The 251429-nt window shown below is 48.7% G+C and overlaps 2 protein-coding genes across 5 annotated transcripts; both read left to right on the plus strand.

Annotated features, from left to right (window-relative positions):
- The first annotated feature begins 14500 nt into the window (after positions 1 to 14500).
- Positions 14501 to 142867, plus strand: LOC115127126 (band 4.1-like protein 3). The gene is made up of 19 exons (XM_065013798.1): positions 14501 to 14617; positions 29508 to 29645; positions 36768 to 36872; positions 40780 to 40822; positions 42421 to 42496; positions 44127 to 44339; positions 46441 to 46528; positions 69490 to 69642; positions 72838 to 72926; positions 73060 to 73235; positions 73581 to 73786; positions 79364 to 79417; positions 80393 to 80431; positions 82762 to 82944; positions 84189 to 84254; positions 84833 to 85636; positions 91454 to 91516; positions 116581 to 116718; positions 142277 to 142867. The coding sequence occupies exons 1-18, from the start codon at positions 14501 to 14503 to the stop codon at positions 116644 to 116646; spliced, it is 2679 nt and encodes an 892-aa protein (XP_064869870.1). The 3' UTR covers positions 116647 to 116718; positions 142277 to 142867.
- A 17647-nt stretch (positions 142868 to 160514) lies between these two features.
- LOC135565754 (zinc finger and BTB domain-containing protein 14-like) lies at positions 160515 to 166789 on the plus strand. 4 transcript variants are annotated; one of them, XM_065013802.1, is made up of 2 exons: positions 160515 to 160604; positions 161393 to 166789. In XM_065013802.1, exon 2 carries the CDS (start codon positions 161422 to 161424, stop codon positions 162580 to 162582), a length of 1161 nt encoding a protein of 386 aa, XP_064869874.1. In that variant the 5' UTR covers positions 160515 to 160604; positions 161393 to 161421; the 3' UTR covers positions 162583 to 166789. The 4 variants fall into 4 exon arrangements, with proteins under 4 accessions (XP_064869874.1, XP_064869872.1, XP_064869871.1 ...); XM_065013800.1 differs by having other exon boundaries at positions 160530 to 160604; positions 161359 to 166789; XM_065013799.1 differs by lacking the exon at positions 160515 to 160604 and adding an exon at positions 160618 to 161146.
- Positions 166790 to 251429: the final 84640 nt, after the last annotated feature.

Here is a 251429-nt window from a genome sequence, read left to right on the forward strand (position 1 = left end):
CTTCTCATGCTTTGTTGATTTACATTTTTTTGCATGAGGGTCTGCTATACAAATTGATGTAATGTTGTGTTGGGGGAAGAGCATACAACATTCTAAAAAAACATATAGACAAACCACAAAGTTGGCAAAAAACACACCCATCTCTTTCCACAGGGCCGTGGGGTGAGACAGGGATCCAGCTTAAGCCCCACCCTATTCAACATGTATATCAATGAATTGGCAAGGGCATTAGAGCAGTCTGCAGTACCCGACCTCACCCTACTAGAATCTGAAGTCAAATGTCTACTGTTTTCTGATGATCTGGCCCTGTCCGGGGGTGTCCTCGGATGGGGCCACAGTGTCTCCTGACCCCTCCTGTCTCAGCCTCCAGTATTTATGCTGCAGTAGTTTATGTGTCGGGAGGCTGGGGTCAGTTTGTTATATCTGGAGTACTTCTCCTGTCCTATTCGGTGTCCTGTGTGAATCTAAGTGTGCGTTCTCTAATTCTCTCCTTCTCTCTTTCTTTCTCTCTCTCGGAGGACCTGAGCCCTAGGACCATGCCCCAGGACCACCTGACATGATGACTCCTTGCTGTCCCCAGTCCACCAGGCCATGCTGCTGTTCCAGTTTCAACTGACCTGAGCCCTAGGACCATGCCCCAGGACTACCTGACATGATGACTCCTTGCTGTCCCCAGTCCACCTGGCCATGCTGCTGCTCCAGTTTCAACTTCCACCTGACTGTGCTGCTGCTCCAGTTTCAACTGTTCTGCCTTATTATTATTCGACCATGCTGGTAATTTATGAACATTTGAACATCTTGGCCATGTTCTGTTATAATCTCCACCCGGCACAGCCAGAAGAGGACTGGCCACCCCACATAGCCTGGTTCCTCTCTAGGTTTCTTCCTAGGTTTTGGCCTTTCTAGGGAGTTTTTCCTAGCCACCGTGCTTCTACACCTGCATTGCTTGCTGTTTGGGGTTTTAGGCTGGGTTTCTGTACAGCACTTTGAGATATCAGCTGATGTATGAAGGGCTATATAAATACATTTGATTTGATTTGATTTGATTCTGTCCCCAACAAAGGAGGGCCTAAAGCAGCACCTAGATATTCTGCACAGATTCTGCCAGACCTGGGCTATGACAGACCTGGGCCATGACAGACCTGGGCCCTGACAGACCTGGGCCCTGATAGACCTGGGGTATGACAGACCTGGGCCATGACAGACCTGGGCCCTGACAGAACTGGGCCCTGACAGACCTGGGCTATGACACACCTGGGCCATGACAGACCTGGGCCCTGACAGACCTGGGCCCTGACAGACCTGGGCTATGACAGACCTGGGCCATGACAGACCTGGGCCCTGACAGACCTGGGCTATGACAGACCTGGGCCATGACAGACCTGGGCCCTGACAGACCTGGGCCTGACAGATCTGAACCCTGACAGTAAATCTCAGTAAGACCAAATAATGGTGCTCCAAAACAGGTCCAGTTGGTCCATGACCATAAATACAAATTCTGTCTCGACACCGTTGCCCTAGAGCACACAACAAAACTATGCATACCTCGGCCTAAAAAGGTAACTTCCACAAAGCTGTGAACGAGCTGAGTGACAAGGCAAGAAGGGCATTCTATGCCATCAAAAGGAACATAAAACTCAACATACCAATTAGGATCTGGCAAAAAATACTTGAATCAGTTACAGAACCATTGCCCTTCAAGAAAATACAGGCTATGTGCTCACTGCCACAAAATGAGGTGGAAACTGAGCCGCACTAATATGTATGAGCATATTAGAGACACATATTTCCCTCAGATTACACAGATCCACAAAGAATTTGAAAACTCCCATATCTACTGGGTGAAATTCCACAGTGTGCCACCACAGCAGCAAGATTTGTGACCTGTTGCCACAGGAAAAGGGCAACCAGTGCCCACAAAATGAGGTGGAAACTGAGCTGCACTTCCTAACCTCCTGCCAAATGTATGACCATATTAGAGATCTCTCAAAGAATTCGAAAACAAACCCAATTTTGATAAACTCCCATATCTACTGGGTGAAATACCACAGTGACATCACAGCAGCAAGATATGTGACCTGTTGCCACAAGAAAAGGGCAGGGAAGACAAACTCCATTGTAAATACAACCCAAATGTATGTTTATTTATTTTCCCTTTTGTACTTTATGTGGAAAGACCACCAGAGGGCAGGCTGGGCTCATGGATAGTAGCCCAACAAGGCATGGGAGACAAGGTAACCAGAAGGCAGGCTGGGCTCATGGATAGTAGCCCAACAAGGCATGGGAGACAAGGTAACCAGAGGGCAGGCTGGGCTCATGGATAGTAGCCCAACAAGGCATGGGAGACGAGGTAACCAGAGGGCAGGCTGGGCTCAGGGATAGCAGCCCAACAAGGCATGGGAGACAAGGTAACCAGAGGGCAGGCTGGGCTCATGGATAGTAGCCCAACAAGGCATGGGAGACGAGGTAACCAGAGGGCAGGCTGGGCTCATGGATAGTAGCCCAACAAGGCATGGGAGACGAGGTAACCAGAGGGCAGGCTGGGCTCATGGATAGTAGCCCAACAAGGCATGGGAGACAAGGTAACCAGAGGGCAGGCTGGGCTCATGGATAGTAGCCCAACAAGGCATGGGAGACAAGGTAACCAGAGGGCAGGCTGGGCTCATGGATAGTAGCCCAACAAGGCATGGGAGACGAGGTAACCAGAGGGCAGGCTGGGCTCAGGGATAGCAGCCCAACAAGGCATGGGAGACGAGGTAACCAGAGGGCAGGCTGGGCTCATGGATAGTAGCCCAACAAGGCATGGAAGACAAGGTAACCAGAGGGCAGGCTGGGCTCATGGATAGTAGCCCAACAAGGCATGGGAGACGAGGTAACCAGAGGGCAGGCTGGGCTCATGGATAGTAGCCCAACAAGGCATGGGAGACGAGGTAACCAGAGGGCAGGCTGGGCTCATGGATAGTAGCCCAACAAGGCATGGGAGACGAGGTAACCAGAGGGCAGGCTGGGCTCATGGATAGTAGCCCAACAAGGCATGGGAGACAAGGTAACCAGAGGGCAGGCTGGGCTCATGGATAGTAGCCCAACAAGGCATGGGAGACAAGGTAACCAGAGGGCAGGCTGGGCTCATGGATAGTAGCCCAACAAGGCATGGGAGACAAGGTAACCAGAGGGCAGGCTGGGCTCAGGGATAGTAGCCCAACAAGGCATGGGAGACGAGGTAACCAGAGGGCAGGCTGGGCTCATGGATAGCAGCCCAACAAGGCATGGGAGACGAGGTAACCAGAGGGCAGGCTTGGCTCATGGATAGTAGCCCAACAAGGCATGGGAGACAAGGTAACCAGAGGGCAGGCTGGGCTCAGGGATAGTAGCCCAACAAGGCATGGGAGACAAGGTAACCAGAGGGCAGGCTGGGCTCACGGATAGTAGCCCAACAAGGCATGGGAGACAAGGTAACCAGAGGGCAGGCTGGGCTCATGGATAGCAGCCCAACAAGGCATGGGAGACAAGGTAACCAGAGGGCAGGCTGGGCTCACGGATAGTAGCCCAACAAGGCATGGGAGACGAGGTAACCAGAGGGCAGGCTGGGCTCACGGATAGTAGCCCAACAAGGCATGGGAGACAAGGTAACCAGAGGGCAGGCTGGGCTCAGGGATAGTAGCCCAACAAGGCATGGGAGACAAGGTAACCAGAGGGCAGGCTGGGCTCACGGATAGTAGCCCAACAAGGCATGGGAGACAAGGTAACCAGAGGGCAGGCTGGGCTCATGGATAGCAGCCCAACAAGGCATGGGAGACAAGGTAACCAGAGGGCAGGCTGGGCTCATGGATAGTAGCCCAACAAGGCATGGGAGACGAGGTAACCAGAGGGCAGGCTGGGCTCACGGATAGTAGCCCAACAAGGCATGGGAGACAAGGTAACCAGAGGGCAGGCTGGGCTCATGGATAGTTGCCCAACAGAGCCTGGGAGACAAGGTAACCAGAGGGCAGGCTGGGCTCATGGATAGTTGCCCAACAGAGCCTGGGAGACAAGGTAACCAGAGGGTAGGCTGGGCTCATGGATAGTAGCCCAACAAGGCATGGGAGACAAGGTAACCAGAGGGCAGGCTGGGCTCATGGATAGTAGCCCAACAAGGCATGGGAGACAAGGTAACCAGAGGGCAGGCTGGGCTCATGGATAGTAGCCCAACAAGGCATGGGAGACAAGGTAACCAGAGGGCAGGCTGGGCTCATGGATAGCAGCCCAACAAGGCATGGGAGACAAGGTAACCAGAGGGCAGGCTGAGCTCATGGATAGTAGCCCAACAAGGCATGGGAGACGAGGTAACCAGAGGGCAGGCTGGGCTCATGGATAGTAGCCCAACAAGGCATGGGAGACAAGGTAACCAGAGGGCAGGCTGGGCTCATGGATAGTAGCCCAACAAGGCATGGGAGACAAGGTAACCAGAGGGCAGGCTGGGCTCAGGGATAGTAGCCCAACAAGGCATGGGAGACGAGGTAACCAGAGGGCAGGCTGGGCTCACGGATAGCAGCCCAACAAGGCATGGGAGACAAGGTAACCAGAGGGCAGGCTGGGCTCACGGATAGTAGCCCAACAAGGCATGGGAGACAAGGTAACCAGAGGGCAGGCTGGGCTCATGGATAGTAGCCCAACAAGGCATGGGAAACAAGGTAACCAGAGGGCAGGCTGGGCTCATGGATAGTAGCCCAACAAGGCATGGGAGACAAGGTAACCAGAGGGCAGGCTGGGCTCATGGATATTAGCCCAACAAGGCATGGGAGACAAGGTAACCAGAGGGCAGGCTGGGCTCATGGATAGTAGCCCAACAAGGCATGGGAGACAAGGTAACCAGAGGGCAGGCTGGGCTCATGGATAGTAGCACAACAAGGCATGGGAGACAAGGTAACCAGAGGGCAGGCTGGGCTCATGGATAGTAGCCCAACAAGGCATGGGAGACAAGGTAACCAGAGGGCAGGCTGGGCTCATGGATAGTAGCCCAACAAGGCATGGGAGACAAGGTAACCAGAGGGCAGGCTGGGCTCATGGATAGTAGCACAACAAGGCATGGGAGACAAGGTAACCAGAGGGCAGGCTGGGCTCATGGATAGTAGCACAACAAGGCATGGGAGACAAGGTAACCAGAGGGCAGGCTGGGCTCATGGATAGCAGCCCAACAAGGCATGGGAGACAAGGTAACCAGAGGGCAGGCTGGGCTCATGGATAGTAGCCCAACAAGGCATGGGAGACAAGGTAACCAGAGGACAGGCTGGGCTCATGGATAGTAGCCCAACAAGGCATGGGAGACAAGGTAACCAGAGGGCAGGCTGGGCTCATGGATAGTAGCCCAACAAGGCATGGGAGACGAGGTAACCAGAGGCAATTAAGCACAGCTGACGGTACTAATGACATACTCTCCTTCCCCTATAAGAGAGAGAATGGAACCAGCAGAGAGGGGAGGGGAAACTATCTCTGGAAGATGGCCACCGAGAGAGAGGAGCTATCCAGGAAGAACCACTAAGACGGTGACAATCCCGTGACTTTTTGTTGTAGTTTAAAGATAAGCCTATTGTGTTCCGGTTTCACGGGGAGAAGAAGATAGTGACGCCCATTTACTTGGTCCGCTCACATTTAACTATTTGCACATCATTACAACACCGTATATGCAGTAGACATAAGACATTTGTAACGTCTTTATTCTTTTGGAACTTCTGTGAGTGAGTTAATTTTTATTGTTTATTTCACTTTTGTTTATTAACTACTTCACTTGCTTTGGCAAAGTTAACATGTGTTTCCCATGCCAATAAAGACATTTAATTCAATTGAAATTTAATTGAGAGAGAGATGGGAGAGTTAGAGGGAGCATACTTAAATTCTCACAGGACACCAGATAGTATATATACTTTTTTTAATCCCTTTTTCTCCCCAATTTCGTGATATTCAATTGTTAGTAGCTACTATCTTGTCTCATCGCTACAACTCCCGTATGCATCCAACCCGGAAGCCAGCCGCACCAATGTGCCTTGGTTAGCGCGCACTGTGCCCGACCTGCCACAGGACTCGCTGGTGCACGATGAGACAAGGATATCCCTACCGACCAAGCCCTCCCTAACCCGGACGACGCTAGGCCAATTGTGCATCGCCCCAAGGGAGCATACTTAAGTTCTCACAGGACACCAGATAGGACAGACTGAGCCTAGTCCCCCGGCACATAGACTATATATACTGTAGATACTGGAGGCTGAGACAGGGGGACACTGTGGCCTCATCCGACAATAGATAGCAGACCATTCCATAAACATAGTTCTATAGGAGAAAGCCCTGCCTTCAGTCTGTTTGCTTAGAAATTCTAAGGACAACAAGGAGGCCTGCGTCTTGCGACTGTAGCTTACTAGAATTATCATCTCTATTTTGCCCGAGTTTAAAAGTAAAACATTTACCACCATCTACTTCCTTATGTCTGAAACACAGGCTTCCAGGGAGGGCAATTTTGGGGCTTCACCATGTTTCATCGAAATATACAGCTGTGTGTCATCCGCATAGCAGTAAAAGTTGACATTGTGTTTCTGAATGACATCACCAAGAGGTAGAACATAAGAAAACAATAGTGGTCCTAAAACGGATCCTTGAGGAACACGGAAACTTACAACTCCTGTTTGGTAGAGTGCCATTTCCGTTCCAATTTTCTGGAAGCTTGCTTCAGGACTTTGGTCTTTTTTGTGTACCAGGGAACTAATTTCTTGTGACAAATGTTGTTTTGTTTTTAGAGGTGAAACAGCATCTAGGGTATTACGCAAGTTTAAATTTAGATCTTCGGTTAGGTGGTTAACTGATCTTGTACTCCGACTTCCTTGGGTAGGTGGAGGGAGTCTGAAAGGGCATCTAGGTTGCCCAAGAATTTATAGCACAGCTTTTGATAATCCTTTGTTGAGGTCTGAGAATAATATTTAATAATATTTATTTATAAAAAAAAATGGTGGTGTTCCTCAAGGATCCGTTTTAGGACCACTATTGTTTTCTTATGTTCTACCTCTTGGTGATGTCATTCAGAAACACAATGTCAACTGGATGGTCCAGGATTATGAGGAAAAAAATTTAGATCCACAATGTTTATTCCACCGGACAGAACTGGCTTGTAACGGCTTTCTTCCGTCGAAGGAGAGTCGGACCAAAATGCAGCGTGGTTAGTTCGATACATATTTAATATAGAAAAAACACGAACAATACAAAAACAAGAAAACGGAACGTGAAAACCTAGACAGCCTATCTGGTGAAATACAAACACACTGAGACAGGAACAATCACCCACAAACACACAGTGAAACCCAGGCTGCCTAAATATGGTTCCCAATCAGAGACAACGAGAATCACCTGACTCTGATTGAGAACCGCCTCAGGCAGCCATAGCCTATGCTAGACACCCCTACTCAGCCACAATCCCAATGCCTACTAAAACCCCAATACGACAACTCTACCTCAGGCGAGCAATACCTCGAGACTTCTTTAATTGTAGACATCGCGCACCAGCTGTTATTGACAACTCCTCCCCTTCGCCTTACCAGACGTAGCTGCTCTGTCCTGCCGAAGAAATGAAATGAAATCCCACCAGCTCTTTAGTATATGTGTCGTCGTTCAGCCACGTCTCAGTGAAACATAATATATTATAGTTTTTAATGTCCCGTTGGTAGGAAAGTCCAGTTTTTTTCCCCAGCGATATCACGTTGGCAATTTGAACGGATGGTAAAGGCGGATTACTCACTCACCGACAAATTCTAACACCCAGACCTCCGCCCCCCTTGTAATTTCGTATTTTCTTCACGCTGATGACGGGGATAGTGCTCACTCTTACCCCCCCCCATCTACCATAGAGATATTCAAACTGATCTTAGATCAGTTATAGTGCCCACTCTTACCCCCCCCATCTACCGTAGAGATATTCAAACTGATCTTAGATCAGTTATAGTGCCCACTACTCCCAAATTATTACCCTGCTGACCAACTGAACTACCATTGCTTTTCAAACTGATCTTAGATCAGTTATAGTGCCCACTACTCCCAAATTATTACCCTGCTGACCAACTGAACTACCATTGCTTTTCAAACTGATCTTAGATCAGTTATAGTGCCCACTACTCCCAAATTATTACCCTGCTGACCAACTGAACTACCATTGCTTTTCAAACTGATCTTAGATCAGTTATAGTGCCCACTACTCCCAAATTATTACCCTGCTGACCAACTGAACTACCATTGCTTTTCAAACTGATCTTAGATCAGTTATAGTGCCCACTACTCCCAAATTATTACCCTGCTGACCAACTGAACTACCATTGCTTTTCAAACTGATCTTAGATCAGTTATAGTGCTCACTCTTACCCCCCCCCTCCCATCTACCATAGAGATATTCAAACTGATCTTAGATCAGTTATAGTGCCCACTCTTACCCCCCCCCCCCTCCCATCTACCATAGAGATATTCAAACTGATCTTAGATCAGTTATAGTGCCCACTACTCCCAAATTATTACCCTGGCTGTCCATCTATCCCAGAATCCCTAGCTGAGCTGCGTCTCTGACAGTCTAAGTCTGCTGCTGAAGAGAGACACTGAAGCTGTAGTAGGATCACAATCAAGAAGAAGCAACCGCAACTAAACTACAACCACGGATATTTTGCTCACGCAGTACCGGACGGACAGAGAAGGCACTACACCGGTAAATGACATTACTATACATTTGACCGGATACTTTTTTCTACTCTGTTGATGTCAAACCGATTGGAAGGAATATTGTCTGGTATGTTGTGAATATTTGTGTTGGTCCTTTTTTTTTGCATGTCAAGAATACGAAGGTTTCCTGACCACATCACCCGAAGTCAGAATGACAGCAAACTGGCGTGAAAATGGTTTTCTGTTTTTGTAAAACTAGTCATGCGGCATAGCCAAAACGACATGGTAGATGTTTATTACGTGTTTGGTATAACCTTTCTGGCGCACTATATTGTAACTTAGCAGTGTGCGCAACATTGTAAGGGTTGCTTCGCTAATTGATCTCGTATCTCTGTAGAATTTCATTTCCGACATTGTTATGCTTCTTCGGTGTATTTTGACTTTGCGAAAAGCACTTGTCAAACCGTTAAGCCTGATACTTCATCAAATCATCTTCCCGAAAAAGAGAGGGGTAGTATATTGTTTTGGGGCAAGGTTATTCGTCATTGATGTCAACTACATATTATGTCGAATAAACTACTGCCATAGAGATCCTATTAAATTACTAGAGCGGTTATGTCGGTAACCAGTTTATAATAGCAATACGGCACCTCAGGGGTTTGTGGTATATGGCCAATATATAAGTCCTATATCCAGGCACTCCGCATTGCGTCGTGCGTAAGAACAGCCCATAGCTGTGCTATATTGACCATATACCCCCCCTCGGACCTTATTGCTTAATTATTCCATGTGGTTGGAAAGACAACAGATACATATGTATCAGATGACTGAAGTGAACAACAAACCCTACTCTGATGTAGCATCTACACAGGACTATCTCTCTGGTACAGCAAGGTAGTCAGAGACATTACATATACAATACCGTTCAAAAGTTTGGGGTCACTTAGTTTGCGGTTCTTGTTTTTGAAAGAAAAGCAAATTTCTTGTCCATTAAAATAACATCAAATTGATCAGAAATACAGTGGAGACATTATTAATGTTGTAAAATACTATTGTAGCTGGAAACGGCTGATTTTTTTGATTGAATATCAACATTAGCATACAGAGGCCCCATTATCAGCAATCATCACTCCTGTGTTCCAATGGCACTTTGTGTTAGCTAATCCAGTTTTAAAAGGCTAATTGATCATTAGAAGACCCTTTTGCAATTATGTTAGCACAACTGAAAACTGTTGCCCTGATTACAGAAGTAATAAAACTGTCCTTCTTTAGACTAGTTGAGTATCTGGAGCATCAACATTTGTGGGTTCGATTACAGGCTCAAAATGGCCAGTAAACAAATACTTTCTTCTGAAACTCGTCAGTCTATTCTTGTTCTGAGAAATGAAGGCTATTCCATGCGGATTTCTAGGCAGAGTTGCAAAGAAAAAGCCATTTCTCAGACTGGCCAATAAAAAGAAAAGATTAAGAGGGGCAAATGAACACAGACACTGGACAGAGGAACTCTGCCTCGAAGGCCAGCATCCCGGAGTCGCCTCTTCACTGTTGACGTTGAGACTGGACAGAGGAACTCTGCCTCGAAGGCCAGCATCCCAGAGTCGCCTCTTCACTGTTGACGTTGAGACTGGACAGAGGAACTCTGCCTAGAAGGCCAGCATCCCAGAGTCGCCTCTTCACTGTTGACGTTGAGACTGGACAGAGGAACTCTGCCTAGAAGGCCAGCATCCCAGAGTCTCCTCTTCACTGTTGACGTTGAGACTGGACAGAGGAACTCTGCCTAGAAGGTCAGCATCCCGGAGTCGCCTCTTCACTGTTGACGTTGAGACTGGACAGAGGAACTCTGCCTAGAAGGCCAGCATCCCGGAGTCGCCTCTTCACTGTTGACATTGAGACTGGACAGAGGAACTCTGCATAGAAGGCCAGCATCCCGGAGTCGCCTCTTCACTGTTGACGTTGAGACTGGACAGAGGAACTCTGCATAGAAGGCCAGCATCCCGGAGTCTCCTCTTCGCTGTTGACGTTGAGACTGGACAGAGGAACTCCAGCATCCCGGAGTCGCCTCTTCACTGTTGACGTTGAGACTGGACAGAGGAACTCTGCGTAGAAGGCCAGCATCCCGGAGTCGCCTCTTCACTGTTGACGTTGAGACTGGACAGAGGAACTCTGCGTAGAAGGCCAGCATCCCGGAGTCGCCTCTTCACTGTTGACGTTGAGACTGGACAGAGGAACTCTGCCTAGAAGGCCAGCATCCCGGAGTCTCCTCTTCACTGTTGACGTTGAGACTGGACAGAGGAACTCTGCCTAGAAGGCCAGCATCCCGGAGTCTCCTCTTCACTGTTGACATTGAGACTGGACAGAGGAACTCTGCGTAGAAGGCCAGCATCCCGGAGTCTCCTCTTCACTGTTGACGTTGAGACAGGTGGAGCGCTGCTGCTGTATGTGCATTTTATTCGTTGCTTATGACCTTATACAGTTGGTTGAGTGCGGTCTTAGCGCCCAGCATCTGTCTGTGGTGGTAAATAGATGGCTACGAAGAATATAGATGAAAACTCTCTTGGTAGATAGTGTGTTCTACAGCTTATCATGAGGTACTCTACCTCAGGCGAGCAATACCTCGAGACTTCTTTAATTGTAGACATCGCGCACCAGCTGTTATTGACAACTCCTCCCCTTCGCCTTACCAGACGTAGCTGCTCTGTCCTGCCGAAGAAATGAAATGAAATCCCACCAGCTCTTTAGTATATGTGTCGTCGTTCAGCCACGTCTCAGTGAAACATAATATATTATAGTTTTTAATGTCCCGTTGGTAGGAAAGTCCAGTTTTTTTCCCCAGCGATATCACGTTGGCAATTTGAACGGATGGTAAAGGCGGATTACTCACTCACCGACAAATTCTAACACCCAGACCTCCGCCCCCCTTGTAATTTCGTATTTTCTTCACGCTGATGACGGGGATTTGGGCCTTGTATATCCTTTGCTTCGGACTCATTAAAGAAAATATCTTTGTTCAGTTTGAGGTGAGTAATCGCTGTTCTGATGTCCAGAAGCTATTTTCGGTCATAAACGACAGGTAGCAACAACATTATATACAAAGTTATAAACAATGTGGAGAAAAAAAACGAACAAAATAGTAGAGTTGTAAAACGGCACCATTATTTGGTTTAAACCGTTTAACTTAAAAATGTAAATATGCTATTTATTTATTTATGCAATTCATCCTTTACAATTGTTCATGCACAGGTGCTTTTGTTTCGGAATACAGCCAATCATTTCACCTGTGACCTGATTGGTTATATTATTATCTTTTTGGATTCTACTTTGTCAAAGGAAGCTTTAATTGGACTTTATTAATTACTAATAACTTAATTACTCTATTACTAACCGAATCTACAAATAAAGTTGATCAAATGGATTCAACTGTAATGTTTGTATTGTAAGGGAAACTAAATAAGGCTCTAGGTCTATATTACTTCTAAGACTGTGTAGGATTATACAAAAACATATCCGTGACTCTATCTAAACACATTTGTCACGCCTTGGTCATAGTGTTTTGTGTTTTCGTTATATATTTGGTCAGGCCAGGGTGTGACATGGGTTTATGTGTAGTGTTTCGTATTGGGGTTTTATAGGATTTGGGATTGCGTATGATTAGGGGTGTGTCTAGTTAGGCTTGGCTGCCTGAGGCGGTTCTCAATCAGAGTCAGGTGATTCTCGTTTTCTCTGATGGGGAACCGTATTTAGGTAGCCTGGGTTTCACTGTGTATTTCGTGGGTGATTGTTCCTGTCTCTGTGTAGTGTTCACCAGATAGGCTGTAATAGGTTTCACGTTCCGTTTGTTGTTTTTTGTATTTATGAGTTATTTCATGTATCGTTCCGTTTTCCTTCATTAAAGATCATGAGTAACAACCACGCTGCATTTCGGTCCGACTCTCTTTCCACAAACGAAGAACGACGTTACAACATTGTTATTATTTATTTATTTATTTATATATTTTCACAAATATTTATTTTAAATCTAGTAATCCATCTGTACTCTATTAAATCTAGTATTCCATCTGTACTCTATTAAATGTCAAAATTGGGATTCTTGAGGTCAATTTGCAGTGTACTATTATATATTATTTATAACTACAGTGCATTTGGAAAGTATTCAAACCCCTTGACTTTTGTTACGTTACGGCCTTTAAAAATGTTGTTCATTTTCTTGTCGTCTATATACACACAATACCCCACAATGACAAAGCAAAAACTGGTTTTTAGAAATGGTTGCATATTTACTAGAAATAAAAAACTATATATATATATATAACATTTACATAAGTATTCAGACCCTTTACTCAGTACTTTGTTTAAGCACCTTTGTCAGCGATTTGTCAGCGATTACAGCCTCGAGTCTTCTTGGATATGACGCTACAAGCTTGGCACACCTGTATTTGGGGAGTTTCTCTCATTCTTCTCTGTAGATCCTCTCAAGCTCTGTCAGGTTGGATGGGGAGCATCGCTGCACAGCTATTTTCAGGTCTCTCCAGAGATGTTCAATTGGGTTCAAGTCCGGGCACGGGCTAGGTCACTCAAGGACATTCAGAGATTTGTCTCAAAGCCACTCCTGTGTTGTCTTTGCTGTGTGCTTAGGGTCGTTGTCCTGTTGGAAGGTGAACCTTCGCCCTCAGTCTGAGGTCCTGAGTGCTCTGGAGCAGGTTTTCAGCAAGGATCTCTCTGTATTTTGCTCCATTCATCTTTACATCGATCCTGACTAGTCTCCCAGTCCCTGCCGCTGAAACGCATCCCCACAGCATGATGCTGCCACCACCATGCTTCACCGTAGGGATGGTGCCAGGTTTCCTCCAAAGAGTTCAATTTTGGTTTCATCAGACCAGAGAATCTTGTTTCTCGTGGTCTGAGAGTCCTTTAAGTGCCTTTTGGCTAACTCCAAGCAGGCGGTCATGTGCCTTTTACTGAGGAGTGGCTTCCATCTTGCCACTCTACCATAAAGGCCTGATTGGTGGAGTGCTGCAGAGATGGTTGTCCTTCTGGAAGGTTCTCTCATCTCCGCAGAGGAACTCTTGAGCTCTGTCAGAGTGACCATCGGGTTCTTGGTCACCTCCCTGACCAAAGCCCTTCTCCCCCAATTGCTCAGTTTGTCCGGACGGCCAGCTCTAGGAAGAGTCTTGGTGGTTCCAAACTTCTTCCATTTAAGAATGATGGAGGCCACTGTGTTCTTGGGGACCTTCAATGCTGCAGACATTTTTTGATACCCTTCCTCAGATCTGTGCCTCGACACAATCCTGTCTCGGAGCTCTAAGGACAATTCCTTCGACCTCATGGCTTGTTTTTGCTCTGACATGTACTGTCAACTGTGGGATCTTACATAGCCAGGTGTGTGTCTTTCCAAATCAGGTCAATTGAATTTACCACAGGTGGACTCCAATCAAGTAGAAAAAACATCAAGGAAACTTAATTTTAATTTTATAGTATTACTGTCTTATTATCTATTTGTCAGCTTTGTTACTTTATTTGTTGTGAAAGGGTTCGTAACTAAGCATTTCACGGTTAAGTCTATACTTGTTGTATTCAGGTGCATGCGACAAATAACATTTGGTTTGATTTAGTAGTCAGTGATAATGGCTCTGAGCTGCCACTGGTTTAGGAATGGTGGGTGGCTCTGTAAATCCCCTCCTCACACACAAACAATCTCTCTCTCTCTATATCGCTCTCTCTCTCTCTCTCCCTTCTCTCTCTCTCTCTCTCTCTCTCTCTCTCTATCGCTCTCTCTCTCTCTTTCGCTCTCTCTCTATCGCTCTCTCGCTATCACTCTCTCTCTTTTCCAGTGTGATTGGCCATGATGACTGAATCAGGAGCGGACTCTGAGCCCAAGCAGCAGAAGGAGAAAGGAGGGAAGGCAGTTGAACACTTCCCAGCTGCCACTGCACACAGTACACCAGCCAGAAATAACCAGGTGAGCCTTCCACGTGCTGTATTCAGCTACAGTACAGTTTGACTTGTGCCCAATGGGGGAGCTCGGAATTTCTGGGTTGACAACTTTTCAGCCATAATATGGTTCCTACTTTAAAACTTGCATGCTTACACCGCGGGACTTAGAGGTACCCTGCACCACTGCTTCATTGCTTCAGACCGCCACAAGGGGGAGTTAGAGCATTATGCATTTGGGCCCCAAGGTTTTTATATGACCAATCATATCGAGTGATTCCAATGACAAATTTGAAACTGTCCCTGGTGACTTTAGCAAATATGGCTGACAAAACATTACGAGGAAGCAAATGTAGTTATAACGTCATAATGAGTCAAGCAAAAGAAATGTACAATTGAGAGGAATATTTTAGTTAATGTGGAGACAAATGATTGTGCATATTTGTTTGTAATGTAGTTCATTTACAAAAATCACGATTTAGCAGGTTTTTCCCTTTTTTGCCATATCCAATAACCCTAATTCATTATAGCAAGCAGGGAGCAGAACCCTCAACCCCGAAGTCCAGCACGCTAACGGCCATATCCAATACCAGGTGTATCAAACTAATTAATTATAGCAAGCAGGGAGCAGGTTTAGAACCCTCAACATTGCCCTGAAGTCCAGCACGCTATCGACTGTGCCCAAATGTATTTATTGGGGTTGAATTAATTGTGGCTAAAAACACTTTATCAATTGGAATCTTTAACGTGAAAGGGGGAAAGGTATTATTAGTTTTTCACAGGAGTAGCAGGATGTGAATTCTGCAAACAATGTTTGATGAGAATGGGCTATTAGCTGAACAATAGACTATTCAACCTTTACTAAAGAATTGTCTAATAGCTGAACTACGGTTGAAGTAGGAAGTTTACATACATCTTAGCCAAATATATAACTCAGTTTTTCACAACTCCTGACATTTACTCCTAATAAAATGTCCCTGTTTTAGGTCAGTTAGGATCACCACTTTATTTTAAGAATGTGAAATGTCAGAATGATAGTAGAGAGGATGATTTATTTCAGCTTTTATTTCTTTCATCACATTCCCAGTGGGTCAGAAGTTTTCCATACACTCAATTAGTATTTGGTAGCATTGCCTTTAAATTGTTTAAATTGTTTAACTTGGGTCAAACGTTTTTGGTAGACTTCCACAAGCTTCCCACAATAAGTTGGGTGAATTTTGGCCCATTCCTCCTGACAGAGTTGATGTAACTGAGTCAGGTTTATAGGCCTCCTTGCTCCCACACAATTTTTCAGTTCTGCTGACAAATTTTCTATAGGATTGAGGTCAGGGCTTTGTGATGGCCACTCCAATACCTTGACTTTGTTGTTCTTAAGCCATTTTGGAAGTAATGCTTGGGGTCATTGTCCATTTGGAAGACCCATTTGCGACCAAGCTTTAACTTCCTGACTGATGTCCTCAGATGTTGCTTCAATTTTCCTGCCTCATTATGCCATCTATTGTTTGAAGTGCACCAGTCCCTCCTGCAGCAAAGCACCCCCACAACATGATGCTGCCACCCCCATGCTTCACGGTTGGGATGGTGTGCTTCGGCTTGCAAGCCTCCCCCTTTTCCTCCAAACATTACAATGGTCATTATGGCCAACAGTTCTATATTTGTTTCATAAGGCCAGAGGACATTTCTCCAAAAAGTACGATCTTTGTCCCCATGTGCAGTTACAAACCGTAGTCTGGCTTTTTTTATGGCGGTTTTCCTTGCTGAGCGGCCTTTCAGGTTATGTCGATATAGGACTCGTTTTACTGTGGATATAGATACTTTTGTACCTGTTTCCTCCAGCATCTTCACATGGTCCTTTGCTGTTGTTCTGGAATTGATTTGCACTTTTCGCACCAAAGTACATTCATCTCTAGGAGACAGAACGCGTCTCCTTCCTGAGCGGTATGATGGCTGCGTGGTGTTTATACTTGCATACTATTGTTTGTACAGATGACCATGGTACCTTCAGGCGTTTGGAAATTGCTCCCACAGGATGAGCCAGACTTGTGGAGGTCTACAATTTTTTTGTTGTGTTCTTGGCAGATTTCTTTTTCCCATGATGTCAAGCAAAGAGGCACTGAGTTTGAAGGCCGGCCTTGAAATACATCCACAGCTACACCTCCAATTGACTCAACTGATGTCAATTAGCCTATCAGAAGCTTCTAAAGCTTCTAAAGCTATGACATCATTTTCTGTAATTTTCCAAGCTGTTTAAAGGCACAGTCAACTTAGTGTATGTAAACTTCTGACCCACTGGAATTGTGATACAGTGAATTATAAGTGAAATAATCTGTCTGTGAACAATTGTTGGAAAAATTAGATGTCCTAACCAACTTGCCAAAACTATAGTTTGTTAACAAGAAATTTGTGGAGTGGTTGAAAAAATGAGTTTTAATGACTCCAATCTAAGTGTATGTAATCGTTTTGAGAACGACACAAATATAAGCAGCTTGTATGATGGCAATTCAGCTTGTATGATGGCAATTTGCATATACTCCAGAATGTTATGAAGAGTGATCAGATGAATTGCAATTAATTGCAAAGTCCCTCTTTGCCATGCAAATGAACTGAATCCCCTAAAAAAATATTTCCACTGCATTTCAGCCCTGCCACTAAAGGACCAAAGGACCAGCTGACATCATGTCAGTGCTTCTCTCGTTAACACAGGTGTGAGTGTTGACGAGGAGAAGGCTGGAGATCACTCTGTCATGCTGATTGAGTTCGAATAACAGACTAACAGACTGGAAGCTTCAAAAGGAGGGTGGTTCCTGGAATCATTGTTCTTCCTCTGTCAACCATGGTTACCTGCAAGGAAACACGTACCGTCATCATTGCTTTGCACAAAAAGGGCTTCACAGGCAAGGATATTGCTGCCAGTAAGAATGCACTGAAATCAACCATTTATCGGAGCATCAAGAACTTCAAGGAGAGCGGTTCAATTGTTGTGAAGAAGGCTTCAGGGCGCCCAAGAAAGTCCAGCAAGTGCCAGGACCGTCTCCTAAAGTTGATTCAGCTGCAGGATCCGGGCATCACTAGTACAGAGCTTGCTCAGGAATGGCAGCAGGCAGGTGTGAGTGCATCTGCACACACAGGGAGGCAAAGACTTTTGGAGGATGGCCTGATGTCAAGAAGGGCAGCAAATAAGCCACTTCTCTCCAGGAAAAACATCAGGGACACACTGATATTCTGCAAAAGGTACAGGGATTGGACTGCTGAGGACTGGGATGAAGTCATTTTCTCTGATGAATCCACTTTCCGATTGTTTGGGGCATCCGGAAAAAAGCTTGTCTGGAGAAGACATGGTGAGCGCTACCATCAGTCCTGTGTCATGCCTACAGTAAAGCATCCTGAGACCATTCATGTGTGGGGTTGCTTCTCAACCAAGGGAGTTGACTCACAATTCTTCCTAAGAACACAGCGATTAATAAAAAATGGTACCAACAAACATTCTCTGAGATCAACTTCTCCCAACCATCCAGGAACTCCAAGCATTGATTATGCAAGAACGGGCTGCCATCAGTCAGGATGTGGCCCAGAAGTTAATTGACAGGATGCCAGGGCGGATTGCAGAGGACTTGAAAATGAAGGGTCAACACTGCAAATATTGACTCTTTGCATCAACTTCATGTAATTGTCAATAAAAGCCTTTGACACTTATGAGATGCTTGTAATTATACTTCAGTATCCATAGTAACATTGACAAAAAATATCTAAAGACACTGAAGCAGCAAACTTTGTGGATATTAATATTTGTCATTCTCAAAACTTTTGGCCACGACTGTACACACTTTATTGAATATTTATGAAATGCATATTGTTATATTTGGTAATGCCAATACAGGACACTATCAAATGCTCCTCAAGGATGCCCTCTGGTGGTCAAACTAGCAATAACTTGCAGTAACAGAAGAAATGGCAGAGAATTAAATGACGAGACACAGAATGCTGCAGTAGCACTCAGGGTGTGCTGCAGCATGACTCAACTTTTAAAGGAGGAACCACTGTACATTATAATGGTTTGAGAACGGAGTCACTTTGGGCTGGCAGACTACAGATGGTCTGTTTCTCTGTGGTGTGTGAGTTTGGGCTGGCAGACTGCAGATGGTCTGTTTCTCTGTGGTGTGTGAGTTTGGTCTGTTTCTCTGTGGTGTGTGAGTTTGGTCTGTTTCTCTGTGGTGTGTGAGTTTGGGCTGGCAGACTGCAGATGGTCTGTTTCTCTGTGGTGTGTGAGTTTGGGCTGGCAGACTACAGATGGTCTGTTTCTCTGTGGTGTGTGAGTTTGGGCTGGCAGTCTGCAGATTGTCTGTTTCTCTGTGGTGTGTGAGTTTGGTCTGTTTCTCTGTGGTGTGTGAGTTTGGTCTGTTTCTCTGTGGTGTGTGAGTTTGGGCTGGCAGACTGCAGATGGTCTGTTTCTCTGTGGTGTGTGAGTTTGGGCTGTTTCTCTGTGGTGTGTGAGTTTGGGCTGTTTCTCTGTGGTGTGTGTGTTTGGGCTGTTTCTCTGTGGTGTGTGAGTTTGGGCTGGCAGACTACACATGGTCTGTTTCTCTGTGGTGTGTGAGTTTGGGCTGGCAGACTGCAGATGGCCTGTTTCTCTGTGGTGTGTGAGTTTGGTCTGTTTCTCTGTGGTGTGTGAGTTTGGGCTGTTTCTCTGTGGTGTGTGTGTTTGGGCTGTTTCTCTGTGGTGTGTGAGTTTGGGCTGGCAGACTACAGATAACATTTTTCTCTGTGGTGTGTGAGTTTGGGCTGGCAGACTACAGATACCATTTTTCTCTGTGGTGTGTGAGTTTGGGCTGGCAGACTACAAATGGTCTGTTTCTCTGTGGTGTGTGAGTTTGGGCTGGCAGACTACAGATACCATTTTTCTCTGTGGTGTGTGAGTTTGGGCTGGCAGACTACAAATGGTCTGTTTCTCTGTGGTGTGTGAGTTTGGGCTGGCAGACTACAGATACCATTTTTCTCTGTGGTGTGTGAGTTTGGGCTGGCAGACTACAAATGGTCTGTTTCTCTGTCGTGTGTGAGTTTGGGCTGGCAGACTGCAGATGGTCTGTTTCTCTGTGGTGTGTGAGTTTGGTCTGTTTCTCTGTGGTGTGTGAGTTTGGGCTGGCAGACTGCAGATGGTCTGTTTCTCTGTGGTGTGTGAGTTTGGGCTGGCAGACTGCAGATGGTCTGTTTCTCTGTGGTGTGTGAGTTTGGTCTGTTTCTCTGTGGTGTGTGAGTTTGGGCTGGCAGACTGCAGATGGTCTGTTTCTCTGTGGTGTGTGAGTTTGGGCTGGCAGACTGCAGATGGTCTGTTTCTCTGTGGTGTGTGAGTTAGGTCTGTTTCTCTGTGGTGTGTGAGTTTGGGCTGGCAGATTGCAGATGGTCTGTTTCTCTGTGGTGTGTGAGTTTGGGCTGGCAGACTACAGATGGTCTGTTTCTCTGTGGTGTGTGAGTTTGGGCTGGCAGACTGCAGATGGTCTGTTTCTCTGTGGTGTGTGAGTTTGGGCTGGCAGATTGCAGATGGTCTGTTTCTCTGTGGTGTGTGAGTTTGGGCTGGCAGACTACAGATGGTCTGTTTCTCTGTGGTGTGTGAGTTTGGGCTGGCAGACTGCAGATGGTCTGTTTCTCTGTGGTGTGTGAGTTTGGGCTGGCAGATTGCAGATTGCCTGTTTCTCTAGAAGCTAAAGCTAAAATGTTATCTTCAGTACGTGCTTGTCAACAGAGGTCGCCTTGAGCCAGATGCACTCATCTGTAGGCTAAATCCTCCTCAGCTTCCAAGACAGGCAACAGTAGTGTAGACCGGTGGTTCTCAAACCTCTTGTCGGGGACCAACAGCCGTTCCACCCCCAACATGGGTAACATGGGGTTTTGGTAACATGGTGTTTCGGTTCATTTAAGAAACTAGCTCAATTAGGTCTGTTTTGCATTCTATTCCGGAGCCTCCACACCTGATTCAACTAATCATCAAGCCCTTGAGGTGTGATAGTTCAGCGCTGGCACACAATTGTGAAATGTCTGGGGTTTGAAAAACAAATGCTATAGAAAGAGGAGAGACTCAGGTCCAGCACTAAGGGTATGTCTTTAAGGGCACCCTATTCCCTACATAGTGCACTACTTTAGACCAGAGTCCTATGGAAACCTATTCCCTACATAGTGCACTACTTTAGACCAGAGTCCTATGGAACCCTATTCCCTATATAGTGCACTACTTTAGACCAGAGCCCTATGGAACCCTATTCCCTATATAGTGCACTACTTTAGACTAGAGTCCTATGGAACCCTATTCCCTACATAGTGCACTACTTTAGACCAGAGTCCTATGGAACCCTATTCCCTATATAGTGCACTACTTTAGACCAGAGCCCTATAGAACCCTCTTCCCTATATAGTGCACTACTTTTTGACCAGAGTCCTATGGGGCCCTATTCCCTATATAGTGCACTACTTTTTGACCAGAGTCCTATGGGGCCCTATTCCCTATATAGTGCACTACTTTTTGACCAGAGTCCTATGGGGCCCTATTCCCTATATAGTGCACTACTTTTTGAGCAGAGTCCTATGGGGCCCTATTCCCTATATAGTGCACTACTTTTTGAGCAGAGTCCTATGGGGCCCTATTCCCTATATAGTGCACTACTTTTTGAGCAGAGTCCTATGGGGCTCTGTAGTGCAGGGAATATGGTTCCTTTTGGGACATGACCTAAGTCATAGGAGGGGAATTTTCTCCAGGACTCTCAGGTCAGGAGAATAAAGAGGTCAGGGCTGATCTAAGCTCAGTTTTGTGTTTCTGAGCCTAATTGTTAAGGTTGTGATTTTGAGAGAGGAAACTGATCCTAGGTCTGTGCTCTAAAGGGGCATCTTCTCACATGAGGTAGTTTAGTTTAACTATCCCTGCATGTAGCCACTCTGACTGATTCTCACATACAGACGTGCGAGTAAACTGATCCTAGGTCTGTGCTCTCTACTCTTGTGTAGAAGTCTGAATCCTTTCAGCTTAACTAAAAAAAACATGGCAATTCTGAATTAATTCCAGAGTTGTTGGGTAGCAAGCTGCTCACTGTGGAATCTGTCTCTGTAGAGTCCTAAACCTTTTCGGGTTTAGAGAGGAGAAGAGAGGAGAGGAGAGAGGAGGAGAGGAGGAGAAGAGACAGAGAGGAGGAGAGACAGAGAGAGGAGAGACAGAGAGGAGGAGAAGAGACAGAGAGGAGAGACAGAGAGGAGGAGAGACAGAGAGGAGGAGAGACAGAGAGGAGGAGAAGAGACAGAGAGGAGGAGAAGAGACAGAGAGGAGGAGAGACAGAGAGGAGGAGAGACAGAGAGGAGGAGAGGAGAGACAGAGAGGAGGAGAGACAGAGAGGAGGAGAGAGACAGAGAGGAGGAGAGGAGAGACAGAGAGGAGGAGAGACAGAGAGGAGAGACAGAGAGGAGGAGAGACAGAGAGGAGGAGAGACAGAGAGGAGGAGAGAGACAGAGAGGAGGAGAGACAGAGAGGAGAGACAGAGAGGAGAGACAGAGACAGAGAGGAGGAGAAGAGACAGAGAGGAGGAGAGAGAGGAGAGAGAGACAGAGAGGAGGAGGGAGAGACAGAGAGGAGGAGAGACAGAGAGGAGGAGAGACAGAGAGGAGGAGGAGAGACAGAGAGGAGGAGAGACAGAGACAGAGAGAGAGGAGGAGAGGAGAGACAGAGAGGAGGAGAGACAGAGAGGAGGAGAAGAGAGCGAGAGAGGGAGAGACAGAGAGGAGAAGAGACAGAGAGGAGAAGAGACAGAGAGGAGGAGAAGAGACAGAGAGGAGGAGAGGAGAGACAGAGAGGAGAAGAGACAGAGAGGAGGAGAAGAGACAGAGAGGGGAAGAGACAGAGAGGAGAAGAGAGAGAGGGAGAAGAGACAGAGGGAGGAGAAGAGACAGAGAGGAGGAGAGGAGAGACAGAGAGGAGAAGAGACAGAGAGGAGGAGAAGAGACAGAGAGGAGAGAAGAGACAGAAGAGACAGGGAGGAGACAGAGGAGGAGAAGAGAGGAGAGACAGAGAGGAGGAGAGAGAGAGGAGAGAGGAGAAGAGACAGAGAGGAGGAGAAGAGACAGAGAGGAGAGAGACAGAGAGGAGGGAGAGACAGAGAGGAGAGAGAGACAGAGACAGGAGGAGAAGAGACAGAGAGGAGGAGAGACAGAGAGGAGAAGAGACAGAGAGGAGGAGAGACAGAGAGGAGGAGAAGAGACAGAGAGGAGGAGAAGAGACAGAGAGGAGGAGAGACAGAGAGGAGAAGAGACAGAGAGGAGAAGAGACAGAGAGGAGGAGAAGAGACAGAGAGGGAAAAGGTGTTATGCTGTGGTCATCGTTATGAGTGAATTTGTGTGGGTGGAGGTACAGCTTTCTCTATGCTCTTCCATCCATGACTAGTATACAGGGAGTAGTCTCTTCTGCAGGGCTTGTACCTTAACCGCAGTGCTGCTCACACACACACACACGCACGCACGCACGCACGCACACACACACACACACACACAGAGACACACACACACACACACACACACACACAGAGACAGACACACAGAGACAGACACACATATAGACAGACACACAGACAGACAGACAGACAGACAGACAGACAGACAGACAGACAGACAGACAGACAGACAGACAGACAGACAGACAGACAGACAGACAGACAGACAGACAGACAGACAGACAGACAGACAGACAGACAGACAGACAGACAGACAGACACACACACACACAGAGAGACACACACAGAGAGACACACACAGAGAGACACACACAGAGAGACACACACAGAGAGACACACACAGAGATACACACACAGAGACAGGGTTGGTAGCTGCAGTACCTCTCTGTTCTCAACATTAGCGTAGCTCCCTTGTCATCTTCTGCCGACATGAATAAGATTAAACCATAACAGGGAAATTGTATGAATATTGAAATATGTTGATTGATTTAAGAGTGGAAATAGAGCATGAAATTGTGATGATTTATGAATCATGTTTAGGTTTTAGGAAGAAGAGTGAGAGGAGGAAAGAGGGAGAGGAGACAAAGAGGGGGAGAATAGACAGAGAGGAGGAGAGACAGGGGGAGAGACAGAGAGGAAGAGAGACAGAGAGGAGGAGAGACAGAGAGGAAGAGAGACAGAGAGGAGGAGAGAGAGAGGAGGAGAGACAGAGAGAGGGAGAGACAGAGAGGAGAAGAGACAGAGAGGAGAAGAGACAGAGAGGAGAGAGACAGAGAGGAGAGAGACAGAGAGGAGAGAGACAGAGAGGAGGAGAGACAGAGAGGGGGAGAGACACAGAGGAGAAGAGACAGAGAGGAGAAGAGACAGAGAGGAGAAGAGACAGAGAGGAGGAGAGACAGAGAGGAGAAGAGACAGAGAGTGGGAGAGACAGAGAGGAGAAGAGACAGAGAGGGAGAGAGACAGAGAGGGAGAGAGACAGAGAGAGGGAGAGACAGCGAGGAGGAGAGACAGAGAGGAGGAGAGACAGAGAGGAGGAGAGACAGAGAGGGGGAGAGGCGGAGAGACAGAGAGAGGGAGAGACAGAGAAGAGAAGAGAAAGAGAGGATGAGAGACAGGGAGGAGGAGAGACATAGAGGAGGAGAGACAGAGAGAGGGAGAGGGAGAGACAGAGAGGAGAGAGACAGAGAGGGGGAGAGACAGAGAGGCGGAGAGAGAGAGGGGGAGAGACCAAGAGGAGGAGAGACAGAGAGGAGGAGAGACAGAGAGGAGGAGTACACAGAGTTGTACGAGACCTTCAGTTTCTTGACAACTTCTCTCATGGAATAGCCTTCATTTCTCAGAACAAGACGAGTTTCAGAAGGTTTCTGGCCATTTTGAGTCTGTAATCAAACCCACAAATGCTGATGCTCCAGATACTCAATTAGTCTAAAGAAGGACAGTTTTATTGCTTCTTTAATCAGAACAACAGTTTTCAGCTGTACAATTTGATTTGATTTGACACACATACACACACACACACTCACAGACGTACCGACACACACACACACACTTTAGTTCTGGCACAGTCATGTCTGTAAGTCACTCAAATGACCTGTGTCATCTGTAGGTCACATTTCTATTGAGCTGAGGAAGGATGGAAGAAGGATGGAGGAAGGATGGAGGAAGGATAGAGGAAGGATGGAAGAAGGATGGAGGAAGGATGGAAGAAGGATGGAAGAAGGATGGAGGAAGGATGGAGGAAGCATGGAAGAAGGAAGGATGGAGGAAGGATGGAAGAAGGAAGGATGGAGGAAGGATGGAAGATGGATGGAGGAAGGATGGAGGAAGGATGGAGGAAGGATGGAAGAAGGATGGAGGAAGGATGGAGGAAGGATGGAAGAAGGAAGGATGGAGGAAGGATGGAAGAAGGATGGAGGAAGGATGGAGGAAGGATGGAAGAAGGATGGAGGAAGGATGGAAGAAGGATGGAGGAAGGATGGAAGAAGGATGGAGGAAGGATGGAAGGAGGAAGGATGGAAGAAGGATGGAGGAAGGATGGAGGAAGGATGGAAAAAGGATGGAGGAAGGATGTAGGAAGGATGGAGGAAGGATGGAGGAAGGATGGAAGAAGGATGGAGGAAGGATGGAAGAAGGATGGAGGATGGATGGAGGAAGGATGGAAGAAGGATGGAGGAAGGATGGAGGAAGGATGGAGGAAGGATGGAAGAAGGATGGAAGAAGGATGGAGGAAGGATGGAGGAAGGATGGAAGAAGGATGGAGGAAGGATGGAAGAAGGATGGAGGAAGGATGGAGGAAGGATGGAAGAAGGATGGAGGAAGGATGGAGGAAGGATGGAAGAAGGAAGGATGGAGGAAGGATGGAAGAAGGATGGAGGAAGGATGGAAGAAGGATGGAGGAAGGATGGAAGAAGGAAGGATGGAAGAAGGATGGAGGAAGGATGGAGGAAGGATGGAGGAAGGATGGAAGAAGGATGGAGGAAGGATGGAGGAAGGATGGAAGAAGGATGGAGGAAGGATGGAAGAAGGATGGAGGAAGGATGGAAGAAGGATGGAGGAAGGATGGAAGAAGGATGGAGGAAGGATGGAGGAAGGATGGAAGAAGGATGGAAGAAGGATGGAGGAAGGAAGGAGGAAGGATGGAAGAAGGATGGAAGAAGGATGGAGGAAGGATGGAAGAAGGATGGAGGAAGGATGGAAGAAGGATGGAAGAAGGATGGAGGAAGGAGTTAAATGTTTTTTTTTAACATTGAGATTCCCTCACAGCATTTCAAAAGTGAGGAAAGCCAAAAATGTCTTGCAGGCCAAAGTACCTTCTTTTTTTAGTCTCACAAAGCCACCCAGAAGTCAAAGTACTTTGTTGTCAGTGAGGTGGAACATTGGATTTTCTTCTGGGGACAAAATGGCGGAACAGCTTTAACAGTACAACATGCCTGGCCTTTGAGTCTATAAGTCCCCGCTAGAAAACGTTGTCTCCTTTAACATCAGATGAATATCAACCTGCAAGGTGCGTAAACATAAGCACCAAAGCTTGATAAATAGTTCGTAGTCCTGTAACAGCTTTGTTATAAAGTCAAACGTCAAATTATTAACAATGATGCTAAATAAGCATAACACAAACTCATACATTTTCTAAATCAACCTCTTCACCCTCCTTATCATTCAGTTAGGCCTCTTCACCCTCCTTATCATTCAGTTAGGCCTCTTCACCCTCCTTATCATTCAGTTAGGCCTCTTCACCCTCCTTATCATTCAGTTAGGCCTCTTCACCCTCCATTCAGTTATCATTTATCATTCAGTTAGTTAGGCCTCTTCACCCTCCTTATCATTCAGTTAGGCCTCTTCACCCTCCTTATCATTCAGTTAGGCCTCTTCACCCTCCTTATCATTCAGTTAGGCCTCTTCACCCTCCTTATCATTCAGTTAGGCCTCTTCACCCTCCTTATCATTCAGTTAGGCCTCTTCACAACTCCTTATCATTCAGTTAGGCCTCTTCACCTTCCTTATCATTCAGTTAGGCCTCTTCACCCTCCTTATCATTCAGTTAGGCCTCTTCACCCTCCTTTATCAAAAATTCAGTTAGGTCCTCTTCACCCTCCTTATCATTCAGTTGGGCAAAACTCTTCACCTTCCTTATCATTCAGTTAGGCCTCTTCACCCTCCTTATCATTCAGTTAGGCCTCTTCACCCTCCTTATCATTCAGTTAGGCCTCTTCACCCTCCTTATCATTCAGTTAGGCCTCTTCACCTTCCTTATCATTCAGTTAGGCCTCTTCACCCTCCTATTCATTCAGTTAGGCCTCTTCACCTTCCTTATCATTCAAGTTAGGATAGACATAGTGCCTCTTCACCTTCATTATCATTCAGTTAGGCCTCTTCACCCTCCTTATCATTCAGTTAGCTTGGCCTCTTCACCTTCCTTATCATTCAGTTAGGCCTCTTCACCCTCCTTATCAGGCTGCCTGCAAGAGTTCAACTTTAGAACCGTCCCCGCTGACCTGTTCAGGTTCAGTTAGGCCTCTTCACCTTCCTTATCATTCAGTTAGGCCTCTTCACCCTCCTTATCATTCAGTTAGTGTCCTCTTCACCTTCCTTATCATTCAGTTAGTGACCTCTTCACCCTCCTTATCATTCAGTTTTCACATTCCTGGGATTTTTATAGCTGACTTCACCCTCCTTATCATTCAGTTACATGATGCCTCTATCACCTGTGTCTCCTTATCATTCAGTTAGGCCTCTTTGCACCCAATATGATTGTATAGTGAAAAAACATCCTTATCATTCAGTTGGAAAGGCCTCTTCACCCTCTTTATCATTCAGTTAGGCCTCTTCACCTTCCTTATCATTCAGTTAGGCCTCTTCACCTTCCTTATCATTCAGTTAGGCCTCTTCACCTTCCTTATCATTCAGTTAGGCCTCTTCACCCTCCTTATCATTCAGTTAGGCCTCTTCACCTTCCTTATCATTCAGTTAGGCCTCTTCACCCTCCTTATCATTCAGTTAGGCCTCTTCACCCTCCTTATCATTCAGTTAGGCCTCTTCACCCTCCTTATCATTCAGTTAGGCCTCTTCACCTTCCTTATCATTCAGTTAGTTTAAATTACATTGTGAAGTAAGGTGCAACAATTATCATTCATTCATTCAGTGAGGAGAGAGAGACGCATTAGAGCCTGTCTGGGTACCAACGTCCTACAGGACATTGTCTTGGGGCCTGGCTGGGTACCAGGGTCCTACAGCACATTGTCTTAGAGCCTGGCTGGGTACCAATGTCCTAAAACACATTGTCTTAGAGCCTGTCTGGGTACCAACGTCCTAAAACACATTGTCTTAGAGCCTGGCTGGGTACCAACATCCTACAGAACATTGTCTTGGGGCCTGGCTGGGTCCCAACGTCCTACAGAACATTGTCTTGGGGCCTGGCTGGGTCCCAACGTCCTACAGAACATTGTCTTGGGGCCTGGCTGGGTACCAACATCCTACAGCACATTGTCTTGGAGCCTGGCTGAGTACCAACGTCCTACAGCACATTGTCTTGGAGCCTGGCTGAGTACCAACGTCCTACAGAACATTGTCTTGGAGCCTGGCTGGGTACCAACATCCTACAGCACATTGTCTTGGAGCCTGGCTGGGTACCAACATCCTACAGCACATTGTCTTGGAGCCTGGCTGGGTACCAACGTCCTACAGCACATTGTCTTGGAGCCTGGCTGAGTACCAACGTCCTACAGAACATTGTCTTGGGGCCTGGCTGGGTACCAACATCCTACAGCACATTGTCTTGGGGCCTGGCTGGGTACCAACATCCTACAGCACATTGTCTTGGAGCCTGGCTGAGTACCAACGTCCTACAGCACATTGTCTTGGGGCCTGGCTGGGTAACAACATCCTACAGCACATTGTCTTGGAGCCTGGCTGGGTACCAACATCCTACAGAACATTGTCTTGGAGCCTGGCTGAGTACCAACGTCCTACAGAACATTGTCTTGGGGCCTGGCTGAGTACCAACGTCCTACAGAACATTGTCTTGGGGCCTGGCTGAGTACCAACGTCCTACAGAACATTGTCTTGGAGCCTGGCTGGATACCAACATCCTACAGAACATTGTCTTGGGGCCTGGCTGAGTACCAACGTCCTACAGAACATTGTCTTGGGGCCTGGCTGGGTACCAACGTCCTACAGAACATTGTCTTGGAGCCTGGCTGGGTACCAACGTCCTACAGAACATTGTCTTGGGGCCTGGCTGAGTACCAACGTCCTACAGAACATTGTCTTGGGGCCTGGCTGGGTACCAACGTCCTACAGAACATTGTCTTGGGGCCTGGCTGAGTACCAACGTCCTACAGAACATTGTCTTGGGGCCTGGCTGAGTACCAACGTCCTACAACACATTGTCTTGGGGCCTGGCTGGGTACCAACATCCTACAGCACATTGTCTTGGAGCCTGGCTGGGTACCAACATCCTACAGCACATTGTCTTGGAGCCTGGCTGGGTACCAACGTCCTACAGCACATTGTCTTGGGGCCTGGCTGAGTACCAACGTCCTACAGAACATTGTCTTGGAGCCTGGCTGAGTACCAACGTCCTACAGAACATTGTCTTGGGGCCTTTTTTAATTTACAGAAATCAAACGTCAGTGACCGTTGGCCTATGTCGGTTCTAGTGTTAAACCTCTCTCTGTGACTCTAGACTCACTGGGATGTAATGGCTTCTCTGTGTAGTCATGACGACGGGACCAATCTTAACTGTATGACCAGTAGCGATGTGATAACCATTGTAGAGAAATCTGTTTGACACCCCTGGTGCATATTTTATAATCGTCTTCTATCATTGAAACACCGTTATTCTGTTTCCCTTCCGTCATGTGACATCCCAACAGCACAACACATACTAAACAAACTCTTACAGAGATAAATGTCTCCCTTCTCTTTTCCCTGCTGTAGTTTGAGGACTTTTCATCTACCAGATCATCGACCAGTCGCCTGTCAATCAAGTCTCCACTGAGGGGGGTCAAGAAGCTGAAGAACATGCAGTGTAAAATCACCCTGCTAGATGGCTCCCACTACACCACGACGGTGGACGTGAGTACAGGGGGAGAGGGAGGGGGAGAGGGGGAGGGAGAGAGGGGAAGGGGGAGGGAGAGAGAGAAATCACCCTGCTAGATGGCTCCCACTACACCACGACGGTGGACGTGAGTACAGGGGGAGAGGGAAAGAGGGAGAGGGGAGGGATAGGGAGAGGGGGAGGGGGAGGGAGAGGGGGAGGGAGGGAGAGGGGGGGAGGGAGGGAGAGGGAGAGAGAGAAATCACCCTGCTAGATGGCTCCAACTACACCACGACGGTGGACGTGAGTACAGGGGGAGAGAGGGAGAGGGGGAGGGGGAGGAGGAGGGGGAGGGAGAGAGGATAGGGAGAGGGGGAGGGGGAGAGAGAGAGGGATAGGGAGAGGGGGGGAGAGAGAAATCACCCTGCTAGATGGCTCCAACTACACCACGACGGTGGACGTGAGTACAGGGGGAGAGGGAGAGAGGGAGAGGGGGAGGGATAGGGAGAGGGGGAGAGAGAAATCACCCTGCTAGATGGCTCCAACTACACCACGACGGTGGACGTGAGTACAGGGGGAGAGAGGGAGAGGGGGAGGGGGAGGAGGAGGGGGAGGGAGGGAGAGGGGGAGGGAGAGAGAGAGGGGGGAGGGAGAGGGAGGGAGAGGGGGAGGGAGAGGGGGAGGGAGGGAGAGAGAGAAATCACCCTGCTAGATGGCTCCCACTACACCACGACGGTGGACGTGAGTACAGGGGAGAGGGGAGGGATAGGGAGAGGGGGAGGGGGAGGGAGAGGGAGGGAGAGGGGGGGAGGGAGAGGGGAGGGAGGGAGAGAGAGAAATCACCCTGCTAGATGGCTCCCACTACACCACGACGGTGGACGTGAGTACAGGGGGAGAGGGAGAGAGAGGGAGGGAGAGGGGGAGGGGGGGGAGGGAGAGGGAGAGGGGGAGGGAGGGAAATCACCCTGCTAGATGGCTCCAACTACACCACGACGGTGGACGTGAGTACAGGGAGGGAGGGAGAGGGGGAGGGAGAGAGAAATCACCCTGCTAGATGGCTCCAACTACACCACGACGGTGGACGTGAGTACAGGGGGAGAGGGAGAGAGGGAGGGATAGGGAGAGGGGGGGGAGGGAGAGGGGAGAGGGGAGGGAGGGAAATCACCCTGCTAGATGGCTCCAACTACACCACGACGGTGGACGTGAGTACAGGGGGAGAGGGGAGGGGAGGAGGAGGGGAGGGAGAGAGGGATAGGGAGAGGGGGAGAGGGATAGGGAGAGGGGGGGAGAGAGAGAAATCACCCTGCTAGATGGCTCCAACTACACCACGACGGTGGACGTGAGTACAGGGGGAGAGGGAGAGAGGGAGGGATAGGGAGAGGGGGAGGGGGAGGGAGGGGGGGAGGGAGAGGGGAGGGAGGGAGGGAGAGAGAGAAATCACCCTGCTAGATGGCTCCAACTACACCACGACGGTGGACGTACAGGGGGAGAGGGAGAGAGAGGGGAGGGGGAGAGAGAGGGGGGGAGGGAGAGAGAAATCACGCTGCTAGATGGCTCCAACTACACCACGACGGTGGACGTGAGTACAGGGGAGGGAGGGAGAGGGGGAGAGGGAGAGAGGGAGGGAGAGAGAGAGAGAGAGAGAGAGAGAAATCACCCTGCTAGATGGCTCCGACTACACCACGACGGTGGACGTGAGTACAGGGGGAGAGAGGGAGAGGGGGAGGGGAGAGAGGGAGGGAGAGAGAAATCACCCTGCTAGATGGCTCCAACTACACCACGTGGGTACAGGGGGGAGGGAGGGAGGGGGAAGAGAGGGGGAGAGCGCATGTTTCCCATGCCAATAAAGCCCATTGAATTGAGAGAGAGAGAGAGAGAGAGAGAGAGGGGGATTTTTTTTATTTTACTAGGCAAGTCAGTTAAGAACAAATTCTTATTTTCGATGACGGCCTAGGAACAGTGAGTTAACAGAACGACAGATTTGTACCTTGTCAGCTCGGGGATTTGAACTTGTAACCTTCCGATTACTAGTCCAATGCTCTAACCACTAGGCTACCCTGCCCCGGAGAGAGAGAGAGAAGAGGGAGAGGAAGAGGGAGGAGAGGAAGGAGGGAGAGAGAGAGAGAGAGCATTGCTTTGGCAATGTTAACACATGTTTCTATTAGAGGAATTTTATTATCAACCAATTCAATTAAAACAGAGGCCAGTCTCAAAATCAAGAGTACTGATCACAATACAATGTGCATTGGTTTATATCACATTTTGTCTTAGCGTTTTGCATGCTGCTCCACCTTCTCTCTGATACAATGGCAATATAGTTCACAAGCCTTCTCACATTGTCTACCACCTGTTAAACAATCTACTACTAGCCCAAGGTCTCTCCCCTCCCTGGGTAGAGACAGGATGTCCTGTAAGGAACACAGTATTCCATCTACTACTAGCCCAAGGTCTCTCCTCTCCCTGGGTAGAGACAGGATGTCCTGTAAGGAACACAGTATTCCATCTACTACTAGCCCAAGGTCTCTCCTCTCCCTGGGTAGAGACAGGATGTCCTGTAAGGAACACAGTATTCCATCTACTACTAGCCCAAGGTCTCTCCCCTCCCCGGGTAGAGACAGGATGTCCTGTAAGGAACACAGTATTCCATCTACTACCAGCCCAAGGTCTCTCCTCTCCCTGTGTAGAGACAGGATGTCCTGTAAGGAACACAGTATTCCATCTACTACAAGCCCTAGGTCTCTCCCCTCCCCGGGTAGAGACAGGATGTCCTGTAAGGAACACAGTATTCCATCTACTACTAGCCCAAGGTCTCTCCCCTCCCCGGGTAGAGACAGGATGTCCTGTAAGGAACACAGTATTCCATCTACTACAAGCCCAAGGTCTCTCCCCTCCCTGTGTAGAGACAGGATGTCCTGTAAGGAACACAGTATTCCATCTACTACAAGCCCAAGGTCTCTCCCCTCCCTGGGTAGAGACAGGATGTCCTGTAAGGAACACAGTATTCCATCTACTACTAGCCCAAGGTCTCTCCTCTCCCTGGGTAGAGACAGGATGTCCTGTAAGGAACACAGTATTCCATCTACTACTAGCCCAAGGTCTCTCCTCTCCCTGGGTAGAGACAGGATGTCCTGTAAGGAACACAGTATTCCATCTACTACCAGCCCTAGGTCTCTCCCCTCCCCGGGTAGAGACAGGATGTCCTGTAAGGAACACAGTATTCCATCTACTACTAGCCCCAGGTCTCTCCCCTCCCCGGGTAGAGACAGAATGTCCTGTAAGGAACACAGTATTCCATCTACTACTAGCCCAAGGTCTCTCCCCTCCCTGGGTAGAGACAGGATGTCCTGTAAGGAACACAGTATTCCATCTACTACTAGCCCAAGGTCTCTCCCCTCCCCGGGTAGAGACAGGATGTCCTGTAAGGAACACAGTATTCCATCTACTACCAGCCCAAGGTCTCTCCTCTCCCTGTGTAGAGACAGGATGTCCTGTAAGGAACACAGTATTCCATCTACTACAAGCCCTAGGTCTCTCCCCTCCCCGGGTAGAGACAGGATGTCCTGTAAGGAACACAGTATTCCATCTACTACTAGCCCAAGGTCTCTCCCCTCCCCGGGTAGAGACAGGATGTCCTGTAAGGAACACAGTATTCCATCTACTACAAGCCCAAGGTCTCTCCCCTCCCTGGGTAGAGACAGGATGTCCTGTAAGGAACACAGTATTCCATCTACTACAAGCCCAAGGTCTCTCCCCTCCCCGGATAGAGACAGGATGTCCTGTAAGGAACACAGTATTCCATCTACTACAAGCCCAAGGTCTCTCCCCTCCCTGTGTAGAGACAGGATGTCCTGTAAGGAACACAGTATTCCATCTACTACTAGCCCAAGGTCTCTCCTCTCCCTGGGTAGAGACAGGATGTCCTGTAAGGAACACAGTATTCCATCTACTACTAGCCCAAGGTCTCTCCTCTCCCTGGGTAGAGACAGGATGTCCTGTAAGGAACACAGTATTCCATCTACTACCAGCCCTAGGTCTCTCCCCTCCCCGGGTAGAGACAGGATGTCCTGTAAGGAACACAGTATTCCATCTACTACTAGCCCCAGGTCTCTCCCCTCCCCGGGTAGAGACAGGATGTCCTGTAAGGAACACAGTATTCCATCTACTACAAGCCCAAGGTCTCTCCCCTCCCTGGGTGGGGACAGAATGTCCTGTAAGGAACACAGTATTCCATCTACTACTAGCCCAAGGTCTCTCCCCTCCCTGGGTAGAGACAGAATGTCCTGTAAGGAACACAGTATTCCATCTACTACTAGCCCAAGGTCTCTCCCCTCCCTGGGTAGAGGAACACAGTATTCCATCTACTACTAGCCCAAGGTCTCTCCCCTCCCTGGGTAGAGACAGAATGTCCAGTAAGGAACACAGTATTCCATCTACTACTAGCCCAAGGTCTCTCCCCTCCCTGTGTATAGACAGGATGTCCTGTAAGGAACACAGTATTCCATCTACTACTAGCCCCAGGTCTCTCCCCTCCCTGGGTAGAGACAGGATGTCCTGTAAGGAACACAGTATTCCATCTACTACTAGCCCAAGGTCTCTCCCCTCCCCGGGTAGAGACAGGATGTCCTGTAAGGAACACAGTATTCCATCTACTACCAGCCCAAGGTCTCTCCCCTCCCTGTGTAGAGACAGGATGTCCTGTAAGGAACACAGTATTCCATCTACTACAAGCCCAAGGTCTCTCCCCTCCCCGGATAGAGACAGGATGTCCTGTAAGGAACACAGTATTCCATCTACTACAAGCCCTAGGTCTCTCCCCTCCCCGGGTAGAGACAGGATGTCCTGTAAGGAACACAGTATTCCATCTACTACCAGCCCAAGGTCTCTCCCCTCCCTGTGTAGAGACAGGATGTCCTGTAAGGAACACAGTATTCCATCTACTACAAGCCCAAGGTCTCTCCCCTCCCTGGGTAGAGACAGAATGTCCTGTAAGGAACACAGTATTCCATCTACTACTAGCCCCAGGTCTCTCCTCTCCCTGTGTAGAGACAGGATGTCCTGTAAGGAACACAGTATTCCATCTACTACTAGCCCCAGGTCTCTCCCCTCCCTGGGTAGAGGAACACAGTATTCCATCTACTACCAGCCCAAGGTCTCTCCCCTCCCCGGATAGAGACAGGATGTCCTGTAAGGAACACAGTATTCCATCTACTACTAGCCCAAGGTCTCTCCTCTCCCTGTGTAGAGACAGGATGTCCTGTAAGGAACACAGTATTCCATCTACTACTAGCCCAAGGTCTCTCCCCTCCCTGTGTAGAGACAGGATGTCCTGTAAGGAACACAGTATTCCATCTACTACAAGCCCAAGGTCTCTCCCCTCCCTGGGTAGAGACAGGATGTCCTGTAAGGAACACAGTATTCCATCTACTACTAGCCCCAGGTCTCTCCCCTCCCTGGGTAGAGGAACACAGTATTCCATCTACTACAAGCCCAAGGTCTCTCCCCTCCCTGGGTAGAGACAGAATGTCCTGTAAGGAACACAGTATTCCATCTACTACTAGCCCCAGGTCTCTCCTCTCCCTGTGTAGAGACAGGATGTCCTGTAAGGAACACAGTATTCCATCTACTACTAGCCCTAGGTCTCTCCCCTCCCTGTGTAGAGACAGGATGTCCTGTAAGGAACACAGTATTCCATCTACTACAAGCCCAAGGTCTCTCCTCTCCCTGGGTAGAGGAACACAGTATTCCATCTACTACAAGCCCTAGGTCTCTCCCCTCCCCGGGTAGAGACAGGATGTCCTGTAAGGAACACAGTATTCCATCTACTACAAGCCCCAGGTCTCTCCCCTCCCTGGGTAGAGACAGGATGTCCTGTAAGGAACACAGTATTCCATCTACTACAAGCCCAAGGTCTCTCCCCTCCCCGGGTAGAGACAGAATGTCCTGTAAGGAACACAGTATTCCATCTACTACCAGCCCAAGGTCTCTCCCCTCCCTGGGTAGAGACAGGATGTCCTGTAAGGAACACAGTATTCCATCTACTACTAGCCCAAGGTCTCTCCCCTCCCTGGGTAGAGACAGAATGTCCTGTAAGGAACACAGTATTCCATCTACTACTAGCCCAAGGTCTCTCCCCTCCCTGGGTAGGGACAGGATGTCCTGTAAGGAACACAGTATTCCAGCCAGTCTGACAATAGCTTCATTCGTTTCTAACAAGGAACAGACAGTCCTTCTAATTCTGGACGAAAACTACACACATTGCATTCAGTATTATGATTATAGTAAGATTCATACATCCATACAGTAACATAGTAGTATTCTGTTGAGTCATAGTTCTGATTGAAATGTTTAGTCATTATTCATAAAAATCCCTTAACAGTTTCCCATGCCAATAAAGCTACCTTGAATTTAATTGAGAGAGAGAGAGAGTTCAATTCTATAACCACCTAAAGGAAGTGATTCCCTAATCTTACATAACAAAGACATCACCTACAGAGAGATGAACCTGGAGAAGAGTCCCCTAAGCAAGCTGGTCCTGGGGCATAACAGACAGACAGAAAGACAGACAGACAGACTAGCTGGTTAGAGACTGGGTAAAGCTAGTAGACAGACATGCAGACAGACTAGCTGGTTAGAGGCTGGGTAAAGCTAGTAGACAGACAGACAGACAGACAGACAGACAGACAGACAGACAGACAGACAGACAGACAGACAGACAGACAGACAGACAGACAGACAGACAGACGTTGTGTTAAGGCTGAACTCACTCCCTCCCTGTAGGGAACAAATATGTGTTCACTTTGATCTTCCTTCAAGTCTGATAGAAGAATCATCACTTTGAAGCTCAACCTTTTAAAAGGAACACGCCGTTGTTTTGACGGTACACTTATTGATTTATTTAGGAGAGTTTGTGCAGGTCTTGGTGAAGTTTAATGGGCTTTGTTGTTATTTACAGGGCCACCACACAGCTTAGTGGACGTTGTCTTTTTAACATGGGTTTTGCTGTTGTTTTCCTAGCCACCGTGCTTCTACACCTGCATTGCTTTGCTGTTGGGGGGTTTTAGGCTGGGTTTCTGTACAGCACTTTGTGACATCGGCTGATGTAAGAAGGGCTTTATAAATAAATAGATCTGATTGATTGATTGATCTGTGTATGTCACCAGAAACAAGCCAGAGGCCAGCTGCTGTTTGCCAAGGTGTGTGACCATCTGAACCTGCTGGAGACGGACTACTTTGGCATGACGTACCGTGACGTGGAGAACCAGAAGGTGGAGTACAGAAGGTTCTAGATCAGGGGTGTCAAACTCATTTTCCCCCACGGGCCACATTGGGTCTTCACCGAGGTCTGGAGGGCTGCTGCACTTCTTGAGTATATTTCCTCGCTGTACAAATTTCTAGAGACTATAAATGACTGTTATCTAGAGACTATAAATTACTGTTATCTAGATGGACAGAGTGTAGAGACTATAGATGACTGTTATCTAGAGACTATAAATGACTGTTATCTAGAGACTATAAATGACTGTTATCTAGAGACTATAAATGACTGTTATCTAGAGACTATAAATGACTGTTAGGACAGAGTGAAGAGACTATAAATGACTGTTATCTAGAGACTATAAATGACTGTTATCTAGAGACTATAAATGACTGTTATCTAGATGGACAGAGTGAAGAGACTATAGATGACTGTTATCTAGAGACTATAGATGACTGTTATCTAGAGACTATAAATGACTGTTATCTAGATGGACAGAGTGAAGAGACTATAGATGACTGTTATCTAGAGACTATAGATGACTGTTATCTAGAGACTATAAATGACTGTTATCTAGAGACTATAGATGACTGTTATCTAGAGACTATAAATGACTGTTATCTAGAGACTATAAATGACTGTTATCTAGATGGACAGAGTGAAGAGACTATAAATGTCTGTTATCTAGATGGACAGAGTGAAGAGACTATAAATGACTGTTATCTAGATGGACAGAGTGTAGAGACTATAGATGACTGTTATCTAGAGACTATAAAGGACTGTTATCTAGAGACTATAAATGACTGTTATCTAGAGACTATAAATGACTGTTATCTAGAGACTATAAATGACTGTTATCTAGATGGACAGAGTGAAGAGACTATAGATGACTGTTATCTAGATGGACAGAGTGTAGAGACTATAGATGACTGTTATCTAGATGGACAGAGTGAAGACACTATAGATGACTGTTATCTAGAGACTATAAATGACTGTTATCTAGATGGACAGAGTGAAGAGACTATAGATGACTGTTATCTAGATGGACAGAGTGTAGAGACTATAGATGACTGTTATCTAGATGGACAGAGTGAAGACACTATAGATGACTGTTATCTAGAGACTATAAATGACTGTTATCTAGATGGACAGAGTGTAGAGACTATAGATGACTGTTATCTAGATGGACAGAGTGTAGAGACTATAGATGACTGTTATCTAGATGGACAGAGTGTAGAGACTATAGATGACTGTTATCTAGATGGACAGAGTGTAGAGACTATAGATGACTGTTATCTAGAGACTATAAATGACTGTTATCTAGAGACTATAAATGACTGTTATCTAGATGGACAGAGTGAAGAGACTATAGATGACTGTTATCTAGAGACTATAAATTACTGTTATCTAGAGACTATAAATGACTGTTATCTAGAGACTATAAAGGACTGTTATCTAGAGACTATAATGACTGTTATCTAGAGAATATAAATGACTGTTATCTAGATGGACAGAGTGTAGAGACTATAGATGACTGTTATCTAGATGGACAGAGTGAAGAGACTATAGATGACTGTTATCTAGATGGACAGAGTGAAGACACTATAGATGACTGTTATCTAGAGACTATAAATGACTATTATCTAGAGACTATAAATGACTGTTATCTAGATGGACAGAGTGAAGAGACTATAGATGACTGTTATCTAGAGACTATAAATTACTGTTATCTAGAGACTATAAATGACTGTTATCTAGAGACTATAAAGGACTGTTATCTAGAGACTATAATGACTGTTATCTAGAGAATATAAATGACTGTTATCTAGATGGACAGAGTGTAGAGACTATAGATGACTGTTATCTAGATGGACAGAGTGAAGACACTATAGATGACTGTTATCTAGAGACTATAAATGACTGTTATCTAGAGACTATAAATGACTGTTATCTAGATGGACAGAGTGAAGAGACTATAGATGACTGTTATCTAGAGACTATAAATGACTGTTATCTAGAGACTATAAATGACTGTTATCTAGAGACTATAAAGGACTGTTATCTAGAGACTATAATGACTGTTATCTAGATGGACAGAGTGAAGAGACTATAGATGACTGTTATCTAGATGGACAGAGTGTAGAGACTATAGATGACTGTTATCTAGATGGACAGAGTGAAGACACTATAGATGACTGTTATCTAGAGACTATAAATGACTGTTATCTAGATGGACAGAGTGTAGAGACTATAGATGACTGTTATCTAGATGGACAGAGTGAAGAGACTATAGATGACTGTTATCTAGAGACTATAAATGACTGTTATCTAGAGACTATAGATGACTGTTATCTAGATGGACAGAGTGTAGATACTATAGATGACTGTTATCTAGAGACTATAAATGACTGTTATCTAGAGACTATAAATGACTGTTATCTAGATGGACAGAGTGAAGAGACTATAGATGACTGTTATCTAGAGACTATAAATGACTGTTATCTAGAGACTATAAATGACTGTTATCTAGAGACTATAGATGACTGTTATCTAGAGACTATAAATGACTGTTAGGACAGAGTGAAGAGACTATAAATGACTGTTATCTAGATGGACAGAGTGAAGAGACTATAGATGACTGTTATCTAGAGACTATAAATGACTGTTATCTAGATGGACAGAGTGTAGAGACTATAGATGACTGTTATCTAGAGACTATAAATGACTGTTATCTAGATGGACAGAGTGTAGAGACTATAGATGACTGTTATCTAGAGAATATAAATGACTGTTATCTAGAGACTATAAATGACTGTTATCTAGAGACTATAAATGACTGTTATCTAGAGACTATAAATGACTGTTATCTAGAGACTTTAAATTACTTTTCACCGTTTCCGTTTGGTTTTAGTCATTTCAATGTCGATTGAGATAGTTTTTTTTCCCGGAGAGAAATAGTTAATATTTTTTGTTTTTTACTCAAATCCCCCACCTGCTGGGTTGAATGTGAGCCTTGAGTTTGACACATATTCCAGATCAAGTGTCTCTAATTACAGTCCTGGGGGATTCGAATGAATGCTGCATTCATGTGCCAGTCGGAACTAGGAAATGGACATTTCCGACTTTACGGCTAACTCGTCTGAGAAATATGATCCCGCGTTTCTCATTCGGACAGTATTTAAATCAACCAAATAGGAAACTTAGGTTCATTTCAACTCGGGAGGTTCCATGTCTACGATAGCACCTGAACGTGGCATAACACAACTGATTCAATTATTCATTGGTGTTTAGACTGGGCCGTGATTAGCTGTGTTAGCTGTGTTAGCGGTGTTAGCGGTGTTAGCTATGTTAGCTGTGTTAGTGATAGGCCAGAGAGACAGCCTCTCCAGGAACCCCTGATGTGTTTAGACTGGGCCGTGATTAGCTGTGTTAGCTGTGTTAGTGATGGGCCAGAGAGACAGCCTCTCCAGGAACCCCTGGTGTGTTTAGACTGGGCCATGATTAGCTGTGTTAGCTGTGTTAGTAATGGGCCAGAGAGACAGCCTCTCCAGGAACCCCTGGTGTGTTTAGACTGGGCCGTGATTAGCTGTGTTAGCTGTGTTAGTAATGGGCCAGAGAGACAGCCTCTCCAGGAACGTAGTTAGAGACCCCTTGATGTGTTTAAACTGGGCCGTGATTAGCTGTGTTAGCTGTGTTAGTGATGGGCCAGAGAGACAGCCTCTCCAGGAACCCCTGGTGTGTTTAAACTGGGCCGTGATTAGCTGTGTTAGCTGTGTTAGTGATGGGCCAGAGAGACAGCCTCTTGTTAGTGATGGTTCATTGACTTGTATCCAGTGTTAGATAGCACTCTGCAGTCAGAGGTTAATGGTCTAATATTAGTAATGAATTGATTACCGGCTAATTGCCTCTTTCTCCAGAACTGGCTGGACCCTAACAAGGAACTGAAGAAGCAGATAAGGAGTGAGTTAAAAACACACTAATCTAATGCTCTCTTCTTGATCAACTGCTAATGTGCCTGTTGATTCATCAACTAGATGTCAATATACTGTTGATTCATCAACTAGATGTCTATATACTGTTGATTCATCAACTAGATGTCTATATACTGTTGATTCATTACTGTTGATTCATCAACTAGATGTCTATATACTGTTGATTCATCAACTAGATGTCTATATACTGTTGATTCATTAACTAGATGTCAATATACTGTTGATTCATTACTGTTGATTCATCAACTAGATGTCTATATACTGTTGATTCATCAACTAGATGTCTATATACTGTTGATTCATTAACTAGATGTCAATATACTGTTGATTCATTACTGTTGATTCATCAACTAGATGTCTATATACTGTTGATTCATTACTGTGGATTCGTCAACTAGATGTCTATATACTGTTGATTCATTACTGTTGATGCATAAACTAGATGTCTATATACTGTTGATTCATCAACTAGATGTCTATATACTGTTGATTCATCAACTAGATGTCTATATACTGTTGATTCATCACCTCAACCAACACCTTGTAGGAGATTCATCAACTAGGGTCTTTACCATTAACTAATGTCAATATACAACACCTTGTAGGAGATACAACTAGGGTCTTTACTGTTGATTCAACAAACACCTTTGATTCATTACTGGAGATAAACACATGGCTTTTAGATGTCTTCAACCAGCAGTTTGTAGACACAACACCTGGCTTTTACCTCAACCAACACCTTGTAGGAGAAACACAGGGTCTTTACCTCAACCAACACCTTGTAGGAGATACACATGGCTTTTACTTCAACCAGCAGTTTGTAGACACACATGGCTTTTACCTCAACCAACACCTTGTAGGAGAAACACAGGGTCTTTACCTCAACCAACACCTTGTAGGAGATACACATGGCTTTTACTTCAACCAGCAGTTTGTAGACACACATGGCTTTTACTTCAACCAACACCTTGTAGGAGAAACACAGGGTTTTTACCTCAACCAACACCTTGTAGGAGATACACAGGGTCTTTACCTCAACCAACACCTTGTAGGAGATACACAGGGTCTTTACCTCAACCAACACCTTGTAGAAGAAACACAGGATCTTTACCTCAACCAACACCTTGTAGGAGATACACATGGCTTTTACTTCAACCAGCAGTTTGTAGACACACATGGCTTTTACCTCAACCAACACCTTGTAGGAGAAACACAGGGTCTTTACCTCAACCAACACCTTGTAGGAGATACACAGGGTCTTTACCTCAACCAACACCTTGTAGGAGATACACATGGCTTTTACTTCAACCAGCAGTTTGTAGACACACATGGCTTTTACCTCAACCAACACCTTGTAGGAGATACACAGGGTCTTTACCTCAACCAACACCTTGTAGGAGATACACATGGCTTTTACTTCAACCAGCAGTTTGTAGACACACACGGCTTTTACCTCAACCAGCAGCTTGTAAACACACATGGCTTTTACCTCTACCTCAGACAAATTAATTTGCTGGATGTTTCTATCATATTCTGATTCTGTTGTAAGACCTTGTTGTTTTGCAGCTGGCCCTTGGAACTTTGCCTTCAACGTCAAGTTCTACCCCCGAGACCCTGCCCAGCTCTCTGAGGACATCAGCAGGTCAGCTGGATGGACTGACTCTATGGTCAATACCCCTGGCCACTTTGTGTTTCTTTTACTCTGACAAAACACATCTCTCTCTCAATACAATTCAATTGACTGTTTTGACATGTCTGTAACAGGATTCTTCCTGGGAAGGAGAGGCGGACCAAAATGCAGCGTGGTTATAATTCATGGTTCTTTAATTATGAAACTATACATGAATAAACTACAAAACAAGAAATGTGAAAACCCAAAACAGTCCCGTGTGGTACAAACACTGACACAGGAGACAATCACCCACAAAACCCAACACCAAACAGGCTACCTAAATATGGCTCCCAATCAGAGACAATCACCCACAAAACCCAACACAAACCAGGCTACCTGAATATGGCTCCCAATCAGAGACAATCACCCACAAAACCCAACAGGCTACCTAAATATGGGTCCCAATCAGAGACAATCACCCACAAAACCCAACACAAACCAGGCTACCTGAATATGGCTCCCAATCAGAGACAACCACCCACAAAACCCAACACCAAACAGGCTCCCTAAATATGGTTCCCAATCAGAGACAACCACCCACAAAACCCAACACCAAACAGGCTACCTAAATATGGTTCCCAATCAGAGACAATCACCCACAAAACCCAATACCAAACAGGCTACCTAAATATGGTTCCCAATCAGAGACAATGACTAACACCTGCCTCTGATTGAGAACCATATCAGGCCAAACATAGAAATAGACAAACTAGACATGTAACATAGAATGCCCACTCAGATCACACCCTGACCAAACAAAACATAGAAACATACAAAGCAAACTATGGTCAGGGCGTGACAATGGCCAGTTCCTTATTACTTACATTGTCAAAGTATACATACGGTGGGGAGAACAAGTCTTTGATACACTGCCGATTTAGCAGGTTTTCCTACTTACAAAGCATGTAGAGATCTGTCATTTTTATCATAGATACACTTCAACTGTGAGAGACGGAATCTAAAACAAAAATCCAGAAAATCACATTGTATGATATTTAAGTAATCAATTTGCTCTCTCTCTCTCTCCTCCTCCTCTCTCTCTCTCTCTCTCTCTCTCTCTCTCTCTCTCTCTCTCTCTCTCTCCCCCCTCTCTCTCCCTCTCCTCTCTCTCTCTCTCTCTCTCTCTCCATCTCCCCTCCTCTCTCTCCTCTCCTCTCTCTCTCCCCCTCCCCTCTCTCTCCCCCTCCTCTCTCTCTTTCTCTCTCTCTCCTCTCTCCCCTCCTCTCTCTCTCTCTACCCCCTCCTCTCTCTCTCCCCCTCCTCTCTCTCTCCCCCCTCTCTCTCTCTCCCCCCCCACCTCTCTCTCCCCCCACCTCTCTACCCCTCCCGCCTGCTCTCTCTCTCTCTCTCTCTCTCTCTCTCTCCCCCTCCTCTCTCCCCCTCCTCTCTCTCTCTCCCCCCCCACCTCTCTCTCTCTCCCCCACCTCTCTCTCTCTCTCCCCCACCTCTCTCTCTCCCCCTCCTCTCTCTCTCTCTGCCCCTCCTCTCTCTCCCCCTCCTCTCTCTCCCCCTCTCTCTCTCTCTCCCCCACCTCTCTCTCTCTCCCCCCACCTCTCTCTCTCTCTCTCCCACTCCTCTCTCTCCCCCCCCCTCTCTCTAGGTACTACCTGTGTCTCCAGCTGCGTGATGACATGGTGTCTGGTCGTCTCCCCTGTTCCTTCACCACCCACACCATACTGGGCTCCTACACGGTCCAGTCAGAGCTGGGGGACTACGACCCCGAGGAGACGGAGTACAACAGTGAGCTCCGCTTCGCTCCGAACCACACCAAGGAACTAGAAGATAAGGTCATGGACCTACACAAGAACCACAAGTATGTGTCTGTCTGACTGTCTGTCTGTCTGTCTGTCTGTCTGTCTGTCTGTCTGTCTACAGGGAGGGAGTGAGTTCAGTCTTTGTCTGTATTTTTTATCTATACTGGTTGTTCAGATGTTGAAATGCTGGATTCAAAGGATAAAGCAAACCACAGCTGTATGTTAACCCTTTACACTCGTGGACATTGGCCTTTATGGATCATGTTTCTAACAGAAGAACTATGAAAAGTGTAACTGGTGTCTCCAAGTGGCCCCACACCTCTCCAGACTGTGGGTTTCAGTGAGAGGACTAACTGGTGTCTCCAAGTGGCCCCACACCTCTCCAGACTGTGGGTTTCAGTGAGTGGACTAACTGGTGTCTCCAAGTGGCCCCACACCTCTCCAGACTGTGGGTTTCAGTGAGAGGACTAACTGGTGTCTCCAAGTGGCCCCACACCTCTCCAGACTGTGGGTTTCAGTGAGAGGACTAACTGGTGTCTCCAAGTGGCCCCACACCTCTCCAGACTGTGGGTTTCAGTGAGAGGACTAACTGGTGTCTCCAAGTGGCCCCACACCTCTCCAGACTGTGGGTTTCAGTGAGAGGACTAACTGGTGTCTCCAAGTGGCCCCACACCTCTCCAGACTGTGGGTTTCAATGAGAGGACTAACTGGTGTCTCCAAGTGGCCCCACACCTCTCCAGACTGTGGGTTTCAGTGAGAGGACTAACTGGTGTCTCCAAGTGGCCCCACACCTCTCCAGACTGTGGGTTTCAGTGAGAGGACTAACTGGTGTCTCCAAGTGGCCCCCACACCTCTCCAGACTGTGGGTTTCGGTGAGTTTACTAACTGGTGTCTCCAAGTGGCCCCCACACCTCTCCAGACTGTGGGTTTCGGTGAGTGGACTAACTGGTGTCTCCAAGTGGCCCCACACCTCTCCAGACTGTGGGTTTCAGTGAGAGGACTAACTGGTGTCTCCAAGTGGCCCCACACCTCTCCAGACTGTGGGTTTCAGTGAGAGGACTAACTGGTGTCTCCAAGTGGCCCCACACCTCTCCAGACTGTGGGTTTCAGTGAGAGGACTAACTGGTGTCTCCAAGTGGCCTCACACACCTCTCCAGACTGTGGGTTTCCGTGAGAGGACTAACTGGTGTCTCCAAGTGGCCTCACACCTCTCCAGACTGTGGGTTTCAGTGAGAGGACTAACTGGTGTCTCCAAGTGGCCTCACACACCTCTCCAGACTGTGGGTTTCAGTGAGAGGACTAACTGGTGTCTCCAAGTGGCCCCACACCTCTCCAGACTGTGGGTTTCAGTGAGAGGACTAACTGGTGTCTCCAAGTGGCCTCACACCTCACAGACTGTACAGTTCCTAATTAATTTCAATGCACTCTGACTCCAGGAAACAGCCATCAACTATAAGGTTTTTTTTCTGAGTTCTCCCAGCTTTAGCCATTTAAGGACAGAAGAAAGCACAGTCACCTACAGTCACACAATTACTGTTGTTGTTTACACAATTACTGTTGTTGTTTACACACTTACTGTTGTTGTTTACGCACTTACTGTTGTTGTTTACACAATTAATGTTGTTGTTTACACAATTACTGTTGTTGTTTACGCAATTACTGTTGTTGTTTACGCAATTACTGTTGTTGTTTACACAATTACTGTTGTTGTTTACACAATTACTGTTGTTGTTTACGCAATTACTGTTGTTGTTTACGCAATTCCTGTTGTTGTTTACGCAATTACTGTTGTTGTTTACGCAATTAATGTTGTTGTTTACACAATTACTGTTGTTGTTTACGCAATTCCTGTTGCTGTTTACGCAATCCAATAAATATTCCATTATAATTCTCAATCTGGGTCAGGTGGGCATCATTTTAAAGCTTATTTCTATGTCCAATATGACTAGCTAAGTTGTAAAATACGATCTTCTTGTTAGCCTTTCAAATGGCCCTTTTTGTCTCCAGTTCTTTCCCCGGTCATGTGATCATATGGATGATGTGTGTGTGTGTGTGTGTGTGTGTGTGTGTGTGTGTGTGTGTGTGTGTGTGTGTGTGTGTGTGTGTGTGTGTGTGTGTGTGTGTGTGTGTGTGTGTGTGTGTGTCTGTCTGTGTTGTCAGAGGGATGACCCCAGCTGAAGCAGAGATGCACTTCCTGGAGAATGTTAAGAAACTGTCCATGTATGGGGTAGATCTCCATCACGCTAAGGTAAGCACACTCACACCTACACACACACACACACCTAAACACACACACATACACACACCTAAACACACACACATACACACACACACCTAAACATACACACCTACACACACCTACACACACCTAAACACCCCCACACACCTACACACACACACGCACGCACACACACTCACTCCACACTGCTACAGTCAGACACATACAGTCAGACAAACACACACAAACACCCCACACACACACACACACACACACACACACACACACACACACACACACACACACACACACACACACACACGTATACAAGATTGCATTAAAACCTCTGTCCTATAATATATCACTCGATATTACAGTGTGTGTGAGGATGCACCACTGCAGACTCAGTAATGATGTCATCACCTTGCTGACTCAGTAATGATGTCATCTCCTTGCTGACTCAGTAATGATGTCATCACCTTGCTGACTCAGTAATGATGTCATCACCTTGCTGACTCAGTAATGATGTCATCTCCTTGCTGACTCAGTAATGATGTCATCTCCTTGCTGACTCAGTAATGATGTCATCACCTTGCTGACTCAGTAATTTACATTTACATTTAAGTCATTTAGCAGACGCTCTTATCCAGAGCGACTTGATGTCATCACCTTGCTGACTCAGTAATGATGTCATCACCTTGCTGACTCAGTAATGATGTCATCACCTTGCTGACTCAGTAATGATGTCATCACCTTGCTGACTCAGTAATGATGTCATCACCTTGCCGACTCAGTAATGATGTCATCACCTTGCTGACTCAGTAATGATGTCATCTCCTTGCTGACTCAGTAATGATGTCATCACCTTGCTGACTCAGTAATGATGTCATCACCTTGTTGACTCAGTAATGATGTCATCACCTTGCTGACTCAGTAATGATGTCCTCACCTTGCTGACTCAGTAATGATGTCATCTCCTTGCTGACTCAGGAATGATGTCATCACCTTGCTGACTCAGTAATGATGTCATCACCTTGCTGACTCAGTAATGATGTCATCACCTTGCTGACTCAGTAATGATGTCATCACCTTGCTGACTCAGTAATGATGTCATCACCTTGCTGACTCAGTAATGATGTCATCACCTTGCTGACTCAGTAATGATGTCATCACCTTGCTGACTCAGTAATGATGCCATCACCTTGCTGACTAAGTAATGATGTCATCACCTTGCTGACTCAGTAATGATGCCATCACCTTGCTGACTCAGTAATGATGTCATCACCTTGCTGACTCAGTAATGATGTCATCACCTTGTTGACTCAGTAATGATGTCATCACCTTGTTGACTCAGTAATGATGTCATCACCTTGATGTCATCTCCTTGCTGACTCAGTAATGATGTCATCACCTTGCTGACTCAGTAATGATGTCATCTCCTTGCTGACTCAGTAATGATGTCATCACCTTGCTGACTCAGTAATGATGTCATCACCTTGCTGACTCAGTAATGATGTCATCACCTTGCTGACTCAGTAATGATGTCATCACCTTGCTGACTCAGTAATGATGCCATCACCTTGCTGACTAAGTAATGATGTCATCACCTTGCTGACTCAGTAATGATGCCATCACCTTGCTGACTAAGTAATGATGTCATCACCTTGCTGACTCAGTAATGATGTCATCACCTTGCTGACTCAGTAATGATGCCATGTGCTTACTTAACACCAGCAGTGGGCTCGTGACTCGGGTTGTCCCCGAGAGTTGAGAGTTGTTTGTTCTTTTGATCAATCAATTGTTCTATATTTTTAAACATTTATTTTCATATATGGACACATCCTATGTGTTTTAATCAAAGCAACTACAGGAAAGTATTCAGACCCCTTTAACTTTTTCCACATTATGTTACATTATTCAAAAATGGATTTAATTTTTTTAAATCCTTAGCAATCTACACGCAGGTTTTTAGAAATTGTTGCAAATGTATTACAAAATACATGACAAATTAACAAATAAAAAACTGAAATACCTTATTTACATAAGTATTCAGACCCTTTGCTATGAGACTCAAAAACCAAGCCATGAGGTCGAAGGAATGACCTATAGCATATCCTAATCACATCAATAGGACCTGACCTATAGCATATCACATCAATAGGACCTGACCTATAGCATATCACATCAATAGGACCTGACCTATATCATATCCTGATCACATCAATAGGACCTGACCTATAGCATATCCTAATCACATCAATAGGACCTGACCTATATCATAATCACATCAATAGGACCTGACCTATAGCATATCCTAATCACATCAATAGGACCTGACCTATATCATAATCACATCAATAGGACCTGACCTATAGCACATCACATCAATAGGACCTGACCTATAGCATATCCTAATCACATCAATAGGACCTGACCTATAGCATATCACATCAATAGGACCTGACCTATAGCACATCACATCAATAGGACCTGACCTATAGCACATCACATCAATAGGACCTGACCTATAGCACATCACATCAATAGGACCTGACCTATATCATATCACATCAATAGGACCTGACCTATAGCATATCACATCAATAGGACCTGACCTATAGCATATCACATCAATAGGACCTGACCTGTATCATATCACATCAATAGGACCTGACCTATAGCATATCACATCAATAGGACCTGACCTATAGCATATCCTAATCACATCAATAGGACCTGACCTATATCATAATCACATCAATAGGACCTGACCTATAGCATATCCTAATCACATCAATAGAATGGTTATAACAACACAGAGTGGAGGGACGGCAGGTAGCCTAGTGGTTAGAGGGGAGGGGCGGCAGGGTAGCCTAGTGGTTAGAGTGGAGGGACGGCAGGTAGCCTAGTGGTTAGAGTGGAGGGGCGGCAGGGTAGCCTAGTGGTTAAGGGGAGGGGCGGCAGGTTAGCCTAGTGGTTAGAGTAGAGGGGCGGCAGGGTAGCCTAGTGGTTAGAGGGGAGGGGCGGCAGGGTAGCCTAGTGGTTAGAGTAGAGGGGGGCAGGGTAGCCTAGTGGTTAGAGTAGAGGGACGGCAGGGTAGCCTAGTGGTTAGAGGGGAGGGGCGGCAGGTAGCCTAGTGGTTAGAGTAGAGGGACGGCAGGGTAGCCTAGTGGTTAGAGGGGAGGGGCGGCAGGTAGCCTAGTGGTTAGAGTGGAGGGACGGCAGGTAGCCTAGTGGTTAAAGGGGAGGGGCGGCAGGTAGCCTAGTGGTTAGAGTGGAGGGACGGCAGGTAGCCTAGTGGTTAGAGTGGAGGGACGGCAGGTAGCCTAGTGGTTAGAGTGGAGGGACGGCAGGTAGCCTAGTGGTTAGAGTGGAGGGGCGGCAGGGTAGCCTAGTGGTTAGAGTGGAGGGACGGCAGGTAGCCTAGTGGTTAGAGTGTAGAGGTGGCAGGGTAGCCTAGTGGTTAGAGTGGAGGGACGGCAGGTAGCCTAGTGGTTAGAGTGTAGGGGGCAGGTAGCCTAGTGGTTAGAGTGGAGGGACGGCAGGTAGCCTAGTGGTTAGAGTGTAGGGGGCAGGAAGCCTAGTGGTTAGAGTGGAGGGCGGCAGGGTAGCCTAGTGGTTAGAGTGGAGGGACGGCAGGTAGCCTAGTGGTTAGAGTGTAGGGGGGGCAGGTAGCCTAGTGGTTAGAGTGGAGGGACGGCAGGTAGCCTAGTGGTTAGAGTGTAGGGGGGGCAGGTAGCCTAGTGGTTAGAGTGGAGGGACGGCAGGTAGCCTGGTGGTTAGAGTGTAGGGGGGCAGGTAGCCTAGTGGTTAGAGTGGAGGGACGGCAGGTAGCCTAGTGGTTAGAGTGTAGGGGGGGCAGGTAGCCTAGTGGTTAGAGTGGAGGGACGGCAGGTAGCCTAGTGGTTAGAGTGGAGGGGCGGCAGGGTAGCCTAGTGGTTAGAGTGGAGGGACGGCAGGTAGCCTAGTGGTTAGAGTGTAGAGGTGGCAGGGTAGCCTAGTGGTTAGAGTGGAGGGACGGCAGGTAGCCTAGTGGTTAGAGTGTAGGGGGGGCAGGTAGCCTAGTGGTTAGAGTGGAGGGACGGCAGGTAGCCTAGTGGTTAGAGTGTAGGGGGGGCAGGAAGCCTAGTGGTTAGAGTGGAGGGGCGGCAGGGTAGCCTAGTGGTTAGAGTGGAGGGACGGCAGGTAGCCTAGTGGTTAGAGTGTAGGGGGGGCAGGTAGCCTAGTGGTTAGAGTGGAGGGACGGCAGGTAGCCTAGTGGTTAGAGTGTAGGGGGGGCAGGTAGCCTAGTGGTTAGAGTGGAGGGACGGCAGGTAGCCTGGTGGTTAGAGTGGAGGGGCGGCAGGTAGCCTGGTGGTTAGAGTGTGGGGGCGGCAGGTAGCCTGGTGGTTAGAGTGTAGGGACGGCAGGTAGCCTGGTGGTTAGAGTGTAGGGACGGCAGGTAGCCTAGTGGTTAGAGTGGAGGGGCGGCAGGTAGCCTAGTGGTTAAAGGGGAGGGGCGGCAGGTAGCCTAGTGGTTAGAGTGGAGGGACGGCAGGTAGCCTAGTGGTTAGAGTGGAGGGACGGCAGGTAGCCTAGTGGTTAGAGTGGAGGGACGGCAGGTAGCCTAGTGGTTAGAGTGTAGAGGTGGCAGGGTAGCCTAGTGGTTAGAGTGGAGGGACGGCAGGTAGCCTAGTGGTTAGAGTGTAGGGGGGGCAGGTAGCCTAGTGGTTAGAGTGGAGGGGAATTTCGGCAGGTAGCCTAGTGGTTAGAGTGTAGAGGTGGCAGGGTAGCCTAGTGGTTAGAGTGGAGGGACGGCAGGTAGCCTAGTGGTTAGAGTGTAGGGGGGGCAGGTAGCCTAGTGGTTAGAGTGGAGGGACGGCAGGTAGCCTAGTGGTTAGAGTGTAGGGGGGGCAGGTAGCCTAGTGGTTAGAGTGGAGGGACGGCAGGTAGCCTAGTGGTTAGAGTGGAGGGGCGGCAGGGTAGCCTAGTGGTTAGAGTGGAGGGACGGCAGGTAGCCTAGTGGTTAGAGTGTAGAGGTGGCAGGGTAGCCTAGTGGTTAGAGTGGAGGGACGGCAGGTAGCCTAGTGGTTAGAGTGTAGGGGGGGCAGGTAGCCTAGTGGTTAGAGTGGAGGGACGGCAGGTAGCCTAGTGGTTAGAGTGTAGGGGGCAGGAAGCCTAGTGGTTAGAGTGGAGGGCGGCAGGGTAGCCTAGTGGTTAGAGTGGAGGGACGGCAGGTAGCCTAGTGGTTAGAGTGTAGGGGGCAGGTAGCCTAGTGGTTAGAGTGGAGGGACGGCAGGTAGCCTAGTGGTTAGAGTGTAGGGGGCAGGTAATGATATGCCTCTAGGTAGCCTATGGTTAGAGTGGAGGGACGGCAGGTAGCCTGGTGGTTAGAGTGTAGGGGGGCAGGTAGCCTAGTGGTTAGAGTGGAGGGACTGCAGGTAGCCTAGTGGTTAGAGTGTCCAGGGGGCAGGTAGCCTAGTGGTTAGAGTGGAGGGACGGCAGGTAGCCTAGTGGTTAGAGTGGAGGGGACGGCAGGGTAGCCTAGTGGTTAGAGTGGAGGGGCGGCAGGTAGCCTAGTGGTTAGAGTGTAGAGGGGCTGGCAGGGTAGCCTAGTGGTTAGAGTGGAGGGACGGCAGGTAGCCTAGTGGTTAGAGTGTAGGGGGCAGGTAGCCTAGTGGTTAGAGTGGAGGGACGGCAGGTAGCCTAGTGGTTAGAGTGGAGGGACTGCAGGTAGCCTGGTGGTTAGAGTGGAGGGGCGGCAGGTAGCCTGGTGGTTAGAGTGTGGGGGCGGCAGGTAGCCTGGTGGTTAGAGTGTAGGGACGGCAGGTAGCCTGGTGGTTAGAGTGTAGGGACGGCAGGTAGCCTAGTGGTTAGAGTGGAGGGGCGGCAGGTAGCCTGGTGGTTAGAGTGGAGGGGCGGCAGGTAGCCTGGTGGTTAGAGTGTGGGGGCGGCAGGTAGCCTGGTGGTTAGAGTGTAGGGACGGCAGGTAGCCTGGTGGTTAGAGTGTAGGGACGGCAGGTAGCCTAGTGGTTAGAGTGGAGGGGCGGCAGGTAGCCTGGTGGTTAGAGTGTGGGGGCGGCAGGTAGCCTAGTGGTTAGAGTGTAGGGTCGGAAGGTAGCCTAGTGGTTAGAGTGTAGAGGCGGCAGGTAGCCTAGTGGTTAAGGTGTAGGGGCGGCAGGTAGCCTAGTGGTTAGAGTGTGGGGGCGGCAGGTAGCCTAGTGGTTAGAGTGTAGGGTCGGAAGGTAGCCTAGTGGTTAGAGTGTAGTGGCAGAAGGTAGCCTAGTGGTTAGAGTGTAGTGGCAGAAGGTAGCCTAGTGGTTAGAGTGTAGTGGCAGAAGGTAGCCTAGTGGTTAGAGTGTAGTGGCAGCAGGTAACCCCACTGTTCCTAGGCCGTTATTGAAAATAAGAATTTGTTCTTAACTGACTTTCCTAGTTAAATAAAGGTTAGATAAAATAAATAATTATACAAGACTACTTACTATACTAAGCATTCGAATGATAAATTATTATAATGATTAACAGAATAATAATAGGAATAATAAGCAGGAGATTTAGAAATAATGCTATTATTATTATAAATATTTTTGTTTGGACAATTTGGAACAAAGTAAACAACACTAAATAAATGATAAGTAATAACAGAGAGGATAACAACAACAAAGTGACTTTATTACAGAAAAGCAAAGATTTAAAACAGACGTCTGTTTCTCAAACTAGACACTCTAAATGTACTTGTCCTCTTGCTCAGTTGTGCACCGGAGCCTCCCACTCTTCTTTCTATTCTGGTTAGAGCCAGTTTGTGCTGTTCTGTGAAGGGAGTAGTAAACAGCGTTGTACCAGATCTTCAATTTCTTGGCAATTTCTCTCATGGAATAGCCTTCATTTCTCAGAACAGGAATAGACTGTTGAATTTCAGAAAAAAAAGTACTTTGTTTCTGGCCGTTTTGAGCCTGAAATCGAACCCACAATGGCTGATGCTCCAGACACTCAACTGGTCTTATTAAGGCCAGTTTTATTGCTTCTTTAATCAGAACAACAGTTTTCAGCTGTGCTAACATAATTGCAAAAGGTTTGCTAATGATCCAATGACATGACCTTTAGCTGGGCTGACAACGGACTGTCCAATGATATGACCTCTAGCTGGGCTGACAACTGACTGTCCAATGATATGACCTCTAGCTGGGCTGACAACTGACTGTCCAATGACATGACCTCTAGCTGGGCTGCCAACTGACTGTCCAATGATATGACCTCTAGCTGGGCTGACAACTGACTGTCCACTCTAATGACCTCTAGCTGGGCTGACAACTGACTGTCCACTCTAATGACCTCTAGCTGGGCTGACAACTGACTGTCCAATGATATGACCTCTAGCTGGGCTGACAATGGACTGTCCACTCTAATGACCTCTAGCTGGGCTGACAACTGACTGTCCACTCTAATGACCTCTAGCTGGGCTGACAACTGACTGTCCAATGATATGACCTCTAGCTGGGCTGCCAACTGACTGTCCAATGATATGACCTCTAGCTGGGCTGACAACTGACTGTCCAATGATATGACCTATAGCTGGGCTGCCAACTGACTGTCCAATGATATGACCTCTAGCTGGGCTGCCAACTGACTGTCCAATGATATGACCTCTAGCTGGGCTGCCAACTGACTGTCCAATGATATGACCTCTAGCTGGGCTGACAACTGACTGTCCAATGATATGACCTCTAGCTGGGCTGCCAACTGACTGTCCAATGATATGACCTCTAGCTGGGCTGACAACTGACTGTCCAATGATATGACCTCTAGCTGGGCTGCCAACTGACTGTCCAATGATATGACCTCTAGCTGGGCTGCCAACTGACTGTCCAATGATATGACCTCTAGCTGGGCTGACAACTGACTGTCCAATGATATGACCTCTAGCTGGGCTGCCAACTGACTGTCCAATGATATGACCTCTAGCTGGGCTGACAACTGACTGTCCAATGATATGACCTCTAGCTGGGCTGCCAACTGACTGTCCAATGATATGACCTCTAGCTGGGCTGCCAACTGACTGTCCAATGATATGACCTCTAGCTGGGCTGCCAACTGACTGTCCAATGATATGACCTCTAGCTGGGCTGACAACTGACTGTCCAATGATATGACCTCTAGCTGGGCTGACAACTGACTGTCCACTCTAATGACCTCTAGCTGGGCTGCCAACTGACTGTCCACTCTAATGACCTCTAGCTGGGCTGACAGCTGACTGTCCAATGACATGACCTCTAGCTGGGCTGCCAACTGACTGTCCAATGATATGACCTCTAGCTGGGCTGACAACGGACTGTCCAATGATATGACCTCTAGCTGGGCTGCCAACTGACTGTCCAATGATATGACCTCTAGCTGGGCTGACAACTGACTGTCCAATGATATGACCTCTAGCTGGGCTGACAACTGACTGTCCAATGATATGACCTCTAGCTGGGCTGACAACTGACTGTCCAATGACATGACCTCTAGCTGGGCTGACAACTGACTGTCCAATGATGTGACCTCTAGCTGGGCTGACAACTGACCGTCTACTGTCTCTCTGCTTCTCACCATGAGCTTTAGCCCTGTTAGTTAGCTCCACTGACTCCCGTGTGGCTCTGCATTGGATTGGCTCAGAATGCCCTGAGGAGATTCTGTGGTATAATCCCCTCTGTTTTAATTATGTGTTTGGTTTTATTAATCTCATTGGGCAGACATACAGATGGAGAGAGAGACAGACAGAGAGACAGAGACAGACAGATGAAGCGAGAGACAGATGAAGACAGACAGACAGACAGACAGACAGACAGACAGACAGACAGATGAAGAGACAGACAGACAGACAGACAGACAGACAGACAGACAGACAGACAGACAGACAGACAGACAGACAGACAGACAGACAGACAGACAGACAGACAGACAGACAGACAGACAGACAGATGAAGAGAGACAGACAGACAACACTACAAACTTGGAACCGTCAATCCCGATGGCAGATACTGTCTGTTATCACGAGCACTCGGACCAGTGGAATGATCCCGTCTAGTTGAGACGAATAAAGGTGACAGACCATCGGCCCTTCTGAGAGCCAACTAATGAGGAATGAGGTGGCCTACAGTGATTCTGTAACCTCTCCTTGGGGACCCCCACCGGCCGTTCCATGTATTTTATCTGTTCCACAGCTAGCTCACCTGATTCAACTGGTCAGCTAATCATCACGTCCTTCACTAGGTCAATCAGGTGAGGCTACGACAACATTGCGAGACGTCTGTGGGTCCCAGAGGAGAGGTTTGAGAACCACCGGCCTAGCACAGTTTGAATACAGATTTAAAGTAAGAAATCGAGACGAGTGGTATCCTTGCACTAGTACTGTAGTCAATAATATTTCATTTGACTTGTTGTGTTCCCTCTCCTCTCATTAAACCACCTGTCTAGTTGGTAGGAAGCCTGTCTCTCTCCTCTCATTAAACCACCTGTCTAGTTGGTAGGAAGCCTGTCTCTCCTCTCATTAAACCACCTGTCTAGTTGGTAGGAAGCCTGTCTCTCTCCTCATTAAACCACCTGTCTAGTTGGTAGGAAGCCTGTCTCTCTCATTAAACCACCTGTCTAGTTGGTAGGAAGCCTGTCTCTCTCCTCATTAAACCACCTGTCTAGTTGGTAGGAAGCCTGTCTCTCCTCATTAAACCACCTGTCTAGTTGGTAGTAGAAGCCTGTCTCTCTCCTCATTAGCCTGTCTCTGGTAGGAAGCCTGTCCTCATTAAACCACCTGTCTAGTTGGTAGGAAGCCTGTCTCTCTCCTCATTAAACCACCTGTCTAGTTGGTAGGAAGCCTGTCTCTCCTCATTAAACCACCTGTCTAGTTGGTAGGAAGCCTGTCTCTCTCCTCTCATTAAACCACCTGTCTAGTTGGTAGGAAGCCTGTCTCTCTCATTAAACCACCTGTCTAGTTGGTAGGAAGCCTGTCTCTCTCCTCATTAAACCACCTGTCTAGTTGGTAGGAAGCCTGTCTCTCTCATTAAACCACCTGTCTAGTTGGTAGGAAGCCTGTCTCTCTCCTCTCATTAAACCACCTGTCTAGTTGGTAGGAAGCCTGTCTCTCTCTCATTAAACCACCTGTCTAGTTGGTAGGAAGCCTGTCTCTCTCCTCATTAAACCACCTGTCTAGTTGGTACAGTAGGAAGCCTGTCTCTCCTCATTAAACCACCTGTCTAGTTGGTAGGAAGCCTGTCTCTCTCTCATTAAACCACCTGTCTAGTTGGTAGGAAGCCTGTCTCTCTCCTCATTAAACCACCTGTCTAGTTGGTAGGAAGCCTGTCTCTCCTCATTAAACCACCTGTCTAGTTGGTAGGAAGCCTGTCTCTCTCCTCATTAAACCACCTGTCTAGTTGGTAGGAAGCCTGTCTCTCTCTCATTAAACCACCTGTCTAGTTGGTAGGAAGCCTGTCTCCTCATTAAACCACCTGTCTAGTTGGTAGGAAGCCTGTCTCTCCTCATTAAACCACCTGTCTAGTTGGTAGGAAGCCTGTCTCTCCTCATTAAACCACCTGTCTAGTTGGTAGGAAGCCTGTCTCTCCTCATTAAACCACCTGTCTAGTTGGTAGGAAGCCTGTCTCTCCTCATTAAACCACCTGTCTAGTTGGTAGGAAGCCTGTCTCTCTCTCATTAAACCACCTGTCTAGTTGGTAGGAAGCCTGTCTCTCCTCATTAAACCACCTGTCTAGTTGGTAGGAAGCCTGTCTCTCTCATTAAACCACCTGTCTAGTTGGTAGGAAGCCTGTCTCTCTCTCATTAAACCACCTGTCTAGTTGGTAGGAAGCCTGTCTCTCTCCTCATTAAACCACCTGTCTAGTTGGTAGGAAGCCTGTCTCTCTCCTCATTAAACCACCTGTCTAGTTGGTAGGAAGCCTGTCTCTCTCATTAAACCACCTGTCTAGTTGGTAGGAAGCCTGTCTCTCTCCTCATTAAACCACCTGTCTAGTTGGTAGGAAGCCTGTCTCTCTCCTCATTAAACCACCTGTCTAGTTGGTAGGAAGCCTGTCTCTCTCCTCATTAAACCACCTGTCTAGTTGGTAGGAAGCTTCTACCTGAGAAACCACCTGTCTTGGTCCCATTAAACCACCTGTCTAGTTGGTAGGAAGCCTGTCTGGAAACCACCTGCTAGTTGGTAGGAAATGTCTCTCCTCATTAAACCACCTGTCTAAATGCTAATAGTGTCTAGTTGGTAGGAAGCCTTATTAAACCACCTGTCAAAAGCCTGTTCATTAAAACCTGTCAGTTGGTAGGATGCAGGAAGTGTCTCTCCTCATTAAACCACCTGTCTAGTTGGTAAAGGAAGCCTGTCTCTCTCCTCATTAAAACACCTGTCTAGTTGGTGAATCCAGGCATTAAAACCTGTCTAGTTGGTAGGAAGCCTTTTCCTCAAAACCACCTGTCTAGTTTCAGTAGGAAGCCTGTCTCTCCTCATTAAACCACCTGTCTAGTGGTAGGAAGCCTGTCTCTCCTCATTATCTGTAGCATGCTCCATTAAACCACCTGTCTAGTTGGTACACAAAAGCCACCTGTCTAGTTGGTAGGGAAGCCTGTCTCTCTCAAAACAAAAAGCCTAATTAAACCACCTGTCTAGTTGGTAGGAAGCCTGTCTCTCTCCTCATTAAACCACAAGGAAGCCTGTCTCTCCAATAAAATAGAAAACCACCTGTCTAGTTGGTAGGAAGCCTTTTCACCATCTTCTTTGGTGGCACTCCTAGATGTCCTGTCATAAACCACCTGTCTATTGGGTCTTTATTTCCACCTGGTTAGGAAGCCTGTCCATCCTCATTAAACCACCTAGATATTAAACCACCTGTCTAGTTGGTATGTCTCTCCCTCATTACCACCTGTGTGGATAGCCTGTCTCTCTCCTCATTAAACCACCTGTCTAGTCATTTTTTTAGGAAGCCTGTCAAAACCACCTGTCGACGATAAACCACTCTCAAAACACTTCTAGTTGGTAAATACTTTTTGGTAGGATGCAACTTTAGGTATTATTAAACCACCTGTCTAGTTGGTATAAAGCCTGTCTAAAATTCATCAGGTAGGAAGCCTGTCTCTCATCATTAAACCACCTGTCTAGTTGGTAGCCTGTCCTCCTCATTAAACCACCTGTCTAGTTGGTAAAAAGCCTGTCCGGCTAGAAACTCATTAAAAATATCCACCTGTCTAGTTGGTAGAAGCCTGTCTCTCCTCATTAAACCACCTGTCTAGTTGCCCTGCATGTGTTTGACCAAGAAAAAAAACCACCTGTCTAGTTGGTAAGGGTCTCTCCTCATTAAACCACCTGACAGTTGGTAGAAGCCTGTCTAGAAACACCTGTCTAGTTGGTAGGAAGCCTGTCTCTCTCCTCATTAAACCACCTGTCTAGTTGGTAGGAAGCCTGCAAAACCTCAGTCAATTAATTGTGGTTCACCTTTTAAACCACCTCAATGGGTTCATTAAACCACCTGTCTAGTTGGTATATTTGTCTCTCCTCATTAAACCACCTGTCTTTCACCTGTCTCTCTCATTAAACCACCTGTCTAGTTGGTCAGTTTTTCCTGTCTAGCTTTCGATTAAACCACCTGTCTAGTTGGTAGGAAGCCTGTCTCTCCTCATTAAACCACCTGTCTTTGGTAAAGCCTGTCTTTTCTCATTAAACCACCTGTCTAGTTGGTAGGAAGCCTATCTTCCTCATTAAACCACCTGTCTAGTCTAGTTGCCTGCTTAAACCACCTGTCTAGTTGGTAATGTCTCTCTCCACCTCATTTTTAACAGTTGGTAATGTTCAATTAAACCACCTGTCTAGTTGGTAGAAGCCTGCAACATTAAACCACCTGTCTAGTTGGTAGGAAGCCTGTCTCTCCTCATTAAACCACCTGTCTAGTTGGTAGGAAGCCTGTCTCTCCTCATTAAACCACCTGTCTAGTTGGTACAGTAGGAAGCCTGTCTCTCCTCATTAAACCACCTGTCTAGTTGGTAGGAAGCCTGTCTCTCCTCATTAAACCACCTGTCTAGTTGGTAGGAAGCCTGTCTCTCTCCTCATTAAACCACCTGTCTAGTTGGTAGGAAGCCTGTCTCTCTCATTAAACCACCTCATTAAACCACCTGTCATTAAACCACCTGTCTAGTTGGTAGGAAGCGTCTCTCTCCTCATTAAACACCTGTCTAACCACCTGTCTAGTTGGTAGGAAGCCTGTCTCTCTCCTCATTAAACCACCTGTCTAGTTGGTAGGAAGCCTGTCTCTCTCCTCATTAAACCACCTGTCTAGTTGGTAGGAAGCCTGTCTCTCCTCATTAAACCACCTGTCTAGTTGGTAGGAAGCCTGTCTCTCTCCTCATTAAACCACCTGTCTAGTTGGTAGGAAGCCTGTCTCTCTCATTAAACCACCTGTCTCAGTTAAAACCACCTGTCTGTCTGTCTCTCTCCTCATTAAACCACCTGTCTAGTTGGTAACCACCTGTCTAGTTGGTAGGAAGCCTGTCTCTCTCTCATTAAACCACCTGTCTAGTTGGTAGGAAGCCTGTCTCTCCTCATTAAACCACCTGTCTAGTTGGTAGGGAAGCCTGTCTCTCTCCTCATTAAACCACCTGTCTAGTTGGTTGGTAGAAGCCTGTCTCTCCTCATTAAACCACCTGTCTAGTTGGTAGGAAGCCTGTCTCTCCTCATTAAACCACCTGTCTAGTTGGTAGGAAGCCTGTCTCTCCTCATTAAACCACCTGTCTAGTTGGTACTCTCCTCATTAAACCACCTGTCTAGTTGGTAAGCCTGTCTCTCTCTCATTAAACCACCTGTCTAGTTGGTAGGAAGCCTGTCTCTCTCATTAAACCACCTGTCTAGTTGGTAGGAAGCCTGTCTCTCTCCTCATTAAACCACCTGTCTAGTTGGTAGGAAGCCTGTCTCTCCTCATTAAACCACCTGTCTAGTTGGTAGGAAGCCTGTCTCTCTCATTAAACCACCTGTCTAGTTGGTAGGAAGCCTGTCTCTCTCATTAAACCACCTCATTAAACCACCTGTCTAGTTGGTAGGAAGCCTGTCTCTCCCTCATTCTAAACCACATTAAACCACCTGTCTAGTTGGTAGGAAGCCTGTCTCTCCTCATTAAACCACCTGTCTAGTTGGTAGGAAGCCTGTCTCTCCTCATTAAACCACCTGTCTAGTTGGTAGGAAGCCTGTCTCTTAAACCACCTGTCTAGTTGGTAAAGCCTGTCTCTCTCTCATTAAACCACCTGTCTAGTTGGTAGGAAGCCTGTCTCTCCTCATTAAACCACCTGTCTAGTTGGTAGGAAGCCTGTCTCTCTCCTCATTAAACCACCTGTCTAGTTGGTAGGATTAGAGCCTGTCTAGTTGTTGGCAAAGCTCTCCTCATTAAACCACCTGTCTAGTTGGTAGGAAGCTCTCCTCATTAAACCACCTGTCTAGTTGGTAGGAAGCCTGTCTCTCCTCATTAAACCACCTGTCTAGTTGGTAGGAAGCCTGTCTCTCTCATTAAACCACCTGTCTAGTTGGTAGGAAGCCTGTCTCTCCTCATTAAACCACCTGTCTAGTTGGTAGGAAGCCTGTCTCTCCTCATTAAACCACCTGTCTAGTTGGTGGGAAGCCTGTCTCTCTCCTCATTAAACCACCTGTCTAGTTGGTAGGAAGCCTGTCTCTCCTCATTAAACCACCTGTCTAGTTGGTATTAAACCACCTGGTTGGTAGGAAGCCTGTCTCTCCTCATTAAACCACCTGTCTAGTTGGTAGGAAGCCTGTCTCTCCTCATTAAACCACCTGTCTAGTTGGTAGGAAGCCTGTCTCTCTCCTCATTAAACCACCTGTCTAGTTGGTAGGAAGCCTGTCTCTCTCTCATTAAACCACCTGTCTAGTTGGTAGGAAGCCTGTCTCTCCTCATTAAACCACCTGTCTAGTTGGTAGGAAGCCTGTCTCTCCTCATTAAACCACCTGTCTAGTTGGTAGGAAGCCTGTCTCTCTCTCATTAAACCACCTGTCTAGTTGGTAGGAAGCCTGTCTCTCCTCATTAAACCACCTGTCTAGTTGGTAGGAAGCCTGTCTCTCTCCTCATTAAACCACCTGTCTAGTTGGTAGGAAGCCTGTCTCTCTCTCATTAAACCACCTGTCTAGTTGGTAGGAAGCCTGTCTCTCCTCATTAAACCACCTGTCTAGTTGGTAGGAAGCCTGTCTCTCTCTCATTAAACCACCTGTCTAGTTGGTAGGAAGCCTGTCTCTCCTCATTAAACCACCTGTCTAGTTGGTAGGAAGCCTGTCTCTCCTCATTAAACCACCTGTCTAGTTGGTAGGAAGCCTGTCTCTCTCCTCATTAAACCACCTGTCTAGTTGGTAGGAAGCCTGTCTCTCTCCATTAAACCACCTGTCTAGTTGGTAGTTGGTAGGAAGCCTGTCTCTCTCCTCATTAAACCACCTGTCTAGTTGGTAGGAAGCCTGTCTCTCCTCATTAAACCACCTGTCTAGTTGGTAGGAAGCCTGTCTCTCTCCTCATTAAACCACCTGTCTAGTTGGTAGGAAGCCTGTCTCTCCTCATTAAACCACCTGTCTGTCTCTCTCCTCATTAAACCACCTGTCTAGTTGGTAGGAAGCCTGTCTCTCCTCATTAAACCACCTGTCTAGTTGGTAGGAAGCCTGTCTCTCCTCATTAAACCACCTGTCTAGTTGGTAGGAAGCCTGTCTCTCTCCTCATTAAACCACCTGTCTAGTTGGTAAACCACCTGGTTGGTAGCCTGTCTCTCCTCATTAAACCACCTGTCTAGTTGGTAGGAAGCCTGTCTCTCCTCATTAAACCACCTGTCTAGTTGGTAGGAAGCCTGTCTCTCCTCATTAAACCACCTGTCTAGTTGGTAGGAAGCCTGTCTCTCCTCATTAAACCACCTGTCTAGTTGGTAGGAAGCCTGTCTCTCCTCATTAAACCACCTGTCTAGTTGGTAGGATTAAACCACCTGTCTAGTTGGTAGGAAGCTCTCTCATTAAACCACCTGTCTAGTTGGTAGGAAGCCTGTCTCTCCTCATTAAACCACCTGTCTAAACCACCTGTCTAGTTGGTAGGAAGCCTGTCTCTCTCTCATTAAACCACCTGTCTAGTTGGTAGGAAGCCTGTCTCTCCTCATTAAACCACCTGTCTAGTTGGTAGGAAGCCTGTCTCTCTCCTCATTAAACCACCTGTCTAGTTGGTAGGAAGCCTGTCTCTCTCCTCATTAAACCACCTGTCTAGTTGGTAGGAAGCCTGTCTCTCCTCATTAAACCACCTGTCTAGTTGGTAGGAAGCCTGTCTCTCCTCATTAAACCACCTGTCTAGTTGGTAGGAAGCCTGTCTCTCCTCATTAAACCACCTGTCTAGTTGGTAGGAAGCCTGTCTCTCCTCATTAAACCACCTGTCTAGTTGGTAGGAAGCCTGTCTCTCTCTCATTAAACCACCTGTCTAAACCACCTGTCTAGTTGGTAGGAAGCCTGTCTCTCCTCATTAAACCACCTGTCTAGTTGGTAGGAAGCCTGTCTCTCCTCATTAAACCACCTGTCTAGTTGGTAGGAAGCCTGTCTCTCTCTCATTAAACCACCTGTCTAGTTGGTAGGAAGCCTGTCTCTCCTCATTAAACCACCTGTCTAGTTGGTAGGAAGCCTGTCTCTCTCCTCATTAAACCACCTGTCTAGTTGGTACAGTAGGAAGCCTGTCTCTCCTCATTAAACCACCTGTCTAGTTGGTAGGAAGCCTGTCTCTCTCATTAAACCACCTGTCTAGTTGGTAGGAAGCCTGTCTCTCCCACCTCTATTAAAACCCTGTCTAGTTGGTAGGAAGCCTGTCTCTCCTCATTAAACCACCTGTTAGTTGGTAGGAAGCCTGTCTCTCCTCATTAAACCACCTGTCTAGTTGGTAGGAAGCCTGTCTCTCTCATTAAACCACCTCATTAAAGCCTGTCTCTCTCCTCATTAAACCACCTGTCTAGTTGGTAGGAAGCCTGTCTCTCTCATTAAACCACCTGTCTATTAAACCACCTGTCTAGTTGGTAGGAAGCCTGTCTCTCCTCATTAAACCACCTGTCTAGTTGGTAGGAAGCCTGTCTCTCTCTCATTAAACCACCTGTCTAGTTGGTAGGAAGCCTGTCTCTCTCATTAAACCACCTGTCTAGTTGGTAAACCTGTCTCTCCTCATTAAACCACCTGTCTAGTTGGTAGGAAGCCTGTCTCTCTCCTCATTAAACCACCTGTCTAGTTGGTAGGAAGCCTGTCTCTCTCATTAAACCACCTGTCTAGTTGGTAGGAAGCCTGTCTCTCTCTCATTAAACCACCTGTCTAGTTGGTAGGAAGCCTGTCTCTCCTCATTAAACCACCTGTCTAGTTGGTAGGAAGCCTGTCTCTCCTCATTAAACCACCTGTCTAGTTGGTAGGAAGCCTGTCTCTCCTCATTAAACCACCTGTCTAGTTGGTAGGAAGCCTGTCTCTCTCTCATTAAACCACCTGTCTAGTTGGTAGGAAGCCTGTCTCTCCTCATTAAACCACCTGTCTAGTTGGTAGGAAGCCTGTCTCTCTCTCATTAAACCACCTGTCTAGTTGGTAGGAAGCCTGTCTCTCCTCATTAAACCACCTGTCTAGTTGGTAGGAAGCCTGTCTCTCCTCATTAAACCACCTGTCTAGTTGGTAGGAAGCCTGTCTCTCCTCATTAAACCACCTGTCTAGTTGTTGGTAGGAAGCCTGTCTCTCTCATTAAACCACCTGTCTAGTTAAACCTGTCTCTCCTCACCTGTCTAGTTGGTAGGAAGCCTGTCTCTCTCTCATTAAACCACCTGTCTAGTTGGTAGGAAGCCTGTCTAGTTGGTAGGAAGCCTCTCCTCATTAAACCACCTGTCTAGTTGGTAGGAAGCCTGTCTCTCCTCATTAAACCACCTGTCTAGTTGGTAGGTAGGAAGCCTGTCTCTCCTCATTAAACCACCTGTCTAGTTGGTAGGAAGCCTGTCTCTCTCATTAAACCACCTGTCTAGTTGGTAGGAAGCCTGTCTCTCCTCATTAAACCACCTGTCTAGTTGGTAGGAAGCCTGTCTCTCCTCATTAAACCACCTGTCTAGTTGGTAGGAAGCCTGTCTCTCCTCATTAAACCACCTGTCTAGTTGGTAGGAAGCCTGTCTCTCCTCATTAAACCACCTGTCTAGTTGGTAGGAAGCCTGTCTCTCATTAAACCACCTGTCTATTAAACCACCTGTCTAGTTGGTAGGAAGCCTGTCTCTCTCCTCATTAAACCACCTGTCTAGTTGGTAGGAAGCCTGTCTCTCCTCATTAAACCACCTGTCTAGTTGGTACAGTAGGAAGCCTGTCTCTCTCCTCATTAAACCAGTTGGTAGGAAGCCTGTCTCTCTCCTCATTAAACCACCTGTTGTTGGTAGGAAGCCTGTCTCTCTCTCATTAAACCACCTGTCTAGTTGGTAGGAAGCCTGTCTCTCCCTCATTAAACCACCTGTCTAGTTGGTAGGAAGCCTGTCTCTCCTCATTAAACCACCTGTCTAGTTGGTAGGAAGCCTGTCTCTCCTCATTAAACCACCTGTCTAGTTGGTAGGAAGCCTGTCTCTCTCATTAAACCACCTGTCTAGTTGGTAGGAAGCCTGTCTCTCTCCTCATTAAACCACCTGTCTAGTTGGTAGGAAGCCTGTCTCTCCTCATTAAACCACCTGTCTAGTTGGTAGGAAGCCTGTCTCTCTCCTCATTAAACCACCTGTCTAGTTGGTAGGAAGCCTGTCTCTCTCCTCATTAAACCACCTGTCTAGTTGGTAGGAAGCCTGTCTCTCCTCATTAAACCACCTGTCTAGTTGGTAGGAAGCCTGTCTCTCTCCTCATTAAACCACCTGTCTAGTTGGTAGGAAGCCTGTCTCTCTCCTCATTAAACCACCTGTCTAGTTGGTAGGAAGCCTGCCTGTCTCTCTCTCATTAAACCACCTGTCTAGTTGGTAGGAAGCCTGTCTCTCCTCATTAAACCACCTGTCTAGTTGGTAGGAAGCCTGTCTCTCTCATTAAACCACCTGTCTAGTTGGTAGGAAGCCTGTCTCTCCTCATTAAACCACCTGTCTAGTTGGTAGGAAGCCTGTCTCTCCTCATTAAACCACCTGTCTATTAAAGCCTGTCTCTCCTCATTAAACCACCTGTCTAGTTGGTAGGAAGCCTGTCTCTCCTCATTAAACCACCTGTCTAGTTGGTAGGAAGCCTGTCTCTCCTCATTAAACCACCTGTCTAGTTGGTAGGAAGCCTGTCTCTCCTCATTAAACCACCTGTCTAGTTGGTAGGAAGCCTGTCTCTCCTCATTAAACCACCTGTCTAGTTGGTAGGAAGCCTGTCTCTCTCATTAAACCATTAAACCTGTCTCTCCTCATTAAACCACCTGTCTAGTTGGTAGTAGAAGCCTGTCTCTCTCTCATTAAACCACCTGTCTAGTTGGTAGGAAGCCTGTCTCTCCTCATTAAACCACCTGTCTAGTTGGTAGGTAGGAAAACCACCTGCCTGTCCACCTGTCTAGTTGGTAGGAAGCCTGTCTCTCTCATTAAACCACCTGTCTAGTTGGTAGGAAGCCTGTCTCTCTCTCATTAAACCACCTGTCTAGTTGGTAGGAAGCCTGTCTCTCTCATTAAACCACCTGTCTAGTTGGTAGGAAGCCTGTCTCTCTCTCATTAAACCACCTGTCTAGTTGGTAGGAAGCCTGTCTCTCCTCATTAAACCACCTGTCTAGTTGGTAGGAAGCCTGTCTCTCCTCATTAAACCACCTGTCTAGTTGGTAGGAAGCCTGTCTCTCCTCATTAAACCACCTGTCTAGTTGGTAGGAAGCCTGTCTCTCCTCATTAAACCACCTGTCTAGTTGGTAGGAAGCCTGTCTCTCCCACCTCATTAAAAGCCATTAAACCACCTGTCTAGTTGGTAGGAAGCCTGTCTCTCTCATTAAACCACCTGTCTAGTTGGTAGGAAGCCTGTCTCTCCTCATTAAACCACCTGTCTAGTTGGTAGGAAGCCTGTCTCTCTCATTAAACCACCTGTCTAGTTGGTAAACCACCTGTCTAGTTGGTAGGAAGCCTGTCTCTCCCTCATTAAACCACCTGTCTAGTTGGTAGGAAGCCTGTCTCTCCTCATTAAACCACCTGTCTAGTTGGTAGGAAGCCTGTCTCTCTCATTAAACCACCTGTCTAGTTGGTAGGAAGCCTGTCTCTCCTCATTAAACCACCTGTCTAGTTGGTAGGAAGCCTGTCTCTCTCATTAAACCACCTGTCATTAAAACCACCTGTCTAGTTAAACCATTAAACCACCTGTCTAGTTGGTAGGAAGCCTGTCTCTCCTCATTAAACCACCTGTCTAGTTGGTAGGAAGCCTGTCTCTCCTCATTAAACCACCTGTCTAGTTGGTAGGAAGCCTGTCTCTCTCCTCATTAAACCACCTGTCTAGTTGGTAGGAAGCCTGTCTCTCCTCATTAAACCACCTGTCTAGTTGGTAGGAAGCCTGTCTCTCCTCATTAAACCACCTGTCTAGTTGGTAGGAAGCCTGTCTCTCTCATTAAACCACCTCATTAAACCACCTGTCTAGTTGGTAGGAAGCCTGTCTCTCCTCATTAAACCACCTGTCTAGTTGGTAGGAAGCCTGTCTCTCCTCCTCATTAAACCACCTGTCTAGTTGGTAGGAAGCCTGTCTCTCTCATTAAACCACCTGTCTAGTTGGTAGGAAGCCTGTCTCTCTCTCATTAAACCACCTGTCTAGTTGGTAGGAAGCCTGTCTCTCTCCTCATTAAACCACCTGTCTAGTTGGTAGGAAGCCTGTCTCTCCTCATTAAACCACCTGTCTAGTTGGTAGGAAGCCTGTCTCTCTCCTCATTAAACCACCTGTCTAGTTGGTAGGAAGCCTGTCTCTCTCCTCATTAAACCACCTGTCTAGTTGGTAGGAAGCCTGTCTCTCTCCTCATTAAACCACCTGTCTAGTTGGTAGGAAGCCTGTCTCTCTCCTCATTAAACCACCTGTCTAGTTGGTACAGTAGGAAGCCTGTCTCTCTCCTCATTAAACCACCTGTAGAGTCTAAGAGAAGAATCACTGCCTTCTTTATAATTAATAACTTCACCATTATCAAACGGATCTTCAATGTCTGTTTATTTTTTACCCATCTACCAATAGGAGCCCTTCTTTGCGAGGCATTGGATACAGGGTACAGAGATGAGGTAGTCTACCAATAGGAGCCCTTCTTTGCGAGGCATTGGATACAGGGTACAGAGATGATTGGATACAGGGTACAGAGATGATTGGATACAGGGTACAGAGATGAGGTAGTCTACCAATAGGAGCCCTTCTTTGCAAGGCATTGGATACAGGGTACAGAGATGAGGTAGTCTACCAATAGGAGCCCTTCTTTGCGAGGCATTGGATACAGGGTACAGAGATGATTGGATACAGGGTACAGAGATGATTGGATACAGGGTACAGAGATGATTGGATACAGGGTACAGAGATGATTGGATACAGGGTACAGAGATGATTGGATACAGGGTACAGAGATGAGGTAGTCTACCAATAGGAGCCCTTCTTTGCGAGGCATTGGATTAAACAGGGTACAGAGATGAGGTAGTCTACCAATTAAACCACCTGTAGGAGCCCTTCTTTGCGAGGCATTGGATACAGGGTACAGAGATGATTGGATACAGGGTACAGAGATGATTGGATACAGGGTACAGAGATGATTGGATACAGGGTACAGAGATGAGGTAGTCTACCAATAGGAGCCCTTCTTTGCGAGGCATTGGATACAGGGTACAGAGATGAGGTAGTCTACCAATAGGAGCCCTTCTTTGCGAGGCATTGGATACAGGGTACAGAGATGATTGGATACAGGGTAAAGAGATGATTGGATACAGGGTACAGAGATGATTGGATACAGGGTACAGAGATGAGGTAGTCTACCAATAGGAGCCCTTCTTTGCGAGGCATTGGATACAGGGTACAGAGATGAGGTAGTCTACCAATAGGAGCCCTTCTTTGCGAGGCAATGGATACAGGGTACAGAGATGATTGGATACAGGGTACAGAGATGATTGGATACAGGGTACAGAGATGAGGTAGTCTACCAATAGGAGCCCTTCTTTGCGAGTCTCTCCTCATTAAACCACCTGCATTGGATACAGGGTACAGAGATGAGGTAGTCTACCAATAGGAGCCCTTTTAGTTGGGGCATTGGATACAGGGTACAGAGATGAGGTAGTCTACCAATAGGAGCCCTTCCTCTTTGCCAGGCATTGGATACAGGGTACAGAGATGAGGTAGTCTACCAGTAGGAGCCCTTCTCATTAAACCACCTGTCTAGAGGCAATGGATACAGGGTACAGAGATGATTGGATACAGGGTACAGAGATGATTGGATACAGGGTACAGAGATGATTGGATACAGGGTACAGAGATGATTGGATACAGGGTACAGAGATGATTGGATACAGGGTACAGAGATGATTGGATACAGGGTATAGATATGATTGGATACAGGGTACAGAGATGATTGGATACAGGGTACAGAGATGATTGGATACAGGGTACAGAGATGATTGGATACAGGGTACAGAGATGATTGGATACAGGGTACAGAGATGATTGGATACAGGGTACAGAGATGATTGGATACAGGGTACAGAGATGAGGTAATCGTTCAAAAATCACGTTCAACACTATTATTGCACACACAGTGAGTCCATGCAATTTATTATGTGACTTGTTAAGCACATTTTTTTACTCATTAACATATCTAATTTCGTCAAGACATTTTCAGCTTTTCATTTGTAATTCATTTGTAAACATTTCTAAAAGCATAATTCCACTTTGACATTATGGGGTATTGTGACAAAAACCAAAATCTAAGTTTAATCCATTTGAAGTTCAGGCTGTGACAACAAGAACATGTAGGATCAGTCAAAGGAGTGTGAATCCTTTCTGAATGCACTGTAATGTGTTGTATAATATCCCTCTAATCTATTAGGACTCTGAAGGCTTAGAGATCATGCTAGGAGTGTTCTCCAGTGGTCTCCTCATCTACAGAGACAGACTGAGAATCAACCGCTTCGCCTGGCCCACGGTCCTAAAGATCTCCTACAAGAGAGACAACTTCTACATCAAGATACGCCCTGGAGAGGTAAACACACAAACAACAACAACAACAGAACTATCAGGGCTAGGTAGAACTCTGGGACCAGTTTTACCACGGCCCAGTGGATTTACTGGTTATGTTAGGTGGTCAGGTAGAACTCTGGGACCAGTTTTACCACGGCCCAGTGGTTTTACTGGTTATGTTAGGTGGTCAGGTAGAACTCTGGGACCAGTTTTACCACGGCCCAGTGGTTTTACTGGTTATGTTAGGTGGTCAGGTAGAACTCTGGGACCAGTTTTACCACGGCCCAGTGGTTTTACTGGTTATGATAGGTGGTCAGGTAGAACTCTGGGACCAGTTTTACCACGGCCCAGTGGTTTTACTGGTTATGTTAGGTGGTCAGGTAGAACTCTGGGACCAGTTTTACCACAGCCCAGTGGTTTTACTGGTTATGTTACATTACATTTACATTTAAGTCATTTAGCAGACGTTCTTATCCAGAGCGACTTACAAATTGGGTACATCCAGTGGAACAGTAGTGCATCTACATCTTTTAAGGGGGGAAGCCTGAGAGGATTACTTTATCCTATCCTAGGTATGTTAGGTGGTCAGGTAAAACTCTGGGACCAGTTTTACCACCTGTCTAGTTGGTAGGAAGCAGCCCAGTGGTTTTACTGGTTATGTTAGGTGGTCAGGTAGAACCTCTGGGACCAGTTTTACAGACAGCCCAGTGGTTTTACTGGTTATGTTAGGTGGTCAGGTAGAACTCTGGGACCAGTTTTACCACGGCCCAGTGGTTTTACTGGTTATGTTAGGTGGTCAGGTAGAACTCTGGGACCAACCACCAGCCCCTCATTAAACCACCTGTGGTGGTTTCTGGGACCAGTTTTACCACAGGTGGTTTTATGTTATTGGTTAGTGGTCAGGTAGAACTCTGGGACCAGTTTTACCACGGCCCAGTGGTTTTACTGGTTATGTTAGGTGGTCAGGTAGAACTCTGGGACCAGTTTTTTTAAACCACGGCCCAGTGGATTTACTGGTTATGTTGGGTGGTCAGGTAGAACTCTGGGACCAGTTTTACCACGGCCCAGTGGTTTTACTGGTTATGTTAGGTGGTCAGGTAGAACTCTGGGACCAGTTTTACCACGGCCCAGTGGTTTTACTGGTTATGTTAGCGGGTCAGGTAGAACTCTGGGACCAGTTCCACCTGGCTAGGGTACCCTCTCTGCGGCCCAGTGGTTTTACTGGTTATGTTAGGTGGTCAGGTAAAACTCTGGGACCAGTTTTACCACGGCCCAGTGGTTTTACTGGTTATGTTAGGTGGTCAGGTAGAACTCTGGGACCAGTTTTACCACGGCCCAGTGGTTTTACTGGTTATGTTAGGTGGTCAGGTAAAACTCTGGGACCAGTTTTACCACGGCCCAGTGGTTTTACTGGTTATGTTAGGTGGTCAGGTAGAACTCTGGGACCAGTTTTACCACGGCCCAGTGGTTTTACACTTATGTTAGGTGGTCAGGTAGAACTCTGGGACCAGTTTTACCACAGCCCAGTGGTTTTACTGGTTATGTTAGGTGGTCAGGTAGAACTCTGGGACCAGTTTTACCACAGCCCAGTGGATTTACTGGTTATGTTAGGTGGTCAGGTAGAACTCTGGGACCAGTTTTACCACAGCCCAGTGGTTTTACTGGTTATGTTAGGTGGTCAGGTAGAACTCTGGGACCACGGCCCAGTGGTTTTACTGGTTATGTTAGGTGGTCAGGTAGAACTCTGGGACCAGTTTTACCGCGGCCCAGTGGTTTTACTGGTTATGTTAGCGGGTCAGGTAGAACTCTGGGACCAGTTTTACCACAGCCCAGTGGTTTTACTGGTTATGTTAGGTGGTCAGGTAGAACTCTGGGACCAGTTTTACCACGGCCCAGTGGTTTTACTGGTTATGTTAGGTGGTCAGGTAGAACTCTGGGACCAGTTTTACCACAGCCCAGTGGTTTTACTGGTTATGTTAGGTGGTCAGGTAAAACTCTGGGACCAGTTTTACCACAGCCCAGTGGTTTTACTGTTTATGTTAGGTGGTCAGGTAGAACTCTGGGACCAGTTTTACCACGGCCCAGTGGTTTTACTGGTTATGTTAGGTGGTCAGGTAGAACTCTGGGACCAGTTTTACCACAGCCCAGTGGTTTTACTGGTTATGTTAGGTGGTCAGGTAGAACTCTGGGACCAGTTTTACCACGGCCCAGTGGTTTTACTGGTTATGTTAGGTGATCAGGTAGAACTCTGGGACCAGTTTTACCACGGCCCAGTGGTTTTACTGGTTATGTTAGTGTCAAGGTTTGCCAGAATTGGACCCAGAAGCAGACCAGGACAAGGTGAGTATAAAGATGGTGAGTATTTATTAATCAATGAGAACGTGGAGGTAGATAGTTCCGGGTGGAGGAGCGGGCAGCGGAGGTGGGTTGATGGGAGTGGATAGGCAGATCCAATGGATAACAACACACTGGCGACGAGCAGACAGGGATGGGGTATGGGTTCCGGGTGAATGGCTGTAGACAAAACAAACGGCGGTAAGTTAAAGGCAAGCAAGACGTACAAAACAATAAAACAAAACAAACTCTATAAACTGGAGGCTGGTTTGTGGGCACAACATACTGTTCATGGCTAACGATCCGGCAGGGAATGGATATCAGGTCAGAGCTTTTGAAGGGGAGAGGTGATGATCAGGACAGGTGTGCAGATTACTGATGGGATACAGGTGCGGGTGAACATCGATCTCCCAACAAGCAGGGTGCGTTCCAGGACACCGGAAACACACTCCAGGACAGAAACACAGGCAACCAGACAGGGTGCAGTTAGTGGTCAGGTAGAACCTGGGACACCACGGAAACACACTCCAGTTTTACCACGGACAGAAACACAGGCAAACACAGACTCCCAGTGGTTTTACTGGTTATGTTAGGTGGTCAGGTAAAACTTCCAGTTTTACCACGAATGGTTTTAGTTAGGTGGTCAGGTAGAACTCTGGGACAAGTTTTACCACGGCCCAGTGGTTTTACTGGTTATGTTAGGTGGTCAGGTAGAACTCTGGGACCTATTCATGAGGCTGCTTTCTGTTTGTCTTAAGACTGGAATCACATCTGATATGGTTTCTCTCTCTCTCTCTCTCTCTCTCTCTCTCTCTCTCTCTCTCTCTCTCTCTCTCTCTCTCTCTCTCTCTCTCTCTCTCTCTCTCTCTCTCCCCTCTTGCAGTTTGAGAGCATGATTGGCTTCAAGCTGCCTAACCACCGTGCAGCCAAGAGACTGTGGAAGACTTGTGTTGAGCAACATACATTCTTCAGGTAAGAGGTACGCTCAAGTGTTGTAGCCTGTCCATTAGATAGAAAACACAGCAGAAGCATTACACGCACAAATCGTTAAGCGTCATTAGTCACCGGAAACGTTCTCATTACTGTACTCTCCTCTGTCCTCCAGACTGGTGTCTCCAGAGGCCCCCCCGAAGAAGTTCCTAGGTCTTGGTTCTATGTTCCGCTATAGCGGAAGAACCCAGGCTCAGACCCGGAGAGTCTCCTCTCAGATCATCAGGGCCGCGCCCTTCTTCGAACGCTCCTCCTCCAAACGCTACCCCATGTCACGGAGTCTCGACGGAGGTAAGGACTCATCCATTGTGTTACCCTCCTAAATCACTCGCTACCCCTTCCCAACGGAGATAGGGACTATAAGAGTCTATACGCGGTGTCTCGACGGAGGTAAGGACTCATCCATTGTGTTTACCCTCCTAAATCACTCGCTACCCCTTCCCAACGGAGATAGGGACTATAAGAGTCTATACGCGGTGTAGAGACGGATCTTCCCTTTTAAAGACCTGTAAACATCAGTCCTAGGTCCTAGGGGAAGGGCTACTCAGGACCGGGCTTTTTAAACACACAAAACACCACATCTCAATCTTCAAATCACACATCTTGGATGTAAAATGTCACCGTCCCTCCTCCCAGTACCCATAACAGAGAACCACCACACCCTGATGATGAGGGAAGCTACACCAGCCAAAGCTGTCGCCACCGGAGACCTGATCCCCACGGTAACCCCAGTGAAGAAGACAGAGGAGGAGGGGAAGGCTGGGGAAGAGGCGGAGCAGACCTTCGCCGACGAGATGTCGGATTGCAACGTCATTTCAACCACGCTCAGACATGACAACAAGGTAGATTATTTTCCTCTTACTCATATTAGCCAATGAGGTTAGCCGTAATGAGGTTAGTTTGGTGTGTATTAAAGAGTGCCCGTATCAATGTCCAGGGTTCAGCAGTTTGGTCTCAACTCATCATGGGGCGGCAGGGTAGCCTAGTGGTTAGTGTTGGACTAGTAACCGGAAGGTTGCAAGTTCAAACCCCCGAGCTGACAAGGTACAAATCTGTCGTTCTGCCCCTGAACAGGCGGTTAACCCACTGTTCCTAGGCCGTCATTGAAGATAAGAATTTGTTCTTAACTGACTTGCCTAGTTAAATAAAGGTAAAATAAATCAAAAATCTCTGAGTTGGATGAATCTTAATCTCAAAAGGCTGGTAGAAAAAATATGTCCTCTGAATTGTATTGGTGCCTTGCTCTAAGGAGGATTCACCTTCCCCCCGACGTCACGGAGCTCACCTTCCCCCCGACGTCACGGAGCTCACCTTCCCCCGACATCACGGAGCTCACCTTCCCCCGGACGTCACGGAGCTCACCTACCCCCGGACGTCACGGAGCTCACCTTCCCCCGGACGTCACGGAGCTCACCTTCCCCCGACATCACGGAGCTCACCTTCCCCCGGACGTCACGGAGCTCACCTTCCCCCGGAGCTCACCTTCCCCCGGAGCTCACCTTCCTCCCGACGTCACGGAGCTCACCTTCCCCCGACGTCACGGAGCTCACCTTCCTCCCGACGTCACGGAGCTCACCTTCCCCCGACATCACGGAGCTCACCTTCCCCCGGACGTCACGGAGCTCACCTTCCTCCGACATCACGGAGCTCACCTTCCCCCGACGTCACGGAGCTCACCTTCCCCCGACGTCACGGAGCTCACCTTCCCCCAGAGCTCACCTTCCTCCCGACGTCACGGAGCTCACCTTCCCCCGGAGCTCACCTTCCTCCCGACGTCACGGAGCTCACCTTCCCCCGGACGTCACGGAGCTCACCTTCCTCCCGACGTCACGGAGCTCACCTTCCCCCGGACGTCACGGAGCTCACCTTCCTCCCTGAGAGCGTGCAGCATATCCGGCCCTCGTCCGTCACCTTCTCTCATCCCCTGCTTCTTCTTCGCCATCTTCCTCTTTCTCCTGTCCACGTCGTACTCGGTGCCGCTACGCCCTCGCGCTGTCCTTCCCGCTGGCGCTGTCTGGCTACCTGGAGCCCAAGGCCGGCTTCTCGCACCGCCTCCGTCGCTCAGGGCATCACCATGACAGTTGTTCAGACGAAGCGGTGTGTCCTAATTATAGTAGGCCTTAAACCACTACTACATCATTAACTCTACTATAGTAGGCCTTAAACCACTACTACATCAGTAACTCTACTATAGTAGTCCTTAAACCACTACTACATCAGTAACTCTACTATAGTAGGCCTTAAACCACTACTACATCAGTAACTCTACTATAGTAGTCCTTAAACCACTACTACATCAGTAACTCTACTATAGTAGTCCTTAAACCACTACTACATCAGTAACTCTACTATAGTAGTCCTTAAACCACTACTACATCAGTAACTCTACTATAGGAGTCCTTAAACCACTACTACATCAGTAACTCTACTATAGTAGTCCTTAAACCACTACTACATCAGTAACTCTACTATAGTAGTCCTTAAACCACTACTACATCAGTAACTCTACTATAGTAGTCCTTAAACCACTACTACATCAGTAACTCTACTATAGTAGGCCTTAAACCACTACTACATCAGTAACTCTACTATAGTAGTCCTTAAACCACTACTACATCAGTAACTATACTATAGTAGTCCTTAAACCACTACTACATCAGTAACTCTACTATAGTAGTCCTTAACCCACTACTACATCAGTAACTCTACTATAGTAGTCCTTAAACCACTACTACATCAGTAACTACTATAGTAGTCCTTAAACCACTACTACATCAGTAACTCTACTATAGTAGTCCTTAAACCACTACTACATCAGTAACTCTACTATAGTAGTCCTTAAACCACTACTACATCAGTAACTCTACTATAGTAGTCCTTAAACCACTACTACATCAGTAACTCTACTATAGTAGGCCTTAAACCACTACTACATCAGTAACTCTACTATAGTAGTCCTTAAACCACTACTACATCATTAACTCTACTATAGTAGGCCTTAAACCACTACTACATCAGTAACTCTACTATAGTAGTCCTTAAACCACTACTACATCAGTAACTCTACTATAGTAGTCCTTAAACCACTACTACATCAGTAACTCTACTATAGTAGTCCTTAAACCACTACTACATCATTAACTCTACTATAGTAGGCCTTAAACCACTACTACATCAGTAACTCTACTATAGTAGGCCTTAAACCACTACTACATCATTAACTCTACTATAGTAGGCCTTAAACCACTACTACATCATTAACTCTACTATAGTAGGCCTTAAACCACTACTACATCAGTAACTCTACTATAGTAGGCCTTAAACCACTACTACATCAGTAACTCTACTATAGTAGTCCTTAAACCACTACTACATCAGTAACTCTACTATAGTAGGCCTTAAACCACTACTACATCAGTAACTCTACTATAGTAGGCCTTAAACCACTACTACATCAGTAACTCTACTATAGTAGTCCTTAAACCACTACTACATCATTAACTCTACTATAGTAGGCCTTAAACCACTACTACATCAGTAACTCTACTATAGTAGTCCTTAAACCACTACTACATCAGTAACTCTACTATAGTAGTCCTTAAACCACTACTACATCAGTAACTCTACTATAGTAGGCCTTAAACCACTACTACATCAGTAACTACTATAGTAGTCCTTAAACCACTACTACATCAGTAACTCTACTATAGTAGTCCTTAAACCACTACTACATCAGTAACTCTACTATAGTAGGCCTTAAACCACTACTACATCAGTAACTCTACTATAGTAGTCCTTAAACCACTACTACATCAGTAACTCTACTATAGTAGGCCTTAAACCACTACTACATCAGTAACTCTACTATAGTAGTCCTTAAACCACTACTACATCAGTAACTCTACTATAGTAGTCCTTAAACCACTACTACATCAGTAACTCTACTATAGTAGTCCTTAAACCACTACTACATCAGTAACTCTACTATAGTAGTCCTTAAACCACTACTACATCAGTAACTCTACTATAGTAGTCCTTAAACCACTACTACATCAGTAACTCTACTATAGTAGTCCTTAAACCACTACTACATCAGTAACTCTACTATAGTAGTCCTTAACCCACTACTCAGTAACTCATCAGTAACTACTACTCAGTAGTAGTCCTTAAACCACTACTACATCAGTAACTCTACTATAGTAGTCCTTAAACCACTACTACATCAGTAACTCTACTATAGTAGTCCTTAACCCACTACTACATCAGTAACTCTACTATAGTAGTCCTTAAACCACTACTACATCAGTAACTCTACTATAGTAGTCCTTAAACCACTACTACATCAGTAACTCTACTATAGTAGTCCTTAACCCACTACTACATCAGTAACTCTACTATAGTAGTCCTTAAACCACTACTACATCAGTAACTCTACTATAGTAGTAAACCACTACTACATCAGTAGTCCTTAAACCACTACTACATCAGTAACTCTACTATAGTAGTCCTTAAACCACTACTACATCAGTAACTCTACTATAGTAGTCCTTAAACCACTACTACATCAGTAACTCTACTATAGTAGTCCTTAAACCACTACTACATCAGTAACTCTACTATAGTAGTCCTTAAACCACTACTACATCAGTAACTCTACTATAGTAGTCCTTAAACCACTACTACATCAGTAACTCTACTATAGTAGTCCTTAAACCACTACTACATCAGTAACTCTACTATAGTAGTCCTTAACCCACTACTACATCAGTAACTCTACTATAGTAGTCCTTAAACCACTACTACATCAGTAACCTACATCAGTAAAAACCACTACTACATCAGTAACTCTACTATAGTAGTCCTTAAACCACTACTACATCAGTAACTCTACTATAGTAGTCCTTAAACCACTACTACATCAGTAACTCTACTATAGTAGTCCTTAAACCACTACTACATCAGTAACTCTACTATAGTAGTCCTTAAACCACTACTACATCAGTAACTCTACTATAGTAGTCCTTAAACCACTACTACATCAGTAACTCTACTATAGTAGTCCTTAAACCACTACTACATCAGTAACTCTACTATAGTAGTCCTTAAACCACTACTACATCAGTAACTCTAAACCACTACTAGTAACTCTACTAGTCCTTAAACCACTACTACATCAGTAACTCTACTATAGTAGTCCTTAACCCACTACTACATCAGTAACTCTACTATAGTAGTCCTTAACCCACTACTACATCAGTAACTCTACTATAGTAGTCCTTAAACCACTACTACATCATTAACTCTACTATAGTAGTCCTTAAACCACTACTACATCAGTAACTCTACTATAGTAGTCCTTAAACCACTACTACATCAGTAACTCTACTATAGTAGTCCTTAAACCACTACTACATCAGTAACTCTACTATAGTAGTCCTTAAACCACTACTACATCAGTAACTCTACTATAGTAGGCCTTAAACCACTACTACATCAGTTACTCTACTATAGTAGGCCTTAAACCACTACTACATCAGTTACTCTACTATAGTAGGCCTTAAACCACTACTACATCTGTCTACTTCCTCTGTCTGTTCAATGCTAACGGTTTCTACTTCATCTGTCTGTTCAATGCTAACAGTTTCTACTTCCTCTGTTCAATGCTAACAGTTTCTACTTCCTCTGTCTGTTCAACGCTAACAGTTTCTACTTCCTCTGTCTGTTCAATGCTAACGGTTTGTACTTCCTCTGTCTGTTCAATGCTAACGGTTTGTACTTCCTCTGTCTGTTCAATGCTAACGGTTTCTACTTCCTCTGTCTGTTCAATGCTAACAGTTTGTACTTCCTCTGTCTGTTCAATGCTAACGGTTTCTACTTCCTCTGTCTGTTCAATGCTAACAGTTTCTACTTCCTCTGTCTGTTCAATGCTAACAGTTTCTACTTCCTCTGTCTGTTCAACGCTAACAGTTTCTACTTCCTCTGTCTGTTCAATGCTAACGGTTTCTACTTCCTCTGTCTGTTCAATGCTAACGGTTTCTACTTCCTCTGTCTGTTCAATGCTAACGGTTTCTACTTCCTCTGTCTGTTCAATGCTAACGGTTTCTACTTCCTATGTCTGTTCAATGCTAACGGTTTCTACTTCCTCTGTCTGTTCAATGCTAACGGTTTCTACTTCCTCTGTCTGTTTACAAATTATTCTTGCTTATCTCTTCTTTCTTTTTTTGCCTAGCTTTATCTTTGTAGCTTTTTTTGTAAAGCATATATATAGCAACCTTTATTTATTTCCCAATGCATCCAACCCTTCTCTCCATTCATGATTGTGACTGTCACTGTTAAGGAGGAATATTCAACGTTTGTACTTCTTCTCTCTCTCATTCCCTGCTTTCTGATTGGTTCCGCTGTCTGTTTTCAATCACAAGACGGACAGCGAGCAAACTGACTTTGACTTGGACGGGGAAACCACGGCCTCCGAGGTTAGTAGGTTTATCCAGGAGAAGATCCTAGTCTGGAGTCTAAAGCATGAAAGTTTTCAGACAAACGGGGGTCGTTGAGGGTGTGAAGAGCCGATACTGAAGCCGCTTATTTCTTGTATTTACAATGAACATTTATTTTAGATGCTCTAGGGGCGCATGCTTTTCAGTATAGTGGATTTCAGTATACTTTCTGCAAAGCAGCAGATATATATTGGTTTAAGTCTGCATGTTGTTAATATATTTATGTGAAGGATTTCTCAGGTTTCCTGATTCTGTACTTGGCCCTGTCTCCTTCCCTCTGTTGTGTCCTCCTTCCCTCCCTTTACTGTGTCCTTACCTCCCTCCTTCCCTTCACCTCCCTACCCTCACCTCCCTCCCTACCTCTCTACTGTGTCCTCACCTCCCTCCTTGCCCTACCTCTATACTGTCCTCAACTCCTTACCTCTCTCTACTCTGTCCTCACCTCCCTCCCTCATGCAACCCCCTCCCCCATCCCCCATCCCCTGCCCCCTCCCTCCCTCCCTCCCTCTACTGTGTCCTCCCTCCCTCCCTCACGGCCCTCCTCACCTCCCTCCTCCCCCTCCCTCCCCTACTGTGCCCTCCCTCCCTCCCCAACTGCCCTCCCTCCCTCCCCCACTGCCCTCCCTCCCTCCCCCACGCCCCTCCCTCCCCCACGGTCCTCCCTCCCCACGGCCCTCCCTCCCCCTCTACTGTGCCCTCCCTCCCCACGGCCCTCCCTCCCTCCCCCACGGTCCTCCCTCCCTCCCCCACGGCCCTCCCTCCCTGTACTGTGCCCTCCTCCCCAACGGCCCTCCCTCTCTCCCCACGGCCCTCCCTCCCTCCCCCATGGTCCTCCCTCCCTCACGGCCCTCCCTCCCTCCCCCACGCCCCTTCCTCCCTCCCCCACGCCCCTCCCTCCCTCCCCCCATGGTCCTCCCTCCCTCCCTCTGTGTCAACCTTTCTTTTTGCTGTCAGTCGGAGCCAGAGGATGATTACTCTGAAAAGAAGACACAGGTACTCTGCGTTTCATCGTCATGACCGCCAGCTCGATACTGCTGGTCAGAGCCAATAGATGGAGCCGCGACATCTCTCTATATACGTGGTCCAGCTCTCTGCTTCATATAATGGACCATAAGCTCCTACGTCTTGTCCTGTCTAATCTAACATGGCCTGCTGCTGCCTCCACATACATCACAACTGCTTAGAGTTTCAGTTAAACGACCGTTCAGTTTGATATGTATACATCTAGATGTTTGTGCTTGGCCACATCAAATCAACATGGTATTAGTCACATTCGCACCGAATACAACAGTGAGCGAGCCTTTAAGGGGGAGTGAGCGAGCCAACAATGCAGTTTAATATTTTTTATTATAAGAATAAGAAATAAAAAGTAACAAGTAATTAAAGAGCATCAGTAAAATAACAATAGCGAGACTATATATAGTCTGGTTAGTCGAGGTAATGGAGGTAATATGAACATGTAGGTAGAGATATTAAAGTCACTATGTATAGATGACAACAACAGAGAGACTATATAGTCTGGTTAGTCGAGGTAATGGAGGTAATATGAACATGTATAGATGATAATAACAGAGAGACTATATAGTCTGGTTAGTCGAGGTAATGGAGGTAATATGAACATGTATAGATGACAACAACAGAGAGACTATATATAGTCTGGTTAGTCGAGGTAATGGAGGTAATATGAACATGTATAGATGACAACAACAGAGAGACTATATATAGTCTGGTTAGTCGAGGTAATGGAGGTAATATGAACATGTATAGATGACAACAACAGAGAGACTATATATAGTCTGGTTAGTCGAGGTAATGGAGGTAATATGAACATGTAGGTAGAGATATTAAAGTCACTATGTATAGATGATAACAACAGAGAGACTATATATAGTCTGGTTAGTCGAGGTAATGGAGGTAATATGAACATGTAGGTAGAGATATTAAAGTCACTATGTATAGATGATAACAACAGAGAGTAGCAGTGGTGTTAAATGGGGCAATGCAAATAGTCTGGGTAGCCATTTGACTAGATGTTCAGGAGTCTTATGTCTTGGGGGTAGAAGCTGTTTAGAAGCCTCTTGGACCTAGACTTGGAGCTCCGCTTACCGCTTGCCGTGCGGTAGCAGAGAGAACAGTCAATGACTAGGGTGTCTGGAGTCTTTGACATACCAGGCGGTGATGCAACCAATCAGGATGCTTGGCCACATCGCGCATCATTCAATAACATTTAATCACTTTCTGTTGGTGCAGTTTTGTTGAGGAATCAGGTTGCGTGTTTTATGTTGCCTTGTTGGCTGACATGTTGGTAGCAACTAGGACGAGTTGATTCTGACCATTATTTGATCCACAGCCTTAAAGGACAAAACTCACCTACCCTCTATCTACTATGTACTGTATAGGCCTGGTACAAAGCACTAGACACAAAATAATGTTGCTTATGGATCCCCTGTTGTTTTCCCAGTATAGTTTCATTAGGCGAATTAAAGGAGAGAACGTTTAAAAATAAAAAATCCAGCACAGTAAACACATGATGCATTTAGCATGACGTTCTGCTGCTAAACACCACTCAAAGCTTCAATAGAAAACACATGATGCATTTAGCATGACGTTCTGCTGCTAAACACCACTCAAAGCTTCAATAGAAAACACATGATGCATTTAGCATGGCGTTCTGCTGCTAAACACCACTCAAAGCTTCAATAGAAAACAAAACATGATGCATTTAGAAAACATGAAACGTTCTGAAAACTGCTGTGAAGAACAAAAGCTTCAAACACATGATGCATTTAGAAAACACAAAACACCACTGCTGCAATGAAGAACAAAACACAAAAGCACATGATGCATTTAGCTTCATGACGCTTCAATAGAAAACACAAAACACCACTCAAAGCTTCAATAGAAAACACAAAACACCACTCAAAGCTTCAATAGAAAACACAAAACACCACTCAAAGCTTCAATAGAAAACAAAAACACCACTCAAAGCTTCAATAGAAAACAAAAACACCACTCAAAGCTTCAATACAAAACACAAAACACCACTCAAAGCTTCAATAGAAAACACAAAACACCACTCAAAGCTTCAATACAAAACACCACTCAAAGCTTCAATACAAAACACCACTCAAAGCTTCAATAGAAAACACAAAACACCACTCAAAGCTTCAATAGAAAACACAAAACACCACTCAAAGTCTCCTGACCCTTGTCCGCCTAGTCAGTAACCACCTACCCTACTCCCTGCCTGCTTGCATTCTGCTTGGTTATTGGTCGACCAGCACCTCACGTCCTTCTATCCTGCTCTCTGGTTGGTGGTTCAGGACACAGAAGAGTTGGAGGAGAAGGCGAAGCACCAGAGAGACATCAGCTCCTTCCTAGAGATACCAGGCGGTGCTGACGCCCCGGGACTGAAGAGACTGTCCCCGTCGTCTCCAGCACGCTCCCACAACGGGGGAGTGGAGGAGGCACCTATGATCGAACCACTAGACACCCGACAGGACCCAGTAAGATCCAGGTTCTAGAGAGGAGGGAGTATTAGAATACATTCTAGCTAACCGCATGGCTGGTTGGGACCGAGTCAGACTGAAGTCTGGTCTTAGGTAGGAGAAGAGACTTTTCTTATCCCATGGCAGCACTTCAGAAGACTGGTGTGTGTGTGTGTGTGTGTGTGTGTGTGTGTGTGTGTGTGTGTGTGTGTGTGTGTGTGTGTGTGTGTGTGTGTGTGACAGTACACAGTACACACCCCAGCAGATGTAAAAGACGAGCGAGGGTGGCTTAGATAACTGCATGGATATACAGCCCTCTCTCTCTCTCTCTCAGAGAATCAGAGGAAATCCGTCAAATGAACACAAGCTGTAGGGTGAGACTAGATAACTGCATGGGTACCCTGGCTGTGACAGGAGTTTAGGGTCTCAGGTAGGAGGACTGTTATCGCTCCCTCCAAGGAGTGAACCACTGCACACCGAGGACATAAAAAGCCAGGCTGGACTAATAGCTAACTGCATGGAGGGTCCTGGGTTCCTGAGTTTCCCCCGCATGAGCAGGAATGGACCGAGTGGCACAGCGGTCCAAAGCACTACATCGCAGTGCTAGAGGCATTACTACAGACCCGGGTTCATTCCCGGGCTGTGCCACAACTGGCCGTGGTCAGGAGTCCCATAGAACGGCGCACATTTGGCCCAGCGTCGTCCGGGTTACGGGAGGGTTTGGCCCAGCGTCGTCCGGGTTACGGGAGGGTTTGGCCCAGCGTCGTCCCGGTTACGGGAGGGTTTGGCCCAGCGTCGTCCGGGTTACGGGAGGGTTTGGCCCAGCGTCGTCCGGGTTACGGGAGGGTTTGGCCCGGGGGCTCATCGCGCTCTAGCGACTCCTTGTGGCGGCCCGGGTGCCTGCAGGCTGACCCCGGTCGCCAGTTGAACGGTGTTTCCTCTGACACATTGGTGCGGCTAGCATCCGGGTTAAGCGGGCGGGTGTTAAGGAGCGCAGTTAGACGGGTCATGTTTTCAGAGGACCCACAACTCTACCTTCACCTCTCCCAAGCCCGTTGGGAGAGTTGCAGCGATGAGACCAGATCAAAAGTGGGGGGGGGTAAAATACACACAAAAAAATAAATGAATGGACACATGGTCAGGGGGGTACTATGCTGCAGAAGAACAGAACCGGACACTACTTACAACACGAACCCATGGAGACTAAATGCCTGTTGTATTGTCTGTATTCTATATCATATATAACTGTGTTTTCTCTGTAGGAGCCAGAGGAGGTTCCTGCTGCTGAGGAAGAGATGCAGCAGGAGGTACAAGCTAATGCCATTGAGGTAAGACAGTCCGTGTTTGTGTCTGTGTGTGTACGTGTCACTCTGTGTGTCTGTGTGTGTACGTGTCACTCTGTGTGTCTGTGTGTGTACGTGTCACTCTGTGTGTCTGTGTGTGTACGTGTCACTCCGTGTGTCTGTGTGTGTACGTGTCACTCCGTGTGTCTGTGTGTGTACGTGTCACTCTGTGTGTGTGTACGTGTCACTCTGTGTGTGTGTACGTGTCACTCAGTGTGTGTGTGTGTGTAGGTGTCACTCCGTGTGTCTGTGTGTGTACGTGTCACTCCGTGTGTCTGTGTGTGTCACTGTAGCTAAGTCTCAACCTAGTATGTGTATGTGTAGGTCTGTCTGTCTGTGTCTCCATCTGTCCTTGTGTCTCTCTGTGTGTGTCTCTGTGTGTGTCTCTGTGTGTGTCTCTCTGTGTGTCTCTCTGTGTGTGTCTCTGTGTGTGTCTCTCTGTGTGTGTCTCTGTGTGTCTCTGTGTGTGTCTCTGTGTGTCTCTGTGTGTGTGTCCCTGTGTGTGTCTCTGTGTGTCTCATTTTGTCTGTGTGGTCACTGTAAGCCAAGTCTCTCCCTGATAGGCTACAGACAAGTCAGGCATGGTGGACCCTAGTGATTTTATGGTGGGGGCGGAGACTGCTGGAGCACAGGGGAGTTGCCTGATGACTCTGGAGGACACCTTGGAGGACATCACCAGTGACTGGATGGACAGAGAGACGGACGAAGAAAAAGAGGACGGAGAAGGAAAGAAATCGCCGGAGTCTCCAGAGCTAAATATCAGTCCAGGGACAGTCAGACAGGAAGTCTCTACGGCCATCATGGACAAGAGAGGAACACTCATCATCCTGAGGGAAATGGAGTCTGAAGACAAGACGGACGCCAGTGACCAGATGGATAACGGCGCAACCTTCACCGACCAGGATGAAGGAGGGGGGAGTCTTTCCATCAAGGAGGAGGACGTTGGAGATGGTCTGACCCGATCGAAGGAGAACGATACCCAATTCACCTTGAATGAAGAAGAGACTGGCGGTGAGGTAGATGCCGAGACCACGTCTATGGAGACCAGCAACGAGAGACTTAACTTAAACCAGACTGAGACTGAAGACGAACTGGGTGGTATTAACTCACTGAAGATGAGTGACGTTAACTCACTTCATAAGACTGAAGCTCCGTATTCCTCTGTGGTCATCACAAAGACAGATGAAAGGTCAGAGGTCGCCAGGAGGTCATGTGAGGAGGCGACAGACTTGGACCGGATTACCCAGGACGCACCACTACAGAGAGAGGAGTCGCGCGGCCTGGACGAAGCCTGGAGCGACCTGTCACAGTCGAGCTTCGCCAACGGTCAATTTGACACCAAACCATCGACTGGATCTCGAGCCATGGTACTGTATGTAAAACAATACAAGCTGCCTCCTCTTTCACTTCCTACCTGCTGCACCCCCCTCCACCCCCACCACCACCACTGCCCCCCCTCCACCAGCGGTGCTCCAGCCAGTGTACAGTAAGCCCTGCATGGCTAGACCGTCAAACATGCTGTACGTGCTCGCTTATCTGCCGAGTGCTCGTTTATCTGCCGAGTGCTCGTTTATCTGCCGAGTGCTCGTTTATCTGCCGAGTGCTCGTTTATCTGCCGAGTGCTGGTTTATCTGCCGAGTGCTGGTTTATCTGCCGAGTGCTCGTTTATCTGCCGAGTGCTCGTTTATCTGCCGAGTGCTCGTTTATCTGCCGAGTGCTCGTTTATCTGCCGACTGCAGCCACAGCTTTCTGTTACTGTCAAAGCTTTGCTTCATTTTTGACACGTGCTTTGGGTTGTTTGGTTTTGTTGATGGCTCTAAAGCTTACTGCACTGTATCTAAAGCTTACTGCACTGTATCTAAAGCTTACTGCACTGTATCTAAAGCTTACTGCACTGTATCTGATTCTTACTGCACTGTATCTGATGCTTACTGCACTCTATCTAAAGCTTAATGTATCTAAACCTTACTGCACTGTATCTAAAGCTTACTGCACTGTATCTGCTTACTGCACTGTATCTGATGCTTACTGCACTCTATCTGATGCTTACTGCCCTGTATCTAAAGCTTACTGTATCTAAAGCTTACTGCACTGTATCTAAAGCTTACTGCACTGTATCTAAACCTTACTGCACTGTATCTAAAGCTTACTGCACTGTATCTGATGCTTACTGCACTCTATCTGATGCTTACTGCCCTGTATCTAAAGCTTACTGTATCTAAAGCTTACTGCACTGTATCTAAAGCTTACTGCACTCTATCTGATGCTTACTGCCCTGTATCTAAAGCTTAATGTATCTAAACCTTACTGCACTCTATCTGAAGTTTACTGTATCTAAAGCTTACTGCACTGTATCTGATGCTTAATGCACTGTATCTGATGCGTAATGCACTGTATCTGATGCGTACTGCACTGTATCTGATGCTTAATGCACTGTATCTGATGCGTACTGCACTGTATCTGATGCTTGGTGCACTGTATCTGAAGCGTACTGCACTGTATCTGATGCTTGGTGCACTGTATCTGAAGCGTACTGCACTGTATCTGATGCTTACTGCCCTGTATCTGATGCTTACTGCACTGTATCTAAAGCTTACTGTATCTCTAATGGTTACTGTATCTAATGGTTACTGTATCTAATGCTTACTGTATCTAATGGTTACTGTATCTAATGGTTACTGTATCTAATGGTTACTGTACTGTATCTAATGGTTACTGTATCTAATGCTTACTGCACTGTATCTAATGGTTACTGTATCTAATGGTTACTGTATCTAATGGTTACTGTATCTAATGGTTACTGCACTGTATCTAATGGTTACTGTATCTAATGGTTACTGCACTGTATCTAATGGTTACTGTATCTAATGGTTACTGTATCTAATGGTTACTGTATCTAATGGTTACTGTATCTAATGGTTACTGTACTGTATCTAATGGTTACTGTACTGTATCTAATGGTTACTGTATCTAATGCTTACTGCACTGTATCTAATGGTTACTGTACTGTATCTAATGGTTACTGTATCTAATGGTTACTGTATCTAATGCTTACTGTACTGTATCTAATGGTTACTGTATCTAATGGTTACTGTATCTAATGATTACTGTATCTAATGGTTACTGTATCTAATGGTTACTGCACTGTATCTAATGGTTACTGTATCTAATGGTTACTGTATCTAATGGTTACTGTATCTAATGCTTACTGTATCTAATGCTTACTGCACTGTATCTAATGGTTACTGTATCTAATGGTTACTGTATCTAATGGTTACTGCACTGTATCTAATGGTTACTGTATCTAATGTTTACTGTATCTAATGGTTACTGTACTGTATCTAATGGTTACTGTACTGTATCTAATGGTTACTGTATCTAATGCTTACTGCACTGTATCTAATGGTTACTGTACTGTATCTAATGGTTACTGTATATAATGCTTACTGTACTGTATCTAATGGTTACTGTATCTAATGGTTACTGTATCTAATGGTTACTGCACTGTATCTTATGGTTACTGTATCTAATGGTTACTGTATCTAATGGTTACTGTATCTAATGCTTACTGCACTGTATCTAATGGTTACTGTACTGTATCTAATGGTTACTGTATCTAATGGTTACTGCACTGTATCTAATGGTCACTGTATCTAATGTTTACTGTACTGTATCTAATGGTTACTGTATCTAATGGTTACTGCACTGTATCTAATGGTTACTGTATCTAATGGTTACTGTATCTAATGGTTACTGTAACTAATGGTTACTGCACTGTATCTAATGCTTACTGCACTGTATCTAATGGTTACTGTATCTAATGGTTACTGTATCTAATGGTTACTGTACTGTATCTAATGGTTACTGTATCTAATGGTTACTGTACTGTATCTAATGGTTACTGTATCTAATGTTTACTGTACTGTATCTAATGGTTACTGTATCTAATGGTTACTGCACTGTATCTAATGGTTACTGTATCTAATGGTTACTGCACTGTATCTAATGGTTACTGCACTGTATCTAATGGTTACTGTATCTAATGGTTACTGTATCTAATGTTTACTGTACTGTATCTAATGGTTACTGTATCTAATGGTTACTGTATCTAATGGTTACTGTATCTAATGGTTACTGTACTGTATCTAATGGTTACTGTATCTAATGCTTACTGCACTGTATCTAATGGTTACTGTATCTAATGGTTACTGTATCTAATGGTTACTGTATCTAATGGTCACTGTATCTAATGTTTACTGCACTGTATCTAATGGTTACTGTATCTAATGGTCGCTGTACTGTATCTAATGGTCACTGTATCTAATGTTTACTGTACTGTATCTAATGGTTACTGTATCTAATGGTTACTGTATCTAATGGTTACTGTATCTAATGCTTACTGTACTGTATCTAATGGTTACTGTATCTAATGGTTACTGCACTGTATCTAATGGTTACTGTATCTAATGGTTACTGTATCTAATGGTCACTGTATCTAATGTTTTCTGCACTGTATCTAATGGTTACTGTATCTAATGGTTACTGCACTGTATCTAATGGTCACTGTATCTAATGTTTACTGTACTGTATCTAATGGTTACTGTATCTAATGGTTACTGTATCTAATGGTTACTGTATCTAATGCTTACTGTACTGTATCTAATGGTTACTGTATCTAATGGTTACTGCACTGTATCTAATGGTTACTGTATCTAATGGTTACTGTATCTAATGGTTACTGTATCTAATGCGTAATGTACTGTATCTTGTAGATCCCTAGTCAGGTGGGTAATGTACTGTATCTTGTAGATCCCTAGTCAGGTGGGTAATGTACTGTATCCTGTAGATTCCTAGTCAGGTGGGTAATGTACTGTATCTTGTAGATCCCTAGTCAGGTGGGTAATGTACTGTATCTTGTAGATTCCTAGTCAGGTGGGTAATGTACTGTATCTTGTAGATCCCTAGTCAGGTGGGTAATGTACTGTATCTTGTAGATTCCTAGTCAGGTGGGTAATGTACTGTATCTTGTAGATCCCTAGTCAGGTGGGTAATGTACTGTATCTTGTAGATCCCTAGTCAGGTGGGTAATGTACTGTATCTTGTAGATCCCTAGTCAGGTGGGTAATGTACTGTATCTTGTAGATCCCTAGTCAGGTGGGTAATGTACTGTATCCTGTAGATTCCTAGTCAGGTGGGTAATGTACTGTATCTTGTAGATCCCTAGTCAGGTGGGTAATGTACTGTATCTTGTAGATTCCTAGTCAGGTGGGTAATGTACTGTATCTTGTAGATCCCTAGTCAGGTGGGTAATGTACTGTATCTTGTAGATCCCTAGTCAGGTGGGTAATGTACTGTATCTTGTAGATCCCTAGTCAGGTGGGTAGCTAGAGTACCTTTTCTTTTTGTCTGGACTGTTCTGCTGCTCAGCACCATTTTGTTTCCCTCAGGTGTTACCTGTCTTGAAGCAATGACATCATACACCAGAAGTGTTATCTCTCACTGGCCTGTTGCCATTACTGCGGCTTTTCCCACAGTGCACCTCGTCAAACCTCTAAACGCTATTGAATGCCCCCAGAAACATTGTATGGGTCTATATTTTATTATACCATGAGAAAAATCTCTTTCCTCTCCTCTTTCTCATTCCTATCTGTAACGTTCAGTATATATTATCTTCCTGATTTCCTCTCGGTGTTAGTTCTGACTCTCCTTCTCTCTCTCCTTCTCTTCTCTTCTCTCTCTCCTCTCCCCTTTCTCCCCTTTGCTCTCCCCTTCTATCTCTCATCTTTCTCCTTCTCTCTCTCCTTCTATCTCTCCTTCGCTCTCTCCTCTCACCCCTTTGCTCTCCCCTTCTATCTCTCCTCTTTCTCAATCTCTCTCCCCTTATGTCTCTTCTATCTCTCCTTCTCTCTCCTTCTATCTTTCCTCTCTCCCCTTCTCTCCTCATCTATCTCTCCTTCTCTCTCTCCTCTCCCCTTTCTCTCTCTTCTCTCTCCTTCTCTCTCTCCTTCTCTCCTCTCTCCCCTTCTATCTCTCCTTCGCTCTCTCCTCAGTCTCCTTTTCTCTGTCCTTCTCTTTCTCCTTCTCTCTCCTTCTCTCCCCTCCTATCTCTCCTCCCTCTCCTTCTCTCTCCCTTTATGTCTCTTCTTCTATCTCTCCTTCTCTCCCCTTCTATCTCTCCTCTCTCCTTCTCTCTCTCCTCTCCCCTTTCTATCTCTCCTCTCGCTCCTTCTCGCTCCCCTTCTCTTTCTCCTTCTCTCTCCTCTCACCCCTTCTCTCTCTTCTATCTCTCCTTCTCTCCTCCCTCTCCTTTTCTCTCCCCTTCCATCTCTCCTCTCCCCCTACTATCTCCCCTTCTATCTCTCCTTCTATATCCCCTTCTATCTCTCCTCTCTCCCCTTCTATCTCTCCTTCTCTCTCTCCTTCTCTCCCCTTCTTTTTCTCCTTTTTCTCCTCTCTGTTCTTCTCTTTCTCTCTCCTTCTCTCCCCTTCTCTCTCCTTCTCTCTCTCTTTCTCTCTCCTTCTCTCTCCCCTTCTCTTTCTTTCTCTCTCTCTCTCCTTCTCTCTACTTCTCTCCCCTTCTCTCCCCTTCTCTCCCCTTCTCTCTCCTTCTCTCTCTCCCCCTTCTTCTCTCTCCTTCTCTCTCTCCCCTTCTTTCCCCTTCTCTCCCCTCTCTCTCCTTCTCTCTCCCCTTCTCTCTCCTTCTCTCTCTCCTTCTCTCCCCTTCTCTCCCCTTCTCTCTCCTTCTCTCTCTCCTTCTCTCCCCTTCTCTCTCCTTCTCTCTCCCCTTCTCTCTCCTTTTCTCGCCATCTCTCCTCGCTCTCCTTCTCTCTCACCTCTCTCCCTCTTTCTCTCTCTCCTCTTCTCACTCCCTTTCTCCCTGTCTGTCCATCAGTCTTCGCTGGGATGGGTCCCCTCCTCTGTTACCACGGTGACCACTGCTCTCTGGTCGTCATAGAAACATCAGCCGCATCAGTCATGTTGTTTCCCAGGAAAAACAAGATATATATTTTTAGAAGCTCTTCTAATATCCATTGTGCTATATCAGTTTTAATGAGCCTGCTTTCTCAACAGGTGTGTTAAAGATCACCTTTTGTTAAATGTGTCTATGTGTCTTTACTGTAAGGTCAGCTACTGTGATTCTACCAAGAGGTCCAGTAACATGACAGCACTCTTGTCCCTCACAGAGCTCAGCTGGAGAGGAGGAGGAGACAGGAGGAAGCCAAGAAGCACCTGAGACAGCACCTACGGTGAATATCTCTCTTTTTTGTTTTTAAATTGAGTTTGATGGTCTGGGGGCCTGAATAGAATGACAAATAATTAGTAGATTTGTAGCAAATTGACCAGAAGAAGCCCAAACAGATTTTTTATTTAACCTTTATTTAACCAGGCAAGTCAGTTAAGAACAAATTATTATTTTCAATGACAGCCTAGGAACTGTTCAGGGGCAGAACGACAGATTTGTACATTGTCAGCTCAGAGATTTGAACTTGCAACCTTCCGGTTACTAGTCCAACGCTCTAACCACTAGGCTACCTGCCGTCCACACACTCTAACCACTAGGGTACCTGCCACCTCTACACTCTAACCACTAGGCTACCCTGCCACCTCTACACTCTAACCACTAGGCTACCTGCCACCTCTACACTCTAACCACTAGGCTACCTGCCTCCTCTACACTCTAACCACTAGGCTACCTGCCACCTCTACACTCTAACCACTAGGCTACCGGCCACCTCTACACTCTAACCACTAGGCTACCCTGCCACCTCTACACTCTAACCACTAGGCTACCCTGCCACCTCTACACTCTAACCACTAGGCTACCCTGCCACCTCTACACTCTAACCACTAGGCTACCCTGCCGCCTCTACACTCTAACCACTAGGCTACCCTGCCGCCTCTACACTCTAACCACTAGGCTACCTGCCACCTCTACACTCTAACCACTAGGCTACCCTGCCACCTCTACACTCTAACCACTAGGCTACCTGCCATCTCTACACTCTAACCACTAGGCTACCCTGCCGCCTCTACACTCTAACCACTAGGCTACCCTGCCGCCTCTACACTCTAACCACTAGGCTACCCTGCCGCCTCTACACTCTAACCACTAGGCTACCTGCCACCTCTACACTCTAACCACTAGGCTACCTGCCACCTCTACACTCTAACCACTAGGCTACCTGCCACCTCTACACTCTAACCACTAGACTACCTGCCACCTCTACACTCTAACCACTAGGCTACCCTGCCACCTCTACACTCTAACCACTAGGCTACCTGCCACCTCTACACTCTAACCACTAGGCTACCTGCCACCTCTACACTCTAACCACTAGGCTACCTGCCACCTCTACACTCTAACCACTAGTCTACCTGCCTCCTCTACACTCTAACCACTAGGCTACCCTGGTTTGACTAAACCATAAACCTTTCAAACCGTTCCTCCATTTGTATACGATCAGACGTCTCTCTATTATACGTGGGAATACCTGGGGAACATATTTCCTAAATTAAAACCACTTGGAGCTGATTTCTTGGTGTTTTTATAGTCCTTTATGTTCCACCAAAACGTTTTGAATAAAGCCACCCGCGGACCACCGGTTGGGAACCCTAGTCTGTAGTTACCGCTGAGCCACAGACAGAGATGTACGTCACATGTACAGCCGAAATCGTTGACTGTAAAAGGCAGAACCTGCACTGATTGGAAAGGCACAGCCAGAGTCGATCGTCGATACGGAATCACAGATGACAGAAGCACAGTTAGAGTCAGTACTCACAGCAGACACAGGGTCAGAAGCACAGTTAGAGTCAGTACTCACAGCAGACACAGGGTCAGAAGCACAGTTAGAGCCAGTACTCACAGCAGACACAGACGGCAGAAGCACAGTTAGAGCCAGTACTCACAGCAGACACAGTGGCAGAAGCACAGTCAGAGCCAGTACTCACAGCAGACACAGTGGCAGAAGCACAGTTAGAGCCAGTACTCACAGCAGACACAGTGGCAGAAGCACAGTCAGAGCCAGTACTCACAGCAGACACAGGGTCAGAAGCACAGTTAGAGCCAGTACTCACAGCAGACACAGGGTCAGTAATGAATGTAGAGTTAGAGTCAGTACTCACGGCAGACACAGTGGCAGAATCACAGTTAGAGCCAGTACTCACAGCAGACACAGGGTCAGAAGCACAGTTAGAGCCAGTACTCACAGCAGACACAAGGTCAGAAGCACAGTTAGAGCCAGTACTCACAGCAGACACAGTGACAGAAGCACAGTTAGAGCCAGTACTCACAGCAGACACAGTGGCAGAAGCACAGTTAGAGCCAGTACTCACAGCAGACACAGGGTCAGAAGCACAGTTAGAGCCAGTACTCACGGCAGACACAGGGTCAGTAATGAATGTAGAGTCAGAGCCAGTACTCACAGCAGACACAGTGGCAGAAGCACAGTTAGAGCCAGTACTCACAGCAGACACAGGGTCAGTAATGAATGTAGAGTCAGAGCCAGTACTCACAGCAGACACAGGGTCAGAAGCACAGTTAGAGCCAGTACTCACAGCAGACACAGGGTCAGAAGCACAGTTAGAGCCAGTACTCACAGCAGACACAGGGTCAGAAGCACAGTTAGAGCCAGTACTCACAGACACAGTGGCAGAAGCACAGTTAGAGTCAGTACTCACAGCAGACACAGTGACAGAAGCACAGTTAGAGCCAGTACTCACGGCAGACACAGTGGCAGAAGCACAGTTAGAGCCAGTACTCACAGCAGACACAGTGGCAGAATCACAGTTAGAGCCAGTACTCACAGCAGACACAGACGGCAGAAGCACAGTTAGAGCCAGTACTCACAGCAGACACAGTGGCAGAAGCACAGTTAGAGCCAGTACTCACAGCAGACACAGTGGCAGAAGCACAGTTAGAGCCAGTACTCACAGCAGACACAGGGACAGAAGCACAGTTAGAGCCAGTACTCATAGCAGACACAGTGGCAGAAGCACAGTTAGAGCCAGTACTCATAGCAGACACAGTGGCAGAAGCACAGTTAGAGCCAGTACTCATAGCAGACACAGTGGCAGAAGCACAGTTAGAGCCAGTACTCACAGCAGACACAGACGGCAGAAGCACAGTTAGAGCCAGTACTCACAGCAGACACAGTGGCAGAAGCACAGTTAGAGCCAGTACTCATAGCAGACACAGTGGCAGAAGCACAGTTAGAGCCAGTACTCATAGCAGACACAGGGTCAGAAGCACAGTTAGAGCCAGTACTCACGGCAGACACAGGGTCAGTAATGAATGTAGAGTCAGAGCCAGTACTCACAGCAGACACAGTGGCAGAAGCACAGTTAGAGTCAGTACTCACAGCAGACACAGGGTCAGAAGCACAGTTAGAGCCAGTACTCACAGCAGACACAGACGGCAGAAGCACAGTTAGAGCCAGTACTCACAGCAGACACAGTGGCAGAAGCACAGTCAGAGCCAGTACTCACAGCAGACACAGTGGCAGAAGCACAGTTAGAGCCAGTACTCACAGCAGACACAGTGGCAGAAGCACAGTCAGAGCCAGTACTCACAGCAGACACAGGGTCAGAAGCACAGTTAGAGCCAGTACTCACAGCAGACACAGGGTCAGTAATGAATGTAGAGTTAGAGTCAGTACTCACGGCAGACACAGTGGCAGAATCACAGTTAGAGCCAGTACTCACAGCAGACACAGGGTCAGAAGCACAGTTAGAGCCAGTACTCACAGCAGACACAAGGTCAGAAGCACAGTTAGAGCCAGTACTCACAGCAGACACAGTGACAGAAGCACAGTTAGAGCCAGTACTCACAGCAGACACAGTGGCAGAAGCACAGTTAGAGCCAGTACTCACAGCAGACACAGGGTCAGAAGCACAGTTAGAGCCAGTACTCACGGCAGACACAGGGTCAGTAATGAATGTAGAGTCAGAGCCAGTACTCACAGCAGACACAGTGGCAGAAGCACAGTTAGAGCCAGTACTCACAGCAGACACAGGGTCAGTAATGAATGTAGAGTCAGAGCCAGTACTCACAGCAGACACAGGGTCAGAAGCACAGTTAGAGCCAGTACTCACAGCAGACACAGGGTCAGAAGCACAGTTAGAGCCAGTACTCACAGCAGACACAGGGTCAGAAGCACAGTTAGAGCCAGTACTCACGGCAGACACAGTGGCAGAAGCACAGTTAGAGTCAGTACTCACAGCAGACACAGTGACAGAAGCACAGTTAGAGCCAGTACTCACGGCAGACACAGTGGCAGAAGCACAGTTAGAGCCAGTACTCACAGCAGACACAGTGGCAGAATCACAGTTAGAGCCAGTACTCACAGCAGACACAGACGGCAGAAGCACAGTTAGAGCCAGTACTCACAGCAGACACAGTGGCAGAAGCACAGTTAGAGCCAGTACTCACAGCAGACACAGTGGCAGAAGCACAGTTAGAGCCAGTACTCACAGCAGACACAGGGACAGAAGCACAGTTAGAGCCAGTACTCATAGCAGACACAGTGGCAGAAGCACAGTTAGAGCCAGTACTCATAGCAGACACAGTGGCAGAAGCACAGTTAGAGCCAGTACTCATAGCAGACACAGTGGCAGAAGCACAGTTAGAGCCAGTACTCACAGCAGACACAGACGGCAGAAGCACAGTTAGAGCCAGTACTCACAGCAGACACAGTGGCAGAAGCACAGTTAGAGCCAGTACTCATAGCAGACACAGTGGCAGAAGCACAGTTAGAGCCAGTACTCATAGCAGACACAGTGGCAGAAGCACAGTTAGAGCCAGTACTCATAGCAGACACAGTGGCAGAAGCACAGTTAGAGCCAGTACTCACAGCAGACACAGGGTCAGTAATGAATGTAGAGTCAGAGCCAGTACTCACAGCAGACACAGGGTCAGAAGCACAGTTAGAGCCAGTACTCACAGCAGACACAGGGTCAGAAGCACAGTTAGAGCCAGTACTCACAGCAGACACAGGGTCAGAAGCACAGTTAGAGCCAGTACTCACGGCAGACACAGTGGCAGAAGCACAGTTAGAGTCAGTACTCACAGCAGACACAGTGACAGAAGCACAGTTAGAGCCAGTACTCACGGCAGACACAGTGGCAGAAGCACAGTTAGAGCCAGTACTCACAGCAGACACAGTGGCAGAATCACAGTTAGAGCCAGTACTCACAGCAGACACAGACGGCAGAAGCACAGTTAGAGCCAGTACTCACAGCAGACACAGTGGCAGAAGCACAGTTAGAGCCAGTACTCACAGCAGACACAGTGGCAGAAGCACAGTTAGAGCCAGTACTCACAGCAGACACAGGGACAGAAGCACAGTTAGAGCCAGTACTCATAGCAGACACAGTGGCAGAAGCACAGTTAGAGCCAGTACTCACAGCAGACACAGTGGCAGAAGCACAGTTAGAGCCAGTACTCATAGCAGACACAGTGGCAGAAGCACAGTTAGAGCCAGTACTCATAGCAGACACAGTGGCAGAAGCACAGTTAGAGCCAGTACTCACAGCAGACACAGACGGCAGAAGCACAGTTAGAGCCAGTACTCACAGCAGACACAGTGGCAGAAGCACAGTTAGAGCCAGTACTCACAGCAGACACAGGGTCAGTAAGGAATGTAGAGTCAGAGCCAGTACTCACAGCAGACACAGGGTCAGAAGCACAGTTAGAGCCAGTACTCACAGCAGACACAGGGTCAGAAGCACAGTTAGAGCCAGTACTCACAGCAGACACAGGGTCAGAAGCACAGTTAGAGCCAGTACTCATGGCAGACACAGTGGCAGAAGCACAGTTAGAGTCAGTACTCACAGCAGACACAGTGACAGAAGCACAGTTAGAGCCAGTACTCACGGCAGACACAGTGGCAGAAGCACAGTTAGAGCCAGTACTCACAGCAGACACAGTGGCAGAATCACAGTTAGAGCCAGTACTCACAGCAGACACAGTGGCAGAAGCACAGTTAGAGCCAGTACTCACAGCAGACACAGTGGCAGAAGCACAGTTAGAGCCAGTACTCACAGCAGACACAGGGACAGAAGCACAGTTAGAGCCAGTACTCATAGCAGACACAGTGGCAGAAGCACAGTTAGAGCCAGTACTCACAGCAGACACAGACGGCAGAAGCACAGTTAGAGCCTGTACTCACAGCAGACACAGTGGCAGAAGCACAGTTAGAGCCAGTACTCACAGCAGACACAGTGGCAGAAGCACAGTTAGAGCCAGTACTCACAGCAGACACAGGGTCAGAAGCACAGTTAGAGCCAGTACTCACGGCAGACACAGTGGCAGAAGCACAGTTAGAGTCAGTACTCACAGCAGACACAGTGGCAGAATCACAGTTAGAGCCAGTACTCACAGCAGACACAGACGGCAGAAGCACAGTTAGAGCCAGTACTCACAGCAGACACAGTGGCAGAAGCACAGTTAGAGCCAGTACTCACAGCAGACACAGTGGCAGAAGCACAGTTAGAGCCAGTACTCACAGCAGACACAGGGACAGAAGCACAGTTAGAGCCAGTACTCATAGCAGACACAGTGGCAGAAGCACAGTTAGAGCCAGTACTCACAGCAGACACAGACGGCAGAAGCACAGTTAGAGCCTGTACTCACAGCAGACACAGTGGCAGAAGCACAGTTAGAGCCAGTACTCACAGCAGACACAGTGGCAGAAGCACAGTTAGAGCCAGTACTCACAGCAGACACAGGGTCAGAAGCACAGTTAGAGCCAGTACTCACGGCAGACACAGTGGCAGAAGCACAGTTAGAGTCAGTACTCACAGCAGACACAGTGACAGAAGCACAGTTAGAGCCAGTACTCACGGCAGACACAGTGGCAGAAGCACAGTTAGAGCCAGTACTCACAGCAGACACAGTGGCAGAAGCACAGTTAGAGCCAGTACTCACAGCAGACACAGTGGCAGAATCACAGTTAGAGCCAGTACTCACAGCAGACACAGACGGCAGAAGCACAGTTAGAGCCAGTACTCACAGCAGACACAGTGGCAGAAGCACAGTTAGAGCCAGTACTCACAGCAGACACAGTGGCAGAAGCACAGTTAGAGCCAGTACTCACAGCAGACACAGGGACAGAAGCACAGTTAGAGCCAGTACTCATAGCAGACACAGTGGCAGAAGCACAGTTAGAGCCAGTACTCATAGCAGACACAGTGGCAGAAGCACAGTTAGAGCCAGTACTCATAGCAGACACAGTGGCAGAAGCACAGTTAGAGCCAGTACTCACAGCAGACACAGACGGCAGAAGCACAGTTAGAGCCAGTACTCACAGCAGACACAGTGGCAGAAGCACAGTTAGAGCCAGTACTCATAGCAGACACAGTGGCAGAAGCACAGTTAGAGCCAGTACTCACAGCAGACACAGGGTCAGTAATGAATGTAGAGTCAGAGCCAGTACTCACAGCAGACACAGGGTCAGAAGCACAGTTAGAGCCAGTACTCACAGCAGACACAGGGTCAGAAGCACAGTTAGAGCCAGTACTCACAGCAGACACAGGGTCAGAAGCACAGTTAGAGCCAGTACTCACGGCAGACACAGTGGCAGAAGCACAGTTAGAGTCAGTACTCACAGCAGACACAGTGACAGAAGCACAGTTAGAGCCAGTACTCACGGCAGACACAGTGGCAGAAGCACAGTTAGAGCCAGTACTCACAGCAGACACAGTGGCAGAATCACAGTTAGAGCCAGTACTCACAGCAGACACAGACGGCAGAAGCACAGTTAGAGCCAGTACTCACAGCAGACACAGTGGCAGAAGCACAGTTAGAGCCAGTACTCACAGCAGACACAGTGGCAGAAGCACAGTTAGAGCCAGTACTCACAGCAGACACAGGGACAGAAGCACAGTTAGAGCCAGTACTCATAGCAGACACAGTGGCAGAAGCACAGTTAGAGCCAGTACTCACAGCAGACACAGTGGCAGAAGCACAGTTAGAGCCAGTACTCATAGCAGACACAGTGGCAGAAGCACAGTTAGAGCCAGTACTCATAGCAGACACAGTGGCAGAAGCACAGTTAGAGCCAGTACTCACAGCAGACACAGACGGCAGAAGCACAGTTAGAGCCAGTACTCACAGCAGACACAGTGGCAGAAGCACAGTTAGAGCCAGTACTCACAGCAGACACAGGGTCAGTAAGGAATGTAGAGTCAGAGCCAGTACTCACAGCAGACACAGGGTCAGAAGCACAGTTAGAGCCAGTACTCACAGCAGACACAGGGTCAGAAGCACAGTTAGAGCCAGTACTCACAGCAGACACAGGGTCAGAAGCACAGTTAGAGCCAGTACTCATGGCAGACACAGTGGCAGAAGCACAGTTAGAGTCAGTACTCACAGCAGACACAGTGACAGAAGCACAGTTAGAGCCAGTACTCACGCAGACACAGTGGCAGAAGCACAGTTAGAGCCAGTACTCACAGCAGACACAGTGGCAGAATCACAGTTAGAGCCAGTACTCACAGCAGACACAGACGGCAGAAGCACAGTTAGAGCCAGTACTCACAGCAGACACAGTGGCAGAAGCACAGTTAGAGCCAGTACTCACAGCAGACACAGTGGCAGAAGCACAGTTAGAGCCAGTACTCACAGCAGACACAGGGACAGAAGCACAGTTAGAGCCAGTACTCATAGCAGACACAGTGGCAGAAGCACAGTTAGAGCCAGTACTCACAGCAGACACAGACGGCAGAAGCACAGTTAGAGCCTGTACTCACAGCAGACACAGTGGCAGAAGCACAGTTAGAGCCAGTACTCACAGCAGACACAGTGGCAGAAGCACAGTTAGAGCCAGTACTCACAGCAGACACAGGGTCAGAAGCACAGTTAGAGCCAGTACTCACGGCAGACACAGTGGCAGAAGCACAGTTAGAGTCAGTACTCACAGCAGACACAGTGACAGAAGCACAGTTAGAGCCAGTACTCACGGCAGACACAGTGGCAGAAGCACAGTTAGAGCCAGTACTCACAGCAGACACAGTGGCAGAATCACAGTTAGAGCCAGTACTCACAGCAGACACAGACGGCAGAAGCACAGTTAGAGCCAGTACTCACAGCAGACACAGTGGCAGAAGCACAGTTAGAGCCAGTACTCACAGCAGACACAGTGGCAGAAGCACAGTTAGAGCCAGTACTCACAGCAGACACAGGGACAGAAGCACAGTTAGAGCCAGTACTCATAGCAGACACAGTGGCAGAAGCACAGTTAGAGCCAGTACTCATAGCAGACACAGTGGCAGAAGCACAGTTAGAGCCAGTACTCATAGCAGACACAGTGGCAGAAGCACACCAGTACTCACAGCAGACACAGAAGCAGAAGCACAGTTAGAGCCAGTACTCACAGCAGACACAGTGGCAGAAGCACAGTTAGAGCCAGTACTCATAGCAGACACAGTGGCAGAAGCACAGTTAGAGCCAGTACTCACAGCAGACACAGACGGCAGAAGCACAGTTAGAGCCAGTACTCACAGCAGACACAGTGGCAGAAGCACAGTTAGAGCCAGTACTCATAGCAGACACAGTGGCAGAAGCACAGTTAGAGCCAGTACTCATAGCAGACACAGTGGCAGAAGCACAGTTAGAGCCAGTACTCATAGCAGACACAGTGGCAGAAGCACAGTTAGAGCCAGTACTCACAGCAGACACAGACGGCAGAAGCACAGTTAGAGCCTGTACTCACAGCAGACACAGTGGCAGAAGCACAGTTAGAGCCAGTACTCACAGCAGACACAGTGGCAGAAGCACAGTTAGAGCCAGTACTCACAGCAGACACAGGGTCAGAAGCACAGTTAGAGCCAGTACTCACAGCAGACACAGGGTCAGAAGCACAGTTAGAGCCAGTACTCACAGCAGACACAGTGACAGAAGCACAGTTAGAGCCAGTACTCACGGCAGACACAGTGGCAGAAGCACAGTTAGAGCCAGTACTCACAGCAGACACAGTGACAGAAGCACAGTTAGAGCCAGTACTCACAGCAGACACAGGGTCAGAAGCACAGTTAGAGTCAGTACTCACGGCAGACACAGTGGCAGAATCACAGTTAGAGCCAGTACTCACAGCAGACACAGGGTCAGAAGCACAGTTAGAGCCAGTACTCACAGCAGACACAGTGACAGAAGCACAGTTAGAGCCAGTACTCACAGCAGACACAGTGGCAGAAGCACAGTTAGAGCCAGTACTCACAGCAGACACAGGGTCAGAAGCACAGTTAGAGCCAGTACTCACGGCAGACACAGGGTCAGTAATGAATGTAGAGTCAGAGCCAGTACTCACAGCAGACACAATGGTAGAAGCACAGTTAGAGCCAGTACTCACAGCAGACACAGGGTCAGTAATGAATGTAGAGTCAGAGCCAGTACTCACAGCAGACACAGGGTCAGAAGCACAGTTAGAGCCAGTACTCATAGCAGACACAGTGGCAGAAGCACAGTTAGAGCCAGTACTCATAGCAGACACAGTGGCAGAAGCACAGTTAGAGCCAGTACTCATAGCAGACACAGTGGCAGAAGCACAGTTAGAGCCAGTACTCACAGCAGACACAGACGGCAGAAGCACAGTTAGAGCCTGTACTCACAGCAGACACAGTGGCAGAAGCACAGTTAGAGCCAGTACTCACAGCAGACACAGTGGCAGAAGCACAGTTAGAGCCAGTACTCACAGCAGACACAGGGTCAGAAGCACAGTTAGAGCCAGTACTCACAGCAGACACAGGGTCAGAAGCACAGTTAGAGCCAGTACTCACAGCAGACACAGTGACAGAAGCACAGTTAGAGCCAGTACTCACGGCAGACACAGTGGCAGAAGCACAGTTAGAGCCAGTACTCACAGCAGACACAGTGACAGAAGCACAGTTAGAGCCAGTACTCACAGCAGACACAGGGTCAGAAGCACAGTTAGAGTCAGTACTCACGGCAGACACAGTGGCAGAATCACAGTTAGAGCCAGTACTCACAGCAGACACAGGGTCAGAAGCACAGTTAGAGCCAGTACTCACAGCAGACACAGTGACAGAAGCACAGTTAGAGCCAGTACTCACAGCAGACACAGTGGCAGAAGCACAGTTAGAGCCAGTACTCACAGCAGACACAGGGTCAGAAGCACAGTTAGAGCCAGTACTCACGGCAGACACAGGGTCAGTAATGAATGTAGAGTCAGAGCCAGTACTCACAGCAGACACAATGGTAGAAGCACAGTTAGAGCCAGTACTCACAGCAGACACAGGGTCAGTAATGAATGTAGAGTCAGAGCCAGTACTCACAGCAGACACAGGGTCAGAAGCACAGTTAGAGCCAGTACTCACAGCAGACACAGTGGCAGAATCACAGTTAGAGCCAGTACTCACAGCAGACACAGTGGCAGAAGCACAGTTAGAGCCAGTACTCACAGCAGACACAGTGGCAGAAGCACAGTTAGAGCCAGTACTCACAGCAGACACAGGGACAGAAGCACAGTTAGAGCCAGTACTCATAGCAGACACAGTGGCAGAAGCACAGTTAGAGCCAGTACTCACAGCAGACACAGTGGCAGAAGCACAGTTAGAGCCAGTACTCATAGCAGACACAGTGGCAGAAGCACAGTTAGAGCCAGTACTCATAGCAGACACAGTGGCAGAAGCACAGTTAGAGCCAGTACTCACAGCAGACACAGACGGCAGAAGCACAGTTAGAGCCAGTACTCACAGCAGACACAGTGGCAGAAGCGCAGTTAGAGCCAGTACTCATAACAGACACAGTGGCAGAAGCACAGTTAGAGCCAGTACTCATAGCAGACACAGTGGCAGAAGCACAGTTAGAGCCAGTACTCATAGCAGACACAGTGGCAGAAGCACAGTTAGAGCCAGTACTCACAGCAGACACAGACGGCAGAAGCACAGTTAGAGCCAGTACTCACAGCAGACACAGTGGCAGAAGCACAGTTAGAGCCAGTACTCATAGCAGACACAGTGGCAGAAGCACAGTTAGAGCCAGTACTCATAGCAGACACAGTGGCAGAAGTACAGTTAGAGCCAGTACTCACAGCAGACACAGACGGCAGAAGCACAGTTAGAGCCAGTACTCACAGCAGACACAGTGGCAGAAGCACAGTTAGAGCCAGTACTCATAGCAGACACAGTGGCAGAAGCACAGTTAGAGCCAGTACTCATAGCAGACACAGTGGCAGAAGCACAGTTAGAGCCAGTACTCATAGCAGACACAGTGGCAGAAGCACAGTTAGAGCCAGTACTCACAGCAGACACAGACGGCAGAAGCACAGTTAGAGCCTGTACTCACAGCAGACACAGTGGCAGAAGCACAGTTAGAGCCAGTACTCACAGCAGACACAGTGGCAGAAGCACAGTTAGAGCCAGTACTCACAGCAGACACAGGGTCAGAAGCACAGTTAGAGCCAGTACTCACAGCAGACACAGGGTCAGAAGCACAGTTAGAGCCAGTACTCACAGCAGACACAGTGACAGAAGCACAGTTAGAGCCAGTACTCACGGCAGACACAGTGGCAGAAGCACAGTTAGAGCCAGTACTCACAGCAGACACAGTGACAGAAGCACAGTTAGAGCCAGTACTCACAGCAGACACAGTGACAGAAGCACAGTTAGAGCCAGTACTCACAGCAGACACAGTGGCAGAAGCACAGTTAGAGCCAGTACTCACAGCAGACACAGGGTCAGAAGCACAGTTAGAGCCAGTACTCACGGCAGACACAGGGTCAGTAATGAATGTAGAGTCAGAGCCAGTACTCACAGCAGACACAGTGGCAGAAGCACAGTTAGAGCCAGTACTCACAGCAGACACAGGGTCAGTAATGAATGTAGAGTCAGAGCCAGTACTCACAGCAGACACAGGGTCAGAAGCACAGTTAGAGCCAGTACTCACGGCAGACACAGTGGCAGAAGCACAGTTAGAGTCAGTACTCACAGCAGACACAGTGACAGAAGCACAGTTAGAGCCAGTACTCACGGCAGACACAGTGGCAGAAGCACAGTTAGAGCCAGTACTCACAGCAGACACAGTGGCAGAATCACAGTTAGAGCCAGTACTCACAGCAGACACAGTGGCAGAAGCACAGTTAGAGCCAGTACTCACAGCAGACACAGTGGCAGAAGCACAGTTAGAGCCAGTACTCACAGCAGACACAGACGCAGAAGCACAGTTAGAGCCAGTACTCACAGCAGACACAGTGGCAGAAGCACAGTTAGAGCCAGTACTCATAGCAGACACAGTGGCAGAAGCACAGTTAGAGCCAGTACTCATAGCAGACACAGTGGCAGAAGCACAGTTAGAGCCAGTACTCATAGCAGACACAGTGGCAGAAGCACAGTTAGAGCCAGTACTCACAGCAGACACAGACGGCAGAAGCACAGTTAGAGCCTGTACTCACAGCAGACACAGTGGCAGAAGCACAGTTAGAGCCAGTACTCACAGCAGACACAGGGTCAGAAGCACAGTTAGAGCCAGTACTCACAGCAGACACAGGGTCAGAAGCACAGTTAGAGCCAGTACTCACGTGGCAGAAGCACAGTTAGAGCCAGTACTCATAGCAGACACAGTGGCAGAAGCACAGTTAGAGCCAGTACTCATAGCAGACACAGTGGCAGAAGCACAGTTAGAGCCAGTACTCACAGCAGACACAGACGGCAGAAGCACAGTTAGAGCCTGTACTCACAGCAGACACAGTGGCAGAAGCACAGTTAGAGCCAGTACTCACAGCAGACACAGTGGCAGAAGCACAGTTAGAGCCAGTACTCACAGCAGACACAGGGTCAGAAGCACAGTTAGAGCCAGTACTCACAGCAGACACAGTGACAGAAGCACAGTTAGAGCCAGTACTCACGGCAGACACAGTGGCAGAAGCACAGTTAGAGCCAGTACTCACAGCAGACACAGTGACAGAAGCACAGTTAGAGCCAGTACTCACAGCAGACACAGGGTCAGAAGCACAGTTAGAGTCAGTACTCACGGCAGACACAGTGGCAGAATCACAGTTAGAGCCAGTACTCACAGCAGACACAGGGTCAGAAGCACAGTTAGAGCCAGTACTCACAGCAGACACAGTGACAGAAGCACAGTTAGAGCCAGTACTCACAGCAGACACAGTGGCAGAAGCACAGTTAGAGCCAGTACTCACAGCAGACACAGGGTCAGAAGCACAGTTAGAGCCAGTACTCACGGCAGACACAGGGTCAGTAATGAATGTAGAGTCAGAGCCAGTACTCACAGCAGACACAATGGTAGAAGCACAGTTAGAGCCAGTACTCACAGCAGACACAGGGTCAGTAATGAATGTAGAGTCAGAGCCAGTACTCACAGCAGACACAGGGTCAGAAGCACAGTTAGAGCCAGTACTCACAGCAGACACAGTGGCAGAATCACAGTTAGAGCCAGTACTCACAGCAGACACAGTGGCAGAAGCACAGTTAGAGCCAGTACTCACAGCAGACACAGTGGCAGAAGCACAGTTAGAGCCAGTACTCACAGCAGACACAGGGACAGAAGCACAGTTAGAGCCAGTACTCATAGCAGACACAGTGGCAGAAGCACAGTTAGAGCCAGTACTCACAGCAGACACAGTGGCAGAAGCACAGTTAGAGCCAGTACTCATAGCAGACACAGTGGCAGAAGCACAGTTAGAGCCAGTACTCATAGCAGACACAGTGGCAGAAGCACAGTTAGAGCCAGTACTCACAGCAGACACAGACGGCAGAAGCACAGTTAGAGCCAGTACTCACAGCAGACACAGTGGCAGAAGCGCAGTTAGAGCCAGTACTCATAACAGACACAGTGGCAGAAGCACAGTTAGAGCCAGTACTCATAGCAGACACAGTGGCAGAAGCACAGTTAGAGCCAGTACTCATAGCAGACACAGTGGCAGAAGCACAGTTAGAGCCAGTACTCACAGCAGACACAGACGGCAGAAGCACAGTTAGAGCCAGTACTCACAGCAGACACAGTGGCAGAAGCACAGTTAGAGCCAGTACTCATAGCAGACACAGTGGCAGAAGCACAGTTAGAGCCAGTACTCATAGCAGACACAGTGGCAGAAGTACAGTTAGAGCCAGTACTCACAGCAGACACAGACGGCAGAAGCACAGTTAGAGCCAGTACTCACAGCAGACACAGTGGCAGAAGCACAGTTAGAGCCAGTACTCATAGCAGACACAGTGGCAGAAGCACAGTTAGAGCCAGTACTCATAGCAGACACAGTGGCAGAAGCACAGTTAGAGCCAGTACTCATAGCAGACACAGTGGCAGAAGCACAGTTAGAGCCAGTACTCACAGCAGACACAGACGGCAGAAGCACAGTTAGAGCCTGTACTCACAGCAGACACAGTGGCAGAAGCACAGTTAGAGCCAGTACTCACAGCAGACACAGTGGCAGAAGCACAGTTAGAGCCAGTACTCACAGCAGACACAGGGTCAGAAGCACAGTTAGAGCCAGTACTCACAGCAGACACAGGGTCAGAAGCACAGTTAGAGCCAGTACTCACAGCAGACACAGTGACAGAAGCACAGTTAGAGCCAGTACTCACGGCAGACACAGTGGCAGAAGCACAGTTAGAGCCAGTACTCACAGCAGACACAGTGACAGAAGCACAGTTAGAGCCAGTACTCACAGCAGACACAGGGTCAGAAGCACAGTTAGAGTCAGTACTCACGGCAGACACAGTGGCAGAATCACAGTTAGAGCCAGTACTCACAGCAGACACAGGGTCAGAAGCACAGTTAGAGCCAGTACTCACAGCAGACACAGTGACAGAAGCACAGTTAGAGCCAGTACTCACAGCAGACACAGTGGCAGAAGCACAGTTAGAGCCAGTACTCACAGCAGACACAGGGTCAGAAGCACAGTTAGAGCCAGTACTCACGGCAGACACAGGGTCAGTAATGAATGTAGAGTCAGAGCCAGTACTCACAGCAGACACAGTGGCAGAAGCACAGTTAGAGCCAGTACTCACAGCAGACACAGGGTCAGTAATGAATGTAGAGTCAGAGCCAGTACTCACAGCAGACACAGGGTCAGAAGCACAGTTAGAGCCAGTACTCACGGCAGACACAGTGGCAGAAGCACAGTTAGAGTCAGTACTCACAGCAGACACAGTGACAGAAGCACAGTTAGAGCCAGTACTCACGGCAGACACAGTGGCAGAAGCACAGTTAGAGCCAGTACTCACAGCAGACACAGTGGCAGAATCACAGTTAGAGCCCGTACTCACAGCAGACACAGTGGCAGAAGCACAGTTAGAGCCAGTACTCACAGCAGACACAGTGGCAGAAGCACAGTTAGAGCCAGTACTCACAGCAGACACAGACGGCAGAAGCACAGTTAGAGCCAGTACTCACAGCAGACACAGTGGCAGAAGCACAGTTAGAGCCAGTACTCATAGCAGACACAGTGGCAGAAGCACAGTTAGAGCCAGTACTCATAGCAGACACAGTGGCAGAAGCACAGTTAGAGCCAGTACTCATAGCAGACACAGTGGCAGAAGCACAGTTAGAGCCAGTACTCACAGCAGACACAGACGGCAGAAGCACAGTTAGAGCCTGTACTCACAGCAGACACAGTGGCAGAAGCACAGTTAGAGCCAGTACTCACAGCAGACACAGTGGCAGAAGCACAGTTAGAGCCAGTACTCACAGCAGACACAGGGTCAGAAGCACAGTTAGAGCCAGTACTCACAGCAGACACAGGGTCAGAAGCACAGTTAGAGCCAGTACTCACGGCAGACACAGTGGCAGAAGCACAGTTAGAGCCAGTACTCATAGCAGACACAGTGGCAGAAGCACAGTTAGAGCCAGTACTCATAGCAGACACAGTGGCAGAAGCACAGTTAGAGCCAGTACTCACAGCAGACACAGACGGCAGAAGCACAGTTAGAGCCTGTACTCACAGCAGACACAGTGGCAGAAGCACAGTTAGAGCCAGTACTCACAGCAGACACAGTGGCAGAAGCACAGTTAGAGCCAGTACTCACAGCAGACACAGGGTCAGAAGCACAGTTAGAGCCAGTACTCACAGCAGACACAGTGACAGAAGCACAGTTAGAGCCAGTACTCACGGCAGACACAGTGGCAGAAGCACAGTTAGAGCCAGTACTCACAGCAGACACAGTGACAGAAGCACAGTTAGAGCCAGTACTCACAGCAGACACAGGGTCAGAAGCACAGTTAGAGTCAGTACTCACGGCAGACACAGTGGCAGAATCACAGTTAGAGCCAGTACTCACAGCAGACACAGGGTCAGAAGCACAGTTAGAGCCAGTACTCACAGCAGACACAGTGACAGAAGCACAGTTAGAGCCAGTACTCACAGCAGACACAGTGGCAGAAGCACAGTTAGAGCCAGTACTCACAGCAGACACAGGGTCAGAAGCACAGTTAGAGCCAGTACTCACGGCAGACACAGGGTCAGTAATGAATGTAGAGTCAGAGCCAGTACTCACAGCAGACACAGTGGCAGAAGCACAGTTAGAGCCAGTACTCACAGCAGAAACAGGGTCAGTAATGAATGTAGAGTCAGAGCCAGTACTCACAGCAGACACAGGGTCAGAAGCACAGTTAGAGCCAGTACTCACGGCAGACACAGTGGCAGAAGCACAGTTAGAGTCAGTACTCACAGCAGACACAGTGACAGAAGCACAGTTAGAGCCAGTACTCACGGCAGACACAGTGGCAGAAGCACAGTTAGAGCCAGTACTCACAGCAGACACAGTGGCAGAATCACAGTTAGAGCCCGTACTCACAGCAGACACAGTGGCAGAAGCACAGTTAGAGCCAGTACTCACAGCAGACACAGTGGCAGAAGCACAGTTAGAGCCAGTACTCACAGCAGACACAGGGACAGAAGCACAGTTAGAGCCAGTACTCATAGCAGACACAGTGGCAGAAGCACAGTTAGAGCCAGTACTCACAGCAGACACAGTGGCAGAAGCACAGTTAGAGCCAGTACTCATAGCAGACACAGTGGCAGAAGCACAGTTAGAGCCAGTACTCATAGCAGACACAGTGGCAGAAGCACAGTTAGAGCCAGTACTCACAGCAGACACAGACGGCAGAAGCACAGTTAGAGCCAGTACTCACAGCAGACACAGTGGCAGAAGCGCAGTTAGAGCCAGTACTCATAGCAGACACAGTGGCAGAAGCACAGTTAGAGCCAGTACTCATAGCAGACACAGTGGCAGAAGCACAGTTAGAGCCAGTACTCATAGCAGACACAGTGGCAGAAGCACAGTTAGAGCCAGTACTCACAGCAGACACAGACGGCAGAAGCACAGTTAGAGCCAGTACTCACAGCAGACACAGTGGCAGAAGCACAGTTAGAGCCAGTACTCACAGCAGACACAGTGGCAGAAGCACAGTTAGAGCCAGTACTCACAGCAGACACAGGGTCAGAAGCACAGTTAGAGCCAGTACTCACAGCAGACACAGGGTCAGAAGCACAGTTAGAGACAGTACTCACGGCAGACACAGTGGCAGAAGCACAGTTAGAGCCAGTACTCACAGCAGACACAGTGACAGAAGCACAGTTAGAGCCAGTACTCACAGCAGACACAGTGACAGAAGCACAGTTAGAGCCAGTACTCACGGCAGACAGAGTGGCAGAAGCACAGTTAGAGCCAGTACTCACAGCAGACACAGTGACAGAAGCACAGTTAGAGCCAGTACTCACAGCAGACACAGTGACAGAAGCACAGTTAGAGCCAGTACTCACGGCAGACACAGTGGCAGAAGCACAGTCAGAGCCAGTACTCACAGCAGACACAGTGGCAGAAGCACAGTTAGAGCCAGTACTCACAGCAGACACAGGGTCAGTAATGAATGTAGAGTCAGAGCCAGTACTCACAGCAGACACAGGGTCAGAAGCACAGTTAGAGCCAGTACTCATAGCAGACACAGTGGCAGAAGCACAGTTAGAGCCAGTACTCACAGCAGACACAGACGGCAGAAGCACAGTTAGAGCCAGTACTCACAGCAGACACAGTGGCAGAAGCACAGTTAGAGCCAGTACTCATAGCAGACACAGTGGCAGAAGCACAGTTAGAGCCAGTACTCATAGCAGACACAGTGGCAGAAGCACAGTTAGAGCCAGTACTCATAGCAGACACAGTGGCAGAAGCACAGTTAGAGCCAGTACTCACAGCAGACACAGACGGCAGAAGCACAGTTAGAGCCAGTACTCACAGCAGACACAGTGGCAGAAGCACAGTTAGAGCCAGTACTCACAGCAGACACAGTGGCAGAAGCACAGTTAGAGCCAGTACTCACAGCAGACACAGGGTCAGAAGCACAGTTAGAGCCAGTACTCACAGCAGACACAGTGACAGAAGCACAGTTAGAGCCAGTACTCACAGCAGACACAGTGGCAGAAGCACAGTTAGAGCCAGTACTCACAGCAGACACAGTGACAGAAGCACAGTTAGAGCCAGTACTCACAGCAGACACAGTGACAGAAGCACAGTTAGAGCCAGTACTCACAGCAGACACAGTGACAGAAGCACAGTTAGAGCCAGTACTCACAGCAGACACAGTGGCAGAAGCACAGTTAGAGCCAGTACTCACGGCAGACACAGTGGCAGAAGCACAGTCAGAGCCAGTACTCACAGCAGACACAGTGGCAGAAGCACAGTTAGAGCCAGTACTCACAGCAGACACAGGGTCAGTAATGAACGTAGAGTCAGAGCCAGTACTCACAGCAGACACAGGGTCAGAGGCACAGTTAGAGCCAGTACTCACAGCAGACACAGACGGCAGAAGCACAGTTAGAGCCAGTACTCACAGCAGACACAGGGTCAGTAATGAATGTAGAGTCAGAGCCAGTACTCACAGCAGACACAGGGTCAGAAGCACAGTTAGAGCCAGTACTCACAGCAGACACAGTGGCAGAATCACAGTTAGAGCCAGTACTCACAGCAGACACAGACGGCAGAAGCACAGTTAGAGCCAGTACTCACAGCAGACACAGTGGCAGAATCACAGTTAGAGCCAGTACTCACAGCAGACACAGACGGCAGAAGCACAGTTAGAGCCAGTACTCACAGCAGACACAGTGGCAGAAGCACAGTTAGAGCCAGTACTCACAGCAGACACAGTGGCAGAATCACAGTTAGAGCCAGTACTCACAGCAGACACAGACGGCAGAAGCACAGTTAGAGCCAGTACTCATAGCAGACACAGTGGCAGAAGCACAGTTAGAGCCAGTACTCACAGCAGACACAGTGGCAGAAGCACAGTTAGAGCCAGTACTCATAGCAGACACAGTGGCAGAAGCACAGTTAGAGCCAGTACTCATAGCAGACACAGTGGCAGAAGCACAGTTAGAGCCAGTACTCACAGCAGACACAGACGGCAGAAGCACAGTTAGAGCCAGTACTCACAGCAGACACAGTGGCAGAAGCACAGTTAGAGCCAGTACTCATAGCAGACACAGTGGCAGAAGCACAGTTAGAGCCAGTACTCATAGCAGACACAGTGGCAGAAGCACAGTTAGAGCCAGTACTCATAGCAGACACAGTGGCAGAAGCACAGTTAGAGCCAGTACTCACAGCAGACACAGACGGCAGAAGCACAGTTAGAGCCAGTACTCACAGCAGACACAGTGGCAGAAGCACAGTTAGAGCCAGTACTCACAGCAGACACAGTGGCAGAAGCACAGTTAGAGCCAGTACTCACAGCAGACACAGGGTCAGTAATGAATGTAGAGTCAGAGCCAGTACTCACAGCAGACACAGTGGCAGAAGCACAGTTAGAGCCAGTACTCACAGCAGACACAGTGGCAGAATCAGAAATCGCCTCTTGAGAAGTAGCCAGAACCAGTATTGACTGTAAGGTCAGTAGTTACTGTAGAGTCAGGGTCAGTAGTGAATGTAGAGTCAGAGCCAGTAGTGAATGTAGAGTCAGAGCCAGTAGTGACTGTAGAGTCAGGGTCAGTAGTGACTGTAGAGTCAGAGTCAGTAGTGACTGTAGAGTCAGAGTCAGTAGTGACTGTAGAGTCAGAGTCAGTAGTGACTGTAGAGTCAGGGTCAGTAGTGACTGTAGAGTCAGAGTCAGTAGTGACTGTAGAGTCAGGGTCAGTAGTGACTGTAGAGTCAGGGTCAGTAGTGACTGTAGAGTCAGAGTCAGTAGTGACTGTAGAGTCAGGGTCAGTAGTGACTGTAGAGTCAGGGTCAGTAGTGACTGTAGAGTCAGGGTCAGTAGTGACTGTAGAGTCAGAGTCAGTAGTGACTGTAGATTCAGAGTCAGTAGTGACTGTAGAGTCAGAGTCAGTAGTGACTGTAGAGTCAGAGTCAGTAGTGACTGTAGAGTCAGAGTCAGTAGTGACTGTAGAGTCAGGGTCAGGAGTGACTGTAGAGTCAGAGTCAGTAGTGACTGTAGAGTCAGGGTCAGTAGTGACTGTAGAGTCAGGGTCAGTAGTGACTGTAGAGTCAGAGTCAGTAGTGACTGTAGAGTCAGAGCCAGTAGTGACTGTAGAGTCAGAGCCAGTAGTGACTGTAGAGTCAGAGTCAGTAGTGACTGTAGAGTCAGAGTCAGTAGTGACTGTAGAGTCAGGGTCAGTAGTGACTGTAGAGTCAGGGTCAGTAGTGACTGTAGAGTCAGGGTCAGTAGTGACTGTAGAGTCAGGGTCAGTAGTGACTGTAGAGTCAGGGTCAGTAGTGACTGTAGAGTCAGAGTCAGTAGTGACTGTAGAGTCAGGGTCAGTAGTGACTGTAGAGTCAGAGTCAGTAGTGACTGTAGAGTCAGGGTCAGTAGTGACTGTAGAGTCAGGGTCAGTAGTGACTGTAGAGTCAGAGTCAGTAGTGACTGTAGAGTCAGAGTCAGTAGTGACTGTAGAGTCAGCCTGGGAATACAGATACAGGTATGCGTCTGTTGGTCACAGATACCTTAATAAAGAGGTAGGGGCGTGGATCAGAAAATAGTCAAACTAAGACCGTGTCCACTACAAAAAAAGACAGTAACAGACAGTGATATTATTATAGACAGGTCTGTCGGCAGGGTTGAGGCCAAAGAAAACCTTGGTGACTGAGCTAGAGTCATACAGCGTCAAACAGAAAGGCAGTTCGTCAGGGCAGGGTGCCCTGGGGCATTGGGATATTTTTTTAGACCAGAGGAAAGAGTGCCTCCTTACTGGCCCTCCCAACACCACTTCCAGCAGCATCTGGTCTCCCATCCAGGAACTAACCAGGACCAACCCTGCTTAGCTTCAGAAGCAAGCCAGCAGTGGTATGCAGGGTGGTATGCTGCTGGAGACCTACATTGGGGACTCCCTAGCTGCTGGATTTATCCGTCCCTCTTCCTCTCCTGCCGGCGCAGGGTACTTCTTTGTGGAGAAAAAGGACAAGACCCTGCGCCCATGCATTGACTACTAGGGACTCAATGACATTACAGTTAAGAACAGTTACCCGCTACCACTCATCTCCTCGACCTTCGAACTGCTCCAGGTGGCCACTGTGTTCTCCAAGCTGGATTTACGGAACGCCTACCACCTGGTGCAGATACCAGAAGGGGATGAGTGGAAGACCGCCTTCAACACAGCCAGTGGCCACCACGAGTATTTGGTCATGCCCTTTGAACTCACCAATGCCCCTGCTGTGTTCCAGGCTCTGGTGAATGGTATTCTCCGTGAAATGTTGAACCGGTTCATCTTCGTCTACATTGATGACATCCTCGTCTTTTCCCCCTCCCCTCAAGAACACTTGCTCCACGTCCAACGCCTTCTGGAGAATCAGCTGTTTGTGAAGGCAGAGAAGTGCGAGTTCAAACGCTTCACCATCCCTTTTCTGGGTTACATCATCTTTGTTGGGGGTGTCCAGATGGATCCCGGGAAGGTGAGAGCAGTGATGGATTGGCCTCAGCCTACATCTAGGGTGCAGTTGCAACGTTTCCTGGGGTTCGCCAACTTCTATCGTTGCTTTATCTGGGGTTACAGCATCCTGGCTTCCCCCCTATCAGCGCTCAGCTCACCCAAGGTTCCGTTCACATGGTCTCCAGCTGCTGACCGGGCGTTCCGGGACCTCAAACATCGCTTCACCACAGCTCCCATCTTGGTTCATCCGGACCCTTCCCGTCAGTTTGTGGTGGAGTCCGATGCTTCAGATGTCGGAGTGGGGGTTGTCTTGTCCCAGCGTTCTGCCATTGACCTCAAGCTACATCCCTGCGCCTTCTTCTCCCATCGCCTCAACGCCACGGAAAGGAACTACGATGTGGGGAATTGTGAGCTTCTCGCGGTGAAGATGGCGTTGGAGGAATGGAGGCACTAGCTGGAGGGGGCGGAACATCCGTTCATCGTGTTTACTGACCACAAGAAGCTGGAGTATCTCCGCACCACCAAGCGCCTCAACTCCAGGCAAGCCAGATGGGCCTTGCTGTTCACACTGTTCAACTTCTCCCTCTCATACCGGCCGGGATCCAAGAATGTCAAGCCGGATGCACTGTCTCGACGCTATAGCCCCACGACTACTACCCCGGAACCCGAGACCATCCCATCCCACTTCATGCCTGGCGACGGCACTCAGCTGGGGAGTGGGGAAGCAGGTCCGTGAGGCACTGTGTTCCCAGCTGAATCCCGGGCGGGGGGAGGGGGACGACCAGATGTTCGATCCTGACACCGTCCACTCCGCAGTCCTGGAGTGGGCCCACTCCTCCAGGCTGGCCTGCCACCTGAGTGCCCATTGGACCCTGGCCTTTGTGTGACAGCGCTTTTGGTGGCCTACTATGGTCCCTGACGTGTCCGCATTTGTCAATCCGTGTGTCTAGAATTAAGCCCATGTCTCACAGCCCTTTGTCTTCTATTTCCAGGCCCACCCCTACTCCCCGTGTCGTTGATGGCCATCCGGCTTACCCTGAGGGTTCGACCAGGGGGTTTCCAGTACCTGGTTGACTGGGAGGGTTGTGGCCCGGAGGAGAGGTGCTGGGTCCCCACTAGAGACATCCTGGACCCAGCCCTCATCGCTGACTTCCACTGCCGACAACCCGGTCAACCAGGTATGACGCCAGGTGGCGCCCCCTAGAGGTGGTGGAGGGGTACTGTCACTCCCTGATCTGTTTCAGCCTGTCTTTGTGATTGTCTCCACCCCCCTCCAGGTGTTGCCCATCTTCCCCATCTGTCTTGTTTGTCAAGGCAGCTAGCGTTTTTGTGACAGCTCCTGCTTTTCCCCAGTCACTCTTTTCTCGTCCTCCTCGTTTTTGACCTTTGCCTGTCTTGACTCTGTACCCGCCCACCTGACCACTCTGCCTGACCCTGAGCCTGCCTGCCGTCCTGCACCTTTTCCCCACTTCTGGATTACCGACCTCTGCCTGACCTGACCCTGAGCCTGCCTCCCGTCCTGCACCTTTTCCCCACTTCTGGATTACCGACCTCTGCCTGACCCTGAGCCTGCCTCCCGTCCTGTACCTTTTCCCCACTTCTGGATTACCGACCTCTGCCTGACCTGACCCTGAGCCTGCCTCCCGTCCTGCACCTTTTCCCCACTTCTGGATTACCGACCTCTGCCTGACCTGACCCTGAGCCTGCCTCCCGTCCTGCACCTTTTCCCCACTTCTGGATTACCGACCTCTGCCTGACCTGACCCTGAGCCTGCCTCCCGACCTTTGCCCCTGTTGCTGTAATAAACATTATTGCTTCGACACAGTCTGCATCTGGGTCTTACCTTGATACCTGATATTTATGTAAATAAGGTATTTCTGTTTTTTATTTTTAATACATTTACAAAAATGTCTAAAAACCTGTTTTTGCTTTGTCATTATGGGGTTTTGTGTGTAGATTGACTTTTTTACAATTTAATCCATTTTAGAATAAGGCTGTAACGTAAGAAAATGTGGACAAAGTGAATGAGTCCGAATTTTTCCGAATGCAGTGTATGTCAATTTCTGATTATATTATTAGATTGTATTATTTAATTGTCTTGCTCTCAGTACGGTCTGTAAATGTAAATGCATTTTATTCCTGAAGCAATTTTCTGTTTTGTTTCTTGGGTTCTGTTTTGTTTCTTGGGTTCTGTTTTGTTTCTTGGGTTCTGTTTTGTTTCTTGGGTTCTGTTTTGTTTCTTGGGTTCTGTTTTGTTTCTTGGGTTCTGTTTTGTTTCTTGGGTTCTGTTTTGTTTCTCGGGTTCTCCATTCCAGCATGTGGCATGTATTTGTCCTATTTCATTGTTTATTTTGATGTTTTGTTTTGTTTCCAGGACAAAGCTGTTGTGATTATGTTACAGTTAACAGGACACATATGAGTTCCTAAATTACATGTTCAAAATACCTATTAATGGTGAAGTTTTGCCGTTTTTATTTATTTCTTCTCAGAAACCCAGCAGAGGAGTCGACCACCAAGGAGGTTCCTGTTGTCCACACAGAGACGAAAACCTATGAGTCTTCAGAGGTGTGTTCATTTGGGCAGAAGAAGAGAAAAGGAAAGCAACAATGAGTTTCTACTTGGTTCAGGTAGTCTTTCCATTCACTTCTGTTGGGTGCCTAATAAAAACTCATTTGAGTCACGTGACTTCTGACAGGGTGACGCCAACGGTGACGCTATCCCCGGTGTTCTGATGAGCGCTCAGACTATCACCTCGGAAACCAACGGCACCACGGCAACCACACACAAGGCTAAGGTCAGGGGTCATTTCATTAGCTGACCCTTTTGACCTCGCTAGAATTCTACTCTCCTTTTTAGAATAAATAAATAGCAATACTAACCATAACCCATCTGTCTAGTACCACACCTATAATACTAACCATAACCCGTCTGTCTAGTACCACACCTATAATACTAACCCATCTGTCTAGTACCACACCTATAATACTAACCCATCTGTCTAGTACCACACCTATAATACTAACCCATCTGTCTAGTACCACACCTATAATACTAACCATAACCCATCTGTCTAGTACCACACCTATAATACTAACCATAACCCATCTGTCCAGTACCACACCTATAATACTAACCCATCTGTCTAGTACCACACCTATAATACTAACCCATCTGTCTAGTACCACACCTATAATACTAACCATAACCCATCTGTCCAGTACCACACCTATAATACTAACCCATCTGTCTAGTACCACACCTATAATACTAACCCATCTGTCTAGTACCACACCTATAATACTAACCCATCTGTCCAGTACCACACCTATAATACTAACCATAACCCATCTGTCTAGTACCACACCTATAATACTAACCCATCTGTCTAGTACCACACCTATAATACTAACCCATCTGTCTAGTACCACACCTATAATACTAACCATAACCCATCTGTCTAGTACCACACCTATAATACTAACCCATCTGTCCAGTACCACACCTATAATACTAACCATAACCCATCTGTCTAGTACCACACCTATAATACTAACCATAACCCATCTGTCCAGTACCACACCTATAATACTAACCCATCTGTCTAGTACCACACCTATAATACTAACCCATCTGTCCAGTACCACACCTATAATACTAACCCATCTGTCTAGTACCACACCTATAATACTAACCCATCTGTCTAGTACCACACCTATAATACTAACCATAACCCATCTGTCTAGTACCACACCTATAATACTAACCCATCTGTCTAGTACCACACCTATAATACTAACCATAACCCATCTGTCCAGTACCACACCTATAATACTAACCCATCTGTCTAGTACCACACCTATAATACTAACCCATCTGTCTAGTACCACACCTATAATACTAACCCATCTGTCTAGTACCACACCTATAATACTAACCATAACCCATCTGTCCAGTACCACACCTATAATACTAACCCATCTGTCCAGTACCACACCTATAATACTAACCCATCTGTCTAGTACCACACCTATAATACTAACCCATCTGTCTAGTACCACACCTATAATACTAACCCATCTGTCTAGTACCACACCTATAATACTAACCATAACCCATCTGTCCAGTACCACACCTATAATACTAACCCATCTGTCTAGTACCACACCTATAATACTAACCCATCTGTCTAGTACCACACCTATAATACTAACCCATCTGTCCAGTACCACACCTATAATACTAACCCATCTGTCTAGTACCACACCTATAATACTAACCCATCTGTCTAGTACCACACCTATAATACTAACCCATCTGTCCAGTACCACACCTATAATACTAACCATAACCCATCTGTCTAGTACCACACCTATAATACTAACCCATCTGTCCAGTACCACACCTATAATACTAACCCATCTGTCTAGTACCACACCTATAATACTAACCCATCTGTCTAGTACTACACCTATAATACTAACCCATCTGTCTAGTACCACACCTATAATACTAACCATAACCCATCTGTCTAGTACCACACCTATAATACTAACCATAACCCATCTGTCTAGTACCACACCTATAATACTAACCCATCTGTCTAGTACCACACCTATAATACTAACCATAACCCATCTGTCTAGTACCACACCTATAATACTAACCCATCTGTCTAGTACCACACCTATAATACTAACCATAACCCATCTGTCTAGTACCACACCTATAATACTAACCCATCTGTCTAGTACCACACCTATAATACTAACCCATCTGTCTAGTACCACACCTATAATACTAACCATAACCCATCTGTCTAGTACCACACCTATAATACTAACCCATCTGTCTAGTACCACACCTATAATACTAACCATAACCCATCTGTCCAGTACCACACCTATAATACTAACCATAACCCATCTGTCTAGTACCACACCTATAATACTAACCCATCTGTCTAGTACCACACCTATAATACTAACCCATCTGTCCAGTACCACACCTATAATACTAACCATAACCCATCTGTCTAGTACCACACCTATAATACTAACCCATCTGTCTAGTACCACACCTATAATACTAACCCATCTGTCTAGTACCACACCTATAATACTAACCATAACCCATCTGTCTAGTACCACACCTATAATACTAACCATAACCCATCTGTCTAGTACCACACCTATAATACTAACCCATCTGTCTAGTACCACACCTATAATACTAACCCGTCTGTCCAGTACCACACCTATAATACTAACCCATCTGTCTAGTACCACACCTATAATACTAACCCGTCTGTCCAGTACCACACCTATAATACTAACCCATCTGTCTAGTACCACACCTATAATACTAACCCATCTGTCTAGTACCACACCTATAATACTAATACTAACCCATCTGTCTAGTACCACACCTATAATACTAACCATAACCCATCTGTCTAGTACCACACCTATAATACTAACCCATCTGTCTAGTACCACACCTATAATACTAACCCATCTGTCTAGTACCACACCTATAATACTAACCCATCTGTCTAGTACCACACCTATAATACTAATCTGTCCACTAATAATACTAACCATCTGTCTAGTACCACACCTATAATACTAACCATAACCCATCTGTCTAGTACCACACCTATAATACTAACCCATCTGTCTAGTACCACACCTATAATACTAACCCATCTGTCTAGTACCACACCTATAATACTAACCCATCTGTCCAGTACCACACCTATAATACTAACCCATCTGTCTAGTAACCCATCTCTGTCTAGTACCACACCTATAATACTAACCATAACCCATCTGTCTAGTACCACACCTATAATACTAACCATAACCCATCTGTCCAGTACCACACCTATAATACTAACCATAACCCATCTGTCCAGTACCACACCTATAATACTAACCCATCTGTCTAGTACCACACCTATAATACTAACCATAACCCATCTGTCCAGTACCACACCTATAATACTAACCCATCTGTCCAGTACCACACCTATAATACTAACCCATCTGTCTAGTACCACACCTATAATACTAACCCATCTGTCTAGTACCACACCTATAATACTAACCATAACCCATCTGTCCAGTACCACACCTATAATACTAAACCCATCTGTCTAGTACCACACCTATAATACTAACCCATCTGTCTAGTACCACACCTATAATACTAACCATAACCCATCTGTCTAGTACCACACCTATAATACTAACCCATCTGTCCAGTACCACACCTATAATACTAACCATAACCCATCTGTCCAGTACCACACCTATAATACTAATACTAACCCATCTGTCTAGTACCACACCTATAATACTAACCCATCCATCTGTCTAGTACCACACCTATAATACTAACCCATCTGTCTAGTACCACACCTATAATACTAACCCCCATCTGTCTAGTACCACACCTATAATACTAACCCATCTGTCTAGTACCACACCTATAATACTAACCCATCTGTCCAGTACCACACCTATAATACTAACCCATCTGTCTAGTACCACACCTATAATACTAACCCATCTGTCTAGTACCACACCTATAATACTAACCATAACCCATCTGTCCAGTACCACACCTATAATACTAACCCATCTGTCTAGTACCACACCTATAATAATACTAACCCATCTGTCTAGTACCACACCTATAATACTAACCCATCTGTCTAGTACCACACCTATAATACTAACCATAACCCATCTGTCTAGTACCACACCTATAATACTAACCCATCTGTCTAGTACCACACCTATAATACTAACCCATCTGTCTAGTACCACACCTATAATACTAACCCATCTGTCCAGTACCACACCTATAATACTAACCATAACCCATCTGTCTAGTACCACACCTATAATACTAACCCATCTGTCTAGTACCACACCTATAATACTAACCCATCTGTCCAGTACCACACCTATAATACTAACCCATCTGTCTAGTACCACACCTATAATACTAACCCATCTGTCCAGTACCACACCTATAATACTAACCATAACCCATCTGTCTAGTACCACACCTATAATACTAACCCATCTGTCTAGTACCACACCTATAATACTAACCCATCTGTCTAGTACCACACCTATAATACTAACCCATCTGTCCAGTACCACACCTATAATACTAACCCATCTGTCTAGTACCACACCTATAATACTAACCCATCTGTCTAGTACCACACCTATAATACTAACCATAACCCATCTGTCCAGTACCACACCTATAATACTAACCATAACCCGTCTGTCTAGTACCACACCTATAATACTAACCCATCTGTCCAGTACCACACCTATAATACTAACCATAACCCATCTGTCCAGTACCACACCTATAATACTAACCATAACCCATCTGTCCAGTACCACACCTATAATACTAACCCATCTGTCCAGTACCACACCTATAATACTAACCATAACCCATCTGTCTAGTACCACACCTATAATACTAACCATAACCCATCTGTCCAGTACCACACCTATAATACTAACCATAACCCATCTGTCTAGTACCACACCTATAATACTAACCCATCTGTCCAGTACCACACCTATAATACTAACCCATCTGTCCAGTACCACACCTATAATACTAACCCATCTGTCTAGTACCACACCTATAATACTAACCCATCTGTCCAGTACCACACCTATAATACTAACCCATCTGTCCAGTACCACACCTATAATACTAACCATAACCCATCTGTCCAGTACCACACCTATAATACTAACCCATCTGTCTAGTACCACACCTATAATACTAACCATAACCCATCTGTCTAGTACCACACCTATAATACTAACCCATCTGTCTAGTACCACACCTATAATACTAACCATAACCCATCTGTCCAGTACCACACCTATAATACTAACCCCATCTGTCTAGTACCACACCTATAATACTAACCATAACCCATCTGTCTAGTACCACACCTATAATACTAACCCATCTGTCTAGTACCACAACCCATCTGTCCAGTACCACACCTATAATACTAACCATAACCCATCTGTCTAGTACCACACCTATAATACTAACCCATCTGTCTAGTACCACACCTATAATACTAACCCATCTGTCTAGTACCACACCTATAATACTAACCCATCTGTCTAGTACCACACCTATAATACTAACCCATCTGTCTAGTACCACACCTATAATACTAACCCATCTGTCTAGTACCACACCTATAATACTAACCCATCTGTCTAGTACCACACCTATAATACTAACCCATCTGTCTAGTACCACACCTATAATACTAACCATAACCCATCTGTCTAGTACCACACCTATAATACTAACCCATCTGTCTAGTACCACACCTATAATACTAACCATAACCCATCTGTCTAGTACCACACCTATAATACTAACCCATCTGTCTAGTACCACACCTATAATACTAACCCATCTCTGTCTAGTACCACACCTATAATACTAACCCATCTGTCTAGTACCACACCTATAATACTAACCCATCTGTCTAGTACCACACCTATAATACTAACCCATCTGTCTAGTACCACACCTATAATACTAACCCATCTGTCTAGTACCACACCTATAATACTAACCCATCTGTCTAGTACTACACACCTATAATACTAACCCATCTGTCTAGTACCACACCTATAATACTAACCCATCTGTCTAGTACCACACCTATAATACTAACCCATCTGTCTAGTACCACACCTATAATACTAACCCATCTGTCTAGTACCACACCTATAATACTAACCATAACCCATCTGTCTAGTACCACACCTATAATACTAACCCATCTGTCTAGTACCACACCTATAATACTAACCCATCTGTCTAGTACCACACCTATAATACTAACCATAACCCATCTGTCTAGTACCACACCTATAATACTAACCCATCTGTCTAGTACCACACCTATAATACTAACCCATCTGTCTAGTACCACACCTATAATACTAACCCATCTGTCTAGTACCACACCTATAATACCATAACCCATCTGTCTAGTACCACACCTATAATACTAACCCATCTGTCCAGTACCACACCTATAATACTAACCCATCTGTCCAGTACCACACCTATAATACTAACCCATCTGTCTAGTACCACACCTATAATACTAACCAAACCCATCTGTCTAGTACCACACCTATAATACTAACCCATCTGTCTAGTACCACACCTATAATACTAACCATAACCCATCTGTCTAGTCCAGTACCACACCTATAATACTAACCATAACCCATCTGTCTAGTACCACACCTATAATACTAACCCATCTGTCTAGTACCACACCTATAATACTAACCCATCTGTCTAACCCATCTAACCCATCTGTCTAGTACCACACCTATAATACTAACCATAACCCATCTGTCTAGTACCACACCTATAATACTAACCCATCTGTCTAGTACCACACCTATAATACTAACCCATCTGTCTAGTACCACACCTATAATACTAACCATAACCCATCTGTCTAGTACCACACCTATAATACTAACCCATCTGTCTAGTACCACACCTATAATACTAACTGTCCATAACCCATCTGTCTAGTACCACACCTATAATACTAACCCATCTGTCTAGTACCACACCTATAATACTAACCCATCTGTCCAGTACCACACCTATAATACTAACCATAACCCATCTGTCTAGTACCACACCTATAATACTAACCATAACCCATCTGTCTAGTACCACACCTATAATACTAACCCATCTGTCTAGTACCACACCTATAATACTAACCCATCTGTCTAGTACCACACCTATAATACTAACCCATCTGTCTAGTACCACACCTATAATACTAACCCATCTGTCTAGTACCACACCTATAATACTAACCCATCTGTCTAGTACCACACCTATAATACTAACCATAACCCATCTGTCTAGTACCACACCTATAATACTAACCATAACCCATCTGTCTAGTACCACACCTATAATACTAACCCATCTGTCCAGTACCACACCTATAATACTAACCATCTGTCTGTCTACCACACCTATAATACTAACCCATCTGTCTAGTACCACACCTATAATACTAACCCATCTGTCCAGTACCACACCTATAATACTAACCATAACCCATCTGTCTAGTACCACACCTATAATACTAACCCATCTGTCTAGTACCACACCTATAATACTAACCATAACCCATCTGTCTAGTACCACACCTATAATACTAACCCATCTGTCTAGTACCACACCTATAATACTAACCCATCTGTCTAGTACCACACCTATAATACTAACCCATCTGTCTAGTACCACACCTATAATACTAACCCATCTGTCTAGTACCACACCTATAATACTAACCCATCTGTCTAGTACCACACCTATAATACTAACCCATCTGTCTAGTACCACACCTATAATACTAACCATAACCCATCTGTCTAGTACCACACCTATAATACTAACCCATCTGTCTAGTACCACACCTATAATACTAACCCATCTGTCTAGTACCACACCTATAATACTAACCCATCTGTCTAGTACCACACCTATAATACTAACCCATCTGTCTAGTACCACACCTATAATACTAACCCATCTGTCCAGTACCACACCTATAATACTAACCCATCTGTCTAGTACCACACCTATAATACTAACCATAACCACACTGTCTATAATACCTAACCATAACCCATCTGTCTAGTACCACACCTATAATACTAACCCATCTGTCTAGTACCACACCTATAATACTAACCATAACCCATCTGTCTAGTACCACACCTATAATACTAACCCATCTGTCCAGTACCACACCTATAATACTAACCCATCTGTCTAGTACCACACCTATAATACTAACCCAACCCATCTGTCTAGTACCACACCTATAATACTAACCCATCTGTCCATAGTCTAGTACCACACCTATAATACTAACCCATCTGTCTAGTACCACACCTATAATACTAACCCATCTGTCTAGTACCACACCTATAATACTAACCATAACCCATCTGTCCAGTACCACACCTATAATACTAACCCATCTGTCCAGTACCACACCTATAATACTAACCCATCTGTCTAGTACCACACCTATAATACTAACCCATCTGTCCAGTACCACACCTATAATACTAACCCATCTGTCTAGTACCACACCTATAATACTAACCATAACCCATCTGTCCAGTACCACACCTATAATACTAACCCATCTGTCTAGTACCACACCTATAATACTAACCATAACCCATCTGTCTAGTACCACACCTATAATACTAACCATAACCCATCTGTCTAGTACCACACCTATAATACTAACCCATCTGTCTAGTACCACACCTATAATACTAACCCATCTGTCTAGTACCACACCTATAATACTAACCATAACCCATCTGTCTAGTACCACACCTATAATACTAACCATAACCCATCTGTCCAGTACCACACCTATAATACTAACCCATCTGTCTAGTACCACACCTATAATACTAACCATAACCCATCTGTCTAGTACCACACCTATAATACTAACCCATCTGTCTAGTACCACACCTATAATACTAACCCATCTGTCTAGTACCACACCTATAATACTAACCCATCTGTCTAGTACCACACCTATAATACTAACCATAACCCATCTGTCCAGTACCACACCTATAATACTAACCATAACCCATCTGTCCAGTACCACACCTATAATACTAACCCATCTGTCTAGTACTACACCTATAATACTAACCCATCTGTCCAGTACCACACCTATAATACTAACCATAACCCATCTGTCTAGTACCACACCTATAATACTAACCCATCTGTCTAGTACCACACCTATAATACTAACCCATCTGTCTAGTACCACACCTATAATACTAACCCATCTGTCTAGTACCACACCTATAATACTAACCCATCTGTCTAGTACCACACCTATAATACTAACCCATCTGTCTAGTACCACACCTATAATACTAACCATAACCCATCTGTCTAGTACCACACCTATAATACTAACCCATCTGTCTAGTACCACACTGTCTATAATACTAACCCCATCTGTCTAGTACCACACCTATAATACTAACCCATCTGTCTAGTACCACACCTATAATACTAACCATAACCCATCTGTCTAGTACCACACCTATAATACTAACCCATCTGTCTAGTACCACACCTATAATACTAACCATAACCCATCTGTCTAGTACCACACCTATAATACTAACCCATCTGTCTAGTACCACACCTATAATACTAACCCATCTGTCCAGTACCACACCTATAATACTAACCATAACCCATCTGTCTAGTACCACACCTATAATACTAACCATAACCCATCTGTCTAGTACCACACCTATAATACTAACCCATCTGTCTAGTACCACACCTATAATACTAACCCATCTGTCTAGTACCACACCTATAATACTAACCCATCTGTCTAGTACCACACCTATAATACTAACCCATCTGTCTAGTACCACACCTATAATACTAACCCATCTGTCTAGTACTACACCTATAATACTAACCATAACCCATCTGTCTAGTACCACACCTATAATACTAACCATAACCCATCTGTCTAGTACCACACCTATAATACTAACCCATCTGTCCAGTACCACACCTATAATACTAACCCATCTGTCTAGTACCACACCTATAATACTAACCCATCTGTCCAGTACCACACCTATAATACTAACCCATCTGTCCAGTACCACACCTATAATACTAACCATAACCCATCTGTCTAGTACCACACCTATAATACTAACCCATCTGTCTAGTACCACACCTATAATACTAACCATAACCCATCTGTCTAGTACCACACCTATAATACTAACCCATCTGTCTAGTACCACACCTATAATACTAACCCATCTGTCTAGTACCACACCTATAATACTAACCCATCTGTCTAGTACCACACCTATAATACTAACCCATCTGTCTAGTACCACACCTATAATACTAACCCATCTGTCTAGTACCACACCTATAATACTAACCCATCTGTCTAGTACCACACCTATAATACTAACCATAACCCATCTGTCTAGTACCACACCTATAATACTAACCCATCTGTCTAGTACCACACCTATAATACTAACCCATCTGTCTAGTACCACACCTATAATACTAACCCATCTGTCTAGTACTACACCTATAATACTAACCCATCTGTCTAGTACCACACCTATAATACTAACCCATCTGTCTAGTACCACACCTATAATACTAACCCATCTGTCCAGTACCACACCTATAATACTAACCCATCTGTCTAGTACCACACCTATAATACTAACCATAACCCATCTGTCTAGTACCACACCTATAATACTAACCCATCTGTCTAGTACCACACCTATAATACTAACCCATCTGTCCAGTACCACACCTATAATACTAACCCATCTGTCCACTACCACACCTATAATACTAACCCATCTGTCTAGTACCACACCTATAATACTAACCATAACCCATCTGTCTAGTACCACACCTATAATACTAACCCATCTGTCTAGTACCACACCTATAATACTAACCCATCTGTCTAGTACCACACCTATAATACTAACCCTAACCCATCTGTCCAGTACCACACCTATAATACTAACCCATCTGTCCAGTACCACACCTATAATACTAACCCATCTGTCTAGTACCACACCTATAATACTAACCCATCTGTCCAGTACCACACCTATAATACTAACCCATCTGTCTAGTACCACACCTATAATACTAACCATAACCCATCTGTCCAGTACCACACCTATAATACTAACCCATCTGTCTAGTACCACACCTATAATACTAACCATAACCCATCTGTCTAGTACCACACCTATAATACTAACCATAACCCATCTGTCTAGTACCACACCTATAATACTAACCCATCTGTCTAGTACCACACCTATAATACTAACCCATCTGTCTAGTACCACACCTATAATACTAACCATAACCCATCTGTCTAGTACCACACCTATAATACTAACCATAACCCATCTGTCCAGTACCACACCTATAATACTAACCCATCTGTCTAGTACCACACCTATAATACTAACCATAACCCGTCTGTCTAGTACCACACCTATAATACTAACCCATCTGTCTAGTACCACACCTATAATACTAACCCATCTGTCTAGTACCACACCTATAATACTAACCCATCTGTCTAGTACCACACCTATAATACTAACCATAACCCATCTGTCCAGTACCACACCTATAATACTAACCATAACCCATCTGTCCAGTACCACACCTATAATACTAACCCCTCTGTCTAGTACTACACCTATAATACTAACCCATCTGTCCAGTACCACACCTATAATACTAACCATAACCCATCTGTCTAGTACCACACCTATAATACTAACCCATCTGTCTAGTACCACACCTATAATACTAACCCATCTGTCTAGTACCACACCTATAATACTAACCCATCTGTCTAGTACCACACCTATAATACTAACCCATCTGTCTAGTACCACACCTATAATACTAACCCATCTGTCTAGTACCACACCTATAATACTAACCATAACCCATCTGTCTAGTACCACACCTATAATACTAACCCATCTGTCTAGTACCACACCTATAATACTAACCCATCTGTCTAGTACCACACCTATAATACTAACCATAACCCATCTGTCCAGTACCACACCTATAATACTAACCCATCTGTCTAGTACCACACCTATAATACTAACCCATCTGTCCAGTACCACACCTATAATACTAACCCATCTGTCCAGTACCACACCTATAATACTAACCCATCTGTCTAGTACCACACCTATAATACTAACCATAACCCATGTGTCTAGTACCACACCTATAATACTAACCATAACCCATCTGTCTAGTACCACACCTATAATACTAACCCATCTGTCTAGTACCACACCTATAATACTAACCCATCTGTCCAGTACCACACCTATAATACTAACCCATCTGTCTAGTACCACACCTATAATACTAACCATAACCCATCTGTCTAGTACCACACCTATAATACTAACCCATCTGTCTAGTACCACACCTATAATACTAACCCATCTGTCCAGTACCACACCTATAATACTAACCATAACCCATCTGTCCAGTACCACACCTATAATACTAACCATAACCCATCTGTCTAGTACCACACCTATAATACTAACCATAACCCATCTGTCTAGTACCACACCTATAATACTAACCCATCTGTCCAGTACCACACCTATAATACTAACCATAACCCATCTGTCCAGTACCACACCTATAATACTAACCATAACCCATCTGTCCAGTACCACACCTATAATACTAACCCATCTGTCTAGTACCACACCTATAATACTAACCCATCTGTCTAGTACCACACCTATAATACTAACCCATCTGTCCAGTACCACACCTATAATACTAACCATAACCCATCTGTCTAGTACCACACCTATAATACTAACCCATCTGTCTAGTACCACACCTATAATACTAACCCATCTGTCTAGTACACATTTACATTTACATTTAAGTCATTTAGCAGACGCTCTTATCCAGAGCGACTTACAAATTGGTGCATTCACCTTATGACATCCAGTGGAACAGTAGTGCATCTAAATCTTTTAAGGGGGGTGAGAGGGATTACTTTATCCTATCCTAGGTATTCCTTAAAGAGGTGGGGTTTCAGGTGTCTCCGGAAGGTGGTGATTGACTCCGCTGTCCTGGCGTCGTGAGGGAGTTTGTTCCACCATTGGGGGGCCAGAGCAGCAAACAGTTTTGACTGGGCTGAGCGGGAACTGTACTTCCTCAGTGGTAGGGAGGCGAGCAGGCCAGAGGTGGATGAACGCAGTGCCCTTGTTTGGGTGTAGGGCCTGATCAGAGCCTGGAGGTACTGAGGTGCCGTTCCCCTCACAGCTCCGTAGGCAAGCACCATGGTCTTGTAGCGGATGCGAGCTTCAACTGGAAGCCAGTGGAGAGAGCGGAGGAGCGGGGTGACGTGAGAGAACTTGGGAAGGTTGAACACCAGACGGGCTGCGGCGTTCTGGGTGAGTTGTAGGGGTTTAATGGCACAGGCAGGGAGCCCAGCCAACAGCGAGTTGCAGTAATCCAGACGGGAGATGACGAGTGCCTGGATTAGGACCTGCACCGCTTCCTGTGTGAGGCAGGGTCGTACTCTGCGGATGTTGTAGAGCATGAACCTACAGGAACGGGCCACCGCCTTGATGTTAGTTGAGAACGACAGGGTGTTGTCCAGGATCACGCCAAGGTTCTTAGCGCTCTGGGAGGAGGACACAATGGAGTTGTCAACCGTGATGGCGAGATCATGGAACGGGCAGTCCTTCCCGGGAGGAAGAGCAGCTCCGTCTTGCCGAGGTTCAGCTTGAGGTGGTGATCCGTCATCCACACTGATATGTCTGCCAGACATGCAGAGATGCGATTCGCCACCTGATCATCAGAAGGGGGAAAGGAGAAGATTAATTGTGTGTCGTCTGCATAGCAATGATAGGAGAGACCATGTGAGGTTATGACAGAGCCAAGTGACTTGGTGTATAGCGAGAATAGGAGAGGGCCTAGAACAGAGCCCTGGGGGACACCAGTGGTGAGAGCACGTGGTGTGGAGACGGATTCTCGCCACGCCACCTGGTAGGAGCGACCTGTCAGGTAGGACGCAATCCAAGCGTGGGCCGCGCCGGAGATGCCCAACTCGGAGAGGGTGGAGAGGAGGATCTGATGGTTCACAGTATCGAAGGCAGCCGATAGGTCTAGAAGGATGAGAGCAGAGGAGAGAGAGTTAGCTTTAGCAGTGCGGAGCGCCTCCGTGATACAGAGAAGAGCAGTCTCAGTTGAATGACTAGTCTTGAAACCTGACTGATTTGGATCAAGAAGGTCATTCTGAGAGAGATAGCGGGAGAGCTGGCCAAGGACGACACGTTCAAGAGTTTTGGAGAGAAAAGAAAGAAGGGATACTGGTCTGTAGTTGTTGACATCGGAGGGATCGAGTGTAGGTTTTTTCAGAAGGGGTGCAACTCTCGCTCTCTTGAAGACGGAAGGGACGTAGCCAGCGGTCAGGGATGAGTTGATGAGCGAGGTGAGGTAAGGGAGAAGGTCTCCGGAAATGGTCTGGAGAAGAGAGGAGGGATAGGGTCAAGCGGGCAGGTTGTTGGGCGGCCGGCCGTCACAAGACGCGAGATTTCATCTGGAGAGAGGGGGAGAAAGAGGTCAGAGCACAGGGTAGGGCAGTGTGAGCAGAACCAGCGGTGTCGTTTGACTTAGCAAACGAGGATCGGATGTCGTCGACCTTCTTTTCAAAATGGTTGACGAAGTCATCTGCAGAGAGGGAGGAGGGGGAGGGGGAGGAGGATTCAGGAGGGAGGAGAAGGTTGCAAAGAGCTTCCTAGGGTTAGAGGCAGATGCTTGGAATTTAGAGTGGTAGAAAGTGGCTTTAGCAGCAGAGAGAGAAGAGGAAAATGTAGAGAGGAGGGAGTGAAAGGATGTCAGGTCCGCAGGGAGGCGAGTTTTCCTCCATTTCCGCTCGGCTGCCCGGAGCCCTGTTCTGTGAGCTCGCAATGAGTCGTTGAGCCACGGAGCGGGAGGGGAGGACCGAGCCGGCCTGGAGGATAGGGGACATAGAGAGTCAAAGGATGCAGAAAGGGAGGAGAGGAGGGTTGAGGAGGCAGAATCAGGAGATAGGTTGGAGAAGGTTTGAGCAGAGGGAAGAGATGATAGGATGGAAGAGGAGAGAGTAGCGGGGGAGAGAGAGCGAAGGTTGGGACGGCGCGATACCATCCGAGTAGGGGCAGTGTGGGAAGTGTTGGATGAAAGCGAGAGGGAGAAGGATACAAGGTAGTGGTCGGAGACTTGGAGGGGAGTTGCAATGAGGTTAGTGGAAGAACAGCATCTAGTAAAGATGAGGTCGAGCGTATTTCCTGCCTTGTGAGTAGGGGGAAGGTGAGAGGGTGAGGTCAAAAGAGGAGAGGAGTGGAAAGAAGGAGGCAGAGAGGAATGAGTCAAAGGTAGACGTGGGGAGGTTAAAGTCGCCCAGAACTGTGAGAGGTGAGCCGTCCTCAGGAAAGGAGCTTATCAAGGCATCAAGCTCATTGATGAACTCCTCCGAGGGAACCTGGAGGGCGATAAATGATAAGGATGTTAAGCTTGAAAGGGCTGGTAACTGTGACAGCATGGAATTCAAAGGAGGCGATAGACAGATGGGTAAGGGGAGAAAGAGAGAATGACCACTTGGGAGAGATGAGGATCCCGGTGCCACCACCCCGCTGACCAGAAGCTCTCGGGTGTGCGAGAACACGTGGGCAGACGAAGAGAGAGCAGTAGGAGTAGCAGTGTTGTCTGTGGTGATCCATGTTTCCGTCAGTGCCAAGAAGTCGAGGGACTGGAGGGAGCATAGGCTGAGATGAACTCTGCCTTGTTGGCCGCAGATCGGCAGTTCCAGAGGCTACCGGAGACCTGGAACTCCACGTGTGTCGTGCGCGCTGGGACCACCAGATTAGGGTGGCCGCGGCCACGCGGTGTGGAGCGTTTGTATGGTCTGTGCAGAGAGGAGAGAACAGGGATAGACAGACACATAGTTGACAGGCTACACAAGAGGCTATGCTAATGCAAAGGAGATTGGAATGACAAGTGGACTACACGTCTCGAGTGTTCAGAAAGTTAAGCTTACGTAGCAAGGATCTTATTGACTAAAATGATTAAAATGATACAGTACTGCTGAAGTAGGCTAGCTGGCAGAGGCTGCGTTGTTGACCATGTAGGCTAGCTGGCAGTGTCTGCGTTGTTGACACTACACTAATCAAGTCGTTCCGTTGAGTGTAATGGTTTCTACTGTGCTACTGTGCTGCTATTCGGGGCTAGCTGGCTAGCTAGCAGTGTTGATTTACGTTACGTTGCGTTAAAAGAACGACAATAGCTGGCTAGCTAACCTAGGAAATCGCTCAAGACTACACAATTATCTTTGATACAAAGACGGCTATGTAGCTAGCTATGTAGCTAGCTACGATCAAACAAATCAAGCCGTTGTACTGTAATGAAATGAAAAATGTGATACTACCTGTGGAGCGAAGCGAAATGCGACCGGATTGTTGAGTGCGGAAGTTCTGTTACGTTAAGGACGACGAATAGCTGGCTAGCTAACCTCGGTAAATTAAGATAATCACTCTAAAACTACACACTCTAAACTACACAATTATCTTGGATACGAAGACAGCAAAGACAACTATGTAGCTAGCTAACACTACACTAATCAAGTCGTTCAGTTGAGTGTAAGTTGTGCTGCTAATCGGTAGACGGTGGACTAGCTAACGGTAGACGTTAGCTAGCTAGCTAGCTGCAGGGCGGTGTAGACTGCGTTAGGACGACGAAATACGATAATTACGCAATTATCTATGATACAAAGACGGCTATGTAGCTAGCTAAGAAGAAAAATTGCCAAGATTAGACAAATCAAACCGTTGTACTATAATGAAATGTAATACTACCTGCGGACCGAGTGCAGATGCGACCGCTCGCTCCAACCCGGAAGTTGCTTTAGTACCACACCTATAATACTAACCCATCTGTCTAGTACCACACCTATAATACTAACCCATCTGTCTGGTACCACACCTATAATACTAACCCATCTGTCTAGTACCACACCTATAATACTAACCATAACCCATCTGTCTAGTACCACACCTATAATACTAACCATAACCCATCTGTCCAGTACCACACCTATAATACTAACCCATCTGTCTAGTACCACACCTATAATACTAACCCATCTGTCCAGTACCACACCTATAATACTAACCCATCTGTCTAGTACCACACCTATAATACTAACCCATCTGTCTAGTACCACACCTATAATACTAACCCATCTGTCTAGTACCACACCTATAATACTAACCATAACCCATCTGTCTAGTACCACACCTATAATACTAACCATAACCCATCTGTCTAGTACCACACCTATAATACTAACCCATCTGTCTAGTACCACACCTATAATACTAACCATAACCCATCTGTCTAGTACCACACCTATAATACTAACCCATCTGTCTAGTACCACACCTATAATACTAACCCATCTGTCCAGTACCACACCTATAATACTAACCCATCTGTCTAGTACCACACCTATAATACTAACCATAACCCATCTGTCTAGTACCACACCTATAATACTAACCCATCTGTCTAGTACCACACCTATAATACTAACCATAACCCATTTGTTAAATCTGCTGTCAGACTTTCTAGAGTACATAACAATATACTTTATATTCCTTACTCGCCCTTTTTGCTACCAGACGGTTAATGGAGGGGATCTCTGAAACCAGAGGAGAGGATTGTCATCACCAGATAAGCAGGAGATATTTACCCTGATCAGGTCTCTGTCTCTCTCGCTGTCTCTCTGTCTCGTTGTCCCTCTCTGTCTTTCTCTCTCTGTCTCTCTCTTTCTGAATCTCTCTCTTTATTTATCTTTCTCCATCTCTCTGTCCCTCTCTTTTTGAATCTCTCTGTCTCTCTCTCTCTCGCTGTCTCTCTGTCTCGCTGTCCCTCTCTGTCTTTCTCTCTCTGTCTCTCTCTTTCTGTATCTCTCTCTTTATTTCTCTTTCTACATCTCTCTCTTTATTTCTCTTTCTACATCTCTCTCTTTATTTCTCTTTCTACATCTCTCTGTCTCTCTTTCTGCATTTCTCTGCATCTCTTTCTACCCCTCTCTGTCTCACTTTCTTTCTCTCTTTCTGCATCTCTCTGACTCCCTCCTTCTGCATCTCTCTCTTTATTTATCTTTCTCCATCTCTCTGTCTCTCTCTTTCTGCATCTCTCTCTTTATTTCTCTTTCTGCATTTCTCTGCATCTCTTTCTACCCCTCTCTGCATCTCTTTCTTTCTCTCTTTCTGCATCTCTCTCTGTCTCTCTCTTTCTGCATCTCTCTGTCTCTCTCTTTCTGCATCTCTCTCTTTATTTCTCTTTCTGCATTTCTCTGCATCTCTTTCTACCCCTCTCTGCATCTCTTTCTACCCCTCTCTGTCTCTCTCTCTACCCTTCTCTGTCTCTCTCTCTACCCCTCTCTGTCTCTCTCTCTACCCCTCTCTGTCTCTCTTTCTACCCCTCTCTGCATCTCTTTCTACCCCTCTCTGTCTCTCTCTCTGCATCTCTCTCTGCATCTCTCTCTGCATCTCTCTGTCTCACTTTCTTTCTCTCTTTCTTATAGATCTGTTTAATATAAATAGATGAGGATTTCAAATATAATCGATTGAATGATGAAGATTATGTTAACTTCCCAAACACTTTCTCTCTCTTTCTAATAGTGACAACAGACATACAGTTTTTCCTCATCAATCTACTACCCCATAATGACCATAACCCATCTGTCTAGTACCACACCTATAATACTAACCCATAATGACAAAGCAAAAGCAGGTTTTTAGAATTTTTTGCAATGTGTTACAAAAAAAAGAGAACTGAAATATGACATTTCCATAAGTATTCATAAGTAGACCCTTTTAGTCATAATAATCACATTTACATAAATATTCAGACCCTTTACTCAGTACTTTGTTGAAGCACCTTTGGCAGCGATTACAGCCTCAAGTCTTCTTGGGTGTGACGCTACAAGCTTGGTAAACCTGTATTTGGGGAGTTTCTCTCTCCATCTCTCCAGAGATGTTTGATCGGGTTCAAGTCCGGGCTCAGGCTGGGCCACTGAAGAACAGGAGCTCTGTCAGAGTGACCATTGGGTTCTTTGTCACCTCTCTGACCAAGGCCCTTCTCCCCCGATTGCTCAGTTTGGCCGGACGGCCAGCTCTAGGAAGAGTCTTGGTGGTTCCAAACTTCTTCCATTTAAGAATGATGGAGGCCACTGTGTTCTTGGGGACCGTCAATGCTGCAGAATTTTTTTGGTACCCTTCCTCAGATCTGTGCCTCGACAGAATGCTGTCTCTGAGCTCTACGGACAATTTCTTCGACCTCATGGCTTGGTTTTTGCTCTGACATGCACTGTCAACTGTGGAACCTTATATAGACAGGTGTATGCTTTTACAAATCATGTCCAATCAATTGAATTTACCACAGGTGGACTCCAATAAAGTTGTAGAAACATCTCAAGGATAATCAATGGAAACAGGATGCACCTGAACTCAATTTCAAGTCTCATATATAGCAAAGGGTCTGAATACAGAAGAGGACTGGCCCACCCCTCATAGCCTGGTTCCTCTCTAGGTTTCTTCCTAGGTTTTGGCCTTTCTATGGAGTTTTTCCTAGCCACCGTGCCTCTACACCTGCATTGCTTGCTGTTTGGGGTTTTAGGCTGGGTTTCTGTACAGCACTTTGAGATATCAGCTGATGTATGAAGGGCTATATAAATACATTTGATTTAATTTGACAAATGTAAATAAGCTATTTCACTTTTTCTTTTTTTTCATACATTTGCCAACTTTTCTAAAAAAAACTTTTTTTAGCTTTGTAATTATGTGGCATTGTGTGTAGATTGCTGACGGGGGGGTGATTTCATCCATTTTAGAATAAGGTTGTAATGTAACATAATGTGGAAAAGGTCAAGGGGTCTAAATATTATCTCCCTAAGCACTGTACATACCATGCATCCATTAATATGTGATGTGACAGACGTGATGTAACTAGTGTACTAGCTTCTAGCTAAGTACTAAGTTCCAGCTACCTTATAGCCAATAGCCACACTCGCTGACTTCCACTCCCCACCTAACATGTACATAACCTCCCTCCCTCTCTCCTCGTGACATGCCTGACCCCCACCCCCCCCCCTCGCTGCCAAAGGTGTCTCTTACATGTACATAACATCCTCTCTCCTCGTGACATGCCTGACTGCCCTCGCAGCCAAAGGTGTCTCTAACATGTACATAACGGTGACTCTAACATGTACATAACATCCTCTCTCCTCGTGACATGCCTGACCCCCTCGCTGACAAAGGTGACTCTAACATGTACATAACATCCTCTCTCCTCGTGACATGCCTGACCCCCTCGCTGCCAAAGGTGACTCTAACATGTACATAACATCCCTCTCTCCTCGTGACATGCCTGACCCCCCTCGCCGCCAAAGGTGACTCTAACATGTACATAACCTCCTCCTCTCTCCTCGTGACATGCCTGACCCCCACCCCCCGACACTTCAGGTGTGCAAACCAACCCTTTACAAGAAAGACAAACAAGCTGTTAATCGCTGACAAAGGTGACTCTAACATGTACATAACATCCCTCTCTCCTCGTGACATGCCTGACCCCCTCGCTGCCAAAGGTGACTCTAACATGTACATAACATCCCTCTGTCCTCGTGACATGCCTGACCCCCCTCGCTGCCAAAGGTGACTCTAACATGTACATAACATCCCTCTCTCCTCGTGACATGCCTGACCCCCTCGCTGCCAAAGGTGACTCTAACATGTACATAACATCCCTCTCTCCTCGTGACATGCCTGACCCCCCTCGCTGCCAAAGGTGACTCTAACATGTACATAACCTCCCTCCTCTCTCCTCGTGACATGCCTGACCCCCCGACACTTCAGGTGTGCAAACCAACCCTTTACAAGAAAGACAAACAAGCTGTTAATCGCTGACAAAGGTGACTCTAACATGTACATAACATCCCTCTCTCCTCGTGACATGCCTGACCCCCCTCGCTGCCAAAGGTGACTCTAACATGTACATAACATCCCTCTGTCCTCGTGACATGCCTGACCCCTCGCTGACAAAGGTGACTCTAACATGTACATAACATCCCTCCCTCTCTCCTCGTGACATGCCTGACCCCCCCTCGCTGCCAAAGGTGACTCTAACATGTACATAACATCCCTCTCTCCTCGTGACATGCCTGACCCTCCCCCTCGCTGCCAAAGGTGACTCTAACATGTACATAACATCCCTCTCTCCTCGTGACATGCCTGACCCCCCCCCCTCGCTGCCAAAGGTGACTCTAACATGTACATAACATCCCTCTCTCCTCGTGACATGCCTGACCCCCTCGCTGACAAAGGTGACTCTAACATGTACATAACATCCTCTGTCCTCGTGACATGCCTGACCCCTCGCTGCCAAAGGTGACTCTAACATGTACATAACCTCCCTCCCTCTCCTCGTGACATGCCTGACCCCCCCTCGCTGCCAAAGGTGACTCTAACATGTACATAACATCCCTCTCTCCTCGTGACATGCCTGACCCCCTCGCTGCCAAAGGTGACTCTAACATGTACATAACATCCCTCTCTCCTCGTGACATGCCTGACCCCCTCGCTGCCAAAGGTGACTCTAACATGTACATAACATCCCTCTCTCCTCGTGACATGCCTGACCCCCCCTCGCCCAAAGGTGACTCTAACATGTACATAACATCCCTCTCCTCGTGACATGCCTGACCCCCTCGCTGCCAAAGGTGACTCTAACATGTACATAACATCCCTCTCTCCTCGTGACATGCCTGACCCCCCCTCGCTGCCAAAGGTGACTCTAACATGTACATAACATCCCTCCCTCTCTCCTCGTGACATGCCTGACCCCCTGGAGGTGACTCTAACATGATTCAGGGGGTTGAATACTAATCTAATCCATGTGTATTAGTCTTTATTTTATTTAAGTTTTCTTTACAAATGTTGGAATTGTTTTTCTTACACTTTGACATTACAGAGTTTTTTTTTGTGTAAATCATTGACAAAAAAAAGTGACAATTAAATCCATTTTAATCTCACTTTTGTAACACAACAAAAATGTGGATGAAAAGTAATTGAGTGTGTGAAGACACTGTACAATCTAGCCGTCAAATCTATGCATCTGCTGTCCTTCCCGGCTGAGTTTGCCACTTGCAGACTCTGGCAAATGCATTGAAATCACTCAGCCAATGTATGCACACAGGAAATGTATGGTAGAAGTAGTGCACTACATCCTATGGGCCCTGGTCACAAGTAGTGCACTACATCCTATGGGCCCTGGTAGAAGTAGTGCACTACATCCTATGGGCCCGGGTCATTAGCTTCTGAATGAAATAATAAACCTGTGTGTGTGTGTGTGTGTGTGTGTGTGTGTGTGTGTGTGTGTGTGTGTGTGTGTTCACGTGTGTGTGTCTGGTTTGCATGACTCATAACGAGACTGTGAGGTCTCTATGGCCTTGTCCTCAGCTCTGTGAGGTTACCATGGCCTTGCCCTCAGCTCTGTGAGGTTACCATGCCCTTGCCCTCAGCTCTGTGAGGTCTCTATGGCCTTGTCCTCAGCTCTGTGAGGTCTCTATGGCCTTGTCCTCAGCTCTGTGAGGTCTCTATGGCCTTGTCCTCAGCTCTGTGAGGTCTCTATGGCCTTGTCCTCAGCTCTGGAGGTTACCATGGCCTTGTCCTCAGGTCTGTGAGGTCTCTATGGCCTTGTCCTCAGCTCTGTGAGGTCTCTATGGCCTTGTCCTCAGCTCTGTGAGGTCTCTATGGCCTTGTCCTCAGCTCTGTGAGGTCTCTATGGCCTTGTCCTCAGCTCTGGAGGTTACCATGGCCTTGTCCTCAGCTCTGTGAGGTCTCTATGGCCTTGTCCTCAGCTCTGTGAGGTCTCTATGGCCTTGTCCTCAGCTCTGGGGGTCTCTATGGCCTTGCCCTCAGCTCTGTGAGGTCTCTATGGCCTTGCCCTCAGCTCTGTGAGGTTACCATGGCCTTGTCCTCAGCTCTGTGAGGTTACCATGGCCTTGTCCTCAGCTCTGTGAGGTTACCATGGCCTTGTCCTCAGCTCTGTGAGGTTACCATGGCCTTGTCCTCAGCTCTGTGAGGTCTCTATGGCCTTGTCCTCAGCTCTGTGAGGTCTCTATGGCCTTGTCCTCAGCTCTGTGAGGTCTCTATGGCCTTGGCCTCAGCTCTGTGAGGTCTCTATGGCCTTGGCCTCAGCTCTGGAGGTTACCATGGCCTTGTCCTCAGCTCTGTGAGGTCTCTATGGCCTTGTCCTCAGCTCTGTGAGGTCTCTATGGCCTTGTCCTCAGCTCTGGGGGTCTCTATGGCCTTGCCCTCAGCTCTGTGAGGTCTCTATGGCCTTGCCCTCAGCTCTGTGAGGTTACCATGGCCTTGTCCTCAGCTCTGTGAGGTTACCATGGCCTTGTCCTCAGCTCTGTGAGGTTACCATGGCCTTGTCCTCAGCTCTGTGAGGTTACCATGGCCTTGTCCTCAGCTCTGTGAGGTCTCTATGGCCTTGTCCTCAGCTCTGTGAGGTCTCTATGGCCTTGTCCTCAGCTCTGAGGGTCTCCATGGCCTTGTCCTCAGCTCTGTGAGGTCTCTATGGCCTTGTCCTCAGCTCTGTGAGGTCTCTATGGCCTTGTCCTCAGCTCTGTGAGGTCTCTATGGCCTTGTCCTCAGCTCTGGGGGTCTCCATGGCCTTGTCCTCAGCTCTGTGAGGTCTCTATGGCCTTGTCCTCAGCTCTGTGAGGTCTCTATGGCCTTGCCCTCAGCTCTGTAAGGTCTCTATGGCCTTGTCCTCAGCTCTGTAAGGTCTCTATGGCCTTGTCCTCAGCTCTGTAAGGTCTCTATGGCCTTGCCCTCAGCTCTGTAAGGTCTCTATGGCCTTGTCCTCAGCTCTGTAAGGTCTCTATGGCCTTGTCCTCAGCTCTGTAAGGTCTCTATGGCCTTGCCCTCAGCTCTGTAAGGTCTCTATGGCCTTGCCCTCAGCTCTGTAAGGTCTCTATGGCCTTGTCCTCAGCTCTGTAAGGTCTCTATGGCCTTGTCCTCAGCTCTGTAAGGTCTCTATGGCCTTGTCCTCAGCTCTGTAAGGTCTCTATGGCCTTGTCCTCAGCTCTGGAGGTCTCCATGGCCTTGTCCTCAGCTCTGTGAGGTCAGCCCTGTGAGGTCTCTATGGCCTTGTCCTCAGCTCTGTAAGGTCTCTATGGCCTTGTCCTCAGCTCTGTAAGGTCTCTATGGCCTTGTCCTCAGCTCTGTAAGGTCTCTATGGCCTTGTCCTCAGCTCTGTGAGGTCAGCCCTGTGAGGTCTCTATGGCCTTGTCCTCAGCTCTGTAAGGTCTCTATGGCCTTGTCCTCAGCTCTGTGAGGTCTCTATGGCCTTGCCCTCAGCTCTGTGAGGTCAGCCCTGTGAGGTCTCTATGGCCTTGTCCTCAGCTCTGTAAGGTCTCTATGGCCTTGTCCTCAGCCCTGTGAGGTCTCTATGGCCTTGTCCTCAGCTCTGTAAGGTCTCTATGGCCTTGTCCTCAGCTCTGTAAGGTCTCTATGGCCTTGTCCTCAGCCCTGTGAGGTCTCTATGGCCTTGTCCTCAGCTCTGTAAAGTCTCTATGGCCTTGTCCTCAGCTCTGTGAGGTCAGCCCTGTGAGGTCTCTATGGCCTTGTCCTCAGCTCTGTAAGGTCTCTATGGCCTTGTCCTCAGCTCTGTGAGGTCTCTATGGCCTTGTCCTCAGCTCTGTGAGGTCAGCCCTGTGAGGTCTCTATGGCCTTGTCCTCAGCTCTGTGAGGTCTCTATGGCCTTGCCCTCAGCTCTGTGAGGTCAGCCCTGTGAGGTCTCTATGGCCTTGTCCTCAGCTCTGTAAGGTCTCTATGGCCTTGTCCTCAGCTCTGTGAGGTCTCTATGGCCTTGCCCTCAGCTCTGTGAGGTCTCTATGGCCTTGTCCTCAGCTCTGTAAGGTCTCTATGGCCTTGTCCTCAGCTCTGGGGGTCTCTATGGCCTTGTCCTCAGCTCTTCGAGGTCTCTATGGCCTTGTCCTCAGCTCTGTGAGGTCTCTATGGCCTTGTCCTCAGCTCTGTGAGGTCTCTATGGCCTTGTCCTCAGCTCTGTGAGGTCTCTATGGCCTTGTCCTCAGCTCTGTGAGGTCTCTATGGCCTTGCCCTCAGCTCTGTGAGGTCAGCCCTGTGTGTGCTGCCGTGCCATGCGTAATTCCCTTGCTGTTACTGTCTGTCAGTCAGCATCATGAACATTTCTAAAACATTAAGGATCGGTTTCTTGGACACAGATTAAGTCTAGTACTGGACCCCAAATGTACTTTCAAAGAGAGAGAGATGTTTGCTTTAGTCCAGGACTGTACTAACCGAGACTGTTTCTCTCTGTCTCTGTTTTTAGGTTTAAGGACAGCTCTATATCCCCCCTGGTAGAAGGACTCGCCCTCCAACCTCCTCCAGCGTCATGATGGACCTCATCACATTACTGTGCCCGCCTGCTGAGCCTGTTATAACTACAGTACAGACTATAGAGCCAGCCTATTGTTCTACAGACGGACTCTGCTCCGTAGAAATATAACCTATAGAACGGGCCTCCCCATTCCAGTCAATGATGGCATGATAGATTGTAATTCTATGCTTTGTTCTCAATGGGGCCCGATCCATGTGCTTAACTTACACTTTGTAAAAAAAATCATCCATTGATGTCAATTGCGAGGGGGAAAAAACAAACAAATTATGTCGTTAGAGTTTAACATTCCCATCATCAGTCTCATCCGTGATTATCAACATGCATATTGCATGAGCAAAACTAAGCAGTTTAGCATTATTATGAAAAATTATTATATCAGATTACTACTCCCATACTGTCATATTATAAACAATGATATCAGATTACTACTCCCATACTGTCATATTATAAACAATGATATCAGATTACTACTCCCATACTGTCAGATGATAAACAATGATATCAGATTACTACTCCCATACTGTCAGATGATAAACAATGATATCAGATTACTACTCCCATACTGTCAGATTATAAACAATGATATCAGATTACTACTCCCATACTGTCAGATGATAAACAATGATATCAGATTACTACTCCCATACTGTCAGATTATAAACAATGATATCAGATTACTACTCCCATACTGTCAGATTATAAACAATGATATCAGATTACTACTCCCATACTGTCAGATTATAAACAATGATATCAGATTACTACTCCCATACTGTCAGATTATAAACAATGATATCAGATTACTACTCCCATACTTTCAGATTATAAACAATGATATCAGATTACTACTCCCATACTGTCATATTATAAACAATGATATCAGATTACTACTCCCATACTGTCAGATGATAAACAATGATATCAGATTACTACTCCCATACTGTCAGATGATAAACAATGATATCAGATTACTACTCCCATACTGTCAGATTATAAACAATGATATCAGATTACTACTCCCATACTGTCAGATGATAAACAATGATATCAGATTACTACTCCCATACTGTCAGATTATAAACAATGATATCAGATTACTACTCCCATACTGTCAGATTATAAACAATGATATCAGATTACTACTCCCATACTATCAGATTATAAACAATGATATCAGATTACTACTCCCATACTGTCAGATTATAAACAATGATATCAGATTCCTACTCCCATACTGTCAGATTATAAACAATGATATCAGATTACTACTCCCATACTGTCAGATTATAAACAATGATATCAGATTACTACTCCCATACTGTCAGATTATAAACAATGATATCAGATTACTACTCCCATACTGTCAGATGATAAACAATGATATCAGATTACTACTCCCATACTGTCAGATTATAAACAATGATATCAGATTACTACTCCCATACTGTCAGATTATAAACAATGATATCAGATTACTACTCCCATACTGTCAGATTATAAACAATGATATCAGATTACTACTCCCATACTTTCAGATTATAAACAATGATATCAGATTACTACTCCCATACTGTCATATTATAAACAATGATATCAGATTACTACTCCCATACTGTCAGATGATAAACAATGATATCAGATTACTACTCCCATACTGTCAGATGATAAACAATGATATCAGATTACTACTCCCATACTGTCAGATTATAAACAATGATATCAGATTACTACTCCCATACTGTCAGATGATAAACAATGATATCAGATTACTACTCCCATACTGTCAGATTATAAACAATGATATCAGATTACTACTCCCATACTGTCAGATTATAAACAATGATATCAGATTACTACTCCCATACTATCAGATTATAAACAATGATATCAGATTACTACTCCCATACTGTCAGATTATAAACAATGATATCAGATTCCTACTCCCATACTGTCAGATTATAAACAATGATATCAGATTACTACTCCCATACTGTCAGATTATAAACAATGATATCAGATTACTACTCCCATACTGTCAGATTATAAACAATGATATCAGATTACTACTCCCATACTGTCAGATGATAAACAATGATATCAGATTCCTACTCCCATACTGTCAGATGATAAACAAACAGGTTAATTTATGCACCTCCCTCCACACTGAACTCTACAATAGGCCAAAACGATTGATTCATTCACCACCTTATTACCGATTTTGGATGAGTTTTAAAATGATAATTTAACAGTAATTATTGTAGCAGCATTGTTTATTTTTATTTATGAAATAAATAAATAAATAAAACATCACTCCAAACGGGTAAACTGCTGTCGGCTGTTTGTGACATATTGGAGGGCACAACATTATAATAACCTAGCAAATAGAGCCAACATCTTCTCCACTCCTTCACACCTCAAATAGAGCCAACATCTTCTCCACTCCTTCACACCTCAGAGATTTACAGTTAGAAATAGAAATATATTAGTTCAACATGGTATTGTACGTACATGTGCTTACCTAAGGCAACAAAACAATACAAACTAAGGCAGATTTATATATTCTATATTCAGTTACAGTTTCAGGTTTTATTGTCAATGATCCATGTAGAATGGGAAAATAAGTTAATAAATAAAATAAATAAATTATACGGATTTCTCCATATCTTCCCATCCTCCATGGATCAAATGATTCAGCTATTTGAATCGTTGATTTGAATCATTGATTGGAATCAAATGATTCAGCTATTTGAATCGTTGATTAGAATCATTGAATGGAATCAAATGATTCAGCTATTTGAATAATTGATTGGAATCATTTAAATGATAGATTTGAATCATTTGATTCAGAATATTTGAATCGTTGATTTGAATAATTGATTTTAATCATTTGATTCAGCATATTTGAGACAGTGTGCCAGTGTACCAGTCTATCACCCAGGCTATATTTGAGACAGCCTGTGTGCCAGTCTAGCACCCAGGCTATATTTGAGACAGCCTGTGTGCCAGTCTAGCACCCAGGCTATATTTGAGACAGTGTGCGTGCCAGTCTATCACCCAGGCTATATTTGAGACAGCCTGCATGCCAGTCTCTTTGTGCTCTTGCCAACTCCTTATCACTAATTGTTTGGCATGACAATAATTGAGTTGGTATAATAGCACAAACAGTCTAGCACCCAGGCTATATTTGAGACATCCCAAGTGCCAGTTTAGCCCCCAGGCTATATTTGAGACATGGGTCCTGGTCAGTAGTAGTACCCCCTAGAGAACCTAGTGGTTAGAGTGTAGGGGTGGCAGGTAGCCTAGTGGTTAGAGTGTAGGGGTGGCAGGTAGACTAGTGGTTAGAGTGTAGGGGAGGCAGGTAGCCTAGTGGTTAGAGTGTAGGGTCGGCAGGTAGACTAGTGGTTAGAGTGTAGGGTCGGCAGGTAGACTAGTGGTTAGAGTGTAGGGGAGGCAGGTAGCCTAGTGGTTAGAGTGTAGGGGAGGCAGGTAGCCTAGTGGTTAGAGTGTAGGGGTGGCAGGTAGCCTAGTGGTTAGAGTGTAGGGGCGGCAGGTAGACTAGTGGTTAGAGTGTAGGGGCGACTAGTGGTTAGAGTATAGGGTCAGGTAGACTAGTGGTTAGAGTGTAGGGTCGGCAGGTAGACTAGTGGTTAGAGTGTAGGGGCGGCAGGTAGCCTAGTGGTTAGAGTGTAGGGGTGGCAGGTAGACTAGTGGTTAGAGTGTAGGGTCGGCAGGTAGACTAGTGGTTAGAGTGTAGGGGCGGCAGGTAGACTAGTGGTTAGAGTGTAGGGGTCGGCAGGTAGACTAGTGGTTAGAGTAGTTGGGCCAGTAACCGAAAGGTTGCTAGATAGAATCCTCCGAGCTGACAAGGTAAAAATCTGTCGTTCTGCCCCTGAACAAGGAAGTTAACCCACTGTTCCTAGGACGTCGTTGAAAATAAGAACGTGTTCTTAACTGACTTGCCAAGTTAAATAAAATAAATAAAAAATACTGTATTTGTGGCCATAAATTGGTGATAAAAATAAAAAAAATCCATCTCAGACTGTTTCAAAAATACTTGCGATTTCCTCAGAGGATGATGTCATCCTCTTGAGGAGGATGCGCTGGCCAATCAGAGGTCTACTTGCATTAATATTTGGCATTCCAAAACAGAAAATATACTTTTTAACATATTTAATAAAAAATCATTTTTAAAAAAATGGAACAAAAACATTTTCCTTCATCTTGTAATTAATTATAGGTCATAGTTCATAGAAATCTGGAAACACTGGACAGTTAGTCACAGTTACACTTTAAGTTTAAGATTAGGGGGAGGGAGAAGCTAATCTTAGATCTGTACCTAGGCTAAACATCACCCCTAAGCCAGTATCCTTAGTCTAGTATCTGCAACACAACACAGCTACAACCATTCACCTACAGTGATGTTCCAGACTCAACAGACAGCGAAAGAATACAAACGTGGGGCAAAATGCATTTGATTGTGATTTTTATTTTGTCATTTTATTTTTTTTGTAATAAACTTGATTTGATTATATTGATTATATATATTGATTATATTATATTATTAGTTGTTTGTGTTGTCTTCAGTGGATGTATCAACTTTACATAGTTGTCTTGTAAAATACAATATAAAACATGTTGGAACATGATGATAGTGGATAATGTAGTAATGTACACATCATATAAAAGCTCAATTGCAGCACACAGACCAAAATAAAGATTAGTCATGTAGATGGGGGGGATTAGTCATGTAGATGAGGGGATTAGTCATGTAGATGGAGGGATTAGTCATGTAGATGGGGGGATTAGTCGTGTAGATGAGGGGATTAGTCATGTAGATGAGGGGATTAGTCATGTAGATGGAGGGATTAGTCGTGTAGATGGAGGGATTAGTCATGTAGATGGGGGGATTAGTCATGTAGATGGGGGATTAGTCATGTAGATGGGGGATTAGTCATGTAGATGGAGGGATTAGTCATGTAGATGGGGGATTAGTCGTGTAGATGGGGGATTAGTCATGTAGATGGGGGATTAGTCGTGAAGATGGGGGATTAGTCGTGTAGATGGAGGGATTAGTCATGTAGATGGAGGGGATTAGTCATGTAGATGGAGGGATTAGTCGTGTAGATGGAGGGATTAGTCATGTAGATGGGGGGATTAGTCATGTAGATGGAGGGATTAGTCATGTAGATGGGGGGATTAGTCATGTAGATGGGGGATTAGTCATGTAAATAGGGGATTAGTCATGTAGATGGGGGGATTAGTCATGTAGATGGAGGGATTAGTCATGTAGATGGAGGGATTAGTGATGTAGATGGGGGGATTAGTCATGTAGATGGGGGGATTAGTCATGTAGATGGGGGGATTAGTCATGTAGATGGGGGATTAGTCATGTAGATGGGGGGATTAGTCATGTAGATGAGGGGATTAGTCATGTAGATAGGGGATTAGTCATGTATATGGGGATTAGTCATGTAGATGGGGGATTAGTCATGTAGATGGAGGGATTAGTCATGTAGATGGGGGGATTAGCCATGTAGATGGAGGGATTAGTCATGTAGATGGGGGATTAGTCATGTAGATGGGGCGATTAGTCATGTAGATGGAGGGATTAGTCATGTAGATGGGGGATTAGTCATGTAGATGGAGGGATTAGTCATGTAGATGGGGGATTAGTCGTGTAGATGGGGGATTAGTCATGTAGATGGGGGATTAGTCATGAAGATGGGGGGGGGATTAGTCATGTAGATGGAGGGATTAGTCATGTAGATGGGGGGGATTAGTCATGTAGATGGAGGGATTAGTCATGTAGATGGGGGATTAGTCATGTAGATGGGGGATTAGTAATGTAAATAGGGGGATTAGTCATGTAGATGGGGGATTAGTCATGTAGATGGAGGGATTAGTCATGTAGATGGAGGGATTAGTCATGTGTAGATGAGGGGATTAGTCATGTAGATGGGGGATTAGTCATGTAGATGGGGGATTAGTCGTGTAGATGGGGGGATTAGTCATGTAGATTGGGGGATTAGTCATGTAGATGGGGGATTAGTCATGTAGATGGGGGATTAGTCATGTAGATGGGGGGATTAGTCGTGAAGATGGGGGATTAGTCGTGTAGATGGAGGGATTAGTCATGTAGATGGAGGGATTAGTCATGTAGATGGAGGGATTAGTCGTGTAGATGGAGGGATTAGTCATGTAGATGGGGGATTAGTCATGTAGATGGAGGGATTAGTCATGTAGATGGGGGGGATTAGTCATGTAGATGGGGGATTAGTCATGTAAATAGGGGATTAGTCATGTAGATGGGGGATTAGTCATGTAGATGGAGGGATTAGTCATGTAGATGGAGGGATTAGTGATGTAGATGGGGGATTAGTCATGTAGATGGGGGATTAGTCATGTAGATGGGGGATTAGTCATGTAGATGGGGGATTAGTCATGTAGATGGGGGATTAGTCATGTAGATGGGGATTAGTCATGTAGATGGGGGATTAGTCATGTAGATGGGGGATTAGGATTAGTCATGTAGATGGGGGATTAGCCATGTAGATGGAGGGATTAGTCATGTAGATGGGGGATTAGTCATGTAGATGGGGCGATTAGTCATGTAGATGGAGGGATTAGTCATGTAGATGGGGGATTAGTCATGTAGATGGAGGGATTAGTCATGTAGATGGGGCGATTAGTCATGTAGATGAGGGGATTAGTCATGTAGATGGGGGATTAGTCATGTGGATGGGGGATTAGTCATGTAGATGGGGGGATTAGTCATGTAGATGGGGGATTAGTCATGTAGATGGGGGATTAGTCTTGTGGATGGGGGATTAGTCATGTAGATGGGGGGATTAGTCATGTAGATGGAGGGATTAGTCATGTAGATGGAGGGATTAGTCATGTAGATGGAGGGATTAGTCATGTATATAGGGCGATTAGTCATGTGGATGGGGGAATTAGTGTTGTAGATGGGGATAAATAGTCATGTAGATGGGGGGAATGAGTCATTTAGAAGGGGGCTGGAACTAGTAATTTAGAAGGGGCTGGAATTAGTCATTTAGAAGGGGCTGGAATTAGTCATGTATATGAGGGGAATTAGTCATGTGGATAGGGGGAATTAGTTATATTGATGGGGAATTAGTCATGTGGATAGGGGAATTAGGCATGTGGATTGGTGGGAACTGAGTGATGTAGCTGGGGGAACTGAGTGATGTAGCTGGGGGGAACTGAGTGATGTAGATGGGGGGAACTGAGTCATGTAGATGGGGGGGAACTGAGTGATGTAGATGGGGGGCTGAGTCATGTAGATGGGGGGCTGAGTCATGTAGATGGGGGCTGAGTCATGTAGATGGGGGGAACTGAGTCATGTAGATGGGGGAACTGAGTGATGTAGATGGGGGGAACTGAGTCATGTAGATGGGGGGAACTGAGTGATGTAGCTGGGGGGCTGAGTCATGTAGCTGGGGGCTGAGTCATGTAGCTGGGGGCTGAGTCATGTAGATGGGGGAACTGAGTGATGTAGATGGGGGAACTGGGTGATGTAGCTGGGGGGGAACTGAGTGATGTAGATGGGGGAACTGAGTGGTGTAGATGGGGGGCTGAGTCATGTAGATGGGGGAACTGAGTCATGTAGATGGGGGTCTGAGTCATGTAGCTGGGGGCTGAGTCATGTAGATGGGGGGCTGAGTCATGTAGATGGGGGGCTGAGTCATGTAGATGGGGGGAACTGAGTCATGTAGATGGGGGGACCTGAGTGATGTAGATGGGGGAACTGAGTGATGTAGATGGGGGAACTGAGTGATGTAGATGGGGGGCTGAGTCATGTAGATGGGGGAACTGAGTCATGTAGATGGGGGGAACTGAGTCATGTAGATGGGGGCTGAGTCATGTAGCTGGGGGGAACTGAGTCATGTAGATGGGGGGAACTGAGTCATGTAGATGGGGGGCTGAGTCATGTAGATGGGGGGCTGAGTCATGTAGATGGGGGGAACTGAGTGATGTAGATGGGGGGCTGAGTCATGTAGCTGGGGGAAACTGAGTGATGTAGATGGGGGAACTGAGTGATGTAGATGGGGGAACTGAGTCATGTAGCTGGGGGGCTGAGTCATGTAGCTGGGGTGGAACTGAGTGATGTAGATGGGGGGACCTGAGTGATGTAGCTGGGGGACTGAGTGATGTAGCTGGGGAGGACTGAGTGATGTAGATGGGGGACTGAGTGATGTAGATGGGGGAACTGAGTGATGTAGCTGGGGTGACTGAGTGATGTAGCTGGGGGACTGAGTGATGTAGCTGGGGGACTGAGTGATGTAGATGGGGGGGAACTGAGTAGCTGGGGGGACTGAGTGATGTAGATGGGGGGGACTGAGTGATGTAGATGGGGGGGAACTGAGTGATGTAGATGGGGGGAACTGAGTCATGTAGCTGGGGGAACTGAGTGATGTAGATGGGGGGAACTGAGTCATGTAGCTGGGGGAACTGAGTGATGTAGATGGAGGGGAACTGAGTCATGTAGCTGGGGGACTGAGTGATGTAGATGGGGGGACTGAGTGATGTAGATGGGGGGACTGAGTCATGTAGATGGGGGAACTGAGTGATGTAGCTGGGGGGGCTGAGTGATGTAGATGGGGGGCTGAGTCATGTAGATGGGGGGAGTGAGTCATGTAGATGGGGGGCTGAGTCATGTAGATGGGGGGCTGAGTCATGTAGATGGGGGAACTGAGTGATGTAGCTGGGGGGGGAACTGAGTGATGTAGCTGGGGGAACTGAGTCATGTAGATGGGGGGCTGAGTCATGTAGATGGAGGGATTAGTCATGTAGATGGGGGATTAGTCATGTAGATGGGGGGGATTAGTCATGTAGATGAGGGATTAGTCATGTAGATGGAGGGATTAGTCATGTAGATGGAGGGATTAGTCATGTAGATGGAGGGGATTAGTCATGTAGATGGGGGATTAGTCATGTAGATGGGGGATTAGTCATGTAGATGGAGGGATTAGTCATGTAGATGGAGGGATTAGTCATGTAGATGGGGGATTAGTCATGTAGATGAGGGATTAGTCATGTAGATGGAGGGATTAGTCATGTAGATGGAGGGATTAGTCATGTAGATGGAGGGGGATTAGTCATGTAGATGGGGGGGATTAGTCATGTAGATGGGGGGATTAGTCATGTAGATGAGGGATTAGTCATGTAGATGGAGGGGGATTAGTCATGTAGATGGAGGGATTAGTCATGTAGATGGGGGATTAGTCATGTAGATGGAGGGGGATTAGTCATGTAGATGGGGGATTAGTCATGTAGATGGAGGGGGATTAGTCATGTAGATGGAGGGATTAGTCATGTAGATGGAAGGGGATTAGTCATGTAGATGGAAGGGGATTAGTCATGTAGATGGGGGATTAGTCATGTAGATGAGGGATTAGTCATGTAGATGGAGGGATTAGTCATGTAGATGGAGGGGGATTAGTCATGTAGATGGAGGGATTAGTCGTGTAGATGGAGGGATTAGTAATGTAGATGGGGGATTAGTCATGTAGATGGGGTGATTAGTCATGTGGATGGGGGATTAGTCATGTAGATGGAGGGATTAGTCATGTAGATAGGGGATTAGTCATGTAGATGGAGGGATTAGTCATGTAGATGGAGGGATTAGTCGTGTAGATGAAGGGATTAGTCATGTAGATGGAGGGATTAGTCATGTAGATGGGGGGATTAGTCATGTAGATGAGGGATTAGTCATGTAGATGGGGGGGGGGATTAGTCATGTGGATGGGGGATTAGTCATGTAGATGGGGGGGGATTAGTCATGTAGATGGGGGGATTAGTCATGTAGATGGGGGATTAGTCATGTAGATGGGGGATTAGTCTTGTGGATGGGGGATTAGTCATGTAGATGGGGGGATTAGTCATGTAGACTGAGGGATTAGTCATGTAGATGGAGGGATTAGTCATGTAGATGGAGGGATTAGTCATGTAGATGGAGGGATTAGTCATGTAGATGGAGGGATTAGTCATGTAGATGGGGGGATTAGTCGTGTAGATGGAGGGATTAGTCGTGTAGATGGAGGGATTAGTCATGTAGATGGGGGATTAGTCATGTAGATGGGGCGATTAGTCATGTAGATGAGGGGATTAGTCATGTAGATAGGGGATTAGTCATGTAGATGGAGGGATTAGTCATGTAGATAGGGGATTAGTCATGTAGATGGGGCGATTAGTCATGTAGATGAGGGGATTAGTCATGTAGATAGGGGATTAGTCATGTAGATGGAGGGATTAGTCATGTAGATAGGGGATTAGTCATGTAGATGGAGGGATTAGTCATGTAGATAGGGGATTAGTCATGTGGGATGTGGGAGGGATTAGTCGTGTAGATGGAGGGATTAGTCATGTAGATGGGGGATTAGTCATGTAGATGGGGCGATTAGTCATGTAGATGAGGGGATTAGTCATGTAGATAGGGGATTAGTCATGTAGATGGAGGGATTAGTCATGTAGATGGGGATTAGTCATGTAGATGGAGGGATTAGTCATGTAGATGGGGGATTAGTCATGTAGATGGAGGGATTAGTCATGTAGATGGGGGATTAGTCATGTAGATGGAGGGGATTAGTCATGTAGATGGAGGGATTAGTTATGTAGATGGGGATTAGTCATGTAGATGGAGGGATTAGTCATGTAGATGGGGGATTAGTCATGTAGATGGAGGGATTAGTCATGTAGATGGGGTGATTAGTCATGTAGATGGAGGGATTAGTCATGTAGATGGAGGGATTAGTCATGTAGATGGGGAATTAGTCATGTAGATGGAGGGATTAGTCATGTAGATGGGGGATTAGTCATGTAGATGGGGGATTAGTCATGTGGATGGGGGATTGGTCATGTAGATGAGGGGATTAGTCATGTAGATGGGGGATTAGTCATGTAGATGGGGGATTAGTCATGTAGATGGGGATTAGTCATGTAGATGGAGGGATTAGTCATGTAGATGGAGGGATTAGTCATGTAGATGGGGGGATTAGTCATGTAGATGAGGGATTAGTCATGTAGATGGAGGGATTAGTCATGTAGATGGAGGGATTAGTCATGTAGATGGAGGGGGATTAGTCATGTAGATGGGGGATTAGTCATGTAGATGGGGGATTAGTCATGTAGATGAGGGATTAGTCATGTAGATGGAGGGATTAGTCATGTAGATGGAGGGATTAGTCATGTAGATGGGGGATTAGTCATGTAGATGGGATTAGTCATGTAGATGGAGGGGGGGATTAGTCATGTAGATGGGGGATTAGTCATGTAGATGGAGGGGGATTAGTCATGTGATGGGGATTAGTCATGTAGATGGAAGGGGATTAGTCATGTAGATGGAAGGGATTAGTCATGTAGATGGGGGATTAGTCATGTAGATGAGGGATTAGTCATGTAGATGGAGGGATTAGTCATGTAGATGGAGGGATTAGTCATGTAGATGGAGGATTAGTCATGTAGATGGAGGGATTAGTAATGTAGATGGGGATTAGTCATGTAGATGGGGTGATTAGTCATTTGGATGGGGATTAGTAATTTAGATGGAGGGATTAGTCATTTAGAATAGGGGGCTGGATTAGTCATTTAGATGGAGGGATTAGTCATGTAGATGGAGGGATTAGTCATGTAGATAGGGGATTAGTCAAATTGATGATGGAGGGGGATTAGTCATGTGGATGGGGGATTAGTCATGTAGATGGGGGATTAGTCATGTAGATGGGGGAACTAGTCATGTGGATGGGGGGATTAGTCATGTAGATGGGGGGATTAGTCATGTAGATGGGGGATTAGTCATGAGATGGGGCTGGGGGGATTAGTCATGTAGATGGGGGGGATTAGTCTTGTGGATGAGGGGATTAGTCATGTAGATGGGGGATTAGTCATGTGATGACTGAGGGATTAGTCATGTAGATGGAGAGGATTAGTCATGTAGATGGAGGATTGAGTCATGTAGATGGAGGGATTAGTCATGTAGATGGAGGGATTAGTCATGTAGATGGAGGGATTAGTCATGTAGATGGGGGATTAGTCATGTAGATGGGGGATTGAGTCATGTAGATGGGGGGCTAGTCATGTAGATGGGGGATTAGTGATGTAGATGGAGGGATTAGTGGGGGAACTGAGTGATGTAGATGGAGGGATTAGTCATGTAGATGGGGGGGGAACTAGTCATGTAGATGGGGGATTAGTCATGTAGATGGGGGGCTGAGGGATTAGTCATGTAGATGGGGGATTAGTCATGTAGATGGAGGTGATTAGTCATGTAGATGGGGGGAACTTAGTCATGTAGATGGAGGGATTAGTCATGTGTAGATGGGGGAGGGTGATTAGTCATGTAGATGGAGGGATTAGTCATGTAGATGGAGGTGATTAGTCGTCATGTAGATGGGGGGATTAGTCATGTAGATGGAGGGATTAGTCATGTAGATGGGGGGATTAGTCATGTACATGGAGGGGGATTAGTCATGTAGATGGGGGATTAGTCATGTAGATGGAGGGATTAGTCATGTAGATGGAGGGATTAGTCATGTAGATGGGGAATTAGTCATGTAGATGGAGGGATTAGTCATGTAGATGGGGGATTAGTCATGTAGATGGGGGATTGAGTCATGTAGATGGGGGATTAGTCATGTGGATGGGGGGCTGATTGGTCATGTAGATGGGGGGATTAGTCATGTAGATGGGGGATTAGTCATGTAGATGGGGGGCTAGTCATGTAGATGGGGGGGATTAGTCATGTAGATGGGGGGCTTAGTCTTGTGGATGGGGGATTAGTCATGTAGATGGGGGATTAGTCATGTAGATGGGGGGATTAGTCGTGTAGATGGAGGGGGATTAGTCATGTAGATGGGGGATTAGTCATGTAGATGGAGGGATTAGTCATGTAGATGGGGGGGATTAGTCATGTAGATGGAGGGATTAGTCATGTAGATGGAGGTGATTAGTCGTGTAGATGGGGGGATTAGTCATGTAGATGGAGGATTAGTCATGTAGATGGGGGATTAGTCATGTAGATGGGGGATTAGTCATGTAGATGGAGGGATTAGTCATGTAGATGGAGGGGATTAGTCATGTAGATGGAGGGGGAACTAGTCATGTAGATGGGGGGCTGAGTCATGTAGATGGAGGGGGGCTAGTCATGTAGATGGAGGGATTAGTCATGTAGATGGGGAATTAGTCATGTAGATGGGGGATTAGTCATGTAGATGGGGGATTAGTCATGTAGATGGGGGATTAGTCATGTAGATGGGGGATTAGTCATGTGGATGGGGGGAACTAGTCATGTGGATGGGGGATTGAGTCATGTAGATGGGGGAACTGAGTGATGTAGTCATGTAGATGGGGGGCTAGTCATGTGGATGGGGGATTAGTCATGTAGATGGGGGGAACTGGGTTAGTCATGTAGATGGGGGGGGGCTAGTCATGTAGATGGGGGATCAGTCTTGTGGATGGGGATTAGTCATGTAGATGGGGGATTAGTCATGTAGATGGAGGGATTAGTCATGTAGATGGAGGGATTAGTCATGTATATGAGTGATGTAGCTGATTAGTCATGTGGATGGGGGAATTGAGTGTTGTAGATGGGGATAAATAGTCATGTAGATGGGGGAATGAGTCATTTAGAAGGGGCTGGAACTAGTAATTTAGAAGGGGGCTGGAATGAGTCATTTAGAAGGGGGCTGGAATTAGTCATTTAGAAGGGGCTGGAATTAGTCATGTATATGGGGGGCTAGTCATGTGGATAGGGGAATTAGTTATATTGATGGGGGAATTAGTCATGTGGATAGGGGCTGGGGGGAACTAGGCATGTGGATTGGTGGGAACTGAGTGATGTAGCTGGGGGGAGTCAACTGAGTGATGTAGCTGGGGGAACTGAGTGATGTAGATGGGGGGAACTGAGTCATGTAGATGGGGGAACTGAGTGATGTAGATGGGGGGAACTGAGTGATGTAGCTGGGGTGAACTGAGTGATGTAGCTGGGGGGACTGAGTGATGTAGCTGGGGGGGAACTGAGTGATGTAGATGGGGGGGACTGAGTCATGTAGATGGGGGGAACTGAGTCATGTAGCTGGGGGGACTGAGTGATGTAGATGGGGGGACTGAGTGATGTAGATGGGGGGGGGGGGAACTGAGTGATGTAGATGGGGGAACTGAGTCATGTAGCTGGGGGAACTGAGTGATGTAGATGGGGGGAACTGAGTCATGTAGCTGGGGGAACTGAGTGATGTAGATGGGGGGAACTGAGTCATGTAGCTGGGGGACTGAGTGATGTAGATGGGGGGACTGAGTCATGTAGATGGGGGGGGCTGAGTCATGTAGATGGGGGAACTGAGTGATGTAGCTGGGGGCTGAGTGATGTAGATGGGGGGAACTGAGTGATGTAGATGGGGGGCTGAGTCATGTAGATGGGGGGCTGAGTCATGTAGATGGGGGAACTGAGTGATGTAGCTGGGGGGCTGAGTCATGTAGCTGGGGGCTGAGTGAAGATGGGGGCTGAGTCATGTAGATGGGGGGCTGAGTCATGTAGATGGGGGCTGAGTCATGTAGATGGGGGGACTGAGTGATGTAGCTGGGGGGGCTGAGTCATGTAGATGGGGGCTGAGTCATGTAGATGGGGGGAACTGAGTCATGTAGATGGGGGGGAACTGATTCATGTAGATGGGGGGCTGAGTGATGTAGCTGGGGGGCTGAGTCATGTAGATGGGGGGCTGAGTCATGTAGATGGGGGGCTGAGTCATGTAGATGGGGGGAACTGAGTGATGTAGATGGGGGGCTGAGTGATGTAGATGGGGGCTGAGTCATGTAGATGGGGGGCTGAGTCATGTAGATGGGGGGCTGAGTCATGTAGCTGGGGGGCTGAGTGATGTAGATGGGGGGAACTGAGTGATGTAGCTGGGGGGCTGAGTCATGTAGCTGGGGGAACTGAGTGATGTAGATGGGGGAACTGAGTGATGTAGCTGGGGGAACTGAGTGATGTAGCTGGGGGGCTGAGTCATGTAGATGGGGGGCTGAGTCATGTAGATGGGGGGCTGAGTCATGTAGATGGGGGAACTGAGTGATGTAGATGGGGGTAACTGAGTGATGTAGCTGGGGGAACTGAGTGATGTTGCTGGGGGGCTGAGTGATGTAGATGGGGGGCTGAGTCATGTAGATGGGGGGCTGAGTCATGTAGATGGGGGGCTGAGTGATGTAGATGGGGGAACTGAGTGATGTAGATGGGGGGCTGAGTCATGTAGATGGGGGGCTGAGTCATGTAGATGGGGGGCTGAGTCATGTAGATGGGGGGCTGAGTGATGTAGCTGGGGGAACTGAGTGATGTAGATGGGGGGCTGAGTCATGTAGCTGGGGGAACTGAGTGATGTAGATGGGGGGCTGAGTCATGTAGATGGGGGGCTGAGTCATGTAGCTGGGGGGAACTGAGTGATGTAGATGGGGGGAACTGAGTCATGTAGATGGGGGGAACTGAGTGATGTAGATGGGGGGCTGAGTCATGTAGATGGGGGGGGCTGAGTCATGTAGATGGGGGGCTGAGTGATGTAGCTGGGGGGAACTGAGTGATGTAGATGGGGGGCTGAGTCATGTAGATGGGGGGCTGAGTCATGTAGATGGGGGGCTGAGTCATGTAGCTGGGGGGAACTGAGTGATGTAGATGGGGGGAACTGAGTCATGTAGATGGGGGGAACTGAGTGATGTAGATGGGGGGGAACTGAGTGATGTAGCTGGGGGAACTGAGTCATGTAGATGGGGGGCTGAGTCATGTAGCTGGGGGAACTGAGTCATGTAGATGGGGGAACTGGGTCATGTAGATGGGGGGAACTGAGTGATGTAGATGGGGGGCTGAGTCATGTAGATGGGGGGCTGAGTCATGTAGATGGGGGGGGCTGAGTGATGTAGCTGGGGGGAACTGAGTGATGTAGATGGGGGGCTGAGTGATGTAGCTGGGGGGCTGAGTCATGTAGATGGGGGGCTGAGTCATGTAGATGGGGGGCTGAGTCATGTAGCTGGGGGCTGAGTGATGTAGATGGGGGAACTGAGTGATGTAGCTGGGGGGCTGAGTCATGTAGCTGGGGGAACTGAGTGATGTAGATGGGGGGAACTGAGTGATGTAGCTGGGGGGAACTGAGTGATGTAGCTGGGGGCTGAGTCATGTAGATGGGGGGCTGAGTCATGTAGATGGGGGGCTGAGTCATGTAGATGGGGGAACTGAGTGATGTAGATGGGGGGGAACTGAGTGATGTAGCTGGGGGAACTGAGTGATGTAGCTGGGGGGCTGAGTCATGTAGATGGGGGGCTGAGTCATGTAGATGGGGGCTGAGTGATGTAGCTGGGGGGAACTGAGTGATGTAGATGGGGGGCTGAGTCATGTAGATGGGGGGCTGAGTCATGTAGATGGGGGGCTGAGTCATGTAGATGGGGGGCTGAGTGATGTAGCTGGGGGGAACTGAGTGATGTAGATGGGGGGCTGAGTCATGTAGCTGGGGGAACTGAGTGATGTAGATGGGGGCTGAGTCATGTAGATGGGGGGCTGAGTCATGTAGCTGGGGGGAACTGAGTGATGTAGATGGGGGGAACTGAGTCATGTAGATGGGGGGAACTGAGTGATGTAGATGGGGGGCTGAGTCATGTAGATGGGGGGCTGAGTCATGTAGATGGGGGGCTGAGTGATGTAGCTGGGGGGAACTGAGTGTATGTAGATGGGGGGCTGAGTCATGTAGATGGGGGGCTGAGTCATGTAGATGGGGGCTGAGTCATGTAGCTGGGGGAACTGAGTGATGTAGATGGGGGGAACTGAGTCATGTAGATGGGGGGAACTGAGTGATGTAGATGTAGATGGGGGAACTGAGTTATGTAGCTGGGGGAACTGAGTCATGTAGATGGGGGGCTGAGTCATGTAGCTGGGGGGAACTGAGTCATGTAGATGGGGGGAACTGGGTCATGTAGATGGGGGAACTGAGTCATGTAGATGGGGGGAACTGAGTCATGTAGATGGGGGGGACTGGGTCATGTAGATGGGGGGAACTGAGTGATGTAGCTGGGGGAACTGAGTCATGTAGATGGGGGGAACTGAGTGATGTAGCTGGGGGGCTGAGTCATGTAGATGGGGGGAACTGGGTCATGTAGATGGGGGAACTGAGTCATGTAGATGGGGGGAACTGAGTCATGTAGATGGGGGGAACTGGGTCATGTAGATGGGGGGAACTGAGTGATGTAGCTGGGGGGAACTGAGTCATGTAGATGGGGGGAACTGAGTCATGTAGATGGGGGAACTGAGTGATGTAGCTGGGGGAACTGAGTGATGTAGATGGGGGGAACTGAGTGATGTAGATGGGGGGGGGAACTGAGTGATGTAGATGGGGGAACTGAGTCATGTAGATGGGGGGCTGAGTCATGTAGATGGGGGGCTGAGTCATGTAGATGGGGGGAACTGAGTCATGTAGATGGGGGGAACTGGGTCTTGTAGATGGGGGAACTGAGTCATGTAGATGGGGGGAACTGGGTCATGTAGATGGGGGGACTGAGTCATGTAGATGGGGGAACTGGGTCATGTAGATGGGGGAACTGAGTCATGTAGATGGGGGGAACTGGGTCATGTATATGGGGGGCTGAGTCATGTAGATGGGGGGAACTGGGTCATGTAGATGGGGGAACTGAGTCATGTAGATGGGGGAAACTGGGTCATGTAGATGGGGGGCTGAGTCATGTAGATGGGGGGGGACTGAGTCATGTAGATGGGGGAACTGGGTCATGTAGATGGGGGGAACTGAGTCATGTAGCTGGGGGGAACTGAGTCATGTAGATGGGGGGAACTGAGTCATGTAGATGGGGGGAACTGAGTCATGTAGCTGGGGGGCTGAGTCATGTAGAATGGGGGGAACTGAGTCATGTAGATGGGGGGGTGGGGGGGGGGTTTGAGCAGTTCAGAACCCAAGCCACACATGATCAAGTTTACCAGAAGGCACTTGAAAGTTTATCCGTTTTTTTGTTAGTTTTTTTGGGGTTGGGGGACTAATTTGGTTGATTTATGAGGGTCATATTTACATCCATTGTTAGAATACAGTAGAGAGAACCTGCCTGTAATTCCCCTCCAGTCCTACAGAGGGCAGAAACACCAGCTTCACTTCCTCTGAGAGCTGACGGTCACAACAAGAGGAGAAAGAGGCAGAAAGACCAGGGTTGTTGCGTCGTCTTCGACTGCAGCCTTGCGTGACAACACCAAACCGGATTCGTGTTTCTGGTATAGACATTTTTTCTTCTTCTTCTTCTTCTCGAAGGGGACCAATCTTATATTTACACATTTCATCGACCAGTGTAAATGAACTGTTCTGTTTGATGTTTTAACTTGGATAAAAGTTCAGGAAAACCTTCTAATGGAGGCTTGCTGGGCAAAATGGCTGGGCTCTCTGAAATGTGAAACGTACACGGGTCAGCAGTGGTAGCAGAAATAACTGGCTACGAAAGGGCGTTTTTATAATTCCTTATAACTCGCAGAAATACCGTTTATTTTCCCCCGCTGGGTACAAAACAGTTTTGTATCCATATGCGTTGGGATTGAATTTTATTGCGGATACCTGCATTTGTTTTTTTCGACAGTTCCGTGTTGTTTTTATTTTCCTTCCCCCAAAACCCGATTGCTGCTTGACTGATTTGCATTGTTACTGCGGTCTGTTATTGTCTCGTCGTCAGCTGTGGATACTCTCACTGTTGGATGGGAACTGACGAACAACAATATATATACGAAGTAACAGCCGACCGAACACATTTCAGAAGTTTGCTTTGGTGTGACAATTATATTTATATATATATATATATATATTTTGATCGATACCGATTTGTATACTGTGTACTAACTAATCTACATTAATTCGTAACACTCTGCTATTATTGATATTTGACACACCAATTGTCGTGTTTTAATTAACTCGAAAACCTTTTTTATATTTACCAAAAATGTTATAACTATTATAAAAACAGACACTTTTTTTTTCCAGTTACCATTGGACACTGCATTTGTTTTTGTTGCAGGTAAATACCCACTAAATAAACCTGCAATCATGGGTGAATTCCTGAAATACATCGACTACGATCACAAGACCAGTTTCCTGAAGATGTTGAACCAGCAGAGGATGGAAGGGGACCACTGTGACGTCGTGGTTGTGGTGGAAAACGTTGAGTTCAGAGCTCACCGCTGTGTCCTGGCCGCCTGCAGCATCTACTTCAAGAAGCTGTTTAAAAAACAGAACGATGTGGACAACTCCATCGTGGAGCTCGACTTCATCCGTTCAGACATCTTCGAGGAGGTCCTCAATTACATGTACACCGCCAGGCTCGCCGTCCGCAAAAAGGACATCAACCTCATGATGTCATCCGGACAGGTCCTGGGGATCACGTTCCTCGACAACCTGTGTTCACAGAAACGTGAGCCCAATATGAAGCCGAGTCGTGAGAACCAGGCGCCAGGGGACGGTATGAGAGCCCAGGACGCCATTTTGAAAGAGTTGGCCATGGAGGAGGTGAGGAAGAACAGCTTCTACGATGGAGGGATGGAGGCCATGGGCTCCGGGGGGCCTCACGGGGTCCCTCCTCACTTCGGCGGGAACATGTCTAAAGACCCCCACAGCGCCCACGGCTGGACCTCCTCTTCCTCCTCCTCCAGCGATATGAAGCTTGACTACCTGCTGTACGGCCACCGCTCTGACGGCATCCACCCGGGAATGAAACCAGGCGGAGACGGCCCCAAGAAAGACAAATCCCACCTGGCCCACCGTCCGTTCGCTTGCGAGGTGTGCCCCAAAACCTTTACCACCCAGGCCCACCTCAAAGAGCACCTGAAGATCCACACGGGCTTTAAACCGCACCGCTGCCTGGTCTGTGGCAAGGCGTTCATACGAGGGCCCGACTTAAAGCGGCACGAGAGGGTCCACAGCAACGAGAGACCCTTCGGATGCCAGATGTGTGAAAAGGCCTTCAAGCACAAGTCCCACCTGCGAGACCACGAGCGGCAGCACCGAGGGGAGAGGCCCTTCAACTGCGGCTCCTGTGACAAGGCGTTCATCAAAGCGTCGGACCTGAAGCGCCACTGGAACACGATGCACAGCCAGCGCAGAACGCTGTCCCCCACCGCCGCCGCCACCGCCGCCCCGGGCAGCATCCAGGGAGACGCCGACACGCAGAGCCAGAGGGACTGGAAGCTAGAGGCTGGGCCACATTCGTAAGGACGGACTGTTACAGACACACACACACACACACACCATGCGTATATAGTGACAGACACACACACACACACACGTACATGCACTAATACACATGTGCACACTAACACTCATGAATACACATGTGCGCGCACACACACACACCATGCGTATATAGTGACAGACACACACACACACGTACATGCACTAATACACATGTGACACGCACACACACACACACACGTACATGCACTAATACACATGTGACACACGCACACACACACACGTACATGCACTAATACACATGTGACACACACACGTACATGCACTAATACACATGTGACACACACACACTCATGAATACACATGTGACACACACACGCACGTACATGCACTAATACACATGTGACACACACACACTCATGAATACAGGCCCTGTGATATGTACTGAGGTGTAACAAAGAGAAGATGGTTGGATCATACCGTGTCCATTACTGTAATGACATCACGGGCATGTAGTAAATATGATCCTATTCAATTGTATTTTATTGAATTGTTTAGGTTTTATTTTTTTCCCCACTTCATGTAGAAAAAAAAAAATAATGTTTAGGCTACTATCTACTACAATGACCATTAATGTATATTTTTCACGTTTAAAAAAAAAAAAAAAAAAAACATTTGTTGCTATTTAGACAGACAGGGTTCTTCTTATTATAACTTTATTTATTTTACTTTATTGAATATCAGTAACATTTAAAGTGTTTTTTGTTTGTTTAACCTTACTGTATTTTAAGACAACAACAACAACAACAATGGTGATTTTCTGCATAACATTTTGTTGTGTATATCTTTTTACATGTGGATCTTAAATGGCTGTTTTAATTGTAATGATTGGTTGATATATTACACTGTAGGAGTCACCATTCTGCTTTTGATACATACAGGTTATACCAAAGTCTTGGGCCTTCGTTAGACAGCCGGGTAACAGGTTAATACCATGTCGGTTCTGGAAATAAACCAACATTCCCAAGTAAAATTTTCCATCCTCATTTGTGGAAAATACAAAATGGTGGTTAATTGGGAATTATTGGAATTTTCAGTTTGCTTGCGGAATTGGAATGGATTTTACCCCTAACCTTTGACAAGCAGTCTGAAGGGGGCTGTTCATTGTCTGTTCAGCCCAAGCAGCATGAGTCCGACCAGATTTACTGTTATACAGTATCACTAGCCTATCATCAGAGAGAGATACCACATCTGTATCAGTAGCCTGTCATCAGAGAGAGATACCACATCTGTATCAGTAGCCTGTCAGAGAGAGATACCACATCTGTATCACTAGCCTATCATCAGAGAGAGATACCACATCTGTATCAGTAGCCTGTCATCAGAGAGAGATACCACATCTGTATCAGTAGCCTGTCAGAGAGAGATACCACATCTGTATCAGTAGCCTGTCATCAGAGAGAGATACCACATCTGTATCAGTAGCCTGTCATCAGAGAGATACATCTGTATCAGTAGCCTGTCAGAGAGAGAGATACCACATCTGTATCAGTAGCCTGTCAGAGAGAGAGATACCACATCTGTATCAGTAGCCTGTCATCAGAGAGATACATCTGTATCAGTAGCCTGTCAGAGAGAGATACAACATCTGTATCAGTAGCCTGTCATCAGAGAGATACCACATCTGTATCAGTAGCCTGTCATCAGAGAGATACATCTGTATCAGTAGCCTGTCAGAGAGAGATACCACATCTGTATCAGTAGCCTGTCATCAGAGAGATACCACATCTGTATCAGTAGCCTGTCATCAGAGAGATACATCTGTATCAGTAGCCTGTCAGAGAGAGATACATCTGTATCAGTAGCCTGTCATCAGAGAGATACCACATCTGTATCAGTAGCCTGACATCAGAGAGAGATACCACATCTGTATCAGTAGCCTGTCAGAGAGAGATACAACATCTGTATCAGTAGCCTGTCAGAGAGAGATACCACATCTGTATCAGTAGCCTGTCATCAGAGAGAGATACCACATCTGTATCAGTAGCCTGTCAGAGAGAGATACATCTGTATCAGTAGCCTGTCAGAGAGATACCACATCTGTATCAGTAGCCTGTCATCAGAGAGAGATACCACATCTGTATCAGTAGCCTGTCAGAGAGAGATACAACATCTGTATCAGTAGCCTGTCAGAGAGAGATACATCTGTATCAGTAGCCTGTCAGAGAGAGATACCACATCTGTATCAGTAGCCTGTCATCAGAGAGAGATACCACATCTGTATCAGTAGCCTGTCAGAGAGAGATACCACATCTGTATCAGTAGCCTGTCATCAGAGAGAGATACCACATCTGTATCAGTAGCCTGTCATCAGAGAGAGATACATCTGTATCAGTAGCCTGTCATCAGAGAGAGATACCACATCTGTATCAGTAGCCTGTCAGAGAGAGATACCACATCTGTATCAGTAGCCTGTCATCAGAGAGAGATACCACATCTGTATCAGTAGCCTGTCAGAGAGAGATACCACATCTGTATCAGTAGCCTGTCAGAGAGAGATACCACATCTGTATCAGTAGCCTGTCATCAGAGAGAGATACCACATCTGTATCAGTAGCCTGTCAGAGAGAGATACCACATCTGTATCAGTAGCCTGTCAGAGAGAGATACCACATCTGTATCAGTAGCCTGTCATCAGAGAGAGATACCACATCTGTATCAGTAGCCTGTCATCAGAGAGAGATACCACATCTGTATCAGTAGCCTGTCATCAGAGAGAGATACCACATCTGTATCAGTAGCCTGTCAGAGAGAGATACCACATCTGTATCAGTAGCCTGTCATCAGAGAGAGATACCACATCTGTATCAGTAGCCTGTCATCAGAGAGAGATACCACATCTGTATCAGTAGCCTGTCATCAGAGAGAGATACCACATCTGTATCAGTAGCCTGTCAGAGAGAGATACCACATCTGTATCAGTAGCCTGTCAGAGAGAGATACCACATCTGTATCAGTAGCCTGTCAGAGAGAGATACCACATCTGTATCAGTAGCCTGTCAGAGAGAGATACCACATCTGTATCAGTAGCCTGTCAGAGAGAGATACCACATCTGTATCAGTAGCCTGTCATCAGAGAGAGATACCACATCTGTATCAGTAGCCTGTCATCAGAGAGAGATACCACATCTGTATCAGTAGCCTGTCATCAGAGAGAGATACCACATCTGTATCAGTAGCCTGTCATCAGAGAGAGATACCACATCTGTATCAGTAGCCTGTCATCAGAGAGAGATACCACATCTGTATCAGTAGCCTGTCATCAGAGAGAGATACCACATCTGTATCAGTAGCCTGTCAGAGAGAGATACCACATCTGTATCAGTAGCCTGTCATCAGAGAGAGATACCACATCTGTATCAGTAGCCTGTCAGAGAGAGATACCACATCTGTATCAGTAGCCTGTCATCAGAGAGAGATACCACATCTGTATCAGTAGCCTGTCAGAGAGAGATACCACATCTGTATCAGTAGCCTGTCAGAGAGATACCACATCTGTATCAGTAGCCTGTCAGAGAGAGATACCACATCTGTATCAGTAGCCTGTCAGAGAGAGATACCACATCTGTATCAGTAGCCTGTCATCAGAGAGAGATACCACATCTGTATCAGTAGCCTGTCATCAGAGAGAGATACCACATCTGTATCAGTAGCCTGTCATCAGAGAGAGATACCACATCTGTATCAGTAGCCTGTCAGAGAGAGATACCACATCTGTATCAGTAGCCTGTCATCAGAGAGAGATACCACATCTGTATCAGTAGCCTGTCATCAGAGAGAGATACCACATCTGTATCAGTAGCCTGTCATCAGAGAGAGATACCACATCTGTATCAGTAGCCTGTCAGAGAGAGATACCACATCTGTATCAGTAGCCTGTCAGAGAGAGATACCACATCTGTATATACTGTAGCTTGACTAGTTGCACAATTAAAATATTTAGGACACACAATTATGATATATGCACATATAAATGTTCTCTTACACATTTGATGAATAGATTTTTTTTTGGGGGGGGGGGGGGTCATTGTTATGATCTGATTTCTTTTGTTTGTAAATGTATTTTCATGAGGGCGTTACTTAGTATATGGTAATAGTTATGACTGTAACCCAGAATTCAGTAACGATGTATATTTATGTCAATACACATACATTCTATAGCAGTTAACGGAATTGTTTTCTTGTGTCTGATTCAATTACAGTAACTTTGGATAATATTAGTTCAGGGAGATTTAGGGTACGTCCCGAATTTGGTGCCATTTGAGACGTACACATAGACTAAATCAAATCAAATGTATTTATATAGCCCTTCGTACATCAGCTGATATCTCAAAGTGCTGTACAGAAACCCAGCCTAAAACCCCAAACAGCAAGCAATGCAGGTGTAGAAGCACAGTGGCTAGGAAAAACTCCCTGGAAAGGCCAAAACCTTGGAAGAAACCTAGAGAGGAACCAGGCTATGAGAGGTGGCCAGTCCTCTTCTGGCTGTGCCGGGTAGAGAGGAACCAAGCTATGAGGGGTGGGCCAGTCCTCTTCTGGCTGTGCCGGGTAGAGGACTACAGTGTTCATTTATCCCAAACCAGAACTGTGTGTCTAGAGGGTTTCGTGACATCCAGAGCCCAATTTTCATTCTCCTCCCTCTCGCTCTCTTTCCTCCTCCTCCTCTCTTTCTCTTCTCACGGAAGCATGCAGTCGTTCACAGCCCGCGAACCCATCAATGTGTATTGGAGGATATTTCCTCACCAATCCAATGCTTTTAAATCCTTGTCGAGGAGGAGAATAGGAATTGGGTTCTGGGAAGCCCATTTGGAGCAAATATGATATCCTTTTGTAAACATAGAAAGACCTGGACTTACGTTTTACTATAACATAACATTTATAACAGAGCAACAACAAGTATCATATCTCCTCCATTATTACCATTTTACACCATCAAAGCAAATATCTTAATTTATTTTAATAACATTTATAAAATATTAATTTCACCTGAATGCACTGGAGAACAATTCAGAGTAATTCAGGTACAGAGACAGTTAACATCCCCCTAATAAAAAAAAATATGAATGTAACATATCAAGTTATGATTTCATGAGCTGAAGTAAATTATCCCAGAAATTTGCCAGACACACAAAAAAGTATTTCGCTCAAATTTTGTGCCAAGTCCCTGTCAGTGAGCATTTCTCCTTTGCCGAGGTAATCCATCCACCTGACAGGTGTGGCATATCAAGAAGCTGATTAAACAGCATGATCATTGCACAGGTGCACCTTGTGCTGGGGACAATAAAAGGCCACTCTACGATGTGCAGTTTTGTCTCACACAACACAATGGCACAGATGTCTCGTGCAATTGGCATACTGACTGCAGGAATGTCCACCATAGCTGTTGTAATATAATTTAATGTTCATTTTACCACAAGCCTCCTTCAACGTCGTTTCAGAGAATTTTGCAGAACGTCCAACCGGTCTCACAACCGCAGACCACTTGTAACCACGGCAGCCCAGGACCACTGCATCGGGCTTCTTCACCTGCGGGATTGTCTGAGACCAGCCACCCAGACAGCTGATGAACATTTGTATTATTTCTGTCCTGTGAGTGCAACTACCACATAGTTTAGAGGGAAAGGATCTACTACCACTTAGTTCAGAGGGAGCTAATACCACCTAGTTTAGAGGGGACTACTACCACCTAGTTTAGAGGGAGCTACTACCACTTAGTTCAGAGGGAGCTAATACCAACTAGCTTAGAGGGAGCTACTACCACCTAGTTTAGAGGGACTACTACCACTTAGTTCAGAGGGAGCTAATACCACCTAGTTTAGAGGGGACTACTACCACCTAGCTTAGAGGGAGCTACTACCAACTAGCTTAGAGGGAAAGGATATACTACCACTTAGCTTGGAGGGAGCTACTACCACTTAGCTTGGAGGGAGCTACTACCACCTAGTTTAGAGGGAGCTACTACCACCTAGTTTAGAGGGAGCTACTACCACCTAGTTTAGAGGGAGCTACTACCAACTAGTTTAGAGGGAGCTACTACCACCTAGCTTAAAGGGAGCTACTACCACCTAGTTTAGAGGGAGCTACTACCACTTAGCTTGGAGGGAGCTACTACCACTTAGCTTGGAGGGAGCTACTACCACCTAGCTTAGAGGGAGCTACTACCAACTAGCTTAGAGGGAGCTACTACCACCTAGCTTAGAGGGAGCTACTACCACCTAGCTTAGAGGGAGCTACTACCACCTAGCTTAGAGGGAGCTACTACCACCTAGCTTAGAGGGAGCTACTACCAACTAGCTTAGAGGGAGCTACTACCACTTAGCTTGGAGGGAGCTACTACCACCTAGCTTGGAGGGAGCTACTACCACTTAGCTTAGAGGGAGCTACTACCACCTAGCTTAGAGGGAGCTACTACCAACTACCTTAGAGGGAGCTACTACCACCTAGCTTAGAGGGAGCTACTACCACCTAGCTTAGAGGGAGCTACTACCAACTAGCTTAGAGGGAGCTACTACCACCTAGTTTAGAGGGAGCTACTACCACCTAGTTTAGAGGGAGCTAATACCACCTAGTTTAGAGGGAGCTAATACCACCTAGTTTAGAGGGAGCTACTACCACCTAGCTTAGAGGGAGCTAATACCACCTAGTTTAGAGGGAGCTAATACCACCTAGTTTAGAGGGAGCTACTACCACCTAGCTTAGAGGGAGCTACTACCACCTAGCTTAGAGGAGCTACCACCACCTAGTTTATATAGAGCTTCCACCACCTAGCTTAGAGGAGCTACTACCACTTAGCTTGGAGGGAGCTACTACCACTTAGCTTGGAGGAGCTACTACCACTTAGCTTGGAGGAGCTACTACCACTTAGCTTAGAGGAGCTACTACCAACTAGCTTTGAGGGAGCTACTACCACCTAGCTTAGAGGGAGCTACTACCACCTAGTTTAGAGGGAGCTACTACCACCTAGTTTAGAGGAGCTACTACCACCTAGTTTAGAGGGAGCTACTACCACCTAGCTTAGAGGGAGCTACTACCAACTAGTTTAGAGGGAGCTACTACCACCTAGCTTAAAGGGAGCTACTACCACCTAGTTTAGAGGGAGCTACTACCACTTAGCTTGGAGGGAGCTACTACCACTTAGCTTGGAGGGAGCTACTACCACCTAGCTTAGAGGGAGCTACTACCAACTAGCTTAGAGGAGCTACTACCACCTAGCTTAGAGGGAGCTACTACCACCTAGCTTAGAGGGAGCTACTACCACCTAGCTTAGAGGGAGCTACTACCACCTAGCTTAGAGGGAGCTACTACCAACTAGCTTAGAGGGAGCTACTACCACTTAGCTTGGAGGGAGCTACTACCACCTAGCTTGGAGGGAGCTACTACCACTTAGCTTGGAGGGAGCTACTACCACCTAGCTTAGAGGGAGCTACTACCAACTACCTTAGAGGGAGCTACTACCACCTAGCTTAGAGGGAGCTACTACCGACTAGCTTAGAGGGAGCTACTACCAACTAGCTTAGAGGGAGCTACTACCACTTAGCTTGGAGGGAGCTACTACCACCTAGCTTAGAGGGAGCTACTACCACCTAGCTTAGAGGGAGCTACTACCACCTAGCTTAGAGGGAGCTACTACCACCTAGCTTAGAGGGAGCTACTACCACTTAGCTTGGAGGGAGCTACTACCACCTAGCTTAGAGGGAGCTACTACCACCTAGTTTAGAGGGAGCTAATTCCACCTAGTTTAGAGGGAGCTACTACCACCTAGCTTAGAGGGAGCTACTACCACCTAGCTTAGAGGGAGCTACTACCACTTAGCTTGGAGGGAGCTACTACCACCTAGCTTAGAGGGAGCTACTACCACCTAGCTTAGAGGGAGCTACTACCACCTAGCTTAGTTGGAGCTACTACCACCTAGTTTAGAGGGAGCTACTACCACCTAGTTTAGAGGGAGCTACTACCACCTAGTTTAGAGGGAGCTACTACCACCTAGTTTAGAGGGAGCTAATACCACCTAGTTTAGAGGGAGCTAATACCACCTAGTTTAGAGGGAGCTACTACCACCTAGCTTAGAGGGAGCTACTACCACCTAGCTTAGAGGGAGCTACCACCACCTAGTTTATATAGAGCTTCCACCACCTAGCTTAGAGGGAGCTACTACCACTTAGCTTGGAGGGAGCTACTACCACTTAGCTTGGAGGGAGCTACTACCACTTAGCTTGGAGGGAGCTACTACCACTTAGCTTAGAGGGAGCTACTACCAACTAGCTTTGAGGGAGCTACTACCACCTAGCTTAGAGGGAGCTACTACCACCTAGTTTAGAGGGAGCTACTACCACCTAGTTTAGAGGGAGCTACTACCACCTAGTTTAGAGGGAGCTACTACCACCTAGCTTAGAGGGAGCTACTACCAACTAGTTTAGAGGGAGCTACTACCACCTAGCTTAAAGGGAGCTACTACCACCTAGTTTAGAGGGAGCTACTACCACTTAGCTTGGAGGGAGCTACTACCACTTAGCTTGGAGGGAGCTACTACCACCTAGCTTAGAGGGAGCTACTACCAACTAGCTTAGAGGAGCTACTACCACCTAGCTTAGAGGGAGCTACTACCACCTAGCTTAGAGGGAGCTACTACCACCTAGCTTAGAGGGAGCTACTACCACCTAGCTTAGAGGGAGCTACTACCAACTAGCTTAGAGGGAGCTACTACCACTTAGCTTGGAGGGAGCTACTACCACCTAGCTTGGAGGGAGCTACTACCACTTAGCTTGGAGGGAGCTACTACCACCTAGCTTAGAGGGAGCTACTACCAACTACCTTAGAGGGAGCTACTACCACCTAGCTTAGAGGGAGCTACTACCGACTAGCTTAGAGGAGCTACTACCGACTAGCTTAGAGGAGCTACTACCACTTAGCTTGGAGGAGCTACTACCACCTAGCTTAGAGGGAGCTACTACCACCTGGCTTAGAGGGAGCTACTACCACCTAGCTTAGAGGGAGCTACTACCACCTAGCTTAGAGGGAGCTACTACCACTTAGCTTGGAGGGAGCTACTACCACCTAGCTTAGAGGGAGCTACTACCACCTAGTTTAGAGGGAGCTACTACCACTTAGCTTGGAGGGAGCTACTACCACCTAGCTTAGAGGGAGCTACTACCACCTATCTTAGAGGGAGCTACTACCAACTAGCTTAGAGGGAGCCACTACCAACTAGCTTAGAGGGAGCTACTACCACTTAGCTTGGAGGGAGCTACTACCACCTAGCTTAGAGGGAGCTACTACCACCTAGCTTAGAGGGAGCTACTACCACCTAGCTTAGAGGGAGCTACTACCACTTAGCTTGGAGGGAGCTACTACCACCTAGCTTAGAGGGAGCTACTACCAACTAGCTTAGAGGGAGCTACTACCACCTAGCTTAGTTGGAGCTACTACCACCTAGTTTAGAGGGAGCTACTACCACCTAGTTTAGAGGGAGCTACTACCACCTAGTTTAGAGGGAGCTACTACCACCTAGTTTAGAGGGAGCTAATACCACCTAGTTTAGAGGGAGCTAATACCACCTAGTTTAGAGGGAGCTACTACCACCTAGCTTAGAGGGAGCTACCACCACCTAGTTTATATAGAGCTTCCACCACCTAGCTTAGAGGGAGCTACTACCACTTAGCTTGGAGGGAGCTACTACCACTTAGCTTGGAGGGAGCTACTACCACTTAGCTTAGAGGGAGCTACTACCACCTAGCTTAGAGGGAGCTACTACCACCTAGTTTAGAGGGAGCTACTACCACCTAGTTTAGAGGGAGCTACTACCACCTAGTTTAGAGGGAGCTACTACCACCTAGCTTAGAGGGAGCTACTACCAACTAGTTTAGAGGGAGCTACTACCACCTAGCTTAAAGGGAGCTACTACCACCTAGTTTAGAGGGAGCTACTACCACTTAGCTTGGAGGGAGCTACTACCACTTAGCTTGGAGGGAGCTACTACCACCTAGCTTAGAGGGAGCTACTACCAACTAGCTTAGAGGGAGCTACTACCACCTAGCTTAGAGGGAGCTACTACCACCTAGCTTAGAGGGAGCTACTACCACCTAGCTTAGAGGGAGCTACTACCAACTAGCTTAGAGGGAGCTACTACCACTTAGCTTGGAGGGAGCTACTACCACCTAGCTTAGAGGGAGCTACTACCAACTAGCTTAGAGGGAGCTACTACCACTTAGCTTGGAGGGAGCTACTACCACCTAGCTTGGAGGGAGCTACTACCACTTAGCTTAGAGGGAGCTACTACCACCTAGCTTAGAGGGAGCTACTACCAACTACCTTAGAGGGAGCTACTACCACCTAGCTTAGAGGGAGCTACTACCAACTAGCTTAGAGGGAGCTACTACCACTTAGCTTAGAGGAGCTACTACCACCTAGCTTAGAGGGAGCTACTACCAACTAGCTTAGAGGGAGCTACTACCACTTAGCTTGGAGGGAGCTACTACCACCTAGCTTGGAGGGAGCTACTACCACTTAGCTTAGAGGGAGCTACTACCACCTAGCTTAGAGGGAGCTACTACCAACTACCTTAGAGGGAGCTACTACCACCTAGCTTAGAGGGAGCTACTACCACCTAGCTTAGAGGGAGCTACTACCAACTAGCTTAGAGGGAGCTACTACCACCTAGTTTAGAGGGAGCTACTACCACCTAGTTTAGAGGGAGCTAATACCACCTAGTTTAGAGGGAGCTAATACCACCTAGTTTAGAGGGAGCTACTACCACCTAGCTTAGAGGGAGCTAATACCACCTAGTTTAGAGGGAGCTAATACCACCTAGTTTAGAGGGAGCTACTACCACCTAGCTTAGAGGGAGCTACTACCACCTAGCTTAGAGGGAGCTACCACCACCTAGTTTATATAGAGCTTCCACCACCTAGCTTAGAGGGAGCTACTACCACTTAGCTTGGAGGGAGCTACTACCACTTAGCTTGGAGGGAGCTACTACCACTTAGCTTGGAGGGAGCTACTACCACTTAGCTTAGAGGGAGCTACTACCAACTAGCTTTGAGGGAGCTACTACCACCTAGCTTAGAGGGAGCTACTACCACCTAGTTTAGAGGGAGCTACTACCACCTAGTTTAGAGGGAGCTACTACCACCTAGTTTAGAGGGAGCTACTACCACCTAGCTTAGAGGGAGCTACTACCAACTAGTTTAGAGGGAGCTACTACCACCTAGCTTAAAGGGAGCTACTACCACCTAGTTTAGAGGGAGCTACTACCACTTAGCTTGGAGGGAGCTACTACCACTTAGCTTGGAGGGAGCTACTACCACCTAGCTTAGAGGGAGCTACTACCAACTAGCTTAGAGGGAGCTACTACCACCTAGCTTAGAGGGAGCTACTACCACCTAGCTTAGAGGGAGCTACTACCACCTAGCTTAGAGGGAGCTACTACCACCTAGCTTAGAGGGAGCTACTACCAACTAGCTTAGAGGGAGCTACTACCACTTAGCTTGGAGGGAGCTACTACCACCTAGCTTGGAGGGAGCTACTACCACTTAGCTTGGAGGGAGCTACTACCACCTAGCTTAGAGGGAGCTACTACCAACTACCTTAGAGGGAGCTACTACCACCTAGCTTAGAGGGAGCTACTACCGACTAGCTTAGAGGGAGCTACTACCGACTAGTTTAGAGGGAGCTACTACCACTTAGCTTGGAGGGAGCTACTACCACCTAGCTTAGAGGGAGCTACTACCACCTAGCTTAGAGGGAGCTACTACCACCTAGCTTAGAGGGAGCTACTACCACCTAGCTTAGAGGGAGCTACTACCACTTAGCTTGGAGGGAGCTGCTACCACCTAGCTTAGAGGGAGCTACTACCACCTAGTTTAGAGGGAGCTAATTCCACCTAGTTTAGAGGGAGCTACTACCACCTAGCTTAGAGGGAGCTACTACCACCTAGCTTAGAGGGAGCTACTACCACTTAGCTTGGAGGGAGCTACTACCACCTAGCTTAGAGGGAGCTACTACCACCTAGCTTAGAGGGAGCTACTACCACCTAGTTTAGAGGGAGCTACTACCACCTAGTTTAGAGGGAGCTACTACCACCTAGTTTAGAGGGAGCTACTACCACCTAGTTTAGAGGGAGCTAATACCACCTAGTTTAGAGGGAGCTAATACCACCTAGTTTAGAGGGAGCTACTACCACCTAGCTTAGAGGGAGCTACTACCACCTAGCTTAGAGGGAGCTACCACCACCTAGTTTATATAGAGCTTCCACCACCTAGCTTAGAGGGAGCTACTACCACTTAGCTTGGAGGGAGCTACTACCACTTAGCTTGGAGGGAGCTACTACCACTTAGCTTGGAGGGAGCTACTACCACTTAGCTTAGAGGGAGCTACTACCAACTAGCTTTGAGGGAGCTACTACCACCTAGCTTAGAGGGAGCTACTACCACCTAGTTTAGAGGGAGCTACTACCACCTAGTTTAGAGGGAGCTACTACCACCTAGTTTAGAGGGAGCTACTACCACCTAGCTTAGAGGGAGCTACTACCAACTAGTTTAGAGGGAGCTACTACCACCTAGCTTAAAGGGAGCTACTACCACCTAGTTTAGAGGGAGCTACTACCACTTAGCTTGGAGGGAGCTACTACCACTTAGCTTGGAGGAGCTACTACCACCTAGCTTAGAGGGAGCTACTACCAACTAGCTTAGAGGGAGCTACTACCACCTAGCTTAGAGGGAGCTACTACCACCTAGCTTAGAGGGAGCTACTACCACCTAGCTTAGAGGGAGCTACTACCACCTAGCTTAGAGGGAGCTACTACCAACTAGCTTAGAGGGAGCTACTACCACTTAGCTTGGAGGGAGCTACTACCACCTAGCTTGGAGGGAGCTACTACCACTTAGGTTGGAGGGAGCTACTACCACCTAGCTTAGAGGGAGCTACTACCAACTACCTTAGAGGGAGCTACTACCACCTAGCTTAGAGGGAGCTACTACCGACTAGCTTAGAGGGAGCTACTACCAACTAGCTTAGAGGGAGCTACTACCACTTAGCTTGGAGGGAGCTACTACCACCTAGCTTAGAGGGAGCTACTACCACCTAGCTTAGAGGGAGCTACTACCACCTAGCTTAGAGGGAGCTACTACCACCTAGCTTAGAGGGAGCTACTACCACTTAGCTTGGAGGGAGCTACTACCACCTAGCTTAGAGGGAGCTACTACCACCTAGTTTAGAGGGAGCTACTACCACTTAGCTTGGAGGGAGCTACTACCACCTAGCTTAGAGGGAGCTACTACCACCTATCTTAGAGGGAGCTACTACCAACTAGCTTAGAGGGAGCTACTACCAACTAGCTTAGAGGGAGCTACTACCACTTAGCTTGGAGGGAGCTACTACCACCTAGCTTAGAGGGAGCTACTACCACCTAGCTTAGAGGGAGCTACTACCAACTAGCTTAGAGGGAGCTACTACCACCTAGCTTAGTTGGAGCTACTACCACCTAGTTTAGAGGGAGCTACTACCACCTAGTTTAGAGGGAGCTACTACCACCTAGTTTAGAGGGAGCTACTACCACCTAGTTTAGAGGGAGCTAATACCACCTAGTTTAGAGGGAGCTAATACCACCTAGTTTAGAGGGAGCTACTACCACCTAGCTTAGAGGGAGCTACCACCACCTAGTTTATATAGAGCTTCCACCACCTAGCTTAGAGGGAGCTACTACCACTTAGCTTGGAGGGAGCTACTACCACTTAGCTTGGAGGGAGCTACTACCACTTAGCTTGGAGGGAGCTACTACCACTTAGCTTAGAGGGAGCTACTACCACCTAGCTTAGAGGGAGCTACTACCACCTAGTTTAGAGGGAGCTACTACCACCTAGTTTAGAGGGAGCTACTACCACCTAGTTTAGAGGGAGCTACTACCACCTAGCTTAGAGGGAGCTACTACCAACTAGTTTAGAGGGAGCTACTACCACCTAGCTTAAAGGGAGCTACTACCACCTAGTTTAGAGGGAGCTACTACCACTTAGCTTGGAGGGAGCTACTACCACTTAGCTTGGAGGGAGCTACTACCACCTAGCTTAGAGGGAGCTACTACCAACTAGCTTAGAGGGAGCTACTACCACCTAGCTTAGAGGGAGCTACTGCCACCTGGCTTAGAGGGCTACTACCACCTAGCTTAGAGGGAGCTACTACCACCTAGCTTAGAGGGAGCTACTACCAACTAGCTTAGAGGGAGCTACTACCACTTAGCTTGGAGGGAGCTACTACCACCTAGCTTGGAGGGAGCTACTACCACCTAGCTTAGAGGGAGCTACTACCAACTACCTTAGAGGGAGCTACTACCACCTAGCTTAGAGGGAGCTACTACCGACTAGCTTAGAGGGAGCTACTACCAACTAGCTTAGAGGGAGCGACTACCACTTAGCTTGGAGGGAGCTACTACCACCTAGCTTAGAGGGAGCTACTACCACCTAGCTTAGAGGGAGCTACTACCACCTAGCTTAGAGGAGCTACTACCACCTAGCTTAGAGGAGCTACTACCACTTAGCTTGGAGGAGCTACTACCACCTAGCTTAGAGGGAGCTACTACCACCTAGTTTAGAGGGAGCTAATTCCACCTAGTTTAGAGGAGCTACTACCACCTAGCTTAGAGGAGCTACTACCACCTAGCTTAGAGGGAGCTACTACCACCTGGCTTGGAGGGAGCTACTACCACCTATCTTAGAGGGAGCTACTACCACCTAGCTTGGAGGAGCTACTACCACCTAGCTTAGAGGGAGCTACTACCACCTAGTTTAGAGGAGCTACTACCACCTAGCTTAGAGGAGCTACTACCACCTAGCTTAGAGGGAGCTACTACCACCTAGCTTAGAGGGAGCTACTACCACCTAGCTTAGAGGGAGCTACTACCACTTAGCTTGGAGGAGCTACTACCACCTAGCTTAGAGGGAGCTACTACCAACTAGCTTAGAGGGAGCTACTACCACCTAGCTTAGTTGGAGCTACTACCACCTAGTTTAGAGGGAGCTACTACCACCTAGTTTAGAGGGAGCTACTACCACCTAGTTTAGAGGGAGCTACTACCACCTAGTTTAGAGGGAGCTACTACCACCTAGCTTAGAGGGAGCTACTACCACCTAGCTTAGAGGGAGCTACTACCACCTAGCTTAGAGGGAGCTACTACCACCTAGCTTAGAGGGAGCTACCACCACCTAGTTTATATAGAGCTTCCACCACCTAGCTTAGAGGGAGCTACTACCACCTAGCTTATATAGAGCTAATACCACCTAGCTTATATAGAGCTAATACCACCTAGCTTAGAGGGAGCTACTACCACCTAGCTTATATAGAGCTAATACCACCTAGCTTGGAGGGAGCTAATACCACCTAGCTTGGAGGCAGCAATTACCACCTAGCTTAGAGGGAGCTACTACCACCTAGCTTAGAGGGAGCTACCACCACCTAGTTTATATAGAGCTTCCACCACCTAGCTTAGAGGGAGCTACTACCACCTAGCTTATATAGAGCTAATACCACCTAGCTTATATAGAGCTAATACCACCTAGCTTAGAGGGAGCTACTACCACCTAGCTTATATAGAGCTAATACCACCTAGCTTGGAGGGAGCTAATACCACCTAGCTTGGAGGCAGCAATTACCACCTAGCTTATATGGAGCTACTACCACCTAGTTTATAGGGAGCTAATACCACCTAGCTTGGAGGGAGCTACTACCACCTAGCTTGGAGGGAGCTACTACCACCTTGCTTAGAGGGAGCTACTACCACCTAGCTTATATAGAGCTAATACCACCTAGCTTGGAGGGAGCTAATACCACCTAGCTTGGAGGGAGCTACTACCACCTAGCTTAGAGGGAGCTACTACCACCCAGTTTAGAGGGAACTAATACCACCCAGTTTAGAGGGAGCTACTACCACCCAGTTTAGAGGGAGCTACTACCACCTAGTTTAGAGGGAGCTACTACCACCTAGCTTAGAGGGAGCTACTACCACCCAGTTTAGAGGGAGCTAATACCACCTTGCTTAAAGGGAGCTACTACAACCTAGTTTAGAGGGGACTACTACCACCTAGTTTAGAGGGAGCTACTACCACCTAGTTTAGAGGGAGCTACTACCACCTAGTTTAGAGGGAGCTACTACCACCTAGTTTAGAGGGGACTACTACCACCTAGTTTAGAGGGGACTACTACCACCTAGCTTAGAGGGAGCTACTACCACCTAGTTTAGAGGGAGCTACTACCACCTAGTTTAGAGGGGACTACTACCACCTAGTTTAGAGGGGACTACTACCACCTAGTTTAGAGGGAGCTACTACCACCTAGTTTAGAGGGAGCTACTACCACCTAGTTTAGAGGGAGCTACTACCACCTAGTTTAGAGGGGACTACTACCACCTAGCTTAGAGGGAGCTACTACCACCTAGTTTAGAGGGAGCTACTACCACCTAGCTTAGAGGGAGCTACTACCACCTAGCTTATACAGAGCTACTACCACCTAGTTTAGAGGGAGCTACTACCACCTAGTTTAGAGGGGACTACTACCACCTAGCTTAGAGGGATCTACTACTACCTAGTTTAGAGGGAGCTAATACCACCTACCTTATATAGAGCTACTACCACCTAGCTTAGAGGGACCTACTACCACCTAGTTTAGAGGGAGCTAATTCCACCTAGTTTAGAGGGAGCTACTACCAACTAGTTTAGAGGGAGCTACTACCACCTAGCTTAAAGGGAGCTACTACCACCTAGTTTAGAGGGAGCTACTACCACTTAGCTTGGAGGGAGCTACTACCACTTAGCTTGGAGGGAGCTACTACCACCTAGCTTAGAGGGAGCTACTACCAACTAGCTTAGAGGGAGCTACTACCACCTAGCGTAGAGGGAGCTACTACCACCTAGCTTAGAGGGAGCTACTACCAACTAGCTTAGAGGGAGCTACTACCACTTAGCTTGGAGGGAGCTACTACCACCTAGCTTAGAGGGAGCTACTACCACCTAGCTTAGAGGGAGCTACTACCACCTAGCTTAGAGGGAGCTACTACCACTTAGCTTGGAGGGAGCTACTACCACCTAGCTTAGAGGGAGCTACTACCACCTAGTTTAGAGGGAGCTAATTCCACCTAGTTTAGAGGGAGCTACTACCACCTAGCTTAGAGGGAGCTACTACCACCTAGCTTAGAGGGAGCTACTACCACCTAGCTTAGAGGGAGCTACTACCACCTAGTTTAGAGGGAGCTACTACCACCTAGTTTAGAGGAGCTACTACCACTTAGCTTGGAGGAGCTACTACCACCTAGCTTAGAGGGAGCTACTACCAACTAGCTTAGAGGGAGCTTAGACCTAGCTTAGTTGGAGCTACTACCACCTAGTTTAGAGGGAGCTTAGTTGAGGGAGCTACTACCACCTAGTTTAGAGGGAGCTACTACCACCTAGTTTAGAGGGAGCTACTACCACCTAGTTTAGAGGGAGCTACTACCACCTAGTTTAGAGGGAGCTACTACCACCTAGCTTAGAGGGAGCTACCACCACCTAGTTTATATAGAGCTTCCACCACCTAGCTTAGAGGGAGCTACTACCACCTAGCTTAGAGGGAGCTACTACCACCTAGCTTAGAGGGAGCTACTACCACCTAGCTTGGAGGCAGCAATTACCACCTAGCTTATATGGAGCTACTACCACCTAGTTTATAGGGAGCTAATACCACCTAGCTTGGAGGGAGCTACTACCACCTAGCTTGGAGGGAGCTACTACCACCTTGCTTAGAGGGAGCTACTACCACCTAGCTTATATAGAGCTAATACCACCTAGCTTGGAGGGAGCTACTACCACCTAGCTTAGAGGGAGCTACTACCACCCAGTTTAGAGGGAACTAATACCACCCAGTTTAGAGGGAGCTACTACCACCCAGTTTAGAGGGAGCTACTACCACCTAGTTTAGAGGGAGCTACTACCACCTAGCTTAGAGGGAGCTAATACCACCTTGCTTAAAGGGAGCTACTACAACCTAGTTTAGAGGGGACTACTACCACCTAGTTTAGAGGGAGCTACTACCACCTAGTTTAGAGGGAGCTACTACCACCTAGTTTAGAGGGAGCTACTACCACCTAGTTTAGAGGGGACTACTACCACCTAGTTTAGAGGGGACTACTACCACCTAGCTTAGAGGGAGCTACTACCACCTAGTTTAGAGGGAGCTACTACCACCTAGTTTAGAGGGGACTACTACCACCTAGTTTAGAGGGGACTACTACCACCTAGTTTAGAGGGAGCTACTACCACCTAGTTTAGAGGGAGCTACTACCACCTAGTTTAGAGGGAGCTACTACCACCTAGTTTAGAGGGGACTACTACCACCTAGCTTAGAGGGAGCTACTACCACCTAGTTTAGAGGGAGCTACTACCACCTAGCTTAGAGGGAGCTACTACCACCTAGCTTATATAGAGCTACTACCACCTAGTTTAGAGGGAGCTACTACCACCTAGTTTAGAGGGGACTACTACCACCTAGCTTAGAGGGATCTACTACTACCTAGTTTAGAGGGAGCTAATACCACCTACCTTATATAGAGCTACTACCACCTAGCTTAGAGGGACCTACTACCACCTAGTTTAGAGGGAGCTAATTCCACCTAGTTTAGAGGGAGCTACTACCAACTAGTTTAGAGGGAGCTACTACCACCTAGCTTAAAGGGAGCTACTACCACCTAGTTTAGAGGGAGCTACTACCACTTAGCTTGGAGGGAGCTACTACCACTTAGCTTGGAGGGAGCTACTACCACCTAGCTTAGAGGGAGCTACTACCAACTAGCTTAGAGGGGCTACTACCACCTAGCTTAGAGGGGCTACTACCACCTAGCTTAGAGGGAGCTACTACCAACTAGCTTAGAGGAGCTACTACCACTTAGCTTGGAGGAGCTACTACCACCTAGCTTAGAGGGAGCTACTACCACCTAGCTTAGAGGGAGCTACTACCACCTAGCTTAGAGGGAGCTACTACCACTTAGCTTGGAGGGAGCTACTACCACCTAGCTTAGAGGGAGCTACTACCACCTAGTTTAGAGGGAGCTAATTCCACCTAGTTTAGAGGGAGCTACTACCACCTAGCTTAGAGGGAGCTACTACCACCTAGCTTAGAGGGAGCTACTACCACCTAGCTTAGAGGGAGCTACTACCACCTAGTTTAGAGGGAGCTACTACCACCTAGTTTAGAGGGAGCTACTACCACTTAGCTTGGAGGGAGCTACTACCACCTAGCTTAGAGGGAGCTACTACCAACTAGCTTAGAGGGAGCTACTACCACCTAGCTTAGTTGGAGCTACTACCACCTAGTTTAGAGGGAGCTACTACCACCTAGTTTAGAGGGAGCTACTACCACCTAGTTTAGAGGGAGCTACTACCACCTAGTTTAGAGGGAGCTACTACCACCTAGCTTAGAGGGAGCTACTACCGCCTAGCTTAGAGGGAGCTACTACCACCTAGCTTAGAGGGAGCTACTACCACCTAGCTTAGAGGGAGCTACCACCACCTAGTTTATATAGAGCTTCCACCACCTAGCTTAGAGGGAGCTACTACCACCTAGCTTAGAGGGAGCTACTACCACCTAGCTTAGAGGGAGCTACTACCACCTAGCTTAGAGGGAGCTACTACCACCTAGCTTAGAGGGAGCTACCACCACCTAGTTTATATAGAGCTTCCACCACCTAGCTTAGAGGGAGCTACTACCACCTAGCTTATATAGAGCTAATACCACCTAGCTTAGAGGGAGCTACTACCACCTAGCTTATATAGAGCTAATACCACCTAGCTTGGAGGGAGCTAATACCACCTAGCTTGGAGGCAGCAATTACCACCTAGCTTATATGGAGCTACTACCACCTAGTTTATAGGGAGCTAATACCACCTAGCTTGGAGGGAGCTACTACCACCTAGCTTGGAGGGAGCTACTACCACCTAGCTTGGAGGGAGCTACTACCACCTTGCTTAGAGGGAGCTACTACCACCTAGCTTATATAGAGCTAATACCACCTAGCTTGGAGGGAGCTAATACCACCTAGCTTGGAGGGAGCTACTACCACCTAGCTTAGAGGGAGCTACTACCACCCAGTTTAGAGGGAACTAATACCACCCAGTTTAGAGGGAGCTACTACCACCCAGTTTAGAGGGAGCTACTACCACCTAGTTTAGAGGGAGCTACTACCACCCAGTTTAGAGGGAGCTAATACCACCTTGCTTAAAGGGAGCTACTACAACCTAGTTTAGAGGGGACTACTACCACCTAGTTTAGAGGGAGCTACTACCACCTAGTTTAGAGGGAGCTACTACCACCTAGTTTAGAGGGAGCTACTACCACCTAGTTTAGAGGGGACTACTACCACCTAGTTTAGAGGGAGCTACTACCACCTAGCTTAGAGGGGACTACTACCACCTAGTTTAGAGGGAGCTACTACCACCTAGTTTAGAGGGAGCTACTACCACCTAGTTTAGAGGGAGCTAATTCCACCTAGTTTAGAGGGAACTACTACCACCTAGTTTAGAGGGAGCTACTACCACCTAGCTTAGAGGGGACTACTACCACTTAGCTTAGAGGGAGCTACTACCACCTAGTTTAGAGGGAGCTTAATTCCAACTAGCTTAGCGGGAGCTACTACCACTTAGCTTAGAGGGAGCTACTACCACCTAGTTTAGAGGGGACTACTACCACCTAGCTTAGAGGGGACTACTACCACTTAGCTTAGAGGGAGCTACTACCACCTAGTTTAGAGGGAGCTAATACTACCTAGCTAATCCCACCTATTTTAGAGGGAGCTACTACCACTTAGCTTAGAGGGAGCTACTACCACCTAGCTCGGTGGGAGCTACTACCACCTAGTTTAGAGGGGACTACTACCACCTAGCTTAGAGGGGACTACTACCACCTAGCTTAGAGGGGACTACTACCACCTAGTTTAGAGGGAGCTACTACCACCTAGTTTAGAGGGGACTACTACCACCTAGTTTAGAGGGAGCTACTACCACCTAGTTTAGAGGGAGCTACTACCACCTAGTTTAGAGGGGACTACTACCACCTAGCTTAGAGGGAGCTAATTCCACCTATTTTAGAGGGAGCTACTACCACCTATCTTATATAGAGCTACTACCACCTAGCTTAGAGGGAGCTAATTCCACCTAGTTTAGAGGGGACTACTACCACCTAGCTTAGAGGAAGCTACTACCACCTAGCTTAGAGGAGCTACTACCACTTAGCTTAGAGGGAGCTACTACCACCTATTTTAGAGGGAGCTAATACTACCTAGCTTAGAGGAGCTACTACCACCTAGTTTAGAGGGGACTACTACCACCTAGTTTAGAGGAGCTACTACCACCTAGTTTAGAGGGAGCTACTACCACCTAGCTTAGAGGGAGCTACTACCACCCAGTTTAGAGGAGCTAATACCACCTTGCTTAAAGGGAGCTACTACAACCTAGTTTAGAGGGGACTACTACCACCTAGTTTAGAGGGAGCTACTACCACCTAGTTTAGAGGAGCTACTACCACCTAGTTTAGAGGGAGCTACTACCACCTAGTTTAGAGGGACTACTACCACCTAGTTTAGAGGGAGCTACTACCACCTAGCTTAGAGGGGACTACTACCACCTAGTTTAGAGGGAGCTACTACCACCTAGTTTAGAGGGAGCTAATTCCACCTAGTTTAGAGGGAACTACTACCACCTAGTTTAGAGGGAGCTACTACCACCTAGCTTAGAGGGGACTACTACCACTTAGCTTAGAGGGAGCTACTACCACCTAGTTTAGAGGGAGCTTAATTCCACCTAGCTTAGCGGGAGCTACTACCACTTAGCTTAGAGGGAGCTACTACCACCTAGTTTAGAGGGGACTACTACCACCTAGCTTAGAGGGGACTACTACCACTTAGCTTAGAGGGAGCTACTACCACCTAGTTTAGAGGGAGCTAATACTACCTAGCTAATCCCACCTATTTTAGAGGGAGCTACTACCACTTAGCTTAGAGGGAGCTACTACCACCTAGCTCGGTGGGAGCTACTACCACCTAGTTTAGAGGGGACTACTACCACCTAGCTTAGAGGGGACTACTACCACCTAGTTTAGAGGGGACTACTACCACCTAGTTTAGAGGGGACTACTACCACCTAGCTTAGAGGGGACTACTACCACCTAGTTTAGAGGGAGCTACTACCACCTAGTTTAGAGGGGACTACTACCACCTAGTTTAGAGGGAGCTACTACCACCTAGTTTAGAGGGGACTACTACCACCTAGTTTAGAGGGAGCTACTACCACCTAGTTTAGAGGGGACTACTACCACCTAGTTTAGAGGGAGCTACTACCACCTAGCTTAGAGGGGACTACTACCACCTAGTTTAGAGGGAGCTACTACCACCTAGTTTAGAGGGAGCTAATTCCACCTAGTTTAGAGGGAGCTACTACCACTTAGCTTAGAGGGAGCTACTACCACCTAGTTTAGAGGGGACTACTACCACCTAGCTTAGAGGGACTACTACCACTTAGCTTAGAGGAGCTACTACCACCTAGTTTAGAGGGGACTACTACCACCTAGCTTAGAGGGGACTACTACCACTTAGCTTAGAGGGAGCTACTACCACCTAGTTTAGAGGGAGCTAATACTACCTAGCTAATCCCACCTATTTTAGAGGGAGCTACTACCACTTAGCTTAGAGGGAGCTACTACCACCTAGCTCGGTGGGAGCTACTACCACCTAGTTTAGAGGGGACTACTACCACCTAGCTTAGAGGGGACTACTACCACCTAGCTTAGAGGGGACTACTACCACCTAGTTTAGAGGGAGCTACTACCACCTAGCTTAGAGGGGACTACTACCACTTAGCTTAGAGGGAGCTACTACCACCTAGTTTAGAGGGAGCTTAATTCCAACTAGCTTAGCGGGAGCTACTACCACTTAGCTTAGAGGGAGCTACTACCACCTAGTTTAGAGGGGACTACTACCACCTAGCTTAGAGGGGACTACTACCACTTAGCTTAGAGGGAGCTACTACCACCTAGTTTAGAGGGAGCTAATACTACCTAGCTAATCCCACCTATTTTAGAGGGAGCTACTACCACTTAGCTTAGAGGGAGCTACTACCACCTAGCTCGGTGGGAGCTACTACCACCTAGTTTAGAGGGGACTACTACCACCTAGCTTAGAGGGGACTACTACCACCTAGCTTAGAGGGGACTACTACCACCTAGTTTAGAGGGAGCTACTACCACCTAGTTTAGAGGGGACTACTACCACCTAGTTTAGAGGGAGCTACTACCACCTAGTTTAGAGGGGACTACTACCACCTAGTTTAGAGGGAGCTACTACCACCTAGTTTAGAGGGGACTACTACCACCTAGCTTAGAGGGAGCTAATTCCACCTATTTTAGAGGGAGCTACTACCACCTATCTTATATAGAGCTACTACCACCTAGCTTAGAGGGAGCTAATTCCACCTAGTTTAGAGGGGACTACTACCACCTAGCTTAGAGGAAGCTACTACCACCTAGCTTAGAGGGAGCTACTACCACTTAGCTTAGAGGGAGCTACTACCACCTATTTTAGAGGGAGCTAATACTACCTAGCTTAGAGGGAGCTACTACCACCTAGTTTAGAGGGGACTACTACCACCTAGTTTAGAGGGAGCTACTACCACCTAGTTTAGAGGGAGCTACTACCACCTAGCTTAGAGGGAGCTACTACCACCCAGTTTAGAGGGAGCTAATACCACCTTGCTTAAAGGGAGCTACTACAACCTAGTTTAGAGGGGACTACTACCACCTAGTTTAGAGGGAGCTACTACCACCTAGTTTAGAGGGAGCTACTACCACCTAGTTTAGAGGGAGCTACTACCACCTAGTTTAGAGGGGACTACTACCACCTAGTTTAGAGGGAGCTACTACCACCTAGCTTAGAGGGGACTACTACCACCTAGTTTAGAGGGAGCTACTACCACCTAGTTTAGAGGGAGCTAATTCCACCTAGTTTAGAGGGAACTACTACCACCTAGTTTAGAGGGAGCTACTACCACCTAGCTTAGAGGGGACTACTACCACTTAGCTTAGAGGGAGCTACTACCACCTAGTTTAGAGGGAGCTTAATTCCACCTAGCTTAGCGGGAGCTACTACCACTTAGCTTAGAGGGAGCTACTACCACCTAGTTTAGAGGGGACTACTACCACCTAGCTTAGAGGGGACTACTACCACTTAGCTTAGAGGGAGCTACTACCACCTAGTTTAGAGGGAGCTAATACTACCTAGCTAATCCCACCTATTTTAGAGGGAGCTACTACCACTTAGCTTAGAGGGAGCTACTACCACCTAGCTCGGTGGGAGCTACTACCACCTAGTTTAGAGGGGACTACTACCACCTAGCTTAGAGGGGACTACTACCACCTAGTTTAGAGGGGACTACTACCACCTAGTTTAGAGGGGACTACTACCACCTAGCTTAGAGGGGACTACTACCACCTAGTTTAGAGGGAGCTACTACCACCTAGTTTAGAGGGGACTACTACCACCTAGTTTAGAGGGAGCTACTACCACCTAGTTTAGAGGGGACTACTACCACCTAGTTTAGAGGGAGCTACTACCACCTAGTTTAGAGGGGACTACTACCACCTAGTTTAGAGGGAGCTACTACCACCTAGCTTAGAGGGGACTACTACCACCTAGTTTAGAGGGAGCTACTACCACCTAGTTTAGAGGGAGCTAATTCCACCTAGTTTAGAGGGAGCTACTACCACTTAGCTTAGAGGGAGCTACTACCACCTAGTTTAGAGGGGACTACTACCACCTAGCTTAGAGGGGACTACTACCACTTAGCTTAGAGGGAGCTACTACCACCTAGTTTAGAGGGGACTACTACCACCTAGCTTAGAGGGGACTACTACCACTTAGCTTAGAGGGAGCTACTACCACCTAGTTTAGAGGGAGCTAATACTACCTAGCTAATCCCACCTATTTTAGAGGGAGCTACTACCACTTAGCTTAGAGGGAGCTACTACCACCTAGCTCGGTGGGAGCTACTACCACCTAGTTTAGAGGGGACTACTACCACCTAGCTTAGAGGGGACTACTACCACCTAGCTTAGAGGGGACTACTACCACCTAGTTTAGAGGGAGCTACTACCACCTAGTTTAGAGGGGACTACTACCACCTAGTTTAGAGGAGCTACTACCACCTAGTTTAGAGGGGACTACTACCACCTAGTTTAGAGGGAGCTACTACCACCTAGTTTAGAGGGGACTACTACCACCTAGCTTAGAGGGAGCTAATTCCACCTATTTTAGAGGGAGCTACTACCACCTATCTTATATAGAGCTACTACCACCTAGCTTAGAGGGAGCTAATTCCACCTAGTTTAGAGGGGACTACTACCACCTAGCTTAGAGGAAGCTACTACCACCTAGCTTAGAGGGAGCTACTACCACTTAGCTTAGAGGGAGCTACTACCACCTATTTTAGAGGGAGCTAATACTACCTAGCTTAGAGGGAGCTACTACCACCTAGTTTAGAGGGGACTACTACCACCTAGTTTAGAGGGAGCTACTACCACCTAGTTTAGAGGGAGCTACTACCACCTAGCTTAGAGGAGCTACTACCACCCAGTTTAGAGGGAGCTAATACCACCTTGCTTAAAGGGAGCTACTACAACCTAGTTTAGAGGGACTACTACCACCTAGTTTAGAGGGAGCTACTACCACCTAGTTTAGAGGGAGCTACTACCACCTAGTTTAGAGGGAGCTACTACCACCTAGTTTAGAGGGGACTACTACCACCTAGTTTAGAGGGAGCTACTACCACCTAGCTTAGAGGGGACTACTACCACCTAGTTTAGAGGGAGCTACTACCACCTAGTTTAGAGGGAGCTAATTCCACCTAGTTTAGAGGGAACTACTACCACCTAGTTTAGAGGGAGCTACTACCACCTAGCTTAGAGGGGACTACTACCACTTAGCTTAGAGGGAGCTACTACCACCTAGTTTAGAGGGAGCTTAATTCCACCTAGCTTAGCGGGAGCTACTACCACTTAGCTTAGAGGGAGCTACTACCACCTAGTTTAGAGGGGACTACTACCACCTAGCTTAGAGGGGACTACTACCACTTAGCTTAGAGGGAGCTACTACCACCTAGTTTAGAGGAGCTAATACTACCTAGCTAATCCCACCTATTTTAGAGGAGCTACTACCACTTAGCTTAGAGGGAGCTACTACCACCTAGCTCGGTGGGAGCTACTACCACCTAGTTTAGAGGGACTACTACCACCTAGCTTAGAGGGGACTACTACCACCTAGTTTAGAGGGGACTACTACCACCTAGTTTAGAGGGGACTACTACCACCTAGCTTAGAGGGGACTACTACCACCTAGTTTAGAGGGAGCTACTACCACCTAGTTTAGAGGGGACTACTACCACCTAGTTTAGAGGGAGCTACTACCACCTAGTTTAGAGGGGACTACTACCACCTAGTTTAGAGGGAGCTACTACCACCTAGTTTAGAGGGGACTACTACCACCTAGCTTAGAGGGAGCTAATTCCACCTATTTTAGAGGGAGCTACTACCACCTATCTTATATAGAGCTACTACCACCTAGCTTAGAGGGAGCTAATTCCACCTAGTTTAGGGGGACTACTACCACCTAGCTTAGAGGAAGCTACTACCACCTAGCTTAGAGGGCTACTACCACTTAGCTTAGAGGGAGCTACTACCACCTATTTTAGAGGGAGCTACTACCACCTAGTTTAGAGGGGACTACTACCACCTAGTTTAGAGGGAGCTACTACCACCTAGTTTAGAGGGACTACTACCACCTAGCTTAGAGGGAGCTACTACCACTTAGCTTAGAGGGAGCTACTACCACCTAGCTTGGAGGGAGCTAATACCACCTAGCTTAGAGGGAGCTACTACCACCTAGCTTATATAGAGCTACTACCACCTAGCTTGGAGGGGAGCTACTACCACCTAGCTTGGAGGGAGCTACTACCACCTTGCTTAGAGGGAGCTACTACCACCTAGCTTGGAGGAGCTACTACCACCCAGTTTAGAGGGAGCTAATACCACCCAGTTTAGAGGAGCTAATACCACCCAGTTTAGAGGGAGCTACTACCACCTAGCTTGGAGGGAGCTACTACCACCCAGTTTAGAGGGAGCTACTACCACTTAGCTTAGAGGAGCTACTACCACCTAGTTTAGAGGGAGCTGAGCTACTACCACCTAGCTTGGAGGGAGCTACTACCACCCAGTTTAGAGGGAGCTACTACCACCTAGTTTAGAGGGGACTACTACCACCTAGTTTAGAGGGAGCTACTACCACCTAGCTTAGAGGGGACTACTACCACCTAGTTTAGAGGGAGCTACTACCACCTAGTTTAGAGGGAGCTAATTCCACCTAGTTTAGAGGGAACTACTACCACCTAGTTTAGAGGGAGCTACTACCACCTAGCTTAGAGGGGACTACTACCACTTAGCTTAGAGGGAGCTACTACCACCTAGTTTAGAGGGAGCTTAATTCCACCTAGCTTAGCGGGAGCTACTACCACTTAGCTTAGAGGGAGCTACTACCACCTAGTTTAGAGGGGACTACTACCACCTAGCTTAGAGGGGACTACTACCACTTAGCTTAGAGGGAGCTACTACCACCTAGTTTAGAGGGAGCTAATACTACCTAGCTAATCCCACCTATTTTAGAGGGAGCTACTACCACCTAGCTTGGTGGGAACTAATACCACCTAGTTTAGAGGGAGCTACTACCACCTAGTTTAGAGGGAGCTACTACCACCTAGTTTAGAGGGGACTACTACCACCTAGCTTAGAGGGGACTACTACCACCTAGCTTAGAGGGGACTACTACCACCTAGTTTAGAGGGAGCTACTACCACCTAGTTTAGAGGGGACTACTACCACCTAGCTTAGAGGGAGCTACTACCACCTAGCTTAGAGGGAGCTACTACCACTTAGCTTAGAGGGAGCTACTACCACCTATTTTAGAGGGAGCTAATACTACCTAGCTTAGAGGGAGCTACTACCACCTATTTTAGAGGGAGCTACTACCACCTAGCTTAGAGGGAGCTACTACCACCTAGTTTAGAGGGGACTACTACCACCTAGTTTAGAGGGGACTACTACCACCTAGCTTAGAGGGGACTACTACCACCTAGCTTAGAGGGGACTACTACCACCTAGCTTAGAGGGGACTACTACCACCTAGTTTAGAGGAGCTACTACCACCTAGTTTAGAGGGGACTACTACCACCTAGCTTAGAGGGAGCTAATTCCACCTATTTTAGAGGAGCTACTACCACCTAGCTTAGAGGGAGCTACTACCACCTAGCTTATATAGAGCTACTACCACCTAGCTTAGAGGGAGCTAATTCCACCTAGTTTAGAGGGGACTACTACCACCTAGCTTAGAGGAAGCTACTACCACCTAGCTTAGAGGGAGCTAATTCCACCTATTTTAGAGGGAGCTACTACCACCTAGCTTATATAGAGCTACTACCACCTAGCTTAGAGGGAGCTAATTCCACCTAGTTTAGAGGGAGCTACTACCACCTTGTTTATCTGGAGCTACTACCACCTAGTTTAGAGGGAGCTACTACCACCTAGCTTAGAGAGAGCTACTACCACCTAGCTTAGAGGGAGCTACTACCACCTAGTTTAGAGGGAGCTACTACCACCTAGCTTAGAGGGAGCTACTACCACCTAGTTTAGAGGGAGCTACTACCACCTAGTTTAGAGGGAGCTACTACCACCTAGTTTAGAGGGAGCTACTACCACTTAGCTTAGAGGGATCTACTACCACCTAGCTTAGAGGGAGCTACTACCACCTAGCTTAGAGGGAGCTACTACCACCTAGCTTAGAGGGAGCTACTACCACCTAGCTTAGTTGGAGCTACTACCACCTACATTAGAGGGAGCTAATTCCACCTAGCTTAGAGGGAGCTACTACCACCTAGTTTAGAGGGACCTACTACCACCTAGCTTAGAGGGAGCTACTACCACCTAGTTTAGAGGGAGCTACTACCACCTAGTTTAGAGGGAGCTACTACCACCTAGCTTAGAGGGAGCTACTACCACCTAGCTTAGAGGGAGCTACTACCACCTAGCTTAGAGGGAGCTACTACCACCTAGCTTAGTTGGAGCTACTACCACCTACATTAGAGGGAGCTAATTCCACCTAGCTTAGTTGGAGCTACTACCACCTTGTTTATCTGGAACTACAACCACCTAGCTTAGAGGGAGCTACTACCACCTAGCTTATATAGAGCTAATACCACCTAGTTTAGAGGGAGCTAATTCCACCTAGTTTAGAGGGAGCTACTACCACCTAGTTTAGAGGGAGCTACTACCACCTAGCTTAGAGGGAGCTACTACCACCTAGCTTAGAGGGGACTACTACCACTTAGCTTAGAGGGAGCTACTACCACCTAGTTTAGAGGGAGCTAATACTACCTAGCTAATCCCACCTATTTTAGAGGGAGCTACTACCACTTAGCTTAGAGGGAGCTACTACCACCTAGCTCGGTGGGAGCTACTACCACCTAGTTTAGAGGGGACTACTACCACCTAGCTTAGAGGGGACTACTACCACCTAGCTTAGAGGGGACTACTACCACCTAGTTTAGAGGGAGCTACTACCACCTAGTTTAGAGGGGACTACTACCACCTAGTTTAGAGGGAGCTACTACCACCTAGTTTAGAGGGGACTACTACCACCTAGTTTAGAGGGAGCTACTACCACCTAGTTTAGAGGGGACTACTACCACCTAGCTTAGAGGGAGCTAATTCCACCTATTTTAGAGGGAGCTACTACCACCTATCTTATATAGAGCTACTACCACCTAGCTTAGAGGGAGCTAATTCCACCTAGTTTAGAGGGGACTACTACCACCTAGCTTAGAGGAAGCTACTACCACCTAGCTTAGAGGGAGCTACTACCACTTAGCTTAGAGGGAGCTACTACCACCTATTTTAGAGGGAGCTAATACTACCTAGCTTAGAGGGAGCTACTACCACCTAGTTTAGAGGGACTACTACCACCTAGTTTAGAGGAGCTACTACCACCTAGTTTAGAGGGAGCTACTACCACCTAGCTTAGAGGGAGCTACTACCACCCAGTTTAGAGGGAGCTAATACCACCTTGCTTAAAGGGAGCTACTACAACCTAGTTTAGAGGGGACTACTACCACCTAGTTTAGAGGGAGCTACTACCACCTAGTTTAGAGGGAGCTACTACCACCTAGTTTAGAGGGAGCTACTACCACCTAGTTTAGAGGGGACTACTACCACCTAGTTTAGAGGGAGCTACTACCACCTAGCTTAGAGGGGACTACTACCACCTAGTTTAGAGGGAGCTACTACCACCTAGTTTAGAGGGAGCTAATTCCACCTAGTTTAGAGGGAACTACTACCACCTAGTTTAGAGGGAGCTACTACCACCTAGCTTAGAGGGGACTACTACCACTTAGCTTAGAGGGAGCTACTACCACCTAGTTTAGAGGGAGCTTAATTCCACCTAGCTTAGCGGGAGCTACTACCACTTAGCTTAGAGGGAGCTACTACCACCTAGTTTAGAGGGGACTACTACCACTTAGCTTAGAGGGAGCTACTACCACCTAGTTTAGAGGGAGCTAATACTACCTAGCTAATCCCACCTATTTTAGAGGGAGCTACTACCACTTAGCTTAGAGGGAGCTACTACCACCTAGCTCGGTGGGAGCTACTACCACCTAGTTTAGAGGGGACTACTACCACCTAGTTTAGAGGGGACTACTACCACCTAGCTTAGAGGGGACTACTACCACCTAGTTTAGAGGGAGCTACTACCACCTAGTTTAGAGGGGACTACTACCACCTAGTTTAGAGGGAGCTACTACCACCTAGTTTAGAGGGGACTACTACCACCTAGTTTAGAGGGAGCTACTACCACCTAGTTTAGAGGGGACTACTACCACCTAGCTTAGAGGGAGCTAATTCCACCTATTTTAGAGGGAGCTACTACCACCTATCTTATATAGAGCTACTACCACCTAGCTTAGAGGGAGCTAATTCCACCTAGTTTAGAGGGGACTACTACCACCTAGCTTAGAGGAAGCTACTACCACCTAGCTTAGAGGGAGCTACTACCACTTAGCTTAGAGGGAGCTACTACCACCTATTTTAGAGGGAGCTACTACCACCTAGTTTAGAGGGGACTACTACCACCTAGTTTAGAGGGAGCTACTACCACCTAGTTTAGAGGGGACTACTACCACCTAGCTTAGAGGGAGCTACTACCACTTAGCTTAGAGGGAGCTACTACCACCTAGCTTGGAGGGAGCTAATACCACCTAGCTTAGAGGGAGCTACTACCACCTAGCTTATATAGAGCTACTACCACCTAGCTTGGAGGGAGCTACTACCACCTAGCTTGGAGGGAGCTACTACCACCTTGCTTAGAGGGAGCTACTACCACCTAGCTTGGAGGGAGCTACTACCACCCAGTTTAGAGGGAGCTAATACCACCCAGTTTAGAGGGAGCTAATACCACCCAGTTTAGAGGGAGCTACTACCACCTAGCTTGGAGGGAGCTACTACCACCCAGTTTAGAGGGAGCTACTACCACTTAGCTTAGAGGGAGCTACTACCACCTAGTTTAGAGGGAGCTGAGCTACTACCACCTAGCTTGGAGGGAGCTACTACCACCCAGTTTAGAGGGAGCTACTACCACCTAGTTTAGAGGGGACTACTACCACCTAGTTTAGAGGGAGCTACTACCACCTAGCTTAGAGGGGACTACTACCACCTAGTTTAGAGGGAGCTACTACCACCTAGTTTAGAGGGAGCTAATTCCACCTAGTTTAGAGGGAACTACTACCACCTAGTTTAGAGGGAGCTACTACCACCTAGCTTAGAGGGGACTACTACCACTTAGCTTAGAGGGAGCTACTACCACCTAGTTTAGAGGGAGCTTAATTCCACCTAGCTTAGCGGGAGCTACTACCACTTAGCTTAGAGGGAGCTACTACCACCTAGTTTAGAGGGGACTACTACCACCTATCTTAGAGGGGACTACTACCACTTAGCTTAGAGGGAGCTACTACCACCTAGTTTAGAGGGAGCTAATACTACCTAGCTAATCCCACCTATTTTAGAGGGAGCTACTACCACCTAGCTTGGTGGGAACTAATACCACCTAGTTTAGAGGGAGCTACTACCACCTAGTTTAGAGGGAGCTACTACCACCTAGTTTAGAGGGGACTACTACCACCTAGTTTAGAGGGGACTACTACCACCTAGCTTAGAGGGGACTACTACCACCTAGCTTAGAGGGGACTACTACCACCTAGTTTAGAGGGAGCTACTACCACCTAGTTTAGAGGGGACTACTACCACCTAGCTTAGAGGGAGCTAATTCCACCTAGTTTAGAGGGGACTACTACCACCTAGCTTAGAGGAAGCTACTACCACCTAGCTTAGAGGGAGCTACTACCACCTATTTTAGAGGGAGCTAATACTACCTAGCTTAGAGGGAGCTACTACCACCTAGTTTAGAGGGGACTACTACCACCTAGTTTAGAGGGAGCTACTACCACCTAGTTTAGAGGGGACTACTACCACCTAGCTTAGAGGGAGCTACTACCACCTAGCTTAGAGGGAGCTACTACCACTTAGCTTAGAGGGAGCTACTACCACCTATTTTAGAGGGAGCTAATACTACCTAGCTTAGAGGGAACTACTACCACCTAGTTTAGAGGGAGCTACTACCACCTAGCTTAGAGGGGACTACTACCACTTAGCTTAGAGGGAGCTACTACCACCTAGTTTAGAGGGAGCTTAATTCCACCTAGCTTAGCGGGAGCTACTACCACTTAGCTTAGAGGGAGCTACTACCACCTAGTTTAGAGGGGACTACTACCACCTATCTTAGAGGGAGCTACTACCACCTAGTTTAGAGGGAGCTAATACTACCTAGCTAATCCCACCTATTTTAGAGGGAGCTACTACCACCTAGCTTGGTGGGAACTAATACCACCTAGTTTAGAGGGAGCTACTACCACCTAGTTTAGAGGGAGCTACTACCACCTAGTTTAGAGGGGACTACTACCACCTAGTTTAGAGGGGACTACTACCACCTAGCTTAGAGGGGACTACTACCACCTAGCTTAGAGGGGACTACTACCACCTAGTTTAGAGGGAGCTACTACCACCTAGTTTAGAGGGGACTACTACCACCTAGCTTAGAGGGAGCTAATTCCACCTAGTTTAGAGGGGACTACTACCACCTAGCTTAGAGGAAGCTACTACCACCTAGCTTAGAGGGAGCTACTACCACCTATTTTAGAGGGAGCTAATACTACCTAGCTTAGAGGGAGCTACTACCACCTAGTTTAGAGGGGACTACTACCACCTAGTTTAGAGGGAGCTACTACCACCTAGTTTAGAGGGGACTACTACCACCTAGCTTAGAGGGAGCTACTACCACCTAGCTTAGAGGGAGCTACTACCACTTAGCTTAGAGGGAGCTACTACCACCTATTTTAGAGGGAGCTAATACTACCTAGCTTAGAGGGAGCTACTACCACCTATTTTAGAGGGAGCTACTACCACCTAGCTTAGAGGGAGCTACTACCACCTAGTTTAGAGGGGACTACTACCACCTAGTTTAGAGGGGACTACTACCACCTAGTTTAGAGGGGACTACTACCACCTAGCTTAGAGGGGACTACTACCACCTAGCTTAGAGGGGACTACTACCACCTAGTTTAGAGGGAGCTACTACCACCTAGTTTAGAGGGGACTACTACCACCTAGCTTAGAGGGAGCTAATTCCACCTATTTTAGAGGGAGCTACTACCACCTAGCTTAGAGGGAGCTACTACCACCTAGCTTATATAGAGCTACTACCACCTAGCTTAGAGGGAGCTAATTCCACCTAGTTTAGAGGGGACTACTACCACCTAGCTTAGAGGAAGCTACTACCACCTAGCTTAGAGGGAGCTAATTCCACCTATTTTAGAGGGAGCTACTACCACCTAGCTTATATAGAGCTACTACCACCTAGCTTAGAGGGAGCTAATTCCACCTAGTTTAGAGGGAGCTACTACCACCTTGTTTATCTGGAGCTACTACCACCTAGTTTAGAGGGAGCTACTACCACCTAGCTTAGAGAGAGCTACTACCACCTAGCTTAGAGGGAGCTACTACCACCTAGTTTAGAGGGAGCTACTACCACCTAGCTTAGAGGGAGCTACTACCACCTAGTTTAGAGGGAGCTACTACCACCTAGTTTAGAGGGAGCTACTACCACTTAGCTTAGAGGGATCTACTACCACCTAGCTTAGAGGGAGCTACTACCACCTAGCTTAGAGGGAGCTACTACCACCTAGCTTAGAGGGAGCTACTACCACCTAGCTTAGAGGGAGCTACTACCACCTAGCTTAGTTGGAGCTACTACCACCTACATTAGAGGGAGCTAATTCCACCTAGCTTAGAGGGAGCTACTACCACCTAGTTTAGAGGGACCTACTACCACCTAGCTTAGAGGGAGCTACTACCACCTAGTTTAGAGGGAGCTACTACCACCTAGTTTAGAGGGAGCTACTACCACCTAGCTTAGAGGGAGCTACTACCACCTAGCTTAGAGGGAGCTACTACCACCTAGCTTAGAGGGAGCTACTACCACCTATCTTAGTTGGAGCTACTACCACCTACATTAGAGGGAGCTAATTCCACCTAGCTTAGTTGGAGCTACTACCACCTTGTTTATCTGGAACTACAACCACCTAGCTTAGAGGGAGCTACTACCACCTAGCTTATATAGAGCTAATACCACCTAGTTTAGAGGGAGCTAATTCCACCTAGTTTAGAGGGAGCTACTACCACCTAGTTTAGAGGGAGCTACTACCACCTAGCTTAGAGGGAGCTACTACCACCTAGCTTAGAGGGAGCTACCACCACCTAGTTTATATAGAGCTTCCACCACCTAGCTTAGAGGGAGCTACTACCACCTAGCTTAGTTGGAGCTCCTACCACCTACCTTAGAGGGAGCTACTACCACCTAGTTTAGAGGGAGCTACTACCACCTAGTTTAGAGGGAGCTACTACCACCTAGCTTGGAGGGAACTAATACCACCTAGTTTAGAGGGAGATACTACCACCTAGCTTAGAGGGAGCTACTACCACCTAGTTTAGAGGGGACTACTACCACCTAGCTTAGAGGGAGCTACTACCACCTAGTTTAGAGGGAGCTACTACCACCTAGTTTAGAGGGGACTACTACCACCTAGTTTAGAGGGGACTACTACCACCTAGCTTAGAGGGGACTACTACCACCTAGCTTAGAGGGGGCTACTACCACCTAGTTTAGAGGGAGCTACTACCACCTAGTTTAGAGGGGACTACTACCACCTAGTTTAGAGGGGACTACTACCACCTAGCTTAGAGGGGACTACTACCACCTAGCTTAGAGGGAGCTACTACCACCTAGCTTAGAGGGAGCTACTACCACCTAGCTTAGTTGGAGCTACTACCACCTACATTAGAGGGAGCTAATTCCACCTAGCTTAGAGGGAGCTACTACCACCTAGTTTAGAGGGACCTACTACCACCTAGCTTAGAGGGAGCTACTACCACCTAGTTTAGAGGGAGCTACTACCACCTAGTTTAGAGGGAGCTACTACCACTTAGCTTAGAGGGAGCTACTACCACCTAGCTTAGAGGGAGCTACTACCACCTAGCTTAGAGGGAGCTACTACCACCTAGCTTAGAGGGAGCTACTACCACCTAGCTTAGAGGGAGCTACTACCACCTAGCTTAGAGGGAGCTACTACCACCTAGCTTAGTTGGAGCTACTACCACCTACATTAGAGGGAGCTAATTCCACCTAGCTTAGTTGGAGCTACTACCACCTTGTTTATCTGGAACTACAACCACCTAGCTTAGAGGGAGCTACTACCACCTAGCTTATATAGAGCTAATACCACCTAGTTTAGAGGGAGCTAATTCCACCTAGTTTAGAGGGAGCTACTACCACCTAGTTTAGAGGGAGCTACTACCACCTAGCTTAGAGGGAGCTACTACCACCTAGCTTAGAGGGAGCTACCACCACCTAGTTTATATAGAGCTTCCACCACCTAGCTTAGAGGGAGCTACTACCACCTAGCTTAGTTGGAGCTCCTACCACCTACCTTAGTTGGAGCTCCTACCACCTACCTTAGATGGAGCTACTACCACCTAGCTTATATAGAGCTAATACCACCTAGCTTAGAGGGAGCTACTACCACCTAGCTTATATAGAGCTAATACCACCTAGCTTGGAGGGAGCTAATACCACCTAGCTTGGAGGCAGCAATTACCACCTAGCTTATATGGAGCTACTACCACCTAGTTTATAGGGAGCTAATACCACCTAGCTTAGAGGGAGCTACTACCACCTAGCTTATATAGAGCTAATACCACCTAGCTTGGAGGGAGCTAATACCACCTAGCTTGGAGGCAGCAATTACCACCTAGCTTATATGGAGCTACTACCACCTAGTTTATAGGGAGCTAATACCACCTAGCTTGGAGGGAGCTAATACCACCTAGCTTGGAGGGAGCTACTACCACCTAGCTTGGAGGGAGCTACTACCACCTTGCTTAGAGGGAGCTACTACCACCTAGCTTGGAGGGAGCTACAACCACCTAGCTTGGAGGGAGCTACTACCACCTAGCTTAGAGGGAGCTACTACCACCTAGCTTATATAGAGCTACTACCACCTAGCTTGGAGGGAGCTACTACCACCTAGCTTGGAGGGAGCTACTACCACCTTGCTTAGAGGGAGCTACTACCACCCAGTTTAGAGGGAGCTAATACCACCCAGTTTAGAGGGAGCTACTACCACCTAGCTTGGAGGGAGCTACTACCACCCAGTTTAGAGGGAGCTACTACCACTTAGCTTAGAGGGAGCTACTACCACCTAGTTTAGAGGGAGCTGAGCTACTACCACCTAGCTTGGAGGGAGCTACTACCACCCAGTTTAGAGGGAGCTACTACCACCTAGTTTAGAGGGGACTACTACCACCTAGTTTAGAGGGAGCTACTACCACCTAGCTTAGAGGGGACTACTACCACCTAGTTTAGAGGGAGCTAATTCCACCTAGTTTAGAGGGAGCTACTACCACCTAGTTTAGACGGAGCTACTACCACCTAGCTTAGAGGGGACGACTACCACTTAGCTTAGAGGGAGCTACTACCACCTAGTTTATAGGGAGCTTAATTCCACCTAGCTTAGAGGGAGCTACTACCACTTAGCTTAGAGGGAGCTACTGCCACCTAGTTTAGAGGGGACTACTACCACCTAGCTTAGAGGGGACTACTACCACCTAGCTTAGAGGGGACTACTACCACCTAGCTTAGAGGGAGCTACTACCACCTAGCTTAGAGGGAGCTACTACCACCTAGCTTAGAGGGAGCTACTACCACCTAGCTTAGTTGGAGCTACTACCACCTAGCTTAGAGGGAGCTACTACCACCTAGTTTAGAGGGACCTACTACCACCTAGCTTAGAGGGAGCTACTACCACCTAGTTTAGAGGGAGCTACTACCACCTAGTTTAGAGGGAGCTACTACCACTTAGCTTAGAGGGATCTACTACCACCTAGCTTAGAGGGAGCTACTACCACCTAGCTTAGAGGGAGCTACTACCACCTAGCTTAGAGGGAGCTACTACCACCTAGCTTAGTTGGAGCTACTACCACCTACATTAGAGGGAGCTAATTCCACCTAGCTTAGTTGGAGCTACTACCACCTTGTTTATCTGGAACTACAACCACCTAGCTTAGAGGGAGCTACTACCACCTAGCTTATATAGAGCTAATACCACCTAGTTTAGAGGGAGCTAATTCCACCTAGTTTAGAGGGAGCTACTACCACCTAGTTTAGAGGGAGCTACTACCACCTAGCTTAGAGGGAGCTACTACCACCTAGCTTAGAGGGAGCTACCACCACCTAGTTTATATAGAGCTTCCACCACCTAGCTTAGAGGGAGCTACTACCACCTAGCTTAGTTGGAGCTCCTACCACCTACCTTAGTTGGAGCTCCTACCACCTACCTTAGATGGAGCTACTACCACCTAGCTTATATAGAGCTAATACCACCTAGCTTAGAGGGAGCTACTACCACCTAGCTTATATAGAGCTAATACCACCTAGCTTAGTGGGAGCTACTACCACCTAGCTTATATAGAGCTAATACCACCTAGCTTGGAGGGAGCTAATACCACCTAGCTTGGAGGCAGCAATTACCACCTAGCTTATATGGAGCTACTACCACCTAGTTTATAGGGAGCTAATACCACCTAGCTTGGAGGGAGCTACTACCACCTATCTTGGAGGGAGCTAATACCACCTAGCTTAGAGGGAGCTACTACCACCTAGCTTATATAGAGCTACTACCACCTAGCTTGGAGGGAGCTACTACCACCTAGCTTGGAGGGAGCTACTACCACCCAGTTTAGAGGGAGCTAATACCACCCAGTTTAGAGGGATCTACTACCACCTAGCTTGGAGGGAGCTACTAACACCTAGCTTAGAGGGAGCTACTACCACCTAGCTTAGAGGGAGCTACCACCACCTAGTTTATATAGAGCTTCCACCACCTAGCTTAGAGGGAGCTACTACCACCTAGCTTAGTTGGAGCTCCTACCACCTACCTTAGAGGGAGCTACTACCACCTAGCTTATATAGAGCTAATACCACCTAGCTTAGAGGGAGCTACTACCACCTAGCTTATATAGAGCTAATACCACCTAGCTTAGAGGGAGCTACTACCACCTAGCTTATATAGAGCTAATACCACCTAGCTTGGAGGGAGCTAATACCACCTAGCTTGGAGGCAGCAATTACCACCTAGCTTATATGGAGCTACTACCACCTAGTTTATAGGGAGCTAATACCACCTAGCTTGGAGGGAGCTACTACCACCTAGCTTGGAGGGAGCTACTACCACCTTGCTTAGAGGGAGCTACTACCACCTAGCTTGGAGGGAGCTACAACCACCTAGCTTGGAGGGAGCTACTACCACCTAGCTTAGAGGGAGCTACTACCACCTAGCTTATATAGAGCTACTACCACCTAGCTTGGAGGGAGCTACTACCACCTAGCTTGGAGGGAGCTACTACCACCTTGCTTAGAGGGAGCTACTACCACCCAGTTTAGAGGGAGCTAATACCACCCAGTTTAGAGGGAGCTACTACCACCTAGCTTGGAGGGAGCTACTACCACCCAGTTTAGAGGGAGCTACTACCACTTAGCTTAGAGGGAGCTACTACCACCTAGTTTAGAGGGAGCTGAGCTACTACCACCTAGCTTGGAGGGAGCTACTACCACCCAGTTTAGAGGGAGCTACTACCACCTAGTTTAGAGGGGACTACTACCACCTAGTTTAGAGGGAGCTACTACCACCTAGTTTAGAGGGAGCTAATTCCACCTAGTTTAGAGGGAGCTACTACCACCTAGTTTAGAGGGAGCTACTACCACCTAGCTTAGAGGGGATGACTACCACTTAGCTTAGAGGGAGCTACTACCACCTAGTTTATAGGGAGCTTAATTCCACCTAGCTTAGAGGGAGCTACTACCACTTAGCTTAGAGGGAGCTACTGCACCTAGTTTAGAGGGGACTACTACCACCTAGCTTAGAGGGGACTACTACCACTTAGCTTAGAGGGAGCTACTACCACCTAGTTTAGAGGGAGCTACTACCACCTAGTTTAGAGGGAGCTACTACCACCTAGTTTAGAGGGAGCTACTACCACTTAGCTTAGAGGGAGCTACTACCACCTAGCTTGGAGGGAACTAATACCACCTAGTTTAGAGGGAGCTACTACCACCTAGCTTAGAGGGAGCTATTACCACCTAGCTTAGAGGGAGCTACTACCACCTAGTTTAGAGGGGACTACTACCACCTAGCTTAGAGGGAGCTACTACCACCTAGTTTAGAGGGAGCTACTACCACCTAGTTTAGAGGGGACTACTACCACCTAGTTTAGAGGGGACTACTACCACCTAGCTTAGAGGGGACTACTACCACCTAGCTTAGAGGGGGCTACTACCACCTAGTTTAGAGGGAGCTACTACCACCTAGCTTAGAGGGAGCTACTACCACCTAGTTTAGAGGGAGCTACTACCACCTAGCTTAGAGGGAGCTACTACCACTTAGCTTAGAGGGAGCTACTACCACCTAGTTTAGAGGGGACTACTACCACCTAGTTTAGAGGGGACTACTACCACCTAGCTTAGAGGGGACTACTACCACCTAGCTTAGAGGGGACTACTACCACCTAGTTTAGAGGGAGCTACTACCACCTAGTTTAGAGGGGACTACTACCACCTAGTTTAGAGGGAGCTACTACCACCTAGTTTAGAGGGGACTACTGCCACCTAGCTTAGAGGGAGCTCCTACCACCTAGCTTAGAGGGAGCTACTACCACTTATTTTAGAGGGAGCTAATACTACCTAGTTTAGAGGGAGCTACTACCACCTAGCTTAGAGGGAGCTACTACCACCTAGTTTAGAGGGAGCTACTACCACCTAGTTTAGAGGGACTACTACCACTTAGCTTAGAGGGAGCTACTACCACCTAGTTTAGAGGGGACTACTACCACCTAGTTTAGAGGGAGCTACTACCACCTAGTTTAGAGGGAGCTACTACCACCTAGTTTAGAGGGAGCTACTACCACCTAGTTTAGAGGGAGCTACTACCACCTAGTTTAGAGGGAGCTACTACCACCTAGTTTAGAGGGAGCTACTACCACCTAGTTTAGAGGGGACTACTACCACCTAGCTTAGAGGGAGCTACTACCACCTAGCTTGGAGGGAGCTACTACCACCTAGCTTACAGGGAGCTACTACCACCTAGCTTATATAGAGCTACTACCACCTAGCTTGGAGGGAGCTACTACCACCTAGCTTGGAGGGAGCTACTACCACCTTGCTTAGAGGGAGCTACTACCACCCAGTTTAGAGGGAGCTAATACCACCCAGTTTAGAGGGAGCTACTACCACCTAGCTTGGAGGGAGCTACTACCACCCAGTTTAGAGGGAGCTACTACCACTTAGCTTAGAGGGAGCTACTACCACCTAGTTTAGAGGGAGCTGAGCTACTACCACCTAGCTTGGAGGGAGCTACTACCACCCAGTTTAGAGGGAGCTACTACCACCTAGTTTAGAGGGGACTACTACCACCTAGCTTAGAGGGGACTACTACCACCTAGCTTAGAGGGGACTACTACCACCTAGCTTAGAGGGGACTACTACCACCTAGTTTAGAGGGAGCTACTACCACCTAGTTTAGAGGGAGCTACTACCACCTAGTTTAGAGGGGACTACTACCACCTAGTTTAGAGGGGACTACTACCACCTAGTTTAGAGGGGACTACTACCACCTAGTTTAGAGGGGACTACTACCACCTAGCTTAGAGGGAGCTACTACCACCTAGTTTAGAGGGAGCTACTACCACCTAGTTTAGAGGGAGCTACTACCACCTAGCTTAGAGGGAGCTACTACCACCTAGTTTAGAGGGAGCTACTACCACCTAGTTTAGAGGGGACTACTACCACCTAGTTTAGAGGGAGCTACTAATGTTATGCTTTCTTTCCACGTATTCCTGCATTTTGAAACAAGTTCCTAGTCTACTCTTTCTAACACTAGATGGTGCCCTGCTCACAGATTGAGATTCCCTACTCTCTCCGTCCCTCTCTGTTTATATAAATTGTTGATATCTATCTATCTATCTCTCTCTCTCTCTCCCTCCCTTTCTCTCTCTGTTTATATAAGTTGTAGTTGTTGATCTCTCTCTCTCTCCCTTTCTCTCTCACTTTCTCTCGCTCTCTCTCCCTCTCTCTGTTTATATAAGTTGTTGATCTCTCTCTCTCTCCCTTTCTCTCTCACTTTCTCTCTCTCTCTCTCTCTCTGTCTCTGTCTCTGTCTCTGTCTCTCTCTCTCTCTGTCTCTCTCTCTCTCTCTCTCACTTTCTCCCTCTCTCTGTTTATATAAGTTGTAGTTGTTGATCCCTCTGTCTCTCTCTCTCTCTGTCTCTCTCTCTCTCTCTCTGTCTCTCTCTCTCTCTCTCTGTCTCTCTCTCTCTGTCTCTCTCTCTCTCTCTCTCTCTCTCTCTCTCTCTCTCTCTCTCTCTGTCTCTGTCTCTGTCTCTGTCTCTCTCTGTCTCTGTCTCTGTCTCTGTCTCTGTCTCTGTCTCTCTCTGTCTCTGTCTCTGTCTCTCTCTCTCTCTCTCTCTCTCTCTCTGTCTCTGTCTCTCTCTCTGTCTCTCTCTCTCTCTCTCTCTCTCTTTCTGTCTATATAAGTGGATCTCTCAATTCATTTCAATTCAATTCAAAGGTCTTTATTGGCATGGGAAACATGTGTTAACATTGCCAAAGCAAGTGAGGTAGATAATATACAAAAGTGAAATAAACAATAATAATTAACAGTAACCATTACACACACAGAAGTTTCAAAACAATAAAGACATTACAAATGTCATATTATATACAGTGTTGTAACAATGTACAAATGGTTAAAGTACAAAAGGGAAAATAAATCAACATACATTTGGGTGGTATTTACAATGGTGTTTGTTCTTCACTGGTTGCCCTTGTGGCAACAAATCGTGCTGCTGTGGTGGCACACTGTGGGATTTCACCCAGTAGATGTGGGAGTTTATCAAAATTGGGTTTGTTTTCAAATTCTTTGTGGATCTGTGTAATCTGAGGGAAATATGTCTCTCTAATATGGTCATACATTGGGCAGGAGGTTAGAAAGTGCAGCTCAGTTTCAACCTCATTTTGTGGGCAGTGTGCACATAGCCTGTCTTCTCTTGAGAGCCAGGTCTGCCTATGACGGCCTTTCTCAATAGCAAGGCTATGCTCACTGAGTCTGTACATAGTCAAAGCTTTCCTTAATTTTGGGTCAGCCATAGTGGTCAGGTATTCTGGCACTGTGTAGTCTCTGTTTAGGGCTAAATAGCATTCTAGTTTGCTTTGTTTCTTTGTTAATTCTTTACAATGTGTCAAGTAATTATCTTTTTGTTTTCTCATAATTTGGTTGGGTCTAATTGTGCTGCTGTCCCAGGGCTCTGTGGGGTGTGTTTGTGTTTGTGAACAGAGCCCCAGGACCAGCTTGCTTAGGGGACTCTTCTCCAGGTTCATCTCTCTGTAGGTGATGGCTTTGTTCTGGAAGGTTTTGGAATCGCTTCCTTTTAGGTGGTTGTAGAATTTAACGGCTCTTTTCTGGATTTTGATAATTAGTGGGTATCAGCCTAATTCTGCTATGCATGCATTATTTGGTGTTCTACGTTGTACACAGAGGATATTTTCTGTGAGTCTTAATTTGGTGTTTGTCCCATTTTGTGAATTCTTGGTTGGTGAGCCTCTTGGTTGACCTCACAACCATAAAGGGCAATGGGCTCTATGACTGATTCAAGTATTTTTAGCCAGATCCTAATTGGTATGTTGAAGTTTATGTTCCTTTTGATGGTGTAGAAGGCCCTTCTTGCCTTCTTTCTCAGATCGTTCACAGCTTTGTGGAAGTTACCTGTGGCACTGATGTTTAGGCCAAGGTATGTATAGTTTAGATAGATACTCTATCTATCTACTGTACCTACATGGTACACTACAGATCCCTATTGGGCCTGGTCAAATGTAGTGTGCTATATAGAGACTAGGGTGTAATTTTTTGGGACACAACCCCTGGTTGTAATACTGGATCTATTCTTAACTGGTAAAAGAGAGAGAGAGAGAGAGAGAGAGAGAGGGAGGGAGGGAGGGAGGGAGGGAGAGAGAGAAACACTGTATATATATATGACATTTGTAATGTATTTATTGTTTTGAAACTTCTGTATGTGTAATGTTTACTGTTAATTTTTGTTGTTTTTCACTTTATATATTCACTTTATATATTATCAACCTCACTTGCTTTGGCAATGTTAACACATGTTTCCCATGCCAATAAAGCCCTTGAATTGAATTGAATTGAGAGAGAGAGAGAGAGACAGAGAGAGAGAGATCTATAATTTAGGGTGAAATGGTGGAAACATGACGTCAACCTCGAACGGTCCTTCTCCTCTCCGCCTAGCTTACTGGTGTTAGTCGATGCCCAGGGTCTGTTTTCTTCATTTCTATGAAGTATGTGTGTGTGTGTTATTTCATTCTTTGGGCTTAGTATCAGAGACTGTTTGTTAGGCTGATTGAACTGGGAGCAGATCTGTCTGGGCATGTGTTTTGTGTGTGTGTGTGTACGTGTGTGTGTGTGTACGTGTGTGTGTGTGTGTGTGTGTGTACGTGTGTGTGTGTGTGTGTGTGTGTTATTGTGTGTGTGTGTGTGTGTGTGTGTGTGTGTGTGTGTGTGTGTGTGTGTGTGTGTAAGCACTTCATTACATAAGAATTAAATAAGTTGGTATATACATTTTAGTCATTTAGAAGATACTCTTATCCAGAGCGACTTGCAGGAGCAATTAGGGTTAAGTGCCTTGCTCAAGGACACATTGACATATTTTTTTCACCTTGTTGGCATTGGGATTTGAACCAGTTTCAGTTTGGTTACTGGCCAAATGTGCTTACCTTGTAGGCTACCTGCCGCCCATTTAATTATGTCAGGGTGTTTTGAGCATATGCCCATGTGTATTGGGGAGTGAAAGAGAGTGAGAGAGAGAGGGAGAGACACCAAAGGATACCACCAATCTGACCTGAGAGAGTGTGAGAGAGAGAGAGAGAGAGAGAGAGAGAGACAGAGAGAGAGAGATAGGGAGAGAGAGACAGAGAGAGAGTGTGAGAGAGAGAGAAAGAGAGAGAGAGAGAGAGAGACACTTCAAAGGATACCACCAACCTGACCTAAGAGAGAGAGAGGGCTACACACAGGGAGGGTAACAAAGCCTGCAGTGTGGTTCCCTCCCTGAGCCAGACCACAAACCTCCTGTCTCTCTCCAGGCTCCACCCTGCGCTGCCACAGCCTTCCCAGAAAAGACCAGCATCTCATTAAAACACATTACATTCATCTCAACACACACACACACACACACACACACACACACACACACACACACACACACACACACACACACACACACACACACATAAAACCATAAAAACACACACACACACACACACACACACACACACACACATAAACCATAAAAACACACACACACACACACACATAGTATAAACACACACATGTGCAGTACATACACAATACAAACATACACACACACACGCTGTCTCTCACACATCCCCACACAGTGTCGGGAGGACAACAATCACCATTTGAACAACTGAATGACAAAGCCAGCTCTAATTTCCAGATGTTTTAAAACCCTTTTGTCTTTAGTTCGTCCAGGTTCCCGTTATGTTACGACATCAGTCTCTGTCTGGTTGCTTAGTGAGGACTTTACTGAGGAAATCACAGTCACATCTGCTGATCCTCAACACAGGGCCCCCTCAGGGGTGCGTGCTCAGTCCCCTCCTGTACTCCCTGTAGTTCTAGTTACTTTACTGGGGAAATCACAGTTAGCTGATCCTCAACACAGGGGCCCCTCAGGGGTGCGTGCTCAGACCCCTCCTGTACTCCCTGTAGTTCTAGTTACTTTACTGGGGAAATCACAGTTAGCTGATCCTCAACACAGGGCCCCTCAGGGGTGCGTGCTCAGTCCCCTCCTGTACTCCCTGTTTCATTTCAAGCGTTTTTATTTTACATGAGTTCTCTACTACTTCCAAGGCAATATAACGACACATGTTTTAAGTAACTAAACTAATTAACTAAACACTTTCAAATCAAACTACAATAAACATACAGTACATGCTGTGTGCTCTACGGCTACAGTGTTATTGACTGTAGGGTTGTTTATTCCATGTGTAACTCTGTTGTATGTGTCGAACTGCTTTGCTTTATCTTGGCCAGGTCGCAGTTGTAAATGAGAACTTGTTCTCAACTGGCCTACTTGGTTAAATAAAGGTGAAAAAATAATCATTAAATATGAAAAATTATGTACAAAAGAAGTTTAAAAAATAAGTTACCACCAACGTAAATAAAACGAACAAAACCCACGGTAGGGGGCACGTAAAAACGTCTGCCTTCTTTAATTGTGTTTTTTTTTGTTTGCATGATAAGCTGTAGACCACACTACCTACCAAGAGAGTTTTCATCCGTATTTTTCATAGCTGTTTACACCACAGTCAGAGGCACTAAGACAGATTAGATAATGATGCACTAAGACGCATTGAATGAGCTGTAGACCACACTACCTACCAAGAGAGTTTTCATCTGTATTTTTTCATAGCTGTTTACACCACAGTCAGAGACACTAAGACAGATTAGATAATGATGCACTAAAATAGATTAGATAATGATGCACTAAGACAGATTAGATAATGAGGCACTGAGACAGCATTGAATGAGCTGTATTCCGCCAAGAGCAAAGAAGAAAGCGCTCAGCCTGAGGCGGCGCTCCTAGTGGCCGGGGATTTTAATGCAGGGAAACTTAAATCAGTTCTACCAAATTTCTATCATCATGTTAAATGTGCAACCAGAGGACAAAAAACTCCACACACAGAGACGCGTACAAAGCTGTCCCTCGCCCTCCATTTGGCAAATCTGACCATAATTATATCCTCCTGATTCCTGCTTACGGGCAAAACATTTAAAGCTGCCGATTTCAAGGAGCGGGACTCTAACCCAGAAGCTTATAAGAAATCCCTCTTTTATTATTTTTTTATTTCACCTTTATTTAACCAGGTAAGCAAGTTGAGAACAAGTTCTCATTTACAATTGCGACCTGGCCAAGATAAAGCAAAGCAGTTCGACACATACAACGACACAGAGTTACACATGGAGTAAAACAAACATACAGTCAATAATACAGTAAAAAAAAACAAGTCTATATACAATGTGAGCAAATTAGGTGAGAAGGGAGGTAAAGGCAAAAAAGGCCATGGTGGCAAAGTAAATACAATATAGCAAGTAAAACACTGGAATGGTAGTTTTGCAATGGAAGAATGTGCAAAGTAGAAATAAAAATAATGGGGTGCAAAGGAGCAAAATAAATAAATAAATTAAATACAGTTGGGAAAGAGGTAGTTGTTTGGGCTAAATTATAGGTGGGCTATGTACAGGTGCAGTAATCTGTAAGATGCTCTGACAGTTGGTGCTTAAAGCTAGTGAGGGAGATAAGTGTTTCCAATTTAAGAGATTTTTGTAGTTCGTTCCAGTCATTGGCAGCAGAGAACTGGAAGGAGAGGCGGCCAAAGAAAGAATTGGTTTTGGGGGTGACTAGAGAGATATACCTGCTGGAGCGTGTGCTACAGGTGGGAGATGCTATGGTGACCAGCGAGCTGAGATAAGGGGGGACTTTACCTAGCAGGGTCTTGTAGATGACATGGAGCCAGTGGGTTTGGCGACGAGTATGAAGCGAGGGCCTCTGACGAACCATCAAACAGGCAAGAGTCAATACAGGACTAAGATTGAATCCTACTACACCGGCTCTGATGCTCGTCGTATGTGGCAGGGCTTGAAAACTATTGCAAACCATTACAGACTACAAAGGTAAGCAGAGCCGAGAGCTGCCCAGTGACACGAGTCTACCAGACGAGCTAAACTACTTCTATGCTCGCTTTGAGGCAAATAACACTGAAACATGCATGAGAGCACCAGCTGTTCTGGAAGACTGTGTGATCACACTCTCTGTAGACAATGTCAAATCTTTAAACAGGTCAACATTCACAAGGCCGCAGGGCCAGATGGATTACCAGGATGTATTCTCTGAGCATGCGCTGTCCAACTGGCAAGTGTTTTCACTGACATTTTCAACCTCTCCCTGTCTGAGTCTGTAATGTTTCAAGCAGACCACCATAATAACTGTGCCTAAGAACACAAAGGTAACCTGCTTAAATGACTACTGACCTGTAGCACTCACATCTATAGCCTTGAAGTGCTTTGAAAGGCTGGTCATGGCTCACATCAACACCATTATCCCAGCAACCCTAGACCCACTCCAATTTGCATACCGCCCCAACAGATCCACAGATGATGTGATCTCTATTGCACCCCACACTGCCCTTTCCCACCTGGACAAAAGGAACACCTATGTGAGAATGCTATTCATTGACTGCAGCTCAGCGTTCAACACCATAGTGCCCTCAAAGCTCATCAATAAGCTAAGGACCCTGGGACTAAACACCTCCATCTGCAATTGGATCCTGGACTTCCTGACGGGCCGCCCCCAGGTGGTAAGGGTAGGTAACAACACATCTGCCACGCTGATCCTCAACACAGGGGCCCCTCAGGGGTGCGTGCTCAGTCCCCTCCTGTACTCCCTGTTCACTCACATCTGCACGGCCAGGCACGACTCCAACACCATCATCAAGTTTGCCGATGACACAACAGTGGTAGGCCTGATCACAGACAACGAAGAGACCTGGTCGTGTGGTGCCAGGACAACAACCACTATCTCAAAGTGATCAAAACAAAGGAGATAATTGTGGAAAAAAGGACTCAGCTTCGCCGCCATTCTCATCCACGGGGTTGCAGTGGACCAGGTTGAGAGCTTCAAGTTCCTTGGTGTTCACATCACCAACAAACTAACATAGTTCAAGCACACTAAGACAGTCGTGAAGAGGGCACGACAAAGCCTATTCCCCCTCAGGAGACTGAAAAGATTTGGCATGGGTCCTCAGATCGTCAGATGGTTCTACAGCTGCACCATTAAGAGCATCGTGACTGGTTGCATCACCGCCTGGTATGGCAACTGCTCGGCCTCCGACTGCAAGGCACTACAGAGGGTAGTGTGAATGGCTCAGTACGTCACTGGGGCCAAGCTTCCTACCATCCAGGACCTCTATACCAGGTGGTGTCAGAGGAAGGCCCTAAAAATTGTCAAAGACCCCAGCCACCCTAGTCATCGACTGTTCTCTCTGCAACAGCACGGCAAGCGGTACCGGAGCGCCAAGTCTAGGTCCAAGAGGCTTCTAAACAGCTTCTACCCCCAAGCCATAAGACTCCTGAACAGCTAATCAAGTTTCCACCCGGACTACTTACATTGCCTCCCCCCTCTTTTTACGCTGCTGCTACTCTCTGTTTATTATCTATGCAAATTCTTTGGATACAAGATGGCGTAGCAGTAAAAAATGTACAGTAAACATTACACTCTCAAACGTTGTAAAGGAATAGAGACATTACAAATGTCATATTATGTAGTTATATAAAGTACAATCATATAGTTCAATTACAAAAGGGAAAATAAATCAACATAAATATGGGATGTAAATTGTATGCTATTTGTCACATGCGCCGAACTCAACCTTACCATGAAATGGTAACTTACAAGCTATGATGGCATATTGTGGTATTTCACCCAGTAGATATGGGAGTTTATCAAAATTGGGTTTGTTTTCAAATTCTTTGTTGATCTGTGTAATCTGAGGGAAATATATATCTCTAATATACATTGGGCAGGAGGTTAGGAAGTGCAGCTCAGTTTCCACCTCATTTTGTGGGCAGTGTGCACATAGCCTGTCTTCTCTGAGAGCTGTCTGCCTACGGCGGCCTTTCTCAATAGGAAGGTTATGCTCACTGAGTCTGTACATAGTCAAACCTTAAGTTTGGGTCAGTCACAGTGGTCAGGTATTCTGCCACTGTGTACTCTCTGTTTAGGGCCAAATAGCATTCTAGTTTGGTCTGTTTTTTTGTTGATTCTTTCCAATGTGTCAATTTTTTCATCAGTTATTTTACCGGGTAAATTGACTGAGAACACGTTCTCATTTGCAGCAACGACCTGAGGAATTAACCAAGATGGCGTAGCAGTAGTTGTCCTGTCGTATCGTCTCTCTGTAAATATCGTCTCTTTTTCGTTTTAGATATTTTTTTGATATTTTTTTCTTCGCATATCCTTAAAAACATTTTGCTAAACGTAAGCTTCCAAATACTCTTCTGCAACCCGCCAATGTAGCTACTTTCCTAAAGTAGTTATATTTACTTCGGAACCGGACCCTCTCAACTGAAGCTAGCCAGCTAACTACCAGCTATGCTAGCGGTCATCAACTAACCAGAGCATAACGGACCTAATTAATTTTTTTACCCCGGATTCCCACCACAAACAGAACATTCTTCAGCTGGATCCCAACAGCTATCGAGCGAAACAGCAACCCTGGTTGATTACTCCTGGCTAGCGTTTCCACCCACGTAGCTTGAAGCTAGCCCGGCCAGAGCTCCTAGCATACTCCTGGGCTACAATACCTTGACTACGACCGGTCTATCGATATCACTGCATGAAGAGGAATAAACAGACTCACCCCATCGCGACGTCCTCCAAAGGCTAACTCTCTAGCCCTCGCTATCTCCTTGCTTGCTAGTTCGGCACGCTAACTGCTCTTGTTTAGCCCAGGTCCGCTAACTACTACCTTGTTTACCCCGGCCTGCTAATCTGTTAGCTTGTTAGCACAGGCCTGCTAACCGTCCCGCCGCGTCCCAAAAAACGCAGTGGCCCATATGTACTCTATCTCTTCCCGATTTAAAAAAATAAATTGTTTATACCTTCCGGAAACTTGCCTCACTCAATGTGATACGGAATCGCTATTATCTTTATTTTTAGAACACACTCAAGAACCTCCAGAAGCTAACCAGCTAGCTAGCTACAAGCTATTTAGTCATTGTTAGTTTTCTTAACCTGGATAACACTCGCCAGCCCAGCCCCCTGCCCCATCCACCGCTGCCCCCTGGACTCTGATCACTTGGCTACATAGCTGATGCACGCTGGACTGTCCATTAATCACGGTACTCCATTCTGCTTGTTTGTTTCATCTGTCGGCCGAGTTGCCTAGTCAATGCCATCTCACCTGCTGTTGTTATGCTAGCTGATTAGCTGTTGTCTCACCCACTGTTTTAGCTAGCTTTCCCAATTCAACACCTGTGTTCACTGTATGCATCGCTGTATGTCTCTCTCAAATGTCAATATGCCTTGTATACTATTGCTCAGGTTAGTTATCATTGTTTTAGTTCACAATGGAGCCCCTAGTCCTATTCCTCACACCCCTGATACCTCCTTTGTCCCACCTCCCACATATGCGGTGACCTCACCCATTACAACCAGCATGTCCAGAGATGAAACCTCTCTCATCATCACCCAGTGCCTGGGCTTACCTCTGCAGTACCCGCACCCCACCATACCCCTGTCTGTGCATTATGCCCTGAATATATTCTACCATGCCCAGAAACCTGCTCCTCTTATTCTCTGTCCCCAACGCTCTAGGCGACCAGTTTTGATAGCCCTTAGCCGCACCCTCATACTACTCCTTCTCTGTTCCGCGGGTGATGTGGAGGCAAACCCGGGCCCTGCATGTCCCCAGGCACCCTCATTTGTTGACTTCTGTGATCGAAAAAGCCTTGGTTTCATGCATGTCAACATTAGAAGCCTCCTCCCTAAGTTTGTTTTACTCACTGCCTTAGCACACTCTGCTAACCCTGATGTCCTTGCCGTGTCTGAATCCTGGCTCAGGAAGGCCACCAAAAATTCAGAGATTTCCATACCCAACTATAACATCTTCCGTCAAGATAGAACTGCCAAAGGGGGAGGAGTCGCAGTCTACTGTAGAGATAGCCTGCAAAGTAATGTCATACTTTCCAGGTCCATACCCAAACAGTTCGAACTACTAATTCTGAAAATTACTCTCTCCAGAAATAAGTCTCTCACTGTTGCCGCCTGCTACCGACCCCCTCAGCTCCCAGCTGTGCCCTGGACACCATTTGTGAATTGATTGCCCCCATCTAGCTTCTGAGTTTGTTCTGTTAGGTGACCTAAACTGGGATATGCTTAACACCCCGGCAGTCCTACAATCTAAGCTAGATGCCCTCAATCTCACACAAATCATCAAGGAACCCACCAGGTACAACCCTAACTCTGTAAGCAAGGGCACCCTCATAGACGTCATCCTGACCAACTGGCCCTCCAAATACACCTCCGCTGTCTTCAACCAGGATCTCAGCGACCACTGCCTCATTGCCTGTATCCGCTACGGTGCCGCAGTCAAACGACCACCCCTCATCACTGTCAAACGCTCCCTAAAACACTTCTGTGAGCAGGCCTTTCTAATCGACCTGGCCCGGGTATCCTGGAAGGACATTGACCTCATCCCGTCAGTTGAGGATGCCTGGTCATTCTTTAAGAGTAACTTCTTCACCATATTAGATAAGCATGCTCCGTTCAAAAAATGCAGAACTAAGAACAGATACAGCCCTTGGTTCACTCCAGACCTGACTTCCCTCGACCAGCACAAAAACATCCTGTGGCGGACTGCAATAGCATCGAACAGTCCCCGCGATATGCAACTGTTCAGGGAAGTCAGGAACCAATACACGCAGTCAGTCAGGAAAGCTAAGGCCAGCTTCTTCAGGCAGAAGTTTGCATCCTGTAGCTCCAACTCCAAAAAGTTCTGGGACACTGTGAAGTCCATGGAGAACAAGAGCACCTCCTCCCAGCTGCCCACTGCACTGAGGCTAGGGAACACGGTCACCACCGACAAATCCATGATTATCGAAAACTTCAACAAGCATTTCTCAACGGCTGGCCATGCCTTCCGCCTGGCTACTCCTACCTCGGCCAACAGCTCCGGCCCCCCGCAGCTCCTCGCCCAAGCCTCTCCAGGTTCTCCTTTACCCAAATCCAGATAGCAGATGTTCTGAAAGAGCTGCAAAACCTGGACCCGTATAAATCAGCTGGGCTTGACAATCTGGACCCTCTATTTCTGAAACTATCCGCCGCCATTGTCGCAACCCCTATTACCAGCCTGTTCAACCTCTCTTTCATATCGTCTGAGATCCCCAAAGATTGGAAAGCTGCCGCAGTCATCCCCCTCTTCAAAGGGGGAGACACCCTGGACCCAAACTGTTACAGACCTATATCCATTCTGCCCTGCCTATCTAAGGTCTTCGAACGCCAAGTCAACAAACAGGTCACTGACCATCTCGAATCCCACCGTACCTTCTCCGCAGACGACACCATTCTATACACTTTCGGCCCGTCATTGGACACTGTGCTATCTAACCTCCAATCGAGCTTCAATGCCATACAACACTCCTTCCGTGGCCTCCAACTGCTCTTAAACGCTAGTAAAACCAAATGCATGCTTTTCAACCGATCGCTGCCTGCACCCGCTTGCCCGACTAGCATCACCACACTGGATGGTTCCGACCTTGAATATGTGGACACCTATAAGTACCTAGGTGTCTGGCTAGACTGCAAACTCTCCTTCCAGACCCATATCAAACATCTCCAATCGAAAATCAAATCAAGAGTCGGCTTTCTATTCCGCAACAAAGCCTCCTTCACTCACGCTGCCAAGCTTACCCTAGTAAAACTGACTATCCTACCGATCCTCGACTTCGGCGATGTCATCTACAAAATGGCTTCCAACACTCTTCTCAGCAAACTGGATGCAGTTTATCACAGTGCCATCCGTCTTGTCACTAAAGCACCTTATACTACCCACCATTGCGACTTGTATGCTCTAGTCGGCTGGCCCTCGCTACATATTCGTCGCCAGACCCACTGGCTCCAGGTCATCTACAAGGCCATGCTAGGCAAAGCTCTGCCTTATCTCAGCTCACTGGTCACGATGGCAACACCCATCCGTAGCACGCGCTCCAGCAGGTGTATCTCATTGAGCATCCCCAAAGCCAACACCTCATTCGGCCGCCTTTCGTTCCAGTACTCTGCTGCCTGTGACTGGAACGATTTGCAAAAATCGCTGAAGTTGGAGACTTTTATCTCCCTCACCAACTTCAAACATCAGCTATCTGAGCAGCTAACCGATCGCTGCAGCTGTACATAATCTATTGGTAAATAGCCCACCCATTTTCACCTATCTCATCCCCACAGTTTTTATTTATTTACCTTTCTGCTCTTTTGCACACAAATATCTCTACCTGTACATGATCATCTGATCATTTATCACTCCAGTGTTAATCTGCAATATTGTAATTATTCGCCTACCTCCTCATGCCTTTTGCACACATTGTATATAGACTCCCCTTTTTTTCTCTACTGTGTTATTGACTTGTTAATTGTTTACTCCATGTGTAACTCTGTGTTGTCTGTTCACTCTGCTATGCTTTATCTTGGCCAGGTCGCAGTTGCAAATGAGAACCTGTTCTCAACTAGCCTACCTGGTTAAATAAAGGTGTTCTCAACTGGCCTACCTGGTTAAATAAAGGTGTTCTCAACTGGCCTACCTGGTTAAATAAAGGTGTTCTCAACTGGCCTACCTGGTTAAATAAAGGTGTTCTCAACTGGCCTACCTGGTTAAATAAAGGTGTTCTCAACTGGCCTACCTGGTTAAATAAAGGTGTTCTCAACTGGCCTACCTGGTTAAATAAAGGTGTTCTCAACTGGCCTACCTGGTTAAATAAAGGTGTTCTCAACTGGCCTACCTGGTTAAATAAAGGTGTTCTCAACTGGCCTACCTGGTTAAATAAAGGTGTTCTCAACTGGCCTACCTGGTTAAATAAAGGTGTTCTCAACTGGCCTACCTGGTTAAATAAAGGTGTTCTCAACTGGCCTACCTGGTTAAATAAAGGTGTTCTCAACTGGCCTACCTGGTTAAATAAAGGTGTTCTCAACTGGCCTACCTGGTTAAATAAAGGTGTTCTCAACTGGCCTACCTGGTTAAATAAAGGTGTTCTCTCAACTGGCCTACCTGGTTAAATAAAGGTGTTCTCAACTGGCCTACCTGGTTAAATAAAGGTGTTCTCAACTGGCCTACCTGGTTAAATAAAGGTGTTCTCAACTGGCCTACCTGGTTAAATAAAGGTGTTCTCAACTGGCCTACCTGGTTAAATAAAGGTGTTCTCAACTGGCCTACCTGGTTAAATAAAGGTGTTCTCAACTGGCCTACCTGGTTAAATAAAGGTGTTCTCAACTGGCCTACCTGGTTAAATAAAGGTGTTCTCAACTGGCCTACCTGGTTAAATAAAGGTGTTCTCAACTAGCCTACCTGGTTAAATAAAGGTGTTCTCAACTGGCCTACCTGGTTAAATAAAGGTGTTCTCAACTGGCCTACCTGGTTAAATAAAGGTGTTCTCAACTGGCCTACCTGGTTAAATAAAGGTGTTCTCAACTAGCCTACCTGGTTAAATAAAGGTGTTCTCAACTAGCCTACCTGGTTAAATAAAGGTGTTCTCAACTGTTAGCCTACCTGGTTAAATAAAGGTGTTCTCAACTGGCCTACCTGGTTAAATAAAGTGTTCTCAACTGGCCTACCTGGTTAAATAAAGGTGTTCTCAACTAGCCTACCTGGTTAAATAAAGGTGTTCTCAACTGGCCTACCTGGTTAAATAAAGGTGTTCTCAACTGGCCTACCTGGTTAAATAAAGGTGTTCTCAACTGGCCTACCTGGTTAAATAAAGGTGTTCTCAACTGGCCTACCTGGTTAAATAAAGGTGTTCTCAACTGGCCTACCTGGTTAAATAAAGGTGTTCTCAACTAGCCTACCTGGTTAAATAAAGGTGTTCTCAACTAGCCTACCTGGTTAAATAAAGGTGTTCTCAACTGGCCTACCTGGTTAAATAAAGGTGTTCTCAACTAGCCTACCTGGTTAAATAAAGGTGTTCTCAACTGGCCTACCTGGTTAAATAAAGGTGTTCTCAACTGGCCTACCTGGTTAAATAAAGGTGTTCTCAACTGGCCTACCTGGTTAAATAAAGGTGAAAATTAATAACTCTACCTACATTCCCTTTAATAACTCTACCTACATTCCCTTTAATAACTCTACCTGACAGAGCCAGCCTACCCCTGTTAGACCTCTCTCTACCTGACAGAGCCAGCCTACCCCTGTTAGACCTCTCTCTACCCGACAGAGCCAGCCTACCCCTGTTAGACCCCTCTCTACCTGACAGAGCCAGCCTACCCCTGTTAGACCTCTCTCTACCCGACAGAGCCAGCCTACCCCTGTTAGACCTCTCTCTACCCCGACAGAGCCAGCCTACCCCTGTTAGACCCCTCTCTACCCGACAGAGCCAGCCTACCCCTGTTAGACCCCTCTCTACCCGACAGAGCCAGCCTACCCCTGTTAGACCCCTCTCTACCTGACAGAGCCAGCCTACCCCTCTCTATCCTGACAGAGCCAGCCTACCCCTCTCTACCTGACAGAGCCAGCCTACCCCTCTCTACCCGACAGAGCCAGCCTACCCCTGTTAGACCCCTCTCTACCTGACAGAGCCAGCCTACCCCTGTTAGACCCCTCTCTACCTGACAGAGCCAGCCTACCCCTGTTAGACCCCTCTCTACCTGACAGAGCCAGCCTACCCCTGTTAGACCCATCTCTACCTGACAGAGCCAGCCTACCCCTCTCTATCCTGACAGAGCCAGCCTACCCCTCTCTACCTGACAGAGCCAGCCTACCCTACCTGACAGAGCCAGCCTACCCCTCTCTACCCGACAGAGCCAGCCTACCCCTGTTAGACCCCTCTCTACCCCGACAGAGCCAGCCTACCCCTGTTAGACCTCTCTCTACCTGACAGAGCCAGCCTACCCCTGTTAGACCCCTCTCTACCCGACAGAGCCAGCCTACCCCTGTTAGACCCCTCTCTACCCGACAGAGCCAGCCTACCCCTGTTAGACCCCTCTCTACCCGACAGAGCCAGCCTACCCCTGTTAGACCCCTCTCTACCTGACAGAGCCAGCCTACCCCTGTTAGACCCTCTCTACCCGACAGAGCCAGCCTACCCCTGTTAGACCCCTCTCTACCCGACAGAGCCAGCCTACCCCTGTTAGACCCTCTCTACCCCGACAGAGCCAGCCTACCCTGTTAGACCCCTCTCTACCCGACAGAGCCAGCCTACCCCTGTTAGACCCCTCTCTACCCGACAGAGCCAGCCTACCCCTGTTAGACCCCTCTCTACCTGACAGAGCCAGCCTACCCCTGTTAGACCCCTCTCTACCCTGACAGAGCCAGCCTACCCCTGTTAGACCCCTCTACCTGACAGAGCCAGCCTACCCCTGTTAGACCCCTCTCTACCCTGACAGAGCCAGCCTACCCCTGTTAGACCTCTCTCTACCCGACAGAGCCAGCCTACCCCTCTCTATCCTGACAGAGCCAGCCTACCCCTCTCTACCTGACAGAGCCAGCCTACCCCTGTTAGACCTCTCTCTACTCCGACAGAGCGAGCCTACCCCTGTTAGACCCCTCTCTACCCGACAGAGCCAGCCTACCCCTGTTAGACCCCTCTCTACCTGACAGAGCCAGCCTACCCCTGTTAGACCTCTCTCTACCCGACAGAGCCAGCCTACCCCTGTTAGACCCTCTCTCTACCCCGACAGAGCCAGCCTACCCCTGTTAGACCTCTCTCTACCCGACAGAGCCAGCCTACCCCTGTTAGACCCCTCTCTACCCGACAGAGCCAGCCTACCCCTGTTAGACCCCTCTCTACCCCGACAGAGCCAGCCTACCCCTGTTAGACCCCTCTCTACCCTGACAGAGCCAGCCTACCTCTGTTAGACCCTCTCTCTACCTGACAGAGCCAGCCTACCCCTCTACCCGACAGAGCCAGCCTACCCCTGTTAGACCCCTCTCTACCTGACAGAGCCAGCCTACCCCTGTTAGACCCCTCTCTACCTGACAGAGCCAGCCTACCCCTGTTAGACCCCTCTCTACCTGACAGAGCCAGCCTACCCCTGTTAGACCCCTCTCTACCTGACAGAGCCAGCCTACCCCTCTCTACCTGACAGAGCCAGCCTACCCCTGTTAGACCCCTCTCTACCTGACAGAGCCAGCCTACCCCTCTCTACCCGACAGAGCCAGCCTACCCCTGTTAGACCCCTCTCTACCCCGACAGAGCCAGCCTACCCCTGTTAGACCCTCTCTACCTGACAGAGCCAGCCTACCCCTGTTAGACCCCTCTCTACCCGACAGAGCCAGCCTACCCCTGTTAGACCCTCTCTACCCGACAGAGCCAGCCTACCCTGTTAGACCCCTCTCTACCCGACAGAGCCAGCCTACCCCTGTTAGACCCCTCTCTACCCGACAGAGCCAGCCTACCCTGTTAGACCCCTCTCTACCCGACAGAGCCAGCCTACCCCTGTTAGACCCCTCTCTACCCGACAGAGCCAGCCTACCCCTGTTAGACCCCTCTCTACCCTGACAGAGCCAGCCTACCCCTGTTAGACCCTCTCTACCTGACAGAGCCAGCCTACCCCTGTTAGACCCCTCTCTACCCTGACAGAGCCAGCCTACCCCTGTTAGACCCCTCTCTACCCGACAGAGCCAGCCTACCCCTGTTAGACCCCTCTCTACCCGACAGAGCCAGCCTACCCCTGTTAGACCTCTCTCTACCCGACAGAGCCAGCCTACCCCTCTCTATCCTGACAGAGCCAGCCTACCCCTCTCTACCTGACAGAGCCAGCCTACCCCTGTTAGACCCCTCTCTACCCGACAGAGCCAGCCTACCCCTGTTAGACCCCTCTCTACCTGACAGAGCCAGCCTACCCTGTTAGACCTCTCTCTACCCGACAGAGCCAGCCTCCTGACCCCTCTCTAGAGCCAGCCTACCCCCCTCTCTACCTGACAGAGCCAGCCTACCCCTGTTAGACCCCTCTCTACCCGACAGAGCCAGCCTACCCCTGTTAGACCCCTCTCTACCCTGACAGAGCCAGCCTACCCCTGTTAGACCCTCTCTACCTGACAGAGCCAGCCTACCCCTGTTAGACCCCTCTCTACCCGACAGAGCCAGCCCCTGTTACCCCTCTCTACCCTGACAGAGCCAGCCTACCTCTACCTGACAGAGCCCCTCTCTACCCGACAGAGCCAGCCTACCCCTGTTAGACCCCTCTCTACCCGACAGAGCCAGCCTACCCCTGTTAGACCTCTCTCTACCCGACAGAGCCAGCCTGTTAGACCCTCTCTACCCGACAGAGCCAGCCTACCCTGTTAGACCCCTCTCTACCCGACAGAGCCAGCCTACCCCTGTTAGACCCCTCTCTACCCGACAGAGCCAGCCTACCCCTGTTAGACCCCTCTCTACCCGACAGAGCCAGCCTACCCCTGTTAGACCCCTCTCTACCCGACAGAGCCAGCCTACCCTGTTAGACCCCTCTCTACCCCGACAGAGCCAGCCTACCCTGTTAGACCCCTCTCTACCTGACAGAGCCAGCCTACCCCTGTTAGACCCTCTCTACCCGACAGAGCCAGCCTACCCCTGTTAGACCCCTCTCTAGCCTCCGACAGAGCCAGCCTACCCCTGTTAGACCCCTCTCTACCCGACGACAGAGCCAGCCTACCCCTGTTAGACCCCTCTCTCTACCTGACAGAGCCAGCCTACCCCTGTTAGACCCCTCTCTACCCGACAGAGCCAGCCTACCCCTGTTGACCCCTCTACCTGACAGTTAGCCTACCCCTCTCTCCTGACAGAGCCAGCCTACCCCTGTTAGACCCCTCTCTACCCGACAGAGCCAGCCTACCCCTGTTAGACCCCTCTCTACCCTGACAGAGCCAGCCTACCCCTGTTAGACCCCTCTCTACCCGACAGAGCCAGCCTACCTCTGTTAGACCCCTCTCTACCCGACAGAGCCAGCCTACCCCTGTTCTCTACCCCTGACAGAGCCAGCCTACCCCTCTCTACACCCGACAGAGCCAGCCTACCCCTGTTAGACCCCTCTCTACCCGACAGAGCCAGCCTACCCCTGTTAGACCTCTCTACCCGACAGAGCCAGCCTACCCCTGTTAGACCCCTCTCTACCCGACAGAGCCAGCCAGCCTACCCCTGTTAGACCTCTCTCTACCCGACAGAGCCAGCCTACCCCTGTTAGAGCCAGCCCCCCTGTCTCTACCTGACAGAGCCAGCCTACCCCTGTTAGACCCCTCTCTACCCGACAGAGCCAGCCTACCCCTGTTAGACCCCTCTCTACCCGACAGAGCCAGCCTACCCTGTTAGACCCTCTCTACCCGACAGAGCCAGCCTACCCCTGTTAGACCCCTCTCTACCCGACAGAGCCAGCCTACCCCTGTTAGACAGAGCCAGCCTACCCCTGTTAGACCCCTCTCTACCCGACAGAGCCAGCCTACCCCTGTTAGACCCCTCTCTACCCCGACAGAGCCAGCCTACCCCTGTTAGACCCCTCTCTACCCTGACAGAGCCAGCCTACCCCTGTTAGACCTCTCTCTACCCGACAGAGCCAGCCTACCCCTCTCTATCCTGACAGAGCCAGCCTACCCCTCTCTACCCGACAGAGCCAGCCTACCCCTGTTAGACCCCTCTCTACCTGACAGAGCCAGCCTACCCCTGTTAGACCCCTCTCTACCAGACAGAGCCAGCCTACCCCTGTTAGACCCCTCTCTACCCGACAGAGCCAGCCTACCCCTGTTAGACCCCTCTCTACCCGACAGAGCCAGCCTACCCCTGTTAGACCCCTCCTACCTCTCTACCCTGACAGAGCCAGCCTACCCCTGTTAGACCCCTCTCTACCCGACAGAGCCAGCCTACCCCTGTTAGACCCCTCTCTACCCGACAGAGCCAGCCTACCCCTGTTAGACCCCTCTCTACCTGACAGAGCCAGCCTACCCCTCTCTATCCTGACAGAGCCAGCCTACCCCTCTCTACCTGACAGAGCCAGCCTACCCCTCTCTACCCGACAGAGCCAGCCTACCCCTCCAGCCTACCCTCTACCCGACAGAGCCAGCCTACCCCTGTTAGACCCCTCTCTACCTGACAGAGCCAGCCTACCCCTGTTAGACCCCTCTCTACCTGACAGAGCCAGCCTACCCCTGTTAGACCCATCTCTACCTGACAGAGCCAGCCTACCCCTCTCTACCTGACAGAGCCAGCCTACCCCTCTCTACCTGACAGAGCCAGCCTACCCCTGTTAGACCTCTCTCTACCTGACAGAGCCAGCCTACCCTGTTAGACCCCTGTTACCCGACCCTACCCCTGTTAGACCCTCTCTACCTGACAGAGCCAGCCTACCCCTGTTAGACCCCTCTCTACCTGACAGAGCCAGCCTACCCCTGTTAGACCCCTCTCTACCTGACAGAGCCAGCCTACCCCTGTTAGACCCCTCTCTACCCGACAGAGCCAGCCTACCTCTGTTAGACCCCTCTCTACCCGACAGAGCCAGCCTACCCCTCTCTACCCGACAGAGCCAGCCTACCCCTGTTAGACCCCTCTCTACCTGACAGAGCCAGCCTACCCCTGTTAGACCCCTCTCTACCCGACAGAGCCAGCCTACCCCTGTTAGACCCCTCTCTACCTGACAGAGCCAGCCTACCCCTGTTAGACCCCTCTCTACCCGACAGAGCCAGCCTACCCTGTTAGACCCCTCTCTACCCGACAGAGCCAGCCTACCCCTGTTAGACCCCTCTCTACCCGACAGAGCCAGCCTACCCCTGTTAGACCCCTCTCTACCCCGACAGAGCCAGCCTACCCCTGTTAGACCCCTCTCTACCTGACAGAGCCAGCCTACCCCTCTCTACCTGACAGAGCCAGCCTACCCCTGTTAGACCCCTCTCTACCTGACAGAGCCAGCCTACCCCTGTTAGACCCCTCTCTACCCGACAGAGCCAGCCTACCCCTGTTAGACCCTCTCTACCCGACAGAGCCAGCCTACCCCTGTTAGACCCTCTCTACCTGACAGAGCCAGCCTACCCCTGTTAGACCCCTCTCTACCCGACAGAGCCAGCCTACCCCTGTTAGACAGAGCCAGCCTACCCCTGTTAGACCCCCCGACTCTACCCCCGACAGAGCCAGCCTACCCCTGTTAGACCCTCTCTACCTGACAGAGCCAGCCCCTCTCTACCCGACAGAGCCAGCCTACCCCTGTTAGACCTCTCTCTACCCGACAGAGCCAGCCTACCCCTGTTAGACCCCTCTCTACCCGACAGAGCCAGCCTACCCTGTTAGACCCCTCTCTACCTGACAGAGCCAGCCTACCCCTGTTAGACCTCTCTCTACCCGACAGAGCCAGCCTACCCCTCTCTACCTGACAGAGCCAGCCTACCCTGTTAGACCCCTCTCTACCCGACAGAGCCAGCCTACCCCTGTTAGACCCCTCTCTACCCGACAGAGCCAGCCTACCCCTGTTAGACCCCTCTCTACCCGACAGAGCCAGCCTACCCCTGTTAGACCCTCTCTACCCGACAGAGCCAGCCTACCCTCTCTACTACCCCTCCCCTGACAGAGCCAGCCTACCCCTGTTAGACCCTCTCTCCGACAGAGCCAGCCTACCCCTGTTAGACCCCTCTCTACCCGACAGAGCCAGCCTACCCCTGTTAGACCCCTCTCTACCCGACAGAGCCAGCCTACCCCTGTTAGACCCCTCTCTACCCGACAGAGCCAGCCTACCCCTGTTAGACCCCTCTCTACCCGACAGAGCCAGCCTACCCCTGTTAGACCCCTCTCTACCCCGACAGAGCCAGCCTACCCCTGTTAGACCCCTCTCTACCCGACAGAGCCAGCCTACCCCTGAGACCCCTCTCTAGAGCGAGCCTACCCCTGTTAGACCCCTCTCTACCCGACAGAGCCAGCCTACCCCTGTTAGACCTCTCTCTACCCGACAGAGCCAGCCTACCCCTGTGAGACCCCTCTCTACCCGACAGAGCCAGCCTACCCCTGTTAGACCCCTCTCTACCCCTGACAGAGCCAGCCTACCCCTGTTAGACCCCTCTCTACCCGACAGAGCCAGCCTACCCCTGTTAGACCCCTCTCTACCCTGACAGAGCCAGCCTACCCCTGTTAGACCCCTCTCTACCCGACAGAGCCAGCCTACCCCTGTTAGACCCCTCTCTACCTGACAGAGCCAGCCTACCCCTCTCTACCCGACAGAGCCAGCCTACCCCTGTTAGACCCCTCTCTACCCGACAGAGCCAGCCTACCCCTGTTAGACCCCTCTCTACCTGACAGAGCCAGCCTACCCCTGTTAGACCCCTCTCTACCCGACAGAGCCAGCCTACCCCTGTTAGACCCCTCTCTACCCGACAGAGCCAGCCTACCCTGTTAGACCCTCTCTACCTGACAGAGCCAGCCTACCCCTGACAGAGCCAGCCTACCCCTGTTAGACCCTCTCTACCCGACAGAGCCAGCCTACCCCTGTTAGACCCCTCTCTACCCGACAGAGCCAGCCTACCCCTGTTAGACCCTCTCTACCCGACAGAGCCAGCCTACCCCTGTTAGACCCTCTCTACCTGACAGAGCCAGCCTACCCCTCTCTCTACCTGACAGAGCCAGCCCTCTCTCTGCCTGACAGAGCCAGCCTTGTTGTTAGACCTCTCTCTGCCTGACAGAGCCAGCCTACCCCTGTTAGACCCCTCTCTACCTGACAGAGCCAGCCTACCCCTGTTAGACCCCTCTCTACCTGACAGAGCCAGCCTACCCCTGTTAGACCCCTCTCTACCTGACAGAGCCAGCCTACCCCTGTTAGACCCTCTACCCAGCCTACCCCTGACAGAGCCAGCCTACCCCTCTCTACCTGACAGAGCCAGCCTACCCCTCCCTCTCTACCCGACAGAGCCAGCCTACCCCTGTTAGACCCCTCTCTACCCGACAGAGCCAGCCTACCCCTGTTAGACCCTCTCTACCCGACAGAGCCAGCCTACCCCCAGCCTACCCCTTTAGACCCCTCTCTACCCCCGACAGAGCCAGCCTACCCCTGTTAGACCCCTCTCTACCCGACAGAGCCAGCCTACCCCTGTTAGACCCAGCCTACCCCTGTCTCTACCCTGACAGAGCCAGCCTACCCCTGTTAGACCTCTCTCTACCCGACAGAGCCAGCCTCCCCTCTACCCTGACAGAGCCAGCCTACCCCTCTCTACCCGACAGAGCCAGCCTACCCCTGTTAGACCCTCTCTCTACCCGACAGAGCCAGCCTACCCCTGTTAGACCCCTCTCTACCCGACAGAGCCAGCCTACCCCTGTTAGACCCCTCTCTACCCTGACAGAGCCAGCCTACCCCTGTTAGACCAGCCTACCCTGTTAGACCCTCTCTACCCGACAGAGCCAGCCTACCCCTGTTAGACCAGCCTACCTCTCTCTACCCGACAGAGCCAGCCTACCCCTGTTAGACCCCTCTCTACCTGACAGAGCCAGCCTACCCCTGTTAGACCCTCTCTACCTGACCCACAGAGCCAGCCTACCCCTGTTAGACCCTCTCTACCCGACAGAGCCAGCCAGCCTACCCCTGTTGACAGAGCCAGCCTACCCTGTTAGACCCCTCCTCTCTACCCGACAGAGCCAGCCTACCCCTGTTAGACCTCTCTCTACCCGAGAGCAGAGCCAGCCTACCCCTGTTAGACCCCTCTCTACCCGACAGAGCCAGCCTACCCCTGTTAGACCCCTCTCTACCCGACAGAGCCAGCCTACCCCTGTTAGACCCCTCTCTACCCAGCCTGACAGAGCCAGCCTACCCCTGTTAGACCTCTCTCTACCCGACAGAGCCAGCCTACCCCTGTTAGCCTCCCCTCTCTACCCGACAGAGCCAGCCTACCCTGTTAGACCCCTCTCTACCCGACAGAGCCAGCCTACCCCTGACAGAGCCAGCCTACCCCTGTTAGACCCCTCTCTACCCGACAGAGCCAGCCTACCCCTGTTAGACCCCTCTCTACCCCGACAGAGCCAGCCTACCCCTGTTAGACCCCTCTCTACCCGACAGAGCCAGCCTACCCCTGTTAGACCCCTCTCTACCTGACAGAGCCAGCCTACCCCTGTTAGACCTCTACCTGACAGAGCCAGCCTACCCCTGTTAGACCCTCTACCCTGACAGAGCCAGCCTGTTAGACCCTCTACCCCGACAGAGCCAGCCTACCCCTGTTAGACCCTCTCTACCCGACAGAGCCAGCCTACCCCTGTTAGACCCCTCTCTACCTGACAGAGCCAGCCTACCCCTGTTAGACCCCTCTCTACCCGACAGAGCCAGCCTACCCCTCTCTACCCTGACAGAGCCAGCCTACCCCTGTTAGACCTCTCTACCCGACAGAGCCAGCCTACCCCTCTTAGAGCCAGCCTACCTCCCTCTCTGACAGAGCCAGCCTACCCCTGTTAGACCCCTCTCTACCTGACAGAGCCAGCCTACCCCTGTTAGACCCTCTCTACCCAGAGCCAGCCTACCCCTGTTAGACCCTCTCTACCCTGACAGAGCCAGCCTACCCCTGTTAGACCCTCTCTACCTGACAGAGCCAGCCTACCCCTGTTAGACCCCCCTCTCTACCCGACAGAGCCAGCCTACCCCTGTTAGACCCCTCTCTACCCGACAGAGCCAGCCTACCCCTGTTAGACCCTCTCTACCTGACAGAGCCAGCCTACCCCTGTTAGACCTGTTAGACCCAGCCTACCCCTCTCTACCCGACAGAGCCAGCCTACCCCTGTTAGACCCTCTCTACCCGACAGAGCCAGCCTACCCCTGTTAGACCCTCTCTCTCCTGACCCGAGAGCCAGCCTACCCCTGTTAGACCCTCTCTACCTGACAGAGCCAGCCTACCCCTGTTAGACCCTCTCTACCTGACAGAGCCAGCCTACCCCTCTGTTAGACCAGAGCCAGCCTACCCCTGTTAGACCCAGCCTCTCTCTCTCTACCCGACAGAGCCAGCCTACCCCTGTTAGACCCCTCTCTACCTGACAGAGCCAGCCTACCCCTGTTAGACCCCTCTCTACCCGACAGAGCCAGCCTACCCCTGTTAGACCCCTCTCTACCCGACAGAGCCAGCCTACCCCTGTTAGACCCCTCTCTACCTGACAGAGCCATCCTACCCTGTTAGACCCCTCTCTCCTCAGAGCCAGCCTCTCTCTGCCCTGACAGAGCCAGCCTACCCCTGTTAGACCTCTCTCTACCCCGACAGAGCGAGCCTACCCCTGTTAGACCTCTCTCTACCTGACAGAGCCAGCCTACCCCTGTTAGACCCCTCTCTACCTGACAGAGCCAGCCTACCCCTGTTAGACCCCTCTCTACCCGACAGAGCCAGCCTACCCCTGTTAGACCCTCTCTCTAGAGCCCTACAGAGCCAGCCTACCCAGCCTGTTAGACCCTCTCTACCTGACAGAGCCAGCCTACCCCTGTTAGACCCCTCTCTACCTGACAGAGCCAGCCTACCCCTGTTAGACCCCTCTCTACCCGACAGAGCCAGCCTACCCTGTTAGACCCCTCTCTACCCGACAGAGCCAGCCTACCCCTGTTAGACCCCTCTCTACCTGACAGAGCCAGCCTACCCCTGTTAGACCCTCTCTACCCGACAGAGCCAGCCTACCCTGTTAGACCCTCTCTACCTGACAGAATGAGCCAGCCTACCCCTCTCTACCTGACAGAGCCAGCCTACCCCTCTCTACCCTGACAGAGCCAGCCTACCCCTGTTAGACCCCTCTCTACCCGACAGAGCCAGCCTACCCCTGTTAGACCCCTCTCTACCCGACAGAGCCAGCCTACCCCTGTTAGACCCCTCTCTACCCTGACAGAGCCAGCCTACCCCTGTTAGACCTCTCTCTACCTGACAGAGCCAGCCTACCCCTGTTAGACCCCTCTCTACCCGACAGAGCCAGCCTACCCCTGTTAGACCTCTCTCTACCTGACAGAGCCAGCCTACCCCTGTCAGACCACTCTCTACCCTGACAGAGCCAGCCTACCCCTCTCTACCTGACAGAGCCAGCCTACCCCTGTTAGACCCCTCTCTACCTGACAGAGCCAGCCTACCCCTGTTAGACCCCTCTCTACCCAACAGAGCCAGCCTACCCCTGTTAGACCCCTCTCTACCCGACAGAGCCAGCCTACCTCTGTTAGACCCCTCTCTACCCGACAGAGCCAGCCTACCCCTGTTAGACCCCTCTCTACCCCGACAGAGCCAGCCTACCCCTGTTAGACCTCTCTCTACCTGACAGAGCCAGCCTACCCCTGTTAGACCCTCTCTACCCGACAGAGCCAGCCTACCCTGTTAGACCCCTCTCCCCGACAGAGCCAGCCTACCCCTGTTAGACCCTCTCTACCCGACAGAGCCAGCCTACCCCTGTTAGACCCCTCTCTACCTGACAGAGCCAGCCTACCCCTGTTAGACCCTCTCTACCTGACAGAGCCAGCCTACCCCCCTCTCTACCTGACAGAGCCAGCCTACCCCTGTTAGACCCCTCTCTACCCGACAGAGCCAGCCTACCCTGTTAGACCCCTCTCTACCCGACAGAGCCAGCCTACCCTGTTAGACCCTCTCTACCTGACAGAGCCAGCCTGTTAGACCAGCTCTACCCCTGACAGAGCCAGCCTACCCCTCTCTACCTGACAGAGCCAGCCTACCCCTCTCTACCTGACAGAGCCAGCCTACCCCTGTTAGACCCCTCTCTACCCGACAGAGCCAGCCTACCCCTGTTAGACCCCTCTCTACCCGACAGAGCCAGCCTACCCCTGTTAGACCCTCTCTACCTGACAGAGCCAGCCTACCCCTGTTAGACCCTCTCTACCCGACAGAGCCAGCCTACCCCTGTTAGACCCCTCTCTACCCGACAGAGCCAGCCTACCCTGTTAGACCCTCTCTACCCGACAGAGCCAGCCTACCCTGTTAGACCCTCTCTACCCTGACAGAGCCAGCCTACCCTGTTAGACCCTCTCCCGACAGAGACAGAGCCAGCCTACCCCTGTTAGACCCCTCTCTACCTGACAGAGCCAGCCTACCCCTCTCTACCTGACAGAGCCAGCCTACCCTGTTAGACCCTCTCTACCCTGACAGAGCCAGCCTACCCTGTTAGACCCCTCTCTACCCGACAGAGCCAGCCTACCCCTGTTAGACCCTCTCTACCCGACAGAGCCAGCCTACCCCTGTTAGACCCTCTCTACTACCCCTGTTAGACCCCTCTCTGCCCCGAGAGCCAGCCTACCCCTGTTAGACCCCTCTCTACCTGACAGAGCCAGCCTACCCCTGTTAGACCCCTCTCTACCCGACAGAGCCAGCCTACCCCTGTTAGACCCCTCTCTACCCGACAGAGCCAGCCTACCCCTCTCTACCCTGACAGAGCCAGCCTACCCCTGTTAGACCTCTCTCTACCCGACAGAGCCAGCCTACCCCTGTTAGACCCCTCTCTCCCTGACAGAGCCAGCCTACCCCTGTTAGACCCCTCTCTACCCGACAGAGCCAGCCTACCCCTGTTAGACCCCTCTCTACCCGACAGAGCCAGCCTACCCCTGTTAGACCCCTCTCTACCCGACAGAGCCAGCCTACCCCTGTTAGACCCTCTCTACCCGACAGAGCCAGCCTACCCCTGTTAGACCCCTCTCTACCTGACAGAGCCAGCCTACCCCTGTTAGACCCCTCTCTACCCGACAGAGCCAGCCTACCCCTGTTAGACCCTCTCTACCCGACAGAGCCAGCCTACCCCCCTGACAGAGCCAGCCTACCCCTGTTAGACCTCTCTCTACCCTGACAGAGCCAGCCTACCCCTGTCTACCCTGACAGAGCCAGCCTACCCCTGTTAGACCCTCTCTACCCGACAGAGCCAGCCTACCCCTGTTAGACCCTCTCTACCCGACAGAGCCAGCCTACCCCTGTTAGACCCTCTCTACCCGACAGAGCCAGCCTACCCTGTTAGACCCCTCTCTACCCGACAGAGCCAGCCACCCTGTTAGACCCTCTCTACCCGACAGAGCCAGCCTACCCCTCTCTCTACCCCAGACAGAGCCAGCCTACCCCTGTTAGACCCCTCTCTACCCCGACAGAGCCAGCCTACCCCTGTTAGACCCTCTCTACCCGACAGAGCCAGCCTACCCCTGTTAGACCCCTCTCTACCCGACAGAGAGCCTAGTTAGACCCCTCTCTAGCCTACCCTGTTAGACCCCTCTCTACCCGACAGAGCCAGCCTACCCTGTTACCCTGTTAGAGCCTACCCCTGTTAGACCCTCTCTACCCGACAGAGCCAGCCTACCCCTGTTAGACCCTCTCTCTACCTGACAGAGCCAGCCTACCCTGTTAGACCCCTCTCTACCTGACAGAGCCAGCCTACCCCTGTTAGACCCTCTTGACAGAGCCAGCCTACCCCTGTTAGACCTCTCTCTACCCGACAGAGCCAGCCTACCCCTGTTAGACCCTCTCTCTACCCGACAGAGCCAGCCTACCCCTGTTAGACCCTCTCTACCCGACAGAGCCAGCCTACCCCTGTTAGACCCCTCCCCTACCTGACAGAGCCAGCCTACCCCTGTTAGACCCCTCTCTACCTGACAGAGCCAGCCTACCCCTGTTGGACCTCTCTACCCGACCCCCTCTACCCGACAGAGCCAGCCTACCCCTGTTAGACCCTCTCTACCCGACAGAGCCAGCCTACCCCTGTTAGACCCCTCTCTACCCGACAGAGCCAGCCTACCCCTGTTGACAGACAGACAGAGCCAGCCTACCCTGTTAGACCCCTCTCTACCTGACAGAGCCAGCCTACCCCTGTTAGACCCCTCTCTACCCGACAGAGCCAGCCTACCCCTGTTAGACCCCTCTCTACCCGACAGAGCCAGCCTACCCTGTTAGACCCCTCTCTACCCGACAGAGCCAGCCTACCCCTGTTAGACCCTCTCTACCCGACAGAGCCAGCCTACCCCTGTTAGACCCTCTGTTGACAGAGCCAGCCTACCCCTGTTAGACCCCTCTCTACCCCGACAGAGCCAGCCTACCCCTGTTAGACCCCTCTCTACCCTAGCCTACCCCTGTTAGACCCCTCTCTACCCCGACAGAGCCAGCCTACCCCTGTTAGACCTCTCTCTACCTGACAGAGCCAGCCTACCCCTGTTAGACCCTCTCTACCCGACAGAGCCAGCCTACCCCTGTTAGACCCCTCTCTGTGACAGAGCCAGCCTACCCCTGTTAGACCCCTCTCTACCCTGACAGAGCCAGCCTACCCCTGTTAGACCCTCTCTACCCCGACAGAGCCAGCCTACCCCTGTTAGACCCTCTCTACCCGACAGAGCCAGCCTACCCTGTTAGACCCTCTCTACCCGACAGAGCCAGCCTACCCTACTGTTAGACCCCTCTCTACCCTGACAGAGCCAGCCTACCCCTGTTAGACCCTCTGTTACAGAGCCAGCCTACCCTCTCTCTACCCTGACAGAGCCAGCCTTAGACCCCTCTCTACCCGACAGAGCCAGCCTACCCCTGTTAGACCCCTCTCTACCCCGACAGAGCCAGCCTACCCCTGTTAGACCCCTCTCTACCCTGACAGAGCCAGCCTACCCCTGTTAGACCCCTCTCTACCCGACAGAGCCAGCCTACCCCTGTTAGACCCCTCTCTACCCGACAGAGCCAGCCTACCCCTGTTAGACCCCTCTCTACCCTGACAGAGCCAGCCTACCCCTGTTAGACCCTCTCTACCCGACAGAGCCAGCCTACCCCTGTTAGACCCCTCTCTACCCGACAGAGCCAGCCTACCCCTGTTAGACCCCTCTCTACCCGACAGAGCCAGCCTACCCCTGTTAGACCCCTCTCTATCCCGACAGAGCCAGCCTACCCCTGTTAGACCCCTCTCTACCGACAGAGCCAGCCTACCCCTGTTAGACCCCTCTCTATCCCGACAGAGCCAGCCTACCCCTGTTAGACCCCTCTCTACCCGACAGAGCCAGCCTACCTCTGTTAGACCCCTCTCTACCCGACAGAGCCAGCCTACCCCTGTTAGACCTCTCTCTACCCGACAGAGCCAGCCTACCCCTGTGAGACCCCTCTCTACCCCGACAGAGCCAGCCTACCCTGTTAGACCCTCTCTACCCCGACAGAGCCAGCCTACCCCTGTTAGACCCCTCTCTACCCTGACAGAGCCAGCCTACCTCTGTTAGACCCCTCTCTACCCCGACAGAGCCAGCCTACCCCTGTTAGACCCCTCTCTACCCCGACAGAGCCAGCCTACCCTGTTAGACCCCTCTCTACCCGACAGAGCCAGCCTACCCCTGTTAGACCTCTCTCTACCCGACAGAGCCAGCCTACCCCTGTTAGACCCTCTCCCCTGACAGAGCCAGCCTACCCCTGTTAGACCCTCTCTACCCGACAGAGCCAGCCTACCCCTGTTAGACCCCTCTCTACCCGACAGAGCCAGCCTACCCCTGTTAGACCCCTCTCTCTACCTGACAGAGCCAGCCTACCCCTCTCTCTACCTGACAGAGCCAGCCTACCCCTGACCCTCTCTACCTGACTCTACCCCTCTCTACCCGACAGAGCCAGCCTACCCTGTTAGACCTCTACCCGACTGTTAGACCCCTCTCTACCTGACAGAGCCAGCCTACCCCTGTTAGACCCTCTCTACCTGACAGAGCCAGCCTACCCCTGTTAGACCCCTCTCTACCCGACAGAGCCAGCCTACCCCTGTTAGACCCTCTCTACCTGACAGAGCCAGCCTACCCCTCTCTAGACAGAGCCAGCCTACCCTGTTAGACCCCTCTCTGCCTGACAGAGCCAGCCTACCCCTGTTGACCCCTCTACCCGACAGAGCCAGCCTACCCCTGTTAGACCCTCTCTCCCGACAGAGCCAGCCTACCCCTGACAGAGCCAGCCTACCCTGTTAGACCCCTCTCTACCCGACAGAGCCAGCCTACCCCTGTTAGACCCTCTCTACCCGACAGAGCCAGCCTACCCCTGTTAGACCCCTCTCTCTACCTGACAGAGCCAGCCTACCCCTGTTAGACCCCTCTCTACCTGACAGAGCCAGCCTACCCCCTGTTAGACCCTCTACCTGACAGAGCCAGCCTCCCCTCTCTACCTGACAGAGCCAGCCTACCCCTGTTAGACCCCTCTCTACCTGACAGAGCCAGCCTACCCCTGTTAGAGCCACCTACCCCTCCTCTCCTGACAGAGCCAGCCTACCCCTGTTAGACCCCTCTCTACCCGACAGAGCCAGCCTACCCCTGTTAGACCCCTCTCTACCTGACAGAGCCAGCCTACCCCTGTTAGACCTCTCTCTACCCGACAGAGCCAGCCTACCCCTGTTAGACCCCTCTCTACCCTGACAGAGCCAGCCTACCCCTGTTAGACCCTCTCTACCTGACAGAGCCAGCCTACCCCTCTCTAGAGCCAGCCTACCCCTGTTAGACCCCTCTCTCTCTACCCGACAGAGCCAGCCTACCCTGTTAGACCCTCTCTGACCAGCCTGACAGAGCCAGCCTACCCCTGTTAGACCCCTCTCTACCCGACAGAGCCAGCCTACCCCTGTTAGACCCTCTCTACCTGACAGAGCCAGCCTACCCTGTTAGACCTCTCTCTGACCCAGCCTGACAGAGCCAGCCTACCCCTGTTAGACCCTCTCTACCTGACAGAGCCAGCCTACCCCTGTTAGACCCCTCTCTACCTGACAGAGCCAGCCTACCCCTGTTAGACCCTCTCTACCTGACAGAGCCAGCCCCTGTTACCCCTGTTAGAGCCTACCCCTGTTAGACCCTCTCTACCCGACAGAGCCAGCCTACCCCTGTTAGACCCCTCTCTCTACCCGACAGAGCCAGCCTACCCCTGTTAGACCCTCTCTACCCCGACAGAGCCAGCCTACCCCTGTTAGACCCCTCTCTACCCGACAGAGCCAGCCTACCCCTGTTAGACCCCTCTCTACCTGACAGAGCCAGCCTACCCCTGTTAGACCCCTCTACCCGACAGAGCCAGCCTACCCCTGTTAGACCCTCTACCTGACAGAGCCAGCCTACCCCTGTTAGACCCCTCTCTACCCGACACCAGCCTAGAGCCAGCCTACCCCCCTCTCTTAGACCCCCCTCTCTACCCGACAGAGCCAGCCTACCCCTGTTAGACCCCTCTCTACCCGACAGAGCCAGCCTACCCCTGTTAGACCCCTCTCTACCTGACAGAGCCAGCCTACCCCTGTTCTCTAGACCCCTCTCTCTAGACAGAGCCAGCCTACCCTGTTAGACCCTCTCTACCCGACAGAGCCAGCCTACCCCTGTTAGACCCCTCTCTACCCGACAGAGCCAGCCTACCCCTGTTAGACCCTCTCTACCCAGCCTACAGAGCCAGCCTACCCCTGTTAGACCCCTCTCTACCTGACAGAGCCAGCCTACCCCTGTTAGACCCTCTCTCTACCTGACAGAGCCAGCCTACCCCTGTTAGACCCTCTCTACCTGACAGAGCCAGCCTACCCCTGTTAGACCCCTCTCTACCCGACAGAGCCAGCCTACCCCTGTTAGACCCTCTCTACCCTGACAGAGCCAGCCTACCCCTGTTAGACCCCTCTCTCTACCTGACAGAGCCAGCCTACCCCTGTTAGACCCTCTCTACCCGACAGAGCCAGCCTACCCCTGTTAGACCCTCTCTACCTGACAGAGCCAGCCTACCCCTGTTAGACCCTCTCTCTACCCGACAGAGCCAGCCTACCCCTGTTACAGAGCCAGCCTCTCTTAGACCCTCCCCCTGTTACCTGACAGAGCCAGACCCGACAGAGCCAGCCTACCCCTGTTAGACCCCTCTCTACCTGACAGAGCCAGCCTACCCCTGTTAGACCCTCTCTACCCGACAGAGCCAGCCTACCCCTGTTAGACCCCTCTCTACCCCGACAGAGCCAGCCTACCCCTGTTAGACCCTCTCTACCCGACAGAGCCAGCCTACCCCTGTTAGACCCTCTCTACCCTACCCCTCTTGACAGAGCCAGCCAGCCTACCCCTGTTAGACCCCTCTCTACCCGACAGAGCCAGCCTACCCCTGTTAGACCCCTCTCTACCCGACAGAGCCAGCCTACCCCTGTTAGCCTCTCCCCGACAGAGCCAGCCTGTTAGACCCTCTCTACCCGACAGAGCCAGCCTACCCCTGTTAGACCCCTCTCTACCCGACAGAGCCAGCCTACCCCTGTTAGACCTCTCTCTACCCGACAGAGCCAGCCTACCCTGTTAGACCCTCTCTACCTGACAGAGCCAGCCTCCCTGTTAGACCTCTACCTGACAGAGCCAGCCTACCCCTGTTACCCTGTTAGACCCTCTCTACCCGACAGAGCCAGCCTACCCCTGTTAGACCCTCTACCTGACAGAGCCAGCCTACCCCTGTTAGACTCTCTCTACCTGACAGAGCCAGCCTGTTAGACCCCTCTACCTGACAGAGCCAGCCTTAGACCCTCTCTACCTGACAGAGCCAGCCTACCCCTCTCTCTACCTGACAGAGCCAGCCTACCCCTGTTAGACCCCTCCCTGTTAGACCCCGACAGAGCCAGCCTACCCCTGTTAGACCCCCTCTCTACCCTGACAGAGCCAGCCTACCCCTGTTAGACCCCTCTCTACCCGACAGAGCCAGCCTACCCCTGTTAGACCCCTCTCTACCTGACAGAGCCAGCCTACCCCTGTCAGACCACTCTCTACCCTGACAGAGCCAGCCTACCCCTCTCTACCTGACAGAGCCAGCCTACCCCTGTTAGACCCCTCTCTACCCGACAGAGCCAGCCTACCCCTGTTAGACCCTCTCTACCCCGACAGAGCCAGCCTACCCCTGTTAGACCCCTCTCTACCCTGACAGAGCCAGCCTACCCCTGTTAGACCCCTCTCTACCCGACAGAGCCAGCCTACCCCTGTTAGACCCTCTATCCTGACAGAGCCAGCCTACCCTCTCTCTACCCGACAGAGCCAGCCTCTACCTGACAGAGCCAGCCTACCCCTGTTAGACCTCTCTCTACCCGACAGAGCCAGCCTACCCCTGTTAGACCCAGCCTCTCTACCCGACAGAGCCAGCCTACCCCTGTTAGACCCTCTCTACCCGACAGAGCCAGCCTACCCCTGTTAGACCCCTCTCTACCCGACAGAGCCAGCCTACCCCTGTTAGACCCCTCTCTACCCGACAGAGCCAGCCTACCCCTGTTAGACCCCTCTCTACCCGACAGAGCCAGCCTACCCCTGTTAGACCTCTCTCTACCCGACAGAGCCAGCCTACCCCTGTTAGACCCCCTCTCTCCCGACAGAGCCAGCCTACCCCCCTCTCTACCTGACAGAGCCAGCCTACCCCTCTCTAGACCCACCCCCCTGTTAGACCCTCTCTACCTGACAGAGCCAGCCTACCCCTGTTAGACCCCTCTCTACCTGACAGAGCCAGCCTACCCCTGTTAGACCTCTCTCTACCCGACAGAGCCAGCCTACCCCTGTTAGACCCTCTCTACCCGACAGAGCCAGCCTACCCCTGTTAGACCCCTCTCTACCTGACAGAGCCAGCCTACCCTGTTAGACCCCTCTCTACCTGACAGAGCCAGCCTACCCCTGACAGAGCCAGCCTTGACCCTCTCTACCCGACAGAGCCAGCCTACCCCTGTTAGACCCCTCTCTACCCGACAGAGCCAGCCTACCCCTGTTAGACCCCTCTCTACCTGACAGAGCCAGCCTACCAGCCTGTTGTTAGACCCTCTCTACCTGACAGAGCCAGCCTACCCTCTCTACCTGACAGAGCCACCCCTCTACTCTGACAGAGCAGAGCCAGCCTCTCTACCTGACACCCCTGTGTTAGACCCCTCTACCCGACAGAGCCAGCCTACCCCTGTTAGACCCTCTCTCTACCTGACAGAGCCAGCCTACCCCTGTTAGACCTCTCTCTACCCTGACAGAGCCAGCCTACCCCTGTTAGACCCCTCTCTACCTGACAGAGCCAGCCTACCCCTGTTAGAGCCAGCCTACCCCTCTCTACCTGACAGAGCCAGCCTACCCCTCTCTACCTGACAGAGCCAGCCTACCCCTGTTAGACCCCTCTCTACCTGACAGAGCCAGCCTACCCCTGTTAGACCTCTCTCTACCTGACAGAGCCAGCCTACCCCTGTTAGACCTCTCTCTACCTGACAGAGCCAGCCTACCCCTGTTAGACCCCTCTCTACCCGACAGAGCCAGCCTACCCTGTTAGACCCTCTACCCGACAGAGCCAGCCTACCCCTGTTAGACCCCTCTCTACCCGACAGAGCCAGCCTACCCCTGTTAGACCCCTCTCTACCCCGACAGAGCCAGCCTACCCCTGTTAGACCCTCTCTACCCGACAGAGCCAGCCTACCCCTGTTAGACCCCTCTCTACCTGACAGAGCCAGCCTACCCCTGTTAGACCCCTCTCTACCAGAGCCAGACAGAGCCAGCCTACCTCTGTTAGACCCCTCTCTCTACCCGACAGAGCCAGCCTACCCCTGTTAGACCCCTCTCTACCCGACAGAGCCAGCCTACCCCTGTTAGACCCCTCTCTACCTGACAGAGCCAGCCTACCCCTGTTAGACCCCTCTCTACCTGACAGAGCCAGCCTACCCCTGTTAGACCCCTCTCTACCTGACAGAGCCAGCCTACCCCTGTTAGACCCCTCTCTCTACTGACAGAGCCAGCCTACCCCTGTTAGACCCCTCTCTACCCGACAGAGCCAGCCTACCCCCTGTTAGACCCCTCTCTACCTGACAGAGCCAGCCTACCCTGTTAGACCCCTCTCTACCTGACAGAGCCAGCCTACCCCCTGTTAGACCAGCCTACCTGACCTGACAGAGCCAGCCTACCCCTGTTAGACCCCTCTCTACCCGACAGAGCCAGCCTACCCCTGTTAGACCCTCTCTACCTACAGAGCCAGCCTACCCCTGTTAGACCTCTCTCTACCTGACAGAGCCAGCCTACCCCTGTTAGACCCCTCTCTACCCGACAGAGCCAGCCTACCCTGTTAGACCCCTCTCTACCTGACAGAGCCAGCCTACCCTGTTAGACCCCTGTTAGAGCCCTACCCCTCTACCCTGACAGAGCCAGCCTACCCTCTACCCTGACAGAGCCAGCCTACCCCTGTTAGACCCTCTCTACCTGACAGAGCCAGCCTACCCTGTTAGACCCCTCTCCCGACAGAGCCAGCCTACCCCTGTTAGACCCTCTCTACCCGACAGAGCCAGCCTACCCCTGTTAGACCCCTCTCTCTCTGCCCGACAGAGCCAGCCTACCCCTGTTAGACCCCTCTCTACCCGACAGAGCCGACAGAGCCAGACAGAGCCAGCCTACCCTGTTGAGACCAGCCTACCCCTCTACCCGACAGAGCCAGCCTACCCCTGTTAGACCCTCTCTACCCGACAGAGCCAGCCTACCCCTGTTAGACCCTCTCTACCCCTGACAGAGCCAGCCTACCCCTGTTAGACCCCTCTCTACCCGACAGAGCCAGCCTACCCCTGTTAGACCCTCTCTACCCGACAGAGCCAGCCTACCCCTGTTAGACCCCTCTGTTAGACCCGACAGAGCCAGCCTACCCAGAGCCAGCCTGTTAGACCCCTCTCTACCCGACAGAGCCAGCCTACCCCTGTTAGACCCCTCTCTACCTGACAGAGCCAGCCTACCCCTGTTAGACCCCTCTCTACCCGACAGAGCCAGCCTACCCCTGTTAGACCCTCTCTCTACCCAGACCCAGCCTACCCCTGTTAGAGCCAGCCCAGCCTACCCCTGTTAGACCCCTCTCTACCTGACAGAGCCAGCCTACCCCTGTTGACAGAGCCAGCCTACCCTCTCTACCTGACAGAGCCAGCCTACCCCTGTTAGACCCCTCTCTACCCGACAGAGCCAGCCTACCCCTGTTAGACCCCCTCTCTACCCGGACAGAGCCAGCCTACCCCTGTTAGACCTCTCTCTACCCGACAGAGCCAGCCTACCCCTGTGAGACCCCTCTCTACCCGACAGAGCCAGCCTACCCCTGTTAGACCCCTCTCTACCCCGACAGAGCCAGCCTACCCCTGTTAGACCCCTCTCTACCCGACAGAGCCAGCCTACCCCTCTCTACCCTGACAGAGCCAGCCTACCCCTGTTAGACCTCTCTCTACCCGACAGAGCCAGCCTACCCCTCTCTATCCTGACAGAGCCAGCCTACCCCTCTCTACCCGACAGAGCCAGCCTACCCCTGTTAGACCCCTCTCTACCTGACAGAGCCAGCCTACCCCTGTTAGACCCCTCTCTACCCGACAGAGCCAGCCTACCCCTGTTAGACCCCTCTCTACCCGACAGAGCCAGCCTACCCCTGTTAGACCCTCTCCCTCTACCCTGTTAGACCCTCTCTGCCTGACAGAGCCAGCCTACCCCTCTCTACCTGACAGAGCCAGCCTACCCTCCTACCCTGACAGAGCCAGCCTACCCCTGTTAGACCCTCTCTACCCGACAGAGCCAGCCTACCCTGTTAGACCCTCTCTACCCGACAGAGCCAGCCTACCCCTGTTAGACCCCTCTCTACCTGAGCAGAGCCAGCATCTACCCCTCTCTCTCTACCTGACAGAGCCAGCCCCCTGTCCCTCTACCCGACAGAGCCAGCCTACCCCTCCCTCTACCCGACAGAGCCAGCCTACCCCTGTTAGACCCCCCTGTTCTCTACCTGACAGAGCCAGCCTACCCTGTTAGACCCTCTCTCTACCCTGACAGAGCCAGCCTACCCCCCTGTTAGACCCCTCTCTACCCGACAGAGCCAGCCTACCCCTGTTAGACCCTCTCTACCTCTACCCTCTCTCTACCTGACAGAGCCAGCCAGCCTACCTCTACCTGACAGAGCCAGCCTACCCCTGTTAGACCCTCTCTACCTGACAGAGCCAGCCTACCCTGTTAGACCCTCTCTACCCTGACAGAGCCAGCCTACCCCCTGTTAGACCCCTCTCTACCTGACAGAGCCAGCCTACCCCTGTTAGACCCTCTACTCTACCCGACAGAGCCAGCCTACCCCTGTTAGACCCTCTCTACCCGACAGAGCCAGCCTACCCCTGTTAGACCCCTCTCTACCCGACAGAGCCAGCCTACCCCTGTTAGACCCTCTCTACCTGACAGAGCCAGCCTACCCCTGTTAGACCCTCTCTCTACCCGACAGAGCCAGCCTACCCTGTTAGACCCTCTCTACCTGACAGAGCCAGCCTACCCCTGTTAGACCCCTCTCTACCCGACAGAGCCAGCCTACCCCTGTTAGACCCCTCTCTACCCGACAGAGCCAGCCTACCCCTGTTAGACCCTCTCTACCTGACAGAGCCAGCCTACCCCTGTTAGACCCCTCTACCTGACAGAGCCAGCCTCCCCCTGACAGAGCCCCTCTCTACCTGACAGAGCCAGCCTACCCCTGTTAGACCCCTCTCTACCTGACAGAGCCAGCCTACCCCTGTTAGACCCTCTCTACCTGACAGAGCCAGCCTACCCCTGTTAGACCCCTCTCTACCCCTGAGACCTCTCTCTACCTGAGCCAGCCTACCCCTGTTAGACCCTCTCTACCCCTGACAGAGCCAGCCTACCCTTAGACCCTCTCTACCTGACAGAGCCAGCCTACCCCTGTTAGACCCTCTCTACCTGACAGAGCCAGCCTACCCTGTTAGACAGACCAGCCTCCTCTGTACCTGACAGAGCCAGCCTACCCTGTTAGACCCTCTCTCTACCCGACAGAGCCAGCCTACCCCTGTTAGACCCTCTCTACCCTGACAGAGCCAGCCTACCCCTGTTAGACCCCTCTCTACCTGACAGAGCCAGCCTACCCCTGTTAGACCCCTCTCTACCCGACAGAGCCAGCCTACCCCTGTTAGACCCTCTCTCTACCTGACAGAGCCAGCCTACCCCTGTTAGACCCTCTCTCTACCCTGACAGAGCCAGCCTACCCCTGTTAGACCCCTCTACCCTGACAGAGCCAGCCTACCCTGTTAGACCCTCTCTACCTGACAGAGCCAGCCTACCCCTGTTAGACCCTCTCTACCCCGACAGAGCCAGCCTACCCCTGTTAGACCCCTCTCTACCCGACAGAGCCAGCCTACCCCTGTTAGACCCCTCTCTACCCGACAGAGCCAGCCCCTCTCTACCCAGAGCCAGCCTACCCCTGTTAGACCCTCTCTACCCTGACAGAGCCAGCCTACCCCTGTTAGACCCTCTCTACCCGACAGAGCCAGCCTACCCCTGTTAGACCCAGCCTCCCTCTACCTGACAGAGCCAGCCTACCCCTGTTAGACCCTCTCTACCCGACAGAGCCAGCCTACCCCTGTTAGACCCTCTCTACCCGACAGAGCCAGCCTACCCCTGTTAGACCCTCTCTACCCGACAGAGCCAGCCTACCCTGTTAGACCACCTCTCTACCTGACAGAGCCAGCCTACCCTGTTAGACCCTCTCTACCCGACAGAGCCAGCCTACCCCTGTTAGACCCCTCTCTACCTGACAGAGCCAGCCTACCCCTGTTAGACCCTGTCTACCCGACAGAGCCAGCCTACCCCCTCTCTACCCCCCTCCCTCTCTACCCGACAGAGCCAGCCTACCCCTGTTAGACCCTCTCTACCCCGACAGAGCCAGCCTACCCTGTTAGACCCTCTCTACCCGACAGAGCCAGCCTGTTAGACCCCTCTCTACCTGACAGAGCCAGCCTACCCTGTTAGACCCCTCTCTACCCGACAGAGCCAGCCTACCCTGTTAGACCCAGCCTCCCCCTCTCTACCCGACAGAGCCAGCCTACCCCTGTTAGACCCTCTCTACCCTGACAGAGCCAGCCTACCCCTGTTAGACCCCTCTCTACCCGACAGAGCCAGCCTACCCTGTTAGACCCTCTCAGAGCCAGCCTACCCCTGTTAGACCCTCTCTAGACAGAGCCAGCCTACCCCTGTTAGACCCCTCTCCTACCCAGCCTACCCCTGTTAGACCCCTCTCTACCTGACAGAGCCAGCCTACCCCTGTTAGACCCCTCTCTACCCGACAGAGCCAGCCTACCCCTGTTAGACCCTCTCTACCCGACAGAGCCAGCCTACCCCTGTTAGACCCCTCTCTACCCGACCCAGCCTACCCCCCTGTTAGACCTCTCTCTACCTGACAGAGCCAGCCTACCCCTGTTAGACCCCTCTCTACCCGACAGAGCCAGCCCCCTGTTAGACCCTCTACCTGACAGAGCCAGCCTACCCCTGTTAGACCCCTCTCTACCTGACAGAGCCAGCCTACCCCTGTTAGACCCTCTCTACCCGACAGAGCCAGCCTACCCCTGTTAGACCCCTGTTAGACCCTCTCTACCCTGACAGAGCCAGCCTACCCCTGTTAGACCCCTCTCTGCCCGACAGAGCCAGCCTACCCTGTTAGACCCTCTCTACTACCCTGTTACAGAGCCAGCCTACCCTGTTAGACCCCCTGCCTGACAGAGCCAGCCTACCCCTGTTAGACCCTCTCTACCCCGACAGAGCCAGCCTACCCCCTGTTAGCCAGCCTACCCCTGTTAGACCCCTCTCTGACCCCTGACAGAGCCAGCCTACCCCTGTTAGACCCCTCTCTACCCGACAGAGCCAGCCTACCCCTGTTAGACCCTCTCTACCTGACAGAGCCAGCCTACCCCTGTTAGACCCTCTCTACCCCTGACAGAGCCAGCCTACCCCTGTTAGACCCTCTCTACCCGACAGAGCCAGCCTACCCCTGTTAGACCCCTCTCTACCTGACAGAGCCAGCCTACCCCTCTCTCTACTAGACAGAGCCAGCCTCTACCTGACAGAGCCAGCCTACCCCTGTTAGACCCTCTCTCCCGACAGAGCCAGCCTACCCTGTTAGACCCTCTCTACCCGACAGAGCCAGCCTACCCCTGTTAGACCCTCTCTACCTGACAGAGCCAGCCTACCCTGTTAGACCCCTCTCTACCCGACAGAGCCAGCCTACCCCTGTTAGACCCCTCTCTACCCGACAGAGCCAGCCTACCCCTGTTAGACCCTCTCTCCCGACAGAGCCAGCCTACCCTGTTAGACCCTCTCTACCCGACAGAGCCAGCCTACCCCTGTTAGACCCCTCTCTACCCGACAGAGCCAGCCTACCCCTGTTAGACCCCTCTCTACCCTGACAGAGCCAGCCTACCCCTGTTAGACCTCTCTCTACCCGACAGAGCCAGCCTACCCCTGTTAGACCCCTCTCCTGACAGAGCCAGCCTACCCCTGTTAGACCCTCTACCCGACAGAGCCAGCCTACCCCTGTTAGACCCCTCTCTACCCGACAGAGCCAGCCTACCCCTGTTAGACCCTCTCTACCCGACAGAGCCAGCCTACCCCTGTTAGACCCTCTCTACCCGACAGAGCCAGCCTACCCCTGTTAGACCCTCTCTACCCGACAGAGCCAGCCTGACAGAGCCAGCCTACCCCTGTTAGACCCTCTCTACCCGACAGAGCCAGCCTACCCCTGTTAGACCCCTCTCTACCTGACAGAGCCAGCCTACCCCTGTTAGACCCCTCTTACAGAGCCAGCCTACCCCTGTTAGACCCCTACCCGACAGAGCCAGCCTACCCTCCCTGTTAGACCCTCTCTGCCTAGAGCCAGCCTCTCTACCCTGACAGAGCCAGCCTACCCTCCCCTCTCTACCCTGACAGAGCCAGCCTACCCCTGTTAGACCTCTCTCTACCCCGACAGAGCCAGCCTACCCCTGTTAGACCCTCTCTACCCGACAGAGCCAGCCTACCCTGTTAGACCCTCTCTACCCGACAGAGCCAGCCTACCCCTGTTAGACCCCTCTCTACCTGACAGAGCCAGCCTACCCCTGTTAGACCCTCTCTCTACCTGACAGAGCCAGCCTACCCCTGTTAGACCCCTCTCTACCTGACAGAGCCAGCCTACCCCTGTTAGACCCTCTCTACCCGACAGAGCCAGCCTACCCCTGTTAGACCAGCCTACCCCTGTACCCTGACAGAGCCAGCCTACCCCTGTTAGACCCCTTAGACAGAGCCAGCCTACCCCTGTTAGACCCCTCTCTACCTGACAGAGCCAGCCTACCCCTGTTAGACCCTCTCTACCTGACAGAGCCAGCCTGGACACCCTCTGGACCCCTCTCTTGACAGAGCCAGCCTACCCCTGTTAGACACCTGACAGAGCCAGCCTACCCTGTTAGACCCTCTCTACCCGACAGAGCCAGCCTACCCCTGTTAGACCCTCTCTACCCGACAGAGCCAGCCTACCCCTGTTAGACCCTCTCTACCTGACAGAGCCAGCCTACCCTGTTAGACCCTCTCTACCTGACAGAGCCAGCCTACCCCTGTTAGACCCCTCTCTCTACCCGACAGAGCCAGCCTACCCCTGTTAGACCCCTCTCTACCCGACAGAGCCAGCCTACCCCTGTTAGACCCCTCTCTCTACCCGACAGAGCCTAGCCTGTTAGACCCTCTCTACCTGACAGAGCCAGCCTACCCCTGTTAGACCCTCTCTACCCGACAGAGCCAGCCTACCCTGTTAGACCCTCTCTACCCTACAGAGCCAGCCTACCCCTGTTAGACCCTCTCTACCCGACAGAGCCAGCCTACCCTGTTAGAGCCCCTACCCCTGTTAGACCTCTCTCTACCCGACAGAGCCAGCCCCCTGTTAGACCCTCTCTACCCGACAGAGCCAGCCTACCCCTTAGACCCCTCTCTACCCGACAGAGCCAGCCTACCCCTCCCCTCTCTACCCTGACAGAGCCAGCCTACCCCTGTTAGACCCTCTCTACCTGACAGAGCCAGCCTACCCCTGTTAGACCCCTCTCTACCCGACAGAGCCAGCCTACCCCTGTTAGACCCTCTCTACCCGACAGAGCCAGCCTACCCCTGTTAGACCCTCTCTACCTGACAGAGCCAGCCTAGCCCCTGTTAGACCTCTCTCTACCCTGACAGAGCCAGCCTACCCCTGTTAGACCCTCTCTACCCGACAGAGCCAGCCTACCCCTGTTAGACCCTCTCTACCCGACAGAGCCAGACAGAGCCAGCCTACCCCTGTTAGACCCTCTCTACCCGACAGAGCCAGCCTACCCCTGTTAGACCCTCTCTACCCTGACAGAGCCAGCCTACCCCTGTTAGACCCCTCTCTACCCGACAGAGCCAGCCTACCCCTCTCTGTTAGAGCCAGCCTACCCTCTCTACCCGACAGAGCCAGCCTACCCCTGTTAGACCCTCTCCCCTGACAGAGCCAGCCTACTCTACCCCGACAGAGCCAGCCTACCCTGTTAGACCCTCTCTACCCTGACAGAGCCAGCCTACCCCTGTTACCCCTCTCTACCTGACAGAGCCAGCCTACCCTGTTAGACCCCTCTCTACCCGACAGAGCCAGCCTACCCCTGTTAGACCCTCTCTACCTGACAGAGCCAGCCTACCCCTGTTAGACCCCCTCTCTACCCGACAGAGCCAGCCTACCCCTGTTGACAGAGCCAGCCTACCCCTGTTAGACCCCTCTCTACCCGACAGAGCCAGCCTACCCCTGTTAGACCCCTCTCTACCTGACAGAGCCAGCCTACCCCTGTTAGACCCTCTCTACCCCGACAGAGCCAGCCTACCCCTGTTAGACCCTCTCTACCCGACAGAGCCAGCCTACCCCTGTTAGACCCCTCTCTACCTGACAGAGCCAGCCTACCCTCTCTACCCAGAGCCAGCCTACCCCCTCTCTCTACCTGACAGAGCCAGCCTACCCCTGTTAGACCCTCTACCCGACAGAGCCAGCCTACCCCCCTCTCTCTACCTGACAGAGCCAGCCTACCCCTGTTAGACCTCTCTCTACCCGACAGAGCCAGCCTACCCCTGTTAGACCCCTCTCTACCCGACAGAGCCAGCCTACCCCTGTTAGACCCCTCTCTACCCCGACAGAGCCAGCCTACCCCTGTTAGACCCTCTCTACCCGACAGAGCCAGCCTACCCTGTTAGACCCCTCTCTACCTGACAGAGCCAGCCTACCCCTGTTAGACCCTCTCTACCCGACAGAGCCAGCCTACCCCTGTTAGACCCTCTCTACCCGACAGAGCCAGCCTACCCCTGTTAGACCCCTCTCTACCCGACAGAGCCAGCCTACCCCTGTTAGACCCCTCTCTACCCGACAGAGCCAGCCTACCCCTGTTAGACCCTCTCTACCCGACAGAGCCAGCCTACCCTGTTAGACCCCTCTACCCCTCTACCCTGACAGAGCCAGCCTACCCCTGTTAGACCCCTCTCTACCCCGACAGAGCCAGCCTACCCCTGTTAGACCCTCTCTACCTGACAGAGCCAGCCTAGAGACAGAGCAGCCTACCCCTGTTAGACCCTCTCTACCCGACAGAGCCAGCCTACCCCTGTTAGACCCCTCTCTACCCGACAGAGCCAGCCTACCCTGTTAGACCCCTCTCTACCCGACAGAGCCAGCCTACCCCTGTTAGACCCCTCTCTACCCGACAGAGCCAGCCTACCCCTGTTAGACCCCTCTACCTGACAGAGCCAGCCTACCCCTGACAGAGCCAGCCTACCCCTGTTAGACCCCTCTCTACCTGACAGAGCCAGCCTACCCCTGTTAGACCCCTCTCTACCCGACAGAGCCAGCCTACCCCTGTTAGACCTCTCTCTACCCGACAGAGCCAGCCTACCCCTGTTAGACCCCTCTCTACCCGACAGAGCCAGCCTACCCTGTTAGACCCTCTCTACCCGACAGAGCCAGCCTACCCCTGTTAGACCCTCTACCCGACAGAGCCAGCCTACCCTGTTAGACCCCTCTCTACCCGACAGAGCCAGCCTACCCCTGTTAGACCCCTCTCTACCCGACAGAGCCAGCCTACCCCTGTTAGACCCTCTCTACCTGACCCAGCCTACCCCTGTTAGACAGACAGAGCCAGCCTACCCTGTTAGACCCTCTCTACCCGACAGAGCCAGCCTACCCCTGTTAGACCACTCTCTACCCGACAGAGCCAGCCTACCCCTGTTAGACCCCTCTCTACCTGACAGAGCCAGCCTACCCCTGTTAGACCCCTCTCTACCTGACAGAGCCAGCCTACCCCTCTCTACCTGACAGAGCCAGCCTACCCCTCTCTACCTGACAGAGCCAGCCTACCCCTGTTAGACCCCTCTCTACCCGACAGAGCCAGCCTACCCCTGTTAGACCCTCTCTACCCGACAGAGCCAGCCTACCCCTGTTAGACCCTCTCTACCCGACAGAGCCAGCCTACCCCTGTTAGACCCCTCTACCTGACAGAGCCAGCCTACCCTGTTAGACCCCTCTCTACCCGACAGAGCCAGCCTACCCCTGTTAGACCCCTCTCTACCCGACAGAGCCAGCCCTGTTAGACCCTCTCTACCTGACAGAGCCAGCCTACCCCTGTTAGACCCCTCTCTACCTGACAGAGCCAGCCTACCCCTGTTAGACCCCTCTCTGTTACAGAGCCAGCCTACCCCTGTTAGACCCTCTCTACCTGACAGAGCCAGCCTACCCCTGTTAGACCCCTCTCTACCCGACAGAGCCAGCCTACCCCTGTTAGACCCCTCTCTACCCGACAGAGCCAGCCTACCCCTGTTAGACCCCTCTCTACCCGACAGAGCCAGCCTACCCCTGTTAGACCCCTCTCTACCTGACAGAGCCAGCCTACCCCTGTTAGACCCCTCTCTACCTGACAGAGCCAGCCTGTTAGACCCTGTTAGACCCTCTCTACAGAGCCAGCCTGACAGAGCCAGCCTACCCTGTTAGACCCCTCTCTACCTGACAGAGCCAGCCTACCCCTGTTAGACCCCTCTCTACCTGACAGAGCCAGCCTACCCCTGTTAGACCCCTCTCTACCTGACAGAGCCAGCCTACCCCTCTCTACCTGACAGAGCCAGCCTACCCCTCTCTACCTGACAGAGCCAGCCTACCCCTGTTAGACTCCCTGACAGAGCCAGCCTACCCCTCTTGACAGAGCCAGCCTACCCCTGTTAGACCCCTCTCTACCTGACAGAGCCAGCCTACCCCTGTTAGACCTCTCTCTACCCGACAGAGCCAGCCTACCCCTGTTAGACCCTCTACCTGACAGAGCCAGCCTACCCCTGTTAGACCCCTCTCTACCTGACAGAGCCAGCCTACCCCTGTTAGACCCCTCTCTACCTGACAGAGCCAGCCTACCCCTGTTAGACCCCTCTCTACCCGACAGAGCCAGCCTACCTGTTACCCTGTTAGACCCAGCCTACCCCTGTTAGACTCTCTACCCGACAGAGCCAGCCTACCCTGTTAGACCCTCTCTACCCGACAGAGCCAGCCTACCCCTGTTAGACCCTCTCCTACCTGACAGAGCCAGCCTACCCCTGTTAGACCCCTCTCTACCCCGACAGAGCCAGCCTACCCTGTTAGACCCTCTCTACCTGACAGAGCCAGCCTACCCTGTTAGAGCCAGCCTCTCTACCCGACAGAGCCAGCCTACCCCTGTTAGACCCTCTCTACCCGACAGAGCCAGCCTACCCCTGTTAGACCCCTCTCTCTACCTGACAGAGCCAGCCTACCCCTGTTAGACCCTCTCTACCCGACAGAGCCAGCCTACCCCTGTTAGACCCCTCTCTACCTGACAGAGCCAGCCTACCCCTGTTAGACCCTCTCTACCCGACAGAGCCAGCCTACCCCTGTTAGACCCCTCTCTACCCCGACAGAGCCAGCCTACCCCTGTTAGACCCCTCTCTACCCGACAGAGCCAGCCTACCCCTGTTAGACCTCTCTCTACCCGACAGAGCCAGCCTACCCCTGTTAGACCCCTCTCTACCTGACAGAGCCAGCCTACCCCAGCCTGTTAGACCCCTCTCTACCCGACAGAGCCAGCCTACCCCTGTTAGACCCCTCTACTACCCCTGTTAGACCCTCTCTACCCCGACAGAGCCAGACAGAGCCAGCCTACCCCCTGTTAGACCCCTCTCTACCCGACAGAGCCAGCCTACCCCTGTTAGACCCCTCTCTACCCCGACAGAGCCAGCCTACCCTGTTAGACCCCTCTCTACCCGACAGAGCCAGCCTACCCCTGTTAGACCCCTCTCTACCCGACAGAGCCAGCCTACCCCTGTTAGACCCCTCTCTGCCCGACAGAGCCAGCCCCTCTCTACCCCAGAGCCAGCCTACCCTGTTAGACCCCTCTCTACCCGACAGAGCCAGCCTACCCCTGTTAGACCCTCTCTGCCGACAGAGCCAGCCTACCCTGTTAGACCCCTCTCTACCTGACAGAGCCAGCCTGTTAGACCCCTCTACCCCTGTTAGACCCCTCCCTCCCTGTTGGACCAGCCTCTACCCCGACAGAGCCAGCCTACCCCTGTTAGACCTCTCTCTACCCCGACAGAGCCAGCCTACCCCTGTTAGACCCCTCTCTACCCGACAGAGCCAGCCTACCCCTGTTAGACCTCTCTCTACCTGACAGAGCCAGCCTACCCCTGTTAGACCTCTCTCTACCTGACAGAGCCAGCCTACCCCTGTTAGACCTCTCTCTACCTGACAGAGCCAGCCTACCCCTGTTAGACCTCTCTCTACCTGACAGAGCCAGCCTACCCCTGTTAGACCTCTCTAGACCCAGCCTCCCCTGTTAGACCCTCTCTGCCCGACAGAGCCAGCCTACCCCTGTTAGACCCCTCTCTGCCCCGACAGAGCCAGCCTACCCCTGTTAGACCCTCTCTACCCGACAGAGCCAGCCTACCCCTGTTAGACCCTCTCTACCTGACAGAGCCAGCCTACCCTGTTAGACCTGACAGAGCCAGCCTACCCCTGTTAGACCCCTCTCTACCCGACAGAGCCAGCCTACCCCTGTTAGACCCTCTCTACCCGACAGAGCCAGCCTACCCCTGTTAGACCCAGCCTACCCCTGTTAGACTCTCTACCCGACAGAGCCAGCCTACCCCTGTTAGACCCTCTCTACCCGACAGAGCCAGCCTACCCCTGTTAGACCCCTCTCTACCCGACAGAGCCAGCCTACCCCTCTGTTAGACCCCCCTCTCTACCTGACAGAGCCAGCCTACCCCTGTTAGACCCTCTCTACCCCCTGACAGAGCCAGCCTACCCCTGTTAGACCTCTCTCTACCTGACAGAGCCAGCCTACCCCTGTTAGACCCTCTCTACCCCGACAGAGCCAGCCTACCCCTGTTAGACCCCTCTCTACCCAGACAGAGCCAGCCTACCCCCTGTTAGACCCCTCTCTACCCGACAGAGCCAGACAGAGCCAGCCTACCCCTGTTAGACCCCTCTCTACCCGACAGAGCCAGCCTACCCCTGT

This window comes from Oncorhynchus nerka, linkage group LG9b, assembly GCF_034236695.1.
Source record: "Oncorhynchus nerka isolate Pitt River linkage group LG9b, Oner_Uvic_2.0, whole genome shotgun sequence".
Lineage (NCBI taxonomy): Eukaryota > Metazoa > Chordata > Actinopteri > Salmoniformes > Salmonidae > Oncorhynchus > Oncorhynchus nerka.

Bases quoted from the DNA above. Each gene is read 5' to 3' on its own strand.
- LOC115127126 (XM_065013798.1), top strand. From the start codon at position 14,501: ATGATGACTGAATCAGGAGCGGACTCTGAGCCCAAGCAGCAGAAGGAG. The intron at 79,418-80,392 runs GTTAGTAGGTTT...TTTTGCTGTCAG, and splicing joins GGGAAACCACGGCCTCCGAG to TCGGAGCCAGAGGATGATTA. The intron at 84,255-84,832 runs GTAAGACAGTCC...TCTCCCTGATAG, and splicing joins TACAAGCTAATGCCATTGAG to GCTACAGACAAGTCAGGCAT.
- LOC135565754 (XM_065013802.1), top strand. From the start codon at position 161,422: ATGGGTGAATTCCTGAAATACATCGACTACGATCACAAGACCAGTTTC.